We start from the raw sequence: 288358 nt of genomic DNA, 5'->3' as shown, positions 1-288358 counted from the left end.
GCTGAGGACACCACTTCGCTGTCTGCGAAATGGCTTGGCGCGGAATGGCTGCCTCAGCTACCCGTGCAGCACACTGCTGCGTGTCGGCCTTGTACGGCTGTGGAGTTGACGATGACGTCATGATGTGCTGGCAGTCGGCTCAGCGGTCTCTGTCCCTGGTGCCTCAGCATCGTTCACTGGGACCTGAAAGGTGGCCTGCAGCGTGCTTCCTCGCCAGCGTGGCTAAGATCACGGCGTTCACAAGCGCCCGTGATCCGGTGTCCAAATCTGTGGCTCTCGCCTCAGAATGCCTCTGGGGTGTGATGGGAGCCAACAAGACTGCCCGCAGTAGCGAGCCATGGTGTGTCCCGCTGCTGGTTGGCTGCGGACCCTGCGTTGGCCTCAGAGTTCGAACCAGTGACCTGCTGTGGACTGGAACGCTGACGCCTCATCTGCTGCTGCGTGTAGCCAGTTGTGTGGCATGCCCTGCTGCCCAGGAGAGCTGTCACACTTGTTAGTGAACCGGCGCTGTGCCTCTGTTTTGCTAACGTACCGCTCAGTCATCTACTCATAAGACCAGGGTTGGGCCAGTGGGCCCCCTTCTGCCTGTAACATGCGCCATGCACACCACTGCGTTTACTCTTTTCAGTGAGTCAAAGGCCCTTTGACATCCATTTTACTTAGCAACTGCTGGTAGTATAACTTACTGTCAACAGGCCTGCACCTGGCTGTAATTTGTGCACTCAGAAATATTGCACCAAAGCTAACCTTTTCCTATCGTAAACGGTGGTGCCCTTACAGTTCCAATGTTTTGAGGGGGGTACATCCAGGAAACCGTGTGGTTCAGTTAGCCTTTAAAGTATGTATTGGTGACACACAACCGATACGTTACACAGAATTCAAGCAACCGTAGACCATTTTCATTGATTTTTCCCACTCCATGTTTGCCAGGCCAGGGGCGGGCAAACGTTGCATGCGGTTCATGAGCACACAGCGCTGCACGTGTGCTGCTCGCGTGCAATCGTCGACCGGGACAGTGGCGACAGCCGGCGGGTTGCGGCAGTGTAGTACCAGGCTAAGCTGTGGACGTTGAAGCGAAGCGACGAGTACGTAGTTAACATTGTATTTCAAGAACCGGAAAATGCAGAGTGAAACAAGGAAACGGAGAAGTGGAGATTTGCTATCTTTTAAAAAGGAATGGGAAAATCATCTTTTCTTTGTGCAAAAACGTGAAAATTCGAAATGTATAATATGTGACAGTATTCTCGCTAAAATAAATGAAATGTGTGGCTAGGGCCTCCCGTCGGGTAGACCGTTCGCCTGGTGCAGGTCTTTCGATTTGACGCCACTTCGGCGACCTGCGCGTCGATGGGGATGAAATGATGATGATTAGGACAACACAACACCCAGTCCCTGAGCGGAGAAAATCTCCGACCCAGCCGGGAATCGAACCCGGGCCCTTTGGATTGACAGTCTGTCACGCTGACCACTCAGCTACCGGGGCGGACAGTATTCTCGCTGGTCAGTGGAAGTTTAATATTGAAGGCCATTATAATAAATTTCAATATGTTCCTGTACTTAGTGCAATAAAAGAGGAATTTCTCAAGCGATTTGGGGATATATCATACTTATCCCAATCTTTTGAATAGTTCTCGAGACAATTTGTTGTTTCTGTAGATGATACTCATCCCAGTTTGCAAATGGAATTAATAGATCTACACTGTAGATTCTACAGCGTAATTCTCGTGTGAGAGACAAGTTCCTTTTGGCAAGACGTGTAATAGATTTTTATCACGACTTTCCACAGCAAGAGTTTCCTTGTCTCCATCGTGAAGCCGCGAAGATAATATGTTTGGCTCGACATACGTTTGTGAGAGATTTTTTTCTGTTATGAAAATTAATAAGCCTCGGTTAAGAGCAAACATCAGTAATGAAAATTTTGGTAACTGTGCGTTTGTCTGTATGTAGAAATTTTGTTCCAGGCATTAAGCGTATTGTAAACTCCACCTGTGATAATTAAATAAGACGTATCGTAGGTAATAGGTACTCTTTCAAACCATGATTTCTTTCAAGCACTCCTACTAACCTTATTCCTTCATTCAATAAAGCAGGCCAGGAAACAAAACGCATTACAGAGGAAGAAGCGGTGAGACGGTATGGTGGGAAGGGGAAAGAAGCGGGTGGCCAGCTTGCCCCTGTGTGCACGCAGAACACCTGTTAACTGCACACGTGCAAGTGCACCGCACACGTGTGGGATTCCTGCCCGCCCCTGGCCTAGGCAGTCAGGCCAAGTGGCAAAATCACTACCAATATGAGTGTTGAAATCCCCAAGGAAGCAGAGATGGTCCCCAGAGTGCAATCCTTGTACCACATCACTGAGTTGTTCATAAAAAAATTCTTCGCATATGCAGCTGAGGTAAGTGTTGGTGCATATACAGACATCAGCATCAGTGGTCCACTATTGTCGTGAAACGCAGAATCGTAATGCTTTCTCAGATCCCAATCGGGTTTTTGGTACAACACAGCAAGTCATTGCAGACAACAAAACCATTTCCGTGCTGTCTGGGGCTAGCAACATCTTTGCCACTTAATCAATGGTTAACCGTCTGTCTAAGAGAATCATTTCACGTGAACGCTCAATGGTTTCTTCAATTGTGGTGGTAAACAGTCATCCGGTCCCTTCATGATGTGTAACACTTGTGCGACTATTTCAAAATTTCTCAATCAATTCGTAGACACTCCAGTGTGGCAAAACACTATTCATGTACTGTACCAAAAGTCTTCGATGAATTTGGGCCCCTGATTAACCTTGTGACCACAAAAAATGGATCAGAGAACGTTGATCTTCTTTGGTGCAAACAGACAGTGGAGCAGCCATGATTACCAGCACAGGAGTGATAATGAAACTAACCTAACAACTTGAAAATTGCAAATATATAACAACAAATAAACAAAGCATGCATCATCAACATAAAACAACATTATTACCAAAATAAACAAAAATATAACTAAATTGCGGATAATAATTGACTTACCCTCGTATTGTATAGAAGTACACTGTCTGTCACATACAGGTTGTGAACTATTACCTCAAGGAAGAGAGGTGTTCTCTAATGGTGGAGAAAAAATTAAACAGAGCTCCTTCATTTTTAAATTTCGATGTTTTCTATTTAATTAACCATACATGTCTGCAGGGGTTGGGGTGAGGGCAAAAGGAGGCATTTGCTACCTCCAACCCCCCCTCGCCCCTCCACCTTTCCCTCTTGGCCTTCCACTTGGAATACAGTTATTATTCATTACAGAATTCTCATACTTTTCTAGTAGTAAATGGATAACCATCAGTACTCTGGGCTATAAATGTTTACTGACACACACACACACACACACACACACACACACACACACACACACACACAGTTTAGTTCTTGTCACAGTATACATCTCGAAAGTGACCAGCTCATATATATTTATAAACAAACGCCAATTGCAGTTCTGACCTCCTCCCATCAAATAAATTTCTGCAAATGCCCATGGATTAATGCATTTATCACTGGCATATTACAATAAAAGGAATGAGGCCACAGGCTTATTTGTTTACTACAGTGAGTTTTACCTAAACTTCATCCTTAATCTTTTATGTTGTCATTGTGGTCTTCAGTCCTGAGACTGGTTCGATGCAGCTCTTCATGCTACTCTATCCTGTGCAAGCTGCTTCATCTCCCAGTACGTACTGCAGCCTACATCCTTCTGAGTCTGCTTAGTGTATTCATCTCGTGGTCTCCCTCTACAATTTTTACCCTCCACGCTGCCCTCCAATACTAAATTGGTGATCCCTTGATGTCCCAGAATATGTCCTACCACATGCTCCTCTTCTCCCCAATTCTATTCAATACCTTCCTCATTAGTTACGTGATCTACCCATCTAATCTTCAGCATTCTTCAGTAGCACCACATTTTGAAAGCTTCTATTCTCTTCTTGTCCAAACTATTTATCGTCCATGTTTCACTTCCATACATGGCTACACTCCATACAAATACTTTCAGAAAAGACTGCTTGACACTTAAATCTATACTCAATGTTAACAAATTTCTCTTCTTCAGAAACGCTTTCCTTGCCATTGCCAGTCCTCTCTACTTCGACCATCATTAGTTATTTTGTTCCCCAAATAGCAAAACTCCTTTACTGCTTTAAGTGTCTCATTTCCTAATCTAGTTCGCTCAGCATCACCCGACTTAATTCGACTACATTCCATTATCCTCGTTTTGCTTTTGTTGATGTTCATCTTATACCCTCCTTTCAAGACACTGTCCATTCCGTTCAACTGCTTTTCCAAGTCCTTTGCTGTCTCTGACAGAATTACAATGTCATCAGCGAACCTCAAAGTTTTTATTTCTTCTCCATGGATTTTAATACCTACTCCGAATTTTTCTTTTGGGTTCTTTACTGCTTACTCAATATACAGATTGAATAACATTGGGGAGAGGCTACAACCCGGTCTCACTCTCTTCCTAACCACTGCTACACTTTCATGCCCCTCACCTCTTATATCTGCCATCTGGTCTCTGTAAAAATTGTAAATAGCCTTCTGCTCCCTGTATTTTATGGCTGCTGCCTTCAGAATTTGAAAGAGAGTATTCCAGTCACCATTGTCAAAAGCTTTCTCTAAGTCTACAAATGCTAGAAACGTAGGTGTGCCTTTCCTTAATCTTTCTTCTAAGATAAGTCGTAGGGTCAGTATTGCCTCACGTGTTCCAATACTTCTACGAAATCCAAACTGATCTTCCCCAAGGTCAGCTTCTACCAGTTCTTAGATTCATCTGTAAAGAATTCGCATTAGTATTTTGCAGCCGTGGCTTATTAAACTGGTAGTGTGGTAATTTTCACATCTGTCAACACCTGCTTTTTTTGGGATTGGAATTATTATATTCTTCTTGAAGTCCGAGGGTATTTGCCCATCTCATACATCTTGCTAACCAGATGGTGGAGTTTTGCCAGGACTGGCTCTCCCAAGGCTGTCAGTAGTTCTAATGGAATGGTGTCTACTCCCGGGCCCTTGTTTTGACTCAGGTCTTTCAGTGCTCTGTCAAACTCTTCACGCAGTATCTTATCTCCCATTTCATCTTCATCTACATCCTCTTCCATTTCCATAATATTGTCCTCAAGTACATCACCCTTATATAGACCCTCTATATACTCCTTCCACCTTTCTGCTTTCCCTTCTTTGCTTTTTCCATCTGAGCTCTTGATATTCATGCAAGAGGTTCTCTTCCCTCCAAAGGTCTCTTTAATTTTCCTGTAGGCAGTATCTATCTTACCCCTAGTTATATATGCCTCTATATCCTTACATTTGTCCTCTAGCCATCCCTGCTTAGCCATTTTGCACTTCCTGTTTTTGCATTTTTGAGACGTTTGTATTCCTTTTTGCCTGCTTCATTTACTGCATTTTTATATTTTCTTCATTCATCAATTAAATTCAATATTTCTTCTGTTGCCCAAGGATTTCTATTAGCCCTCGTCTTTTTACCTACTTGATCCTCTGCTGCCTTCACTACTTCATCCCTCAAAGCTACCCATTCTTCTTCTACTGTGTTTCTTTCCCCCAGTCTTGTCAATTGTTCCCTTATGCTCTCTCTGAAACTCTGTACAACCTCTGGCTCTTTCAGTTTATCCAAGTCCCATCTCTTTAAATTCCCACCTTTTTGCAGTTTCTTCAGTTTTAATCTACAGTTCATAACCAATAGATTGTGGTCAGAGTCCACATCTGCCCCTGGAAATGTCTTACAATTTAAAACCTGGTTCCTAAATCTCTGTCTTACCATTATATAATCTATCTGAAACCTGTCAGTATCTCCAGGCTTCTTCCATGTATACAATCTTCTTTTATGATTCTTGAACCAAGTGTTAGCTATGATTAAATTATGCTCTGTACAAAATTCTACTAGGCGGCTTCCCCTTTCATTTCTTCCCCCCAATCCATATTCACCTACTACATTTCCTTCTCTTCCTTTTCCTACCATCGAGTTCGTCAACCGTGACTATTAAATTTTCATCTCCCTTCACTATCTGAATAATTTCTTTTATCTCATCATACATTTCTTCAATTTCTTGGTCATCTGCAGAGCTAGTTGGCATATAAAGTTTTACTACTGTAGTAGGCATGGGCTTCGTATCTATCTTGGCCACAATAATGCATTCACTATGCTGTTTGTTGTAGCTTACCCGCACTCCTATTTTTTTTTTTTATATGTATATTCATTAGTAAACCTACTCCTGCATTACCCCTATTTGATTTTGTATTTATAACCATGTATTCACCTGACCAAAAGTCTTGTTCCTCCTGCAACCGAACTTCGCTAATTCCCACTATATCTAACTTTAACCTATCCATTTCCCTTTTTAAATTTTCTAACCTACCTGCCCGATTAAGGGATCTGACATTCCACACTCCGATCCGTAGAACGCCAGTTTTCTTTCTCCTGATAACGACGTCCTCTTGAGTAGTCTCCGCCCGGAGATCCAAATGGGGGACTATTTTACCTCCAGAATATTTTACCCAAGGGGCATCATCATTTAACCATAAAGTAAAGCTGCATGCCATCAGGAAAAATTACGGCTGTAGTTTCCCCTTTCTTTCAGCTGTTCGCGGTACCAGCAGAGCAAGGCCGTTTTGTTTAGTGTTACAAGGCCAGATCTGTCAATCATCCAGACTGTTGCCCCTGCAACTACTGAAAAGGCTGCTGCCCCTCTTTAGGAACCACACGTTTGTCTGGCCTCTCAACCGATACCCCTTCGTTGTGGTTGCACCTACAGTACGGTTATCTGTATCGCTGAGGCACGCAAGCCTCCCCACCAATGGCAAGCTCTGTGGCTCACTTTTATCAGTGGACATTTAACAAAATGTTTCAAAATTAACAATTCTGTGAATCAAGGATTTCCATTTTTTTGTGATGTCATTACTATCAGTTGTTGAGGCACTCTTGGTAACATCAGGAAAAGATGTATAGAGATTTGAAAGCATGCTACTCGTAAGTAGATGGTGTGCATATGGAAATGTCCATAATATAGAACTTGGTATTCATAATGAATAGTCTTGACAACTTCATGAAAACTACCAGAGCAGTGCTCACCTCAGAGAAAACAGTAGTTTGGGAAGAGGTCTAAAAGTACTAGGAACACAGCAAATATGGTAGTCCAAATAACCAATACAGTAAAAATTACTAGAAATTTTACTGGCAAAGCCTTTGAAAATAGTAGCAATATTTGGTGCAATATGCTTAATAGACTCAACAAACAACCATATACCTGAATAAATATTACATTCTGCAGTAGAGGATGAATGTTGTGGAACTTCCTTCCGAATTAATATCGTGTGCTGCATAGTGACTCAAACCTGGAACTTTGAGATTTGCTGGCCATTTTCTTCTTCCTCCTGCCACTGAACTTCACTAATTCCCACTATATCTGACTTTAAGCTATCCATTTCCCTTTTTAAATTTTGGCCATTTTCTTGCAAAATCTGTTCCCACCACACCACCCCATCTTCGAGTGATCTAGTGCCACATGGTGAGAGAGAACTGTTTTGATCTTCGATAATCGAGTTGCTACATAGAAAGTTCCCTGAGTTTTAATACTGGAATCATTAAAAGCTTCCTTGCACTGGCAAACTGCCAAAGCCTCTCATACCTGTCGGGCAGAAAAATAAAAAAAACTGGGTTTGGCTATGGCTGCAGTGGGCTGTTGCAAGAATAACATAAACTTAGATGTGGTATATTTGGATGTTGGCCCCAAAATGTTAATTGGAAAACAACAGTTTTGACCCATGTACCCCAACAAGTTACCACCGGTTTGGGAGGTAAAGGCACATTTGGTAGTTTTTCTTTGTAAATCTTGATCTGAGTAGGAGCCTTTATAAACACTTTCTTTGTAGATTAAATAAGTTTATTTAAATTCACAAATGTGGACCGTACTTCTTCAGCAAGGTGATGTACTTCATGAGCCAATCACGTCGCATGAATCGAATTGGGATAAAATACTTGGAGGGCTTTTCCTGCTTTGATCATATAGGGGACAGCAACTGAAATAAACACAAACACCCTTTCATCTGCAGAAGGTTCTAATATCGTCATTCACAAATCTAGCGATCGTAGAATGATATACTCTTATAAGTTCTTTGCAGACTGCTAAATAGGAAGAAGGCTCTTCTTTTAAAGCACCAACAATTAAATTTGCACTGTAACGGCCAAAAATGTGTGTATTTTTGTCAACTGAAATCCAGATAATGCTGTCCTTGAGTTCATTGCCCATTTCTTCCAGAACATTTACATAAATTGTCTGTATGTAATTTTTACATAATGTTGATTCATCTGGTATCTTTTTATTTAAACAATATTTGTGCAGAAATCCTTTGAAGATAGGATTTGTAAGTTTGTGGAGAGGGATATGGCTTGCAATGAATGCTCCACTTAGATCCATGTTAAACAGACTTTTCTGGCTACCTTGCCTGCTACTGCAACTTGCTGTTGTCAGAAGTTGTTGTCGTGGTGCTTTCTTCTGCATTCCTATGATATGAAGACTTGTCTTGACATGCTGGTCTCTTTGAGACTTTTTTTGCACAAAACATTTTTTCACAAACTAGACAATATAAAACAACTCCATCATATGTAAAGGTCAGCTATCAATGAAATGACATTTCTTTTTTCAGGCAGCATGGCACACAACACACTACACTGCACGTCATAAAAACGTTCAACTGTGTACAAGTAAATAGAAAGCTGAACTGAAACAATGGACATGTGACTAAAAGCTTGCTTAGTTTTATTTAATTGTTGCCGATGCGTACAGTATGACGGTGGAGGGGATTAACTGGGGGACACAGGCACAGGAGCACTGACTCCTATTCCTCTTCTGTAATGATTTTGCTGAGGCACGCAGATAGCCATACCATAGTTGGATCCACAATGGGGGCTATCTGTTGTGAGGCCAGATAGACATATGGTTCCTGAAGAGGGGCAGCAGCCTTTTCAGTAGTTGCAGGGGCAACAGTCTGAATGATTGACTGATATGGCCTTGTAACATTAACCAAAACGGCCTTGCTGTTCTGGTAATGTGAACGCCTGAAAGCAAGGGGAAATTGTAGCTGTAATTTTTCCTGAGGGCATGCAGCTTTACAGTATGGTTAAATGAAAATGACGTCCTCTTGGGCAAAATATTCCGGAGGTAAAATAGCCCTCCATTTGGATCTTGTTATCAGGAGAAACAAAACTGGTATTCTGCAAATCAGAGCATAGAATGTCAGATCCCTTAATAGGGCAGGTAGATAAGAAAATTTAAAAAGGGAAATGGATAGCTTAAAGTCAGATATAGCGGGAATTAGTGAAGTTCAGTGGCAGGAGGAAGAAGACTTCTGGTCAGGTGAGTACAGGATTATAAATACAAAATCAAATAGGGGTAATGCAGGAGTAGGTTTAATAATGAATAGGAAAATAGGAATGCGGGTAAGCTACTACAAACAGCATAGTGAACGAATCATTGAAGCCAAGATAGACACGAAGCCAACGCCTACCACAATAGTACAAGTATATATGCCAACCAGCTCTGCAGATGACAGAGGGATTGAAGAAATGTATGATGAGATAAAATAAATTATTCAGCTACCGAAGGGAGACGAAAATTTAATAGTACTGGAATTCGATAGTAGAAGGAGGAAGAGAAGGAAAAGTAGTAGGTGAATATGGAATGGGGGTAAGAAATGAAAGAGGAAGCTCCTTGGTACAATTATGCACAGAGCATAACTCAGTCATAGCTAATACTTGGTTCAAGAATCATGGAAGAACTTCGTATACATGGAAGAGGCCTGGAGACACTGGAAGGTTTCAGATAGATTATATAATGGTAAAACAGAGATTTAGGAACCAGGTTTTAAATTGTAAGACATTTCCATGAGCAGATGTGGACTCTGACCACAATCTATTGGTTATGAACTGTAGATTAAAACTGAAGAAACTGCAGAAAGGTGGACCCTGGATAAACTGAAAGAACCAGAGGTTGTAGAGAGTTTCAGAGAGAGCATGAGGGAACGATTGACAAGAACGGGGGAAAGAGAAGAATGGGTAGCTCTGAGATATGAAGTAGTGAAGGCAGCAGAGGATCAAGTAGCTAAAAAGACAAGGGCTAGTGGAAATCCTTGGGTAATAGAAGAGATATTGAATTTAATTGATGAAAGGAGAAAATATAAAAATGCAGTAAATGAAACAGGCAAAAAGGAATACAGACGTCTCAAAAATGAGAGCGACAGGAAGTGCAAAATGGCTAAGCAGGGATGGCTAGAGGATAAATGTAAGGATGTAGAGGCTTATCTCACTAGGGGGTAAGATAGATACTGCCTACAGGAAAATTAAAGAGACCTTTGGAGAAAAGACAACCACTTGCATGAATATCAAGAGCACAGATGGAAACCCAGTTCTAAGCAAAGAAGGGAATGCAGAAAGGTGGAAGGAGTATATAGAGGGTCTATACAGGGGCGATGTTCTTGAGGACAATATTATGGAAATGGAAGAGGATGTAGATGAAGATGAAATGGGACATATGATACTGTTTGAACAGTTTGACAGAGCACTGAAAGACCTAAGTCGAAACAAGGCCCCGGGAGTAGACAACATTCCATTAGAACTACTGACAGCCTTGGGAGAGGCTTTAGAGGCGTATATCGCTGTGTAAGATAGATACTGCCTACAAGAAAATTAAAGAGACCTTCGAGAAAAGAGAATCACTTGTATGAATATTAAGGGTTCAGATGGAAAACCAGTACTAAGCAAAGAAGGGAAAGCGGAAAGGTGGAAGGAGTATATAGAGGGTCTATACAAGGGCGATGTACTTGAGGGCAATATTGTGGAGATGGAAGAGGATGTAGATGAAGATGAAATTGGAGATATGATACTGTGTGAAGAGTCTGACAGGGCACTGAAAGACCTAAGTTGAAAGAAGGCCCCGATAGTAGACAACATTCCATTAGAGATACTGATAGCCTTGGGAGAGTCAGCCATGACAAAACTCTAACATCTGGTGAGCAAGATGTATGAGACAGGCGAAATACCCTCAGACTTCAAGAAGAATATAATAATTCCAATCCCAAATAAAGCAGGTGTTGACAGATGTGAAAATCACTGAACTATCAGTTTAATAAGTCACAGCTGCAAAATACTAACACGAATTCTTTACAGATGTATGGAAAAACTGGTAGAAGCTGACCTTGGGGAAGACCAGTTTGGATTCCATAGGAATGTTGGAACACGCGAGGCAATACTGACCCTACAACTTATCGTAGAAGATAGATTAAGGAAAGGCAAACCTACATTTATGGCATTTGTACACTTAGAGAAAGCTTTTGACAATGCTGACTGGAATACTCTTTCAAATTCTGAAGATGGCAGGGGTAAAATACAGGGAGCGAAAGGCTATTTACAGTTTGTATAGAAACCAGATGGCAGATATAAGAGTCGAGGGGCATGAAAGGGAAGCAGTGGTTGGGAAGGGAGTGAGACAGGGTTGTAGCCTATCCCTGAAGTTATTCACTCTATATATTGAGCAAGCAGTAAAGAACCCAAAAGAAAAATTTTGGGTAGGAACTAAACTCCATGGAGAAAAAATTAAAAACTTTGAGGTTTGCCGATGAGATTGTAATTCTGTCAGAGACATCAAAGAACCTGGAAGGGCAGTTGAATGGACTGGACAGTGTCTTGAAAGGAGGATATAAGATGAACATCAACAAAAGCAAAATGAGGATAATTGAATGTAGTTGAATTAAATCAGGTGATGCTGAGGGAATTAGGTTAGTAAATGAGAGACTTAAAGTAGTAAATGAGTTTTGCTATTTGGGCAGCAAAATAACCGATGATCATCAAAGTTGAGAGGTCATAAAATTTCGACTGGCAATGGCAAGGAAAGTGTTCCTGAAGAAGTGAAGTTTCTTAACATCGAGTATAGATTTAAGTGTCAGGAAGTCTTTTTTGAAAGTAGCCATGTATGGAAGTGAAACATGGACGATAAATAGTTTAGACAAGAAGAGAATAGAAGTCTTCGAAATGTGGTGCTACAGCACAAGGCTGGAGAGTATATGGGTAGATCATGTAGCTAAGGAGGAGGTACTGAATAGAAGTGGGCGGAAGAGGAATTTGTGTCACAACTTGACTAGAAGAAGGGATTAGTTGGTAGGACATGTTCTGAGGCATCAAGGGATCACCGGTTTAGTACTGGAGGGCAGCGTGGAGGTAAAAATCATAGAGGGAGATCAAGAGATGAATACACTAAGCAGATTCAGAAGGATGTTGGTTGCAATAGGTACTTGGAGATGAAGAAGCTTGTGCAACATAAAGTAGCATGGAGAGCTGTATCAAACCAGTCTCTGGACTGAAGACCACAACAACAATAACAAAAACTGCGCACAGTTCTATGTCGCAGTCAATCTGTGAAATGTCAAAACTAGATCGAGCTAGAGACCACCCGTCTAAATTTTTAAAATATTGTAAACATATAGTGAAAATATGTATCATCACTAGTTTTTGGTTAAAATATGCAATAACCAGTGAAAAGGAGCCAAACAGGCAAATGCATATAGTCCGGTATCTGATGATGATGCATCGAAATGGATTTGAGGGCACTGTCAAAATAGCATTGGAATTAATACAAAAATGATTCAAATACACACTCACAAGTCACTGCTACAGTGGAACTTACAGCCTGGGTGGGTGGAGTTGGCTGGTGCTACAGGTTAACGAAGAGTCGTGGGCTTAGCATGTGAACCAAAATATCTAAGAAAATGCCCAAGAGAGCAAAGAGAAAATATTAGCTTTCCATCACTTTATTATTCAACATTGAAAGAAAACCAGGGTGGAACTGAGCCAAATAGTAAATATGGATGAAAATCCTCAGGTATTTGATGTGCTGAGTAACAGAACTGTTGCCATGAAAGGTGCTAAAACTGTAACTATAAAAACAAGTGGACATGTAAAAATGCACTACACTGTTGTTCTTTCATGTTGTGCTGAGAGTTCTAAACTTAATCCAATGGTCATTTTCAAGTGCAGAACAATGGGAAAATCTTCTCAAATATGGCCAGGTGTTGTTGTTCACATACATGACAAGGGTTGGCTGGACGAGGCTGATATGAAATTATGGCTTAACAGAGTGTGGGAGAGGAGGAGAGGTACTTTATTGAAGAAGAGTTCTCTTGTGCTAGATTAGTTTAGTAGTCATTTGAAAAATTCTGTGAAAGAGAAATTGATACAGGGAAATACAGAGCTTGCTGATATTCCGGGAGGACATGTTTCTTGATTGTAAGCCATTGATGTCTCAACAAATAAACCATTTAAAGTGTATATGAGAGAGGAATGTAACAATTGGATGATGGATGAAACCCAGTGTGAATTCACATCGAAGATAACTTTAAAATGACTTGCAATCAAACGAGTGTGTCATTGAATAAAGCAGATGTGGCCCCGAGTGAGGGAAGATATTATTGTTAAATCTTTCAGGAAGTGCAGCGTAAGTAATGCTCTTGATGGCAGTGAAGACCATCTTACATATCAAGAGGACAATGGTGATGGCGAATAGGAAGAAGAAGAAAGTTCAGATGTCGATTTTCAATGTCAGTTCGGTTTTATAAACTAAGATTTTTTTAGTCTAGCTTTGCAATCTAATAATAAAAATGGTAAAAATGCTATCTTTTTAAAAAACTGCTTAAAAATTGTGGTGCGTCATCATGTCCATAAAATTCTGTACTATTGCCTTATCCCGCTTCCTACATTGGTGACTCTGTCAACTGTGAATATGTGCAAATTCATCACCAAACTCGAATGTGCTCAATACTTTGTGATGATATTGACATTGTACACATCACCAGGCACTGTACCTATATCAACAGAAACCGCAGTCAGGAACTCAATGCAGGAACAGTGTGGACAATGTGTGAATCAAACTGTGATAACTGGGTGCACAAGTAATACTCTTTCATTACCACCAGCCAACAGTGGCACGCTGCCACATCAGAATGGCAACATATGATGAACTTGTTAACTGACTTAAATCCAATGAACACAGAATCCTTTGAGTGCTTTTTTGACTCTAATCATCTCTGTAATGTCAAGTTTGCGCAATTTATTACAACATTTGCACTTTGCCATGCAGCAACTACCTAGGAATAAACAGTTGGCAACCACGTTCCTCACACTATTTGCAGGTATAGAGCGACCACTGGTAAATTGACACTTTCGGATGGTGCTCAGCTTAACTACCACTTTTCGATGCCACTGAGCCCTGAGCCTGTGGTTCACAATCTTTGAGTGCATTTTTCGGACATCTCACGTTTTCGATGAACAATCGAAATATATGCATCTGATCAGCCAGCTGACGTGCCATTTGGAACTAATTCACAATATTATCAAGTTGGCTCTGGTGGAGGATGTATACAAAATGTCCAAGGTGGTGATGTTACATAGACAAACCCACATGCCAGAAAGCAGCTTCAGGAGGTCACGTGCGAGATCAAATTGGATGATAGTACATAGTCACATCTCTGGCGGTGCCTCCACACCTTAACCGATACAGCTCACATATTGGACGTCGTGCTGTGGGCCCTGTGGTTGATCAAGCCGTCAACAGACCTATAGCTCACCATTGCCACGAATGAGACGAGCTGATCAGACTGCGCTTGGCTATGGCTGACAGAATGTTCACTGTCACTCACAACAGGCAAAAAGTAACAGTGTTCCAAGATTAGATTCAGTGACATACACAGGATACCTCATCCCACATGCCGCACAAATGCAGCCTCCTGGACAAGTATGGCCACACTCATGGCAGACTGAAGCACTGCTCACCACCTGTGCAGCAATGTGCACAAGTGTCAGAAGCTACACATGGCAACAGTGTCATGCAAACTAAATCAGATCCAGATCCTACTGGTATCATACACAATTGGGTGGTGATGCAAGCAAATGTCGGGACCATTTTAGGTACTCAAACTCTGTGATTGGGTTGCCATACATGCTGCAGCCCAGCGCACCTTATCAAGTCGCTTCCAATCCAACACAAACAGACTCCCAACTCAGCTGTGGCTCATGGATGTCTCTTTGTCTAGAACAAAGCATCGAATCAGTATCTACTAATCAATACAGGCTCTGATGTTAACTCGCTTCCATGCTCCTCGACTCCAAGTATCGAGACTACAACTGGCCTTCGGCTGCCAACAACTCCAACATTAATGCATACAGCATTGTCACACGCACTGTGCACCTGTTGGACACACTCCAGGGTCCATGGATCTTCCTGGCCATCGATGTGATAGAACAAGTCATTACAATCGACTTTTTACAACAGCACCAGGTCTCCCCCAATGTCTGACAGCCCATGGCCATTCGCCACATCTTGGGCGAACAAATGCAAGCTAACTCTCTCTTGTCCATGCCTCCACAACTAGCACCCAACGCCCCAACCCATCGATTGCACCATCCATGACATTCTCCACAGCTGTGTCAAACTTTAGAGGGCATTCTCCACACACATCAATGCTATACTGCTTGCAACACGCAGACACAATCACCCCATACAGAAAATGATGAGCTTCGACGTTGCATCACTGCAGTGACCCTAGCAACAGCACATGAGCAGCTGCTCACAGCAGACAGCAAACAGCTGGACACGACCCCATCTCTCTCATGCGGGTGGCCCCCCTCCAGCACACATCACACCAACACACTTGTTGCCAGCTGCTGACAACCATCCCAAGGTTAGTAAACCGCAGTGCATAATGTCTGTTAAGAGCACTCCAGGCTCTTCCTCCTCACATATACATGCATGTGCCTCTGCTGTTCATGGTTGAACCATGCTTAGCATAATAACCTCAAACGGACCTCTAGTTCAGCACAAACCATGAGTGTTAGCCCCAGCACACCTACAACTTGCCAAAGGCACAGTTAACAAACTCCTTCACGCAGGAATTGTTCGCCTTTCCGATAGTCCCTGGACCTCCAGAATCAAACACATTCCTAAGAAAGATGCCTCTATCAGACTGTGCAGCGATTACAGGATCCTCAATTCTCAAAGAGCACATGGCAGGTACCCCATTCCTAATGTACAGGACTTTATGCACGTTCTCACAGGTGCTACAATTTTGAGCATGATCAGTTGCAAGCTTACCTACCTACAAGTGCCATTGCACCCTATCATCATCTAAAAGACTGCCATTACAACTCAGTTTGGACTCTCTGAGTGTTACAAATGCTTCACAGACTTGACTGCGGTTCACTGATAGTATCCTATTCCGCTTCCCCTTCTGCTATGTGTGTTGGTGACATATTCACCTTTTCGTGTTCTGCCGACGAGCCTCATGGCAGCTTGAACAAGTTCCAACCATGTTGTACGAGAGCAGAATGGTCTTCAACGAGACTAAATCTCTGTTTCAGCAGATGAAAGTCACCTTTCTTAGGAACACTCTTAACACTGGTGGCAACAGACAGACAGCTGAGTGTATGCTACTGATGCAGGATCTTGCTCACATGGAAACATATCACGACCTACCACGGTTCCTCAAGATTCTCAGCTTTTACTGTTGACACCTTGCACAGGCTGCTGAGTTGTAGGTCCTTCTAACAAATGCCTTGAAAGGCAAAGACAAGCATGGAAAAACCAAATTACCTTGTACCCGAGAAATGACAGAAGCATTTCACCACATTAAAAATTACCTGTTTCACATTGTTATGTTGGTACACCCACAACTGGATGGCACTTGGCACTTACAATGGACGTGACTGACAATGCAGTTCGAGCAGCTCTTCAACATATTGTTGGCAGTGAGCTACAACCACTCTGATTTTGCTTGAATAAACTGTTGGGCATCCAATCGAAATGGTCAGCAATTGATCACAAGCTGCTTGCAGTTTACCCTGCTGTGTGTTATATCAACAGAGACATCAAAAGTCGCTACGTAAGAAAGAAGATCGTAATCTCTTAGTTGATGCCATCTCCAATCTGTCCACACACGGGACTCTCAATGTTTCTGTCATTTGGATCTTATCAGCCAGTACCGGTACATGACTGATATCCTGAATATGCACAGAGCCAATAATATCATCAGCGTTTATTTCTCATCTCTTTCTGCAATCTCCCCACAATACAACTATGAATACATGTCACAAGGACAGAAAAATGATCTCGCTATCATTCAGCTACTCACTGACAGAACTGCAAGCCTTCAGACTGAAAAACGCACTTTCACTTTGACAACTGCCACATTACTCTGTGATGTCTTTCTGTGGAAACCATGGCCATTGGTCTCCCTCAACTTGCAACACAAAGTGTTTGACAAACTTTACAGTCTCAGCCATCATGACTCCAGGGCTATGACACGGCTGCTTACTACAGGGTGTTTTTGTGTTCTAATGTAAATGTGAATGTGAATGTCGCCACTGGGCACAATACCATTTACCCAACCAACAAAGCAAAACTGGGCATTATGCTCAACCTCTATTACAAAACTTCCAGACAGCATGTTTCAAACAAGTCCACATCGACATTGACAGACCATTGCCTCAGTCTGAAAAATTTCGTTAATTTTTCTCTACCATTCATAGAACAACTCACTGGCTGGAGGTGGCCTCCACTCCACTATAGTAGTAGGGTAAACTACGTTCTAGTGCACATCGTTAATGCAGATTGCACACATTCAGTGGCAAACTAAATTGATTTATGACCCCCTCCCCTTAACCTATCGTTCTGCTAGTTGATTTATGACCCCCTGGATATAACCTATCCTTATGGGAAAACCCATCTGCACCTCTTCACCTTCCCCTCCACCTCCCCCACCCCTTACAGAAATTCCCTGGCTGGTACAATCACATCTTTGATATCAAATCAATTGACTAATTAATTAAATCGATAAATTAATTAACCCTTCCCCTCTTGAAAATCCCCCCGCCTTCCTCTTCCACCACTTAATCCCTCACCCCTCCTCTATCTGGAAATTTGTTGGAGAAGGACTCAGTTTGTGCTGGAGAGGAAGAATCTCACAACAGGAAATTCAAATCAATGTCAGTTACATAGCAAAAGATATGAATTTATTTACAGTTATAAATTTTTAGGGGTTGGATCTCTCTTTTGTTTGGTGGGAAAAGCCCATCATTCTCTTCTGCTTTGGAAGAGGCAGGTTTTGTAAAATACATCAAAAACAAGTATTTAAATAGATCGCATTTTTCCAATTGTGCAAGAAATACTGTCACGAAATTGACGTCAACGTAACTCAGTGCATGTAATCACACTGCGAAAAGTCTTCTGACTGCGTCTTCACACCGACTGCAGGGCAGGCTTGCTGGCTACTTTCCGTATTCCTGCACATGCAGGTCAGGAGAGAGGTCTGTACACAGTGCTAGCTCATGTGACACATAGACCAGAAGTCACGCTAATCCCCAAACAAAGCGTCAGGCAACGGAAACCCTTTGTGCAGCACTGCTGAAAGGAAAGAAGTGGTAGGAAGCACTACATCAGATGTGATGTCCTGCTCTGATTACAGTGCTACAGATTGGCAGTGTGAATAACACATCACAAAAAAAAAATTAGTAATAAAGGCCTAAACATTCCACAAAGCGCCGGCCGGAGTGGCCGTGCGGTTCTAGGCGCTACAGTCTGGAACCGAGCGACCGCTACAGTCGCAGGTTCAAATCCTGCCTCGGGCATGGATGTGTGTGATGTTGTTAGATTAGTTAGGTTTAATTAGTTCTAAGTTATAGGTGACTGATGACATCAGAAGTTAAGTTGCATAGTGCTCAGAGCCATTTGAACCATTCCACAAAGATAAAAAAAAACCAGCCTAACTCTTATACTGCAAATAGACTATATAAAACATACATCCACTAACAGGTCCGAGTAAATGCACAGTGTTAGAAAAATAACTCCCTTACTGCACTTTATTGGGACTGTCGCAACAACATGCCTGCTTCCCATGGTATTTGGAAGCCTTGTGTCCTTGCCAGGGGACAATTAGCAAGAGATGTCACCACCCCCAAGCGACAATGGTGGGAACTACTGACAGACGATCACATCACAAAGAGTGACGTGGTCCATCCCAATATGTATAGACAGACGAAAGCAGGTCAAGAACACTTGCCATATGTTGGGGGTCTTGTATGCAGAGACATTTGAAAACACAAGCATACTCATCCACACATTGCCCGTGACCCACATGGTTATGAAGGCAGCCAAACACATATCGAGCAGTAGTTCACTATTCACACACCTAGGGAACACCTCGCGCATCGCCACCTGGACAGCCCAGCGACCCCAAAGAAGAAGTTGACGTTCCTTTCATATTTAATACCTGGGAAACCACATCCAATCTCTTTGAAGTGACTACTTCCTTTTGAACCAACATATGCAAACACACACAGACCAAGATGTCTTCCCCATCCCTCTTTCCTTCTGTCCCCCTTCCCTACCCTCCTAGCCACTCATGCAGACCTGATGATGATAGTCAGTACATCCCTTGGTTCTCATACCTCCACTGCTATGGAAACAAGTAGCCGATAAAACAAAGACGTTGAGAAGAACCATGTAGCATCTGTCATGTGCCACAAAAACCTCTCCTTTGTCCTGAACAAAGCAGCAGATACCTGGGGAACCCCCAGCCCTTCCAAAAATGCAAGTCTGTAGATGTCTTGGAAATATTCCCTCACACTGTCAGATTGAATGACTAATTAATTAAATCGATATCCTCTGTGTAAGACAGCTTTTCCTTGCTTCCTATTGGTGGGCACTAGAACTGGAATATGTGATTGGAAATTCCAGAATTCAATCTCACAACTGCCCGATTTCCAAACCCTGCTCTTCCCCCTTACAGATGTTTTCCTTGCATCCTGTTGGTAGATACTGGCAGGAAGTCCATTACGTTGGAGGTATCTAAAAATATCAAATTTCAGCTCAATTGCACTACATCCTTAAGCAATATGCAGGAGATGGGGCAGGGGTTCGACTGGTGTGTGCTCACAATACCATTATCAGAAACAATAATTTGATCAACTGGAAATTTGACATTGGTATTGGTTTTCAAATCACTGTATAATCCTTATGTTGGTTCTCTCAGCTACACCATAATGAAGAATGAGGAGGGAGGGTCCATCACGTGATAAGATAGTAACAACAACAAATACCACTCCCAATTTTTCAGTGCAAGACAGTGTCCGCTGGGCTGTATTGAGAAGCAGTAAACACCACACAATTATACCACATTCCATTCCATGGTAGTAACTGTCACAGTTTGACATTAGCGATTACTGAAATACTTGTACATCCCACACACTCATGTGCTCATTTCCACATGCAGCACCCTAGGCCAGGGATTGTATATGGCTAGTTGACTCCTTCCAATCACACACAAGCTTGAGATCCGAAAGGGTGTGCCATCTGCCGACTGCCAGGTAGCCACCACAACGTCGGCTGGGAGAGAACTGCACATGGGTCATCATGCCAGCAGCTGCACGCCCATCCCTGCCATCCACATGCTCGCTGTACTGAACACTCAGAGGTCAGAGAAACTGTCACCAAGCAGTCAACTCATCGATTTACATGGAGGAAATAACTGTCCAGTGCAAACACTCATCGTATTGAAACTTCTCACACAACACTCATATCCGCTTGTGTTGCTGCTTTGCCAGCATACTTGCTAGTTCACTGTTCAACTATCCAGAGGGCAATGCAAGGGCCGCCACCAGGACTTGTCCCCATGGCTGCAGGCAAGGGCCACTAGCTGGCCAGCCAGAACTTTTCTTTGTACCCTCCGCTTGCGACAGCTTTAAGTCAGAAATGCCCCTTTGTTCCATTCACCAGCTACTTCTACCTTGCACCCAGATGGTAGGCAGAGTCGACCTCAGGAACTAGACACATACACTACTGGACATTAAAATTGCTACACCAAGAAGAAATACAGATGATAAACGGGTATTCATTGGACAAATATATTATACTAGAACTGACATGTGATTACATTTTCACGCAATTTGGGTGCATAGATCCTGCGAAGTCAGTACCCAGAACAACCACCTCTGGCTGTAATAATGCCTTGATACGCCTGGGCGTTGAGTCAAACAGAGCTTGGATGGCATGTACAGGTACAGCTGCCCATGCAGCTTCAACACGATATCACAGTTCATCAAGAGCAGTACTGGTGTGTTATGACGAGCCAGTTGCTCGGCCACCATTGACCAGACGTTTTCAGTTGGTGAGAGATCTGGAGAATGTGCTGGCCAGGGCAGAAGTCGAACCTTTTCTGCATCCAGAAAGGCCCGAACAGGACCGGCAACATGTGGTCGTGCATTATCCTGGTGAAATGTAGGGTTTCACAGGGATTTAATGAAGGGTAGAGCCACAGGTCATAACACATCCGAAATGTAATGTCCACTGTTCAAAGTGCCGTCAATGCAAAGAAGAGGTGACCGAGACGTGTAACCAATGGCACCCCATACCACCGCGTTGGGTGATACGTCAGTATGGCGATGACGAATACACGCCTCAAATGTGCATTCACCACGATGTCACCAGTCATGGATGCGACCATTATGATGCTGTAAACAGAACCTGGATTCATCTGAAAAAATGACGTTTTGCCATTCGTGCACCCAGGTTCGTCATTGAGTACACCATCGCAGGTGCTCCTCTCTGTGATGCAGCGTCAAGGGTAACCACAGCCATATTCTACCAACAGTCATTGGATCTCGACCAACGCGAGCAGCAATGTCGCGATACGATAAACCACAATCGCGATAGGCTACAATCCGACCTTTATCAAAGTCGAAAACGTGATGGTACGCATTTCTCCTCCTTATATGAGGCATCACAACAACGTTTCGCCAGGCAATGCTGGTCAACTGCTGTTTGTGTATGAGAAATCATTTGGAACATTTCCTCATGTCAGCACGTTGTAGGTGTCGCCACAGCCGCCAGCCTTGTGTGAATGCTGTGAAAAGCTAATCATTTGCATATCACAGCATCTTCTTCCTGTTGGTTAAATTTCGGGTCTGTAGCACGTCATCTTCGTGGTGTAGCAATTTTGATGGCCAGTAGTGTGTATTTATTGGTGTAATTACAAGTAAACACACTGAAGAGCCAAAGAATGTGGTACACCTGCCTAATATCATGTAGAGCCCTCGCAGAAGTGCCACAACTTGATGTGGCATGGACTCAACTAATGTCTGAAGTGGTGCTGGAAGGAACTGACTGTATGAATCCTGCAGGGCTGTCCGTAAATCCGTAAGAGTACAAGGGGGGTGTAGATCTCTTCTGAACAGCATGTTGCATTGCATCCCAGATATGCTCAATAATATTCATGTCTGGGAATTTGGTGGCCATCAGAAGTGATTAAATTCAGAAGAGAGTTCCTGGAGCCACTTTTTAGCAATTCTGGATGGGTGTCGCCATTGTCCTGTTGGAATTTCCCAAGTCCATCAGAATGTACAGTGGACAAGAATGGATGCAGGTGATCAGATAGGATGCTTATGTACATGTCCCCTGTCAGAGTCATATCTAGACATATCAGGGGCCCCATATCCCTCCAACTGCACATCCCCCACGCCTTTGCAGAGCCTCCACCAGCTTGAACAGTTCCCTGCTGACATGCAGTGTCCATGGATTCTTGAGGTTGTCTCCATACCCGTACATGTCCATCTGCTTGATACAATTTGAAATGATACTCGTCCAACCGGGCAATATGTTTCCAGTCATCAACAGACCAATGTCAGTGATGTCGAGCCCAGGTGAGGCATAAAGCTTTGTGTCATGAAGTTATCAAGGTACATGAGCGGGCCTTTGGCTCTGAAAGTCCATATTGGTGATGTTTCATTGAATATTTTGCACGCTGACACTTGTTGATGGCCCAGCATTGAAATCTAAAGCAATTTGCGGAAGGGTTGCACTTCTATCATGTTCAATGGTTCTGTTCAGTTGTAATTGGTCCTATTCTTGCAGGACCTTTTTCCAGTCGCAACAGTGTCAGAGATTTGATGTTTTACTGGATTCATAATATTCACAGTACACTTGTGAAATGGTCATATGGAAAAATCCCCACCTCATTGCTACCTCACAGATGCTGTCCCATCGGTCGTGCCACGACTATAACACCACGTTCAAACTCACTCAAAACATCATAACCTGCCTTTGTAACAGCAGTAACCGATCTACAACTACGCCAGCCACTTGTCTTATATAAGTATTGCTGACGTCATCGCCGTATTCTGCCTGTTTACATATCTCTGTGTTTGAACATGCATGCCTATACCAGTTTCTTTGGCGCTTTAGTGTATGACGTTTGCACGCCCAATCTGGTGACTTTCAACAATTAGCGAAGTATTTTAAATACCTCCTCCTGATGACTGTGACTCTGGAAATATCAATGTCTATGTAAATCTGTATCCTTCTTCTGGACATAACCTTCCATGTAAAATCTTTCATTTCCCTTATGGTTACTGATGTGTTAAAAACGTAATTTTCCATGTCCACATCAATGACTGGACATAGTCATAGTGTCAGAATACTGGTCACAGCAACTTTACACCTCGATACATACTTCATAAGACTGTTGATCACAGCGAATCTATCACTTATTCCCCACTAAGTACGTCGCCAATAACTGAATGCTGATGGCATCAAACAATACTGAGCGAAAATTCTGGGAAGGATGGACATGCTGCATTTATTTTTCTTGCGAGTGTATCTTAGGACAATAGACGTAATCGCCTCATAAGCAACCAGCTGTTAAAAACTCGATCGCAACGACTATGTTACTGCCGCCCTGCATAAAAAGCGGTCTTGGTTCCACACGCACACACAAGTAACACTAACGATATCCATGTTGAAAATTATATATGCTTTATAACTCTAGGTGTGGTATTGCTTCAGAGAAGTCTTCCACAAAAATACCACGACAATGAACATAGATGGTGATCACAGGAATGTGTATAAACAGACCAAAAGTGTAGGAACACTTTTCCAGCGATGTAAGCTCGTAATAAAATCACCCTTCTCACCAAATTTAAAAAGTGATTCGGCTAAAGAACGTGGTATTGAGCCGATACTTGCAACTCCTCAAACTGCTGCTAGGTATTTCTCACACTAACAAACAGTATTTGTACACATTCTACCTTAGTGCTGAGTAGATAGTGTAACAGAGGTTCTGTGATACATCCATGGGATTATAGGCGAGGAAGGATGATGGTTGATTGAGAATGATCACATATAATAGATGGTGTGCGATGTGAGGCATCACTTAAAAAATGCAGTGCTAGATTGAAGTAATAAGAAATGTACAAAATCCTATGACCAATACACTGGCTTTTCTGATTTATAGTATTATGCTTCCTGGTAGACATGCTGTTTGCAATTTGGATTCATGTCTTCCCATTCATCAACACACTTGACATGGATCCTATGGACATGTCTTTAAATGATTACAACCAATGGTGAATCATATTCGTGGCACTCTCATATCTCAAAATGAGTCACCTATTTCGAACCTATCTGCTAAGACCCCATACAGCAAAACTCCAGTGTGGTTTTAGACAGTATCCCTGCATCTTGAAACTTTTCCTCAGACTTTGCCCCACCTTCCCTGGAGCCTTATTTTTGTTCTCATTCCAATTTAAGTCTGAACTGAATGGAAGTCGGAGAGCGCTATATCCACTGCCTTCTCCATCCTGTAGGGCAACAGGGTGAGCTGAGTTAATGCGACAAGACTGTGTTTTTGCCTCTCAGTGGAGCTGGGAACATGTTATTGCAGCTCCACCAACTCTGTCCAATGTGTAAGGCCAGCACCAAAAGTAGCTTTTTTCTGCCACAAGATGTAGTAGAAAAGACAATACTTACAGTTAGGGTGTTGTTTGTTATTGGGAAAATTAGGAACACTTCAGATCATACGGGAATTGGGAGAAGGATGAGGATTTTGCTACTGTGTTTCCATACAGGTACTCCAGTCCAAAGTAGATCTTAGTCTCTCAAGATGCATTCATGTCTGTCACCCAAACATCCCCCCTCTCCCTCTCCCTCTCCCACCTCTCCCTCCCCCTCTCCCACCTCTCCCTCTCCTTCTCCATCTCTCTCTCACTCTCCCTCTTCCACCTCTCCCTCTCCCACCTCTCCCTCTCTCCCTCTCCCCCCCCCCCCCCCCCCCCATTATTTTGTACTGTGCAACAGAGAAGAACTATGAACTATATGCAGTCAAAGTTTTAAGCTCCATACCATGCATTGTAATAGCACTTCGCTAACATTGCTTGCTAGAGAATTCAATGAAAATTTACTTAGTCTCTCTCTCCTGATACGTTGAAAACAAATACAGTCATCTTGTTGACATTGAGCATATGTTGTGAGTCCAATAAATAATTGTTTTATTGGAGCAGGTCGCTCCCACAGACCTCTGTGAAGTTTCATCATCTGTACTGGAGGAGGACCGTATTGCTCAGGGCATCACAACAGAGGTTTCTTATGTTATAGGTTTGTAAGCAGTTTCATACATTGTTTCTTCGCTGTAACACAGCCTAGCAGTGTATGAAAACAGCTGTGTATAGCGCCATAAGTTTTGTTTTCTTTTCTACCACGACTATGAGGTCAGCGTCAGGTGCTAAATTGAGATTAACAAGTTTTGATCCATTGGCTATCACAGAAAGCTGGACATCTGTCAGCGTAAGATAAGGTGCTCCTACAAAACACACAGGGTGATGGAAAAAAAGACAGAAGTGATATTTCCTATTGAGAAAATGCAGAAGACAGTTAAGAAGAAGAAGAAACATGTGCTTAATGTGTGATATGGCTCCAGATGGACGGAGTTTCTAACACTTGACGTAAATCACTTATCAATTCCTGACTACTGTTCTAGAGACTGGAGTTTGTACCCCGAAGGTATTGGAAAGAGAGAAATGATCTTATAACATAAAGTCACATTCTGAGAACTACACAGTTCTGCATTTTAGCGTGCAATAATACTAGAACTGTGCAGTTTCTGACCTATTAGCCATGTGGAATGCCGTGCTATTAATATTCCAATGTAAGAAATACATTTCCAACGCATGATATACATTCTCCCTGCAAGTTTCTCTCCGATAAACTATGGTGACAAACTGTGAGGTGATAAAACAAGTACCTTGTGTACGAAAGATGACATCGATTCTTTGCAACATGATTACTACATAGGTTTTCAGAGGTGTATGACGCCTGCTGTTTACGAAGTTCAAGCCAGATTACGTTTAAGAAATTATGATTTGTGTACAATAGTCCTATAAAACGATCCTCAGCAAGTGAAAATGCGTGTGAAGAAACAGCGACGTCTTATGACGGAATAAATACCACGACCAATAGCCAGTTTACGATCATCCCTGGTAACGTTCCTCTTGCACACACACTCCATGGTCCGATGTTAGGTTCTATTGTTCATGTATGGGATAATACGGCCGTTTCGCCGTGACACCACGTCTCTAGAATGCCTCCTCTTTCCACTATTAAGGTGTGTACATGAAGCATCAGTCCACTCTTCTCCGGAACATGCAATTTTGTTGATTTCAGCCAGTACTCATTTCATGGTATTTTTTCTCTAATTTTATATATTCTCAGTCAATTTCCGTAATTTTAGGGATTTTCCCGATTTTACATATTCAGTGTAATCCTCTCAATTTGATGTATTTCACATAAATTTTTCTGCGATTATACCAGGTTTTCCTCGAATTTTACCGATTTTATGTCTTTTCATATTTTTTGATAGTTTCCATATTTGTTTGTCATACTGTAGATATACCCGTGTGTTGTCTGGTTTTCGACATCAATATTTACATGTCTTATGCACCAGCCTACTAAAAAGCCCTAAGACTTCCCCTTTTCCCAATCCACATGCACACAGTTTGGAGAAGACGATTATGAAAAGAACAGTAACAGTCGCTTCGTACCTATATGAGGCTCAACGAGCGTTCTGATGATAACCGTACAGCCGTACTTTAAACTCGAAGTGAAGAAAAAAATTCCGTGTACTGCTACAACCCACCAGAAGCTTGTCTGCACACTCATGTAGTGCTGCACTTGGTGGGGCTCAAAGTCTGGAAACGTTCTACATGTTCATTTGGCTTCCACTCCATAGTGCAGGGATCCGCAACAGGGGTCGGCATGTGTACAGAATTGATATTTTTTGCTGCTCAGATTTTTTCCCCATAAATTCTGCTCTTATTGCTTACTGATGTCCTTCGTTATTTATGTTTATACCTTCCAACTCTGATACATGTCCCAACACTGTCAAGACATCTACAAACTGTAGCTTGTTTTTATTACGCTAGCAATAAGTTATTCGTTAGTTGAAGTGTGTCGTCCGCATGTACCTTCTTGCCCCCCCCCCCCCCACCCACTCTCTGTCTACTTATCTACATAGTGCGTCTCCTCGGCAGCGTCATTTATAGACGAACAGTTAGCAAGTTATGCGTCTGAAGCGCAACCATCCAAAGCTGACAGCTCTACACGCATATACATAGTCTGTACGGATATTACCACTCGCGAAGTCTCGATTTCGACCGCTTGTAGGTTTTTTCCGACAGTGCTGCAGCTCTGAAAATAGTGTAATACTCTTCGCAAAACGGTTCTGTAGCGGATATAAGCACATTTAAATTCATTTTGCTAAGGAGCGTAACATTTTCTATTTACTCTGATGTCCAAAATTAAAGCAACGAAAGGAAATTTTGCAAGACTGCGTTTATTTTGCCACAAAACGGTATAAACAGGAGATAGCAAAGTAGAAACATGTAAAAAATACGAAATGTAAACAACTGCAACACGCTGAACTGTAGAAGACAATGTTCTTCGGTTTTTGTGACGGAACAGATTTGCACACATAATGTGACAATTGGTTACTGTGCTCACTGTAGGGTGCGACCACCTCTGGCAGCAATAGAGGCCTAACAACAATGGAGCATGGTGTGAGTAACGTCGTCAATGTCATGTTGAGGCAGTAATGCCCATTCGCTCTGCGCAACTACTCGCCACTCTTGGAGAGTGGTTGGTGGATGTTGACGTGACGCAGTCCATTTCCCTATCCCAGACATTCTCAATGGGATTCAAATGGGGAGAGTGAGTAGGCCACACCATGTGTGCAATGTCTTCAGCTTCCAATAAAACATCAACTACTCGTGCTCTATGAAAGCAAACATTATCGTCTGTCAGTAGGAATTGTGAGCGCACAGCACCTTGCAACAACCGTGTATGAGGTCCCAAGACCTCTTCATGGTAGGTGACAGCAGTTAAACTTTTCTGAGTTAGAGTGGTCAACATAATCCCTGGTCACAGCATTAGCTATCCTCCTCGATATTGGTCTCTTTCCACAATGCTCAGGTCTCGAAATAGTGTCCCTCTTTCCCTTCATATGTGAATCCGTCGAGAATCACTCTCCACATCAAAGTGGGACTCATCTGTGAAAAGAACATTGGCCCACTGTTTGATTGTCCAGGTGGCAAGTTGATGACTCCACTCTAGACGTTCCCTTCTGTAAACACACGTCAGAGACACACATACAACAGGTCTCCAACAATAAAGGCCACTGTGTCAAAGCCTTCTCGGCACCATTTGGCTCTCTACAGTATGTCCAATGGATGCTGCGAGGTCTGATGCCAGTTGCTACGTGGTACTAAGGTGGTACCAGTGTGCATTTACAGTCACATAATGGTCCTCTCTTTCTGATGTCACACGTGGTTGTACCTGCCCTGGTCTCTGGGATATAATTTTGGTCTCTGTAAACTGTCATCACATCCAAGAAACAACAGAACGATTCACGTTAAGCCATCTGGCCACATGAGTTTGCGACTGTCCTCCTTTCATTCTTCCTATGGCCCTCCACTGCAGACAGTTTGGTAGGTGTCTTCTCAGTGCCATACTACACTGTCTGTGACTTGCACACAGCGATTGTGGATGTGGGACTGCTTGACAAACACTAATCCGTTTGATAGATCCCTAACATCATCATTGGCGCGGTTTTCTATTAACTGAAATGCCATCTTCCGTGCAGAACATGATTGTACAGACATCTGTTGACAGTTTGTATGATTATATCGTGAATTAAACAAAAGACAGGGAAACAGTGGTTTGTTGCTTTAATTATGAACACCAGTGAAATTTATATTACCAGTATTTGTAACAGGATGGTCTAGATTCTCTGATAATAACAACCATCAAAGGCATCCTGCTGCACTATCGCATATCTTTTTATACTCTAAAGATCCATGATGACAGCGCATGACCACCCCAATCACGCTATTTTGTGTCCTAGATATCTATTGGATGGAGGGAGGCAGTCCTTCATAAGTATAATGTTTATGTACAGGATAGAACAGCATATTAGTCAGATGGGACAGTACAGCACTGTACTCGAATGCATTGTGTCACTTCCAACTACATATTCTACAGTTGCAGTGCGTTTGCTCTATTTTCTGTATGTCTGTGTCTGTGCATGTGTATCGAATGACTCCAATAAACATAGGACAATCCTCCCACTGGTGGATCCACCTTCGGACTTGGAACACATCTCTGGACATAGTGCATGGTCCATCCACCTTCAGTCCTTATCCTGTGCATAACACATTCTGCATCTACCTGTAGACACTGTTCCGGACATAACATGTGAAGGACCCACCTTCAAACCCTATCCTGGACATATCATATTGTGGATCCGTCTCCGAACATCACTCCGGATATAATGCTTGGCACTTGAACGCTAACTCGGGCCTCCTCTGGGTCATGGGCGCCATCTGCAATGTACAATATGAGGTTGGAAGTTACTGAGTGCATTCGAGTACAACGCTATACTATACTGTCTGACTAATGGGCTGTTCTATCTCGTTCATTAGAGCTCTACCCATGAAGGACTGTCACTCTACATCCAATGGAAAACTAGCACACAGAATAACGTGACTGGAGTGGTCATCCACTGTCACTGTGGATCTTTAGAGTATAAAGAGATGTGTGATAGGCGCAGCAGGATGCTTCGGATGGTCGTTATTACTGGACAATCTAGGCAATCTTGTTACAAATATTGGTAATACAAATGATATCAAAGAAGTTATGCTCTTTAGCAGGATGGATTTAAATTTGCTTGTACTCGCTGCAGAACCATTTTGTGAAGAGTATTTCGCTATTTTCAGAGTTGTAGCACTGTCGAAAATAATATATAAATGGTTGAAATCGAGACATAGCGATTGGTAAAATGAGTGCAGAGCCTCTATGTGTATGTGTGAAGAGCTGTCAGCTGTGGCTGGTTGTGTTTTCGGATGGATAACTTGCTAACTGTTTGTCTATAAATGACACTGCTGGGGAGACGCACTCTGTAGGTAGAGAGAGAGAGGAAACTATTATGGCCCAAGATGCTACCTGCATTCGGCACACTGTCAGCTAACAAATAACTTCTTACTGGCGTAATCAAAATAAATACACGAAAGCTACAGTCTGTAGATGTCCTGACAGGGTTGTGGAAACATATCAGAGTTGGAATATATGAAAAGGAATGATCAATAAGAGCATATACTTGCGGAAAAAAAAACATCAGAGCAGCAACAGAAATCAACTATGTACCCATGTCAACTCCCTGTTGTGGATCCATACACGGTGGAGTGGAAGTCAAATTAACATGTAGAACTGTTTCCAGACTTTGAGTTTCCATCAAGTCCAGTACTACATGAATCTGCAGACAAGCTCTCTGATGGGTCGAAGCAGTACACGGAATTGTTTCCTGACTTCGAGTTTCCAATACAGCTATCATCTGCACCACTCGTTGAGACTCAAATAGGAATGAAGCGACAGTTACTATACTTATCGTGTTCGTTCTACCCGAAATGGATGCATGTGGATCATCAGGAAGAGAGGAAGTCTTAGGGTTTTTTTAGTAGGCGGGTTTGCCGGCCAGAGTGGCTGTGCCGTTCTAGGCGCTACAGTCTGGAACCGCGAGACTGCTACGGTCGCAGGTTCGAATCCTGCCTCGAGCATGGATGTGTGTGATGTCCTTAGGTTAGAGGTTGAGTCCCATAGTGCTCAGAGCCAGTAGGTGGGTTTATCAGACACGCAAATATTGTAGTAGAAAATCAAACAATGCATGGGTATGTCAGCAATATGACCATATTCATACGGAAAACTGTCAAAAAATATGAAAAATTACATAAAACCGGTAAAATACGACGAAAACATGGTATAATCACGAAAAATTGGTGTGAAATACATAAAGTTGAGAGGGTTACTATGAAATATGTAAAACCGCAAAAATCTAATAAAATTACGGAAATTGACTGAGAATACATAAAATCAGAGAAAGAATACCATGAAACGAGTACTTGCTGAAATCAATAAAATTGCATGTTCTGGAGAACAGTGGACTGATGCTACATGTGCACACCTTAATTGTGGAAAGAGGGGGCATTGTAGAGACGTGGTGTCAAGACAAAATGGGCATATTATTCCACACATGAGCAATACAACCTAACATTCTTTATTCTTTATTTGTCCGTGGATCATTTCTTACAATGGTATTGGACACTTCATGTTTACATAAATCTCGCACCCTGACTTGTGTGTCCAAGAAGAGGTTTACTGGGAATGGTGATAAACTTCGGTAAGACTGTTACATCTCCTTTGGCTACTAGTTGTGGTGTTTCTTTCCATGTAAGATGTCCGTGTTTCTTTGCATGCATTTTCAGTTAACGGCAATCTTTTTACCTACATCTACATCCATACTCCGCAAGCCACCTGACCGTGTGTGGCGGAGGGTACCATGAATACCTCTATCGGTTCTCCCTTCTATTCTAGTCTCGTACTGTTCCCGGAAAGAAGGATTGTTGGCATGCCTCTGTGTGGGCTCTAATCTCTCTGATTTTATCCTCATGGTCTCTTCGCGAGATATACATAGCAGGGAGCAATATACTGCTCGACTCCTCGGTGAAGGTATGTTCTCGAAACTTCAACAAAAGCCCGTACCGAGCTACTGAGCGTCTCTCAGGCATAGTTTTCAACTGGAGTTTATCTGTCATCTCCGTAACGCTTTCGCGATTACTAAATGATCCTGTAACGAAGCGCGCTGCTCTCCGTTGGATCTTCTCTATCTCTTCTATCAACCCTATCTGATACGGATCCCACACTGCTGAGCAGTGGGCGAACAAGTGTACTGTAACCTACTCCCTTTGTTTTCGGATTGCATTTCTTAGGATATATTGTGAACAAATCATAATTTTCGAACGGTAATCGGACTTGAACTTCTTAAACAGCAGGTGGCATACACCTCTGGACACCTAAGTAGTGTTTGTGTTACAAAGATTTGGTGTATTGTCTGGTGTTGTGGGTAGTTGCTTTATCATATTATGGTTTGTCATCATAATTTATCAGAGAGAAACTTGCAGGGACAATGTATGTCATGCATTGGAAATATATTTCTTAAATTGGAATACTGACAGCATTGCATTCCACACGGCTAATAGGTCGACAGCCATACAACTCCTGCATTAGAGCATGTTTAAATGAAGAACCATGTAGTCCTTGGAATGGGTGTTTATGTTCTAAGGTCATGCATTGGAAATATATTTCTTAAATTGGAATACCGACAGCATTGCATTCCACACGGCTAATAGTTCGGCAGCCATACAGCTCCTGCATTAGAGCATGTTTAAATGAAGAACCATGTAGTCCTTGGAATGCGTGTTTATGTTCTAAGGTCATTTCTCTCTTTCGAACACAGTGCTGGCACAAACTCCAGACACTATGACAATACTTGGGAATTGGTAAGCTAAGTGATGTACGTAAAGTGTCTGGAGCCCCATCATGCGATACTGGGTAGTGAATGCCGGTCTGTATCACTGGCGTCGGCTTGTTGTGCCAGTGTGGAACACATATTATGCACTTTCAGAAGCAGAACATATGACTGTATTGCTTACCTCTTCCAAGTTCCATATGTTGCAAAGTCCTCCTCATTTTATCAGTAGGATAAAACCACCCTGCGTGTGTTGTGGAAGCAACTTACCTTACACTGTGAGATGTCTAGCTTTATGTGATAGCCAATGGATCAAAACGTATTAATGTCAGTTTGGCACCTGACACAGACCTCAGAGTCATGACAGAAAAGAAAAAAAAAGAAGGTATGGCGCTGTACACAGCGATTGTCATACACTGCTTGACTGTATTATAGCGAGAAAACAATGTATGAAACTGCTTATGAAGGTATAACACAAGACCCCTCTATTGTAAATGATAATCTGTGGGATATGGTCTTCTTCCAGTATAGCCGATGAAACTTTACTCAGGTGTGTGGGAGGGACATGATCACTTGCCACCTGCTCCAATGTATCAATTGTTTACTGGGATCACAACATACGCTCAGTGCCAACAAGCAGACCGCATTTATTTTCGATATATCAGAAGAGACAGACAAAGTAAATTGTCATCAAGTTCTCTACCAGGCAATGTTAGCAAAGTCCTATTACAATGCATGGTATGGAGCTTAAAGGTTTGACTACATATAGAGAGAGAGATAGTGGGAGAAGAGAGGGATGTTTGGGTGACAGACTTCAAAGCATCTTGAGAGACGAGATCTCCTCTGGAATGCTGTACCCGTATCGGGAACACACCACAATGCAGTAGCAAAATCATCGTCCTTCTTCCAGTTCCCACATGATGTGAAGTCATCCTAATTTTCCAGATAAGAAACACTCCTATAACTGCTCGTACCTTATGTGGCAGAAGAAAGCTTCATTTGCTGCTGGCCTTACACATTGAACACGGTTGGTGGAGCTACGATGCCATGTTCTCATTTCCGCTGACTGGTTAAAACACAGTCCTGTCGCATTAACTCAGCCTACACTGTTTCTCCACAGGATGCAGAAGGCAGTTGATATAACACTCTCCTACTTCCGCTAAGACCTGACTTAAATTAGAATGATAAAATGGACAAAGCTGCAGGGAGGGTGCGGCGGCGACTGAGTAACAGTTACAGCATGCAGAGAGACAGTCTAAAACCACTATGGAGTTTTGCTGTGTGGGGTTCTTAGCGGATATGTTCGAAATCGGTGACTCGTTTTGAGATGTGAGAGTGCCACGAATACGATTCACCAGTGGCTGTAATCACTCAAAGACATCTCCATAGGATCCAAAGAAAGTGCGTGTTTGAATGAAGAGTCTTAATCCAAATCGCAGACAGCAGGTCTATGAGAAAGCATAAAACTATAAATCTGAAAAGCCAGTTGTATTGGTCATAGGATTCTGTACATTTCTTATGGCTTGAATCTAGCACTGCATTTTTAAGTCATGCCGCACATCGAACACCATCTACTATATGTGATCATTCTCAATCAACCATCATCCTTCCTTGTCTATAATCCCATGGATGTATGATGGAACCTCTGTTGCACTATCTACTTAGCACTGAGATAGAATGTGTTACAAATACTGTTTGCTAGTGTGAGAAATACTTTGCAGCAGTATGAGGAGTTCCAAGTATCGGCTCAAAAGCACGTTCCTTATCCGAATCACTTTTTAAATTCGGTGAGAAGGGTGACTTTGTTACGAGCTTACATCGCTGGAAAAGTGCACCTACACTTTTGGTCTGTTTATACACATCCCAGTGATCACCATCTATATTCATTGTTGTGGTATTTGTGTGGAAGACTACTCTGAAGCAATACCACACCTAGAGTTATAAAGCACGTATAATTTTCAACATGGATATTGTAAGTGTTAATTGTGTGTGCATGTGGAACCAAGACCGCTTTTTATGCAGGGCGGCAGTAACATAGTCATTGCGATCGAGTTTTTAATTGCTGATCGCTTATGAGACGATTACGTCTCTTGTCCTAAGATACACTAGTACCACTCGCAAGAAAAATAAATGCAGCATGTCCGTCCATCCCACAATTTTCGCTCAATATTGTTTGATGCCACCAGCATTCAGTTATTAGTGAAGTATTATACTTAGTAGGGAATAAGTGATAGATTGGCTGTGATCAACAGTCTTATGAAGTATGTGTCGAGGTGTAAAATTGCTGTGGCCAGTGTTCTGAGACTATGACTATGCCCAGTCATTGATGCGAATATGGAAAATTACGATTTCAACACATCAGTAACCATAAGGGAGATGAAAGTTTTACATGGAAAGTTATGTCCAGTCATAAGAAGGATACAGATTTACATTGGCACTGATATTTCCAGAGTCAGAGTCGTCAGGAGGAGGTATTTAAAATACTTCGCTCATTGTTGAAAGTCACCAGATTGGTGCTGCAATCGTAATATTTAACTGTAATTACATAGATGCATATGTGGTTAGTTTCATAGGGCGACTCTGTCTGCCATCGAGGTGCGTGGTGGAGGTATACAGTGACTAGAACGAATGGGGATTTTCGGTTTAAAGCTATCACCAGCAGATGGTACAAAGTAAAGTTCTGGCTGTCTGGCTAGACGTCCCTTATGCACAGCCACAGGGACAATACCTGGTGGCAGCCGTAGCGTTACCCTCTGAATAGCTGAATACTGAACTAGCCAGCATGCTGGCAGAGCAGCAACAGAAGCGGATGAATGTGCTGTGTGTGAAGATTCAGTATGATGGGTGTTTGCGCTGGACAGTTATTCCCTCCACATAAATTGGTGGACTGACTGATTGGTGACAGTCTCTCTGACCTCCGTGTGTTCAGTACGGCAGGTGTGTGGATGCTGGGGGTTGCGCATGCAGCTGCTAGCATAACGGTCCATGTGCAGATATCTCTGAGCTGGTATTGTTGTGGCTACCTGGCAGTCAGCAGATCGCAGAGGTTTCGCAATCTCAAGTATGTGTGTGATCGGAAGGAGTCAACTAAACTAGCAATAGACAACCTGTGGCCTGGGCTGCTGAATGTGGATTTGGGGACACGAGTGTGCGGGATGTATGAGTATTTCAGCAATCAGCAACGTCTAACTGTGACAGCCACTACCGCGGAATGGGGCGTGGTATAATTGTGTGCTGTTTACTGCTTCTCAATACAGTCCAACACATTGTGTCTTGCAGCTTAAAGGTGGGAGTGGTATTCGTTGTTGTTAGTATCCTGTCATGTGGTAGATGCTTCATCCTTCTCCCCCTCGTTCTTCATCCTGGTGTAGCTGAGAGAACCAACTTACGGATTATATAGTGATTTAAAAACCAATAACAACATCAAATTTCTGATTGGTCAATTTATTGTTTCTGATACTGGAACTGTGAGAACACTCCAGTCAAACACCTGCCCCGTCTTCTGCAAGTTGCTTAAGGATATAGTGCAATTGAGCTGAAAATTGATATTTTTAGCTGAATCTGACGTAATGGACTTCCTGCCAGCATCCATCAACAGGATGCAAGGAAAAAATCTGTTAGGGAGAAGATTAGGGTTTGGAAATTGGGCAGTTGTGAGATTGAATTCTGGGATTTTCAATCACATGTTCCAATTCTAGTGTACACCAATAGGAAGCAGGGAAAAGCTGACCTACATACAGGGTATCCATTTAATTACTTAGTCAGTCACTCTGATAGTGTGAGAGAATGTTTCCAAGACATCCACAGACTTGAATTTTTGAAAGGGCTAGGGGTTTCCCACGAATCTGCTGCTTCGTTCTGGACAAAGTAGGTGTTAGTGTGGCATTAAAAGCAATGATCCTTAAAACATTAATATCACGCAATTATTTTAAACATAAAACATAAAATCTTTCAAAATATTTTAAGGTAACTACTGATAATCTAAATTATGCTACTTATAATTCTAAATTATGCTATTTAGAGTAAGTAATGAAGTTCTAGGTTGCCCAAGTTCCTTTTCTTTAAATATTAAAACCAATAACTGTTGTATCCTGCCTTCTCATCAAAGGTGGCTTCTCGGACTGCTAGACAACAATTCAAACAAATTGTATTAAAGAGTTTTATTACAGAGAATAAATGACAATACTTAACTATGAGAATTTACAATGATGTGTCGCAAGCAAAGGGCGACATGCAACATAAGCAACCTCTTCGGTATATACAAGACCCAATACAAGTGAAGGAATACAGTTCCTAAGCTGCTGTTATACAAGTGCCTATTCTTGATGCTGTTATCATAGTGGCTGCAGCCAGGCGGTGCGGCGCTTATATCCTCTTCGTGTAGAGGGCGATGCCGTCGCTTTGTCCTCCTGGAGAGGGGTCGGTCAGTGTGGAATTGGCTCATGTAGTCTCACAATCTTATCTGCTCTAATATTCTCGCCTGACGTGACGGCGCTTGGCTTTATGCGGGAACAATAAGTTTAAAAATTTGAAATCAACCACGGTATTTTTTCTAAACTAAATAATCTTAAGTACTGAAACTCTTTCACATTAGTGCACCTGAACTGTCCATGGGGATGCTGACACGTGAATGACTTAACACCAGTTCAATCAAGCAGATTATGAGAAAATCAACATTACGATAGTTGCAGAAGAAACAACAACAGAATTTAATTACAATTCACTGAAGCATAACATGCTCTAATGCCACGCACAATCAACCTTTCATCAGTAACAGATATATCAGTACATGGCTCACTTTCCTACAGTCCCAGGGAAAGAAGAAACTCTGTAAATGATAATTTATCACTACCAGTCTTAACCAACTTTATGTTCACATTGTCCCTTAAGCATGAAGTAATTTGAAACAATAGTTAAAGCTTGATTGGTTTAATTGATATCTCTGTGATCACAGAAATCAATTAACTCCCTTGCATGCAAATATCAGTCAGTGGAACTTGAGTACATGTATCCACAATCATGAAGTGTCCATCACTAGAATGTCAGGCACACAGTTCAACATTATTTTATACACCCCGGAAGCTCTACTATAAAAAGACATTCAATTAGCCACACATATATGGAAACTTGCGGGCACAGCGAGGGTAAAATTTCCAACAATGATTGCCTATCGAAGTTGCAGGGTCCAAACGACACATATCGACTTGTGATTATAAATCGATCATGCGGCTCTCGTCGCGGATGTTATGAGTATGTTTAAGGTGGTCACTACAGCAACGACAAAAGAAGAGCGTTAAAAAAATACTTGTAATTACAAAGGAGACGACTTACCTTACTCGTTGTCGGTGTTGTCGTCATGTGAGAGTCCATGTGATGTGTACGCTACAGGGACAATTCCCTTTTTGCCATATCCTGGATAAACTCTGCCAATATCACTCCAGACTCGCCCACTTCCACAACTTTACTCGCTCCACCAATTGGTACACTGTCATTTGTCACTACCATGTAACAGACTTCTCTGAAAAACCTGAAATAGTCACTCATGGTGTTAACAGACAACTCAATTTCCGATGCTGTTGCTTGCAACGTTTAGTCTCGAATCCAGCAAGATAGAAGAATTGCGCTGGTCTAGATGGATGATTTGGAAGAGTCGAACCACGTATTCTTCCTGAAACTCGTTCGTTTTCCGCACTGTCGTCAATGAAATTGAACCGGTACTTCAGCATAGAACACCTCTTACGAAATCTTACACACTTCGCACCACCACAGTCCATACAGTCCCTACTTTTGTCTTTCGGTAGTACTCCACATTTGCGATAGAAAGTCAAACAATTTTCTACACTGGTTAAGCGTGGTGGAATTAGATTTTTCCATGTGAGAGAATCCGCCGAAGAAACGTTAGGAACACCAGACATCACACTCACTATCGACAGAAATCGTCTGGGTTTCCCAAGCAACTCACAAATAATTCACGGAGGAATGTAATTTAGAGCAACTAGAGGGAAGACGGAAAACAGATAAAAATGACGTTCACAAATAATTGATCATAACGCACGCCACGAGACTCGCATGATCGATTTACAATCGCAAGTTCGATATGTGTAGTTTGGACCCTGCGACTTCGATAGGCAATCATTCTTGGAAATTACCCACTAGTCAATGATAAGCCCAACTCGCTCTCTGGTGCAACATGCAACGTGATGTATCTTAGAAGAAATAGGAAAAATGCTCCCATGACTCGCTAACCGAAAACAGTTTAATTTGCAGGATGAACTTGCATGCGACAGGAGTCGGACACAGACGGACGAATTACTGTACCAGCCGAGGCGAATGACCCAGTTCAAATTCCAAACTGAATGCCGACGCTCACCAAAATCAGTAGGAGTGTGAGGCACTAGTTTCAGTGTGATGCGCTCCGTGCTATCTGCTCACTAAACAGCTACCATGGAGCCACTGATCCATCACTAGGACGGCGCCGTAGCACTTGCCGTGCTTGCAGTTCACATCTAGCATGCGTCAGGCTCTCGCTACATGGCTTACTCCGCCCTCTGTCGTCCAGTCCACCAATCAGCACAGGTGCGCTCTGTGCGCAGTTAAAACTGCTCTCCACGCCTAATATCACTGACCACAAAGGCGCGCTGACGCGAGAAGTCGATACAGTCGCATGTATGCATCGCAGAAGTACGAACCAAAAATCATATGACCATATCACATCTGCTACAGGTTTGCAAAGCACTTGGAGTGTGAGACTAAGGGATATACCAACTACCAGCACCAGATCTGCATGATGAAGAGGAGAAGAGGGGAGGGGAGTGGGATGGAGAGGAGGAGGGTTGGGGTGGAAATCTTGGTCTTTGTGTGTTTGCATACATAGGTTCAGGCACAAACAGGAAGTAACCACTGGAGTGAAAATGGAGGTGGTTTCCTAGGTATCAGATACCAAAAAGACGCTGATCCTTGCTTTGGAAGCATTGGACTGTCCAGGTGGTGACACTTGAGGTACTTCTTAGGTGGGTGAATAGTGAACTACTACTCAGCATGTGTTTGGCTGCCTTCATGACCACATGGTTTGTGGGCAATGCATGCGTCTGTGCATATAAGACCCCTGATATATGGTGAATGTTCTTAAAATTTAATTACTTGATTTTATTTCATCTGTCTATACTTGTAGGGATGGATCACTTCACTCTTTGTGGTGTGATGTGATCACCAGTCAGTAGTACCCACAGATGTCACTCAAGAGCACTGGGATTGGTTGCTAGTTGCCCGTAGGTTTGGGCACAAGGCTTCTGGACACTGTGGGAAGCAGACCTATTGTCCTGACAGTCCCAATGAAGTGCAGTAAGGGGGTATTTTTCTAGCACCGTGCATATCTTCAGAGCTGTTAGCGGATGCGTGTTTTATAGTGTCTATTGTTCTATATGTGTTAATCTGGGGATTTTTCACGATCTTTGTGGAATGTTTAGGTCTTTATTAGCTATGATTTTTTTTGTGATATGTCATTCCCACCACCAATCTGTAGTACTATAATCAGAGCAGGACATCATGTCTGATGTTTGTGGCAGTGAAAGTTAGTGCTTTCTACCACCTCTTACCTGTTGGCACATATGCACAGAGGGTTGCCATCATGTGACACTTTGTTCGGGGATTAGCGCGACTTCCGGTCTGCGCACCGCATGAACTCGCTGTGTGTGCATGCAAAGACACAACCGGAAAGTTTTTAACAGTGTAATTAAGTGCGGTGAGTTATGTTGACGTCGATTTCGTGAAAGTATTTCTTGAACGATAGAAAAAAGAGCAACCTATTTAATTCTTTCTTTTCGATGTATTTTAAAATACCTGCATTTTCCAAAACAGCAGAGAATTGGGAGCTTATGACCTATCAGGGTAGACATTTGAGGCAGCCCTTTTCAATGCTCTATGAAGCCTCTGTGGTAAGAATTATATTTGCAAAAGAACAAAAATTTTTATTTATTGCGAGCTTGAGATTGAGATATATAAGACTGTTGTCCATTGCCAGAATAATATGCTCACAATTTCTAATTTGCGACCATGTGAATAATAATTATCACAGGTGCATCAATTTGCTCATGCTAAGACATCAGGCTCGGTAGAGAATTACAACTGCAGGCTCTAAAATGTTGGCTGCCATTGATAGCAATTTGCATGAGATATAAATAACGGTTGCTAATTGTTCATCAGCAAGCTGTTGTTCTGGAAAGTGTCCCAAGTACTTCCAAAAACTCAACTCCTGGTCTGTGAGGTGTGAAAATGGTGATTGTTATTCTTTGAAATAAACACACTTACACAATTACATGTTGACATACTTATCATTAACACAAATTACAAATACTTACATACCTAGTTGCCAGGGTAGCAGAGAGAGAGAAGTGTCTCTCTAAAGAACAAGCGAGAGAGTGATTGCAACAAAAACAAATGTTGAACTACTTACAAAAATGCAGAGATAACAATTTGTCCATTTTCATCACAACCACTGGTATGTACGAGGTCTGCCTTCTCTGACCATGAAAAGTCATTGGATTACATGTTTTAAATACCAACTTAATACAACATACAAATCACTTAATATATCCTTTCGTTGAATGACCATAAACACTCACCACTGCTTACCACTCTCAAGGCAATAGCCTGCTAGAGATTTGACATAGAACAGTGAAAGTGGTGCTCTTGTCCCACTGAGATTCATGAACCAAGGAACTTGCATGGATACTACTAGGTATACGGACTGCATATAAAGAAGGCCTTTGAGCTTTGCTACTGAAGTGGTGTGTGGAGAACTGCTTACAGTCCTTGCAGGCTATACTCTGCCTGTTCCCAACATCGCCGAGTGTGATATTTCACAATTGGTATGACACATCAAAAGTCACATCCACCACAAACCAATACCACCTGCAGTTGGCACACTCTACACCAAAGGCATGCATTCATAGAGATCTTGAACACATGGTTTTGTGTGATGAGATGATACATCCGCATTGCAACCTCCTTATTTGGGACCCTGCAAATTGCTCAAATGTGAAACCCATCCCTTTGACATTTTGACCAACGAGAAACCTACCATCGTCTTCATTCATTTCCTCAAACTGGCACGGATACTGCAAGACAGACCTCCTCCATCATTACTGGATGATGAGAGTCCTCCATGAGATATGCAGCTGTCACATGAGCTACATTATGCTGCTGCATCCCTCCACGAATTGAGTCACCCACACCTCTGATATTATGACGGTACTGCTGCACTAGACGACCACTGCAACACATGTCCCCCCCGCCCCCCCCCCCCCCCCCCTCGCCGCCCACCACATGTACAGCATCTGCCATAACACTTCTTCCTCTGTTTCACACACATCCCAACTGCTATTCCAATGCTCTGTTTAATAAATAGTATCCTTGTGGTCCATGTGTGTCATCTCAATCAGTGACTTACTACTGCTGCCGTATCCCACTTCCTACACCTTCAACAGAGTTTTTTAACTAGTTCTTGTGAAATTGAAAAATCACTCTATGTGTATTATAAAGTTGTCTGCTAATTTATATTGTAGTATGAATAGTGATATTTGCGTTATATTACAGTTCCAGCATAAATGATTTTATCTCAAACAGATTCTGTACTGTCGACCAGTGGGGCGGCATAACATTGTAAACATCGACAAACTACTGATTTCAGTGATGAAAAATTACTGAGGATGTTGGAAGAATCAGATTTTAATGTCACTTATCCACTATTATCACAGTTTTCTGGCGAAGAAGATACATTTGTAGACACTGCTGATAGTAACAACAATTGTGTTGGTAGTGTTGTTGGAACAGAGGCCGTGACGAGATAAGCCCCCCTAAGGGCGCAGACACAGAAGGAATATGCAATGGAAGTTTGTCGAGCTGCAGCTGCAGGTGCACTTTTAATGCTTTTCGTGGCAAAGAAGCATAAATACAGTGTTGAGTTTGGAGTTAGCAATATTTAAATAATATGCTATTGCCAGTCACAGTGCACCGCATTTCAGATACATAGCCACTGATGCCTAGTGTTATATTTGCAGAACAGATGATTTTGTGTTTGTACAGCAGATGTCTTACACGAGTCTTGCATGTTCGCATGCACTCTCTCTCTCTGACACACACACACACACACACACACACACACACACACACACACACACACACACTGCAACAGGAATGGTGTACACCTCACATTTCTGCAAGCGAAATTCATATTTATATGTAACCTGCATTACATAGAAAGGCACTTCTGCACATAGAGGCGGAGCAATAGGGAAGTGTGGAGAAGTGAGATCTGTCCACATATGGTGGCAGGGAATGGGCAAACAAACTCTGTGTTGTTGAACTGTATTGCTGCAGACAACATGTAGGTTTATTTGCCTACGGTACATTCTGTTGTACGTTCATACCTACAAGGGGGTGTAATTAATTTTAAAACTGATTTCGATCAATCGTCTGGATGAAAGAAATCCACACTGCTGCCAGAAATGAACAGTAAGCAGACAGACAGCTTTCACTGGACTTGTACTGAGAAGATGGTCAATTAATCAATAGCTAAGCTCAGTAATTCTAGAGTAGATGATTACTATGGTCTCTCATATAATGTTCTTAAATATATCAGAAATCAAATTGTAATGTCACTGACTGAAATAATCAACAAAATTTTAAATGAATGCAATCATCCAGAATGTTTAAAAATATCTGTGGTTAAACCAGTACAAAACAAAGGAGATATAGCATCACCAGATTACTATCAACCAATATCACTTATACCCATAATATCAAAAATAATAGAATACTGTATATATAAACAGATGAGTTAATATTTTGAGCAGTTGAGTGAAAGCAGTATGGTAGCAAAAATATGTAATTGTTTTGGAAATAAAGATATTATCTGTGCAACACTGTTGCACAGATAATGTAGGAAAGCTTTTGATATTGTCTCCCACAATATTCTCATAAAAACACTCTACCACTATGGAGTGAGAGAGAATGCCATATGCCTAATGCAGTCATATTTGGACAATAAAAAACAGTTAGTTAAGGTAAATAAGCAGATGTCAGAATGTCTCCCAGTTGTAGAGGGTGTACCTCAAGGATCTGTTGCTGGACCTTTCCTTTTCATTATTTATATAAATTATTTACCTGCAGTTGTATCATGTGATGCAGTGCTATATGCTAATGACACAACAGTCACCATATGTGATACCCATCTTGAAAATGTGCAACACAGTGTAACATTACATGAGTATGTCCTAGATAGTCAGATCTACTTTGCATCACGCGAATGTAGGGGGGTCGAAACCAGTAGTGACCCATGACGTAATATCAACTTGAGATATTTTTATATACATATCATTCATTTCTAAATTTTATTAATTATTTACAGAGTAAAGAATTTAATTACGTACAACATTTAATAGGTAATGAGTTTTAATGAGATAAATATAAATACGTTTTTAACCTTGTTGCATAATGCATGATATGTTTTCCGTGTAGCTCGAGTGCGCTATCAAGTAGTCGTCGAGTGCGGACCTGCTGTAACTTTCATGAATGGGCAGAGAATTGTTAATTTACAACCCGCAGTTGATTTAAAAATTATTCTGGGGAACCACGGCCTGACTTGGGTGCAAACAAATGGCGCGCGAATTCTCAAATATCGGCGTGGAGTTTAAGATAAGCGGCTGGATATCGGGCGTTATCGTCGCATGCGTGATTCAATAACATTAACCGCAATTTACAGACATTAGCTTGATAATAAATATCAAAGACTAATATGAGCGGCATAGTAATCGTCTTGATGCTTAAAGCAAGCGAGAAGCGATTTACTGTCGGGATACGACAAATATTAATCATTGCATAGTAAGCTTGTAGATACGTTGCTTAGCAACTCATATATGGACACTGATAGAATTATTGAAACGATCTTTTAAGTAGTAATGACCACACACATCAGAAAGTAATTACTCTAACTGTGAGTGACTTCTGGATTGGATGAGTTTTTTTTATTTTAGCTAATTGGTATTAATAAACTTCTTTCGAGGTTGAAACTTCATCAATGGTGTCGCGCTCATTCAGTTTAGTAGAACGATAGTTAGTGGTAGATACGCTACTATTTATAATTTTAAAAGAAAACATTTCTTTTGAGAAATGTTCGTACTTTAGTCGTCAGTCTTCTCAAATCAGAGGCTCAATATCGTGAACCACCACATACATGTGCGCCCTTCTCACTATATTTCTGCATTGAAAACCCTGAGATATAGCCGCGGTATGAAGAAGGAAGAAAGAAGAGGAAAGATCAGCGAAAGAAGCGGAGCAAAGAGAGAAGTGGAGGTCACAACAGCATGGCAGTGTCAATGAGAGGTGCACTACTTGGTTTGAGGCAAATGTACTGTAGAAGAATGATAGTAAAACTGAAGCTATTGTATTCAATCTGAATGCTCCCAGTCATGATAACAAAACAGTAAAATTATTAGGATTTCATATAGATAAAAAGCTCGTCTGGGATACCCACACAGGGAAGATATGTGGCATATTGGCATGTGCCATATATCTGCTGTACATGGCGAGGAGCAGTGTAAGTAAAGAACTTCTGTTATACGCATGTTTTGCTGTTTACCATTCGCACCTGAGTTATGGAATACTATTATGGGGCAATTCTGTAGGCTCAAAATTAGTGTTTTAATGGTAAAAGAAAACCATAAGGTGCATAGCAGAACTTAGCCCATATGAATCATGTAGATATTATTTTAAGAAACTAAATATAATGACAGTACCTGGCCTGTGTATTTCCAACTGCCTTATCTTCGTTAAGGAGAATCTGAGCAAATTTAACTTAAGGAGAACAGTTCATGACCAGAACATAAGAAGTGGACATACAATTAAGTTGCCATATGCTAGGCTTCCAATGACACATAACAGCTAAAAATATCTTGGTCCTGTCTACTTCAAAAAATTATCTGAAAATGCCTACACAGTGCCAGTAAATAAATTTAAAACCAGTCTTTCGAGGTGAACCAAAAGTAAAGTAATTTATTCTGCTAAGGAGTTCCTTAATATGTGACAAATGACCCATTTTTCTTATGTGAACGAACTATAAATTAACTGCAAACTATATGTAAGCCACACTGTGCAACTATTTTATTACTGTTTCATGTACTTGTTGTTAATTATGTTTGATTATTTATTTGTCATTCACTGAGCTATGTAGTTCATTTATCTAGTAATTGATCTATTAGGAGACTTCTTGTTGTTATTGACATTTGCACAAATATGTATTGTATCCATGTTGGATTATTATGTTGTAGTTAATAACATTTGTCATGTCGAAGTTTATATTATTATTATGTTAACTCTGATGACACCAATTACACGTAAGTATGCTCAACGGTGGAATAAAACATTTGTATTACTTCACGTCTTGCCAACGTTGCGTCCACTGTCCCACAGTTACGGCCAACACGACGTTGGCAGAGAAGAACAGCTAATGCAAATTTGTGAAGACTTCAGGTACACTTTTTCACAAAATGACGACTGTCTAACGACAAGGACACCGAAACTGGTTGCAATAACAGTCATTTATTGCGATTTGGACTGTCTTACGAGTATAAACGAGATACATAACAGAATTAACTTTACTCACAAACTGAAATGATTACATTTGCATCACAACTGCTTCTAGTCCACAGAATTTTTTTCAAAAAAAATTGAATGTAGATAAGTGTAAATTACTGTACGTAAAAATATTAGTGGTAGCAAAAACTAATGCAAAAGACTAACGTGTAAATTGTCAGTATGGTGTCATATTTTTCGCTGACAGTGGGCGTCATGAGTGTAACTCTTTCGACATTACAATGAGAGGTCGCATTTACGATCGACTGAATAAGCAAACAATGAACGACTGCGAAAAACTCGAGAGAATGCCACCGGTATCTCGACAAGTAACCCTCCCTGTCATTTTAAGGAATTTTCCACCTCGTACCTTGAAACTGACAGGTGTTTACTTGTCGAAATACCGGAATTTTTAATAAATGTATCTCACAAGTTATTAGAGCACACAGCACGGTGGGAACTTCTCCTCAGGAAGTACGTTGAACACTATGGCCTGCGTACTTCAAGGGATACAAGTTCCTAATCAATAATGCCTCGGAATTTCGTATACAATTGATATGGTTTTTTAAACAATGAATCGTTAAAACCAAAGTCTTCATCGTAATAGCATTGTCATTACTGAGTATGTGTCCGAACCATCTGATTGTAAATTTACGACGAGAGATTCAAGGCTTATATCCATCACCACCTCTATCAAAGTCTTTTTCACTGAATCTTCTCAGTGTACCACACACAGTGTACCCATGCTGAAGGAGGGAATTTCTGTACTGCTTCATGCACAAGCGATTCAGTGCCTGTTTCTAGAATTTTTTATGCATTTAACCAGTGCCCAAATTAATTCCATCCAATTATACTGACAGTAATTTGTGTGTCCGCTCAAAACTGTGTGACGACATTAACGAGCATGAAAATCAATTTTGTGCGTTCTGTTGCGTAACTTGTATGAATTAACGAGCTGCAGTGTTCAACGAGAGTCTAGTTTACAGTGTGCGAAATATTTTTATTTTTAAGCCAAGGCAAAATACCGACTTTCCTGGTATTTCTCTGTAATAGCGAAATGAGAAGTAGAATGGTACATTACAATGACAGGCTTGTAAGCAAGAGTTGTTCAGTGAACCTCTACTTGAAACGGGTAGCGTTCATTTCTGAATGGTAATCACTGCTTTTTTCCTTATATGTAAATACAATTTTACTCTCAGGAACAATCCGATGATGGGCCAGCATGCAGAATAATTGACCCAGAACCTTTTCCTGTGGGAACTTTGAAACCGCCATTACCATCACCCATTTTCCAGCAGTTGTTTATGGAGTGATTCTGATTCACCCATGTTTCATCAAGGTAATACACTGTTGAACTACCTCCTTCTCTTGTACCGCCACTTTTATAAGGGATGTGGTTCGTGTGGCACTTACGTCACTTTTTAAAATTAAAAACTCTCTTCTTAACATCTTTGAAACGAATGTCTTTCAAAGTTCTTTGCGGTGATGAAGCGCTCCCACTGAAGCCAATTTTATCACGAAAAATTGTAACAAGCTTTTGTGATGTCGGATATTCCCCACTTACACACATTTCTAACACCCAAAACTTTAAAATACCTTTGTTAAAACCATTCATTTGTGTAACGGGTTTCTTGCCATTTCGATGCTGAAGGGGATGTGAAACCAACATTTCCTGTGGTTTCTATGTCTCTGACACTTTCGTTTGCAATTCTCTCTCCAGTTGTCTTGCAGACACTGCACACATATGCATTCTGTTCTTGTGTCTTCAAATGTAAACAACAGTAGTCCCTATTTTAAATTCTCGTTTTAAAGAGTTATAAACGCGGTAAATAATCCTCCTCCCTTGCTTGTGAGGCATCTCACATTTATTGCCGTCACCTAAAATATTTATTTGGAAATAGCACTAAAACAGATACACATTCATAGCTATACTGCTACAGGAAAATAACAATGACAACTGAATTATTCGATCGTCACAAAGTATGGCAACAGTACAGCATGCGAGACAAAGATTCTCGCCGTGGAGCTGGAACTCGCTGTTACCCACATGGAAAAAAAGAATGAATCTTTTGACTGCTAGCTGTCAATGGAAGTGGATGCATAGAATGGCTGAAAATTGCGCCACCTTCCTACATGATGCGGTCCTTAGAAACTTCAGCATATTTTCTGATGCAGAGACAGTTTCAGTGCATTTTGAAAATATTGTTCAATTTGTTTTTCATCAAATGAAACTATATGGTTCCAGAGACCTTTTCATATCTTGAACATGTGTGATGTATGTATGCAGACTGAAATGATGAAGTAAAAGTTGCACCAAGGCCAGGATATGAACCGAAACTGCAGCTCAAGAAGCAGATGTGCTAAACACAACGCCACCCTGGCACAGTGGCTTTGTACAACTGCACAGACTACCCTGGTACACCTCTCTTGTCAATCCACATTCCCATTCATGCCTCAGCCCACTTGGAGGTAGGTGTATGACGGTAGTTAGTCCGTGCAGTTGTGCAAAGCCAGGGCGGCATAGTGGTTGTGCATCTGTCTAGCGAGCAGTAGACCCAGGCACACTTGCAAGATAACAGCCCCAATAATCGATTCTGCCCAAAAATTTGGGCCATAACTATGACAGTATACAGCTATGACCTTTTGAAAGAGCAGCCTTTAAACATCATGTGCAACAATTGTTTGTCACTCACTCTGCTCCATAACAGCTGCTGAATGCCCAGGTACGAAGTACTGTACAGTGGCAAAGCAATAGCAATAGCCCTACTATTTTTTGGATGTTGACAGCATCAGAAGAGGAGGCAGAAGGGGGTCACTTCTGCCAAACATGTTTTGAGACTTAGACTGAGAACAAGTTGTTTTACACGAAAAGAATACCTAATATCTCAATCTCATCTATGTATATGTACAATTTTATAAGCAGAGTATCCCAAAATACTCCAACAATACTTAATATGTTGTGCAGGAAAGCAAATTGATCAATGATCAAGAAAGAACACATATCTGGAAACTCATGGCTTGGGCGCTGTGTAGTGTGAATTCCAAGAATGAACGTTTGTGATGGTTCATTCTGGTGTCTGAATACGGGAGGGATGCAACCATTTTCCCATGTGTGTACTGCAAATGGATGACCTGAGCCTAATGAAATTCCTGTGCATGCACTACATTCCTCCACACAGACCTTGTGTGCATGCTACTGCTGGACCTTATGTGGTCTGCCAATGCAGTCACATTGTTGACAATTGTGTGACATGTACCAGCACACAACTACAGAAATGACCAACATAGTGCTGCATATGACATAGTGGGAGAGCTGCTGCAGGACTGCATGTGAAATGTTTTCCAAATAGACATACCTCATCTCATTCCACATTCGCAGCCATTGAGAGATGCCTCATGAAGTTGTAGAGAGGTATTTTCTGCCTGATGTGTGTACATTGTACAGTACTAGCACTTGGTGTTTGGTATTTGTGAAACCCCAGTCAACTGTTTATCTTCTGGAAGTTCTGAAATGTGATGTGGGTCGTCCAAACTAAGCTCGATCACTACATTTGGAGGAGGACACAGTGACAATGTTTGAAGAGCACCCAGCCACCAACACTTAGCGACTGGCAAAAATGCTGTATGAGAGCAAAGGTTGTCCATGAACAGTGGCTCCATCCATACTTTCTACAGAAAGTCCAAGCATTATGGAAGCAGGACTATCCACAATAGGTACAGTTTGAATGCTGTCGTATTTGCAACAGTGCCTACTCCAGCCATAATTATGGAGCTTGGTGAGGTTCACAGATGAATTCATGTATACTAGAGATGGGTCCGAGCAGATGAGGTCTCTGCACTGTATCAGAAATCGTCTGGAAGCGCTCGTGGCGCTAAGAGAATATGATTATTCAGTGAATCGTTTATTGTGACAACTTTACAAAGGGTGGTGCACTGCTGGCCGTAGTTGCCTCCTGCCCTGGTCACGGACAGACTCTCGGTGTCAGACGCTGCACCAGTCCTTGTGCCTGCATCCTAATAAGATGTCATTCCTCTTGCATCGATACGGATGCTTAGCCCAGGTTGGTACAGCATGAACGGCTGCTACTGGCTGAGGGAGTGTACTCGATTCCACTCTGTGCCTCTTCTTCCCTGGACTACCCCATCCACCGTGTAGTGTAGGCAGTACTGCCGGCCTGGTCGTTGTCTTCCGTCCCACACTCAGAGGGTACAGCACCTGGTACTGCACTGATGCTGGTAGTTCATCAGCTCTCCCATCACTAGTGGTTGGAGTGACACAGCCTGGTCAGTGTAGTTCAGCTCTGCAGCACTCCACAGCTGGCTGGTACTGCGCCGGTTGATCTGAGACAAGACTTACTAAAACAGCATGGTCATAGAAGGGAATGTCGTTGACACGGACTCCTTTGTTCCTATTGACCTGAATCGTTCTCTCTTACATGGAGCTGAGGCTTCAGTATTTAAAGAGCTCACCGTAGTTCTGCGACGTGTGGTTTACTAATGGCGACTGGATGTGGCCTCGTTATTCTGCTACCCTTGTTTTAATTCTCTCTTAGCAGATAGTTAAATCGGCCTATGAGTGTTTTCCCTAGTTGTGGCTATTACTTCTTGCAACATTCTGCCACGCTAACGAGCATGCGTAATATTTTGCTTAGTCACTGTACTTTTCTGTTTTCCTGCTGCGTGCGCTCTCTCTCACTAAGCTACTGGAGAATTCCAGATTGTGCTGCTGGTCTGTCTTGCATCAGCGTGCTTCCTGGTCCGCCACTAATCGTGGCATAACCAGCCTATCTTAAGTCAAGGTGGTTGATCTCCGTTAAAATTTTATGACTTGGAACCCGCAGTACTCTGTGCCATAACAGTCATTAAACCTGTACAACATGCACTTTAGAGGGCATGAAGATTCATGTTTGCAGATGATTTATAATCACCAACACATGGTCGGTATTATCATATTGGCCTGGATAATTTTTGATCATATCTACTGCCAAACAGACTGATAGGACCAATCTGCCTCACATTGTTTAGAGATGCTTTGCCTATTCTACGTAATGTAGCACCACTAACGTTTGGATGGACATGTGGCTGCAACATAACAGAGCTCCAGCACACTTTGACATAGATTTGCAGAATCATCTTAACATCATATACCCCAATCGATGGATTGGTAGAGCTGGAAAGTTCACCTCTAACACCTCTCGACTATTTCCTGTGGAGTAGTATGAGGATTATGGTGTATGGAACACCTGTAATGTCAAGGGATGACCTTATTGCTCAAGTCCACAGTGTGACTGAAATACTGCAAACACAACTGCATGTATTGGCTCATGTGCAAGACACTCAAGACTGCCAACATTGACTCTGCTTTGATGTAGGAGTTCGAAGTCATTTGTAATGTAAATGGCCTGATGTGCTACTTATGTTGGATTAAAATCAAAATGGATGACATTAGCAACTGAACAATTTTGATAATATGTAGACTTCTATAGAGTGGGAGGTAAAGTTGGGTTAAATTTCACGCAGAAATAAATATAACGGGACGGATACAGTGGCGATGTATTACTTTAAATCTTGCTTCCCCTCTCTGATGTTGCACTATCTGCCTCAACTGTAAGTTCCATTTCGGCACTCCCACATTCAGGTTTGGGACTAACTGATATATTAGTATTACGTGAACACTTGGACTGGGTAGTTCCTCATTCGTTAAAGGCTCCATCACTGATGATACTTTGTCTATCCTCAGTTCCATAACAGAAGCAGAGCACATTCAGACATTTCACGAGTTACAGACCGTTTAAAAGTTGGACTATTGTAGAGCCATTCACTGCCCAGCATTAATATGACTGAATACGCACGTTAGCATAGGCAGGTCTGCCTTCTTCCAGCACTGAGCACAATATGTCCAAATCGCTCCCCCGAGCTCTTCACTTGAAAAGTTCCAGTCTCCACTTGACTCCCATAGGGCATCACTACTATTTGCTTTTCCATTGGATGAAGGCAGTCTTCTCCAAAAATACAACGTTTTTAAGGTCTGCAGATATGATCTGATTCAACCTCATCTCTTCTGAGACCAAACTAATTTATTTCAACGATATTTACATAAATAAATGTCATAAACATTCAGTTACACTCAGATAATTTACAATAATAATAAGTAATACCCGGTTCATAAGTAAATAGGCCAGCATTTTTACGCAAGTGTGCTCTTGATAAATGACAACAGACTGTCATTGGATATTAATTAATTAATTAATTAATTATGCCTTCTTAATGGAAGCGTCTTTTGGTTCTCTTTTCAATTGTGGTGTCAGATAACACATGCGACTGGCCACATTTAAAGTAGTAGATTTTTGATAGCACTTGAAATCAACATTTAAATAAAATTACTGGAAAAATAGTAAACTGTTCATCAAACAAGTACTCAAGTATGACAACATATGATGTATTGATACTGTGTTATTTTCTGTGTAAATGTGGAGAACACAAAGTTCTAACAAACATTTGTGGAATAAAAAGATACGAAAGATGTAATAAATCAAGGAAAACAATATATAGTGATACATAGCTTTTAGCGATGGTAGCTACAGTGCAATACTATCATCTGAATTATTGTATGTTGAAATCACATAAGCGTTTAAGGCAGGAAAATGTAAACATTTATTTAAAAAATGATTACAGCCATATTTATTAATGTACAAATCTAAAATTTTGCATATGTAAAGCAAAAGAGCTGTGTTTTAACAGAAAAATATAATATGCAGAATTAGTATTTTGCAAGAAATTTGAATTTTTAATTTTTTAATTGTCTTTTTTATCAAAAGTGGTAACCCAAATTCGAATCATGCAATTAATCTGAAAATTTTATTGTAGTGTTCTGAGAAGGCTATAAGGCTACTGAACTACAGTTCTTAATTTATGGTACAAACTGTATCATTAACAGGGTTATTAATTTTGCACATCCAAAATAAACTTTTTTCTACATACAAACATCTAAAAATCAGAATTTAATTGCAGGATCTCTTATTTTTTGGTTCCAGGGAGACAGCAACATGTTGCGAACATTTCCTGAAAATTTCATAGCATTAGCGCATATATTTTTTTAAGAAAAGGCTTCTAATAACGTAAAAAATGTAAAACAGAGAAAATGCAGTTCAAAGATTTTCTTTTCATTCTTCTACATGTAATAAGCTTACCTCAATTTTAAAATCCTCCATACTGACAGTCCTCATCCTCCTGGTTTCTCTTCTGTCCTCTTTGAATCTGCCTGGCCTGTATTTGCAGGTAAGACACTGATCTGTTAGCTTTCTTGACCCTGCTCTCGTCGATGGTGTAAAATGCTTTTGTTGTAAACACACAAGAACCTATACCAACTCTCTTCAGCACTTTAATTCTGCCATTATTTCCGTTACTGTAACATAAAACTGCTTCATAGACACCTATTTTGAGTACTTCAAGTCCACAAAATGTCCTTTTTGAGCATCTAATCCAAATTAAGTTATTGAGGCTTTCATTTGCATTTTGTGTCTTTCCTCAATAAATCAGGGTTTGCAAGAAACCTGAATGCAGGCTTTAATCCATTCATAACAGGTTCTGGTAACGAATGTTTATGTGAATACGTCTCATTTCTGTTGTTGAACTTACTTCAATTGTCCTTCGGACACAGATTGTGCATTTGTGTTTGGTCAGTGGATAGTTTGTGGAAAAAAACTGCCCACACAGCACGTCTCATTGCCTCTAAATTATGTGTGTTTTTCCTGATTGCCCTCCCATAAAATAACTGAAGAGAATCAATTTCTTTCTGAGTAAGTCTCCCTTTTCCTCCTAGTGATTTTCCATCCTCAGTTACTTCACCTTTCTTCTCTTTCAGCAAGCGACGAAGCCTACGACCAAGCCTTTTTTGGATGTGGCCAATACATTCCAACTTTTCTATTGTTGTATTGTGCGGATTTTTATCTGTTACAGCTTTGAACGAAGAGGAGTCCCCATCACCAAGGTATCCAGTATATCTAATGCCATACTGGTCCTCACAACTGCAGCAGCCTCCATGTCCTAACCTGAGCCACTATATATTTTAAATCATGCTACTACATGCTTTTCTTGCCACAGTTTCTCACTGTCTTCATTGTAGGACGTTTTCCTTGTTGCACACTGGTGACAGTACTTAGACATAATTTCTACATCTAAAATTTTACCTGAGACAATATCAATAACAGATGCAGCTCCATATGGAGATGTGTGATCCCTTTTTATCCAGGTCCCATCTACAGACACACACAGGTCAGTAACATTTGTAGGAGATTCACTGTCATTACTATCTACCCCAGGATCTATTTCTTTTTGGTTTATATCCACCAATTCCTCCACTGCTTTCTTCATAGAAACTTTGGCAGTATCTCTTACAGAATCAGACATTTCTTTATATATTTTTTCAAACCTTGCACAAGGTGGAGACACATTCAGAAAACCACACAATAAATTACCTCCTTCCCTGCCCTGTCCAAGACACCTCAGAGCATATGCTAACCTAAAGTTGCTTTCTTAGGTACCACTGTCCATTCTTTTGGAGGAGGAAAATGAAAATCAGTAGCCACACAAATTACTAATTAATTTAAAATCACAAGCTATTCCCACTCTTCTTTCTTCAACAGCAATCACGCATTCCATATTTTTACAGTTAAAACATGAACATCAAAAGTTTACAGCCTGGCAGAGAAGCTCTAAATCAACATGTCTGAATCCAATGGAATCCATATCAACATCATTCACACACCTGTACGAATCTCCTGTCCCAAGTTTTCATGCTGAAGCTGAGAGCTTATGTTCTTCATTTCGAGCTGCTTCCTCTTTTTTGTTGGTAAACCGATTTACATGAAACCTCCGTTTCCTAAATACAGTGTTTCCACCAACCATTATGCATAAATCTTGACTTCCACATAAAGGTTTATGAATTCAGCCTTCAACCTGTTAATATATGTTGTTGTTGTTGTGGTCTTCAGTCCTGAGACTGGTTTGATGCAGTTCTCCATGCTACTCTATCCTGTGCAAGCTTCTTCATCTCCCAGTACCTACTGCAGCCTACATCCTTCTGAATCTGTTTAGTGTATTCATCTCTTGGTCTCCCTCTACGATTTTTACCCTCCACGCTGCCCTCCAATACTAAATTGGTGACCCCTTGATGTCTCAAAACATGTCCTACCAACCGATCCCTTCTTCTAGTCAAGTTGTGCCACAAGATCCTCTTCTCCCCAATTCTATTCAATACCTCCTCATTAGTTATGTGATCTACCCATCTAATCTTCAGCATTCTTCTGTAGCACCACATTTCGAAAGCTTCTATTCTCTTCTTGTCTAAACTATTTATCGTCCACGTTTCACTTCCATACATGGCTACATTCCATGCAAATACTTTCAGAAACGACTTCCTGACATTTAAATCAGTACTTGATGTCAACATATTTTTCTTCTTCAGAAACGCTTTCCTTGCCATTACCGGTCTACATTTTATATACTTCGACCATCATCAGTTATTTTGCTCCCCAAATAGCAAAACTCCTTTACTACTTTAAGTGTCTCATTTCCTAATCTAATTCCCTCAGCATCGCCCAGCTTAATTCGACCACATTCCATTATCCTCGTTTTGCTTTTGTTGATGTTCATCTTATATCCTCCTTTCAAGACACTGTCCATTCCATTCAACTGCTCTTCCAGGTCCTTTGCTGTCGCTGACGGAATTACAATGTCATCGGCGAACCTCAAAGTTTTTATTTCTTCTCCATGGATTTTAATACCTACTCCGAACTTTTCTTTTGTTTCATTTATTGCTTGCTCAATATACAGATTGAATAACATCGGGGATAGGCTACAACCCTGTCTCACTCCCTTCCCAACCACTGCTTCCCTTTCATGTCCCTCGACTCTCATAACTGCCATCTCCTTTCTGTACAAATTGTAAAGAGCCTTTCTCTCCCTGTAGTTTACCCCTACCACCTTCAGAATTTGAAAGAGAGTATTCCAATCAACATTGTCAAAAGATTTCTCCAAGTCTACAAATTAAACGTAGGTTTGCCTTTCCTTAATCTTTCTTCTAACATAAGTCGTAGGGCCAGTATTGCCTCACGTGTTCCCACATCTCTACGGAATCCAAACTGATCTTCCCCAAGGTCGGCTTCTATCAGTTTTTCCATTCGGCTGTAAAGAATTCGCGTTAGTGTATTGCAGCTGTGACTTATTAAACTGATAGTTCGGCAATTTTCACATCTGTCAACACCTGCTTTCTTTGGGATTGGAATTATTATATTCTTCTTGAAGTCTGAGGGTATTTCGCCTGTCTCATACATCTTGCTCACCAGATGATAGAGTTTTGTCAGGACTGGCTCTCCCAAGGCTGTGAGTAGTTATAATGGAATGTTGTCTACTCCGGGGGCCTTGTTTCGACTCAGGTCTTTCAGTGCTCTGTCAAACTCTTCACACAGTATCATATCTCCCATTTCATCTTCATCTACTACCTCTTCCATTTCCATAATATTGTCCTCAAGAACATCGCCCCTGTATTGACCCTCTATATACTCCTTCCACCTTTCCGCTTTCCCTTCTTTGCTTAGAACTGGGATTCCATCTGAGCTCTTGATATTCATGCAAGTGGTTCTCTTTTCTCCAAAGGTCTCTTTAATTTTCCTGTAGGCAGTATCTATCTTACCCCTCGTGAGATAAGCCTCTGCATCCTTACATTTGTCCTCTAGCCATCCTTACTTAGCCATTTTGCACTTCCAGTCGATCTCATTTTTGAGACGTTTGTATTCCTTTTTGCCTGCTTCGCTTACTGCATTTTTATATTTTCTCGTTTCCTCAATTAAATTCATTATCTCTTCTGTTACCCAAGGATTTCTACTAGCCCTCGTCTTTTTACCTACTTGATCCTCTGCTGCCTTCACTATTTCATTCCTCAAAGCTACCCAATTCTTCTTCTACTGTATTTCTTTCCCCCATTCCTGTCAATTGTTCCCTTATGCTCTCCCTGAAACTCTGTACAACCTCTGGTTCTTTCAGTTTATCCAGGTTCCATCTCCTTAAATTCCCACGTTTTTGCAGTTTCTTCAGTTTTAATCTGCAGTTCATAACCAATAGAGTGTGGCCAGAGTCCACATCTGCCCCTGGAAATGTCTTACAATTTAAAACCTGGTTCCTAAACCTCTTTCTTACCATTATATAATCTATCTGAAATCTTTTAGTATCTCCAGGGTTCTTCCATGTATACAACCTTCTTTCATGATTCTTGAACCAAGTGTTAGCTATGATTAAGTTATGCTCTGTGCAAAATTCTACCAGGTGGCTTCCTCTTTCATTTCTTACCCCCAATCCATATTCACCTACTACGTTTCCTTCTCTTCCTACCGTCGAATTCCAGTCACCCATGACTACTAAATCTTCGTCTACCTTCACTACCTGAATAACTTTTTTTTATCTCATCATACATTTCATCAATTTCTTCATCATCTGCAGAGCTAGTTGGCATATAAACTTGTACTATTGCAGTAGGCGTGGGCCTCGTGACTATCTTGGCCACAATAATGCGTTCACCGTGTTGTTTGCAGTAGCTTACCTGAACTCCTATTTTTTTATTCATTATTAAACCTACTCCTGCATTACTCCTATTTGATTTTGTATTTATAACCCTGTATTCACCTGACCAAAAGTCTTGTTCCTCCTGCCACCGAACTTCACTAATTTCCACTATATCTAACTTTAATCTATCCATTTCCCTTTTTAAATTTTCTAACCTACCTGCCCGATTAAGGGATCTGACATTCCACGCTCCGATCTGTAGAACGCCAGTTTTCTGTCTCTTGATAATGGCATCCTCTCGAGTAGTCCCCGCCCGGAGATCCGAATGGGGGACTATTTTACCTCCGGAATATTTTACCCAAGAAGACGCCATCATCATTTAATTATACAGTAAAGCTGGATGCCCTCGGGAAAAATTACGGCTGTAGTTTCCCCTAGCTTTCAGCCATTCACAGTACCACAACAGCAAGGCCGCTTTGGTTAGTGTTACAGGGCCAGATCAGTCAATCATCAAGACTGTTGCCCCTGCAACTACTGAAAAGGCTGCTGCCCCTCTTCAGGAACCACACGTTTGTCTGGCCTCTCAACAGATACCCCTCCGTTGTGGTTGCATCTACGGTACGGCTATCTGTATCGTTGAGGCACGCAAGCCTCCCCACCAACGGCAAGGTCATGGGGGGGATTTCGCATGTGAGCCACTGTAAAGGGACAGACCAGGAGGACTCGGGCAGAGATTCGGCTTCCACATTGCGGCCTCCACACCATATTTCTGAGACGGTGTGTTTGCGCCTTCACAGCACTCCGAAAGTTGTAGCACATATGAAAAAAGTGATTTTGTCTCTCACTTGTGATTTCCTGAGCATTACTGGCCAACATCACTATACCTCAGCCTCTACACCCTTGAACCACCACAGAAGTAATATGCAGAGGTCGTTTTTTTTTTTTAATTTGTAACGAAATACAAATGATGGACAGAGTTTGGCTTCACACAACTCGGAATACGGTGTGCGTTTTCTTCAGCATCACAGTACCGACGCTAATTCAAAACATTCCTATCCGTATGCAGATGTCTATTGGTACCAGGAATTCTATACGATTTTGTAATCTATTCTTTTTTAACCATATAGCTAGCACCTTATTGTTGCCTCTGTGGTTATCATTACGTCACTAACAAGCATTCTAAGAATCTGAATTTTCAGAATTTTTGTTTCTAGAGGAAAGTCCTCGCCTATCCTATCCACTAGATCATATAATCCTCGTATTTCGCATTTTCTGGGTATAAAGCCGATCAGTCAGTTTCCGTGAAAGAACTGCATGCAAATTTCACTTTATCATTTTGAGACGAAAAACAGACAGAATAGGTTGTGAAGTCGATGACTGCTATGACACATTCTTATACAACAATGCCACTGATCAGTATGAATGAATTACTGTTTCTGCAACTTTATAGCTGTCGATAGAAATCTGAAGGCAAATTAGGACCACAAATAAAAAGAAAGAAGTGTGTAGTTGCAAAAATCTTGTAATGGGCGTATCAAAAGCAGGGAAAATGGAGCAGAAAAATTGCAAACCTTTTATTCGAAGCGTCTTCTTACCAGTTCCACAAAATAATTCATCACTTTCGCTGTACGTTTGGCCTGGATATAGCGACGCCCCTGTCTCTGAGGAGAACGACGGAAAGACTGTTGATGTAATCTGAATTCCAACCGGAACAACTCATGCGATTCAACCTCTCGATATATAGTCTTTTCAGCAATGAGAAACATTTCTCAGTGATTTGTCGGCAATACAATATCCGAGAGATCGTTTTGATTTCACGGTTACTACCGGAAGAGTACCCTTAAACTTCAGTCATCTGTGCATTATTCATTTGCATCACAAAGTTTTACGAATTTGTTCAGATATCCCTGTACACACCACAATATGCAGAACAACGGCATCTATCCCCAATCTGTCTAAATAAAACAAGTAATTACTGCGAAGTGCCTGGAGGCATTACTTTTTCTTTTACGAAACGTGCTAGGGGTAAGGAAAACGTTTGTTTTCGTTATTCAATAGACACTTCGCATTTCTGTGACAACTATTGGGAATTATTCAAAAATTATCATCAAAACTGTGCTACAGGAATTGTTATAAAATCATATATGTGTAAGAAACATTCCATTTCCACAAATTAAAGCCTCAGCTGATGGAAGTGGTCTGTAATGTGACATCAAACACGGCCTTGATTATTTTCCTTCTGCTAATCATCTCTCTAAGTATTGCATCTGAAATAGGTCAACTACGAAATGACCTGTAAGCTATTCAAGAAATTTATGATACGTGACGTTTTTGGTATGGTTTAGGAGTTTTAAATTCGCAAGTGTGCACCCAGGATTTTTGCGCTGCACTATGCTCTCTTGTCAAGGCTGCTTCGGCTCTTCGCCGAGTCCCGCATTGGGCAAGAAGGGCAGTACAAACGGTTCCTATAAGCGGTTCCCCAGGTGGCCAAAAGTGAGTACCGGTACCTTGAACATTTTCTTAAAAAGTACTTGCAGTGCGTCGTACCAGCTAAAATCTGTACATTGCATTTCTTTCGGTATATTCTTCCCTTTGGAACATTCACTTGTTAGACATCTGTCGTAGCACTGTACAAACATCCCAACAGCCTCATCAAAAAGGCAACCGCCTGCGCTTTCTGACAATTCCCTATGCTCGTCTGTAGCTCTTTGTCAAAATGTTGCCTTCAGAGTCAGCAGTCCATGTGAGCAGAGATGAAAACTCAGAGGAACCAATTCCGCGCTGTATGGTAGCTGATCAAACACTTCCCATTAAAAACGCCGCAGGAGCGAGCGTCTTCACTGCTCCTGCAGTCTGGGGCCGAGAATTTTCACGGAGAAGAAAATGCATGGCATTTACGTTATGTGGGCTGCATGAAATTAAGCGAAGTGTTTGATCAGGTACTCATACTTGGCGGGAGATAGTATTTTCTTCTAGGTTTCCTTACGTGCCCACTGTGGGCTCAGAACTGAACAGCACGACTTGATGCGATTGACGTGCGTGCTAGAGACACTGCCCAACATACCTGTGCAAAGAGTCATCGGATTTTCGCTGTGATCTCCATTTCACGATCGATCCGACCTTAATAACCGAATAGCCCTTGGACGAGGGTGAGTCAAATTAAAACCTTAAACATTTTTTAAATATTATTTATTGTGCAGAAGTGGTACAAATCTGTATCACTTTTCAACATAATCTCCCCCACGCTCAATGCAAGTCCTCCAGCGCTTACAAAGTGCATAAATTCCTATAGAAAAAAATTCTTTTGGTAGTCAGCGCAACCACTCATGCTCCGCGTGGCGTACCTCTTCATCAGAACGGAAATTCTTTCCTCCCATTGCGTCTTTGAGCGGTCCAAACATATGGAAATCACTTGGGGCAAGGTCTGGTGAGTATGGTGGATGAGGAAGACACTCAGAATGCAGGTCTGTGATTGTTGCAACTGTTGTACGGGCAGTGTAGGGCCTTGCATTGTCATGTTGCAAAAGGTCACCTGCTCACAGCAATCCACGTCGCTTTGATTTGATTGCAGGCCGCAGATGACTTTTTTAGGAGATCTGTGTATGATGCACTGGTGACAGTGGTCTCTCTAGGCATGTAATGCTCCAAAATGACGCCTTTTTCGTCCCAAAAGAGAGTCAGCATAACCTTCCCTGCTGATGGTTCTGTTCGAAACTTGTTTGGTTTTGGTGATGAGGAATGGCGTCATTCCTTGCTCGCTCTCTTCGTTTCCGGTTGGTGGAAGTGAACCCCGGTTTCGTCCCCAGTAACGACTCTTGCAAGGAAGCCATCACCTTCTCGTTCAAAGCGGCGAAGAAGTTCTTCATATGCATCATTCTCTCATTTCAGGAGTCAGCTGCCGTGGCACCCGTCTTGCAGACACTTTGTGAAACTGGAGCACATCATGCACAGTGTGGCGTCCTGACCCATGACTAATCTGTAAACATGCTGCAGTGTCATTCAGTGTTACTTGGAGGTTTTCCTTCACTATGGCTTCAACTGCTGCAATGTTCTGTGTTAGTCACAACTCGTGCCTGACCTGGACGAGGAGCCTCTTGCACTGAAGTCACACCATTAGCGAACTTCCTACTCCACTCGTAGACTTGCTGCTGTGACAAACATGCATCACCGTACTGAACCTTCATTCGTCGATGAATTTCAATAGGTTTTACACCTTCACTACGCAAAAACCGAATAACAGAATGTTGTTCTTCCCTGGTGCAAGTCGCAAGTGGGGCGGCCATCTTTATACTGATACTGCGACGGTATGTGTGCATCTGCACTATGCTGCCACCTACAGGCCATTATGCACGCTGTTTGTAGCACGCTTACTAACTTACAGGATAACGACGCGAAATTTCGATTTGTTATTACGAATTTAAGGTTTTCATTTGACTCACCCTCATATTATGGTTTGTCGGAATTCCATCAAAGCGCTTCTCGATTAGTTTCGCTAACTCTTTATTTTCCGATCACTGAACACAAATTTGAGTTTAGTTTTCCGAAAAGTCTTTGCTCATTCAGGAACTGTGATCAACAGAAACGACAACATCGTAGTTTTGATTGCAATAGCAGGCATAGGTGTCCAAACTGTTGAGCTCGACATTATACTGGAATACTACTTATGTGGCCAACAGTCAGCTTCTCATTGATACATTCCTTCTGACACATTTCTTGAAATTTTATTGTCGTTTTCCTGCTTGTTTTGTTTTTATAAAAAGTGTCTAATCTTAAATGTTTTACTTCTGTCATGGCACTTGCAGCTCCATCGAAAATAAAACTCTTCAAATTAAAATTGCAACTTTTTTCAGAATCGTCTTTCAAAACAACCAATGCACGCAAAGCAATTTCAAAACAACCAATGCACGGAAAGCAAAGAACAAGAGAGCAAGAATATCTGCTGTAACCCCTTGAAGCAGCGCTAGAAGGGGTCGATAGTGAGAAAAAGGTTGAGCAATCAAGCAAAAAAGTGTAGTGAGTGCTCGAAATGCACGGAGTGAGACAGAAATAGAGAGAGAGAGGGAGAGGGAGAGAGAGAGAGAGAGGGAGAGAAGAGAGAGAGAGTCAGCCGGAGTGATCCGACTGAGTGAGTGTACAAAAATGAAAAGCAAACAACGCAAATAACGAACATTGCATTCCGTCTTACCATTTCGATGTGAGCTTGTTCGGAAACGATGAGCTGCACAGAGTGACTCATTAGGATCGAAAGTGTGTAGAGAACTACGTGTTGCTCAAATTAGTACAATTAAAAATAAAATAATAAAACAAGAAAATGTAGATTAAATGTGCGAATAAATTTTGGCATCTTTAGAGATTTGCTGTGACGGAGCACTTCTGGATGTTGTCTAAGCGTACGACAGTTCACCGTTACCACTTCTACCTTCGTTACGAGAACTGTGCTTCACGCCGCAGCCGCTAATTCCGCCAGCGGTCAGCCGAAGTTCGTCCAACTGCTGACGTCACCTTCAGTTGATCCGACTGCTGACACCACATGTTACCTAGACTGCTTAGCCTACCCCTGCATTCAGAGTCGTCGATTTTACGTTCCACCTTTATAAAAGTAGTTAATTTCTTACATTTTGATCTAAGTCACCTTGCACTCATATCTCACGCTTTACTTTCAATATAGTGTCCTATACAGGGTGTTTCAGAAGTGATGGTCAATAATTCACGCATGGAAAGTAGAGGTCAAAAGTAGCGAAAAAGCTCCAATAAACATGGGTCCACAGATCAACTGTTGTCGAGATGCAACACATTTTCTGTTGTGGTTCCTCAGTGTCTAGGAACGCGTGGCATCTCTAAACGTTAAAGTAGCTGTTCGAAATATCGTCCATGCGTCTGAATGCAAATTTTGAACTCGTCTCTGAAACGAGTTGCGAACCCTCTCAGGTAGTTCAAATGGCTCTGAGCACTATGCGACTTAACCTCTGAGGTCATGAGTCGCCTAGAACTTAGAACTAATTAAATCTAACTAACCTAAGGACATCACACACATCAATGCCCGAGGCAGGATTCGAACCTGCGACTGTAGCGATCGCTCGGTTCCAGACTGTAGCGCCCAGAACCGCACGGCCACTCCGGCCGGCCTCTCAGGTAGTCCTGGGGAATTCTGCAAATGCTTGGAGGCTGCTTCAAGTTGACCTCGGTAACGTAAATCAGGCTTTTGACATGAACCCACACACAGAAATCCATGGGATACTCTGTTGACCATACGTCCAAGTTAGAAGCCGGCGCTCTCGTTAATGAAAACGTGCTGGAGAATCGTCATGCATGGACCTCATGTTCAGGGTCGCTTCAGTGGGACATCATCATGTACATCTGGAAGTAACAGAAACCGCGCGTATTGCTGTCTGGTTAGTCTATGTGGTAGGAATTGTGATCCAGTTGTACGGTCTATGAGCAGTCCTGCCCAGACGTTCAACGCATAATGCTGCTGATGTCGTGATACGTGTGTTGTATAGGATCGACATCGGCCCGAATGTGACATATATGGCAGTTAAAAATACCTTCAAGGGTAAATCGAGCCTCATCCGTGAACAGATTACTGCTAACAAACAGGGGATTCAGGGTGTACTGTTGTTGCACCCTCTGGCGCAAATTCTCTCAAGAAGGGAAGTCTGCATGGTTGAGGGCTTCCACTCGCTGGAGATGATATGGAGAGAGTACTTGCCGATGTAAAATCCGCCACTCACTGCTAAGACTGAGGAAATGCTCTTGGTTAGCAATCCTCCTTATTGAAGTACTCGGACGTTAGTGTACAATGCGTAACACCCTTCCCTCAACATCGTGTGTTATGGATCTGGGTCGACCTTCTCGGACATGGTGTGCGAAACTCCCTGTTTCTCCAAGGTGCTGAAGTACCGGCTAAATGTACGCCTGTTGAGCTACCTACGGAGAGGAAAAGCTTCTTCATACAATCGTGCAGCCTCGACGGCCCTGCCATTCGCTTTGCCACACATGAGGTGCATGTCAGCGTACTCTCAATTGGTGTAACTTCTATCCATAGTGCTGTCACGTTCGTAACTGATTGTGAGGCCGGTGCGGCACAGTGCACGGATGGGGAAATGGAAGTAGTTGGACATGCGTAAACAAACAGATATTCGATCCCAAACCTTGAGATACCAACGTAAATACCGCGGTATCCAGGGGCGGTTACGGTTGGTTGCCAACTCGAATTAATGCGGTACCTTGGCAACGGTTGATTTGCGGACCCAGGTTTTATGAAGCTTTTTAGCCACCACTGTGCTGTATTTTCCATGTGTGAATTATTGACCATGACTTCTGAAACACCCTGTACTATAAAGTATCACACATAAAGTTGTGAGCCAGCTGCGGCGCAATTTATGGCTTTTCATGTAATGCTTCTGCGATCCGTCTGTGTAGATGTAGCCTTCCAGCGCATTTTAAAATGTTTTTATGCTTTTAACTTTTATCTTAACGTTCTTTTATCACGATGAAACAAGCTGATCTATAGTTTTACATATATTAAACACAGTATTTATTTTCAAATATACAGATTATGCTACATGCTGGAAATGTACGAGGGTCACTCCAAAAGAAATGCACACTATTTTTTTTAAATCCATCTTTTCTTCTACATGTTTGGAAGTTTGACAGTGTGTAGATACATCCTTTAGGAACAATATTTTCATTTCACCAGATAATTTCCATCCCTCTCAACTGCCTTACCCCAGCTTGGAACCAGCGCCTGTATACCCGCACGGTAAAATTCTGGACCAACCTGTTGGAGCCACTGTTTGGCAGCGTGCACAAGGGAGTCATCATCTTCAAACCTTGTTTCACGAAGAGAGTCTTTCAGTTTCCCGAAGAGCTGATAGTCACATGGAGCCAGACAGGACTGTAAGGCGCGTGTTTCGGTGTTGTCCATCCGAGTTTTGTGATCGCTTCCATGCTTTTTTGACTGACATGTGGCCGTGCATTGTCGTGCAACAGCAAAACATCTTGCTTTTGGCGATGTGGTCGAACACGACTCAGTCGAACTTGAAGTTTCTTCAGTGTCGTCACATATGCATCAGAATTTATGGTGGTTCCACTTGGCATGATGTCCACAAGCAAGAGTTCTTCGGAATCGAAAAACACCGTAGCCATAACTTTTGCAGCAGAAGGTGTGGTTTTGAATTTTTTTTCTTGGGTGAATTTGCATGATGCCACTCCATTGATAGCCTCTTCGTCTCTGGTGAAAAATGATGGAGCCATGTTTCATCACCTGTCACAATTCTTCCAAGAAATTCATCTCCACCACTCTCGTACTGTTCCAAAAGTTCGCTGCATACCGTTTTTCTTGTTTCTTTGTGAGCCACTGTATTCTGCAAACACTTCCCACCCCTGTCCCAAAGTAGCGTGGCAATTCGTTCACTGTTATGCGTCTGTCAGCAGTCACCAATTCGTTAACTCTCTGCACATTGTCTGGAGTGTGTGCAGTACGAGGCCTGCCGCTGCGAGCACAATCATAAATATTGCCGTGCCCGCTTTCATCACGTAACCTGCTTTTCCATCGACTAACTGTACTGCGATCGACAGCAGCATCTCCATACACCTTTTTCAACCTTTGGTGGATGTTTCCCACTGTCTCGTTTTCACAGCACAGGAATTCTATGACAGCACGTTGCTTCTGACGAACGTCAAGTGTAGAAGCCCTCATGAAGACCTGCTGTGACGGTGCCACTCACGGGAACAGATTGAACTAAGTTTTAAAACAGGCGGGAAGGATGTATTTGCACACTGTGAAACTTTCACACGTGCAGAATGAAAGATGTATTTTTACAAAAATAGTGTGCATTTCTTTTGGAGTGACCTTCATATAAAAGGTATTCCAGCCTTCATGTTCTAGTATACACCATTTTTTTTAAATTTTCTATGTTTTTTATACGTACACCTGAAGTTTTCTGTAACTGATATTTCACTACCGCTACTACCGGCAGTCATTGTTAACATTAGACATCTAAATAAGGTCTCCATGCTCTTGTTCTTTTATGTACTGACTAGGCGCCTATGTGCCGCTGATACAATTTTTAGTTTATTTGTTGATTTCATTTACACATTGAACCTCCTATTTTCTTCTTTTATAAATTTGATTGTATCTTTTTGTTTGTATTTTCTCATTCTTAGATACGATGATGGCAGCAAAGCCGAATCGGATATCAATTTTCAATAAAGCAGCATGTGATCAAGACAATGAGTTTTACAATCTTACCCGATATGAAGGTCACAAGTCTCCTAGCAGGCCCAAACAGCCTCATTTTCCTAACGTTTCCAGTTGGTTATCTGTTCGTTCCACTTACGAGACTTCTCGTTTACCTTCGGCGCGGTTTCTGTGGTATGTCGCAGCAACTGCAAGGCCTTGTAAGTGAAACGAACTGATAATCAGCTGAAAATTTTGGTCTGCGAGTTTCTCGTCAGCGAACAAGATAAGTGGCTTTCATAGAGTTCCACAGTGCATTTGAAAGTTCATTTGCTCATATCGCTGGAAGTTAAAAGCAAAACCAGTTGCTCGTGTTTCAGCTTGGAGGCTACAGTCAGAGCTTCACAGCGTTGAGTATTCAGGGTGCTTAATACTTCTACGCAACTGCCTTTGTAACGCGTTTACGAATGTTAGTTCCGTGTAGTGTGATGTAAGTAATCCACTTTTCCCAATGGCTGCATTTATACAAAATACACCGAGCGTATCCTCGCACACTACCTGGACGATGAACCTCTCCTATGTCACAGGCTTAACATGGTTTCAACACTGTCACATTTTGGACACGATGTTAGATACTAGCTCAACCACCAGTTTCGGTGACGGTGCCTGCTCTAACAACAGAGGTGACACCTACAGACTTTTTATTCAAATTTTGCGCCGGCCGGAGTAGCCGTGCGGTTCTGGGCGCTACAGTCTGGAGCCGAGCGACCGCTACGGTCGCAGGTTGGAATCCTACCTCGGGCTTGTATGTGTGTGATGTCCTTAGGTTAGTTAGGTTTAATTAGTTCTAAGTTCTAGGCGACTGATGACCTCAGAAGTTAAGTCGCATAGTGCTCAGAGCCATTTTCAAATTTTGTGTGAAAAATTCAGATTACACTAATCACGTCGACACTCACATGAACCTAGTTACTTCGCTTGTCACAAATGCTGAAAATTGACACCAGTATCCGGTGTTGCAAGAACATGCACAACAGTTCTGTGCCTAAACCTACCGGTACACTGATGAGCCAAAACAGTACACCAGCGTGTTGGTCCACCTTCGGAATGGAATATATCAGCGATTACGAGTGGCGTGGATTAAACATGTCCTCAGTAAGTTCCTGAATGAGTGTCCCACTTAAGGCCTGGCCAGACAGAATGCGGCCTGCCGCTGCGACGGACGGCGCAGCGGGTGGCCGGGCCCGCCAGCGGCCAGGGACGCCACACAGGCAACGGCCGGCCGGCCGCAGCGACTCTGGATGCTTCAGCTGTCACACCGTTAAAGGGGCCGAACTCCATTATTAAGCTTGCATGCGTAGCGCGATTGTCTTGCGTTAGACGATTTGGAATCTTCACGCGGGACACGTTATCTTTGTGCGAGATTTTTTTTTTTTTTTTTAGTGCAGAAATGAGTAGCTCGCGCTAGCGATACGAAATGGCTCGAAGAAGAGATGTTGGGTGCACGATGATATTAATAGCAAGACAGAAAGCTTAGGAGAATACCATCGTCTGTGTATTGATCTAGAGTCTGACGAAGATAGGTTCTTCAAATATTTTCGTATGTCGCGAGAATGTTTCGAGGAACTGCATCGCATGATAAAAAGGTAGCACCGACAAGTGCACAACGAACTGGAGAAAGCCAATTGATACAAGGCACACACTAGCCATTTATTTGAGGTAAGTTTTACGATTTGTGGCCTCTTTGTGCTTCAAACAGAAGTCATATAAATTATTCCATTTCAGTTTTGCTGTATGATATGAAAGATTCGGCGGAAGAAAGTGCTATCCCACTACGTAGTTACGAGTGGAGTGATAAATTTATCTGCAGTGTTTATGAATACAGCAAATGATAGTAACATCTAGTTCCGTATGTCCCGCTAGAGAGAACTTTCTACTTAATAGATTGTTTTGTTTCATTGTATTCATAACATTGTCATTGAATTTAAACAAACGTATCTTTGGGCGTTAACTTGTCTGTTCGTTCTATCGGCATAATTTATTTTCATCTTTTCCAGATACTGGACTACAGGCGACAGTCACCAGACCATAGCTTTTTCTTTTCGGTTAGGACGTTCAACAGTTTCAGAAATTGTGAAACAAGTGTGCCAGGCAATATGGACTGTTCTACAACCCAAGTATTTACCTACTCCTACAACAGAGATGTGGAAGAAATCTGAAGAAGGATTTCTAGAACTTTGGGGGTTTCCGAACTGCCTTGGAAGCAAAGACGGGAAGCATATCAGGTTAAAATGCCCGAAGGATAGTGGATCCCAGTTCTGTTACAAACAATTCTTTTCGCTGGTTCCCCTGGCGATCGTTGATCCATACTATGAGTTTATAGTAGTTGATATTGGAAATTATGGACGTCACAGTGACAACAGTATTTCTGAGAATTCAGCTTTCTATCAAGAGTATATCGATGGCAAAAGTATTCTACCTCCAAATCAGGATCGCGTGTATCATAGAAAAAGTTGTATAGTCTCTCACTCCTCTATAAGTCTTCCTGTGTCCATGATGCATGCACTACGAGCTGCAAGACAAAAACCGCCTCACGCCGCCGCTTCCAGTGGGACCACAGAGCAGTTGAGTGCGCCGACAGAGGAAAGCAGCCGCTCCGGCTTGCGGCGAGTCTGTAATCTGTGACAACCCGGCGTCGGCCGGTGCGGCAGGCCGGCTGCCGGTGCGTCAGAGCCGCACTCTGTGAGACCGCCGCCATACAGTAACGAGCGATTCAACAGTGCGGCCTGCCGGCTGCGGTTCAAGGCCACAGGCCGGACGGCCAGGCCGCATTCTGTCTGGCCAGGCCTTTTAAATGTCTACGTACAGGTCACGCATGCGTCCTTGATTACGTCACGTCGGCGTTCATTCGTTCTCACACCCTAGCCATGTCAGCTATCGGCCATGCCCTTCAGAGGCTATTACCATTGCCAAAGCTGTCCGGGCTCTTTAAATGCCTCGCCGATGTCACAACACGCCTGATTCTTGGCTCTAGCCGAGTTCATCAGGCCCCTGCTGCTTATTGTATAGAAAGTAAGAAGTAAACACATCTTATCTCAAAATTCTTAAAACTATTGTTTCTCTCAATACTTGTACACTCTTACTGTGCTGATAGGTACAGCGAATAATACGACACATTGGTTCTCTAAGTACTCTTCATATGTTTGTATACTAGAGAGATATTCTCATTGGTAGTCCGTAATCAAACCTGTCAGAGCTGCCGGGCTTCCTCTTGACTACCGTGGTATTTCTTTACATCAACTACACTGTACACATCTCTTATTACTTTGGATTCAGGATGTGCGACTTCTACTACATTCGGTTGTGGTACCCTGCTCACCACATACCGCTCTTCAAAATTTTCATAAAATTTCTTTATATCAGCGCCGTTCTTAGACGATTTCCTGTGAGCCCTTACTAGTACAATATCTCCCACTACATATTTCTTTGGTATCACTTTCCTTTCATGCCTCGCCTTTTGCCACTCCTTTTGCTACTACCCTCTCCCAACCTGGTTCACACTTTTCTTCCAAACGCGTGTCGCTTCTTTTTGGAAGTATCAACAAGCCCATGTTCATAGTTACAGGTCCCTTACCCATCAGCAATTCATATGGTGATATCTTGGTTGTTGAATGTGGCTTGATTTTAAACTCATGAGATTCTCCCTTCATTAATCCTGGTTTATTAGAAAACACCTTTTTATATTTAACAGTAAATTTTCCAGCTCTCCTTTCCTATCTTGATCCATGACACCAATATTTTTTACTTTATCTCTTATCTCGTTTGCTATTCCTGCTCCAACCTTATTTTGACCGCTATTTCTTCGTAACTATATTACCAAATTTAATGTCGCTTTGAATATCACTTACTTCAGGGTCATGTTACTGTTCCTTAAATCCAAAATAGCTGTGTGGTCCGCCAAAAAATCAGTCCCTGTTATCAGTGCAGTGCAAAGATCTTGAAACACAATGCCACAAACCTCCAACATTTCTCCTTTTACTCTTACTTCCAATAATACTTGCTTCTTAATCATTTTGCTTTTGCCACCTACTGCACTGACAACCTTGATTTATGGCAACGGAAATATTCTTTTTTATATAAAATTTGGTCGCAAAATCCCTCTGCTACAAAATACAATTAACTACCCATATCAACAAACTGCAATTGCCTTAATACTGTTAATTTTGAAATCTACTGTAAGTTGGTATTCCTCTTTACTTCTTACTTCGTCTTCCTCAAAGAGAGCCTCCCTAATATCTCCAGAATCTTCTTTTATCAACCATTTCATTGCCACTGGTCATTCAGAGACCTAAGTTCATATTTGGACCCTACACGAAATACTTTCTAGCTGTCCGTTTCGTAGCCATCTCTTTCGCGATCTCTCTCTTTCTCTCTCTCTATACCCCATCACTGCTGTTTGTTTCATTAGGTTCCTCATATCGTCTGTTACTGTAGTTGTTCGTACCTTCTCGGTTTCAATCTCCTCACTTCCAACCTTCTCTTCCATACCTATTAAAACCATTGTTGTGCCTCTGGTTTTCTCTTGTCACATTATGATCACCAGTTTCCATTTTCTATTGACATTCTATTCACACACCTCCAAACATTATTGGTTGTCTCTTCTCCTGATAGAGCATATATTTGGTCAAATACTTGCAAAATGTGTTCAGTTTTCTTTTTACAAATTCTTGTTAACTTTTTCTGGACACTCACTGGCAGTCTGATCTTTGCTAATACCATAAGGTATTCTTCACTAAATTGGCTATCTAGATATAAATTCTTTTCACAGAAACTTTGGAAGAAATCTTTTTAACTCTCAATACGCACTGACCAAAAAATTTGGCCCTGGAAAAATACTGATTCTTACATTGTGTACTGTTAGACCATATATGTGTAACCATAACAACGTTTTAATAAACTCCTCGAATGACTGACAAGATTCTCTTGCTGTCACTCCGTATGACAGAGCGCCATCTTTCATTCTACTGGTGGCAGATCATGTCTTTCTCCTGTCATATGGTAATATACGGGGTGAGTCACTAACTACTGCCACCAAAAATACCTCCGAAAGTAGGATAGGAGCTGAAAAGTTCGTGGGACAAACGTTGCATGGAACAATGGGGCCTATAATATGACGTTGGTTTTTTGTTGCTTGGTGGGGTCGCTTCAGAGATATGGAGCTCAACTTTGTTTCTTTAAATAGGATGCTATAGTTTGGTACTTATTTTCTGATAGTGGCTATCGAAATGGATCCAATGATGTGTAGCAGGTCTTTGAAGGTCAACGAAGGTCACAAAAGTGGCATGAACGTCCATGTACAGAAGGTGTTCGAAATGATGACCATTGGTATAAATGCAATGCTGCAATCTTCTTATCATGGATTGAGTGGTATTCCTTATCACATCTGCACTTATCGAAGAACATGCTCTGACAATTCTCTCTCGCATATCTACAGGTGTAGATGGAATGTCTTTATAAACAATGTCTTTTACGAATCCTCAGAAGAAAAAAAACCAGAGGCATCAAGTCTGGCGAATGAGCCGGCCATGACACATCTCCTCTGCGTCCAAGCCAACGATTTGGGAATTGTCTCTGCAACTCATTTCTAGCCATCAACGAAAAATGTGCCAGATACCCATCGTGTTGAAACCACATTCTGTTCCTTGTTCCTAAAGGTATTTCTTCCAATAACAGACATAATGTTTCTTGCAGGAATGTGGTGCACTTCCGACCATTAAGATTTCCTTCGATGAAATAGGGGCCTATAATTTTGTACTCCAGAATCCCACACCATACATTCACCAACCACGGTTTTTGGTGTGCAGCTTGCCACAGCCAACATGGATTTTCAGTTGCCCAATAATGCATGTTATGCAAATTATCATTACCATGGTTCGTGAATGTAGCTTCGTCAGTAAATAAAATCAAATTAATAAATGTGTCATCCCTCTGAATCTGAAGTTGAGCCCATCAGCAGAATTCAATGCGATGCATACAATCTGTACCAGTTAATTCTTGGTGGAGACTGGTATGGTAAAGATGATATTTATGGCGATGCAGAATACAAACAACACTAATCTGGCTCATGCCAGATTCCCTTGCGATTTGATGCGAACTACACAAGGATCTCGAACCACAGTGGCAAGAGTACCAATTTTCCTTTGCCGGATATATTTCCGATGTATTAAAGATCCAGTTGTTCTCAATTTATCATACACATATTTAAATGTATGATGTATAGCATACAAGTCTCTAGCTCTCGGTGAGTGTCGTTGGCATTCTCCGTAAATGCGAAGCATATCGACTTGTTCTTCGAAGGAATACATCATTCACATTCGCTTGATTCGGCGATACTAGTCTTACCGTTCGTTCCCATTACTGTATCGTGAAACCGTCGAATGGTGTTTACATGTCAATGGCATGTTAGATGGATACGGAGTATTCGGCGAATATTTACTATTTGCATGATATACGAGAGAGAATTGTCAGAGCATGTGATTCGATAAGAGCCAAAGGGCCAAGGAATACTACTCAAACCATGATAAGAAGATTGCAGCACAGCATTGATGTCATCACTTCGAACACCTTCTGTTAATGGACGTTCGTGCCACCTTGTTGACCTTTGTTGACCTTCAAAGACCTTACTGTTACACATCATTGGATTCGTCTGGATAGCCGCTATCAGAAAATATGTACCAAACTACAGCGTCCCATTTAAAAAAAGAAAGTTGACCTTCACATCTCTGACACGATCCCACTTAGCAACAAAAAACCTGCGTCATATTATGGCCCCCGTTGTCCCATGCAACATTTGGCCCACAAACGTTTCAGTTACTACCATACTTTCGGAGTTATTCTTGGTGGCAATAGTTAGTGACTCACCCTGTATACCGAAACTGTTTCAGAAACTTCTTGGGACATAGTCTTTCTAATGTTGCGAAATTATTGGACGTATACACCTTTAAATAGTCCCCATTGCTACTGTTTCCACTGTTATTATTTATTGCAGTAAGCTTTCTTAATTTTGAACCCTCCCAGCAAAGATATCAGTGCCTCTTGCAGTGACATCACTGATCTCCTTCTGAATATCAGCTGCACTGTCAAATATCTCTTGGTTTTACAAAATTCTGTACTGATTATATTCTACTAGACAATGTTGACCCAGTTTCATTTATTTTTTGTTTAATTTGGAGATCAACATTTTTCAATCTCCTCACTAAAATTTTCGTCTAAAGCCTTAATGTTCTGTTGGAGTTCATTAGCACATTTATTATGATTTGATATTATGATTTTCCCAGTAGTTATTATTCTTGACAAATCATTAGCTACTGTTCGCTGGCCCTCTATTACATCCCCTATTCTATCATCCACTTGCTTAAACCTTTTTCCAGCCTCCCCAATATATGCCTCTAATTTAGTATTTTTTGTTAATTTCTTGAATGACTTTCGTTAGTTGTTCGTTAGTATGTCTAGCAGATTTTTTTCTATTTTCTTGTTAATTACATCTAGTTTTGACCTCAGAGCTGAAAAAATTTCCTGGACATCAAATTCCGAGCTTTTCCTCCTGTTAGTTTCATCTTCTGTAGTCATATGGTCACTAACAACTGCCTGAGTGTTTGAACCAGCCATGTTTTTTGTTAATTATAATGTCCCTAATGGCATTTTCTGCTCTTTGTTTCCTACTATATCACCATCCTTATACTTCGCAAGCGGAAACATATCACCATTTTCTTACAAATCCACGATTTTTTGTGTCAGATTTTTTTCTGCACTTTCACTTAGATTACTCATTCTAGTTGTTTGACTTACTCTACCACTTCTAAACAACATTACATTATTATTAATACAATCTTTATACACTTGAAATGAATTTTAACTCCCTTTAGTTAGTTTCAGACCCTTCGGTCACCGTAACGCTCCTGTCTCTCGCCTTGCATCGAACTCCGGACCTCTGCGCTTGCGTCACCGGCGCACCCTTTCCCTGCTGCTGTGCCGAGCTGAGCCGCTTCACGTGCAATGACGCTACCTTTGGTTACGCGGCTATCCTTGCCATTCCTGATGCTGTTAACTTCTTTCTTCTCAACCACTACGTCTTCTCGACGAATGTTCGTTAAGTTTCACTCGTGAAATATTCACAACCTTTGGACGCTACTTGCGTTTTCCACTAGGCGGACTTATTACGATTCGTGACACACTTCTGTACTCCGTGAAGTGCACAGTTTTAATTTTGTTGTTCACTTCCCGCTTCCTTTTCTGTTGTCCTTGCTGTCGAACTGCACTTCTTACTCCTAACACAAATTTGCAATAAATAGTTCCTTATGGTGCAAGTCATCCAAATGCGATAGGAGAAAGATTTCCTCAGTCAAAGAGTGTCAAAGAGCACCTGCCGCTTCATCTAAATGCGATCGGTTATTCCCACTCAAATGATACCCAATACATCTGCTGCCATTTATCCAAATGCGAACTGATTTTGCCACACAAGGGATGCCAAATGTAAGATCTTACTTTTACGCTTTACTAAACCTCCTGAATTACCTCACAAGGGGAGATCAGGAGTTTGGATCATTGATTTACTTCAAACTTTGCACACCTTTATTAGGCCATTAAAACAACATAATGTGCAAGCAATAAGTTGCGCTACTGTGGCAATTCTGAGGAAATCGCGAGTTTTACGCATCTAATATGTAACGGATGTATCTGTATCATAGCTTCAGCAACCAGGCATACTGGTGTTGAGCTTGTATCTGTTCTGAGGCGCCATGACCAGCGTCATTTAAACTCTTCTGTTAGGAGAGATAATTTAGAGGTCGAACGGCTGCTTGGATTAGGTATGGGGTCTCATATCGGTGTTGTTACAGTTGACTCTGTCAGCAGATGGGACTATAATAGGCATGGCCTCCACCTCAACAGGAAAGGGAAGGGAAAACTGTCTGAGCTAAAAGCAAATAACTTAAGGGGGGCGCTGTCACAAGTGGTAAAGTACCAGTGGTTACAAGTGACGGATCAGCAGTTTTTTTAGGGTAGGGAGGGTAGAAACAAAACATGTTCAGAGACAGGCTGAAAATGAAATTCAAATTGATAGAACAGGCAGCCAGAAAGCAAATTTGAATGTACACAATTCATGCAGACAGCCTCTGATTAAACCTAGAGACGCTCAAAAATTGACAGGAACATTAGGTTCATCCAGATGTAATTCAGCCAATGCCCAAAACAGTTATCCTTATTGCATCAGAATATCCGAGGACTAAGGAGTAAGCTTAATGAGTTGCTTATTTGTGTTGAAGAATAGAGTTGAGCAAACAAGGTGATATAATCTGCCTCTCTGAACATCATGTCACCACTGGTATAGATATGTTAAATGTTACAGGATTCAAGTTAGCATCTTACTTCTGCAGAAAACATGTGAAGAAAGCAGGAGTTGCCACATTTGTCAGAAACTGTTTTGATTTCAATAATATTGATATTAATAAAATTTGCTCAGAGCAGCACTTAGAAGCTTGTGCAACATAAGTAGTATGTCATAATACACTATGTGATCAAAAGTATCCGGACATCCCCAAAAACATACGTTTTTCATATTAAGTGCATTGTTCTGCCACCTGCTGCCAGATACTCCACATCAGCGACCTCAGTAGTCATTAGACATCGTGAGAAAGCATAATTGGGCGCTCTGCAGAACTCATGGACTTCGAATGTGTTCAAGTGATTGGGTGTCACTTGGGTCATACGTCTGTACGTGATATTTCCACACTCTTAAACATCCCTAGGTCCACTGTTTCCGATATGATAGTGAAGTGGAAACGTGAAGGGACATGTGCAACACAAAAGCGTACAGGCTGACCTCGTCTATTGACTGACAGAGACTGAACACAGTTGAAGAGGGTCGTAATGTGCAATAGGCAGACATCTATCCAGACCATCACACAGGAATTCCAAACTACATCAGGAAGCACTGCAAGTACCGTAACAGTTAGGTGGGAGTTGAGAAAAGTTGGATTTCATGGTTGAGTGGCTGCTCATAAGCCACACATCACGCCGGTAAATGCCAAACAACGCCTCGTTTGGTGTACAGAGCATAAACATTGGCCGATTGAACGGTGGAAAAACGTAGTGTAGAGTGATGAAACTCGGTAAACAATGTGGCCATCTGATGGCAGAGTGTGCGTATGATGAATACCAGTGAACGTCATCTGCCAGCGTGTGTAGTGCCAACAGTAAAATTCAGAGGCAGTGGTGTTATGGTGTGGTCGTGTTTTTCATGGAGGGGAGGCTTGCACCCCTTGTTGTTTTGCGTGGCACTATCACAGCACAGGCCTACATTGGTGTCTTAAGCACCTTCTTGCTTCCCACTGTTGAAGAGCACTTCGGGTACGGCGATTACATCTTTCAACACAATCGAGCACCTGTTCATAATGCACTGCCTGTGGTGGAGTGGTTACACGACAATAACATCCTTATAACGAACTGGTCTGCGCAGAGTCCTGACCTGAATCTTATAGAACATCTTTGGGATGTTTTAGAACGCCGACTTGGTGCTAGGCGCCACTGACCAACATCTATACCTCTCCTCATTGCAGCACTCCATGAACAATGGGCTGCCATTCACCAAGAAACCTTCCAGCGCCTGATTCAACGTATGCCTACGAGTGTGGAAGCTGGCATCAAGGCTAAGGGTAGGCCAACACCATACTGAGTTCCAGCATTATGGATGGATGGTGCCAAGAACTTCTAAGTCATTATCAGCCAGTGTCTGGATACTTTTGATCATATAGTGTAAGTCCTTTATAATAGTGGTATATACAGATCACCTTCAGGAAATTTTAACCTTTTCATAAAAGATCTAGAAGCTCTGTTGTCCCGTCTCATGATCAAAAACAAGGAAATAGTGATTGCTGGTGATTTTAATGTGGATTTATTGAAAAGCTCTGTCAGTGAACAATTATTGCAGTCAGTAACACTATCACTCATTTTAGTTCCTACTGTGAACTTCGCTTCTAGGATACGTAAATGCTCTGAGACTGCTATTGATAATATCTTTGTAGAAAAATCTAGGGAAAAAGTCATATCACAAAACCGATAGTAAACAGGCTATTTGATTATGTCAGGCAGCATCTTGTGTTAAATGTTGAAACTTGTTAGGATAAAAAATCTATTAAACCTGAGTACAGGAGGGTAATAAATAAGTAAAAAACTGAGAAATTCAGGAAATTGATCAAAGACATGAACTGGATAGATGTTTACAATACTTCTGCCTCAAATGGAAAATACAAAGCATTCATCAATAAAGTTATCTTCTCTTTTGAAAATTGTTTTCCCCTAAAGGTAACTCAAATCGCACAGAAGGTAAAAAGTAAACTGTGGATTACACAAGGAATAAAGATATCACGTGGGACAAAAAAAGAGACTGTATCTGCTATCTAGGAACAGTTCTGATGTTAGAATTGTAATGCATTACAAAGAATATTGAAAAATACTGAAGCAAGTAATCCAGAAATTGAAGCAGCTTTATTAAGAGAAAAAGATAATTACATCAGGTAAAAAAATAAAGACTTTTCGGATATTGTGAAGACAGCAACAGATGGGGCCAAAAAGGAAGAGGAACAGATAGCTCTAAAAATAAATGAGACTTTGATAACAAATGCATGTAGTGTTGCAAACCTCTTAAACAGGTACTTCATTTCTGTTACTGACGGCTTGGGGTTATCAGGTTCAGTGAACAGTGCAATGGAGTATCTGAGACCAGCCTTAAAAAATAACTTCAGTAAAATGGAAATGACACATCTTCCAAAGAAGTAGCATCCATCTTAAAATCCTTAAGATCTAAGTATTCTATAGGATATGATAACATATAACAGAATTTAATCAAAAAGTGCTCATGCAAGTTGAGTTCTATCTTAAGTTATTAGTGTAACCCGTCTCTTATCAGCAGAACATTTCCAGACTGGTTAAAATACGCTGAAGTTAAGTCTCTTTACAAGAAGGGGGATAAAGAGATACCATCCAGCTATTTCACTTTTTCGAGCTTTCTCAAAAACATTTGAAAAGGTTTTATTCAAGCAACTCCTCAAGCACCGGACTACAAATAATATATTGTCCAAATCACAGTTTGAATTTCATAAGGGTTCTGATATAGAGAAAGCTATTTACACTTACAGTGAGGATGTACTTAATTCATTAGATAATAAATTAGAGGTTACTGGCATTTTCTGTGACCTGTCAAAAGCCTTTTGTTAACCACAGCATTCTCTTAAGCAAATTAGAATATTATGGTGTCACTGGCAATACTGCAAAATGTTTTGAGTCTTACCTATCTAACAGGAAACAAAGGGTGTCATTGCAAAATACCTGTCCAGTAAGCAGTCAGTCTTCATCTGATTGGGAATTCATTACACATGGTGTTCCTCAATGTTCCACCTTGGGTCCATTGCTTTTTCTTGTGTGCATTAATAACCTCTCGTCTGTTACATTGTCAAATGCTAAGTAGGTTTTGTTTGCAGATGATACAAACATTGCAATAAGATGGAAGTCAAGTATAGATTTAGAAATAGCTGTTAATCAAATTTTCACTGACATTAATAAATCCTTTAAAGCTAATTCATTGTCATTAAACTTTGAGAAGACCCACTATATGCAGTTCAGAACCTGTAAGAGATTTCCTTCCAGCATGTGTATAACATATGAAGACATGCAGATTGAAGAGGTTGACAGTGTTAAATTTCTCTGATTACATCTCAATAATATCAAGTTGAGAAGGGCATACCACAGAATTGTTTAAGCACCTAAACAAGTCTGTATTTGCAGTGAGAATGATGTCAGATGTAGGAGATATAAATATAAAAAAATTACATACTTTGCTTACTTTCATTCTATTATGTTGTACAGGATCATATTCTGGGGTAACTCATCAAACCAAGCAAAAGTTTTTAGGGTGCAAAAAAGTGTGATAAGAATCATTTGTGGCATAAATTCAATAAGGAACTTGGTATTCTAATCACTGCCTCTCAGTATGTTTATTCCTTAATGAAATTTGTTGCAAGTGATATATCTTTATTTCCAACCAATAGCTCAATACATTGTATCAATACTAGGAATAAGAACAATCTACATAAAGACCTAAAATCACTTACTGTAGTCCAAGAAGGGGTCCAATATTCAGGAACACATATTTTCAATACATTGCCAGCAACCATTAAAAACTTGATTTCAGATAAAGCACAGTTTAAACAGAGTTTGAAAGACTTTTTGATAGGGAACTCCTTCTACTCTATAGATGAACATCTTAACAGAGACTGTTAAGCCAGCTTAAGTAAAAATGTCTGTTATATTTCAGTTTCGACAGCACTTGGTCACAACAGTCAAGATTAGGTATTTTTTGTATGATAAATTTATTAATAGTGCATAACAATGTTTGATTCTGACAGCGTGTTAATTCTGTAGATATTAGATGTTCCAGTTTACAGTATTGTATTCATCTAACTCGACAATATCCTGACAAATGATCGGGGTAGTAAGTATTATATTCAAATGTTTTGTGTTTTTATGTTATACCTTCTGGCATGTTCCACACCCACGAGAATTACCTCATTTTGTTGGGTCTATGGAATGAAAACTGAATCTAATCTAATTTAATCTCCTAAACAACCTCACCCTCTCCTCCCTCCAATTATGTACTTTGCAAGGGCCATATACATGAGGACATATCGTGAACCCTGTTACACTGCCTGCAACAAATGATCCAAATAATGTTTCTTAGTGTAAGAAATCACCATCAGAAAAGAGGAGATGCAAAAACTATGTTCCTGAGCCGAAGCACTTTATAAATTCCGTAAGATTTTAAATACGATATGTCATCTCCCCCTACGTGGATGGGAGTCACAAAGTATTCTCACATTCATGGATCCTGAGCAAAACTATACGTGGTCTCTCTATGCATCTCATAACTCTTCCTCTGTCTTTGACCTACCCTCCACACAACATTATCTCCGATTTAATTTGGAACTGACCAAAAGTAGGAGTGTACGATACCCACTACATTCAACATCTCGTGAAGGAACAGAACGAGCTGGGTTCCATGTAATCAATAAAGGGAGAAAAAGGGAGAAAAAATACCATGGAACAGTAGGCCTCTTCCCAGGTCACAAAAGAACTTCAAAAAATGGAGAAAGGCTTATAGAGGTATGTAGGCATTTCAACTTGAAAATAATGACAACGCATTTCAAAAAGCTGAGCCGAAAAACTAAAACATGGAGATCACCAAATCCACTTCTCGGAGAATTCCAAATTGACCATGTGGCTATCTCACTTCATTGTCAAGAAGAAATTCAAAACACTAAAGTGCTGAAAAGCCTTGATGTTGATTCAGACCACTATTTGACTACGATTAAATTCAGACCACTCCCATTTCGAAAAGAGAAGAAAACCTTTTACAAAATTCCAAAATATAACACAGAAACGTTAAAAAAATGAAGAAATTAAACAACGGTTTCAAAGAGCATTGCACAAAGATAGCGATGGCATATCCACAATAAATAAGGAAGCGGGATGGGAGGAGATCAAAAACGAAATAGTTGAAATAGCAAAAGAAAATTGTCTCGTGAAAAGAGTAAGAAGACATCCATGGTGGGACAATGAATGTGATGAGAACCTGGAGAAGAGACAGAAATTGTGGCAGAAATGGAACTCCACAAAAGATCCTCAAGATCCTGACAATTTTAAAATCCAGAGAAGAGAAACAGCTAAGCTTTTCCGTAATAAAAAAAGAAGACAATTTCAGGATAACCTAGAACAGATTGAGGAAGACTTTAAAAGAAATAATTCTAGAGATTTCTACAAAACTTTTAGAAAACAGCTAACCAAATACCAATCCCCAAATTTATGTTTTAAAGATGAAGAGAACAAGCTAGGTTTGACAAACAAGACTAATTGTGAAATATTAGCAAAATATTTCGAGAATCTACTAAATTGTGAACCACCCAAAGATAAAATGAGTTTTGAAAACCACCGAAATACTAATACCGAGTCAAAACCTCCAGACGCTGAAGAAATAAAACACATAATACACAGTCTAAAAAACAATAAAGCCCCAGGTGAAGACTCCATAGTACCAGAAATCCTAAAAATAATGGATACCAACCTCCCACAAGTTTTGGAACATATGTTTAAGAAGATCTGGGACGAAGAAAGAATTCCTGAAGACTGCCAGTGTGCCCTGATACACCCACTACACAAAAAGGGGGATAAGATGAATGTTAATAATTATAGAGGGATCTCGCTACTACCAGTAGGATACAAAATTTTGTCAAGGAAATTACTTCAAATCGTGGAGCCAGTTCTGGATAAAAAAATAGGTGAATATCAAGCAGGTTTTAGACAAGGTAGATCCTGTGTTGAACAAATATTTAACCTGAAAACACTAATTCGTTACAGAATCTCAAGAGGCCAGAGATTTGCAATAGTATTTGTAGATTTCAAAAAAGCATACGACTCGGTAGATAGAGAAACATTACTGAAAGTATTGGAAGAATTTGGGGTCGATACGAAAACAATTCAAATTATCAAACAGACGCTAACAAACAGTAAGGCCAAAGTTAAATTTATGGGTGAAATTTCAAGGAAGTTCGAAATTAAAACAGGTGTTAGACAAGGTGATGGTTTATCCCCAATCCTCTTCAACTGCGTACTGGAAAAGATATTGAGAATATGGAAAGAAGAACTCAAAGGCACCAAGAATGACATCAGAATTGGAACAAAAAAAGAAAAAATAGAAGTGGACTGTTTAGCTTTTGTAGACGATCTGGCAATAATTACAGAAAACGAAGAAATAGCTCAGAACTACCTGGAGAAACTACAAGAAGTTTCGGCCAGAGCTGGACTGCAGATTTCATTTGAAAAAACCGTGTATATGTCTAATAGAAATAACAAGAAAAATCTTATTACTAAATACGGCAATATTAAGAGAGTAGAAAAATTTAAGTATTTAGGTGAAATAATTCAATTGAATGGTTTAGACAAGAGTGCAAACCAGGCGAGAGCAAGGAAAATGGAATTTGCTTTTCAAAAAACCAAAGACATATATAACAAAAAAAACATTTCGATTCAAGCTAAATTAAGACATTATAAAACTGTCATTAGACCAGAATGCCTGTATGCATCGGAGTGCCTAACTCTTAACAAAAAGGGGGAAATAGAAAACATGGAAAAGAAAGAAAGGAAAATTTTGAGAAAAATATTAGGACCGAGAAAGATTGGAGAAGAGTACAAGCTAAAGAGTAATAAGGAAATATACAAAACTATTGAGAAAGTGAGTGAGGCAATGCGTAAACGCAGACTAACGTTTTATGGTCACCTGTCGAGGATGGATGGAAACAGACTAACAAAAAAGTGTTTGAACATAGTAACAGGAACGAAAAAACCAACAATAAATGGATACAGATGGTGAAAAAGGATTTGGCCTATTTTAATGTCACCCGTGAGTCAATCAGGGACAGGGAAAAGTTTAGACAAATAGTGAACGAAATTAAGTGTTTTCCAGAAGAAACGAAACTAAAGAATAATAACAGGAAATGGTCGGAAGAGCGGAGGAGGAACCACTCGAAAATGATGAGGAAATATTGGGAAGAGAGAAAAAAAGATCAAAAAGCCGGGCAAGTGAATTGTTGAACGTGGTCCAAAGATGGCCGAAATCGAAAGAAGAAGAAGAAACATCGATATTTTGTTTTGGCAAAGAGTATAACACGTTTTCCAAACTGGTACTGACCGACGCCAGTGATATAGAACCGTATTTCACTTCAATACAGTAACTACCATTCTGTGAAGACTGTTCTGTACCAATCTTACTCACATCACTCATCCAGTTACACATGAGCTCTGTAAATGCTTGCATGCTAATGAGTTTATCAAGCCTCATTCGTATGTAGTAGATACTAGCCTGATATATTTGAGAGTGTTGTGGTGATATAACAGACGATTAAGAAGAGGAAAAAAAGAATTATCCATGCAAAATGGAGCTCCAGATGGAGGGACTTCCAAAAATTTTACGTAAATCACTTGTGGTATCAATTCTATAGAATTGTTATAGTGTTTGGTTTCCACACCAAGAAGGTACTGGGAAGAGAGAACTGATCGTAGTACATAGACACACTCTCCTAAGGCTACACATTTCTGAACTTAAGCATGCTATAACGTTAACGCAGTGTGAATCCCAATATATTACTCGTGTTGACTGAAATGCTGTTAATACTCCCAAGCAGGAAAGATATTTCCATCGCCAGACATATATTCATCCTGCAAGTTTTCTGTCCCACTCATTACGGTGAGAATTTTAAGATACTAAAACTACTACCTTCCACAACAAACGAAACAAAAAGATCCTTTATGATCCATGCTCTATACAGCTTTCTAGAGGTATATAGTGCCCAATGTTCACATCCAATTATGGTTCAGAAATTATACTATGCTCGCACCAGTCCTACAAAACGATCATCAGTAACGGAAAATGCATGAAACAACGACATCTTATGAAGAAATAGACAAATGCATAGCAGTGGTGTTTGACGCGTGACATTACACGCCTTGCTGTTCTAACTCTGTGAACAGTTCACAGTCTCTTCCACAGAGAACAACTGTAAAGCAAATGTATACACATGGATTGCAGCATCTCACACCTGTCACTAACTTAGATTCACCAGAGATATGAAACTACAGACTATATTTATATCTGAGATTCAGTAAGGGAAGAGAGTACTTCGCATACATCTCCATTCGTCTAGAGGACTGCGTCAAAATACGTTTTCCAAAGGTTTTGTGGACAAACACATGCGTTGGAAGTCCTCTGCTGACAGTAGTACGGAGAGGTTTGCTATTAAGAATCACATGTAGATATTGCTCTAAGTCACACAGAATATGCAGTTGCAAACAAGTCGATTTCAGGTTATACCAGACAACTGATACACCCCAAAAGAACAACAGGAAAGAAATGATTAAATGCGTGATAAATTACCTTGTCCAACATTTCCCTATCTCTAGAATGCAGTACCAGTCTACCTTTAAATCATACCATGTTACATCTCAACCAATCATTCTATCTACTTTCTATCATCCTTCAAAGCAGATCCACGTCAGTTTAGAGGCAGATGGTTCTCTCTTCCAGGGAAGCATCAAAGACAACAGTCAAGTTGTTTGCATCCCTATTACCTCAATAGACAACCAGCAGAACGTTCTTAAAACCATACAGCAACTCTTCTGTAAGGAGTTAGTTAGCTGACACTGCATGGTCGTGATTGATAGAGAATACAGAGAAACACATTGTAAATACTGTTTGTTAGCGTTTATTACACATAAACAGCTTTGCATAGGATCAAATATGCTATCCATTCTGTAGTTGTATATTGCAGCCCCCAAGCTGGTGGTACAATTCTCTTAGGTTAAGAAAACTTTATAAAAATCTATAAGGTGTTCGCTGGTACCTTTGGGGTTTTGTGTGGGCTTGTGATGCGACATATACGAATTTGTTACTCTACATTTGGTTGTCATCCAACCATCTTGTCGCTGTTCGCAAAAAATGACTATTTCCATGGTTCCCAGTGCTTCCATGTCAACTTTTTCTCATATTCCTCTTGCTGTCACATACTCGTTCCCATGAACATGAATTTTCCTGTACCGAGAAGACATGAAAGTACTCCCTCATTCTCTCTCGAATTCCCCGCATTTTGGAGTACTTTCCCTCAATTTATACATATTTTCTATCAATTTTGGTAATTTTACAGATTTGATATCATTTCTGCTCATGTGATCATGACATCACGTGTCACCACACGTTCTAAAATTTGTTGTAAATATAGTACAGTTGTCTACACCTATTGCAACTGCAATGTTTTTCTGTATGTGTGTTTGCCTGTATTGATTTCATGTGTGGGCCCGCAGACCATACTCTGAACCTATTACCAGTGAATCCACCTTCAGACAGACACTGCCCCAGACATATAGCAAGTGGATTCACCTTCGAACCATATACCAACTGTAATGGATGGTGGATCCACTTCTGAACCATGTCCTGGCTGTAATGCTTGGAGGGTACACCTCTAAACCCTATCCCCGGCCGTAGTGAATCCAGCTTCGAACCCCGTCCCGACCATAACGTGTAGTGGATCCACCCTAGACCCCTATCTCTGGGACCACTTAAAAGCTCTATCCTGATCCTATCCCACACCTACCCTATGCCATGGTGGCCGCCCACTTGTAACCGATAGGTGGGAGAGGGGAGAGGGAGGGAGTAGGTGTCAGGGTTTTCCATAGGGGTGGTGGGGGAAGGGAGCCACACACAAGCCAGGAAAAACAAAACTCATCATCTTTGGGATGGGTGTAATTAATTGATCAATTAATTAATTTCCAAAATTAATTTGATATAAATTTGATATAAAATGTGCACCAGAAACCACTTTGCCCTGCTACTCTCAGTTTAGCCACACACAGGGCCCTCTTACACCATGCAGGGTATGGAACTCTTAAAAAACTTGAATGAAAAACAGCAGAATGATGAACATTGGTTTAGTGACCTCATTTTAATGTTATAAAAATCAAATACAAGTGATTAGTTCCCAGAAATGGACTTCCATACAGATTAATGGTTTCTTTAGAGATTTGCAGAATGAAAAATCTCCACTAACAAACTAATCATTTGTAAGGTAGGAACTGCAACAATCCTGAATTCAGATGGACAGGTAGCAATGTGTCTCACGCTGAGGTTGTAGTCTCCAGTACCAGCGTACTGGCCTTCACAGCAATATTGGTAAGTCTCTGCAACGAAGTTGCATGATTTTCCTTTCTTCATCTTATTGCCTTGCAGTTTACGATCACAAATTCCGATTCTAACTTGTCGTCGTTTGCTAACATGTATTGAATGAAGGTGCCTACAAGATAGTTACTATGCATGCCACAAATTTAGTTTACGATAATGCTACATCACTCTTCTTGAAGTACAAGCATAATCAAATATCTATAGATAATTTCCCTCTATGAAAAATAATATACACTAAGGTGACAAAAGTCTTGGCCGTGCACATATACAGATGGATGGCAGAACATAAGGCATTAAAGAGCAGTGCATTGGTAGGTGATTCATGTGAAACAATTCCAATGTGATTATGGCAACACAATGAGAATTAATAGACTATGAATGCGGAATAGTAGTTGGAGATAGAGACATGGGACATTCGATTTCGGAAATTGTTAGGGAATTCAATATTCCAAGATCCACAGTGTCAAGAGTGTGCCAAGAATATCGAATTTCAGGCATTGTTTCTCACCACAGACAAAGCAGTGGGCGATGGCCTTCACTTAACAACCTAGAGTAGTAGCGTCTGCTTAGAGTTGGCAGTTGTCAGTTCTAACAGACAAGCAACACTGCCTGAAATAACCACAAAAATCTATGTAGGACATACGATGAATGTATCCATTAAGCCAATGCGGCGAAATTAGGCGTTAATGGGCTATGCCAACAGACAATCAACACGTGTGTCTTTGTTAACAGTATGCCATCGTCTGCATCATCTCCTGGGCTTGTGAGCACATGGGTTGGGCGCTAGATGACTGGAAAACAATTGTCTGGCCAGATTAGTGTTGATTTCATTTGGTAAGAGCCGTTGGTAGGGTTCAAGTGTGGCGCAGACTCCACGAAGCCATAGACCCAACTTGTCAATAAGGCATTGTACAAGCTGGTAGTGGCTCCATAATGGTATGGGCTGTGTTTACTTATAGTGGACAGGGTTCTCTGATCCAGCTGAACTGATCATTGACTGGAAATGGTTATGTTCAGCTATTTGGAGACCATTTGCAGCAATTCATGGACTTCATGCTCCCAGAGGTGTCAACAGGCCACAATTGTTTGCAACTGGTTTGAAGAGTTATCCGGACAATTCGAGCAAGTGATATGATCATCGAGATTGCCCAACATGAATCCCATCGAACATTCATGGGACATGATTGAGAGGTCGTTTGTGAACAAAATCCTGCACTGGCAACACTTTCTCAGTTATGTACGGCTATATAGATAGCATGGTTCAATATTTCTGCAGAGGACTTCCAACGGCTTCTTGAGTCCATGCTATGTCGAGTTGCTGCAGTATACCGGGCAGAAGAGGTGCGACACGACATTAGCAGATATCCCATGACTTTTGTGACCTCAGTGTACTGTATTACAAACAAAAATCACATTACAGGTAGAGTAGGCTATATCAGATCTGTTTGATTATTATTTTTGGGATGTAATGCATCATCTCATTTTACATAGATTCCTTTCGAAAAAAATCTTTCGTTTAACGAATGGCTTGAGTTACGAGTAAAATTCAGAAACTAGTTGTGTACGTTAAGCCAGGTGCGATGGATAATCTTATAGAAAACAAGTGCGTCCTCATAGTACTCAAAAATAATCAAGAGAATTCCTATATAATCACTGAGAAGTAGGTATAGATGTATGTTTTGATGGACAAGCTAACTTACTTAAGGAAGTACCTCAAATAATTTAAATGTTGCACAAGGGATGAAATTCTAAAAACCAGCGAGTCCTCCAGTGAGAGTCATGGGATCTTTCTTTCTTACTTTTTTAGTGACTTTTTGAAAGCGTGAGAAATGCTTGTAAATTTTGCAATACATTTTTATCATTTGTTCTTCAGTTCGAAACATTATCTTAAAAAACCAATTGCTCTGGTGAAAAGAACTGAGTTTCGGATTTTCGGTGCTCCCATCAGGCTTGAGGATCTGGTCTTGTGCCTCTAGGATCTCGATCCCACTGGCCACACTTACAACATGACACACGGAAAGAATTAGCAGGTATGCCATGACTTTTGTCACCTCAGTGTACTGCATTACAAACAAAAATTACATTACAGGTAGTTTAGCCTGTTTCAGATCTGTCAGTGCAGGATTTTGTGCACAAACTGACATCTCGATTATGTCCCATGAATGTTCGATTATTATACCGAAAATACACACAGATTCCACAGTATGTAAAGGTGACAACATGTAATAAATTAATAGCCAAAAATATTTGATACAAATCCATCGAATCTAAAAATAAGTCTACAGTAGATTCTATTGGACAAATGCTGCTATTTGGCAGAAGGATTCGTGGAGGATGAAACAATAATTTGGTGGTGGTGGTGTGCGTAGAACACTCAACAGCGAGGTCATCAGCGCCCGTACTCGGCTAACAGAATACAAAAATGATAATTTGAGCAACGGTTAATTTAATACTATATTAATACAAAATTGTATTATATTATCAGGGTGCTGTTATTAACAACAATTTTTATGAGATTTTGGTGAAGTTTTACCACTATTTTGACGTCTCATGCGCTGAATCAAATTGTTTAGGTTGTGTACATTATGAGGCTAATAAACCACAATTCTGTTATTTGCCAGAGGGTTTTGCAATAAATTAGGGTTACAAGTGAGACTAAGTCGCTCATAAAATCAGCATAGACCCAGATTGCACTCTGTTGGAACCTGTAACTTTGTTGTGCTTTAGGATTTCCATCGATTTTCAGCACCTAAAGATTAGGATGCTATACAGCATATCTTGAGCACTAATACAACGGTTGAATCGTTGCTCCATTTCTTGCTTCCCTTTTGTGAAAAAATATGAAACGAAACTTCAACATTATCGATTTCAATTTAGTATTGTGTATTTCGCTCCTTGTGTTATCCATAAGTCTTTAAGCCCAAGCCTTCCAGGGAACTGATTCAGATTTACCTGTGTCTTGGGGCAGATTCTGGCATAAAGTTCTGGTATGACAGCTGTTCGAGACAGTTTGGTGTGAACTTGTGCACAACAGATATTATTTCTTAAAATGTTCTTGATATTGTTTGTATATCGAGGAGGAGTTCTGCCAAAATTAATTATTCTGCTGAATACTTAACAGTTGTTAAGAAGAAGTTCCTGGACGCTAGTTCTTAATTTCACCACCGCTGTTGTCAGCTCATGTGGTTCTATAGAGCATCTCCCCCTCCACCCTCACCAATCCACATAGAACATAACTTTACTGACTTGTTCCATGACCAAGTAGTGTAGACTGACATGGTCCCATGGAACCTGATAAACAACTGAAGTTACTGGGAGATATGACACAGTGGTGGGACAGTGGACTAACAGTGGTGGTGAGTAATGAGACACTTGTGGAATACTTTCAGAGTCTGATATGGAAGGAAGGAAGGAAGAAAGATTAGGGTTTAACACACCATTGACAAAAAGATGGAGAAGAAGTTCACAGTAGCAAAGTTGGGGGCGAAAGTTGGTTGTGTTGCTTAAAAGAAACCACACTACCATTTGCCTTCAGCGATTTGTGGAAACTTTGAAGAACCTATATTTTGATGGGTGAAGAGAGATTTTAACCACTGCCCTCTGAAATGCCAGGTGAACATTCTACCACTGTGCCTCTTTTCTTGGTTTTGCAGCGTGTGTATGAGATGTCCATGTTCATACGTGTGTGGTTACTTTTTTGTACCCATATATATGATTTTCCTGTTCGCTTGGAGCTTAGTAGCATGATGTGCTTCTTTTCATGAAAAGGAATATAAACAAATGTTGAATGGCTCAGAAATGCACCATACTGGCATTGATGCAAGCCAGATACCATCAAGAAGAAATAGTGACTGGAATATTGATATCTTCAAAGCATGAGATGTGAAGGGGATGTGGTGATGACAGTGGAGAATATATACGAGGTGAGATGACAACATCTGGGGTGATGAGTTGGAGAGTAGTAGTAATAGTTGTAGTAGTTTAAAAAGGCACACACACACACACACACACACACACACACACACACACACACACACATGTAGACAGAGAAAGAGTAATAAAGAGAGAGAGAGAAATTGGTGGAGAAAGTGATATGATACAAAGTGATCTGGAAATAATGGATGAGGAGTAAAATAATGACATATGTGCAAACAAGGATAATACCAAAGTAAGCAACATTTGTTAGAAATCCTCACCAAATGCCTTCTCTGAGGCTCAAACGTACAACCCATAAGAAAAGTGGATACCTATATGACAAGGTGCACAAGCAGTCACACGCTTCAAAATATAAAACAAAAACAAAAATAGCAGACTTAGTGAGAATTGGAGAAAAATGCAATCACTGAGATTCAAACCCATGCATGTCTTGAGATAAAACGCATGTACGAGTGTTAGTCGCTCATAAATGACGGAAGGGAGAGCAGGAGGACGTGTGAGGAGTATTTTCCCATCTTCCTAATCCAGTAAAACATTTGCTGATTCCTTCATCTTGGGTTTTTTGCTCAGTACTACCGGGCGTTGAGGCAGAAGCATACTAGTGGTCGTTTAGATCTCTAAACACCTCCTTGCATGTTTTTCTAGACCTGGATCAACTACTTGCTTTAATCTGAACCACTATTTTTTCACGTGCTCAGTGAACTATTATAGCTATTGTTTGAGAATTTGATGCGAGCTACTCATTATTAATTTATTATTATTTACTCTTCCTACTTTGTTTTTGTAACTCTTTCCATCTTGGTAAACATAGTTGCTGCAACTACTTATCGTCACTTATTCCTGTCTCTTTGTGGGCACCGCCAGTTATTAGCCTGTCTACATTTATGGTTCGCCATATCTCATATGTACCAGTGCTCTTCAACAAAATTCGTGTGCAAAATATTTTGTAATACTTCTTCACAGTATGAGATTCATGTTTAGTTGAATGGATACACGTTTAATGGAAGTTACGAAAATATTGACAAATTTGTACTGACGAACTCCAGTGAGCGAAGAGTTATCGCAGAAATACATACGAAATTTCATAAATAGGTTTTTAGTGATTATTCTAGAAATATACAGTAGCTGAAGTTACTGGAGGGACCAGGAAGACTAAGTCAGCTTGTACTTAATTCCAGTCTTTTCACGCGCTTTCGCCTGTACAGTGGATGAAGATAAACAGAAAGCGCGATAGGCACAAAAGTCGCTTGGAGTAGGCGTGGAATGTCACTACAATTATTCGACCGTGTCCTTCGTCTGTAGACTTTCGGTAAGAATTCATAGCGTTCGCAGATAAAATAAGGTCGCCTGTTTTAAGAAAGCTCATGACGCACGAGCCGATAAACTACATATCGTAGCGAAGATAAAATAGCTCTTAGTGGTCGACGGTTAGTACATATGAAACAAACACCTAGAATACGAGCTCAGTCGGACAGCGCCATGATACGTTTAATAGCGACGACGTTATGTCTGCTTTTCGCTGTTATTTGTTGCGGTAAATATTACACAGTAGATATTTCAATTGTTTGATGTTGTATTTACACATAAGTGATTAAGGGAAAGAAGACGTGTACTTCGCGTTATACAAAGTGCCAGGAAATGCAGAATGTTTAAGACCGCAGTTGTAATTAATGTAGGAAAAGTATTTATGTACTTTAGCCCACAAAAGACAAAGAAGGGTAGCAGCTCGGTTGAAACGACATACCTTGAACAGAATGACTTCATCCATGTCAACCAGTATGGAATCCGAAAACACCGATCATGTGAAACCCAACTCGCACCTTCCTCGCGTATCGTATGGAAGGTGATGGATCAATGCAATCAGGCAGATGCAGTATTTCTTGACTTCTGACGAGAATTTGACTTAGTATCACACCTATACCTGTTACCGAAAGTGCATCTGTGCAGGGAGCGAACGAAATTGGTGACTGTATTGAGGATTTCTTGGTAGGGAGGATTCAGCTCGTTGTCTTGGATGGAGTGTCATCGACGGACGTAGAAGTAGCTTTAAGACTTTTGTCCACTACAAAGTTATTCCCGCAAGTAACTTTTGGATCAAGAACTTGCGCAAGTTTTCCTCTGTTAGTCGCTTGGGCAATGTTATTTCAGAAACTTGCCGCAAGCAGGTGTGAAGTGTTTGCACTAGAGTCACGTTGTGAGATAGGCAAGTGCTCAAAAACCAGAGCAGCCGGGAATGTTATTGCATTATTATAATTATTATTATCGCAAAAAATCGTGACAATAACCAAAATTTTAAGAAAGAAGACGTGTTTAGGTGCAGATATGGGCGCAGAGGTGTACCAGTACATTTTTAAGCTCTCAAGAAACGTTATTGAATGAACGGAAAGCAGAGGACACCGATCACATTAAAAACTTTCTGAAAATGTTGTAAGCAAGTTTTGAACAACTTTAGTCCATTGCATAATCGACTATTTGGAAACAGAATACAATAATGTAGCAAGCTACTTCATCAAGAGATGGCATTTTAATTACTCTTAGATTTTTAGCAGGAGGTAAGAGAATAAAGCACTAAAGTATCAAACAAACGAACTATTTATTTTCATTAACGACATACATACTTTTTTTAATTTCTATATTCTCAGAGTCTGCAGCTCGTGGTCTCGCGGAAGCGTTCTCGCTTCTCGAGCACAGGATCCTGGGTTCGATTCCCACTGGGGTCACGGATCTTCACCTGCCCCAAGATAACTGGGTGTTGTGTCGGCATCATCATAATCATTCATTCCCATTGCGGTCGGAGGAAGGTAACGGCAAACCACCTCCATTAGGACCTTGCCTAGTACGGTGGTGCGGGTCTCCCACGTCGTTCCCCTGCGCTCTGCTAAGAAGAATGGGACTTCATTTCTATTTCCATATTCTCAGAAGATCCTTTTCACTCGTTCACATATATCTTCTGTGAACCCATGTATATGATTTCTCGCATCGTTCTCGACTGCTGTGAGGCTCTATTTGAATGTTTGTAAAGAGAATAACAATTAGATGTTAGTAGTATGGTATTTCATAAGCTCACTCAAACAATCCACTTAAACAGAACATTTACGAAACGATTATCTTGTGAAAACTTCATTTCGATGAGATCAGATAAAATAATTACTTCATCTGACGACCTATGCATTGTTGAAATGTAATTTTTGTCGTCAGAAATCCAAACAGTAGCGCTGGCATTCTCTGCATAAACTTACAAAATTGTTTGTTGCATTGCGTGTTGTAATTTTTTTTGCTTGATCCTTGTGGCAATGCTCTAAACTCAGATTGCACATAGTCTCCAAACAACTGATATACGTCAGCAGACTTGTGCACAGTTTCTAGTGCATTCTTAACAATAACATTAGAATTTACCTGATTACCTTCATTCGTTTGGAAAGAAGTTCTTGTGACTCTTGTTTCATTAACGTAGTTCTTTCCTAGAAAACAGTATCTGTGTCACATTCATTTTCCTTCTTTTCTACATCTGATACTTGAAATAAATGTCATAATGTAGTATGTATCTTTCTATTAACGTGGATAAATTTCAGATCAGTAGCTATTTTCAATAATGTTAGGTAGCTTCAACAGTTAAAGAATGGTTACAAATTGCTAATGGTTTTGAAAATGGATGGAATTTTCCAAACTATATCGGTGCTATGGATGTAAATCATGTAGTCACATGCACTCCTACGAAAGAAGGCAGTGTGTGATTTAATCATAATGACACCCACGATATTGTGTTGTTAATACTGATTAGGCCAGACTATACAGTTCTGCACTTCAATGTTGGCAGAAATGGTAGGATGTCTGATGGGGAATTCTTAATAGTTATAAACTGTTAGAATGCCTTGAGCAAAATAATTTGAGTTTACAATTCCTTGAATATTACCAGGTAGAACTGTACAGCCACCATCGTCATTGTTGCTTAAGATGCATTTGCTTTGCTGCGTTATGATTCTCTATCCTTTTAGAGGGAAACCAATGAAAAACTGGGTGTTCAGTTATGCTTCTCTAGAGCAAGAAATGTTTCTGGAAACTATTTTGGACTTATTTCCACACGGTTTCAAGCACTACAAAATCCAGTCCTTCTAACCCCAGAAAAATCGAGCAAAACCTCCAAAGCAATTTGTGTCCCGCATTACTTTTTATGCGTCACTTGGCACGTCTGACGTTCGAGATTCACAAACGCCAGGAGAATAAGGCAAAGACAGATGGGTGAGAACAATTATATGGGAACGCGAAACATACGTAACTGACCACAGTCAACCAAGGAAGTGAGAAATGAATTTAGATCACTTTTTTTTGCCAGAAGGAAAAGTAATTTGGCAATACAGACGTCTTTAAATGTTCGCTGAGTTTTTAATGTTAAACTGGAAATGCATTGCATTTGTAATAAAAGTAGTAAATGCTATTTGTAAAGCGTAAAATTTGTTTCACATACCAAATTATCCTCTGTTTCCTTGGACGTGTGGTCGTGTGAAGATTATGATTTTTTTTCGTATTCAAGACTCAGTTGTGTCACAGTCTCCCCTAATATTTTCTGTATATTACTCTTCCTTAATTCTATTTTTAAAGTGCACATCCTTTGTGTCCCACATATACGGAAACACTCCGCACACTGCTCTGCAAAATTTAACAACGACATATGTAAAGTAATATAGCATATTTAACAACTCTGTGGAAACGAATGAAAGAGCGGTAGCTTGTTGCCAGACGTCTATCAGTTGTGCACAGAAAGCTGGACATGGTATGAGGTCAGCGAGAGTATAGCGCTAAATGGGGCTGGCATTGCAACAAGAGGCAGTTGACGGAACTGGAAAGACATTGTGCGACAATTAGTGAGCAGTTAACGTGGTGATGTTGTTTGTGACAATATAGTCCAGAAGTCACATTTGGGTGACTTCACACGGGGAAGAGTCATCAGGAAACTGGAAGAAGGACGATGTGTGACGGGTGTAGCCCAGAAATTTGGTATTACTCACATCATTGCTTCAAGTGTGTGGAGAGCACTCTGAACCACAGTCACTGCTATCCAAACGAGAGGAGGTGATCGAACACAGTCAACTATAGCAGCAGGTGACTGCTTCATTGTGCAACAGGCAAGAAGAGGCCCACCTCGAACAGTGGGTACAATTGCAACCACATTTAACAGAACTGCAAGGCAAGCTCCACAGTGGCAAAGAGACTTCATGGTGGTGGCCTCTTTGCTCAATGTTGTCTTCTGTTGATACTCGCACATTGACTGTTGATGATGGTGCCAAGAGCATAGGGGCTAGACCAATGAGGCATGTGGTGACTTGCTCTTCTAGGATGAGAGAATATTCTGTCTGAGTACTAATTTCTGGTGTACCTTGATATGGTAAGAGATGGGAGCATGTAACGAACTTAGGATAATTCTCAAATGTGATCCTTTTGGTAGTCTAAATGTTACAGTGTGGGGAAGCATTGACCCACAAATCTCAGCAGTCAGTGTTACTGTGACACTGTACTCCTTTCTGATGTGTGTGTTTTCAAGGATGGATTTGGCCCTGACTTAATTTTTATGGATGACAATGCGCGCTGCACCAAACTGTGCATGTGAAGGAGCTCTTGGAATGGCGAATGGACTGGCCAGCCCGTTCCCTCTACTTAAGTCCAGTCGCACATGTGTGGGGTGCATTGGGGAGATTTATTGCAGCACGTCCACATGCACCAAAGACCACCCAGCAATTGTCAAACATAGTGGTTGGAGGAATGGACGACCTACCATTAGAACTTTTCATCAAACTTGTGACCAGCTTGGCAATACGTCACAGGGCACGCATTACTGTCTGCAGTGAATACACATCCTATTAATAACTGTGTCTTTCCTTTTGTAATGTCCAGGGGACCATCAAAAATCGTGGTGACTTCAGTGTAATTTTTGACATTAAATAAAGTGTAATATCTGTTCACCTTATTGTGTGTTTACTTCAGTTACCTCTGTACTATCCTGTATGAGTTCTTTCAGTGTTTGGTCCAAGTTTTATTGAGGTATTTTACTTTTGGTGGAACATAATGCGAAGGTTACTTTCGTCCTGAAGTTCTGTGCACCAGTGTATTAACAATTGTACTGTCTCAAAATCTCACATCTATTAAGACACTGATACTGGGTTTTTCGTATCTGAATATGCATACATAACTTCTGCATGTTCGAGAGAAATTTCCAGCAACTGACAAGTTTGGAATGAAGCTGCAGCAAGAAGACCAAACAGTTTCCACTGTCCTGTAGGTGCAAATTCTTCAGGCTGATGAAACTCGCAGAACTCGACTGTCTGGGGTTGCTTAAACGTCAAAAAACTTCCAGAAGTAGCTCCTGGAAGTGACGTGCGGAAATTTACTTGATAGTAGACACACATCTTTAGATTTGCCTCAGGGAGGTGTATTGGGACCCTTGTTGTTCATGTTGTACACAAAAGGTATGGCCAAACTTTCAGGAAACATGCCTCACGGGGTGACTTGGGACAGTGGGGTGACTCGGGACATTTTGACAGTGTTTTGTTTTTTATTACGTTGGCAGCAGTGGGTGGCAAGAACTGTGTTTTGCTCATTGTTATCATTTATGTGATGGTGTGCTTATGTCCTCAGGTTGAAGGGAACAACTTGATATCAATGTAAGTACTACTTTCAAATATTTGATAATTGTCAAAATATTAACAAAAAATGATAGTGACATAGGAAGGCCTGCTGGTTGATATGGATTAATAGTGGAAATGTGGTTAATGTTTAAATGAGATCCCCACTTCTATCTCTCATAATAACCACAGAAAGATAAAAATTGAGGCCCATATTTTGGACTGAAATGTTCGATTTTGAAAATGACAGCAAACTTGGGGTGACTTGGGACATGTCGTTGATTGGCAGAAACCTTTAATTAGACTTAACTAAAGAGAGTTGTATGCACAAAAGCACATTAAAATGAAGTTATTGGTGTTTCTTATACACATTGAAGTCATTGTTAGTATTTGCTTATTGTCTTATGGTTAGGTTAAGGGGTTAGGTTAGGTTATGTTAGGTTACATCACATTTGATATTACTGTGTGTACTTGTTTATCAATGTGTTTGGTTTTGCAGTATAGTTTGAAGAACATATTACTTTAAATATCTACAAGAAAACTGTTAATGTTGTTTCAGATGCCTAGAGAGTATATTAGGAAGGTTGGTGGTAGGCCTTACAAACGATATGTTACAGAGAATCTTGCAAAAGCTGTGACAGATGTTCAAGCTAAAACTTTGTCTGTAAGACAAGGAGCAGATAAGTATGGTGTCCCCAAGAGCTCTATTCAGAGATGGGTATCATCAGCAAAAGACTCTCCACCCAAGAAAGCCAGTGGCCAAACTTCTCTCAGTTCTCATGAGGAAGACCTCATAGTAAGCAATTTGGTAACTGCGAGTGAGTGGGGTTTTCCCTTGACTTCAATGGATATTAGAGCAATTGTCAAACAATATCTAGAAAGGCTCAGAAAAAGAGTGAAAAAGTTTAATAATAACCTTCCAGGACGGGACTGGATTGTTTCTTTCCTAAAAAGACACAAGCAAATTCTGTCTGAGCGATGGTGTATGAATATCAAAAGAGTGCATGCTAGAATTGACCAAAAAATGATGCAAGAATATTTTTCTGAACTTCAAAAAAGTTTAGATGGCATTCCTCCTGAAGCAATAATCAATTATGACGAAACCAACATTACTGACGATCCTGGAGTTAAAAGTGTCATTGGCCGAAGAGGATCAAAATGTGTGTACCGTATAATGGACAGTTCAAATAGTAGTATCGGTATTAGTGTCATATTCTGTGGCACAGCTAGTGGTGAGCTGCTTCCACCTTATGTAGTTTATGGTGCATCGCATGTGTATGATACTTGGAGGCAGGGCGGCCCAAAAGGTGCACTTTATGGATGTTCAAAAACTTCCTGGTTTAATGAAATTATATTGTCAGATTGGTTCGAAGGAATCATACTTCCATCTGTGAAAAAGCTGCCCAAAGAAGTGCCGAAGGCTGCAATAGGAGATAACTTGTCCAGTCATATCTCTATAAATGTTTTACAGAAGTGCAGGGAGCCTAACATTAAATTTATATTACTGCCACCCCATTCAACACATCTGTGCCAACCTCTTGACATGGCTTACTTCTGTCCACTGAAGGCTGAGTGCTGCAAAGTTTTAGAAGAATGGAAGCTGAAGAATCGGGGTCCTATTACGAAGGACAAATTTCCTGCCCCACTGAAGAAGACGCTCAACGTTATGAATTACAATGACCAAATGAGACACGACTTAAAAGGCGGATTCAAGAAAGTTGGAATTTTTCCATTTGATCCACAACAGATCTTGAAACTCATTCGCAAAACTCCTGAAAATAAAGGTGACTCTCAAACACTGGACAATGTATTTCATACATTTTCGCTTCAATTGTTCAGAAAGGAGACACAGCCACTTCGTGTGAGACGAAAGAGACTTTCTGTTCTATATGGTAAAAGCATTTCAAATGTAGATTTGGATGATCTTGATGACTCACACTCTCATGACAATAGTGCCACTAATGCTCCATTACTACCTTCAACTTCTAAGCCTTTTGATGAAGACAATTTAAGACCAGAGAGTGAAAAATATCTGAGCTATGATAATGACACAGATGATCATCTTTCAACTGACGAATACAATGAGCACACAGATGCCACAATTAGAGAAACTAATACACCAGTACCTATCACTTCAGAGGATGAGTTAAATGAAGGTGACTTCATTTCTGTACTGTTTAACTATGTTAGTCGAAAATCTCAGGTTGTTCTGAAAATGTTATAGGAAAAATATTGGCCATAAAACATTCCAAAGTGAAAACTTCATTTACGAGAAAGTTTCAGAAGGAATCAGACATTTATGTTTTTCCAAATGTAGAAGACATTCAAGAAGTTTCTATTTCACAAGTTCTGTGCTAACTTGTTCCTCTCTTTGTTCGTTGTGGTCGTTACAAGTTCCCGTATGAAACTGCAGAGTACCTAATGAGAAAGAATCTAATTACTGTAATTAAAAACAACATGAAACAATTCATTTTTGTACTTTTGTACATGTGAAACACTATTTTAAGACAATAAATATCATAAAAATTTCTTTTGATTGTTTTTTAACTTTTCAAGAATTGTTTTTAATTTTAATATATCATAATTTTGATTATTTCATCTTAAAAGACACTAAAATTGGTGTCACATATTTAAAATAAAAAAAGTGGGCATGTGCCAGGAAATGTTTTATTTCTGTGTTAGAGCTCAGCTTCTACAACTCTTCAACACATTAATCATGGGAAACACGTAGGAAGAGAACATAATTATATGCACTGTATGAAATACTTTCCATAATGAAATTTTCAAAATGTCCTCTGTTAGCAAGGATAAATGCACCAACCTGCTGTCATATTGAATTCCTGGTGTGCTGATGTATCCCTGGAGAATGGCATACTGTTTGTCAGCCTTCCGTAATACAGCTATGTAAATTCAGTACATCTTGTATCAGGATTGCATGCACAAAATCGTTGAAATGTCTCTACAAGTCAAGTGGGTTTAGGTCTGGAGAGCGTGGAGGCCAATGAATTGGTCCACCTCTGTCAGTCCATCTCCACTGTTCATGAAGTACTTTTTAGTCACATTCATAATGGTACATGTTCTTGTTGAATGGGCAGAGTATTCTCTAAGAACTTAAGATAAGATTCTCTGTTGAGCTGAGGTGGGAGAATATGAGGCCCTAACAAACAATAGCCTACGATGCTGGCCCAGATTTTGGTCATAAATGCTTGTTGCTGATGTGACTGCACAATGTCAGTGGGATTCTCGACAGCCTATAATAAGGAATAGGAGTAGGCCCAAAACTGGAACTTGTGGGACTGTCTTCACGATTTCGCACGAAAAATGTTTTCTCCTTCCAAGGCTGTTTGAATTGTCCAGGACAACTTTTTGGCATTCTGATTGTTAAGTATCATTCCAAGATTTTTGTTTCCTACGATTAGTGAGATTACAAAGAGAAACAGAAAATGAGCTCTAAACCACAAATATAGCATTTTTGGATCAAAATTCATATACTTTATCCTCCAGCCATTGAACTCAACTTATTCATTAAAAATTGACTAAATACCATGAAACAAAAGTCGGAAAATTTATAAATTTTAAGCGAATATAAAGAAATACTAAGAATTTACATATTTCACACACACAAAATTAATACTTTAAACAAAAACTGTTCACAACAATTTTTTGGTTTTTTTAAACCCAATAAAACGCTTTATTATCCATTTTTAAAATCTAATAAATTTTTTAAAAATTTTGATAAAATATTTTTTTCACTTTTTAACATTGAATAATATTTACACTGTTAAAGAATCCCATAAAATTCATATATTTTTGTATTAAAAGTAAGTAATTCCTTTATTTTAAATTTTTAAAAATCTAATAAAATTTTTATTTTCTGTTTTTGAAAATATAATAAAAATTTATTTTTCATTTTTTAACCCAATGAAATGTGTAATTTATCAATTTTTAAAAATCTAGTAATTTTTCCCTTACATATCATAAGAAAATAAAAAAACTTATAAATTAGCTCTCCCAAACCCAGCTTCAATGTGTTTTTCCATTTAAAAAAATGTAATAAATTATAACCAATGAAAATATGATGAACATATGGAATGAATTTAGATTTAACATAAATATTTAGGTCAAAGATAAAATAAGCCAAGAGAGAAACAGGAAAAGGTCATACTTACCACTGTTATTTTAAAATAACTTTAAGTGCAAAACATTTAAAAAGTATAGTACATAATATTGCTATTGATAATATTAAAGGAATTTATGCTGTAGGTACATTTGACTATTGATTCTATAATTATAATAACTATTTGTTTCAAATACAGGAACTAACAGAACAATGAAACACTATTCTTTTAACTTTCAAAAATTTGTGAATCTTCACACTAATACAAGTATTGATCACGATTTTTTTTCTCATGAAATATCGAAAGAATCTCATAATTTAACAAAAATATTCGAAGATTACATTTTTTATATATTATTTTTAATGACTTCTCATTAAATAATCAAAAAACATTAATATTTTTTTTGAATTTTCACTTTACATTGTATTTTGACCATAATAAGCTAAATTCCTTTTTCCATAAAATTATGAAAGCTTAAGTATCATCGGGAATTTTATCATTAAAAGTAGAACAGAATTTCATTGTTGTTTTTTGATTCGCCCCATATTTTTTCTTTGAATCATTTACAACATAAATAGGCCAATTTGTGTTACAATTATAAGGGTTTTTACCAATATCTCCTTTTAAATGTGTTATTTATTTAAAATCACACAATGAATCATAAGTTTTTAAAAACTTATTTGTCACATTTAAGGTCCACATATCTTGATGAAAAATTATGTTTCACCCATCTTAAAATTATATTTTTATAATTTAACAATCTCAATAAAAACAAAAAAGGCATATCAAATTCTGCAGAATAATGACTCAAGATTATTTTTATAACTCAGTCTGACAATTAATCAGACCATCTAAGAATAGCACCTCTAGTTAGAATTGAAAGTAAAAATATAGTTAAATCTCCTTCCCATGCAATTTCTTTATAATCTTTAAAAAATTACAAATTATTTCTTGTGGGTGTAGTACTTCATCTTCTTTTCTTTTTATTTTGCCATAATTAACAATATGTTCTCCCACACAACTTTTATCAGAAAGGCAAAACAGTTAAATTTAAAAAATCGATAAACAAATAAAAGGATGTTCTGTTCCTGATAAGAGAATACATCTTCAATATACATTATTAAATGAAGTTCTTTACATATTTTATATCTTATTTCTAAATATTTATTACCTGTATAAGAAATATCATGTTTCTACAAGCTTCATCTGATGGATTTATTCCTTTCTTCCCTCCAGCTGGTCATTTTCATAAATTTATTTGTGGACCACAATAATTATAAACAGGAATATACATTTCAAATGATAACTTGTTAACTAACATATTAACTAATAATTTTTCATAATTTTTTATTTGGAAAATGTTGGAGCTAAATTATTCAAAAATGTAATTATATATGTTATTCCTTTTCAATTACTGATGAAAAGTCACTATTTTTATTTTTTAATAATTCCATTATTCCATTTTTTACATTACAATATTTTATTTTCTAGCTGTTTCACTCCATAAATAGCTGTTAATCAATCAAAGAAATCTCTAATCTCATTCATGCAAATATATTCAATTGCTTTCTGGATTTTTTTAAAATTTTAGCATGAATTTCAGTCACCCATAATATTTGGGAGAAATAAACACTGATGACTTCTTTTAACAGATATTTATTATTAATACATTAACCTAATTAATTTTATTTGGATTATTATTAGAATATAGTGCACCTCCTACATGAAATACAACCACATAGTTTGATAAATCGACAGCATGAATTATTTTATTCATATTATCCATAGTATTTTGTATTTTAGTGTAGAGACTGGTTAATCTGTCTGGTGTGTCATGTTTTATCACCCACTGTTAATCATGATCATTAAATTTTTCTAGTAATCCATGAAGAAATTAAATATATTAACAGGTCTTAATCCAAAAACTGCATCTTCACTGTTGATGATATTTTCTTGTTGACATATTCTAGCAATCATCCACCAACATTAATTTCTTTTGTATTTGATGGTTGTTTTTCATTTAACATTTTTCTTTCTTTGGTATCTTCTTCATATTTATTCACTAAATTTGATACTTCTATTATGTTGTCTGATTATAGTATCTGATTGGTGGTATATCATTAAATTCAGCTAAATAACGTGTTTGATGATAATAAGGATATATTTGTCTAATGAATTCTTTAATTTCTTCAGCTGCTTTTAAGACTTAATTTCCTTTATCTTCGATTGTAGCATTAATGGGTATATTTCCTTTTTTTATATTTTTCAAATTCGTTTCTAGGGTGTTTTTACCATCTTTTGAGTGTTCCTTTGTTTTCTATTTCGTTTAGCTTTTTTAACAACCTCCAGGTCATATTTTGGTAATGTCTATTAAGGATAAAAATAATTTAATTTTTTTGTTGTTTTATATTTAACATTAATGTTTATGTTTAATGATGGATATTTTTGTTACCACTTGTTTTTATTTTTTGGAATTCTTTAATTTTATTTCTCTAATTTCCTTATTACTTTTTTCATGTATCCATTGGAATAAATCCAAATTTATCATTATTCCCACATTTCATTCACAACGCTTTAAAGTCATCGTATTTCAAATCACCAACAAGAAATTCATAACATATATGATTTAAATTAGTGACATATTGTCTAAAAATATTTTAAAAAAATTAATAATCTTTTACTATTTTGATTTAGTAAGTTTCAATGTTTTTGTGCTAAATAAAAACAATCTTATCCTTTATATCTTGATCTAATAGTGTGTTCCTTAACTAAATCTTGATTTTCAAGAATAAAAACATCAAATAAGACAACTGAATTTTTTTATAAACTTCAATTGATACATTTTTAAATTATTTTGTACGATAGTAACAAGTTTTTACTGTCATTACTTTCAATTTCTTTCACATATTTGCAGATGAGTATTTCGTTTGATCTAATCTTCTAGAAAAATATATAAATGATTTATTTTACCTCAGTTTCCCATAGTGCAGTTAAATATAATATTCAAATGTTAATGTTGTTTTTCAAACTCCACTTCGTGATATTATTAGATATTGAATAGAATTTGGTGAATGTTTTCTATGTTAGTTTTTATGTTTTTTTCTAGAGTTCTTATTTTTAGTTCATAATCTCCTTTTCAACTCATGTATTCTAATAATACCTCATTAATGATATATGATTGGCTTAGTCTTGTAAGGGGTGATTTATAAATTCCCAAAGAAGGATTAAATCTTCCAACAGACGAAAACTATGAAAAAAGCCACATTGATTGGTTTTTGTACACTTTTTAAACTCCAAATTTTACATAAAAAATAATAACTTAAATTGTGGTGGAGAAACAATAACAAATCCAGTTGGTGAATATCGTCTACTAAATTTAGAAAATAATGCACACTAAGAAAGTTAATATAGATATCTGATGAAAATTTACTTAGAATTTTTATTTAAAGTGATGTTAAAGTACATATGGATAAAGAGATAACATAGGATAAATATTATGCTTTAATAATCAAATTACTGAAACTAAATATAACACTGAATTACTTAATATTAATATTAATTTAGGTAATGGAATGTAATGTTTCTAGAATATAACGAATATTCCCATCAAGGTAAAGGTATTATTGCTTCTTTTAAGGAAGAGCCCCAATCGCTTTTTTAAAAGATGGTTCCCTTTATTTGTTATTACTGATGATAAATTTCAAGCTTTAGGAATAACTATTAGAGATGTAAATACTTATTTCATTGACTTGAATGTTGCTCCAGTAACATTCATATTAGAAATTAAATAATAATTGTGTTAAAGACAATAAAGTTATATATTTTTAAATCAAATAGGTTTATAAATTTTTAAATTTTAATTTTTATAAGTATATCGAAACCTTTTTATCGATATGTGTGCATAATTTTATAATTGATTTTACTTTGCTGTGAGTAGTGCAACTAAAACAATAGTAATAAAAAGAATATTAAATAATAATCAGTTAAATAGCATTGATAATTATTTAACTTATGCAGAGAAGAATAAACATGACCTAAACATGGGTGTAAATTTACTTGTAAAATTAAGTATTAGAATTCCAAACAAATTTCTTGAACAAGTTATTAAAAGAAACATATTCTGGATTAACAAAACAGGAATTTTTACCATTCCTTCTGGCTGATGTACCGTAACGAACCAGTTTTTTTAGAATAGCTGGTTGAGTAGCTGGTGTAGCAAAAGCAATAGTAAATAAAAATGAAAACGATTATCAATTAGAAGGACAAAACAGACATAGAATGAGATTCTCACTCTGCAGAGGAGTATACACTGATATGAAACTTCCTGGCAGATTGAAACTGTGTGCCGGACCGAGACTCGATTTAAACCTGTGAGGACGGGTTGTGAGTTGTGCTTCAGTTGCTCATTTGGTAGACCACTTGCCCACGAAAGGCAAAGGTTCTGAGTTCGAGTCTCGGTCTGGCACACAGTTTTAATCTGCCAGGAAGTTTCAAAACAGACATAATTTAGCAATGGAAAAAAGGAACTGTTGTAAAGAACTTTAAAAATAATAAATTTTCATCAAATGTTGCTAAAGGAATAAAAATTAAACATTTTTGAGGTTTTGGTGTGATTGTTGAATTACCTAATAAATTATAAAATATTGATTGTGACATAGTTAATTTAGAAATTTCCCATGATATTGGTACTCATAGACTTATTATTATAATCTAACAATATATTTAAAAGTTATTTTTTACTCATTTTTTGCATATATACAATGAGAAAAAATTTGAAAAAGAAAGATTTATATTATTATGATCAAAGAACACGAAATTTTGAAGAATTTATTTGTGGTCACTTATGTTTATTATTTTGAAAACTATTATTGGGTAATTATAAATTTCAAGATATTTTATATTTAGTTAAAGTACATTTTTGTAAATAAAATGAAAATTAAAAATGGAGAAATTAAAAATCTTAGAATGAAAAATTGATAAGAAGTATTTCGAGGAGTATTACAATAAAACGCAAGACAATAATTAATACATATGAAGTAGAAAAAATTAATAACGAAATAGATCCAAAAAAAAGAATAGTAATTAAACAAAACATAATGAACTAAGGAAAATTTACCCACATAATAAAGTGTTATGTTACATTTAAAATCAGAAGCATAGTACAATTGACTGGTCCAATTGGTGTTTACGATGTTGCTACCAAGCAATATTTAGAAAAAGAATTATAAGGTCATATGACGAAAACTGGATACACAAACATTTTAACACAATTCGGTGATTATATTACTACACAAGAATTAAGTAAATACTATAGAAAAAGAATTAGAAAACGCCTTAAAAGGTTATTTTACATAAACGAAGTCACTATAGATTCCAAGTAAGTAATCTCAGACATAAAATATACAAAAAACAATTAAATGAATTTGCATTTGTATCTAGAAATGAAAAAAATCAATAAATTTGGCGAGTATAATTTTAATCTTGAAGAAGTTGTCCTTGTTAAAAATATAAATAAAACTTTTCTTTGAATGATGTAGCTTTCAATTACTTTATTTGGTTAGTGTTTCTGATAATCCTTTCGAAGTAGCTATTGCTAACCGATACATGAAAATTTTACATAAATCGAGCTTTCTGTCGATAAGACTAAACAATAAACTTAAAACTGTTCCAATATATGTAAAATTAGTTTTCTTTGACGAATTTTTGTTTGCATGATGATAGATGCTGATAAATTAGAACAATAATTAATTACGTGGTTATTCTATATAAATATATTCATTTCCTCAGAAACTCAATGGTGCTGACAATTTTAATTTGTATAAAAAAATTAGTGGACTAGAAATCACATTTTATTTAATATTAATAGGTGTGATTACTGAAATACTAGCTATGGTGAAAAAATTTGTTTGCAACTCAGTACTAAATTTAAAATAATTTTGCAATCAAATGTAATAAATAAATCAATGAATATGATTTTAATTATCTTGAAGAGGGAAACATTAAGTTCATGATATGAATTCATTAATTATTATTTTTCATTATCTTATACAATTTTAGTCTTTGTTGTTTTAAATAAATTTTTATTTTGCATTTCTTTAACAAAATTTTAATTTTTAAAAGGTATATCAAGTTTGGTATTCCTGGCAGTATATATATATATATATATATATGGCATAAGGTTTGTTTAGAGCTTTGTAACAAATTTAAAAGAATTTTCCCAAAACGATATGATAAATTGATTGATATATATGATTTTCAGTATTTTAAAGTGTGAAATACTAAACACAAAGGAATAAAAAGAATAAAGATTATGATCTATATACAACTAATATATCATATTTAGTTACAGCTCAAGATTTTCAGTAAAGTAATTTCTTTGTATATGTACTTCATGATTTATGTAAATTAAAAAATTTAAAAGAATATTGCAAATGAAGTACACATTAATTTATTTACTCTTGTAAATACATGCTTATTAAGAAGCAGTTGAAAATTGGCATAATCTGACTACAAATTAGATGAAACAATGAAATTCACTTTTTCATAAAAGGATGTCTAGAAAACCAAAAAAACAGTGAACCAGTTAAAAGTTATTTACATGAAAAAGCATTAAAAAAATTTTCAAGTAATAAATTTCGAAAATATTATAAATTCTGTTGATCCTTATCAAATTGCTGAAAGCGGCAATGCCAAGAATTATCAAAGAAGTGAAGAAAAATTAAAATTATTTAATATGTGGAAAATAAATTATATTTTTGGGTGAATATACAATGCAGACAAGTAACAAGTTTTGTAAACGAAACATCATGCCTAAAATTTTAGAATTACTAAAGAAAGTAATACATCTAATAAATTTATGAATACAATGCAGACAAATAACAAGTTTTGTAAACCAAACATCAAGTCTAAAATCTTGGAATTACTAATGAAAATAATACATCTAATAAATTTATGAAAGGGAAAGAGATATGCTTACAAAAATGACTATATTTCTACCTTTTCATTCTGATTGGACATTAAATAAAATTATTGAAATACAGATAACAGTTAAAAGATATGTTTCTTTAAGAGATTCACTTTATATTAAGTTACCTGGAAAAATAAAGGAAAACTGATCTTGGATTAATGAAAAAACAATGATCAAAAGTGTTTTCTATGGTCTGTAGCAATAGAAATACAAAAATCCAGGTATAACAAGTAATTATAAAGAATTTGTTATAGAACTTGAAGGAAAAAATCCTGTTCATATTGAAGACCTTACTTAACGCATCTATTTATGTTTATTCTTTCGAGAAAAATTTCAAGTATATCCTTTAAAAATAACAAATTCTAGGAAAGTAAACGATATTAATTTATTACATTTAAAAGAAGATGATAATTCACTATGCTGTCTGACAAAACAGTTATCTGAACTTGCTGCAAGTCCAATTAATAAAAACAAGCATCAAAAATCTATTTGTTTTTTGTGTTTAGTACATTTCAATAATAAAGGAAAGTTACATACCACAAAGGTAATTGTTTAATTAATAAATCAGTAATAGTACTACTTCAAGAAAAAGATCAATACACAAAATATAAAAATTATAAAGTTAACCAAAAAGGTGCATCTGGTATGTATTTATACTTTGAAAATTTATTTTTAAAAATGAATATTCGTCAACTAGACCCAAATAATTCTTTTGCTATAAAATATCAATAACACAAACAATGTGGTTTCTATTACATTATATATATATATATATATATATATATATATATATATATATATATATATACACACACACTCTGCAAATATTTATGGCAATATGGTCCTTTATAAACAACAAAACTTTTATATTGTCCCTTTACACACACAGACACACACACACACACACACACACACACACACACGCACGCACACACACACACACACACACACACACACACACACACACACACACACACACAAACACACACACACATATATATATATACATATATATACAGGATGTTTCAAAAATGACCGGTATATTTGAAATGGTAATAAAAACTAAACGAGCAGCGATAGAAATACACCGTTTGTTGCAATATGCTTGGGACAACAGTACATTTTCAGGCAGACAAACTTTCGAAATTACAGTAGTTACAATTGTCAACAACAGATGGCGCTGCGGTCTGGGAAACTCTATAGTACGATATTTTCCACATATCCACCATGCGTAGCAACAATATGGCGTAGTCTCTGAATGAAATTACCTGAAACCTTTGACAACGTGTCTGGCGGAATGGCTTCACATGCAGATGAGATGTACTGCTTCAGCTGTTCAATTGTTTCTGGATTCTGGCGGTACACCTGGTCTTTCAAGTGTCCCCACAGAAAGAAGTCACAGGGGTTCATGTCTGGCGAGTAGGGAGGCCAATCCACGCCGCCTCCTGTATGTTTCGGATAGCCCAAAGCAATCACACGATCATCGAAATATTCATTCAGGAAATTAAAGACGTCGGCCGTGTGATGTGGCCGGGCACCATCTTGCATAAACCATGAGGTGTTCGCAGTGTCGTCTAAGGCAGTTTGTACCGCCACAAATTCACGAAGAATGTCCAGATAGCGTGATGCAGTAATCGTTTCGGATCTGAAAAATGGGCCAATGAGTCCTTTGGAAGAAATGGCGGCCCAGACCAGTACTTTTTGAGGATGCAGGGACGATGGGACTGCAACATGGGGCTTTTCGGTTCCCCATATGCGCCAGTTCTGTTTATTGACAAAGCCGTCCAGGTAAAAATAAGCTTCGTCAGTAAACCAAATGCTGCCCACATGCATATCGCCGTCATCAATCCTGTGCACTATATCATTAGCGAATGTCTCTCGTGCAGCAATGGTGGCGGCGCTGAGGGGTTGCCGCGTTTGAATTTTGTATGGATAGAGGTGTAAACTCTGGTGCATGAGACGATACGTGGACGTTGGCGTCATTTGGACCGCAGCTGCAACACGGCGAACGGAAACCCGAGGCCGCTGTTGGATCACCTGCTGCACTAGCTGCGCGTTGCCCTCTGTGGTTGCCGTACGCGGTCGCCCTACCTTTCCAGCACGTTCATCCGTCATGTTCCCAGTCCGTTGAAATTTTTCAAACAGATCCTTTATTGTATCGCTTTTCGGTCCTTTGGTTACATTAAACCTCCGTTGAAAACTTCGTCGTGTTGCAACAACACTGTGTTCTAGGCGGTGGAATTCCAACACCAGAAAAATCCTCTTTTCTAAGGAATAAACCATGTTGTCCACAGCACACTTGCACGTTGTGAACAGCACACGCTTACAGCAGAAAGACGACGTACAGAATGGCACACCCACAGACTGCGTTGTCTTCTATATCTTTCACATCACTTGCAGCGCCATCTGTTGTTGAAAATTGTAACTACTGTAATTTCGAAAGTTTGTCTGTCTGAAAATGTACTGTTGTCCCAAGCATATTGCAGCAAACGGTGTATTTCTATCGCTGCTCGTTTAGTTTTTATTAACGTTTCAAATATACCGGTCATTTTTGAAACACCCTGTATATATATATATATATATATATATACACACTCACACACACACACACACACACACACACATATATATATATATATATATATATATATATATATATATATATATATATATATATATATATATATATATATATATAAAGGGACATTATAAAAGTTTTTGTTGTTTATAAAGGACTGTATTGCCATAAACATTTGCAGAGTGTATTAAAAAGAGTTGAAGAAACTGGGGAAATTTGTTCTGAAAGTTCCTGAAGAACAATCAAATAATAAAAAACCTGAAATTTGTTCTTTGTGTGGAAAAATCTATACAATAAAATAAGAAAAATTTATCATCACCATGATTTGATTGAAAAAGGTATAAAACCATAATGTAATAATTATAATTAAAACATTTTCTTTAAAAACCTATATATATTGATATGGCTATACTCGATTTATCTAATTTATCTAAGGAATTAATGTTGATTGTGATTATAATGCTATGAAACCAAAATATGGGGGAAATATTGACCTTCATAATCAAGATACTGATAGTTATATGTACAATAGAAAAATGGAGGATTTGTATGAAGATCTGAAGAAAATAATATGTGATTTGCTACTAGTGGTTTTCAAGATAATAATATTTATAATTTTCCTGAAGTAAATAAGATAATTATTAAGAAAAATGAAAGATGAAGTTAATGGCAAAGTAATGGAAGAATTTTGTGGTTTAAGAGCGGAAATGTATACTTGCTAAACTGGTAATAAGGAGTGGAAAATAAAAAAGCAGTAAATTAACGTTTTATTGAGATTAAAAGAAATTTATAAGATTAAAAAGATTGTTTCTTTAGCAATAAATAACAAAATGGTTCTATGAATTTCATATGAAGATAGAAACACAAAATTTATTCAGTTTAACTCAATAGAAAGGTATTGAGTCCATACGATAATCAGAGGTGTGTTTTAGAAAATAAAGTAGATACATTACTGTATGGCCATGATTTAATTAACAATTTATTAAATTTGTTTATTTAATAAAACTTATTGAACTATTTTAAAATTATAAATATGTTTCCAATATATACAAATGAATAACATTAATAATCATGCAGGCAGTCATATCTGGTGTCCAAAACATAATTACATTCTCCAGACTTGGCTCCCTCAGAGTATTATTTGTTCCCAAATTTTAAGAAATGGTTGGCAGGACAAAGATTTTATTCAAATGAGGAGGTGATTGATGCCACTAATAGCTATTTTGCAGACTTGGACAATTCCTATTATTCGGAAGGGATCAACAAATTAGAATAGTGCTGGACGAAGTGTATGAGTCTAAAAGGAGACTATGTCGAAAAATAAAATAGGTTTACCCCAAATACGTAAGTAGTTTCTATTTTTGCATGGGCTTTTCAGATGCCCCCATATATTGCAACTGTGAATAAATGTAATGTATTTCGTGACAGCTGTAGTCGCCTCATTGTCTGTTCCTATTGATACACATGCATTTCCAAACGAACATTGCATCATACATTCGAACAACACAGGTACTACAGTATCATATTAATACGTCGACACCAGACAAGCAACATTCAATTGAAATGTCTCCCCTGAACCACAATATAGAATGAACATACAAGTGGAGATTCTAGTCAGATGGTTGGCGACATATGGAAGTTTGAGTCTAACTATGAGTTTTGCATGGATAGCCTAATGGTAAGGCAACTGCTCACAAAAAGCGCGAAATCCAGGTTCAAATTCCAGTCCGGTACAAATTTTCATTGTCATTTTTCCATTATATAGCTGTTGGTTGTCCATATTTGCAACTGCAAATACTTTTCATGTGTCCTGTGAAAGTGTAGTTAAAAATGTTTCCAACCAGCTTTAAGTGATAAATCTAGGAATGCTACATCATCTTATGTATCATTCTCGTATGAATCATCATGCCAAAATTAGGCTAATTACAGCTCACACAGAAGGATCTGAGCAATCATTCTCCAGAAGTGAATGGAACTGGAAGAAGCGGTAATAACTGGTACCACGCTAATAACTGGTGCTGTGCTATGCCAACAATGGTTTTCAGTACATGGATGTGGATGTATATGCAGATGTAGCTTGACAGCACTGACGCTGGCCATAGGAAGGTCTTCCAGCATATTCCACAATGCAGTGAGACACAAAGGATAGAAGAACAAATGATGGGTAGTTTGTGGCTCCGCTCAGTTACAGAGTGATTTGGGCCAAAAGGAGTTTTCTTTTACCATGCTTACTTTTGTTCTTCCCACTTTGCGCATTAACCGTCAGTCGTGGGTACTATTAGATTCTTTATATATTGGAGATATCCGCTAGATGGTAGGGCTCCTCTAGCAAATGCCCTGTTTGGCGTTCAAAAGTAATGCTACTCATTTTTCTCGGAAAATTTTGGTTCGAAAAATGTGGTACGTCGTGGAGTATTCCCACTTCAGCCCCTATAGTTTCATGATGTTTCAATAGGTGGCAGCACCATATGTAACCTTCAATGCAGTACCTGTAACAGAGATGCATTCCAAGCACAGAGACATCATTGCATTTCTTTTGACAGAAATCCAGAGCATTGTCGGTGTTCATTGGCACTTGCACGATGTCTATGGAGGCCTTGCAGTGTAGCAGCACACACCTCTGACTCCTGCAATTTTGGAATGTGCAGATACTCTCATTCTAAGTGATTTACGTATCACAATCAAACACCTTGCTGCTCACTGGGATGTTTCTGTTGGTAGTGCTGACACACTCATCCACCACTTGGAGTTGTCAGAGGTGTATGTATGCTGGGTTCCTTGCTGCCTAACAGAAGTGCATGAAAAGCAATGAAGGACTTTTTGTGTGGAATTGCTTACATGTTATGAGGCTGATTTTGACAATTTTTGTCAAATATTGTCAGAGGTGATGAAACTTCGAACTGAAAACAAAACAACAATCCATGGACTGGTACCACACCACCTCTCCTCTGAAGAAGAAGTTCAAAGCTACATACTCAACTGGCAAAGCCATGGTGACCATCTTCTGGAATTCTAGAGGGGTTATTCATTTTGATGTCCTGCTCCAGTGTGCAAGGATCCTCTTTGCTACCTTTAGGAAAGTGAAGGAACGACTTCAGTGTGTTCATCACCATAAAAAATGCAAATGAAGTTACGCTCCTCCACGACAACATAAGTACTCATACAAATCTGTGCAACCGAGAGGATCTCACGAAACGTCACTGGAATATTCTTCCTCATCTACCCTATAGCCCGCATCTCACTCCGTGGGAAGGGGTGTGTGGATGAAGGAGAGTTATTGACGGAGCAAGATGTTGTCTCTGACATTGACTAGTAGAGTGATACCATGGGGGCAGACAGGCTCTCCGCATAAGGTGGCGTAAGGCCATCAAATTTAATGGAGATTATGTTGAAAAATAGGATGTTGTAGCCAAAAGGATGAGCAATAATATGATGTACTGTAATCCCAAGTAAAACCAATCTTAATTCATAAAAAAAATCTTTCATTACTTATTAAATGCCCCTCATCTATAATTTATAACTGTAACTGTCTTTTGTCATTTGACCAATAGAGCTGTTGTAGATATTGTACACAGAGCATAAAAAAACTGACTCTTTGCAGGTGGCATTCCCGAGAGTTACAATAGACTGAAGGTGGAATTTGTTTAGGTTCTTCTTGAAACTTGGTGAAGACTTATTTCTTGGTGTAGTCAGGGCTTGGTCTGTGGGGCAACCAATGCATAAGTTAACTTGAAGGATGTTCCATAAACTTCATATTGGCACCTAGTCAAGGCAAGTGCAACAAATGAACCCAATGATCAAACCAGGATGCCATGATCCCTGTTTCATGGGCAAGAACACTATCAGGTTGACCTAGAAAAAATTCAGAAAAAAGCACTCTATCATCTAAACTGATTACTTGGTCACCTTTTTCCACTGTCGTGTTGGCTATAATAGCCAGGAGAAACAAGCGCAGAGCCTGAACAGCCCAGAGGTCCATCTGATTGGCACATAATACACTTGTGAGCCAAACCGTGATGACCACTGTCTACCGCGAAACTGAATGACGACTGGTCGCATTAGGGGAACATATCAGGCTAAGGAAAATATATAAGTCAAGCAGAGACATGTGGGGAATAATTGTAGTGATGAATGGGTAAACCTATTAATATAAAGGATTTTAAAAAGTAGCCTGACACCTGGGAAAGAGCATTTCAGAAATAGTGAAGCTGGTCAGAGGTTCTTGCACTATTAGTGTAAGCATCTACAGGAAGTGATTGAAGGACTGCATTGATGTGTTGGATGGTCTCACCTCGCCACAGAACACAGAGTCCGGAGGCACTCTGTAAATCAATATAGGCGGCTATCTGTGGCATATCTGGCAACAGAGTACAATGCTGGTGCAAGCCAGAGTGTTCTGGAGCACACCATTCATTGCATAGTGTTGAACTTGGGGCTTTGCAGCAGATGATCCTACGTGTTCCCTTGTAAACCTACAACTTCAACAGTTACGATGGGCATTGCATCATCTAGACTGGAGTTGGACATGATGGTCTAGCAGTAAAATGCTTGACTGGAAACCAAGAGGTCACAGAGTTAAGTCCTAGTCATATCTCGGATTTTTCAATATGCATTTTAACTTGGCCTTTACCTCTCAATGATGTGGGGAACCTTTTAGAAACACAAATGGTTCAGATTCCATGTTAAACTGTAGGCCCTTTTTCCCCAGTTGGGTAACTGTCGTAGGTTAGGGATATGAAAGTTGCCGACATGGCATCTAATTGAAAGACTTATACCAGGCCAGTGAGCCACACGAAATTGTTATTATTATTATTATTATTATTATTATTATTATTATCTAGACTGGAACGTGTATCAAAGCTAATACATCACCTGGTCGAAGAATCACGTTTTTTGTTACACTAGGTTGCCATCATCCAGGGAAAATACTGTTATTTACATAGACTGCATGCCAGACACAGGCTGGTGGGGGCAGTATTTTGAAATGGAAGACATTCACCTGGGCTTCTACAGTAATTGAAAGCACCATGACAGCTGTGAATTATGTGACCATTACAATCAGTTGATGCCTGATGTCTCTCCTGATAACATGGCATCTTCTAGGAGGATAGCTGTATGTGTCAGTAGGGTCACTAGGCTTGGATCATGATATAGTGGTTTGAGAAGCAAGATAGTGAACTCACATTGATGTCTCGGTCACCAAGTTCGCCTGATATGAACCTTGTGGAACACTTCTGGGATGCTATCAGGAGCCAGCACTATGCTACAAAACACTTGCAGAAATGCTTGTCCTGGCATAGGCATTTGCTTTCACATGCCTGTTGCAAAATACTATGAATTTGTAGAATCCATACCACGCAGAATCGCTGCTGTATTGGATACAAAGCTGGACCAACATAGTATGTATAAAGCAGGTGGTCATAACATTTTGGCTCATCAGTGTAGGTATACAAACAGCGCACATAAGTGCACCAAACAGTGTATTAATTAACTTCTCAGAAGACCACTCCACTGATACCAAGTGCTGATGTGAACATCCACTGCTGATATATGTCTTGTCTTGGCAGTAAATTGGTGGAGTACAATAAGATGGATCTGCCTGGAGAAATGGCGGATAGGAGCTATTGTGTTTAAATGAGTCCATGACTACACCGTGAATAAAGTTACTTAATTTTTTGGTGTATGAAGGCAGGCTGCCCAACATGGGTACTGGGAGTGGTGCACCACTTGTAGTCATCTAACACAGAGTAAGAAGAGTGCCTGTGGAAAGACCCTAACCCACATGGACTGGAGATGAGTCGACGACAGTTGTTTGCAAACTCAGCAGGAACTTGCCCTGTCAATGAATGCAAGCAGTTTGTGAGTGAGCACTGTGAAGGGAACTGGGTGCAGTGGAGATTTGGAGACAGGTACTTTGCAAAAAGGCTGTGGCTCACAGTGCCACATACTGTGCAGGGCTGCACATCTTCAGTGGACCAAACATGAAACTGGACAGTAGCTGACAGGAGGCGTCTAGTGTGGTCCAATGAGTCGCAATTTTGTGTCTTGCCAATTGATGTAAAATGTCGAGTACCCTTACAGCCCAATCAAGAGCTTAGCCTGCAGCGTGGGAAAACTCCAGTTCAGACTGGAGGTGGTTCTATGGTGTTTTGGAGTAGAGACTACTCATTCAGCTTAGTGTAAACATAACAAGGTTGTTTATTTGAACATTGTGGGTAACCAAGTGTAATCCTTTCTTCTTCTACTTCATAAGGAATATTCTGTGGACACAGCCTCTTGTCAAGGTGAAAACAGCTGTGTTCATAGGTCTGCACGTAAATATTTCTGGTTTGATGAACATTCAGGCATCCTTTCACATCTCCAATGGTCCACTAAGTACATGGTCATAATCCCATATTAACGGTCTGAAACTATTTGGAACAGCAAATGAAATATAGCAAACAAATTACTCCGAGTTAGGTAGCTCAGCAGGATCTCACCATCAGTAAGTGGTTTAATATGGATATACTATACCTGAAAAAGTTGTAGATTCTCTTCCTCAGCAAACAGAGACCATAATTAAGGTTAGAGGAGCTGTTACATGCAATAAGCTGGGTGTCTCATGAGAATGGCTATTTTTTGCTCTGCTGTGCAATATTTTTTTTTTTGTGTCAACAGAATTGTGACAGGTCTGTCTCAGAGTAGCAGTTGCACCCTGAGTCCTCAATTATTAGCTAGAAGTATTCCAGTCTCTGTCTTGCCCTACAGCTTTTATCCTCTACAGCTACACCTAGTACTGTGGAAGCTATCCCCCTGATGTCCGACACATGTCCTATCAAACCTCTCCATTCCACTTGTTCCTTTCTTCACCAATTCTGTGGAGAATCTCTTTATCATATACAGTTTACTTAATTACCAACATCTCATGTGCTTCCATTCCATCCTTTTCTCAGTTTCCTCGCAGTCCATCATTCACTGCCATACAAAGCTGTGCTCCAAAAGTACATTCTCAGAAATTTCTTCCTCAGATTAAGGCTGATGTTTGATTCTTGCAAGCTTCTCTTTGCCAGAAAATGTCTTTGCATGTGATATCTGCTTTTTATGTCCTCCTTGCTTAATCTGCCATGTGTTATTTTGCTTTCAAGGCAGGAGAATTCCTTAGCATTGTCTACTTCATGGTCTCCAATTTTTATGCTAAGTTCATCGCTAAACTCATCTATAGTTCTCTCACTACCTTCGTATTTCTTTGGTTTACTCTCAAACCATATTCTGTACTCATTAGAGTGTTTATTCCATGCAACACGACCTCTATTTCTTCTTCACTTTCAATGACTATATCAATGTCATCAGGTAATATTATCATTGATGTCCTTCTACCATGAATTTTAATTTCCTTTTTAATCTGAGCACTTTGTTCTTGATCTTCTATACTTGTTGAACACTTTCTGCAGGTTTATAAATCCTGTGAACATTCTTTGATTTTTCCTTAGTCTTACTTCCATCAACAAGCACAACATAAGTACTGCCATGATTGTGCCCTTAGCTTTCCAAATGTCATAATGAGAATCATCTGATACATCTTCAATTTTGTTTTCCATCTTATGTATATTATTTTGTCAGCAGCTTTTATGCCTGAGCCATTTATACTGATTGTGCAACTGTTGTCATACTTACATGCCCCTGCTGACTTTGGGATTGTGTGCATGTTATTTTTCTCAAAAAGTCTGATGGCATACTTCCAGACTCATAAATGAATAGTCGTGTGTTTGCCACTCCTCACCTCCCCTCCCCCCCTCCCAACCTCTTTCTGGAATCCAAACTGTGATATGCTAAGTGTGGATGGATATGTGTGTGTGTGCGAGTGTATACCCGTCCTTTTTTCCCCCTAAGGTAAGTCTTTCCGCTCCCGGGATTGGAATGGCTCCTTACCCTCTCCCTTAAAACCCACATTCTTTCGTCTTTCCCTCTCCTTCCCTCTTTCCTGATGAGGCAACAGTTTGTTGCGAAAGCTTGAATTTTGTGTGTATGTTTGTGTTCGTTTGTGTGTCTGTCGACCTGCCAGCACTTTCATTTGGTAAGTCACATCATCTTTGTTTTTAGATATATTTTTCCTATGTGGAATGTTTCCCTCTATTATAACCATATCACTAAGGACATGACTTATTAAGCTGGAATAACTTCAGGGTTCTTTTTGAAATTCCATTATCCCCACAAGAGCTTTTGTTTTTAGAATTTTTAGAACTGTACTAATTTCAGTGAAGGATGTTGGTGCTACTCTAGTTGCTTAAATTTTTACACTGTTAAGTTGTCACCCTTGCTTTTAGTTTCACCGAAGGTTGTTTTGACTTGTGTATAAGCAGAGTCAGTCCTTCCAATGATCATTTCTTTTTAGATTTCTTCACATTTTTCCTGCAAACATTTCGCCTTGACTTCCCTGCAACTGCTATCTATTTCATTCCTGAATGACTTATTTTTCTGTGTTCCTGAATTTCCCAGAACATTTTTTTTGCACTTCCTTCTTTTCTCAATCAGCTGAAGTATTTCTTCTGTTAGCCAAGATTTCTTTGCAGTTACTTTCCTTGTGCTTATGTTTCTCTGTCCAACATCTGTGACAGCTCTTTTTAAAGACATCCACTCCTCATCTGATCATTCCTCAGTACTTTGCTATCACACTTACTTGCATATTGATTTCTCTTGACGAATATCTTGAACTTAATCCTGCCCTTCATCATTACTAAATTATGATCCAAAGCTATACCTGCGGTTGAGTACACCTTACAATCCAATATGCGACTTAGGGAATCTCTTTTTGACCATGATGTAATCCATCTAGAATGCCTTTTCCAAGTACACCACCTCCTATTGTGATTTTTCAACAGTGTATTTGCTATTACCAGCTTAAATTTATTGCTGAACTCAATTTCTCAAGTTTGTGCTGTCAGCTGAGGAGCTAATGGTGTGAGAAGTAGTGGCTACAAGGTATGGGAAGCTGACTGTTGCCTGCAGAGTGGTGGGTTCCCCTGCCCCTCTGTACCACATTGGAATGACACCACTGGCAGAGGATGACATGCTGGCTGGTCAGTGTGGACTGTAAATTTTCCATTAACTACTTATTACACATTACATCATAGCTGGAAAAATACACGATTAAAATTATAGGCATTGTGGGGGAACACTGATACGAATTTAGTACACACAGCTGCTACCTCTGACAGCAATAATGGCTCTAATCTGGCTGGCCATCAAGTTGAATGATGACCATCAAAATCTATGATGGATACAGGAACATCATTGCATTCTGCTTCAACTAACTCTCTGCCAGAGGTAATCAGCTGTAGTGCCCTGGGGGTGGTGCTATGTCAGGCTATTGGCAAAGCCATGATTGGGTCTTTTCTACAGGTGATAGACTGGACAATGTTCTGGCCATGGCAACAGCCACACATTGAGGTAGAACAGTACAGCACAGGCAACAAGCAGCCTTATGTTACCTTGTTGGAAGGTAACATCATGAGGACCTGGAAGATAGGGCACATTAGAAATGTAACAACTACTATCGACCTTATCTGTTATGTGAATCAGAGGTGATCATGTTTTGTATCCAATGGCACCTCATATAATCAACATAGGTGCATACATCTGTTGTCAAGCTCTATACAGAACCAGAGCTTGTGTGAAAAGTTGACATTGTGCCAGTGCTCTGTCTAGTGTTGCTGCTGGGCATGCCACTGTCACTGTGGTTCTCTCCTGCTGTGCCATGTTGACATCCTTGCATTGTAAATATGGATCCAGATAACAGAGTCGAATTGTGAAAAGTGAATAAATAAATAAATAAATGTCGGTCTGGGGACATCTTGCTGCAAACAGTCACATTTTCTGACTCAAGATATTGAGACATGGCTGTATGATCCTACACCAGAAGTAAATAAGTGGGTGCAGCTGGCTGACCGGCCAGTACTCGTAGGAGGTGGAAGCGATAACTCTGTGCTCACTTCTGATGTCACACTTCTGGCCTGCTGGGACTGCCATGGTTGACCTTGGCTGTTGTATGGGGGAACCATGCAGACTACTTGTGGCCTTGAAGCTTTCCCTGATGCAAATATTCTTTCATGGAAGACATCGAGTATAACAGAGACTTCAGGAATACTAGCTAAGGTCCCATATGGTACTTTGGTTCCAGATAACCCGTTTGTATTGTCTACAAGAAGAAAGAAGAAGCTGAACACTGATAAGTACCTGTTTATTTGGGCCAAAGTTGGCAAAAAGATTTGTAAAATATTGTAGGTGATTGTATGTTGGAGGCAGTACATGGTTGATATATACTCAGTAATGTTCATGTGTGGGGACTATGGTGACCAGTGGAAGTGTTTAAACTCAGAAGAGTGTTCCTGGAGCCACTCTGCAGTAATTTTGGATGTGTGGTGTGTCGCAATGTCCTGCTGGAATTTCCCAAGTCCAATGGAATGCACAATGGACGTGAATGGATGAAGGTGATCAGACAGGATGCTTACAAACGTGTCACCTGTCAGTGTTGTATCTAGATGTATCAGGGGTCCCATATTGCTCCAACTGCACATGCCCCACACCATTACAGAACCTCCACCAGCTTGAACAGTCCCCTGCTGACATGCAGGGTCCATGGATTCATGAGGTTGCCTCCATACCCGTTCCAGTCCATCTGCTCAATACAATTTGAAACGATACTCGTCCGACCAGGTAATATGTTTCAAGTCATCAACAGTCCAATGTTGGCATTGATGGGCCCAGGTGAGGTGTAAAGCTTTGTGTCATGTGGTCATCAAGAGTACACGAGTGGGCCTTCAACTCCAAAAGCCCACATTGATGATGTTTCATGGAATGGTTTGCACGCTGAGACTTGTTGATGACCCAGCATTGAAATCTGCAGCAATCTGTGGAAGGGTTGCACTTCTGTCATGTTGAGCGATTCTCTTCAGTTGTTGTTGGTCCCGTTCTTGCAAGATCTTTTTCCAGCCACAGCAATGTTGCAGATTTTATGTTTTACCATATTCCTTATATTCATGGTACACTCGTGAAATGGTCATATGGGAAAATCCCCACTTCACTGCTACCTCAGAAATGCTGTGTCACATCACTTGTGTGCCAACTATAACACCACATTCAAACTCACTTAAATCTTGATAACCTGCCATTGTAAGAGTGGTAACTGATGTAAGAACTGCACCAGACACTTGATGTCTGATTAAGGCATTGCCGACCACGGTACTATATTCCATCTGTTTACATATCTCTGTATTTGAATACATATGCCTATACCAGTTTCTTTGGCATTTCAGTGTTATTGCTACAATTTTAATTGTTTCATGAAAGTTCATTCAATATTACAAGAATGTAATAGATATTACATTAAACTTTCACTTTTTCATATTTGAAAGAAACATGCACTATAACAGGCCTAAATGATCAATTATGAAGAACTTTGTTAACATTTATTACCTTTCTCAAAAAAATCATTTACTGTGTGAAAATTTTACTCCAAAAGATTTTTTTTTAAATTTACAGCTGGTAGGTTGTTCTATATCTGTATCCCAAACTTTTTTGTAACAAATTGTTCTGGACTGAAACAGATACCTCTGTTGCAGTGTGAGTTCTGCCAGAGTATGATCCAATGCTGTAGTATGAAGTGAAAGTAAGAATAACAGATTGTGTAAGGACTAATTTGGTGACTGATTTGCTGAGTACCATTAGTGTATAATACGTAGTTGACAGTTTATTTGAGATATAATTGACACATGTGTTCCATTTAAGATTTTCTTCAAGCCATATACCAAGAAACTTAATGGAGCTCACACTGGTGAGCTCTTCGCTATTTTGGAGCAAGTTGGAATTTTCTAGTTTTTGAGATGAGAGGCTGAAGCTTATGTAGGTGGTTCGTGGCACATTTATGATGATATATAAATTTAGGCAAAATTTCACTAATAATCTGCTACTATATTCTTTTTAAACTTTATTCCACTCACAACTGTAGTACAGAAAACAATTGCATGGAAATGCATAAGAGTAAGCTCACATTTACCAATGGAAGAACAAACCAATTAGATGTATTCTAGTTTTGTCTCATAAAGAGAATTTCAGAAGTCAGTTCTGATCTTTTAACATGCCAGTCCCTTGCCTTTACATCTATAGTTCTCAAATTCATGCTAAAGGAAATTTAAACAAATGAATGCTAAGAAATGATGGCCCATTAGTTTACTTTATTTCTGTCCATAGATCACATTTTACGATGATATTAGACATATGTTTTCAGTTTTATACTGTGCAAAAGAAATTTCTTTGATATTTCTCATTGACACACAAAACCAATTTTTAGCTATAATGTTTACAGATAATCAACAGTAATGCACAGAGATGACATATACTAACAGCCTTCATTAATTTATGCAACAGTCTTGCATATGTAAGCAATGTCTCTGAAGCTATATGTTGTTACCATACTGCTGTGAATACTAATACATTTAGAGGAACTTCAAACCAATTTTCAGATCATGTATGTTGGCCACATTGCAGAAAATATTTAGACTTTTGTACATAATGAAAACTCATTTCACCCACACAGTATTGGCACCAGTACACTTAGTCTGTATGTTCCCATCTGTATTGTCTGCACTACACTTTGTTTCCAATTTCCTTCCTTCAGGAAATTTGTTAGCACATGGAAAAGGAAGTGTTTTACTCCATTTCCAATTTTTCATTTCCATTTGTCCTATGGATTTGCCTGCAAGTACTTATTCGCATTATCCAAGGAGCTTATTTCAATCCACTTCTTGTAAGTCCACATCCCCAATGCTCAAAATGAAATCTGTCTGTTCTGTTTGATTCGAATTTTGCACACATAATTTTCTCCCTGATGATCAATAGATTATTTTCTCTAAAATATTGTTCTGCCATTTGCATTCCTCACTGGCTTTCTTTTCCAAATCCTTCACTGAGTCACTAAATACTAATTATTTCTATAATCACCATACACAATCACTTATTCATTTACTGCAGTGGCATAGCATGTATATACAAGATAAAGAGCAGAAATCCTAGTACTGAACCCTGAGCTACCCCATGTTTTACCATCAGAAAATCAGAGGAGGTATTTTTCTCTATATTTCCAGATTTATGTTTATTTCAACATACTTTGTCTGTTTTCAGCAAATATCAAAAGCTTTTGGAAGATCTAAGTATGCACTAGATACTTTCCTTTGATGATCCAGAGTTTCAGTGATGTGTGTTATGAAATTTGCCACTGCAGTCTTAATGGATCTACCCTTCTAAATCTATGTTGTACTTCATTTAAGATGTTTTGTTTCTCTATGAAGTTTGTAATTCTATCTTTAATCACTGCCTCAGTTGAGATCATAATGGGTCTATAAAATTGTGATAACTTCAAGTTGAACAAATATATTTCAAGGAAGACACAATACATAAAAGTCACAGATCAAGTAAACAGAGTAAGACATGTGTACACTTTAACAGTCAAATCATAACTGAGTCCAAGTCTAGCGGCCACTGGCTGGCTGGCCGCTTAGGTGATACTGCTGCTGCATGGCTGGCAGACAGTGCCGCATGTAGAGGACACGCGTAACTGCGCGGCGACACTTTGAAAGATCGGTGAGTCACAACAAAAATGCTTAGTTTCTAAAATAATTCTTGAACCATACAAAACCCCTCCTCCACACCCACCCCAGCCATAAAAGTGCCAAATTTCAATTTTTGAAAACTTGTTGTAAAATTTACAATGACAAATCATTTTTACACATTCACTGGTACCAGCACAGTGACAAGTTGTAGTTACATTGCAATTTAATGCACATGTACTATTTCAAAACTGTTGTGCCACCTTGTTCCACTGAGTTCAAAAAATTTCCGTGGGACGTGCTGGAACACCATTCCAGCCAAAATTCAGCTCTGGGTCTACAATTTCCTGGATCTCCTTGACCCCCTTCTTTAAAAACTGGCACTACCTTGCTGCTTTTAAAAATCTTTTAACACTCCTTCCTCTACTGCTGAATGTATTAGAAATGCCAGAGGCTTCGCAAGATATTTAACACATTGTTTGACCGTTTATACTGTTATTTCATCAAGACCCTCTGTATTTAATTTTTTTGTGCAAAAATTTTTTTTTGCCTTCCAATTCACCTGTAGGGTGGGACTTTCCATGCTCTTTTGTAGTGATATGTTTTGTTTTAGAAGTTTCTCCACTACAGCTATATAGTGCTGATTGTAAATCTTACATACTTGTCATGGATGCATCACATATAATTCCAGACTAGAATGAAATTTTCACTCAGCAGCTGTGTATGTAATGATATGAAACTTCCCAGCAGATTAAAACTGTTGCTGGACCAAGACTTCAACTCGGGACCTTTGACTTTTGTGGTAAGTGCTCTGCCAACTGAGCAACCCAAGCATGACTCATGAAACAGCCTCACACCTTTTCTTCTGCCAGTACCTCACCTCCTATCTTCCAAACTTCACACAGTGGTAGAGCTTCTGTAAAGTTTGGAAGGTAGGAGGTGAGTTACTGGCAGAAATGAGGCTATGGGGGTGGGTCCTGAATCATGCTTGGGTAACTCAGTCAGTAGAGTACTTGTTGGCGAAAGGCAATGGTCCTGAGTTTCAGACTCACTCTGGCATGCAGTTTTAATCTGCCAGGAAGTTTCAATTCCAGACAATTTCAGAGTGTTAGAAGAAGTTTGTATTTCAAGTTTTTGGTGACTGGCCATTGCTTCTCTTATCATCCTTCATGTATACTTTCTTCTTGCACCTGTAAGCCTCATGACTGCCTGTCCTTTTTCTTTCTGATAATTTTCATAGAGCTCAATCAGTCTATCTTGTGCTTTTCTAACTTCTATGGTGTACCATTTTTTGTTTGGTTTACCCCTAATAGTTCTGCATATCTTAGGACAAGATACATGCATGTAGCATCTTAATACATCACACAAAAATTTCCAGCTCTTTTCTACTCTGACCTCTCATTATCCCATTTTTCTGCTTTTAGCAAAATTTCTAGCCTACTCAAATTTTCAAGTTCCCCCTCTGACCCCACCCCACTATTATAACCTTTAATCGCCAATAATTGTGTGAATATTCAAACACACTCACTTAGAAACAATAACTCGTTACATGATAACAACTCAGTATCTCTTATTCGACTGCCGTGCCGTGACATGCGGTCGGCGCCGTTCGTAGCTAGGTGGCGCTCCTGCGCTCAGCCGAGTTGCGCGTATTGTCGTGGCGGCACTGTTAAATGTCATGGCACTGTCACAACACCTGCCCCTCCAGAAATTTATTTGTGCTGCTGCTGCTTCTAAGCAATAATATGGGCAATTTGAGATCTTATGTGGAGCATAGTCCTCTACTTTGCTGTCTTCATATACAGCTACTTCCCCACTTTTATGTTCAGTTCTCCTTCTTCTTGTTGTTTTGAATGGGCTTACTTTGGACCACACTTGTTCAAATGTTGGGCTTTGATCTTTCCCCAGTACTGTCTCATCCTCTGTCGGTATAACTCCTTCCTTTGTCTGTCCAGGGGATACCTTTTCTTCGGGGCTTTTCCTGAAATGCTCAGACTTCCTTCAAGGTGTGTCTCACAGATTGTCTGTTCTGGAGATCATTTATTCCCAATTCTCTAATTTCCTTCTCAGTTTCTGTCAGACAAGTGGTGCAAATCTTCTTGTTTTGCCATGAGGTGAACAGATGGTTGGTCAGTCTGTTTGGAGGCAATCTTGCAACATGGCTACAGAAAGCTACCTTTCTTTTTCTTGCACAGACAGAGAGTCTCTTGATATGTTCATTCCACCTTCTGAATTCCCCAGCTTCTTCTACCAGGCCTTGGATCTTCCTGAGGATTCTACTCTCTCTGACTTCCAATTTCTCCATCAGACCTCTCTGGTTCATAGAAAGACATTCCATGGCATACAGGGCTTCTAGTCACATGACTGATGTGTAGTTCTTATGTTTCAGGTTGTGTGACAGGCATTTCTTGTTGTAGGTGTTCATAGTCAGTTGATAGGCTAGTTCCAACTTGTTGACTCTCATGAATAATGACGTTTTTTTCTGGTAAGTTGGGTTCAATCCATTTGCTGAGATACTTAAATTTCTCAGTCCTTTTGATCTTTCCCTGATCTAGTAACATCTCTTTGTTAGCTTCTTTGATGTTGGTGAAGAACTCTGTTTTTACCAGCGACACTTGAAGACCCACTTTGGCTGCCCGTTTTCTGAGGCAGTTTACCTGCATTGTTGCCATTCCAAGAGAACCAGCAATCAGTGCCATGTCATCTGCAAAAGCCAGGCAATCTACAATCGGTCCTTTGTTCTTACGGCCCAAGTAGACACCACTCTGGACACCCAAATTGGTCAGTTCTTTGCGCCATTCTCTCACAACATTTTCAAGGACACAGTTGAAGAGGGGAGAGTCCATCCCCTTGTCTCACTCCAGTTTTTATCTCGAAGTTTTTTGAGATCTTACCTCTAAATGTGACCTTCGAATGGGTGTATGTCAAGGTTTCTAGAATGAGTCTGCGGGCTTTGTTCCATAGTGCTAATTCCTGGGGTATTTTGTTAAGCATTTCTCTATCAATAGAGTCATAGGCCTTCTTGAAATCAACAAAGGTATGCAGTACCATTTTAAGGTTGAGAATCTGTTTAGCACAGGATCTGGTTTTCCTGAAGCCTCCCTGATTTTCTCCCAGTTGACTGTCCAGTTGATCTTCTGCCCTTGTACATAATGCCTTGGAGAGAATCTTGTATGTTCAGTTCTGCAATAATATGCCATATTTTGTACCCTATTAGACTGAAAACTTTTAATTCACTCTCCTCTGAATCATGCTATCTCATTAAGAAAATACTGGGTACTTCAGCAGCTAATAAAACTTCAAATTCTTCTGATTTGTTAGATGCTTAGTTTGATGCAGTATTTTTAAAATGAATTTTTTGAATCTATTGCTCTGTTTGTTATATTGGTCTCTTTCCTACCTCTGGGTACCAAAAGTTTTAGCCCTTTTGTGTGGGCTTCCTGCTCCCTGTGCTTCTTCCCATTTGTTCTTATGCTGCCCCAGCAGCTTTTAAAAGACCTACTGCTGATGGATGCACTGCTAGTGCTGTTGATGCTGGATATACTAGTGTTTCTGTGGTTGATAGTTCCTCTTTTGCAAATGATGTTCCATCTTCTTCTACAGATGTTGTTATCTTTAATGGTAAAATCAAAACTATAGCAGATGAGGTAATTTTAAATGAATCTTGTGTTTCCACTTGTTGGTCAGTAGGTGAAACATTTTTCTCTGTCACATTATCAGCATAAGAAGGTGTTTTAGGCTCTCCTTGTAATTCCATATTCAGGAAATTATGATGATTGTTTCTCTTATTTAAATTGCTGATCTGTTCTCTTATTTCCTGACATAGAAATCTTTTACCTGAGGTGTTTAAGTGCATACCATGCTTGGTGAAATGTGGTCCTCCACAGCCAAGCAATTCAAGAAAACTTGTAGTTGAAAATGCATTACATACTGTCGGAAGTTTTCTATTAGTGCTTTCAATGTCTTTGTTGACACATGAAGTAGGAATTAAATCATAGTGTGTAGGTAGACTGGAGAGAATGACATTTACATGTGGTAGACTGTTGAGGGCTTTCACTGTTTCTCTGCTAGCCTGTTTTGCATTGTTATGATACAGATCATTAGATCATCCAGTTAAGATAATATCATTTTCTGTTAGTAACTTCATAGTTTTTTGTAGTCTTTTATTACCTCATGCCAGCGGCCTTACCACAGTGGTAATACTGGTTTCCTGCCAAATCACTGAAGTTAAGCACTATCGGACTTTGCTATCACTTGTCTGGATCCGCCGAGTACTGTTGGCAAGCAGACTGCACTCAGCCCTTGTGAGACCAGTTGAGGAGCTACTTGATTAAGAAGTAGTGGGATCAGTCATAAAAATGGACAATGACTGGGAGAGTGATGTGCTGATGACATGCCCCTTTGTATCCGCATCCAGTGACACCTAAGAGCTGTGGATGATGTGGCAGCTGGTCCATACGATTGGGCCATCAAGGACTGTTCAGACTGTGTTCCTTTTAATTACCTCACACATAGGTGCACCTGGTTTTATGAAGGATGTCACATTGAAGTTCATTTCACTTAGTTTCTGTCAAATATCAGCATTAATGTCAGTCAGAGATAAGCAGAAAGTTTCCTTTTTATCTCTCATGGCACTGCACTTGTTACATGTAGGTCTATTTCTGCTATCCAACTTTGTGTTGTTATTTTGCACTTCTGGAATTTTGAAGTGAAGATTCACTGCATCAATTGAAACATTTGATTTTTCCAGTGCTTCACTTTCCATATCTCTATTCTGTTTGTCCATAAGTTCTTTGAAATTATTTTTATAGACACAAAAGCTGTAGGCTTTTAATGAGTTTGGTTCACCCAAGAGGTAATTTTGGGCACAATGTAACAGCTCTTAGTCTCATTGCCTTCACTAGAAATTTCCATGGTGAGTGATTCTATGGTGGATTTCAAGTTCTGGGCAAACCTTTTTGCTGCTGGAAGATCATGAAGAAGAGATTCTGTAGAACTTTCTTTTATTCCAGCACGAAACTCTGCAACTGCAGTTGCTTGACAGTCACATGTTTTTGGGCCAGAGTCACAAGCTCTAGTTCTCTCGCTTGGACTCAACAGTCACAAAAGGGAACCCACACATACATTGCATCTACTACATCTACATCTACACCTGTACTCTGCAAATCACTGTGAGGTGCATGGCAGAGGTTATGTGCCATTGTACCAGTTATTAGGTTTTTTTCTGTTCCATTCAAGAACGAAGCATTGGAAGAATGATTGTTTGAATGCCTCTGTGTGCAGTAATTATTTTAATCTTATCCTCATTGCCCTATGTGAGTTATATGTAGGGTGTTCTTGTATATTCCTAGAGTAGGCAGTTAAAGCCGGCTCTTGAAACAGTTTTAATAGATTTTCTTGGGATAGTTTACGTCTATAAGAGTCTTCCAGTACAGTTCCTTCAATATGTCTATGACACTCTCCCATGGATTAAACAAACCTGTAAACATTCGTACTGCCCTCCTCTGAATACGTGCAATATCCCCTGTTAGTCCTATTTGATACGGGTTCCACACACTTGAGCAGTATTATAGAGCTGGTTGCATGAGTAATTTGCAAGAAGTCTCTTTTGTGAACTGATTGCACTTCCCCAGTATTTTACCAATAAACCAATGTCTACCACCTGCTTTATGCACAACTGAGTCTATATGATCATTCCATTTCATATCCCTACAAAGTGTTACACTTAGGTATTTGTATGAGTCGGCTGATTTCAACAGTAGTCACAGGATGTTATATTATATTTTCTCATTTTGTGAGGTGAAAAATTTTACATTTCTGAACATTTGGAGCAAGTTGCCAATTTCTGCACCATTTTGAAATATTATTCAGATCTGACTGAATATTTATGGGGCGAATTTCAATTAGTACTACATTATAGATAACTACATCTGCAAAACACCTGAATTTACTATTAATATTGTCTGCAAGGTCATTAAAATGCAATATGAACAGCAAGAGTCCCAACTCACTTCCCTGGGGCACAACCACTCTCCATCCAAGATGAAATGCTGTGTCCTCCCTACAAAAAAGTCGTCAATCCAGTCACAAATTTCACTTGATACCTGATAAGATTGTACTTTTGACAATTGGTGTAGGTGTGGTACTGAGTCAAATTCTTTCCAGAAATCAAGAAATACTGCGTCTACCTGATTGCCCTGATCTACAGCTTTCAATATGTCAAGTGAGAAAAGTGCGGTTGGGTTTCACATGATCGATGTTTTCAAGATCTATGTTTACTGGTACTGAGGAGGTCATACTGTTCAAGACACCCCATCATGTTTGAGCTCAGAATTTGTTCTAAGACTCTACAACAAACTGATGTCAAGGATATTGGATGGCAGTTTTGTGGATCACTTCTTGTAGATGGGTGTGATCTGTGGCTTTTTTCAAGAGCTGGGCATGGTTTTATGTTTGAAGGATCTACAACAGATTATATTTGGAAGAAGGCTAACTCAGCTACAAATTCAGAACAGAGTCTGACAGGGATTCCATTGGGGCCTGGAGCTTTGTTCAGTTTAAACGATTTATGTTGTTTCTCAACACCACTGACATTAATATCTATTTCATTCATTGTTTCAGTGGTATAATGATTAAACTGGGGCAATTATCCTGGGTTTTCCTTTGTAAATGAACACTTGAAAATGGAATTAAGTATTTCAGCTTTTGCTTTGCTACCCTAAATTTCAGTTCCTGTCTTGTTTGCTAACGACTGGACACTAACCTTGGTGCCACTAACAGCCTTTCCATATACCTGACTTTTTTTTTCATTCTGTGAAAATCACTTGACAACATTCTGCTAAGGTAGTCACTGAAGGCATCACACATTTCTCTCTTGACAACCAAATGTGTTTCATTCAGCACCTCCCTGTGTATAGCCCTACACTTTGTTTTACACCCATAATGCAGTAATCTCTGTTTCTTTAGAAGTTTCTTTACAGTGACTGTATACCATGGAGGTTCCCTTCCATTATGAACTGTTGTACTGATCCAGCATATGGTCAACTATTCTTTTACACCTGAGCCAGAGTTGTTCTACATGTTCCTGCCCCATGCTGAAAGTTTCAAGTTCAAATGGTTCAAATGGCTCTGAGCACTATGGGACTTAACATCTGAGGTCATCAGTCCCTTAGAACTTAGAACTATTTAAATCTGACTAACCTAAGGACATCACACACATCCATGCTTGTGGCAGGATTTGAACCTGCGACCGTAGCGGTCGTGCGGTTCCAGACTGGGGCGCCTAAAACCACTCGGCCACTCCAGCCGGCAAAAGTTTCAAGTTCCTCATTGACATACGACACTACTGATTTTTTATCTAGTTTACTGAACATATATATCATTTTTTGATTGTGTGAATCTTTTTATTGTGCCTATCACGACTAGCATCTCCACTATATGGTGAGTAGCAACTTTCCTTCTCTGGTATTGTTTCTGCTTGTTTTAGTTGTCCTTTGCACTTTGGTAATCATTGTTGCCACAACTGCGTCATGGTCACTGATGCCAGTTTCAGTGTGGATATCCTCAAAGGTGTCAGGTCTATTTGTTGCCATTAAATCCAATATATTTCCATCATAAATGGGGTTCCTATCTTTTCTAGGTAGTTTTCAGAGAAGGCATTTAGTAAAGTTTCACAGGATGTCTTATCAAGCCCACCTCTAACAAAACTGCAATTTGTCAATCAATTGTTCGATGATTGTAGTATGATTGGTGAACGTACATACAAGTGAACTGAGGTTACCTCTGTAGTTTATGGTTACATCAGGATGTGATTCGGTGGGCAACAGAAGGTCCAATTATCATTTTATGCCCACCCCTGATACTGAGTCTTGCCCAACAGTCTCACGTGCAGCTTTAGTTCCTACAGCTACCATTATCTGGATTGAATGGAGAGTTACATAATCTAAAGAACCTTGTGTGCACCCCACATACAATGAGCTACATGAATACCAGTCCCTGATGTGTAGTGTACACCTGAAATATTTAGGGGGACCCTACAGTTCTCAACCCAATGGTCCAAGTCAAGAAATCACAGGCAAGCTTTTCACAGAACCTTCAAAGTCTCTGGTTCTGAGATGAGCAAACCAAAGACCAAGATCAATTCTGGGGTCGATACTGCAAATTGTGAGCTTCATTGGCAGCACTCCATGTGCAAACTGGTCTTCTCAGGGTTTTCTGCCAGTCACTGGAAAGATCTAAGAATGTTCTCAGAGCCCACACAACAAGCATGATTTGTTCAAATGTTTGCCACAATCTGCAGTTGGCTGCACCCTGTTCCCTCAATGGCTGCCAGAATAGCCTCTTCAACATACTGGATAAGGCCCCCCAGGCATACACACTGAGTGCACCTGGTGTCCTTTCCTGTCCTTCCCAGCCATTTTCCTAAGGGGTGCCATTGTTCACTGTACATTTTGACTGCCAACAATTAATAGACCCCTACCCTTTTGTGTTTCTCTCCTCCTGACACTGGGCAAAACAGGTTTCTCCAAAAACAGGTGAAGTGAGTGCATTACTGTGCACAGTCTAATATCCTGAATGACATTTTTGTCTCAATGTATGCATAGAAGATTAAATCATTATCAATTTCTACTGAACAATTTACTGACATGATATCATCTTTAAATCTTGCATGCACAAAATATATATTCAAGACTTTCTCACACACGCAATCAATAGCCATAAACATACACATTTGAAATTATTCAGCTTATTACCAAGGACAGGGCACTAATTCAATTGTGTAAGTATAAAATTTTTTAGAATAAACCATTCTAAACAACAAACTTAAGTGTCTAGAAAAAGAAAAATGCAAAAAAGCAGTGGGAAATATTATTCAATGCAAAATGTCAATAAACTTAAATTCTTTAATACAATGGATGACAAATAAAGGGAAGCATCCAGAAGACAAGGTCAGATGTCAATGTAACTTTATGCATATAATCACTGTCACTGGGTATGTAAATGATGAGTTACAATCCTCTGTGTTTAGTGCTGTTAAAGATTTGGTAAGGTATATAATAGGCACGAATAGTGTCAGATGTTGAGTGATCACTGTAAATACTGCAGAGATGCCCCATACTCATGTAAGATAGCAAAGTGAGCACCTAGCAGTATTTGAAAGGTGCCTCATTGTGGGTCTCCATTTGGCCAGCTGATCAAACCATGCAATATCCAGATTTTTGTGGCATTTATATGTGCCAGTGGCTGATTGTTGGACTGTATGGGAACATGGGGCAGACATGCTGATTGTAAGTTTCTAGTCAAAGACATCTGGCCACCAGATGGGATGACCTCATCATATACACATCTGCTGTCTGAGAACAAGTACTGGACTCCATACTACATTCCCTGTTATTCCACACCATTGGTAGGAGACTAACAGCAGCCAGACTAGGCAATTAGTGTTCTAAGCATTGGCTGGCATTAACACAACAACATAAGCAGATTTATTTGGAGTGATGCCATGAAAGGGAAGCATGAACTGCTGATGAATGGTGTCACAGTTCTGCACTACCCCAAATGACCACTGCCAGTGAGTATGGTGGGGAGAGGTCCTGTTCTTCCAGTGTTTAGGAGAGGAACAGCAAAGTTACTCCAGGCATCATGGTGAGGGAAGCCACTGGGTATGACTTAATGTCGTGGCAGCTAGCGATTGAGGGTTGAGGGAAATATGATGACACAGTGGTATCTTATGGACATCTGTTGTTGTCCTGTGCTACCCCTCACGCGACAGTATCTTGGTGCCATTTTTCAATATGATAATGCTCATCAACACATGCCACATGTCTCTATGAACTGCCAGCCTGATATTGAGGTACTCCTACGTCAAGCAAGATTCCCAGATTTGTTCCAATAGAATATGTGTGGAACCACCTCAAATATTAACTCTGTCTTAGCCCCAGATTACAGTGTATCAAGGACCAGTTACAACAGTTTTGGGCTAGCTTGCTTCACCAAAGGATACAGTTTCCCAATGGAATAGGTACATCCATCCAGGTCACAGGTGAAGCAACATCATACTGTTAAGTGAGCTCATACTGCCACATTCTTTTTAACTTGACTTGATTTTGTAACCACCAAAATAATACCACATGCCCTCTGACTCCATTAAGTTTCACTTCATTTCCTTCTTCTCCTCTGGGTGCTTCACAATTTCTGTCAGATAGTGTATGTAATCAATATATTTAACTTATTTTATGCTATATGCTATGAGATGCAGTTATACACTTACAGGAATTTAGGATACAACACTCATAAACTCTGTTCAAGACTATGTTAAAGAAATAAAAGAAAATTTTCAGAAAACAGTTTAGATCTACCATAAATGTATCCATTCATCTGACAGCCCTTTTTTTCTGTTAAATGAAAGGTACTTGAATCCAAAATAAAACAAAAAAAAGTAAATGATGAAATGTTAGATCTAGACTGACTAAAAAAATATTACTGGAATAGTAATATCTAATGAGAAACTGACAGTTAAATAGTACTCAATGCCAGTGACAATATCTGGATGGGAACTGAAGTTAATGATTAAGAACTAAAAACTTAGAATATTTATGCAAAAATACAAAGAAATTATTTATATTTTTCATTTTAGGTTCAGCACTGCCAGAACCAGAATCAAGAATTGTGAATGGAACAGAAGTTATGGATGGACAGTATCCATTTATGGTAAATATTAATTTATTTCTCTTTCAAGGATTTACTGCACTATCTTTAGAAATGATTAATCACTTATGTTGAATAGTTATTAGATAAAATGAAAGTCATAGTTTTCTAATGGAGACATAAAAAGCTGATTAGTGCAGGCAGTGAGGGCTTTCTTACATTAACATCTACATCTACATTATTATTTTGCAATTCACAAGTAAGTGCCTGGCAGAAGGTTCATCGAACCACCTTCAAGCTATTTCTCTACCGTTCCACTATCAAGCAGCGTGCAGGATAAACAAACATTTAAATCTTTTTGTGTGAGCTCTGAGATCTCTTATTTTATTATGATGATCATTCTTCCCTATGTAGGTGGGTGCCAAAGAATATTTCACTCAGAGGAGAAATGTGGTGATTGAAATTTCATGAGAAGATCATGCTGCAATGAAAATCACATTTGTTTTAATAACCGCCACCCCAATTTGTGTATCATATCCATGGTACTCTCTCCACTATTTCACTATATAACAGATTCAATATGCTTTTGTCCTTTTTGGAGATTGTGGTGTGTTTCATGTCTGAATGTCATCTCTTGAGATATCCTCATGAGAAAAGCAACACCACTGATGAAATGCAGCAGTTCGCCTCCAGTAGTCACTTTTATTCTGTGTACTTTTGTCGGCAGAGAGCTCCACACATGAAGATTTGCCAGTGCTTGAACTGGTGAGTGGAATGCTAGATAATAGTATTGTCACAAGAGATTTACCTCTTATAAAAAGTAATATTAAGTTGTTGCCATTGCCATGTCCAGGGTCCTCAGGACAGTGGAAATATAATTTCTTCTTGCATTATTTAGAAGTATCCATATGAAAATTCATACATGAAAGCAATAACCTATGACACAAGATTGCTAGTCTTATCTTTGGCAAATGAAGCAATTAGTACCATCAATAGATACATATAAAAGCATATTAAACTCTTCTAGCTTCTCCTTGGGAAAGAGAGGAAGATAAGTTGGGGAAGGTTAAAAAGGAGAGACAGGTCACACAGGACACAAGATGAGAGGGATTCACCTGTTGTGAGTATGACGCCTTGTTCTCAGCAGTGTTGGCATTCATAACAACTCCAGTCATTACCCACAACATTGTATGTGAGCCACAAGTGCTACTAAGAATCACTTTCCATCTAAGACACATCTACGAACAATGAAATCAATTTCTAAGATACACACTGCTTGACAAAACAAATTGAAGGTGCCCAGAAGACAAATTAGCTGTTAATGTAAATTTATACTGATATACATTATTGGTGGGTATGTAAATGATCAGCATAGTTATTCTCTCTGACAGGAGAAATAGCCACCAGAGTGCATTGTATTCCTTACATTTAGCCTTGGTGTCAGGCCTGGTGGAGTATATAAGGGGCATGAACAGAATTAGATGTTGAATGATCACTGTGAAGGAAATGGAGATGCTACAATTAGTGTCATACAGCATTATCAGCACCTGACAGAGTTGAAATAGGGCTAACTGTTGGTCTCCATTTGGACAGCTGGTCAAATCATGCAATATCCAAGCATGAGAGGCATTTGGATGAGACAATGGCCGGATGTTGGACTGCTTGGGAATGCAAGGGCAAACATATGTGTTTTCACAGTCGCTCAGGAAGAAAATATCGGCGCTTCATCAGTCTAAGGTATTTGTTGTGAACATTCCAAAGAGACATGACTTAATTCCACAGTCCTGTGTAAATGAGGCTATCTCACAAACGAACTCTAAGTTAGCAAAGTTGTGTAAGCATTTTAAAAATACTTGTGTTGTAGATGTAAGCAGTTTTGGACGAGAATTATTTACAAGACACGGTATGCACCTGAACAGATCAGGAAAAAAAGCATTAGGTACCCTCTTAAAAACAAAAATATTGGAAGAAGTCGACAAATGTACCCCAAAGGTGGAACCAATCGCACTTGAATGGCTCCAACCATCAAGTCAGACTCGGTTTCAAACTCAAATGTTTCAGGAAATTGTTAGTAATGAACGTACTGTGTCTGTAGCTACCGATAATTTTTTAGGCAAAAGTTTAGATCTGTCTCTAATTCCAAAGAAATGACGATTTTTCACCAAAATGTGGGAGGACTTGGTAATAAAGTAAATGACATTACTGTTCTGTTAGAGGAACCACAAGGAATAAAAGATACTGATGTATTATGTTTTAGTGAACATCATGTGAAGGATATTGAAAGGTTACAGCTAAGTGATTACTGTCAGGCAACGCATTACTCTAGAACCATCATGGAAAAAGGTGGAGTGGTAATTTATGTAAAAAACAACATATCTTACAATGCATTAGATTTAAAGAGCCATTGTATAGAGCAACAAATTGAAGTATGTGGTGTTGAGATTACTGTAAATGACTTCACAGCTGTAGTGTTAGCACTGTATAGATCTCCCTCAGGGAATTTGAATGTATTTCTTAAGCACTTAGATTCTTTATTATCCATACTGTACTCAAAGTCCAAGAACTTGATAATTACTGGTGACTTTAATGTTGATTTCCTAAATGAGAGCAATAGTAAAGCTGATTTAGTACATTTAATGGAGTCTAATAATCTGATGGCAATAGTAGATTTCCCAACTAGGATTACTGTTAACAGTAAAAGTCTGATAGATAATATATTTATAGATAAGTCTAAATGCAATGAGATCACTGTACCTCCAATCCTTGGCCTTTCTGATCATGGTGGTCAATTGCTTAGGCTCAATTACATCAGTGTATGCAACAGTTCCGAGCATTCTTGGAAATCTTTTAGGATAATAAATGAACAGGGCCTTAAAAAAATTCAATGATAGCCTAAAAGAGATAGACTGGAGCCGAGTTTATAGGGAAACAGATGTAAACAAAAAGTACAATTCATTTTTAAATGAATTCATGTCTGTATTTGAGTCCATCTTTCCCAAAGAAGTAGTTAGAAATAGTCATATAGGCAATGCCAAGAAGTCTTGGATCACTACAGGGATAATAACATCGTGTAGAACAAAGAGGATGTTATACAGTTCTCTCAGGACTTGTAATAATCCAAAGAAACAACAACACTACAAACTTTACTGTAGCATTCTCAAGAAGGTTATAAATAAATCTAAAAGTATGTGCATAAAATCAGAAATTGAAAGCTCAGAAAATAAAATTAAAACTATATGGAATGTAATAAAGAGGGAAACTGGCAGGACGACAGGGAACATGTCTCAGGTAGAGATTAATACAGGGGACAGTATCATAAAGAAACCTGAGTTGGTTGCAGAAATATTTAATAACCATTTTTTGAGAGCAGCAGAGAAGACAGGCTGTAATGGTTCTATGGAAGAATCATTGTCCCTCCTACAGAAAGCTATTAGCAACAGAATCCCACAGTTATCCTTACCTCCAGTTACTGTAAGTGAAGTCATAAGAGTAATTAGATCATTAAAAAATAAAAATTCTGCTGGTGTGGACAATATTTCTAGTAAAATACTGAAACACTGTTATAAATTTGTTAGTCCCGTCTTATGCAACATATACAATGCATCCCTACAAGATGGGATTGTCCCTGACAGACTTAAGTTGGCTGTAGTGATTCCTCTCTTTAAAAAAGGGGATAAAAGCATTGTTACAAACTATCGCCCAATATCCCTATTAACTACCTCCTCGAAAATTCTAGAAAAACTCATGCACAGGAGGATTGTAGACCATCTCAACTTCCACAGTATCTTAAGCAAAAATCAGTTTGGGTTTCGTGCTGGTCTTTGTACTGAACAGGCAATATTCTCTTTCAGCAACCAAGTTTTGGAAGCCATTAACAAAAAAATGTCTCCAGTGGGTATTTTTTGTGATCTTACGAAAGCCTTTGACTGTGTAAACCACCAAATTCTTTGGAAAAAGGCAGAATACTATGGTTTAGGTGGTACTGTTGGCTTGTGGCTACAATCATATCTACATGATTGGAAGCAGACTGTAATGCTAAATGGCTCTTCTGGAGAACCTGCCTCGTCTGAATGGGGCACGATAACGTGTGGTGTGCCTCAAGGCTCCGTTTTGGGCCCACTGCTTTTCCTCATCTTTATTAATGATCTTCCTCTTTGTTCTGAGACAAACAGCAAATTTACCCTGTTTGCCGATGATACCACAATTCTAATTGACCATTTGATTGATCATGATCTTGAAAAAACTACAAATACTGTTTTTAATGACATCTTAAATTGGTTCTCCTCAAATGGTCTCTCGCTCAATGCAGATAAAACTCATTATATGAGGTTCCATACATCACAAAGTAATCCCGATGAAATTAACATAAAATGTAGAGATCAACCAATACAGAAAGTTGAAGACACAAAATTCCTGGGTGCTTACATAGACAGTAAATGTAATTGGCCAGTTCACATTCTTCATCTATGTAAAAAACTTAGCTCGGCAACATTTGCATTATGGGTAATTTCTTCAGTGGCTGAAGTTGACACTATTAAGGTTGCCTACTTTGGCTACTTCCACTCATTGATGTCATATGCTATCATATTTTGGGGGAACCAACCACTTGCAAAAAAAATTTTCACCATCTAAAAAAAAGCAATCAGAATAATGTGTGGGGTCCATCAAAGACACTCTTGCAGGCACTTGTTTCAGAAGATAGGTATCCTAACAACTGCTTCACAGTGTATTTTTTCCTTGCTGACCTTTGTGTGCAAAAATTATTCCATCTACCAAGACAACAGTAAATTCCATGGTTATAACACCAGAAACAAAAACAATCTACATTTAGAAATGAAACGTCTCACTCTGGTACAAAAATGAGTTTACTACTCCAGCATTAAGCTGTTCAATGCTCTACCACTACATATCAAATGTGTTCATACAGAACTGCCAAAATTTAAACTAGTTCTCAAAGATTACCTGACAGAGAAATCTTATTATACTGTGGATGAATACCTGAAAGAAAATGTATACCATCACTAAACTTATTGTGTCTAGAAGTAGTTCAATTGATTTTATTGTGCATTTGGGCATTAGCGCACTTTTTGTAACAACAGATTGGCTGTACATGTATTTACTCTTGTAGGCCTAATATCTGATTTAACTTTGTGCTCTTATCTTTAATCTTTATTTGAAACTCCTTTTTCTGTCAAATGGTAGTTATGTTATCTAGCTGACATTGTATCTGTTACTGTATTTATAGTATGTCTTACTTAAACTATGTACAATTTGCCATTGAATTGCCCTTGTATTTATTGTAAGTTTAAATTGAAACCTGTACAATTTGACACGTTCCATATCCTTGTGATTGACTCACTAACTGGATCTACGGAACAAGAAATAAATAAATAAATCAAGATTCTGGTTGACCATGTCTGATCATCACAAAGGAGGATCATTGTATTGTGCATATCATAACCCCTTCACACCTGCACCTACCATCTGAAGATAACTAATGGATGACATTATGTCATTCTTCACTGTTGGACAGAGACTAGAAACAGCCATACCAGGGTATTACCATCCCATGAATAGGCTGCAGTTAACATCACAACACAAACGGCTGCATTTTGAGTGCTCCTGTGACTGGGAAGCATGGACTGCTAATGAATGACTGTGTTCAGCAATGAATGCCATTCTGTACTACCTTGGTTGGCCGTCATCAGGAAGTATGGCAGCAACCTGTGGAGAGGTCCCATTGTTCCAGTGTTTTGGGGAGGCACAGAAATGTGCTTGTGCCATGGTATTGGCAGCCTTCTGAAATGACTTCAGGTCATGGCTTGTACTGATGAGGGAACTCTGAAGGCACAACAGAATGTCATGAACATATTATGTTCTCAATCATTACCTCTCACACAATAGTATGGCGGTGCCATTTATCAACAGGGCATTGCCTCATCCACAAATGAGATGCGTCTCTATCATCTGTAGGGGTCTGGGTTGAGATCCCTTTTGTTGTCAGGATGACAAAGTGTAAGATACAGTGGAGCAGGCTGATCAGCACACTGTATGCTAATGATATAACATCAGCAGAATAAACATTTATGTGTATTCTTCTCTGTGGTGGTGCCCTGGCCAGTCGCACTGCAATGTGTGGCCTCAGAGTATGCTGACACTATATCAGCAATTTTTGGAGGACATCACCCTAGCAGCATCTGTACACATAAACATGACGGCAGACAGGCAGCAGGTCTTTTTGCGGCCGACGTAGCCCATACAGCAAGCTTTGCTGCCCAGGACGGTGGATGCCAAACAATTACATCTGTTCACCCAGTGGCCTGTTAAGCACCACTGCAGATGACTTTACAGCATAACTGAGAAGAGACTTTACTGGCATAATTCACTATGGAAATATGACAAATGGAGTGACAGTGACTGTAATAACTTTGTCTGCAACATCACGAGTCATTGCCATCATCTCAACATGCCACCTCACCTCTCCAACAATGAACAGATACACTGCATTGGTGTGCGCTCTCCCCAGTTAAAGGCTAACAGAATTTAGCACTTCAGATTGTAAATTGTTTGCTTCATTATAAAACTATTTTCCTTCTTTTCCTTTCCTTAACTTCTGCTACATAAATAAAATTGCTGGAAGTGAACTATTAACCTTCAGTGTAGTTTTACTAACCCACCATTAGTCTGAGGTATTTTTCTTTTATTTAAACTATCTTTCTTTTAAATTAGTGGAGCTGCAATTACATGCACTTTGTATGGCTTCTGAGGGGATGTGTTACAAATTCATGTTATTTTCAAAGTAAGTTTGTATACTTTAATGTCTGATATGGACACATGTGTAAACTGCTCTGTCCACCATTAGTTTCTGGACGTGGACCAATAGAATTAAAGCTTTCATATATGTATTTGCAGTTCAGTTGGCAACACATTTATGATTGGTGCACCTTGCAACATTATCTCACTTGCAGTTGTTGCAGAAACAGAGTTCTATTGAGTTCAGTTGTACACCGTGAAAGATTGATTTTGACATGATGTTTATCAAGGAAATTGAGTATGAGAATTGCATTACAGAATAACCATCACCATCATTGGCAATGCTTCCATGTATTCTCAAAAACTCTTAGATTCAATTCTGTAGTCAAGCTGTGTGGTCACTAATGAGTTCACATCATTGTTATCTACTCCATGTAACATGTATCATGGAGACCTAAGTCTTCATTGCCCTGTTCTAAGCATAACAAGCAACATTCCATCTCTCCAGAAGTAAGTGCCCTGTTTTCTTCTACTGGGAATGTCTTCCAATGGGTGATGAATTCCCATTTGTGTTGAATGGATGCATTTTATGGTGATGTTCCCTTTATTTCTTATTACTGCACTCTTGTGCCTCATGATCAACTCAACCACACTCATAACAGTCTGGTTGGTGACATTGCTTCTGCAGATGACCCTAACCTGATGATCATTGCACCATTTTGTAGCAATGTCAGTTTCTTCCAACCATTTGGTGATCGTATTACCATATTTTATGGACTGTAAGATGCACTTTTTTTTTCAGAAAATTGGCTCAAAAATTTGGGTGTGCCTTATATGTGAAATAAAAATAAAAATGTGTAGCATTGGATTTAAAAGTCCTACCAGTCTTAAAAATGGCCATATATTCACTGTCATGGGAAACCTGTCTGTATCTGGCAACATTGGACTCAACTACTGTGGCAGCAGCAGTGCACCAATGCAATGAACGTGAGTTATGGGGATTCAGAAGCTTGCTAACACTGCCTCCCCCTCTCCCCCCTACCCCCCACCCCATCCTGCTATCACAAACCCATAACACTTGTCTAGCCTAGCCTATGATGCATCACTGCAGTACTGTAGTCTACGGTGTAGTGAACTTGAATTGAAAGTGATTTGTGTTATCAGTAACAGTAAAATATTTTTGTTAGTAGCTAGTTTTGTAATGGAAAACAATAAAAGATATTCATATGATGTGGGCTATAAATCAAAAGTAATAACATATGCAGAAAAACATGGAAAAACAGCAACTGGGCGGCATTTCAATCCTCCACCAACAGAAAAAACCATTCATGATTGGTGGGCTAGTAAAAAAGAATTGCAAAAAATGAGGAAGACTAAATGTGCAGATAGAGGACAGAATGCAAAATGATCAATACCAGAAGATGACTTGCTGAAATGGATTCAAGGACACCAAAATGGCATTGGAATTAATACAAAAATGATTCAAAAACATGCTTGTAAGCTAGTGCTACAGTAGACTTTAAGGGTGGAGTTGGTTGGTGCTACAGGTTTATGAAGCTTTGTGGACTTGGCATGCAAAACCAAAACTAAAACATCTCAGAAAATGCCACAAGAGTGTGAAGAGAAAATATTATCTTTCAAGCACTTTATTATTCAACACTGAAAGAAAACCAATGTGGAACTAAGCCAAAAGAAAACCAATGTAGAACTAAGCCATATAGCAAATATGGATGAAACTCCTCAGACATTTGATGTGCTGAGAAACAGAACTGTTGCCATGAAAGGTGCTGAAACTGCAACTAAAAGTTTACACGAAAAAATGTACTAAACTGTTGTCCTTTCATATTGTGCTGATGGTACTAAAGGTAATCCAATGATTATTTTCAAGTGCAAAACAATGCCAAAACATTCTGAGATACTGACTGGTATGGCTGTTCATGTACATGACAAGGGTTGGATGGACAAGGCTGGTATGGAATTATGGATTGATAGAGTGTGGGAGAGAATGAAAGGTGCTTTATTGAAGAAAAGTACTCTTCTTGTGCTAGGACAGTTTAGTAGTCATTTGAAAACTTCTGTGAAAGAGAAACTGAGACAGAGAAATACAGAGCTTACTGTTATTGTGCAAGCACTTACTTCCCAACTGCAACCTCTTGATATCTCAATAAATAAACGATTTAAAGCGTATACAAGAGAATGGAGCATATCGATGATGGATAAACCCAACATGAATTGATGCCATAGGGAGCTTTAAAATGACCTAGAATCAAACAAAACAATTTAAATGCATAGATAAAAAAATCTGCTCACGAAGTGGCGGCAGAATACACACATTAAAGACAGTGGTAATTGGCAAGCTTTTGGAGCCAGTGGCTTCTTCTTCAGGCAGAAGGGTTGAAGGGGAAAAAGGAAGAGGGGTGAAGGAAAAGGACAGTAGAGGTCTAGGAAAAGGGTTAGATTTCAGGAAAGTCACTGTGAACTGCAGGTCAGGGGAGACTTACCAGACGGGATGAGAAGGAAAGACTTTCCTTCTCATCCCATATGGTAAGTCTCCTCTGACCTGCAGTTCTGGGTGACTTTCCCAAAATCTACACCTTTCCCTAGATCCCTCCTTCACTCCTCTTCCTTCTTCCCCTTCAACCCTTCTGCCTGAAGAAGGAGCCATTGGCTCCAAAAGCTTGCCAATTACCACTGTCTTTAATGTGTGTGTTCAGACCCACTTGATGAGTAGATTTTTTTCTATACAATTAACTGATTGTTTTCATTGTTATCTACAATCAAACAAGTGTGTCATGGATAACACTGTCATGGTCCAGAGTAAGAGATAACATTACTGTTATATCTTTCAAGAACTGAAGCTTAAGTAACACTCTCAGTGGCAGTGAAGACCATCTTAAATATCAAGAGGAAATGATGACAATGAAGTGGAAGAAGTCCAGAGGTCCAAGTGGCAATTTTCGAAGATTTTAAAGGCCAGTTCAGTTTTATAAACTAAGACTTCTTTTTTTATTCTAACTTTGCACTCTAATAATGAAAATGGTAAAAATATTGTTTCTTAAAAAACTGCTTAAAATAAAGGCGTGTCTTATATTGAGTAACATCTTATAGCACATAAAATAAGGTAGTTTCAGCCAGCTCAAATGGATTCCCCATCCTGACTCTACATGACATGTCAGCAGGGGTACCATGTAAGAAAACATCTAGAGCCCTGGTTTTAGCTTTACACAAGGTAACTCCTTCAGTTTCTGTCCTTTGTGACAGCTCAGATGTTTGTACATTTATTTCTTGGATTTTGCACAAAAAAAGGTTCCACTGACTCATTAGACTTACTTTCTCACTATAAAATCTTTCTCACTATAAAATCTTGCACTATTTTGGATCTAGTAGCACTGGAGGAAACCATCAACCAGCTCCTGTAATGTTTGTGCCTTGTTAAGTACCTCATGAGATTACATGTGTTTTAGCTTTGCCCCTTAACAGCAAGGTAGCCATAAGCAAACATGTTTCATTCATCCAATTGCCCAATCCAGCACTAGCTAATAGAGCTTTAATGAACACAGTGATATCCCCTATTGTTTTCCTGAAAAAAAAAAAAAAAAAAGCATTACCACATTTCCTGTCGACAGATCAAGAGGAGGGGAGGGATGATCTTAGTTTCTTCTCTCTCTGATAATAGCTGCTATACCACAGTACGTAAGATTTCAGCTTGCTTATGCAGATCTTCATTTTGCTGCTTATAGCTCCTCATACATTCTTACTTGCTCTGTAAAAGCAGTTTCACCTGTAGTGACAGCATGTGTTTTCATGATTTTTTGTATTCTATTACTGCCATTACATAAGAAAGATATGGGAAAACTACACTTACATTACACACAGCAATACAACAAATTAATTTCTATGCTGGATCATAGCCCAACTGTGGCTCTGATCAGCCTTCCACCAAGTGACCAAACCTTCTACAAATGTAACACGTAGTTGGTAATGACTCAATGCATGGCAACTTGTGACCCCACAAATTAAAAAAATTGCATTCCCTGGCATTAAATGTATTTCCTTGATGTTTACTCTAAACAATAAACGTCTTCAGTTTCCTATGACTTAACAAATGACACTTTGAGACTATGACTCCACATGGCCACAAACAATTACATAATCAGAAAGGCCAAAGGAAAAATGCTTACTCACCACACTGCATTGCATCAGGATGGAGGTCCAGATAGTGATGATGATGCTGCAGACATAGTTGCACTATGGCAGTGGCAGCCAATGTATACACTTCTGACTCCTATTTGTAGGGGCCTGGGTTGGGACCCTTGCTTTGTCACTAGACATAGTGTGGAATGCAGTGGAGTAGGCTGGTTGGCATACTGGGTGCTAATGACACAAGATTAACAGAACAAGACCTTTTTACATTACTCTTACAGTCGTATATTCTTCCTTATGGCAGCACCTTGGCCTGTGTCAGTGCAGTGCACAGTCTTAGAGCATGCTGCTGCAAACTTTGGAGGATGTCACTCTGGCAGCATCCATGTAAACATGGTATTGGGCAGGTGGCAGGTCTTGCCGTTGGCTGATGTAGTCCATACTGCAGAGCACTCTCATGGACAGTGCCAAAGGGGTGTGCTTGGGTAATCTCTCAGCAAATCTGCATAGTGTGGGGATAAACAACAGCACAGCCCTTCTACCAAGGAAGGCCGAGGATGTCAATGACTGCTTACAGGTACTAGTCGAGGGTGTGGCGGTTAGTGCATCTCCAAAACACTGTGACAGGCTGATGGTGCTCTGAATACCATCAGCCATCAGTGTGGTTCAGCAGGCTAGAGATAGGAGTCTCCAAGTCTTCTTATCAGTGCTCATCAGTGGTGAGAGGTTGGCAGCTAACAGACAGAGAGCAGTTGCAAAGTCAGAAGTCATTTTGGAAAACTGTAGCAATCCATCATAGGTTCGGCCTTGTAGCTGGTGTACTGCAACATAATTTATGTGAAGTTTCAGAAGCCCAGGTATTTAATACTGTAAATATGAAGAAATGATGTTATGCCTGGCCAGTGATGACCAAATGTCGCCTACTTTTCTGAGCCCATCCTTCATCACCCCTCTATTTTGCAAGCATGCCTTTCAGGGCTTCAGCTTGTTGCCTTTCCACCATATCAGCAGACTGACAGGTGTTCTTGTGAAACTTTTACTCTCTCTTATGAAATCAAGCTGTGCTGTCTCAGTGATGTTATGTCTTCTCCTCGCTGAGGTCATGTTGCTGGGTTTGCGATTCAGGTGCCTCGCTCACATGAGGTGAGGCTATATCTCTTCTGAGTTTGCTCTGTTATTCACAATGTCAGTTTTCTGCCTGTTTGTCATCTGATTGTGATGTGGGGTATTGATCTGCCTTGCCTTGGCTTTGTCCTGCTGTGTAACAGATCTCCTGGTGCGACATTGAAAAACTCCTGTCGCCATCAAGATCTGAAACAGATCTGATCCCAATAGAATATGTGTGGAATCAGCTTGGATATCAACTCCATCCCAGCGCCAGTATCCAGAACATCAAAGACAAGTTACAACAGTTTAAACCAGCTTGCCTCATGAGAGGATACAGCTTTCTTATGACACTCATCATAACTGACACACCAGGCCACAGGGGTTGCACTGTCTTATTGATGGTAGGCTAATACAGTCAAGTTCTTTGTAAATTTGACTCAGTTTTCTGATCACATTGCCTACCATTCAATCCATGAAATTTCATTTTGTTTCCTCCTCCCTTTTTTGGTGTTTCACTCAGTCCTTCCACTCTATTCAAAACGAAAGGGCCACAAGCAGTTCTGGGGACAATGCTGCAAATTGTGAGCTTCATTGAAACTCCATGCAAAAGGCTGGTCTTCTCAACCTTCTCTGCCAGTCATTGGAATGACCCAAGAATAGTCTTGGAGCCCAGATGATAGGCATCATTTGTTCCAATGTCCACCACAATCTGCAGTTGGTTGCATCCTGTTCCCTCAATGGCTGCCAGAATAGCCTCTTCAACAAGTTGAATGAGGCCTCAAGGTATACACACGAGTGCACCTGGTTTCCTTTCCTGTCCCTTGCTGCCATTTCCCTAATCATTTGACATACATTTGAACTGCCAACAATTAATAGATTCCTAACCTTTTACATTTACCTCCTCTTGACACCAGACAGAACAGGTTTGTCCAAAATAAATGAAGTGAATTCCACTGGCTCAGTTTCAGTTTCAGTGAAAGACAGCACCTCAAACATGTTGGTTATGGGGTTAGTATAGCTCCCTGCACCCTCCTTTGTCTCCAGATACCCTGTAAAGAAAGTTGAGATCTACTAACGACATATCACTACCAGTCAAAAGGAAGAATAAGGACAGTGCCCACACTTCCTGCAGAAGAGACAGGATGCACATGAGAGGATAGTACTCAAGATATCATTGGCATCACTGGTACATGACTATCATGAACTCTTCCAACACACCGATTTGCAGCAGGTGCCAATCATTGGGCAGTATTCAGGGCAATTTCCAGATAGTTATAAATGTCAACTAACTAATCGTGTGTTTGACAACAGCATTCATAGTGGGGCTGCACTGTGGCTGCTGCAGTGTTTTACAAGGTAGTGAACAAATAACATTTACTTAGCCTTCTGACTATCTTTTACTCTGTTGAGCTAAAACAATTACTAATTCCCTATTAAAACTAAAGCAGATGCAAAATGAGATTTCTATTAAGGCAACAAAAAATCGTTTAAAAAATATTAGCTTCCTAAAACTTTCTGAGGTTGATCATGGTCACTAACAAATTCTAAAACAGAATTAATTTGTGATAAATATAGATAATATATGCTCCTATGAAGGAGAAGGCTAAATGTAACAGAATATGTTTGTTACAATACCTGCTACTGTAACTAAATCACAAATGCCAATTCAGTACTATGAATTAGTTTATCCACAGGACACTGGTAGTTTCCAAAATTCTCGTAAATGTATGTTTATTTGCTTTGATATACACCAAAATTTGGGAAGCTCTATTCTTTGGCAGTAACTATAAGTTGCAAATGCTGATTTGCTATGAAATAAGTCATTAAAAATTCTGATAACTTACAAAAAAATTTCAAAAATATAGTTTTGCAAACATCCAAAAACTCTCAAAAATAACCTATTTCTGACCTAATTATGCAATTAAATTAGAGAAAGATTGTTTTGCATGAGAACAGGCTTACTACTCTCGAAAATTTTAAATGAACAAGTAGTTTTAAATCCACAGTTGCTGATAACAGTACTTTTTTATAGTGATACTTGCAAATGTTCAAAACTTCTCAATATATCGCAATACAAATGAGTATCAATACAATCAATGAAAGATTTTGTGAACCAATGGGAACAGTCAAGTATAAATGGGTAAAGTATATGTGTGATGCATATGAAGATTTGGGTCGGATGGGATATGTGCTTGGACAGCGAAGGCAGTTAAGGTGACCACTTGTGTAAATTGAGAAATCTGGGTTTGACTATTGGTCTGTCACAAATTTTCATCTGACACCACTGAGTTTGCTCAGTGCCTCCGAATAGCTAAATATAGGATATTTCTTTCATCAGTAAAATATGTAAATATAGAATTTCAAATCAGCACGAATCTGGCACATGCCGTCTCACACGAAGGAAAATTCCTAAGTGCAATTATGATCTGAAATTATTTATCTCATATTACTTCAAATACTCATTGTTTTTCCACCCCAATGTATTTAACACTGAATACACAACAGTAGAAGGTAGTCACTATTTAATGTTAGAGGATAAATTTTTTTCCTGGAATAAAATTTTGCTGTTTACATCAAGCATACATCTTATTTTACTCAGTTGAACTGCCAGCAATTTTAGTTTTAAGTCTTTTACATATCGGGAAACTTAATTTTCTCACAAACAATGCTGAATGCTGAATCACACTCTTACACTGTTGTTAGCAGCCATATTTTTTTTTCTTAGAGACAGTCACCTTCTCATACATAATTCGACACTTTCCCTTTCATTTACATGCTGTTCTCCAATATGCCAATAACATTTCAGTGTACCTAGACCCAGTTTCTGACAAAAAGCATCTTCAGAATTACCAGCATTCACTGTGACATGCTAATGCTGAACACTTTCTCTACTGACCGCTTTTCATACATATTGACCACTGATATTTTTCCATCTAGATTGCATTTATTTTTAAAAATGTGGCCTATTTCGGTCCTATATGAATATCTGTTTACAAGAGTATCCTGTACAATTTATGAGTACATCACAGAACAACATTTATTTTATATTGTCAAGTGTTGTGGCATGTAGATTTACTGATAAACTGGAGAGGTTACTATTGTAAATGATGTAGCCAGATCTGAAGATGGTTCATGTGGAACTGAAACTAGTCTCCATTTTAAAAAATATGACAATTAGATGCACAATAAAATGTGATATATAATAGTTGTTGATTGCTGATTTTCTCCAGAAAGACAATATGTTAATTTTTGTGAATATTGTCCACTGTTCATACCCTGATGAGATAAAATGCTATGACCACAGATGTTGTGAACATGTGCTACAGTAACAAAGGTATATAAGCAGAGCATTGACAAATGGAGAAACATTCTACTAATGCACTGGGCCACATATGGAGAAATCCACTGCCATAAGTGACTTTGACAAAGGACAGATTGTATGGAGCAACATCTGGAAGAGAGCATCTCAGAAATGGTAAAACTGGTCAGCTGACAATGTGTAGTTGAAGGATGTGAGACAATAAGTAGGTGACAAGGTGTTGGACATCCATACTTCATCATTAAACATGGAGTAGAGGGCTTTCCTGCTCTATAAAGCAGGGTGGATGGAATCTAATGACTGAGTACAGTGCTGATGTGGGCATTTTGGAGTACATTGTTCATGGAGCTTTTCAGCAGATGACTCCTGTGTGTTCTCATGCTGACCCAACAACAACATCACTTGCAATTGAAGTGGGCACAAGACCATCAATATTGAATTGTGAGCCAATGTGTTGCTTGGTTGGATGAATCAAGTTTCTTGTTACAACAAGTCAATGGATGTCTACGGATTTGCTGTCATCCAGATGAACAGTTGGTTGAAACATGCAACACACTATGGACAAAGGTCAGTGGAGCAGTATTATGCCACAGATTACATTCAATTGGGCTCCAAAGGGAACTGTGGTAGTAATCGAAGACTGAGCACTAGGTAAACATTATGGTGAATCACTTGCAAGCCTTCACAGCTGATGCCTTCTGTGACAATGATGGCATCTTCCAGCAGGGTATCTGTTCATTTCACAAGGCCAAGATCAAAGACAGTCTTGCTGTGGCTGCTCGTGTGTGATTTTATATATGTGTGTCAATGTTGGCAATTTTGCTACAGAAAAAGCAAGAGTTTGAAAGCTAAAGTGTGCAGTGTCTTCTGATGCATGTTTCTATGTGCCAAATATCAGTCTGCTGTTGGTGAGTGGTTGCCTTTCATTTATTTTGTGTGTTATTCCAATCAACACTCTTCAGTGTTAACTATATGTATTTATGATTCATTTCCTTAACTAACAAATATTGAAGAAGCATGAACTATTCTGATTTAGCTGACAGTGTATCATTGTAGTGTCCTAACACAGAAACTTGAGCATCACTCCTAAAACAAGAAAGAAAAACCATTTTCATACCTTATCACACAATAAAAAAGTAAGAATGTGAATGTGGAAAAAAATCACCATTTTGCAGTAGGCAACAAAAACAATAGATTTTGATTCAAATTGTCCAGCCAAGGAGTATTATCATTTTTATGCACTAAGAAGAAAATACACTTGTGCTAGATGTGGATATTAATTGTTTGGTAATATTTAGTAATTGACACTTGTTGCAGATTTCTCTAAGAGTTAATGGAAGCCATAACTGTGGAGGTACAGTTCTGAATGAGGAATGGGTTCTTACTGCTGCACACTGTGTGTACCGGTAAGTAGTAAGTGAGCAGTAGTAGTTATAGGGATTGCACACATGAAACAAATCGTAATAAAAAAAATATGGTATTCACTCAAAATGCTTATACACTGTGATACCAGATTGTAACTGCACCCACCCGCCCCCCTCCTCCCACTCCCCACATTATTCCAATGTTGCATTATGAAACTTCGGTAAGCAGACTTCTGTGGGGGGTCAAAAAATGAAAGAAAATACAATTATTAAGAACATCTACTGAAAAACGTGCCTGGCTTGCAGAAGTCTGCCACCTGGGCAGGCACTGATCCAGTATTTGCTGTCAAGGGAGAGCTCTTAATTTGTTACTGTATCAACCTTCACACAACCAAATATAACATGTCACAGGTGCCTATGATTTTAATAGTAATAACAATAAAAGGCATAAAATGTTTAATAATAATAATAATAATGATGATGATGATGATGATAAATTGTTGTAGAAACTACACACACAAATAAGTATGTGCCTACAGTGTATATCACTTTAATGAGGAAACATTCAGAAGTTCAACACACAGTTTGAGTATAATGCCAGGCTGAATCCACTACAATAGAGACCTGAGAGCAGAACCAAGTTAAAATGTGAAAACTCAATAACAAAATGAAGCCATGTCCACTCTGCTCTGGGATTATACCAGGTAGACTGCATGTCAGTCCCTCCACATGGCACTGTCTGTTGGCTGCCCACACCAAATCTGATACAGTGCTTTCTTCAATGTTTGATCATGTTCCCACCTTCAGGCTGGACCTTTGCCACTGGGTGCTGATGTGGGCAAGTTGAATTGGAGCAATTCATGCCGGTACCTCGCATCCCATTACAGTAGTGGCAGCCAATGTAGTTATATGATATGAGTGGTAACATAGGGTTATCACAATCCTCTCCCATTGGAGGGCAATTGTGACATTGTGTAACCCTAGCATATCTCCTCCTCAGCTTGGGATGCCGCATGCTACCCAGCAAAGTGACACCTGTTTTCTCCTGAGCACAGTCTATGGGAACTCTCGGTGTGGGCAGGGTTCCCTGTTGGCTGCATCCAGAGAGCAGGCCACTGGCAGCAGTGAGTCCATCATGGGTGGCTGCACAATGGTGCAAGGCCAGACATGGAGGGCACTGAGACAGAGAAGATGGAATCTCAGACGTCAGGAGAGTGGAAGGCTTGGGAGGTGTGTGTGGGTGCAGCGGAGGTAAGTCCTCAACCAGCACGCATAGTTGCTTGCAATGGCAGGCTGTCAGTCCAACCTCCTTCTGCAGTGTGAAGACTCACTGACTCCACTGGGCACAGACGACCACTCGAATCCAACAATCGTGGTGACCAAAGGTGCAAGCCTAGATGGGGGTCTACAGTGCGTAATGTGGTGACAGAGGCACCTAGGCAGGTGTGGGGTGGACAGCAAGAAATTCAGCACCATGCACAGCTTGCACCTGTGCAGTAGCTCATATAGGCTCTTCCCAATGGTTGGCATGGATTTGTAAGACCTAAGAAACAGTGTGGTGCCTCTTCGGTAGGGGCATCTCTGATGTACTTCTTCATTTGCATTTTGAAAGTCAATAGGAGGCAACTCCCTCCCTGTTGAACTGATGGTAAAATGGGGGTGCTCTGACATGGTGGATACTAATTTGTGCACAAAAATCTGGAAAAGTCTGAACTGAACTGTGGGCCATCATCCATGACAAGGGTGTGGGAGAGGCCTTCTGTGGAGAACACTTGGGACAAGCAGCAGTTAGATGTTCAATCTAGCAATTAAGTCCTAGTCAGGAAATGCGTTGGCAAACCATATAGGAACACTTGTAACTTCCTGATTGCATGAATAATTGCAAGTGTCCCCTTCTTGATTTGAAAAGAACTCTTCTGCACAACATTGAGCATCTTTGCATTCAGTGAAACTGGCTGTTCTGAACTGCTGAAATTGTGATGGGCCATTATGGGGCCCCCAGGCCATATCTGGATGCATCCGTAGCCACAGCAAGCTGTCTGCCCAGCTGAATGGTGGCCAGGCACAGAACCAAAAAGGACTGGCCTCCACATTTGTGAATGCTCAGTCACATGTTGGTACCCAAAGAAATGACACATCAATTTTCAGTAACTGATTTAGAGGATATGCCACAGTAGCTCCCTGTGGGATAAATTTGTGGTAATAAGTAACTTTACTACAAATGCCTGTACCTCTGTTACCTTGGAATGACAATTATGATGTATGGAAACTGGGAGCAGGCATCTATGACTATCAACCAACATGTATCCAAAAAGGGACCTTTGAAATCTAGGTAGATGTGCTCCCATGGTTGTGAAGGTTCCAGCAAGCAATAGTGCTGGGGTGCAACATGGTGTACTGCACACTTGGGACAAGCAGCAGTTAGATGTTCAATCTAGCAATTGAGTCCTAGTCAGGAAACGCGTTGGCAAACCAGCATCTTTCTTCCCTCTCCCACTGACCATGGCGCAAGAGACAAAGGATGTCCCACCTGACAGACACCGGGATGACCACTCATGCCACTGCCTCTTCTGTTGTTGTAAAATCACACCATCAGTGAAAGTAAGTATATGGAGCAGCACAAGATAATTACAGATGGACTCAACATCTGAGCCATAGGGCATTCCAGCTACCCCTCTGAATATGCTGCCGCACCTAGTGGAGAACAGGGTCTGAGCTGACAGCACATGTGTCTTAGGACCTTCTAATAGAGAAATCATCCACAGTTCACTGAACTTCTTCATTGAGGTAGAAACAAGCGATTTTTTCCTTGTTGGAACTGGGGTCAACAACCATAGGGAGATGCGAGAGAGCATCTGCATTGGAATCCTGAGCCATCAAGAGGAAGTGGATCTCATAGTAATAACAACTGAGAAATAGTGCTCACTGCTGAAGTCTATGTACCATCTTGTCCAGCAAATTCACCATGGGGCTAAAGAGGGACACAAAAGGCTTCTGATCTGTGACCAGGTGAAACTTGGTACCATATAGGAACACTTGTAACTTCCTGATTGCATGAATAATTGCAAGTGTCCCCTTCTTGATTTGAAAAGAACTCTTCTGCACAACATTGAGCATCTTTGCATTCAGTGAAACTGGCTGTTCTGAACTGCTGAAATTGTGATGGGCCATTATGGGGCCCCCAGGCCATATCTGGATGCATCCGTAGCCACAGCAAGCTGTCTGCCCAGCTGAATGGTGGCCAGGCACAGAACCAAAAAGGACTGGCCTCCATATTTGTGAATGCTCAGTCACATGTTGGTACCCAAAGAAATGACACATCAATTTTCAGTAACTGATTTAGAGGATATGCCACAGTAGCTCCCTGTGGGATAAATTTGTGGTAATAAGTAACTTTACTACAAATGCCTGTACCTCTGTTACCTTGGAATGTCGAGGGAGGGCCTCAAAAGACACAACATGACTGTTTACTGGATGGTTCTCCTAATGGGGAATTGTGTGTCCCAGGTATTCAATAGAGGGCTAGAAGACTTGTAATTTATCCAGACTGCACTTGAGACCTGCATCCTGCATGGTCTGAAACAGAAGCCTAAGGTTCCATAGATGTTCCTCAGTGGTAAAACCTGTGACAACAATGTTGTCAAGGTAGTTCATACAACAAAGAACACATTGTGCAAGTAGCTCAAAAAAGCACTGAAAAAGGGCCAGAGCACTCATGACCCCCAAAACCAGTCAGTTGTACCTTGGGGCATGTTGACTCCAACTAGTTGTAAATACACCTCTGACAGATCCAGCTTTGAGAAATACTGTCCTCTCTCCCCCCAACAGTGTTGTCATCACTTCTTCTGGATGTGCAATGGGGTATGTAGTGACCATAGATGGTGTCTACCAGTCAGTTTCTTGATAATCACTATTGGTGTAGCCACTGGGTGGATGATGTTAACTCAGTGACATCCTTTACTTTGCCACGTAGTGCAAGTGGCATCTGTCTGGCTCTGAAGAAATGAGATTGCACTGAGGGCTTAAGAGTAATGTGCACTGTAAAATCTGCACTATTGCCTGACCCAGATGAAAAATGTCAGAAAATTCCTTTCAAAGTGCATTCAATTCCTGATATGGAACAAGATCAGAAACTACATTAAATGAATCTGCAACCATCAACCCAAATGACATAAAAGCATCCAAGTCAAATAAATTTGCCACAAAGAATTATCCAGCACAAGGAAAGTAAGTGGGCAGACCACCACCTTGTATGCCATTTCTGCTGTAAACTGTCCAAGAATAGGGATTTATTGTCTGCTACAACTGACAAGATGGTGCAAGGTAGGAGACAACAGAGGGGAGCTGAGGCACAGATACATGTTAGAATTAATAATCTATGCCATTGTACCTATATCCACTTCTAACTGTAGGGGTGTTTCCCATTAATAGTCACACTGGTGAACAGCTTGTTAGAAACAGTTGCAAGATTGTTGCACACAGGGCTGACAATGTTAGTGTCCATAGAACGAGAGGTTGAGGCCATAACCTGAGCTGACTGGGCATGGCATAGCACTTCGATGTGTCTGTCATTTCTTCATACAGTGGTTTTAAGAAGACTAATGCTTAGGGCAGGCCAGCTATCACATTGAAAAAACAAGCAGGGTAGGAAGATAGGCGCTTCAAATACGCCAGTCCACTGTGGATGTGTTTGTACGGAGCACAACAGCCTGGTGTGCTACACTGCTGTGATGTGTGCTTCCGAAGCTGTGCTGGACTGCCAGTGACAACCTAAGCTGACAGTGACCATATTTGCTCAGGAATGAAGGTGATAGCCCACCACACAAGAAACTTCAAACAATTGTGCAACAGAGAGGACTTCTTCTAGAGTGGGGTCTTCAAATTATAATACCAGTTGGTGGACTTCTGTATTGGGAGCCAATCAAATAATAGCATCTGTAACCATTGCATTAATGTAAGATGCCTTAGAATGAGAAGTAATGACACAGCACTTTTGATTAAGATCTTGAAACTCTGCAGTCCAAACCTGATATAATTGCTTCCTGCACTGCTAAAACTCCACTCTTGTAGAAATAATATGAGTATGCTGGTGATAAAATGACACCAAGTGATATGTTTCAGCAAATGAAAGCAACAGAGGATCCTGAAGAGAGCTAACTTTCCTAAAAACTGGTACATTTGGGGGTGATATCCATGACAGAAAGAGAGCTTTGATGGAATCAATGTCCTTTACATTGAAGGCTGTGAAATATTGTTGTAGATATTTCTCATATGACTCCCAGTCCTCAGCAGCCTCAACATAAGAGGGGAAAGAAGGTGGATGAGCCAGCCATCACTGAGCTCTTGCAAAGGGGCTGATCAACACACTGTCCAACACGGCTGTGTACTCCTACTGTTTAAATTCTACATGCCTCTGCCCTTCCAGCTGCTGCTACAGTAAGCTATGAAGCATAACCTCCAAAGACTTGCCTGTCAACGTTGTTAAATCAACTAAAAACTTATGTGAACAGAAAATGAGGTGCCAGTTGAGAAGGCACATACATTCTGTTTCCTAATATTTGAAGAATTCTCTATCAAAATATTTTTGAGACTGAAAAATTGTTGAAACTTTTTAATGCCATCAGATATAAATGATATACATATGTCAGTGCCATACAACAGCAGACTACACAGTCTGCATAATACATAAAACGAATATCCCATACTACTCTATAAAATTCTAAGATTCTAAATTAAACATTACACTTTAAATTTTCAGTCAGCATTTATTTGCTGCATGTGATTTGAGTATCATTCAGAGACACATCAAATGTTTCTCTAATCTATTTTATTTTACTTTTTACAGACAAATGCTTTAATATAACTGTCTGGTGTTGGTATACAAATACAATTATAATTTTTAGTTTGGGCAATAAAACAGGAGCCACATCCAGTACACTCTCTATGCTGTAGTCATCAATGCTAAGAACAGTATGTTGCAGATTTATCTCACTTTGAATAAATATTGAAACCTCTCTGTAGTTTTGTGTTTGTTTGCAGAAAAGCATACACCCAAAACGTTGAGAAATAAGGTAGTTAATTTAAAATTCTAATAACAACTTAAAATACAGGGTGATTATAATTAAAGTTAAACTTTCAAACTGCTGTAGAAATAACACCACTGGTCAGAATGACGTCAAATTGCAACAGAATATTATCAGAGAAGGGGGAAATATATGGCAGAGGAAAAATAAATAGTTACAAAATAGAGCAATAGATGGTGCTGCAAGCATCATAATTTCATAGTGGTTGGATACAAATGACAAATGAATCATACAACAATGCCTAGGGTGTATGTCTGAGAGTCAAACAGTACTACTCAGTGTGCATGGGTGTACAGGTGTGATACTGTTAGTTATGTAGCCCATGCACCACAGCAAGGTCATATCACATTGGATGAGAAAAATCGGTTTTTAACTGCCCTGAGGCCAAAAACTGCATAAAAAGCATCACTCACATCAGTTTTTAATTGTCCTGAAGCCAAAAACTGCATAAAAAGCATCAATCACATCGGTTTAATTGTCCTGAGGCAAAAAACTGCATAAAAAGCACAAGTCAAAATCAAATTGGATTATTAATTTCCATGTGACTGGCACAAAACATTCAACATGCTGTCCACCATTTTCCGCAACAAGTTGAAATCGAGAAACAGAATGTTCCACAACTGATCAAGTGTTTCCGGGGTCAGGTTAGAATGTGTTGTGCAGTGCATACAGCTAAGTTTGCAATTGGAACGCTGAACCCAACATCTTTCAGACAGCCCCACAGCCAAAACTCACAATGATTAAGATCATGTCATCACGATGGCCAGGCTGTAGGGAAATGGCAGCTGATAATTCTAGCATTATCAAAATGGCACTTCAGCAGCTGCTTAACTGGATTTGCAATGTGCAGAGGTGCGCCATCTTGCACAAAAATGATCATATCCACGCATCCATGCTATTGGAGAGCTGGAATGATGTGTTTGCACAAAAGCCACAGATAGCGGTTACCAGTGACGGAACGGGTAACTGGACCAGAAGCAACTGTCTCTTCGAAAAAGTATGGCCCTATGATAAATGATGCCGTAAACCCACACCACACAGTGACCTTTTCAGGATGAGGTGGTAATGATTGATTTGCATGTGGATTTTCTGTTGCCCATATTTGACAATTCTGTGTATTGACATACCTGTCACATGGAAGTGGTCTTCGTCTGTCCACAAAATCTTCCAGGGCCAATCATTGTCCACTTCCATGCGAGCAAGAAATTCTAAAGCAAAGGTTTCTTTCTCTTGCTGACAGGTCAACAGGGAGCAACTCATGCACATGGGTAATTTTGAATGGATAGCAAAGAAGGATGTTTCATAGGATTTTACTCACCATGCCCAAGGGTATGTCCAACGATCGGGCAATTATCCATGCACTACACGTTTGCACACCACCGCTCATCTCCTCCTGCAGTACTGTGGCCACTGTTTCCACAGACATCAAATCCATTCGTTTCCTCCCTCTACCAGGTTGCACACCAAAAGAACCCATCTTTTTGAATTTACAAACCATTTTCTCCAGACCCATTGTAGTCATCGGACCAATGCGTGTTTTCAAATGCTTCAGTGTCTGGAACTTCTGCAGAGTGATGTGTGCACAGTCATCATTCTTGTAATACAGCTTTACAAGCAGAGCACTATCCTGCATTGAGACAGTCATGGTGAACATCTGAGACCTGGTGGTCAAGGGAAGGCAGGATTCAGTTACGATTGTGGACGGGGCAGTAATCAGTTACTGCTGGTTCCCTTTTGCAATTACACACATTTATTTTAAAATGGTAAATCCAGACACAGCAATAAAAAAAAGATATCACATATTACTAATGAAGGAATAAACAACTGTGTAATTAATAGTGCTTTCAGTGCATTACAATTTACCAAATGAGCATTAAATGCAGGCACAGCAAATAATGTTTTAGAAACAAGCCAATGTGATCCCAATTAGAATTTTAAGGCAAGTAACCACAGTCATGGCTGAGGGCCTTTAACACCAAGAACAGCAATTATAAAAAAATTTAAGAACATACTGTAAAACAGCAATGCAATAGCAAGGTTAATTTACAAGGACAGGCAACTGATCACCACACAGGTGAGACAAAATGATGGTAAACTTAGTAGCACAACCATTTAAACCTGCTGCAACACCAAGAATGGAAATTATATAAAAAAATTCAGAAACAAACAATAAAACAGCAAATACAATAATAAAACACAAAGGCCAGTCACAGACAGTGCATCAGGAATCGACCTCTGAGTGGGTCTGGTAAAAAAAGACTTTCATGAGCAATGAGATAGGCAGCCAAGAGTGGCATTCACTTCACAAGATGGTAACTCAGACTAGTGGCAGTCTAACGAATAACTAATGATAATCTTGCTGACACTACCTGATGTTCAATAAACCAAATGCAAGGATGTAAAAATATGCCAGTTGCTTTAGTGAGGGACTAGCCACATGGATTGGCTTGCAGCCTAAATGCGGTTTGGACTCCACCCGTACAATACTGTGCCTAGAGTGCCCAGAACGAGAAAGGAATCACTACCACCAGAGTAGAAGAATCACAAACCAACCCACAGTCAAGAAAGCTGTCAAAACCACATGCCTCACTGGACAGCAGCGGCAAGGCGAGGAAATGTACACTGCCGTTACATACACTAACTCCCAGGGAAGGTAACTGGGGCATTAGTGGCTATGAGGCAGGAAAAATACCACTGGTTGACGTTAACAAATAGTAACAAACTGAACACAGTAAATAGTAATTAGGAGTCCAGGAAAGCTAATCAGATCTGCCTTCCCCAAGCACTCCACTCACTGCTCTTCGCCTTGGCAACACTATGGGCAGCAACACAAACTCAAGTCACTGGAGAATTACAAGATCTCACAATGGTGCAGGTTTCCCTACTTGAATCCAAATCACTCAACTTAAAACTTGCAGGATCCAGTTTCCGATGACCCTCGTGACCACAGGCCTTCGATCTGGCAGTCCACGTGTGCTACCAGTGGTCTCGGCGTGTTCTCGCACTTGCACGGACCTGGCTCCTCCTGAGTCCCCAACCAAACTGCGCACTGACATGATCCGGAAGAACCACAGCGTTGCTCCAAAGATAGCGCCACAGTTACTACATATTGATAACCGCCACTGCTGCCACTAGCAGACAGGCAACACTTGCGAAACCAAGTGGCGCCAGTCAACATGAGAAGAATAGAAACAACTACAACCATGTCAACTAAACGATATGGTCTGGCCTCCAACAGAGGACAGAAACCTACAAACAGCACCAATGTGAGCCACAGCATGGCTCAACGTCACAGATGTGAAAGGATGAAAAGCTGTGTACCTGGCATGTTTGTACCAACTTCAATGGGTCATGCGCATGATAGGTGTTTTCATTTATGTATTCTGACACATACAGCACAATCTATTGATCAGTTTTCACACTATTTTTTTATCTTCTGCCATACATTTTCCCCATTCTCCAATAACATTCTGTTGCAGTTTGCTGTCATTCTGACCAGTAGTGTTATTTCTACAGCATTTTGAAAGTTTAACTTTAATTATCATCACCATGTGTATTTGCAGTATGTATCAGTTGTATAATGGAATGAAAACAATGAGAATTATGCCAGACTGGGGCTCGAACCCAGATTTCCCACTTATCACAAGTGATCCCTTGCCGTTAGGCTATCCAAGCATGACCCATAGACAGACCCAAACATCCATATGTTTGAATAATATGTGTACATTCATTGTGTGTATTCCCATACAGGGAAGACATGGATCCTATCCAAAGGAACATTGCATCATACTTCTGAACAACATAGGCACTGCAATATCATATCTAATAACAAAAAAAGTCACAGTTTTGACATCATAATTTACACAATGTGAAATCAAAGTGTGCACCCAACATCACTGGTATTTCACTAAGCATTACTGATGTGGATGGAAGTCTGCAACCTATGGCTGTGTTAGTGTATAAACCAGTGGAATGCTGTTTCTTTCAGCTATTATGCTTGAGAAGTCAGTCTTTCTGTCGTTTTGTTTTACTTAGTGGAGGGTCTTTCCCTTACTGCCTCCCCTTACTCAACTTCCTGTAGGCCGATGACCTGTGTTGGATTTTTTGTTCATAGCAGGTGCTGTCGGTGTGTGAATGGACACTTTTAGTTGGCTGGAATTTTTTCTGCAGGCATTCAGGCTGCAAGCCAATCCATATGGATAGTCCATCACTCAATCAACCCATGTTGAACATAGCTTATACTGTCACTTAGAAGAAGGTGTTATTAGATCAATGACGAACACTAACTTCAGTTAACAAAGGTTTATTCAGCACTTGCACATACAAGAGCGTGGAACGAACTGCCTCCAGCCAGAAAACTTAAATTGTATTTACAGTTACAGAACATTCCAGTACAATGATTCTTGACATTTGTGGATACTTCCAGAATGTACTTGAACCGCATATAGAAATTAAAATTTTACAGTTCAGGGGAGTTTTGAACCCACAACACTTCATGCAAGAGTCTAGTATCATAACTACCACAATACAGTGAAAATAAACAATTTTTTTTAGCCTTCAGTTGCAAGGAAATTTTTTTTACTCGTTTACCTAGGTTTCGATTCCATTAATGGAACCTTCTTCAGAACCTATGAATTAAACCACATACGGACATATATTACTCACTGAAATGCATCATCAGTCTAATGATTGAATAATAAAGAATCATGATACTTACAAAAATTAAATTATTTTAAGAGCCAAACACTGGCCATGTCACAGATTAAAAATTAAGACAATAAAGACGCCTAATCATAAGATTATGTCTGTCAAGATTAAAACAATTAAGGCGAACGTAGACGGAGCTACGCCGGCCAGAAATAAGGACCACATGTGAGCGGCGCGGAAAACTAGGCGTCGCGAGCAGTTTCGCGGCGAGGCTCGGCCACGGCCAAGCGCATGCGCGAGCGCAAGCGTAGGCGCAGGCACGAGAGACAAATTGTCTCAAAATTATTTAGAGCACATATACATACCAACAAAATGTGACTGAAAGCCATCCTACAAATGGACAAACCTATCTATTGGTATGGCAACATTAAACAATTTACCTGAGAACAAACTACAAAGCAAAGGTATAAAAATTTTTTTTACATTTAAATATTATAGTAAGAAGGCGAAGCCCCACTACAGTAACTAAAAAATTAATGTTGAAACCATGCGTGCTAAGCATAAAATGTCTTTAACATAAAAATGGCTTAGCAACTATGTGTCATTAACAAGCATATTATGAAATACAAAGACACACATGTACAATCGCACTATAATAAAGGGACAAGGCAGATAGGGAAACAGCATCGGCCATTCGAGGCAGACTGTGGGTCAACTCCACTGGAGTAAAGGTTGAAATCCTTTGAAATAACTTCTATTTTTTAGTTGCAACTGATCATTAAGTAAGTTGTCTCTATCAATAATAAGATGTTTAAAAATTTGCAATTCTTCGAGGGTGTCTAGCCTACATCCCTTGGCTTCATTATGCAAAAGCACTGCGTCTTTTAGAGGCTAGGGAGCATGCGCCTTTTGGACCAGATGTTCAGCAAATGTAGATCCTCGTGTTCCATCACCGCTTTTTGTCGGCAGATGCTCTTTAAACATAACCGACAGGTCCCTTCCTGTTTGGCCAATGTAATAGGAAGGACATTCAGCACATGTGATCTTATACACACCTGACAGCAATGATTTATCTGTACTTTTATCCAGAGAATGAACTAAATTCTTTTTGAGGTTGTTGGTGGTAGAGTATGAAACTTTACACCCTAGGTATTTTAATAAATCACCTACCTTATAGGATATGTTACCAATAAAGGGAACTGATAAGTATTTCGTTGCCTGGTGTTGATTGTGGGTACCTGAACTGGAAAGGGTGGTAGTCTTATTTCGTGTTTTTTTGTTGAACAACTGTCTCACTATACTGAGATTATATCCATTATTCTGAGCGATGTTTTCGAGGACTTTTAATTCGTTCTGTAAGTTGACTGGTGAAAGCGGAATGGAAAGAGCTCGATGGATACTCGAGTGAAAAAAGGCCATTTCAAGGGCCTGAGGTTGGGTGGAATCAGCTGGGATGATGATGTCGGAATAGGTTGCTTTCCGAAAAATTTTGAAATCTATTTTGTTGCCAATAATGGATAGAGTCAGGTCGAGATAGTCTAAGGTCCTATCAGCTGTCTGATTTTCTTGCGTGAAACTGATTTTTTCATGGAAGTTATTGAAAGTGGTAAATAACAGTTCTAGCTCTTCATGGGAACCTTCAAACACAAACAGCAAGTCATCTACATATCTCGCATAGAATATTTTCACTCGAGTATCCATCGAGCCCTTTCCATTCCGCTTTCACTAGTCAACTTACAGAACGAATTAAAAGTCCTCGAAAACATCGCTCAGAATAATGGATATAATCCCAGTATAGTGAGACAGTTGTTCAACAAAAAAACATGAAAGAAGACTACCACCCTTTCCAGTTCAGGTACCCACAATAAACACCAGGCAACGAAATACATATCAGTTCCCTTTATAGGTAACATATCCTATAAGGTAGGTCATTTATTAAAAAACCTAGGGTGTAAAGTTTCATACTCTACCACCAACAACCTCAAAAAGAATTTAGTTCATTCTCTGGATAAAGGTACAGATAAATCATCGCTGTCAGGTGTGTATAAGATCACATGTGCTGAATGTCCTTCCTATTACATTGGCCAGACAGGAAGGGCCTGTCAGTTAGGTTTAAAGAGCATCTGCCGACAAAAAGCGGTGATGGAACACGAGGATCTACATTTGCTGAACATCTGGTCCAAAAGGCGCATGCTCCCAAGCCTCTAAAAGACGCAGTGCTTTTGCATAATGAAGCCAAGGGATGTAGGCTAGACACCCTCGAAGAATTGCAAATTTTTAAACATCTTATTATTGATAGAGACAACTTACTTAATGATCAGTTGCAACTAAAAAATAGAAGTTATTTCGAAGAATTTCAACCTTTACTCCAGTGGAGTTGACCCACAGTCCGCCTCGAATGGCCGATGCTGTTTCCCTATCTGCTTTGTCCCTTTATTATAGTGCGATTGAACATGTGTGTCTTTGTATTTCGTAATATGCTTGTTAATGACACATAGTTGCTAAGCCGTTTTTATGTTAAAGACATTTTATGCTTAGCACGCATGGTTTTGACACTAATTTTTTAGTTACTGTAGCGGGGCTTCACCCTCTTACTATAATATTTAAATGTAAAAAAAAATTTTTGTACCTTGGCTTTGTAGTTTGTTCTCAGGTAAATTGTTTAATGTTGCCATACCAATAGATAGGTTTGTCCATTTGTAGGATGGCTTTCAGTCACATTTTGTTTGTACGTATATGTGCTCTAAATAATTTTGAGACAATTTGTCTCTCGCGCCTGCACTTGCACTTGCGCTCGCGCATGCACTTGGCTGCGGCCGAGCCTCGCCGCGCAATTGCTCGCGACGCCTAGGTTTCTGCGCCGCTCACATGTGGTCCTTATTTCTGGCCGGCGTAGCTCCGTCTACGTTTACCTTAATGGTTTTAATCTTGACAGACATAATCTTATGATTATGCGTATTTATTGTTTTAATTTTTAATCTGTGACATGGCCAGTGTTTGGCTCTTAAAATAATTTAATTTTTGTAAGTACCACGATTCTTTATTATTCAATCATTAGACTGATGATGCATTTCAGAGAGTAATATATGTCCGTATGTGGTTTAATTCATAGGTTCTGAAGAAGGTTCCATTAATGGAATCCAAACCTAGGTAAACGAGTAAAAAATTGCCTTGCAACTGAAGGCTGAAAAAAATTGTTTATTTTCTATACATATACGGTTGCTGACGCACTGCATGATGTTAAAGATTTGTGAACAATACAGTAACTATGCTACTCAGCTTCTTCTGTGATATTGCTCCCTCCTTAAGAGAACAGTATCTCAGTGTTACATCCTCCTAGTCCGGAAACGAGTCATCAGTCCTGCATACTCTGACTCCCGATGGCTGATGTTCACCCTGGTGGCGATCTTCTTAGAACTTACTTTGCTGCTATGCTCTTCATCACCTTTCCATTTGTTGCCTGTCACTGGAGCTTCGATTTTACCCTGGGTTGCAGGATCCTTATAAGGCTTCATTCGAAGGACGTGGACCGTATCTCCGATATTTCGTTGTCTTGTGTCAGGGTCGAAATCTTCAACTGCATAAATAACATCAGACAACTGTCTTACAAACTTATAAGGTCCAAAGTAGTGTCTGAGGAGCTTCAGAGAGACCAACCTTCCGAACAGGAGTGAAGATGCATACGAGGTCACAGGGCTGTTAGAAAATAGGGTGGTGGCTCGCATCATACCTTTGTCGATTGTTTCCTTGAGCCTGCAGAGTGTGGACTTGAGCTAACTGCCGAGCTTCCTCAGATCTGGTTAACACCTGGCCAATGTAGTCATTGTCCATGTCATCAGGATGTAAGGGAAACACAGTGTCCATCATCGTAGTCGCCTCATGCCCATGCACCAGGAAAAATGGCGTAAATCCTGTGGTGTCTTGTTTGCCAGTGTTGTAGGCAAACATCACCTCATCCCAGTTGCTCTGCTCATCACTGATGAAAATTGATAGCATGTCAGCCAATGTCTTATTAAGGCATTCAGTAAGCCCGTTAGTTTGCAGATGGTAGGCAGTCATCATGTGATGAGTAATGTTGCACCGACAGTTTATCTCTGTCACAAAATTCAATTGAAATACTTTCCCTCGATTCATAATTAATGATCTTGGGGCTCTGTGTTTTAATACAATGTCTTCCATGATGAATTTGGCTACCTAGAATGCTTTGGATGTTTTCACAGCTTTTGTAATGGCGTAGAATGTCCAATAAGCAGTGCAAACAATAATCCATATATTGCCACTACCAGACGTTGGAAATTGTCTGAGGAGGTCAATCCCAACATGCTGGAAAGGCATTTTGGCTGGTGGAATTGGTATGAAATGACCAGGTGGTTTCTAAGGAACTGCCTTTCTCCTCTGGCACTCTTGACAGTGCGACACATAGTGACGGAAACTCCTAAATAAACCTGGTCAGAAAAATCTCTTGCAGATCCTATCATATGTGTTAATAAATCCTAAATGTCTAGCATCAGGTGTGTTATGGAATTTCTGTAGAACATCTAAGCGCATGTGTTTAGGAATCACTGATAGACAAACGGATCAAAGTTTTTCTTGCAAAGTAATCCATTAACTACATTAAACTGTTCTTTCACATCCTCTGACCAATTTAAGGCAAGCATAATTTGAGATACCTTGGCATCCTTCTTCTGCTCAGCAGAGAGATCCTGGAGTGCAGCAAGACAGTCACTATCTTCATCAAAATCTTGATGGTTCTGCACAGGGTTTCTTGAGAGACAGTCAGTATCTTGGTGTTTTCTTCCACTTTTGTACACTATGGTAATGTCATACTCTTGAAGGCATAGTGCCCATTTGACAAGTCATCCTGTTGGATACTTAAGACCTGTCAAGCAACAAAGTGATTAATGGTCTGTAAGAACTGTGAATGTCCTTACATAGAGATAATGCCAAAATTTGCACATGGCCCATATCACAGCAAGACATTCTCTTTCTGTAGTTGAGTAGTTTCTCTTAGCTTTTGTAAGTGTCCTAGAATCATAGGCTATAACCTTCTCTTTTCCATACAACATCTGCACCATAACAGCATACCCACTGGCATCTGTGTGTAGTTCTGTAGGTGCTCTCTCATCATACACACCAAGTACAGGGTTAGTCATCAGAGCTTTTTGCATCACATCAAAAGAAACTTGTTGAGCACCACCCCAGATAAATTTAGCATTAGCTTTTAACAACTCTTAGAGTGGCCTGGCTTTGATACAAAAGTCTTTGATAAAGTGATGGTAATAAGAACATAATCCAAGAAAGCTTCTCACATCTATAATACTTTTAGGAATAGGAAATTCCATTATAAATCTCACCTTTTCTGTGTCTGGCCGCACATCTTTGTTTGATTTTGATTTCTTTTGCTCCAAAGAGGCACTTTCTGGGATTAAGTTTCAGTCCACCTTGTTGGAGACACTTAAGAACGGCCCTCAGTCTTTTTATGTGTTCATCAAATGTCTCTGAGAACACTATAATGTCATCTAAATAACAAAGCCACATTGTCCACTTCAGGTGACTTAGAAGATTATCCATCATCCATTCAAAAGGTGCTGGTGCATTACACAAACCAAACGGCATTACTTTAAACTCATACTGGCCCTCATGGGTGATGAATGCAGTTTTCTCACCATTACCCTCATCTACTTCAATTTGCCAGTAACATGTCCATGATTGAGAAAAAACCTAGCCCCTTCAGACACCTAGTGTATCGCCAATTCGTGGAAGAATGTAAATGTCCTTTGTAGTTATCTTATTAAGCTTCCTGTAATCAACACAAAAGCGCCAACTGCTATCCTTCTTCCTGATGAGAACCGCTGGTGATGACCATGAGCTCTATGAAGTCTGAATGATGTCATTCTCCATCCTTTTCTCTACCTCATCATGAATTATTCAACATTCCACTGCTGACACATGGTATGCTCTCTGGCTTATTGGTTGATAGTCTCCAGTGTTAATCTGGTGCTTCACCATCGATTTGTCTAATTTGCTCTTCACCTGTGGATTGAAGCATTCAGAGAACTCTTGAAGAGTGGCAAGTAGCTTCTTCTTTTGTTCCATAGTGAGATGTGGTGATAGTTGAGCTAGAATATCTTGTCTCATAGTGGTAGCGCTCATTACACCCACAGACTCCAAATGGGAGGTTTCTATGATGCTCAGCTGTTCTACAATTAATGGCTCAGTGTTTGCTATGCACATGCATCTTGGAAGGATCTGCGGTTCTCGGTGACAGTTGTGTATCCACAATTCACCAAATCTGTTCTTAAATGAGACAACAGAGGCTGGGATGACCACATTAGTCTTCAATGGTATGCTTCTCTTATATTCCACTACACGATCCATGGGTTGATGGATGGCATGAAACATGACAGTTACCTTTCTAGTGCTGACTGCAGGAATGATCACTTTATCCAGCACAGGTAGTCTCCACACACTTGTATGCGCATCTTCCTGTCCTCAGTATCTCATTTTGTCTAGCATAATCTATGAGTGACCACAATCTATAATTGCCTGAGAAACTTTCAAAAAGTCCCATCCAAGAATGAAATCATGACTACACTATTGTAAGATGATAAATTCTAAGGGCTGTATATGTCCACTTATACCCACACAAATGACACATCTTCCTGTAGGTTTTACACATTTCCCATTAGCTACCTTCAGATGTTTTGTTGTTGACGAATATGCTTTTCTGTGACTGGCGATGGTACTTCTCCGAAATAACTGAATATGATTCTCCAGAGTCCAGAAGAGCTTGAGCTGGTTGGCCAACCATGAGGATATTGACATAGTTTCCTATCATTCTTGTAGTGATCGACGGCAGAGGAATTTTCTCTTCGGTCCAGAGGCTAGCTTCTGGCGATGGTGACCTACGTCATCCTGCACTCAAATCTTCGTCGTCCCAGAGTTGGCATTGACTAAGATTGGTTTGCTGTCTTATGATGTGGGTGTCATCAAATATCCACCGCCTTTATCAACAATAGTGCACCACATGTCCCGGACGTCCACAGTGGAAACATATTGGTTGGTTATCCTAGGTCCTCCAGACATCAGTGTTCCTTGGTGCCCAAACAGGTTCCTCATGCAGCAATGTAGGAATGTAACTTCACCTGGATCTCGACTTTTTCACCATTTTAAGGGAAATCAAGGATGAGAGATTGGTTCAATGTCTGTTCCATTTCCTCCCTTATGGCCTCTTGACGTGTGTCTCGGTTTTTTGCTCGCCGTGCAATCCAACTGCATTCTGAATGCCCTCTCTCACTATCTGATGAAGAACACTTGTGAAATCAGTTTCTTCCTCCATCACAGACATTGATACGATGTTTGGAAGCCGTTCAAACTTGTTGCATGTAATTCTTTTTTGATACATTGTCTCGATATACTGGCACCATTTTGTGAATTCATCTGCTGTCAAAACCTCGTTCAGGAGTAGGGCTTGGTACATGTCCTCAGCAACACCCTTAATGAGATGTGCAACATTATCATCCTCCTACATTCTAGGATCCACAATTTTATACAGCTCCAAGACATCTTGAATGTAGGATGCTGTAGTTTCTCCTGGATGCTGTGCCCTGCACTTTAATCTATCTTCTGCCTTGCACTTCTGTCGTCGTGTGTCGGCGAAATATTTACCCAGTTCCACTTGGAATACTTCCCAGCCTGTGAACTTCTCCTCATTGTTCTCATACCATTGCTTAGCAGTGCCCTCCAAATAGAAAAATACGTTAGCCAAACACACGGTGTCATCCCATTTGTTAAATTCGGCTATACGTTCTTATACCTTCAGCCACTTGTTTGGATCTTGGCCATCATCACCAGAGAACCCAGAAGGATGTCTCATGTGGAGGCACACAGTTGCTGTCATCGTAATGTCCTCTTCTTCTTCTGTCTCTGATAGATTGTGATCTGTTGAATATGGCTCGAACTCAGGTTTCCTGCCACATAAACGGCAGCTCTGTAGTGGCCTGATGGGAGCCACTTTATCGTCAATAATGTGTGCTATCACAAGTCCCAATACCCAACGTCTCTACCAGGATAATGTCACACAGAAGTAGGTGTAATTAGATGAATGATGAACACTAACTTCCCTTAACAAAGGTTTATTTAGCACTTGCACACACAAGAGCGTGAAGCGAACTGCCTCCAGCCAGAACACATACAGTATATATACAGTTACAGAACATTCCAGTACAATGTTTCTTGACATTTGTGGATACTTCTAGAATGTACTTGAACTGCATATAGAAATTAAAATTTTTACAGTTCAGGTGAGTTTTGAACTCATGACCCTCCATGCAACAGTCTAGTATCATAACCACTATATCACAGTGACTGCTACTCGACGTCTTTTGCAACAATACTATATACAGTTCCTTAACATTTTTTGGAATATTAGTCTTTGTGCCATTTATTCTCTGAAAACTCATTGTGAAATTTGGAACTGATAGACCAGTAAAAATATAAACACTTCTACAATTTTCTCAATTGCAGTATGGGGATTGGATGTTGTAGCCCTCATGATTCCTCCCTGAATCCAAAACTGTCTACACATCCTCATCACTGTGAAACGTGTAGGCAGTATGTAGAACACCTGAAGCATTAAAATGATCATCTTAACTTCCCTCTCTTTTTTTATAAACCAGTCCTGGTACTTTTTGGACAAATAGGGTACATCAAAATGTTAATGACTCCAAAAAATTGGTAGCATCAACAACAAAGAAGTCTGACCCTTAAACTAGACAGGCCTTATTATTAATTTTGAGAGTTAAGTAAGTTTGTGAGCTCAAAATCATTGTTACTTACCTATTCTCACAGTTACTTGAACAAAGAATTGCAGCTGTATTTTTGGCCTTTACAACAGTGATGCTATGTTATCAGAAGGTGCGAATGACAGCCATGTTGTCTGTCTTCCATAAAATGTGCACTTGTAGTTTGAAGTGCCTGGTATTCAATTCTTTGATAGTATCAGAAACTATAATTCTGAACAGTATTAGTACTTGTAGGTTTCCACACTTCAAATGAGTACCTGTAAGCATATATTGTCTATTATAGGTGCTGTAGGAAAAAATGAAACTACCAAGTAGGTTATCACTTTCTCCTAATTGCTGGGGATTCCTCCACAAACAAAAGGCAGATAAATGGAATAGAATAATGATAACAGAAAATCATTGCTGCCAAGACACTGCATCAAACTTGAAATGACATTTTAAATCAACCCCTGTAACATTCTTAATAGTAAACGTACTCAACACAAGACATTACATCCTAAACACAGATATCTATAATGTACCTTTTTGCCTGCTGAGTTACCTAAATTGGTGCAAGTCATGTTAAAGGGAGCAAAAGTACCTTTGTTGTGAACTGTGTTAGAGATTATTAAATGACAATAAATTAATCAATTTTTATAGAGACTGAAAAGATTACATTAAGAATTTATTGTAAATGGTATGTTCATGTTGAAAGCTATGAAGAGTTTAAAAGTAAGATCTAAGTATTTAATTTCAGATATAGAATGAAGTACATTTTTAATGCACTGTATTCAGACTAAAGAAGGTTGTATACATGGAGGAACCCTGGAGATACTAAAAGGTATCAGATAGATTATATAATGGTAAGACAGAGATTTAGGAACCAGGTTTAAATTGTAAGACATTTCCAGGGGCAGATGTGGACTCTGACCACAATCTATTGGTTATGACCTGTAGATTAAAACTGAAGAAACTGCAAAAAGGTGGGAATTTAAGGAGATGGGACCTGGATAAACTGAAACAACCAGACGTTGTGCAGAGTTTCAGGGAGAGCATAAGGCAACAATTGACAGGAATGGGGGAAAGAAAGATAGTAGAAGAAGAATGGGTAGCTTTGAGGGATGAAGTAGTGAAGGCAGCAGAGGATCAAGTAGGTAAAAAGATGAGGGCTGGTAGAAATCCTTGGGTAACAGAAGAAATATTGAATTTAATTGATGAAAGGAGAAAATATAAAAACGCAGTAAATGAAGCAGGCAAAAAGGCATACAAACGTCTCAAAAATGAGATCGACAGGAAGTGCAAAATGGCTAAGCAGGGATGGCTAGAGGACAAATGTAAGGATGTAGAGGCTTATCTCACTAGGGGTAAGATAGATACTGCCTACAGGAAAATTAAAGAGACCTTTGGAGATAAGAGAACGACTTGTATGAATATCAAGAGTTCAGATGGAAACCCAGTTCTAAGCAAAGAAGGAAAAGCAGAAAGGTGGAAGGAGTATATAGAGGGTCTATACAAGGGCGATGTGCTTGAGGACAATATTATGGAAATGGAAGAGGATGTAGATGAAGATGAAATGGGAGATACGATACTGCATGAAGAGTTTGACAGAGCACTGAAAGACCTGAGTCGAAACAAGGCCCCCGGAGTAGACAACATTCCATTGGAACTACTGACGGCCTTGGGAGAGCCAGTGCTGATAAAACTCTACCATCTGGTGAGCAAGATGTATGAAACAGGCGAAATACCCTCAGACTTCAAGAAGAATATAATAATTCCAATCCCAAAGAAAGCAGGTGTTGACAAATGTGAAAATTACCGAACTATCAGTTTAATAAGTCACAGCTGCAAAATACTAACACGAATTCTTTACAGATGAATGGAAAAACTAGTAGAAGCCAACCTCGGGGAAGATCAGTTTGGATTCCGTAGAAACACTGGAACACGTGAGGCAATACTTACCTTACGACTTATCTTAGAAGAAAGATTAAGGAAAGGCAAACCTATGTTCCTAGCATTTGTAGACTTAGAGAAAGCTTTTGACAATGTTGACTGGAATACTCTCTTTCAAATTCTAAAGGTGGCAGGGGTAAAATACAGGGAGCGAAAGGCTATTTACAATTTGTACAGAAACCAGATGGCAGTTATAATAGTCGAGGGACATGAAAGGGAAGCAATGGCTGGGAAGGGAGTAAGACAGGGTTGTAGCCTCTCCCCGATGTTGTTCAATCTGTATATTGAGCAAGCAGTAAAGGAAACAAAAGAAAAATTCGGAGTAGGTATTAAAATCCATGGAGAAGAAATAAAAACTTTGAGGTTCGCCGATGACATTGTAATTCTGTCAGAGACAGCAAAGGACTTGGAAGAGCAGTTGAATGGAATGGACAGTGTCTTGAAAGGAGGATATAAGATGAACGTCAACAAAAGCAAAACGAGGATAATGGAATGTAGTCGAATTAAGTCGGGTGATGCTGAAGGAAATAGATTAGGAAATGAGACACTTAAAGTAGTAAAGGAGTTTTGCTATTTGGGGAGCAAAATAACTGATGATGGTCAAAGTAGAGAGGATATAAAATGTAGACTGGCAATGGCAGGGATAGCTTTTCTGAAGAAGAGAAATTTGTTAACATAGAGTATAGATTTAAGTGTCAGGAAGTCATTTCTGAAAGTATTTGTATGTAGTGTAGCCATGTATGGAAGCGAAACATGGACAATAAATAGTTTGGACAAGAAGAGAATAGAAGCATTCGAAATGTGGTGCTACAGAAGAATGCTTAAGATTAGATGGGTAGATCACATAACTAATGAGGAAGTATTGAACAGGATTGGGGAGAAGAGAAGTTTGTGGCACAACTTGACCAGAAGACGGGATTGGTTGGTAGGACATGTTCTGAGGCATCAAGGGATCACCAATTTAGTATTGGAGGGCAGCGTGGAGGGTAAAAATCGTAGAGGGAGACCAAGAGATGAATACACTAAGCAGATTCAGAGGGATGTAGATTGCAGTAGGTACTGGGAGATGAAGAAGCTTGCACAGGATAGAGTAGCATGAAGAGCTGCATCAAACCAGTCTCAGGACTGAAGACCACAACAACAACAACACATTCAGACTAACATCTTTCAGTCAACAATGAGAATATTTATGTTTTTCCTGACTTAACTGGAATCTCATCATCAACTAATAACAATGTTGATTTTGAAAATTAGAAAAATCTGTGTTGTTAGCATAAATTTACTTCACAATATCAGGTGATCTCCAAAGAGTTGTCATAAACTTTTTCTCTGTAAATTCTGACTTTGTTTAAGCAATTTGCGCACAGAACCAGCACAGGTTTGCCCCAGTTTATTCACTAGAGGTATATACATGATGCTTCTTGCATAAACTGCGAGCAATCTTATGTCCACATTTCAAAGCAAAGTTCAGTCCATGCTGTAAAAAATTTCCACCTGTGACATGCAGTGTCCGCAATATAAACACCTTAGCCAAGCCAGCAGCACGCACACAGTGCACACCATAGATCATGTCATAACTGATTCAGACCAGCTCTGTAACAGCTTACATGTTGGATACTGGCTGACCCATCAGAGGGTTCTCCTGATGATAAGTGCTGTCTGGGTAATGGTGCCACAGTGGTCAACAATAACACTGCATTGCCTATTCTATTTACGTAGTGGCATCAGGCAGTGAAACTACATATGAAAATATTTTCAATTTTATTTTTTGATGTGTGATGTAATAATGTTTGTCGAGGATGATTGCAAAACATGTAGAAACATTGCTATTTTCTGCATTGACTGAGTATATCAGTGTCATGTTATACTGTTTTCACAATTTTGTCATGTAGGACACTTGCATTGGTGCAAATTTTGATTATCCTAAATGGTTTGCTGTCATCCTCAACACCGATCTTTGGAGTGAATACTGTGCCAGATTAATTATTATACACTCTATTCATTGGATACATAAACAAAATGACAGATTTCCATTGACACCAAGTGTCACATAAAACACTCTTAACAGTCTTTGTTTATGTCTACCCAACCTATAAATCCCAAAAAGAAACTGAAAATATAACCATAAATGTAAGAGAAAGTGTCTCAGACAACTCTTTGGAGACTAAACCAACATAGAAAATCATATTACTTTCATTTCAGAATGTTTTATCAATCTATTTGCAGAAAAAACTTAGCATGGCTGAGTGTGTTTGCTGGTTCCATTCAACTGTATGATGACTCAGTGCCACTTATACCAATCTCCGAAGCCATTCTTCATGAAGGTTACAACCAAAAACTCTTAGTTAATGACATTGCAGTCTTGAAGGTAAAATGAATAACTTTCTACATCTCAATTCTGTTGCACACTGAACATATCATTAGTAAATTAAATCACGATACAGGGTTATGAGTTACAGTGTAGCTTACACATTGTTCCAGTAATACAGAGTGAAAATAAACACAGGTTGGTAGCAGTTTTGTCTGAAACATTTGGTTACAGAACAATATTAAAATGTGTGGTAGAAAGAAATTATATCTAACAGAACAGATAAGGCAAGAATCTATGGAAATCGTTTGTTTGAAGGATTAAAAGAGTAATGTAATATGTAATATGTAATATGTGACAAGGCACCCAGGGTTATTTATTTGGCTGTAAGAGATTATACAGCAAACAGTTGTAGAGGCATACGAAGACTAGAGTATGTTAAACCAACTACTGACAAGGGAATCTCCCCATCGCACCCCCCCTCAGATTTAGTTATAAGTTGGCACAGTGGATAGGCCTTGACAAACTGAACACAGATCAATCAAGGAAACAGGAAGAAGTTGTGTGGAACAATGAAAAAAATAAGCAAAATATACAAATTGAGTAGTCCATGAGTAAGATATGCAACACAAGGATACTGTGAGCTCAAGAGCGCCGTGGTCATGTGGTTAGCGCGAGCAGCAGCGGAGCGAGAAGTCGTTGGTTCAAGTCATCCCTCGAGTTAAAATTTTAATTTTGAGACAATTATTTTGCAAAGCTGCACAGGTACACAGAGCAGTATTGTTTACGTGATCATGTGTCAATTATCAAAGTTCAGGCACTCACACGTAATCAACTTCGCTCTCCAAAATTCCAGGACATGTTCAGATTTGCTTGGACATATGCAGGATTTGATGGTCTACAAACGGAAATATTTGAAAACGTTAAAAACATACGTTTTGACAGAGCACAGGGAAAACTGTGCGATTGTGAAACTGTTGCATTCATTTGTTGCAGTTTATGTGAAACACTCTTATGTTTTCATCACTTTTTTGGGAGTGATTATCACATTCACAAGAAAACCTAAATCGGGCAAGGTACGAGGGCAGTTCAATAAGTAATGCAACACATTTTTTTTCTGAAACAGGGGTTGTTTTATTCAGCACTGAAATACACCAGGTTATTCCCCAATCTTTTAGCTACACAACACTATTTTTCAACGTAATCTCCATTCAATGCTACGGCCTTACGCCACCTTGAAATGAGGGCCTGTATGCCTGCACGGTACCATTCCACTGGTCGATGTCGGAGCCAACATCGTACTGCATCAATAACTTCTTCATCATCCGTGTAGTGCGTCCCACGGATTGCGTCCTTCATTGGGCCAAACATATGGAAATCCGACGGTGCGAGATCGGGGCTGTAGGGTGCATGAGGAAGAACAGTCCACTGAAGTTTTGTGAGCTCCTCTCGGGTGCGAAGACTTGTGTGAGGTCTTGCGTTGTCATGAAGAAGGAGAAGTTCGTTCAGATTTTTGTGCCTACGAACATGCTGAAGTCGTTTCTTCAATTTCTGAAGAGTAGCACAATACACTTCTGAGTTGATCGTTTGACCATGGGGAAGGACATCGAACAGAATAACCCCTTCAGCGTCCCAGAAGACTGTAACCATGACTTTACCGGCTGAGGGTATGGCTTTAAACTTTTTCTTGGTAGGGGAGTGGGTGTGGCGCCACTCCATTGATTGCCGTTTTGTTTCAGGTTCGAAGTGATGAACCCATGTTTCATCGCCTGTAACAATCTTTGACAAGAAATTGTCACCCTCAGCCACATGACGAGCAAGCAATTCTGCACAGATGGTTCTCCTTTGCTCTTTATGGTGTTCGGTTAGACAACGAGGGACCCAGCGGGAACAAACCTTTGAATATCCCAACTGGTGAACAATTGTGACAGCACTACCAACAGAGATGTCAAGTTGAGCACTGAGTTGTTTGATGGTGATCCGTCGATCATCTCGAACGAGTGTGTTCGCACGCTCCGCCATTGCAGGAGTCACAGCTGTGCACGGCCGGCCCGCACGCGGGAGATCAGACAGTCTTGCTTGACCTTGCGGCGATGATGACACACGCTTTGCCCAACGACTCACCGTGCTTTTGTCCACTGCCAGATCACCGTAGACATTCTGCAAGCGCCTATGAATATCTGAGATGCCCTGGTTTTCCGCCAAAAGAAACTCGATCACTGCCCGTTGTTTGCAACGCACATCCGTTACAGATGCCATTTTAACAGCTCCGTACAGCGCTGCCACCTGTCGGAAGTCAATGAAACTATACAAGACGAAGCGGGGATGTTTGAAAATATTCCACAAGAAATTTCCGGTTTTTTCAACCAAAATTGGCCGAGAAAAAAAATGTGTTGCATTACTTATTGAACTGCCCTCGTAGAAGAATCTTTTTACCCAAGTGTACAAGTTAGGTGGGTCGACAACATATTCCTGTCATGTGACGCACATGCCGTTACCAGTGTCGTATAGAACACATCACACGTGTTTTCCCATGGGGGAATCGGTTGACCTGTGACCTTGCGATCAAATGTTTTCGTTTCCCATTGGAGAGACACGTCCTTTGCGGTGCGGTCGCAAAACACAGACACTAAACTTATTACAGTGAACAGAGACATCAACGAACAAACGTACAGATCATAACTTTGCAAAAATAAAGAAAGTAAAATTCTCACCCGACGATAGACTTGAACCAAGGACCTCTACTTCAGCAGCTGCTCACGCTAACCACGGGACCACTCCTTGCCTTACTTTACCTTTGATGTTGCTTATCTTTTCCATGGACTACTCAGTTTGTATATTTTGCTTATTTTTTTCATAGTTCCACACAACTTCTTCCTGTTTTCTCGATTGATCTGCATTCAGTTTTTCAAAGGCTATCCACTGTGCCAACTTATAACTAAATCTGAGGGGGGTGCGATGGGGAGGTTCCCTTGTGAGGATGCTGTTAGTTAGATGTGCATATGACATGACTAGCACAATGTGAGATTGCTGTGGAACTCAAGTAAGTTCACACATCATGTTCTGTAAATTGTGATGACCCGTACTATCAATATACTACACAGTGTGTAGAAAGCAAAAGGTATGAGTGTCACAAGTGTATATCCGTTCTACTCAAATTTCAAATGTAAATTCATCTAAGGCAAAACATTGTTCACATGCATGTATTTTACTCCTGTTCTGTTTCTAGAAATATTTTTAGTGAAACTTAAGGCCACAGATTTTGATGTCACAGAAACATAGACATGGAATAAGATAAAAATACACAATTATATTGTCTTTGCCTAGCACTGGTTATGCTATGAGGCTTAATTGTGGTAATATGTACAAAAATCAAAGTAAAAATTGAATCAACTCTTATACATCATAAAGCATGGAAACTATGTAATACAAACAGAAAACATAGCATCTCACTAATAAAAAAACAGAATGAAAAAAGTGAATTCCTTTTTGTAGGTGATACACTGCTCAAAATGTGATGTCAAATCCTACAATTCACCCACCAAATAAGGATCCACCAGTTGAACAAAGAATTCAACATATATGGCTCACCGGATGGTTCAGCAGCCACATATTGGAAGAATATGAAAGGTCTCTTCATCCACATATTTATGAATTCTTATAAGCAAACACTGAAGGGGAAATCATTAGTGAAATGAAAACCTTGATTGGATCTGCTAGTTGCCTCTAAAAACAGCAAGACTTGTAGTGAGTGGTATTGTCCCCAGAAGTGTCCTCAGTGATCCACATATGATGAGCAAATAATCAAAATGAATAATGTCAGTTAATTCAAATTTTTCAGGAAAGGTGAAAAACTGATATCTACTAAATGATTCAATGAAACATAATGCTGTTTTCACAATTAATTCCACATTGTGTTATTGAATTCAATCCCACTTTGCAACTGATCAAAATTTGATTAGGATGGCTATAAAATCAATATATGTTTTGATTGGTCACCTAGGACATTGTATATTTTGATGGCTTTTCAGTATTAAATCTTCATTAATTCACACAAACTTTAATACCCGAAAATAATTATTAACTTGCATAATTTTCAGTTGCTTTACATTGATTATAAAACTTACAACAATATAACATTAATATTTACTTGAAGGAATACAACAAAGCTTTAAATTACATTAAAAAGTGTTCAACACAATAATTTGTTACAGGCAGAATAAACTAAATTTTGTCCATTCCTGGTTCTTCATGTAAACAGTCACATTCAATTCCTTCTGGAATGAAGCTGCTGCATGGAACCTCTAAAGTCCATTAAAAAAAATTAAGTTGATCTTCTTCTTTCCACTGTGTGCTGATCTTAAAGTGAGCAGTTACCTCACATCATCCTTTTTCTCTTCCTTTGTCATGTTCGACAATGCTAGTATAGGTCTTTCAGTAGCAGAGAACATCTTATGTCCACATTTTACCAATGTTGTGAAAGATTTAGAAGGGTTACCAAAGTAATAATGAATTTCTGTTTTAAATTTTACATCCTGATCACTGACACTCTTCAGTTTTGACTTTTTCAAAATTATTCTTTTTACTTCATTGATACCATCTATCTTTTTTCATTCCTTTGAGAGTTCTTTCTAGTTCTTAAGCTTTCAGTCTTTTCCAATTACCCATGTCACCGCAACTGTATACACTTCTCTGGATTCAAAATTTCTGGAATTTGGTGCACTATTCTCTCAACTCATCCAAAGACCCTGTCTGCAGCTAAAAAAGAACCCCCTTGAAGTGGAAAATATAGATACGCATCCCTTATATGTAATGGAGAACTTTTCAGTAACCAGAATGCAATATCATGAATCAGATGTTGATTTTTATTCTGGCCACCACAGCCATCAGCAAAAAATCTAAGAGATGTGGTAGTCTGGTCAAAGGATGTTTTAGAAAGAAAATCTGTGATGACTGATGCAATTTCTTGTGGCCCTCTTCCAACCTGAGCTTCATTCCCCACATAGAAAACAGGGTGTGTGGTTTCTACATTTGTTACACAGAAGCTATAAAATGCAATTTGTTGGGCATAATATGCCTCTCCAAATTCAGTTTTGGCAGAGGCTGAAAGTCAAATGCAAAGATTTCCCTTCCATGTGGTGACTGCTTCATTAATTTATGAACAGCTTAGCTTTCAGCCTATGAACATGAAGTTCAGTCACTAACTTCTTCTTTTGATTTTTATCTACAGCACTTTGAATTTCATGCTGCTTTATAAGGCAATATATGCATTTGTCACTCGTTGGGGAGACAAAACCCAAATTGAATTTGCAACTGAAAATTCTGATGAAGAATGATTTTTTTAACTTTGAGATCAGTTGCTGCTGAGTTGCTGTATAATTTTAAAAGCTTGTTTACATTTTATTCACATGAGAGATACAGTCTTTGGCTTTTGTTCCTACTGTAATGACTTTCAGAGGCTTTCAGTTTTGATAAGAATTTTACCACATGCTTTCTTTTAGTTTCATACTTTGCAATCTTATGAGCACCCCCTCTTTTATCTGTTAGTCCTCTTCATGTGATAGTTACTTACTTAACTTTGTGAAACAATGGTGTTCTTTGTTTAGATTAGCGCATCGGAACATTAACTGCAAGTGTTTCAGAGTCTGTTGGATCATTTCTTGTTTAGCATCAGTATAAAGATAAATTTAATTAAGAAGGATAAGTAAAATGAACAATACTGTGAATCTGTATTAAATCCTCAACTTACATGATATTTCACTGTGACAGCTGTGACAGGACACAGATGAATAGTGTGACTGCAGGGACTTACCCCTTGCCCCTTACCCCTTACCCGTGAGACTCACATTCTCGACTGTCCACAATCTACATACGTAATGTTCCTAATAGATATTTGCTCATTCACTCATTACTCGGGCACACTAAGGTGATGATTCCGTGCAGTCATGCTATTCATCTGTGTCCTCGGTGGCTCAGATGGATAGAGCGTCTGCCATGTAAGCAGGAGATCCCAGGTTTGAGTCCCAGTCAGGGCACACATTTTCAGCTGTCCCCATTGAGGTTTATCAACAACACCTGTCGGCAGCTGAGGGTTTCAGTTAATTATCATTTAATAGTTCAGGAAGTTTGGTGCAAGTGCTACTCTGAGTTGAAGAGGTTGGCATAGGACAGAAATCCATGATAGGCAGCATCAGACCAGTCAGAAGACTGATGACACAAAGAACAGAGCACATTATTTTTGAAAAACAAAAAGAAAAGGAGTTTCATGGCTGTTCAACAAAGCATTATAGGAGTACCAGTTTCCACATGACTCATTTCTCATGTCCATCAAGGCAACAAGATGACTTCACTGATATTCACATCCTGAATAATTGTGAAGAAAACCTGAGCCTTTAAATGTGCAAGGTTAACATACTGTTGCTGCAGCTTTATAAATGTGCTGTTGCAATACTACCACAAGACATTTGTGGCAATGCCAAATTACTCTTACCACATCCATTTTTTCAGTCAGCCAATGATACACATTCCTACAATAACTTATTATGATATGAAGTATACAGAATTTAAGTGATGACAAATATTGTTGGATCACAAAATGTATTATTTACTTATAGAATTCTACCTTATTCAAACATAATTAATGTCTTAACACTGAAATTTGAGTTACAATGGTAGCACGGCATTCAATGTTATTAATTTAATTTTTTATATTCTTCTAAATTCTTTTATTCATATAAATGTTAATATTCATTTCCTTTACTTGGTAGTTGTCTGAACCACTTTCGCTTGGCCAAAGGATACAACCAACAACACTTCCAATGGAATTCCAGATGACATCTGTGGGCACATCTGCTACACTCATTGGATGGGGGAAATCTCGTGTAAGTAAATTATGTATACATCTAAACACAGTAAACCACTAGGAAGTGTACAGCAGAGGATACTTCCCATTGTACAACATATTGTAGTTGCTTCTCAAAAAAAGAATGACAGCCTATGTGCATATTGTAATTATCTAATCTTGTCTTTGTAGTACCTCCAGGAGTGATACATAGAGGGCAGTAATATGTTCATAGATTCCTCACTTAATACTGGTCCTTCAAAATTCCTAGGTAGGCTTTCAAGGGGTAACATGCAACTATCTTCAAGACATCTGCCAATTCAGATGTTTTTAATATTTCTGTGGTGCTCTCCCATGATTCAGACAAAGCTGTGATTATATGTGCTGCCCTTCTTTGTACATGTTCAGTATCCCGTGTTAGTCCTGTTTGGTATGGGTTGCACACACTTGGACAGTATTCTAAGATGGGACACACTGGTTTATTGTAAGTTGTACCCTTTGTAGACCATCTGTGTTTTCCCAGTATCTGACCAGTGAATCAAAGTTTGCCACCTGGTTTACCTTCAACTGAGCCTGTGTGATCATTTCATTTAATGAGCTTTAAAATTTAAAATTCAGTAAGACAATCTTGTTCACTTTAGATATTTACTATGGTTGGCAGCAGGTTTCATTCCACAATTTAGACCATCTGCAGGCTGTAGGCACCATGATGACTACTAGTTGTGGTGGACAGAGTAAGATCTGTAAAAACAATAATATTAACTGAGAAGTTGGGAGTAAGTCTCTGTCAAAATCTGACGTAAATGTCTTCTGTCCCAGTGTGGCAATTGTGGAAGTGATGAAGACATATGGCATTCAAATGGGCCCTTAGGATATACAATGATTTTCAATCCTGTGATGATCAGAAAATGCCCACTTGTGCTGTCTTGTACAAAAAGCTGTCCATAGCTGGTAACTATTGATACTGTGGTGTTTTTACAGCAAGTAAAGTGCTTATTCTTCCTTTGATGAGCATATGCAGCTACTGTTGTCCATTTTTGGAGTTTGGGTAATGACATGGGTTTGTGCATTGCCTGGCAGTGTCACTAAAGTGTCTGTGATACCAACAATAGTTGGAGATATCTCATTTAGAACTGCTGGGAGCACAAAGTGTTCTATCATCTGTATGTTTCTCCAGCTTGACATTCATCCTCGCAAGTTCAGTGACCATTTCGCTGACAGCTGATGTGGTGGAGCAAAGTCCAGTTCTGGACTGCCTGGCATGGAAAGTGTAGGAATGTGCAATTAAAATCCTCCCACCATAACCTCTCTAATCAACACACACAAATTGCCATCCTTACAAGCAACAGCAGTGACCTCTATTTTTCACACCAGATAATCAGTTGGAAGGTCCACAAAAGTGACATAATCATTCTAATATTTTCAGGCAGTCTATGTAGCTGAAAGACCTGCAGTGATTGTTCTGATGATACTTCATTGCCAGCCAATGAGCACAATGATCAAAGTATTTGAGGAGGGGAACCACTGATACACATTTCACTTTCAATAATTGTATGTAGGTGCAACTCAGGTGGAAGCACAAAATATTACAGCAAGGTATTTTTAAGAGCTAAATTAGACTGCTGTTTACTACACTCTTGGACATATAACCAGGCCAATGGGCAGGCTGCCACCGACCCTTAGTCCGTGCAGACTGTGAGTTGGTACAAATACCCTGGTGACACTGTTAAATATTCTAAGTCCAGCCATCTGCATAATCTGGCAACACTGTAGGTCCCAGCACTTCTTGGAGGAAGTCTTGTCTCCAATTTGAATTTGTAATGGCTGTGGCCATTGTTTAGCGGTAAAGCACATGGTGTGTGAATGTGAGGCCTGGTGACTGAGATCACTTGCTGCTTAAAATTTTATAGTGCTTTTTGTCTGAATGTTTATGTCATGACTGAATGTTTATGTCATGAGTGAAATCATAATGCATTTACAATGTATTTCAAACTCTGACCCATGGTAATAACAGTTGTGACAGTTTTGTGACAGATTGCTTTGCAAACTGTCTACCTCCAAACACTATGTGTATCAGTGCTGTCTGGGATTCATTCATTAGCTATTGCCAGTGGTTGCTGCAGTGGCACTGCACTGCTTTGCCCCTTGTGAAAGGCACCTGCTATTGCTCATCACTTTGGAGAGTGTAACATGCTTTACAGTTGTTGAGTGATGCTCCACAGAAAAGTCTATGACTCATTCCACACTCAATACCAACATAGGCAGATGATCTGTTTTAATATGACAACATTTCTGTTACGCTAATTTGCAAGACATGAGTATGGCACAAAATAATTTTTATAGTTTGTGATTTAATTAAAATACCTCTCAAGATTGTTTAATGATATTAGTTCTTTATATGTCACTTTTTTTCCTTAGAGGCATTTCTTCATGCAATTATTTTGTCAGGAATTCATCTATTCCTGTCAAGCCATAGTGAGTAGTGGTGGTGCGCAGCATTTTATCATCGTTGTTTGATTCCTTACATTAAATGTATGTGATAAACTCTGCATATACCGTACAACACATGATCTATAGCAATGCAGACACACTGAAGATTTTGAGGACCACAGGTGGACTCATGGAGAACTTAACACTAATCGAAAGTGACGTTTAAGATATTCAGTTAGATTTAAACCAACAAATCTGCCAATATTCGAAGCCATGAAGAATGAGAAAAAGTTGCTAATGCCAGTGTCAGCATATGTCTCACAGCTACTACAAAAACTTAGCACAGAGGAACTATATTAATCTCGAAGTTCACTTTAAAACTATTCCCCTTGATATGTGGGTTTTATGTGATGAACAAAACTCTAACTAGCATCATTGACAGTTGATTAGCATCAGTGGCATCAGTATACTGATGGAGCTTGATATTCCGGAAAGATACATCTATGGCCATTAAAACAGTTTAAAGAGTCTAGAGTGTGAAAGGATTAATGTGTAAAGCTTTTCTTTCAATTTTGTTAAAGGATTTCTTCTAGAAATTTTTGACTCAGTGAAATAAAATGGAAAAAGAAGAACTTTGAGTGCCCTTGTACCCTTCACAATTCGAACTTACAACCCACACCACAATGAGCATCACTCTAATACCACATAATCGGTCGCTGCACCAAATAAAGCATCATAAAATATAAGAACAGTTGTGGTTCACATAAAGCATAGAATGTCTCTCCTTACGAATTCAGCTATTGCTGTTTTGGTAGATTTACCATTTCTGAATCCATGTTGTTCATCATTGAAAATATTGCATGTTTGTGAAAAATCTTATATTCTGTCTTTTATTATGGTTTCTATTGCTTTAGAGAGTACAGATGCAATAGTTATAGGTCTGTAATTTCCTGGGTCTTTTTGCAGCCTCCTTTACATATAGGAATTACTCTACTCTTTTTCAGGCACACTGGAAATATTCCTTTTTCTATGGATAAGTTTATTAGGTGCGCTAATGGCTTTACTACCTGCTGTAAACAGCATTTAATTAGTTTAGTGGATATACCATCTAGACCCTCAGTGCTTTTTGTTTTTAGACTATGTATTATTTTTACAATTTGTGGTTCATTGGTTGGAGTCAGGAATAAGCATTTTGTCTCATATGGAATGTTTATTGTGTTTATTTTGGAAGTATTATTTTAAGTTATTAATTTTCCACAACTTCAATATAATGTCTGTTTAAAGTATTGCTGACTTTTGTGCATCCCTGAGTTCCCTCTCATTTACCTCAAGTTTTATGTTATCAGCGTTTTACACACCCATGCCTTTCCTCTCTTCATTTATGAGAGACCATATCGTTTTAGTGATATTTGTTGAGGTTGCCATCTTGTTTTCATAATATGTCAATTTAGTTTCTTTTATTAATTTGGTGTATGTTTTTTTCTTTTCCCTATATGCAACCTTGTTTTCTTGGGTTGGCCTTAACCGCATTAGCACAAAATAGGGATACAAAAGTTCTTGTGAGCAAAGGAATAATGATAATGACAGTAATGATAGTAAACTAATAATGAATGGATTTTATTGTGTTCTGGATTCCAGCAGACTTGAAAGTTTTCACAGGCATATGAATTTTCCTTGAAACATACAAATCATTCCTGCCCCTTATGACATAAAACTCATGTTATCTGAAGCTGGCAAATATACATTTTTAGGATTCTTCTGCATTGTGCAGATTCCAATGCCAGCATGCATTTTAAACATTATCACAGGCAACAGTTGTGTATGTCTCAACCAAATAGTCTATTTCCAGGAATGCATTGTTACCACACAGAGAGTTTTATCCTAGGGCTTGCTGTCATCAGGCCCTCCATCAGAAATCGTTCTTTATTTTTGAATCGCTGTACAGAGCAACTAGCAGCTGAAAAAATTTATGCTCTACAGCAGTGAAAATCTTTCAGCATGCTTACATTTCATTTTGATCGTCACTGTAGTATCATGCCCACTCATGTAATGTAGGGTGCCTAGGAAGCTGTTTTCTTGAATTGATAGATTAGAGATTAGATTAGATTAGATTTACTTTCATTCCAATCAATCTGTAACTGAGGAGGTCCTCCAGGATGGAGAACATGTCAGAAAAACAATAATACATGACAAATATTTACAAGTGAAACAAATAGGCTAATGTACCTTCCACAGGTCCCAAGTGGAATGAAGTCTTTTATTTATTTATTTATTTATTTTTTATTGAACGCAATATGAAAGAATCAAATTTCTAGTATTGATTCCCTGATTTGAGCTGTTGGTTTGAAAAAGTGATATATTTTTAATGACAAATTTCATTATATTGGGAATCAGTAGTTATAACCCCTAGTTCTCTGAACAGGCTTCTGCAGGATGTTCTTGAGTTCACACCACATATAACTCTTATTGCATGTTTTTGTGCCAGGAAAACTTTAGCTTGGCATGATGAGTTGCCCCAGAAAATAATCCCATATGACATTATGGAATGGAAGTAAGCATAGTTTCCAGCTTTTTCATTTTTATATCCCCTATGTCTGACACAATTTGCATTGCAAATAGAGATTTGTTAAGATGCTTCAGCAGTTCTGCAGTGTGCTCCTCCCAGTTGAATTTATTATCAAGCTGTAATCCCAAGAATTTAACACTGTCCACTTCTTCTACCTGCTTGTCATTGTACAATAGGCATATACTCGTGGGACACCCCCTTACTAGTTCTGAACTGCATGTAGTGTGTTTTTTCAAAGTTTAGTGACAGAGAATTGGCTAGGAACCAGCAAATAATGTCCACAAATATTTTATTAGCCAATCTTTCTAAGACTATACTTGATTTGCTATTTATTGCAATGTTTGTATCATTGGAAAACAAAACAAACTTAGCATCTGATAATGTTACTGATGAAAGGTCATGGATATACACAAGAGAAAGTAAGGGCCCATAGATGGAACCTTGTGGGACCCCACATGTATTTAGTTCCCAGTTGGATGATGCCTGATAGCTTAATACATGTCTCTTTCCTAATAACACTCTTTGTTTACTGCCAAGATATAAGATTTGAACCATTTTGCAGCATTTCCTGTTACACCATAATATTCTAATTTACTTAAGAGGATATTGTGATTTACACAGTCAAATGCCTTTGACAGATCACAAAATATACCAGTTGCCTGCCATTTTTGTCTTATGAATTAAGTATATTTCCACTAAGTGCAGATAGCTTTCTCAATATCAGAACCCTTTAGAAATCCAAACTGCGACTTTGACAGTACATTATTTGTGATAAGATGGCTATAAAACTGATTGTACATTACCTTTTCTAAAATTTTGGGAATGCTGGAAAAAGTGAAATTGAACGGAAATTAGAGACTATTTCTTTATCTCCATTCGTAAACAGTGGCTTAACTTCAGCATATTTCAACCATTCATGAAATATTCCACTGATAAACAACTGGTTACACAGACAGCTTAATATGTTATGTAACTCAGAATCACATTAACTTTGTTGATATTTCATCATACCCACTAGATGTTTTTGATTTTAAAGATTTTATGATGGACATTACTTCTGTTGGGGTAGTGAGGATCAAATTCATATTATAGAGGTTACTTGAAATGTCTGGTCTGAGGTATTCCATTTGCAGAACCTGACAACCCCATATTTTCAGTAACAGTTATAAAATGTTTGTTAAAAAGTTCTGAAACAATATACACATCTGTCACCAGTGTATCGTTTACTCTTAATGCAATTTGTCCCTCTTCATGTCTGGTTCTACTGGTCTCCTCCTTCACTATATCCCACATTGTATTTGTTTTGTTATATGATATGACTATCTTTTCCTTGTAATATATTTGCTTTGATGTCAGTATTACAGTCTTTAATATTTAGCAGTATTTCTTGAAATGTGCTATGGCATCACCATCATAACTGTTTCGGACTAACAGATACACTTTTCTTTTTGTTTTATGAGATACCTCTATTCCTTGAGTAATCCATGGTTTCTTTGTAGACTTTGCTCTAACCTTGGTTAGTTTTGGGGAAAACAGTGTTCAAATAAGGTAAGCACTTTATTAGTGAAAGTGTTATATTTTTCATTCATGCCATGAGCACTGTTAACATCACTCCAGTGCATATCTCTGAGGAGTGTCCTAAAATAATCAATTTTTGGCTTATTGATTACCCTCTTGAGCTCAGATTTAACAGATTTTATATCCTATTTGGTATTAACATTTAACAGAAGGAACTGCATGTCATGGTCTGAGAGGCCATTGACTATTTGTTTTGTAATATAGTTTTGTTCATTGGACTTTTCTATAAGGATATTACCAATAGCTGTTTGTGAGCAATTGGCATGCCTAGTGGGGAACTTTACAGTGGGAATTAAATTGAATGATAGTGTTACTAACTCAAATCGATTCTTATTGGGAGAGTCTTTAAGGAAATCTTCATTGAGGTCACCAGCAACCACTACTTCTTTGTTTTTGGTTGTTAAATGGGGCATTACAGCTTCAAGGTGGTTTATGAACAGATTAAAGTTACCTGTAGGTGCTCTACATACACTTAATATTATGAAGGATTTTTTTTTGAAATTCTGCTTATGTTGCACATGCTTCCATATGCTGTTCTAGGCAAAATTTATGAATGTCTGTGTTCTTAAATTTATGACAGTTCCTGATGAATGTGGCAACTCCTCCTTTCTCCATTTCTGCTCTACAAAAGTGATATGCTAACCTAAATCCTGTAACACTTAAAAGTTCTATACCAGTGGTCACACGATGTTCAGAGAGGCAGATTATATGAGCTGGGTTTGAGGTCTCTAATTCATCTATGCAGATAATTAATTCATTAATTTTATTTCTCAGTTGTCAAATATTTTGATGCAATAAAGATACCTGACATTTCACATTGACTGAGCTATTTTCCCAGCCAGTTTACCCTTCCTCTTCCTGTTGAGATGAAGACCATGCCTAGTATAATCCCACCTATTGAGAGAATCAGCAGGAACCACATCAATGTGTGACCCTGCAGGCGACAAGCAGCCATTCCAATTCCAAATTCATTCTCTTGACTGAAGAGTTCAAATGAGGTCAGTCATGGTGGCCAAAAACAGATACAAATTCAACACTACTATGTTTTGATGCTGATGCAATCTTTGCCATGTCACACTTTATACTGTAACCAGGATCTCTGTCAGTACCATTACCTGGCCCACCCACTATAACCACAGTGTCTTTGGTGTGATCAGTCATACACTGAGGTGACAAAAGTCATGGGATAGTGATATGCACATATAAAACAACAATTCAAGCAAATAGTATTAATGGAGTTTATTACAATATGTTAAATTGACAACACTTAACTCTGTGTATTCACAAAGATGTGTCGCAAGCAAATGGTTACATGCAAATAATCAACGTCCTTTGGTATATACAGGTTCAATGCAAGAAAAACAATTCAGTTCATAAGTCACTGCTGTAGCGTTTGTAAGACAGCTCGTCATCCACTACGCCCACTGCCAGGCTGAGTGGCACGTATATTCTCTTTTTGTGGATGTCATCCCTGTCTTGGTGTCATCCTAGTCAGCATACTATTGGCTGATATCATCTCACAGCCCTCTCTCCTCTTCCATTCTTCATAATTGTGCCGGCACTTGTCGTTATGCCACAACAGTAACTTTCTAAAATGTTAGCTTCTTTCGAAATAGTTTCAAATTTGCTACAGCTGCCGTATCTTATTAATTCCATTTCTCCCTTACCTATCACTGTTGTGTTATTAAAAAAAAAGGAGCCTGTGGCTACTGAAGATAGTGTCACAGGTTACTCCAAAGTGTAAAATAACACACACATGACATGAAAATCCGTCTGATGATTCAGACTTAATCCTTTTCACTAGTACTTTAACTGAGCTGCCAACTGTCACATCAAAAGTCAGATGTGAATCTTAAGGAACCCTCATCTCATCTGGGTCCTAGCGCATCATAGGAGACGCCAGGGTCATCTGCTTTGCAGCTACAATGCTACATTGCCAACAAGACATGTGAGTGTCTCTGAAAAGATATGCAGTAATTGTCAATGACATAAATCTGTATTTTGTACAGCATCTTGGTACCAAACAAGACAGGAAATATTATGGAAGCATTGAACAAGCTTGTTACGGACCATTATCTGTGGTAGACCTAGCAGTGAAAAAATGTAGGAGAGTGTACACCTGCACATTTCCCTAAGTCTTCTGGTTGTTTATTTTTATTTTTATTTTTATTTTCTGCTTCAGGAGTCATACATTACAATTTTTCTTGAGGTTCCACAATTCGATTTATTATTCTGTGGTATTGCTATATTAAATATATAGACAACGAAACATACTTTGACAATTTACATGTACGATGAATCATTACGTGCAATGGTTTATGTATAAGAAAATTATAAGATGCACCAATATGGGTAGCAACTTCCGATTGGGTAACCATGAATGTCCTATATACAGTTACATCATGAGGTGGAAAACTTTTCAGACCACCATCACTGGAACGTAATGCAGAATCCACACACAAAAGTCCAACAGTAAACCATGATTGTCCTGAATAAACGTCAACATAGTGGAGGCAACATCGAATCACCCACCACAAAAAACTATCTGTCAAAGAGAGTAACATTCCGTGTTACCATATAATATCTCCACATTTTGGTGGTGCTCCTGACCTAGTTATATATTACACATTACCAGACATAATACAGACCATTTGAAGTCAACCGTCCAAAGCATCTTACTGTTTCTTGACATTTTGGACATGCTTGTTTTGCACTCAATTTTAAATCTGTTAAAATAAGCTTTTACAGCAAACCAAGCAGGATAAGTTTACAATTCATTTGTATTTTCTGACAGTGTAGTCTGCTGCAGTACCCAAGGATTTCTACTAGCCCTCGTCTTTTTACCTACTTGATCCTCTGCTGCCTTCACTACTTCATCCCTCAAAGCTACCCATTTGTCTTCTACTGTATTTCTCTCCCCCATTCCCTTATGCTCTCCCTAAAACTCTGTACAACCTCTGGTTTAGTCAGCTTATCCAGGTCTCATCTCCTTAAATTCCCACCTTTTTGCAGTTTCTTCAATTTTAATCTGCAGTTCATAACCAACAGATTGTGGTCAGAGTCCACATCTGCCCCTGGAAATGTCTTACAATTTATAACCTGGGACCTAAATCTCTCCCCCCCATGAACCATAGACCTTGCCATTGGTAGGGAGGCTTGCTTGCCTCAGCGATACAGATGGCCCTACCGTAGGTGCAACCACAATGGAGGGGTATCTGTTAGAGGCCAGACAAACGTGTGGTTCCTGAAGAGGGGCAGCAGCCTTTTCAGTAGTTTCAGGGGCAACAGTCTGGATGATTGACTGATCTGGCCCTGTAACACTAACCAAAACAGCCTTGCTGTGCTGCTACTGTGAAAGGCTGAAAGCAAGGGGAAACTATAGCCATAATTTTTCCCAAGGGCATGCAGCTTTACTGTATGGTTAAATGATGATGGCGTCCTCTTGGGTAAAATATTCCGGAGGTAAAGTAGTCCCCCATTTGGATCTCTGGGCGGGGACTACTCAGGAGGACGTCGTTATCAGGAGAAAGAAAACTGGCGATCTACGGATCGGAGAGTGGAACGTCAGATTCCTTAATCGGGCAGGTAGGTTAGAAAATTTGAAAAGGGAAATGGATAGGTTAAAGTTAGATACAGTGGGAATTAGTGAAATTCGGTGGCAGGAGGAACAAGATTTTTGTTCAGGTGAATACAGGGTTATAAATACAAAATCAAATAGGAGTAATGCAGGAGTAGGTTTAATAATGAATAAAAAAATAGAAGTGCGGGTAAGCTAATACAGACAGCATAGTGAACACATTATTGTGGCCAAGACAGACACGAAGCCCATGCCTACTACAGTAGTACAAGTTTATATGCCAACTAACACTGCAGATGATGAAGAAATTGATGAAATGTATGATGAGATAAAAGAAATTATTCAGGTAGTGAAGGGAGACGAAACTTTAATAGTCTTGGGTGACTGGCATTCAAGAGTAGGAAAAGGTAAAGAAGGAAACATAGTAGGTGAATATGGATTGGGGGTAAGGAATGAAAGAGGAAGCCGTCTGATAGAATTTTGCACAGAGCATAACTTAATCATAGCTAACACTTGGTTCAAGAATCATAAAAGAAGGTTGTATACATGGAAGAATCCTGGAGATACTAGAAGGTATCAGATATATTATATAATGGTAAGACAGAGATTTAGGAACCAGATTTTAAATTGTAAGACATTTCCAGGGGCAGGTGTGCACGCTGACCACAATCTATTGGTTATGAACTGTAGATTAAAACTGAAGAAACTGCAAAAAGGTGGGAATTTAAGGAGATGGGACCTGGATAAACTGAAAGAACCAGAGGTTGTACAGAGTTTCAGGGAGAGCATAAGGCAACAATTGACAGGAATGGGGGAAAGAAAGACAGTAGAAGAAGAATGGGTAGCTCTGAGGGATGAAGTAGTGAAGGCAGCAGAGGATCAAGTAGGTAAAAAGATGAGGGCTAGTAGAAATCCTTGGGTAACAGAAGAAATATTGAATTTAATGGATGAAAGGAGACAATATAAAAACGCAGTAAATGAAGCAGGCAAAAAGGAATACAAACGTCTCAAAAATGAGATCGACAGGAAGTGCAGAATGGCTAAGCAGGGATGGCTAGAGGTCAAATGTAAGGATGTAGAGGCTTATCTCACTATGGGTAAGATAGATACTGCCTACAGGAACATTAAAGAGACCTTTGGAGAAAAGAGAGCCACTTATATGAATATCAAGAGCGTTGATGGAAACCCAGTTCTAAGCAAAGAAGGGAAAGCAGAAAGGTGGAAGGAGTATATAGAGGGTCTTTACAAGGGCCATGTATTTGAGGACAATATTATGGAAATGGAAGAGGATGTAGATGAAGATGAAACGGGACATACGATACTGCATGAAGAGTTTGACAGAGCACTGAAAGACCTGAGTCGAAACAATGCCCCGGGAGTAGACAACATTCCTTTGGAACTACTGACGGCCTTGGGAGAGCCAGTCCTGACAAAACTCTGTCATCTGTTGAGCAAGAGGTATGAGACAGGCGAAATACCCTTGGACTTAAGAATAATATAATAATTTTAATCCCAAAGAAAGCAGGTGTTGACAGATTTGAAAATTACCGAACTATCAGTTTAATAAGTCACAGCTGCAAAATACTAACGGGTTTTCTTTACAGACAAATGGAAAAACTGATAGAAGCCGACCTCGGGGAAGATCAGTTTGGATTCCGTAGAAATGTTGGAACACGTGGGGCGATTGACCCTACGACTTATCTTAGAAGCTAGATTGTGAAAAGGCAAACCTACATTTCTAGCATTTGTAGACTTAGAGAAAGCTTTTGACAATGTTGACTGGAATACTCTCTTTCAAATTCTGAAGGCGGCAGGGGTAAAATATAGGGAGCAAAAGGCTATTTACAATTTGTACAGAAAGCAGTTGGCAGTTATAAGAGTCAATGGGTATGAAAGGGAAGCAGTGGTTGTGAAGGGAGTGAGACAAGGTTGTAGCCTGTCCCCGATGTTATTCAATCTGTATATTGAGCAAGCAGTAAAGGTATTAAAATTCATGGAGAAGAAATAAAAACTTTAAGGTTTGCCGATGACATTGTAATTCTGTCAGAGACAGCAAAGGACTTGCAAGAGCAGCTGAAAGGCGTGGACAATGTCTTGAAAGGAGGATATAAGATGAACATCAACAAAAGCAAAGCGAGGATAATGGAATGTAGTCAAATTACATCGGGTGATGCTGTGGGAATGCAAGCCTCCCCACCAAAGGCAAGGTCCATGGTTCATGGGGGGAGGCAGTGAATTAGAGTAACACAGATTAAATTTGTTTGTGCCATGTTAGTTCCCTGACACCAGTCTCATCTCATAATCTAATTCAAGGATAGTTTCTGGTTCAGATCTCAGACTGCTGATGTATATCGCGTGGGTTTTTTTCTTTTTTATTTGCAAATATAAAAAATTGAATTCATTAACAGAATGAGAAGGAAACCTTTACATTGCACTAACTGAATAATCAGTCTATTAATATTTTTAATTGACATCTTCTTCTGTATTGCAACAAAATTCGTTCAGTATTAGTTAGATATTGTTACTATTATAATTGTCAGTCCTTGTTGCAAGAAATTTTGTATCACAGTTTTGTATCACAATTTTGTGGCAAAGTACTTTACCAGTAAATCTGGAAGAACAGAATGTTGGATGTTTTGCCAACCAGACTACACACATTTAGCTTCATGTCTTGTGTTCAGGGCAATGGGAAGTTCAGGCAGAGCTCTAAAGCAATTTATGCTAATTTCACACCATGATAATGGGTAAATTCATTTGCAGTGTATTACTCAGAAATAGAATATCTAGTATGGATGGACTCTGTTAAGACAGCTACAAATTGGTGACCGCTACCATGGTTTGCCCTTGACTCAGCTGTCCATTATAGAGAAACAACAAATGGAATATTGTGTTTAATAATTGTTGTTCTGCTATTTGAATGAGTTATGGCAGTGCATAAATGAGAGTTTTTTTATCATTTTCATTTACACACCTATGTAAAGTATTATTTAAATTCCAGATAAGCAAGTGTGTGTTTCACTTGCGACATTCAATTTCAAACCCAGGTAGTATATCTGCCAGCCATCTCGATCCAGTACTGTGAGAGAAGGTATAGTGTTCTATTTTCCAAATACCAATCATCAGCATACAAAAAATCATACTGGAATTATTTTAAGGAACCATCTGTGACAGGATCTGGATTCTTTCCATCATCTATGGACTAAACAAGAGGGGAGGAGGGGGAGGAGGGCACATTAAGAAAGCAGTGAGCAGATTATGTTGTATACATTAGCCAGCTGAAAAAGTATGAAGGCACAGAATTGAACTTTGTGCACATTTAGAGATTAGTTTTCATGTCAATGATCATGTTTACCAGTTTGTCCTCTTCTAAATTTCAGATGAATTGATTACTGTGTGGCATCAAATAATTAGTTAACTGTGTTTCTTCTTGCTTCCATCCTGCCAGCATACACAAGAGTGCACACAGACAGTCAAATTTGAGGTGTAGAGAGCTGGATTTCTTACTGTTTTGTGCCCTGTGAGACAAGACTGATTTCCAACATCTTTTCATTCCATTGCAATAAGCTTTTGTTGCAAATTCTCAATGAAAATGTTTTATTCCTTCATATTTTGGGGAAACTGTATTCATGATGGAAAATTATATACCTTAATACTTCACATGCCGTATCCTGCATGAGTGAAACTAATATCACTAGCTTTGATTTCACTATGTTGATACTATATAACACCACACTTACCATGTTGTAAAGGTTAGAAAATGAGTAATCCTGGTTAAATGTAATTTATTGACTTAAATACGTATAGTTTAAATACTGATTTAGAAAGTATCAGGAGATAACACAGCATAAATCCAACATAGACATGACTCTCGTCTGAGAGCCCATATACGAGAACACATCAAGCATTTAGGTACATAGCTGCTTCTGCCACAGCTAAGAATTGGCAATATAGCCTCAAATATTTTCTAACCTTGTGAGAGTGGATATACTTCCACATATATGTCACTGAGTAGAACCGATAATTCACTTGATGTTCACCTTCCACCTCGATGACATGCTGTATAATCTTTATATAAAATGAGGTACTGAGAAGAGCAATTTCATTTTTGGTCTCCAGGTATTCTGTACTTTACATAAGTGACAACTGTTCTTATGTTTATTGGTGTCAGTGAGCAATCTTCTAATATGAGAGGGCTGCTGCTAGTAACGTTTCGTTAGGTCATTGGTTCTGTACATGTGTTACAAAGCAACAGCAGTGTGCATTGCAAGTTCTAATTGTAATGGATACCAAAATGGTGATAATCTTTTTTTTCTATTTTACTTCATGGAGCTGAATATTGCTAGAAGAAATTCTTTAACAAAATCTGAAAAAAACCTATATACATTAGGTCTTTTCATCTTCTTGACTCAGTAAGCTGTTTTAATGACCATGGATGTTTGACAAATATCAAGCTGCATCATTATACAAACGTCTCTGAAGAGATTCGAATCGACCATCAATGATACGAATTTGAGATTTGCTTGTCACATTGGACACATGTCATGGGACTAGCTATGAAGTGAACATATTTATTAATATACTTCCTCTGTGCTAAATTTCTGTAACAGCAGTTAGACACCCTCTGTAGACATTGGTGTTAGCAACTTCCTTCCCCTCAGGGTAACTTTGAATATGGACAGTTTTGTTGGTATAAATCTAATTGAATATCTCAAAAATCATTTTCTATTGGTGTTAAGCACTCCATGAATTCAAATGTGGTCCTCAAAATGTGCAGTGTGCCTCCTTGTTCAAAATGTGCAATGTGCCTCCTTGCTGTAGATCATGCACTGCAAAATATTCACACAGTTTATCACATACATCTACCATACAGATTCGAATGACAACACTAAAACATATCATACCATTGTTCCTGATGGGAACACATGAATTCCTGACAAAATAATTGCATGAAGAACCGCTGCTACAAGGAAAAGAAGTGAGATATAAAGCATTAATAACAACATTAAACAATGTGATAAGGTATTTTAATTGGATCACAAACTATGGAAATAGTTGTGGGTCACATTAGTATAATAGAAAACTCATTATTTTAAGAATGGTAGAATGCCTCTGTTGCTGTTGCTGTTGCTGTTGAGCATAAAATGCAAATCACAGATATCTTTGTTGAAGCATCACTCAACAACATTAAAGCATTTTATACCACCCAAAGCAATCAGCAGTAGCAGGGCCTTCAACAAGCAGCAAGTGAGCACAGCATCGCTGCGGCAGCCGATGCCTGGAGCTAGTAAATGTGCTCCAGATACTGTGGTATGTGTGGTGTTCAGAGGCAGACATTCCACCAATCAATTGGTTACTGTTACTGGCTAAAACTGTTATTACCGGTTATTACTGTTGTTACCGGTGTGTCAGAAAATGAAATAAATTGTAGCTCTGCTATCTGTTATTACCGGTGTGTCAGAAAATGAAATAAATTGTAGCTCTGCTATCATTTAACACTCAGATGAAAGGCACTATAAAACTGTAGCTGAAAATGGGCATTGGTCACAAGACCTCACATCCAGATGTCACGTGTTTTACTGCAAGACCATGGCCACAGATGGAAGAAACTGGCTCAAATTAAACGCAAAACTTCCTCCAGGAAGTGCCACACCATACAGTGTTGCTAGATCATGCAGATGGCTGGACTTAGAATATTCATCAGTGTGGCCAGGTTATTTGTTCCTACTCACGATCGGCGCGGATTCTGGCTCTGTGGTGGCCAGTTGCCAGACATGTTTTATATCAAAGTGCATACATCATCAGTTTGTTCTATTACACTTAGGTCTAGTTGTGATACAACCATTGACCCTGATCCATGTTGGCACCGATCGCATGTAGCCAAAAGATGGCATCTACTTGTGTGAGCCATACTTGTGGTGTTGTGGGCCAGAAATATGGAATCTCCATGCTATTGTTTCTGTTCCAATAGCTTGCATTGATGTTTTTGTTTTTCACTGTAGGTGTCAGTGGCATGAAGTTAGTGGACCAAGGCAAAACTGGCTGTTCTTACTTTATCGTTGCACTGTTACTCAGGCTCACTGTTCTCTGCACACAACGTCTATTCATGAAGTATTCAGTATGGAGTTACCACTATGGGAATATACAAGCCCCAATTCCATTATGCATACACAGCAGATATTTAACTAACACTTTATTTGTATTAATTATGCTCAATAAGTGAAATCATTGCAAACACACGTTAGTAACATACACCATTACCAAACCCAAGACAAAAGAGAAAATTTTATATCATTTTGATATCAGAGATAAGTCACTGCTTGATGCTTGCACCTAAACTTGAGTCAACTCAGTTTCTTTTGAGGTCAGCAGAGTGTTAATCCAAAGACTCTTCTCTGACAGTATCAGTTGCACAGTCAAAATAACATGCAGCAAGAGAAAGTAGTTCTGTGATTGCATTATTAATTGTATCAACTTCCAAAATCAAAAATGATTTGATATTATTGATAGCATTAATAAAATCATTTCTTAGATTTCAGAGAATGGGTTTTACGAGAAATATAGGTGGCATATTTAGGGGTACTTTCAAAATGTTTTTGCAATGTTTTTTCACCTGACTGCATTCTAACATGCAACAGATCATTAGCAGCAACATTTAAATTTATATTTTTCCTCTTAATGACAATTCATGTGCTGCACAAAACAATATGCAAGAAAATAATGGGTTTCAACCTAGTGTGATTAGTTTATACTAATTTTGCAAGACTCTCATTGATGAATTGTTCTGTCTAACCAACCATGGACATAATGACAGCCAGTCCAAACAAGGGTTTAGACATGTCATTCCTGAAATTATAATTTTTGTCAGGTTGCCATGGATTCAATAGGATCTTATAGTTTAGGGAATTATCAATCTCCTTTTTCCTTCTAAGGAATCTCCAATATCGATATCACTGATCTGGAGACTAATGTCATTCCATCAAAGCATTGAAGCCAGCAGAGGTACTAGATAGATCTATATTTTCTCTATCAGTAAAATTACTGGAATTTTTAAGAGAGATATTTGAATTTCAAACATTTGTTCCTTGTGATAATTCATCACAGAGAGTATATCATTTGATTCTCTCCCTTTCATTCATTTATCAAACAATGAAAAATTCAGGATGGAATGAAATAATATTATGAAAAGGATAGCTGCCACTCACCATATAGCAGAAATGCTGAGTCACACATAGGTACAACAAAAAAGTAGTCTGGCTTCTGCTGCCAGAGACTGCGGTCATGTCTGAGTGAGTTGCATTTGCATGAGTATGTGTGTGTGTGTGTGTGTGTGTGTGTGTGTGTGTTGTCTTTCAAACTTACAAATACCAGAGCAGATGCTGTGTCACAGATAGGCACAGCGCAAAGACTGTTGTAAAGTGAGCTTTTGGCCAACAAGGCCTTTGTCAAAAATAGGCAATGTACACACGCGCGCGCGCCCACACACACACATACACACACACACACACACACACACAGACACACACACACACACACACACACACACACACACACACACACACACACACTCTTGTGTGTTCTCTTGCTGGCCGAAAGCTAACTTTCCAACAGGCTTTTTGTTGTCCCTCTCTGCTATATGTAGTAGCAAATATTCTTTTCATAATATTGTTACATTCCATCCTGGATTTTCCATTGTTTGATTTTATAAATACTAGTTTTTTTTTTTTTCACTCGATTCATTATGATTTTATACCTCACAATGCACAAAATTCTAAGTAAACCACATTCAGGCATCACTGTTCACTTACAACTCTTTGTTGACTATGGAAAAATTGAGAAAAAACTTAATTTGCTACTATCAACACTCTTGTGCCATACCAGTTAGAAGGGTTTCATGGAAGCACATTATAGATACAATCATGCCCAAATGTGGTCCTTGTTTGCAGTAATTTTTACAGAATTACTTAAATGAAGGCTGTTGTACAAAAATTACTCAATGAATGCCTACTGGCAAGGAGTCACATAGTTAAAATGAAAGAACTCCTCTTCAGCAAATGGAAAGAAATAAACACAATACACTACTTTAAATTAATGCCTGACAGTCATTAATCAATATTTAAATTATGATGGAGTAAACTTTTGTAACGTGTGTTTTGTCTTACAACTGTTTTGTCATATCAATAGTCATTTGAGGTTCGTAAGATGTGCACATCTAGGGATGTAGGAACAGAGGGAGAGAGTGCGGGGGTGGGGGTGACATTTTCGTTCCCTAGGAAGGCAACATTTCTGAGATGGAACTCTCACCATGCATGTGCTTTTTAATGAGACTGCATACAATATAGCAGTTTTGTTGCTCATGAGGAGAACACAGCAAATGCCACAACTTGATTTCCCAGAAAATTTTCTCAGTGGAAGAGGGGTAAGAATAAGTGAATGCATGTCTCTGCTTATCTATAGATATTCGATCATTTCTGGGAAAAATGATGGTCAAAGTTTTCAAGGTACATTATGTGTCTTTTAGCAAGTAAACAATTTCACTGAACAGTGACGCAATGGCTAGTATCATGGGTTCACACTTTTGTGCCCCAGGTTTGAAACTCGATTATTATTTTTATTTTATTTTTTTTTCATTTATCTACCCATGTTCATAGAAGAGTACTACATGAATATTTCCAGTGTATACTGAAATAATGTTGTCCTTGTTTGTCTACTAATTGTATGTCTAGTGAATGAATTAAAAAATACATAAATAAAAAATAAAATAAAAAGAAAGGAAATATGAAAAGTATATGTTGATTCACAATCAACTGCAAGCACCAGTTTTTGGAACAGTGATCTGTTATGTGTGGTTTGCTGTGAAATTATTGCCAATGCTTGAAATCTGCAGCAATATTAATGACATTTCTTTCCAGAGTGAGATTCATACAAAGAAACGTTGCTTTGGCAAACCTGTCATCATGCGATGCTCATGGAATTTGGAATTTCTATGCTTCAAATGTTTCCGTGATTGGTATCATCCAAGGGAATGCACTAAATCTTCCTGAAGAATAAACATAAGAATAAAGTATAAGGATCAAGAATTGAGATAAGAATGAAGTATGAGAGTATGAGAATTTAAAAAGATTATAACCTCAGAAAATAGCACACACACATAGATTATATAATAAGAAAATACCATACACACTTAGATTATATAATAAATTTGTGACACTTATTGTTAAACCCAGTTGTAATTGCACAATTAGTTTAATGCCCTTGTATTCCCCTACTTGATAAGAAATATTCATTTATAGTAAACGAAAAATAAATAAATAAAAACAATAATTGGGCTTTAAACACAGGATACAAAAGTATGAGGCTGGGATGCTAGCCACTATGCCACAAGTGGGGCTGAGTTTATTGCGCACTAAAAGGTATCTAAACTATGTTGAAAACTTTGACTGTCATTTCCTCAGAAATGATCAAGTATCTACGGATAAGCTGGGATACGTATGTGCTTATTTTGGCTCTTATTCCACTGAACAAAGTTTCTGGGAAATAAGGTTATAGCACTTGCCGTGTTATCCTCATCAAATAATTAACCATTTCATTTTCTTTTATTACAGTGTGTCTGTAATGCCAGAGTTTGTTGACATGTAATCTTTGTCTCTTTATGAGCTATGCATTGTTCACAAGCACTAAAATCCATACATTGCTGTAGCAAAGTAAATTTAATTGTACATTTTTTTGTACCATACTGCATTTCATTTTTTACTGGTTTGCATTTAATGTTCATTTATGACAAAACAGTTCATTCTTTTAATGTTGAAAAGAATGTTTGAATTACAAAATTATTATATTTTCTTGGACATATCTTCAAGATATGTAGCATCACAGACAGGTGTCAATTTGACACTGCTATAATTTGTTTTCTAAATAAATGTAAATAATCCAGCAATAAAGAGGCATCAATCAGCAATCATGTCGAGTTGTTGCTGCTCATTGTTGCATCTTGGCAAATGCACATTCCAATCTGCCACAGTTCATATCGTATCATTCATGTAATACTCTTTGCCCATGAAATATGTTATCGAACGTGTCTCATCAGTGTGGACTTACATATGAAGAAACATTATGTCTCTTATGGAATTCTGATGCCGATTTGGAAACTGACTTCACTGATGAAGATGATGACTTTGTACCAGAGATAAATGAAGATGAAGAAGACAACATTGTGAATGAGGAATGTTATTAGAAAAGGTTTCAAATGCTGATCTACACAAATTCTCATCTCATCCATGACAGCAGGCCAAGTTGAATGCCTCTACATACATGTGGTCACTAGGGATGGAGATCATTGGGACATTATCAGTTTTGCAGTATTGTGGAAGGAGGTCACCTGTGAATGTGCTACAGAAAGGAGGTCCAACTAATTATGCTTGCCAGTGAGTAGATGATTCTGTCGTCAGAGCTCCTTGTCTTTTTTTGATGAAACAGTGCTATACCTCAAGAACATGTACACAGAATCAAATGCTTGAAAATACTAAAAAACTATTATTGGATTGTGTCATTTGAGGAACTGGAAAAACTGATAGCCGTCACATATGCTCAGGTTGCCATTTGTCCAAACGATATGTCTACAGAACTTTCATCAGATTCATTATGCCAAGGAACAGATTTCAGGAGCTTCTCAAATTTCTCTGTTTTATCTGAAATCTGGTGACAGTTCATGGAAAGCCATATTCATTCTAACTACCCTAAAGAAAATATAACTGTAATCAAAACAAGATGCAGGTTCATTCAGTTTATGCCAAACAAACCCAACAACTATTGTATCTGATTCTGGACTGCTGCTAATGTGTGACAAAGTATGTATTTAATGCTTTATCATATGTTGGAAAAAGAGGACACACACACACACACACACACACACACACACACACACACACACACACACATGCACACATACAAACACACACACACACACACACACACACACACACACACACACACACACACACAGAGAGAGAGAGAGAGAGAGAGAGAGAGAGAGAGAAGGAACCACTCAGAGAGCATATTGTTCTGCATGTCTTGGAGCTATTTCTAAATCAAGAACTAAACATGACAACAGTAAACTTCTTCATCTCTCTTCAGCTTGCTAATAATCTCAAAGATATAAAAAGTTCATTAAAAACAAAATGCTGAAATACATTCCTCCATTTTCCTGTACCAGTCTGGCAACACAGACTGCACCATGACTATATATCAAGGAAAAAAGGATTAAAATGCAATTCCTCTGAATGCACTGGATGCTGAAGTAGCAGTCAGCATAGAAGGAAAGAAGAAACATAAAACCATAACATTCTACAATGCAGCGAAGTATGGATGGATCTGGTGGATCAAAGGATTGATAAATAAACGTCAAAGGTTGCATTTAAGAAATGGCTGATACACGTCTTCTACTATATCTTAGATATTGTAGCAATAAATACTTGGGTCACCTACAAAAAAGTAAGGAACAGATTTCCAGAAAGGAAGAAGTTCACACTTCATCTGGCAAAAGAATCCAGAGACCAAAAGAACAGGAAGGAGAACAAACAAAAGAACAGGATATGAGACCAAAATCATCTAGAAAATGAAGGAAAACCCAAATCAGCCTCTGCAAAGGCAACAAGATAAGCAAAAACTGTGAAACTGCCACATAGCTAAGTGCCTGTAAAACAAAAAACCTCCTGTGTGAAGTGCATCTAGCAGATTCCAGTAACTGGGCTAAATGTACATCAAAGCCTTGTCTAGAATACATATGAGCATAATAAGGACCTTAAGTAACAAATGTGTCTAGAAGGTTCTAAAAATCTTTGTTGTTGAAATAAGTAAGTAATTTATGTATGTGTCATGTTAAATAATTATCATTATAACTTTCAAAAGGGAAGGAATTAAAATACACTAAAATAAAGTACTTGTTTGAGTCAAATATAAAAATATTTTATATGGGGTCTGCCATTTTCGGAATGTCAGAAACTTTGTCTTTCTAGTGCTAAATGTTGGAGGATCTGTCTCTCCACAGGTACCAGTATGTATGGTTTCCAGAAGTCTTGTTGCTCTTTCTCTCACACAGAAAAATTGTCTTCTTGTTTGCTTAGCTCTCACACAAGCTTCATATAATTTTTTTGCTGAGTGTAAACTATTAGAAACTCCATTATACATTATCTTGATCTTCATACATTATCTTGGTCTTTGAAGCACAACTTGTGTGTGGATGACTTAGCTCTTTGTGCCATTCTTGTTTTTCTTCTTCTGTCATTAGTGATTTCATTTTTCATTTAATATTTACTTAATAAGATCCATTTCTTGTTTTTGATCCTTTCATAATGAATATTTTATCTTTATGTGTGTGAACAGAATGTTTTTTAACTACAACTGAGCAATCCTCTTCAGTAAAATCTTTCACATAAATCAGATTTTTACTCAGTTGAGGAATATACATAATGTCCTTGAGAATACAGTTTTCACCTACAAGGTTTCCTGTTGCTATTATATTCTTTGATCCACCTTGTTGGCAACTTTCATAACATTATTATAGTCTTTAATATTTGTCAGCTTATCCACTTCATTACACATATGTCCTGTCCATGCACTATCAACAACCATGTTCACTTCTTCTTTCTTGGTAGCTATTTCTGAAATTTCTTCTTTGTTATGTTCACATGCAATAAATGCAGTGTCTCCTTTTTTCTTTTCTTCAGTGATCACTCCTCTCTTATCATCTTCAGTAATTTCTTCTTTTTTGTCTTCTTGAGTGATGCCTTCTCTCTCTCTCTCTCTCTCTCTCTCTCTCTCTCTCTCTCTCGCTCTCTCTCTCTGTCTCTCTCTCTCTCTCTACCACCCCCCCCCCCCCTCACTTTTTTAAATAACTAACTAGATATTCTTTGATGTTATAGGGATGTCATTAATAGTATAGGTAATCCAAAGGAACATATGGTGTTTGTACACTGTAACCTTAAAGCCGTGAGTATGTCAGGGAACTGCTGTTTTATAGCCAAATTTTGTAGTCTTTCGAACCAACAGACGATCCTGACCAGCCTGTGTGTGTTCCTCTCTGCTGCGCAGTCTGGTTGGCGGTGTGACGAATTGTCCTGGAGCAGTGTCTACAGTCACTTGCATGTACAAGTGTGCCAGTTTCAACTGCTCAATGGAAACCATTTTATCTCATTCTCTGTGCTGAATTTTAAAGGTGTGTGGTCCATGCTGTAGGTCCTTATATGGGCCACTGTATGGCAGTATGAGCAGTGGGTGGAGTGAGTTGTTCTGCACCAGACGAAATGTATACTACAAACGTCCTTGTGCCGTGCAGATGGGTATATTTGGACCATCATTTCGCACAGGTGTCAACCGAAGTCAGTGATGGAGGTTGGCAGGGGCAGGTGGGAAGGCTGGTTAGTGATTAGTTCTGCAGGTAGGCATAGCTCTTCACTTTACATGAGCTGTGCCAATGAATGTTGCAGATCCTCTTTGATTGGGCCAAACAGGATGAGCAGCAGTGCATCCAACCACATACTGTTGGAACACTTCAATGCCACCTTTAAGGTATGGTGGAATCTCTCTATCATACCATTGCTGACTCGGTGGTAGCTGGTGGTGGATATGTTGGATCAGCCACATAGTTGCAGGGTTTCCTGAAGTAAGGACACCATGGACTGCCAGCCATTGTTGGTAATTATGGTGTGTAGCATGCAGAACCTCATGATCCAACCCCCTAAGATTGTCTTAGTCACTGTAGCTGCTGTGATGTCTTTCATGGGAATGGCCTCAGGTCTTAGCCACCATAGCTGCTGTGACGTCTTTCACTGGAATGGCCTCAGGTCGCTAGGTGAAGCAATCCATTAAGGTTGCCAGGTAAGAGAAGCCATTGTAGAAAGGAGGGGGATGCATTAGTTCTACATGGCCTTGCCACAATCTGGCCAAAGGTGTGATAACAGCACCTTCTGGGTCAAGTTCACAGTGGCCCGTCTTACTTTGCTGACACCTATCACTTACTTTACCCACTTGTAGCAATTTCTGTCATTCCCAGGCAACACTACCTTACTCTATACCAGTTTAGCCATAGCCCATACTGCCACTTGAGTGAAGTTATGGAAGGCCGAAGAAATGATTCTCCAGGAGTCATATAGGATCTAGGTGCACATGCTACCACGTGCCACATTGGACCACACAGTTATATTTGCCTGTGCTGTTTCTACTCTCTGTAAGCATAGACTTGTTTTCTATGTCTCCCACTCTTTGTTCAGCACCTGTATATGTGTGACAGGATCCCACTGTACCACCCCAATATTGGTCTAATTTCTGGATAAGCAGTTAGCAATGATGTTCTTATAGCCACTCACATGGTGGATATCAATTGTAAACTGGGAGATGAACTCTGTCTGTCTAATCTGTCATTGCAAACCATTAGGCAACTCTTTTTTAAACAATGTGGTGACGGGGGCATTATCTGTGAAAATCGAGAACTCTCTGCCTTCCACACAATTGCGGAAGTGCTTGACCATTGCATAGATGGCACATTATTAGTGGTCTGTGGTGATCTAGTTAGTTTGCTTCTCTGTTAATAGCAAGGAAAAGAATGCCAGGGACTGCCATGCACCACTGATGTGCTGTTGGAGACTAGTTCCTACCATCATCTGGTTTGCATCCACAATGATAGCTGACAGCACATTTTTGTGCAAATGGTGAAGTACGTAGTATGGCCTGTGTGGCATAATCTTTTGCTGACTCCAATGCAGCTATAGATTACTTGCTTTAAGGCACCTCTGCAGTCTCTGCCATGTTTGTTCCTCTAAGTAAACCTGTCAGCAGTATCAGTAATGCTGCCACATGGGGTGGGTAACATCTGTAGTAGTTGAACATACCTAAAAATCGTCTAAGCCCTTGGATGTTGTTGGTCATGTCGATTTTCTGAATTGTTCTGATGCAATCCGCTAGGGCAAGACACCTGCTGTCGCCACTTCAGATCCTACGAATTTGATAATACCTTGCCCAAAGGCACACTTGGCTGTGTTAAACATAACACCTGCCTGTTGGAGTCATTCGAAAAACAGTCATAGGTGAAACTATCTGGCAGATTAAAACTGTGTGCCGGACCGAGACTCGAACTCGGGACCTTTGCCTTTCGAGGGCAAGTGCTCTACCAACTCAGCTAACCAAGCACGACTCACGCCCCATCCTCACAGCTTCACTCCTGCCAGTACCTCGTCTCCTACCTTCCAAACTTTGCCTTTGCCTTTGCCAGGAAGTTTCATATCAGTGCACACTCCGCTGCAGAGTGTAAATCTCATTCTGGAAACATCCCCCAGGCTGTGGCTAAGCCATGTCTCCGCAATATCCTTGCTTTCAGGAGTGCTAGTTCTGCAAGGTTCGCAGGAGAGCTTCTGCAAAGTTTGGAAGGTAGGAGACGAGGTACTGGCAGAAGTGAAGCTGTGAGGATGGGGCGTGAGTCGCGCTTGGGTAGCTCATTTGGTAGAGCACTAGCCCGTGAAAGGCAAATGCCCCGAGTTTGAGTCTCGGTCCGGCACACAGTTTTAATCTGCCAGGAAGATTCATATCAGCACACACTCCGCTGCAGAGTGAAAATCTCATTCTGGAGCAGTCATAGGTGCTTATCGTGTTGCTCTGGTGAATGGGAGAACACAAGGATATTGTCCATGTGCAGTATACACATCCTAGACCTCAGAGGACTTGATGTATGAAATGTTGCCACATCTGGGAAGCACTTTTCGATTCATATGGCATGTAAAAGTTCTCCTATAACCCAAAATGGGTCCTTTTTTCAGTCTTTGGCACACCACCGGGGGCCATGGTGATTTTTGCGTATGCCCATGCATAGTCAATTACACTGAACACTGACACTCCAGCCAACTCATTCTTCATGTTCACTATGTGGGGTATGGGATACCTGTCAGGTATGGGTATCTAATATTGTATCCAATAATTCCCACATAGTCTCCCTAAACCATTTTGTCAGGACTCCACATGAAGGGGTGAGGCCCATTGGCTGTCTAAGGGGCACGAGATATTTGTTTTGTCTATGGTCATCTTCTTGGGCATGAGGCAGCAAGGTTTTGCCACCACTGGTTGTCCCACAGTAGTGTGGATAAGGTGCTGGTTCTTTGATCTTCTTCTATGTGCATCTCCAGATGGTGCAGTAATGCTGTGGAACTTACCTAGGATTTCTCAAAACTCATTCCCCTCTGAGGTTTTTGTGAGGGGGGCCTGAGCTGTCAGGCATCTTCAGATATCCATGAGTAATTGAAAATGGTGTAGAATGTCTGCTTGAATTATAGAATTCCACATGACCAGCTCCAGATGCTTATTTTGATGCACACTTTCTTCTTGACATATGCTGGGATGGATGAGTTATTGGCTGCTGTGATGTGGAAGGTAGGTTCCAGACAATTCAGTTGAAACAATGTCTTGAGTAGATTGCTGATGTTGGATCCAGTGTCCACTAAAAACTCTGTCATGATATTCTGTCCACAACGAAGAGTCTTCTTGATATTTCCTATGAGAGGGTGCAACCAACATGAAAATGATCTGCAGGTGTGGCTCCACTTCATGGGTAGAAATTGCAATAAAATCTCAGTTCTTCAAAGTTGAAGGTTTCACAGCCTGGCAAGGCAGTAACACAGCTGTGACATGTGTGTACTGTCTCCATGCCTGGTGCCAGCTGAAAAATGATGGTCTTCTTATTTGCATGTGTGTCATCCTGCTATCCCAGTCCATTATGAGTCTGAAATCCCACACCAGAGGACCAAAATGGTGATGTGGAGATCGACATGGACATTTTCTTGTGTCATCTGCCCAGGCACATGCTGCAGACAAAAAGTGAATGGTCATCTCCCTAAATCCCAATGCAGTAGTTGCAGCATGGGAAGGATTGCTTGAATGTTGGGTCCAATGACCAGCTGCACCATTTAGTGGCTGACAGCAGCATTTGGCTACTGGCATGGGGCTGAGCAAGTGCGAGCTTTGTTGCCAAACCTGTGGTGGTACCAGCACCAACCAGTCACATTGTTCCATTGCTGTATGCTAGCTAGTTCATTGTTGTCTAACTTGGTGTTGTTCTCCTGAGCACTGTGCTCTGCGTAGTGCTGCCACCTATGCTGCAAGTGCTTTATCTTTTAGGGCTTATTGTCCAGGTGTAGAGGCTGGTGCTTCCCCCAGCACATTTGTGTCAGGGCTGTTATTTTCGGTAGCCACCAAAATGCTTGGGCCAGGGCCGTATGCAGACCGAACACTATTGTACTACGCTTTTGTGCTAGCCATGTGTTCAGCTTTGTCTTCCAGCACTTGTAGTGAAGCATTTTTATGCACTGCAAGGATAAGTGTCATATTCTCTGGATGTCTGCTGAACCATATTATTTGGAAAGACTATTCAGAAAGTAGGTCATGACCCACTAGTGAGTGCAGATCAGGTGACATCTGGATGGGGGACATGTTTCCTAGTCCATTGTCCGTGACTGATCTGTGGAGCCTGCATTCTGGAGACAGTGTGAAGTACTTGATTAGACAGATTTCAAGTGCAGCATACCAGTGTGCACTTAAGGTGTCCTCTGCAATTATTATCTGAGCTTCAATGACTCAATGGAATTGTAGCTTGTTGTCCTGTGCTGTGTTGGCAGAAAACTCTTTCCACATGCAGGAACCAGAGTTCTGAACTCGATGTCCAGGATGTTGTCAGTTTAATTTTTTACATGTTCCAATCTTGTGAAACCATTGCTGAAGCTGCTGCTCTTGAAGAGTATCTATCGTGTTGCTGCTGGTCAGTTGTGAAGTGTCACCACTATCCTCCATGTTAATGCCACCCCATGTTCATCAGGACGGGATCTGCGTGAGGTCACCACAATAGGGATGTCATTAGTAGTATCAGCAATCCAATGGAAGACACGAGTTTTACACAGTATAACCTTCAACGACAACACTTTATCTCGGAACATAATAATACATCAACACCTCAAGAACTGAGTCAAACTAGAGTAATCCAAAGTTCTTCAGTCAGAGTTATTTCACACTTCCTTTTAGCTAGTTCTTTGTTAGTTAGTCCATGACACAATGATATCTTCTAATGCCACTTACTGCTGCCAAGTTGTACTAGACAAGGATTCTGAAACAAAAATATAATGTTATTGATAATGCACAAAGCATCATATTCCTTTGTGAAATATTGAAATTTTTTGCACTGATTTTTTTAGATTCATTTTTGAAATTAAGGCAAAGTATCAAACTGTACATTCAAGTTGTTTCAGTAAATATTGAAAATTTTCTGACTACAAGCATGTGTTGTCCAACAACAGACATTCCTTCACTTTTGGGAACCTACATGCACAACAATAGCTCTGAGATGACTTCACAACAATTTTCATACATCTTCCAAACATGAGATTTCTTACAGAAAAACATAGAGATTTTAAATTAATAATCCTTTTCATAATTTCAGTTCCAATCTCCCACAAAATTTTTCAGTGCTCAAGTTCATTTTATTACACACTTTATGTATATTTCATATCAGTTTTATATCATTTTATTAATGTTTATGGGTAATTTTAGTGATCATTTTCCAGGTATTGTAGATCATAAAAACCTGGGCTCTGAGATTACAGATCTTTCTTATATTTGCAAACTAAATGAATTTTCACTAGGCACAGCGGCCCACGCAGCCTTCCCCCCACCTCCTGTCTCCCTCTACAAGTTTTATCCTCCCCACTTCTCACCATTACCAAACCCATGGTTCTTTCATGCAGCAGGATATGACTTATCAAACAATGGAAAATCCAGGATGGAATGCAACAATATTAGGAGAAAGTTGCTACTCACCATATAGCGGAGATGCTGAGTCATGGATAGGCACAACAAAAAGATTTTCACACTTAAAGCTTTCGGCCAATGGCCTTTGTCAGCAATAGACACACATACGCATGCACACACACACACGCAAAAGCAACCCACACACATGACTGCAGTCTCAGTTGCATTTGTGTTAGTGTGTGTGTTTGTGTGTGTGTGCACATATGCGTATCTATTGTTGACAAAGGCGATTGGCCAAAAGCTTTAAGTGTGAAAATCTTTTTGTTATGCCTATCTGCAACTCAGCATCTCCACTATATGGTGAGTAACATCTTTCCTTCTCAGGATACGACTTATCCTTCTTTTAATCAAGCCATGCCATTGATTCATTTTCTCCCCAATTTGACTCAGTATATTCTCATTAGCATTTTGTATCTGACCATCTAATCTTCAGTGTCCTTTTGTAGCACTGCATTTCAAAAGTTTCTATTCTCTTCTTGTGTAAAGTGTTTATCATCCATGTTTCATGTCCTTACAGTGCTACAACCCAGACCTACATATTCATAAATGATTCCTTAAAACTTTTCATATTCTATTCTTTACCATTTTTATAAATTCTTTTCTTGCTTCAAGCAGTCTGTACATTTATTTTCTGGACACTATCTATTCAGGTCAACTGCTCTTCCAGGTCTTTTGATTTCTCTGACTGAATTAAAACATTGTTGGCAAATCACAATGTTTTTTATTTCTCCTTCCTGAACTTTAATTCCCTTTACAATTTTTTATTAGTTTGCTTTACTGCCTGCTCAATGTACAGATTAACTAACATCAGACACAGAGGGCACAATCATATCTCATTACCTTCTCAACTACTGTTTCTCTTTCACATCCTTTGACTTGTTGATTCTTCTTGAAATATGATGGTATTTCACCAGTCTCCATGTCTTTCATACCAAGTGGAATAACTCAGCTGTGAATTGCTTTCCAATCTATTGCAGTACTTTTCAGGAAGTCTCATGTAACTCAGGAGCCCTGTTTAAAATGAGGTATTTCAGTACTCTGTGACATTCTTCTTGCAGTATCAAATTTCCCATCTCACCTACTCCTCGTCACTTTCTATAATATTGTCTTCAAGTTACTTTACCTTATCTAGCACTTATATACAACTAATCCCACAGGAAAGATCATTGACGTGAAATAAAATACAACAAACTATTTTGTTTTTAGTTGACGTGACTGTTTATTCGAAATAGGCTCCTTGTGATTCAATACACAATTGGAAGCACTCAAGAAATTGTTGAAAACAGTTCTGATTGAAAGTGACTGCAGTACTGTGGTTGTAGCCTTCTAGATATCATAAACTGTGCAAGAACACTTTCCTTTCGATGCCATGTTCAGTTTTGGAAATAACCGGAATTTGCACAGAGACAAATCAACTGAATGAGGAGGCCGTTCATGCAGCATGATACATTTTTGAGACAATAAATTGCATATACGGGTCCATACAAAGAACTGTATGCTTGAAAAGCATACATGTGCAAGCATAGTTCAGTATGTGTACGGTAAATCTTCTCAAGCATCAGCACTGCATAAGCAACTCGATGCTTGATCAAATTCAATTGTACATGTTCCTGCAAGCATTCAGATGTGTGTGCACTTGAATGTGTGTACAAAATAGGGTGACCTGCACAAGTATTCAGCAGGGATTTGGTTTGATTTCATTTTTATTTCGTCCTGTAAAATTACATTCTGTGTGAAGATTGTACTGTTATGTAGGACAAGTCAAAGAAATCAGAACTACATGGAGAAAAATTGAAGGAAAACAGCAATATTGTGGGACAGTTTCCATGGCATGTCTACCATAATCAATCCTTTGTTGCTCACATGGATTAGACTTGTCAGCCACATGAATTTCTCACTGTGTTTTATCTTACTGAACTGGTTTGAGTTCGCACCATCTTCAGTACATTTTCATTTACTCTTCATCTGTTAGCTTAAGCTTACATCATTTATGGATAGGTGGCTGGTTTACAAGTGGTGAGGGGGGGGGGGGTGATGGGGCAGGAGGGGAAGGGGGGAAGGGACCAAACTGTGAGGTCATAAGTCCCTTGTTACCAGTAGAACAATTACCCAAGGGAAAGAAGAAAACAAAGAAGACGTATGACACAATAACAGGAGAAAGGAAGAACCAGAATGACAGAAGGACAACACACACTACAATGAACAAAACAGGACAAGAAAACCACAGACAGAAGCAAGACACAGGGAGAAGAGATTAAAAACAAGAAAGCAGATGACCATGCTGGCTGACCATGACAATAAAAAAAGGAGAAGCCAGCCACTCTGTAACACATTAAAACCTCCACCCTAAAAGCCCTATAGGGACAAAGGACATGCGCTAAAACTCAGATCGAATGATAAAACCCACCCTCACAAATAAAACATAAAACTAAAGCTGCTGTTGAGGCACTGTCCCCAACACTGAAGGTAGGGTGCTGGTAAAGTTGACCTTCTCGGGTAATGAGTTACCCTCAAAGGCCAAGATGAAGGCACTGGTGGTAACCTGATTATCTCTTGAACCCCCAATGAACGTACCGGACAAAATGAACTCCTTGTCACTCTAAGTTGGTGCACAGCTTGTTGTCAGACTGCAAAAGAAGGTCCCTGTGGAATATAATACCCTGGACCATATTTAAGCTCTTATGAGGCATGATGGTAACGGAAACATACCCCAGCTTGTCACAAGTGAGTAATGCTCATGACTGGGCAGAGGATGTCATTTTTATCAAGACTGACTCTGACCACATCTTGGTCTAGCCCTCAACCTCCCCAAACTCGTCTTCTAAATGCTCTACAAAAAACTGAGGCTTCATTGAGACAAAAGAGTCCCCATCAGCTCTCATACATATGAGGTACTGGGGTGAATAAGGTTCACTGCCATCCTTAGCCTGGCATTCCTCCCATGGTGTGGCCAGGGAGGGCAACGATTTAGGATCATACTTCTTTGCATTGTACTGAGACTTGGAATGCTTAGAGACTGCTCGCGTTTGATCACCAGCAAGTGATGATGTGGTGCACTTTGTCGCGCGTCATCTGCTATGATGCTACCCTCTCCAACCATGGGCCCTCCCCACGGGTGCCACCCAGCTGCAGCAAAGGCAGGATGGCCATTGCCGGGAGTCCCGATGCTCGAGAATGACGGGCATCTACTCCTTGGCATATGTGGGGAGTTAATGGCACAGGCATCAGCAGAATGATCCCTTTGTAGTCAGGGGTCTACAACCAACACCGTACATGGCGGCCCACCACAACAGACTGGCTACTGTGTTGGATATGAGGTGCAAAGAATTCCATGATCATCGTCAGCACAGCAAACGACACTGCATAGTGGGTGAAGGAAAATGCACCCAGGAAGGTGTCCTCGCTCAAGAGATGGAGGATGGGCGGGACTGCAATGCCACCATGAGAAAGTGGGCTAAAGATCTCAATGCACAATGGATACGATGCACCATGTAAGGTGTGCTTCCCCAATTGGCACGCTCTTTGGGAAAATTTTGAAAAATGGAGGTGAAACCCTACAGGGGACCATCACATAAAGGCCGAAAGGTGTGAGACTCCTTTTACCATATTTACTCGAATCTAAGCCGCACTTTTTTTCCGGTTTTTGTAATCCAAAAAACGGCCTGCGGCTTAGAATCGAATGCAAAGCAAGCAGAAGTTCTGAAAAATGTTGGTGGGTGCTGCCACAACTAACTTCTGCCGTCGAATATATGTAGTGCAACACAGGCATGCTTTGTAGGCACAAATATAAGTACTGGCACCAAATCCTCTGCGCCAGTAAATAAATAAAAAAAAAAAAAAAAAAAAAAAAAAGGTGGAAGACGAGCTTTTTTCTCTGCCCCGAGTTTCAACCACTGCATTTTCATACATTATCCAACGAAGTAAATACAAATTCCTTATTGTTCATCCTTGAATGTAGCAGCATTTCAGTGTACTAAAAAAGTCCGACTGGCAAGACTGTTTGGGATGTTTGTCAATATGGCCAACTCTACTTGTCAATATGGCCAACTCTACGTTCTGAATTTTTTCCTTCCTGTGAGAAGAGAGAGTTGCTAATAGGAATGTTTATGAATTGTGAATCACATGTAGTATTCTCTTCACCATAAGAATAATACGAATATAAACATTTTGCCACATATTGTTTTGTTTTTGCTGCTATCTCATTTAAATCCTGTCTGCCTAATAAACTATGAAACTAGAGTGAGACAACAGCAAACGCGGAAGAATATACATATCATGTCATGTTTATATTCGTATTATTCTTATGCCTAATAGTGATACAGTCAGAAATGATGCACAGCAATTGACTAGATTTTTAAATCTAAGACGACTGTAATTTCTGTGCAGCATGTAATGTACTAAAGAGGTGCCTGCAAAGATTTTCAAACTCTCGTTCAGAACATCTTCTATCATACGCAGTCTATTATTTGGTTCTTGTTGATCATTATCAAAGAAAGCAGCAGTGTAGGTAACAAAAAATAGCAGTCTCTTGCCATTGTTTTGCTAATGAGATGATTCCTCTCTCTTTTTTTTTTTTTAATTGTAAGCAGCGGTAGCGCGCACAAAAGCAAGCCATGCCGCGAGCGGCGACAGGCCGTAAACACACACTATCAGAATGCGACAAACAATGCATGACACAGTACATCAATGCATTTTCAGCTTAGAGTGATGTAAACACCTATAACAAAGAAAACGGCACTTATCAGATCAAAGAAAAATAAGCAATCAATTCAAACCAGACAAAGCATGTGAAAAAGGAAGGGTACCCCTATAAATACAGACGGAGTGCCTGACCCATAGCAATGGCTACCTGGTAAAGCTTAACTGCTAAGCTTACGACTCAAACCAAACTGCTGTAGCTGTTTTGTCATTCATTCGAGCTAAATTGTGTCTCATATTAGAATGGACCAACTTTGTTTCAATTTGGAGATGTGGCCTAAAACTTTTCTCTCCCCTTGAATTTCGAGTCTCAAATTTCAGGTGCGGCTTAGATTCGTGAAATTTTTTTTTCCTTGATTTCGAGTCTTATTTTTCAGGTACAGCTTAGATTCAAGTGTGGCTTGGATTCGAGTTAATACGGTAGTCACCTCTTACGACAGGTAGGACTACCTCGGGCCTATTGTAACCCCCGGGCCCACAGGGGGGCATCATTTTTGAAATGTTCTTATCCATTGTTTTAGCCTGAAGGCACTGGTCATCTGTGTGTGCTCTATTGCTGCAATCCCAAACAAAGTAATTCTATTTGAATTCATGGTGTCTGTTCCTTTGAAAGAACAGACACCACCTAGATCCCACAGCTGTGATTTTACATAAAGTAATGCTATGTTATTTTATCACTTTCCTTTATTCATACAACTTTCATGAGCATAATTTTAGGCATATTGAAAGTGATTACATTTAATTTGCTTGTTACCTAGTATACTTATCTAATAAATGAAAGAACACCTGTGCATGCATACTTGTCTAGCATGCAGTTATGTGTGTAGCCACCGTACAACCTTGCTTTTTTATGTCAATACAGTGTCAGGCAACAAACACTTGATTCTGGTATTCACGTTGAACCTCAAAAATCCTCATCTGTAAATTATTTAAAACACCCAGGTACTAAACTGCATTTACCATTTGACCTTCAGGAGAAAATTATTTATGGACAATACATTTTGAATCAAAGAAAACAATGAGCTGCGTATTGACAAGGCTTTTTTGCATGCACAACTTTTCCAGTATCGGAGATTCCGAGCTGTGGCACTTTGTAAGTGGCTCATATTGAAAACATCATGTTTCATCACATATTACAAAGCAAGAAATGGAGTCTGGCTACCTAGTGGCCAATCTTTTCATTTTTTATCGTCAATGAGCGAGTGAGGCACACAAAGTGACAACAGACCATATTTTTGCCCAAATTTTGAGCTAGAACTTGATGCACAGTTATTTTAGGAATTCTATTGAGCTCCTCAATTAACCAGGTAGATGCACAATGGTCATTTCAAACAATTTCAGCCATTTTTGGGCATTTTCTTTGACTCAAATTGTCAGTGATGCTCCCAGACTTATTCAGTGCTTTCTCTTTCTACCATCACAGTACCTTGCATACTAATTTAAAAAACTTGTTTTTTACTAGTTTTTTCACTACTGTAAACAGTCTGTATTATTTAAAGAGTCTGTGATATTTTTCCCCTCTTAGAACGAAACTTACTGTTCAGAAATGTTGTTCCATTGCTCCTTTCTTGACCATCATACAAAACACACCGTAAAGTTTTGATTATTATCGGCAATCTGTGGTACCAGTGTTGTTAAATTTGAAACAGATGGTAGTCATAATACCATGCTAGTCAATTCATGCATCTGTTCACAGATGGCATCAGTAGCTGCTGTAGTGGACTTCCATCTGAAGTCAAGTGAACATGAAATGAGTCACACTTCCTTTGGATTCACTTTATATCCCCCATACTTTTCAACTGTCCCTTCTTTACTTATTCGTCCTTCCCACATGTGCTCTTAATACATGTACAGGTTGTAGGAATCATCAGCTTTGAATAATGTTAAAAGTATATGTACTTTCTTTGGTCTGTCAACCTAACTTTGCTGATATTATGTTTTTTTAGCATCTGTAAGTTCCTTAGTCACTTTCCTCTTTCAAGGTGTGTTTTTGTAATCATAAGAGCAAAATCAGTTTATTTGCCAGAGTGTGTTTTATTGATTTATTACTGCTTGTTTTATGAAAGAATCCTATAAATTGGTGATCCCTGGAACAAAGGAACACAGAAACCCCAGTCAATGTACAAACAGTGACTTCATACCATGACTTAAAATAGAAAAACAGCTTTTATGACTACAAGACCTCCAAATATAATGGAAGGGACAGATTACTACTAACCAAAAAGAGAAGGTGTTCAGTAGGAGACAGGCACAAAAAAGGCTGTTTTACATTTGAGCTTTCAACCACATGGCCTTCTACTAAAGCAGAAAACAGACACACATTCACACAAGCACAACTTACACACACATGGCCACTGTCTCTGGCCATTGAGACCAGACAGAATGTAGCAGCTGTGCATGATAGGAAATCAGTCTTACAGATGGTGTGAGTAAGGAGAAAGCTGGGATGGAAAGGGGGACGGATAGCAAGGTGGGGGGGGGGGGGGGGGGGGGAGCATGGGTAGGAAAATTAGAGAATTAGTGAGGGAAAAATGACTAGTGGACATGTTGTTGAAATAGAAGGCTGTGTAGTGCTGGAGTGGGAGCAGTGAAGGGATAGGTAACTGAAGAACAGGGTCTAGCAAAGGTTTACAGGAACGCAGGGTATATTGCATGGAGAGTTCCCATCTGTGCATTTCAGTAAAACTGGTGTTGATAGGATGGATCCAGATGGTACATGCTGCGAAGCAACCATTGAATTGAAGCACGTTGTGTTGGGCAGCAGGTTCAGCAACTGAGTGGTCCAGCTGCTTCTTGATCACACATTGTCAGTGGCCATTCGTGCAGCCAGACAACTTGTTGGTTGTCATGCCCTTATAGAAAGCAGCACAGTGTTTGCACCTTAGTTTGTAGATCATGTGACTGATTTCACAGATGTCCCTGTCTTTGGGAGGATAAGAGGTGTCTGTGATCAGAAAGGAGTAGGTACTGGTGGAAGTTTGTATGGGACAGTTATTGCATCTAGGTCTACTTTAGGGATTGCCATGAGACATGGGGTTGGGAGCAGGGCTGGAGTAGGCATGGGCAGGGATATGGCACAGATTCTGTGGGCACAGAATACCACTGTGGGAAGGTAGGAAGTGGGTAGGAAGACCCTCATTTCAAGACATGAGAGAAGGTAGTTGTAAACCTGGCAGAGAATGTGATTCAATTGTTCCAGTCCTGTGTGGTACTGGCTCATGTGCTGACTGCTTCTTTGTGGCCAGATGGTGGGTATGTGGGAAGTGGTAGGCGACTGGAGAGATAAGGCACAGGAGATCTATTTCTGTACAAGGTTAATGGTAATGGGTAATTTTGGTCTGTGAAGGCCTCAGTGAGAGCCTTGGTATATTTGGAAAGGAACTGTTCATCACTAAAAATGTGATGACCATAGATAGCTAGGATGTGTGGAAAGAGGTACCGTCAATTGTGATGAGCAGGGCTCCATGTGGTAAAGGAGCAGGGACTGTGGAGAGTTGGTGGAGAAGATGTTTGGTGCCTTTTATATAGGAAAGTACATCATGAATAATAGGCCAAAAGTTTCGTGAGAGCGGAGATTCTCTCAGTAGAAGCACAGTAGCTAGCCACAATGGGATGTCTTGGGTGGTTGGATTTATGAACTTCAGGAAGCATAAGGTAGGTGTGTAGGGAGTGGCCAGGGTGAGGGAGGGAGAGAGAGAGAGAGAGAGAGAGAGAGAGAGAGAGAGAGAGAGAGAGAGAGAGGCTCAGAAGATATTTTCTGGGATGGGCCTAAGGATTTGAGGAGAGACTGGAGATTCTGTTGGGTTTCTGGAATGGGGTCACTGTGACAGGGTTTGTTGGTGGACAACCAGCAAGTCACTTCACCAGGTAGTCCCTGCCATTCAAAGCCACAGTGGGTGAGCCTTTGTCAGCAGGTAGGATTAGAAGGTCAGGTGTAAGGCTGGTATCCACGTTGAGGTATTTGAGAATGATGATGAACCAACAATTGAGGTTAAGAAATGCTGGAATATTAACAGGGGTTGATTTGGTCACAGTGAAAGTGGGCCACAGTTGGAAGGAGGAGTGAATGAGTCAGGCGGGGTTCAACGCTGCCTTTGTGTTGAGTCTAATTTATAGGGTTAGTGGTGAAAAAGCGTTTCCCCTGTTGGAACTGAAGAAGGAGAAAAGATCTGTAACAAGTTCAGCATTATTGAATTTGGGAGAGGGGAATAGGTAAGGCCTTTAGAACTAACTGACTGATACTTTTGTGGGACAGTGGCCTTTGGAGGAAAGGTTTATGACTGTGTTTTGTGTCCGTTTATGTTCTGGATTCTGCATGGTGGTGAAAGTGAGTTTCTGATGGAGTGGTAAATGTAGCAGGTCTATGAGGTAGGGTTTTTCATCTATGAGGGGATGTGAGGGTGGTTTGGAGGCTGTTGTAGAGGTGGTGGATAATGACAGTCCAAGGCAAGAGTAGTAGGTGAATAGGTTGGAGAGCTTTCTGAGGACATTTTGCATGCACTTCTAGTTCCTGGAGGGCAAGAGTTTCAATGTGAGAAATGTGATGCAGGAATCTGAAATTCCAGAGCAGGAGAATTTTATGGCTGGAGTAAAGGTATTGCAAGGAGGTTTGGGCCTAATTTATGTAGATTTGAAGGACTAGGTTGATGAGGGTTATGGACTGGCATAATTTGAAGAGACAGAGGTCATTGTAGAAGGAGAGGTTGCAGGCAGAGCAGTGAAAGCAGATTAGTGATCTCCAAACTCAGATTTCAACACACAATGACTTTAAGTTACTTCCACAGATGGCAAGGCAGATCACAAATACGACAAACAATTCACTCACCAAAACCAGTGCAGCTTCCACACTGCAAATGAAAGTACAAATCCCAAAATTCTTATTGGAGAAAAAGGAACTGTGGTTTGCAATGTTAGACTTGGTGTTTAAGCAAAATGATGTTACTTGAGCTCAAACAAAATTTGCTGTGGCAATTAATAGCTTAGATGCCTCAGCAGTCACAATGGTGTTGGAAATTATATGAAAAACCAACCTCACAAGAGCAATACTCCACTTGACAGACACATTAGTCCTTAGTCAACTGAATGAGTAAATCAGTGGACCAATGCATGCAGCAAGTACTCCACCATGAACATATACTGAAAGGACACCATGGGAATGCTGGAGCTATCTAAGACACATTACCAATGAAGAAGCAATCTTGGGTGCAATGCTACATCATGTTTGGCTAACATATCTACAATTTCCAGTAAAACCAGGCATTATGAAGTGTGATAAATGTGCTGTTAATTTGTTACTATCAGTAGTTGACAAAGTTCAGGTTATGGTGAAACAGGCAAACACTCCAGTAGTGATGCAAGCAACTAGTGGCATCAGATGAGGTGAGATGGCTGCTATATGACAAGAGCAGCAAATGAACGCTGACGAACAACTTTGAAGTCTGCATTGTCAAATCGACACACTTCTGCAGCAGTTATTGGCACTGGTAGTAAACAAGCAGACCCACACCAGGAAAAGTAAAGAACATAATCATTCATTGCACTAGCAGAACCAAATACATGATCAGAAGGCACAAGGGAAACAACATTACCTGGTGTGCTGTCACAAAAGGCGTTTTGGCAGTGAGGTTACAAGGTGATCATGTGGGGTCAACGGAAGTGTCTGATTCCAACCATCTGCTTTGACCCATGACGTAATGGAGTTGTGGTGTGTGACATCATTACAATGCGGAGTTCATGAGTTGGTTGTGTTTGTAGATGTCGTCTTGTTGGTTTTTTTGTGTATTTATTGTTTATTGAATGTGTTTTAATTTACGTAGGGATGTTTGGCTTTTGGATTTTTGAGGTGTTGTGGTTTTGTTTTTGTTTTTTGTAGTTGTAGGTGGTAGTTTTTTCATATCAATAGTGATGGGTAACCTATATAGGTCAAGGGAAATGACCGATTCCAATTTTTGTAGTTTTATATGCAGGTATTGGTGTTTTGGTATCATCCGTTGTGGTCAAGGGAAATGTCTGATTCCAATGTTTGTAGTTTTTGCTGTAGGCGTTGGTATTTTGGTATCATCAGCCGCGGTTGACTTATATAGGTCAAGGGAAGTGTCTGATTTTTTTTTTTTTTTGTCATTTTTGTGTTTTGGGATCATAGTGTGTCTTTTTTTTACTGTTATATTTAGCTCGTCCCCTCCCTAAAACCCAGAATTTCCCACGCCTGCCCTGTTAGTTTGATTGTGTTTTTGGAGGGAGATGTTATTGTCTTATTTGTATGTATATTCGTGTTTGTTGCCCTGTGTACGTAGTGACATCATAGGCGCCATATTGGAGACACTTAGAATAGCCATTTCTGCCATATTGATGACGTCATGGGTCAGAGCAGACTGGTGGAATTGGACACTTCGGTAATCCCGTACATGTGCATGCACGCTCTCAAATGGCCTTAGCTATCTGCACACGGTGTAAACACGGACAAGGAAAAAGAATGCTGGATTTTTCCCAGCTAAAAATACAGTTTCTTCCTGGGTGAAATTACACTTACTTCGTGTTAAGTGACAGTATACTTCCGTCAGAACTGTAAGACTTATCAACCTTTTGAATGCTTAAGCTTTTATACATCATCTTAGAACTTTCTGCCACTTCAGAAGAAAGAACACTTTTTTGAAAGATCTTTGATGTGTAGCAACATGTATGCGGTATATTTTCGTATTATGAAAGTATAAATTCGAATTCCCACAAAAATAGCTTGTTCGTTCCCGAAACATTGAAATCAAAATTGCGATGTAATTTTGTAAGCCAATGACAGCTCATGTAACGTAACCTCGCCCGTCGATGACAGCATCTATTCAGAGCATAGGACACATGATGTAGTCATCCAATAGCAACATCACTGTTAAGTAGCATGAACACACAAATAGGAGGAGTTAACGGTTTAAATTAATATAGATGGTGTACATACAAGAAAAGTAAGCTTTCTCATATAATATTGGCCTCTAAGATTAATAAGCTAAAATACAAGCTAAGCTTTCACCTATAATATTTTTTTTCTTCACTTAAAGATACATCACACAAATGCCCCAGTAAAATTTTAATATGACATAAATTTCTGGTTTTCTGCACTTGAAATTCTTCCAAGAGGCTGGTCTTCAAAGCGTTACATTTTAAATGAGATTCAAATGCTCTGTGATTTAAGAAATTCATCGAACATTCTCACACGTAACCTAATTCATCTTGCGTAAAAGAAAATATACCTTGAAAGTAACACTTTTCAAACTACCATTCGGTATATTTTCCTGCTACCTGTTAGAAATAGGTTCATTTCAGCAGTTGCCAGAGCACCAGAAAACAGGCGTAACTGCACTTGCAAGCTATGATGACAGTGTTTGTACATATAAAGCATTAAGAGCTCTTACATTAAGTCATAAAAGAAACAGGACATAAGAGGATATGCCAAGAGCATCGGAATTTCGTAAATCATACTGAAATGTATAAAGTGCACATCTGTATGCCCAGATTCACAATGAAGTAGCCCCCACCCCCAACCCCACCCATCCTCAACCTCCCGCTCCCCCCCCCCCCCCCCCAAAAAAAAAAAAAAAAAAAAAAAAAAACCATGATATAATATATGAAACACTTTGTTTCAAATGCATTGACTGTACAGCGGAAAAAATTAATAAATGCCAAATTTCCTTCGCAAATCGACAAAAATAACTTCATTGATTTGCAAGGAGATTAATGCTTGACTGCCAAAAATGTGGAAATAAGAAAACTGAAATTAATAACATATTTTAGCCAAACGTAATTACGTGAATGTATTTTAATTCACTTGATAGCCCCCGGCCACAGAAATCCGTTTTATGTTCATTTGACATGAGAGCTATAAATGAAGAGGAAACAGCAAAATCACTAAACGTACACACAGGTCACATGGAGACTAATTTGGCAGCTTGGGCATGACAGAAAAATTTTTCCTGGTAGCATGTGGCTAACACCCAGAAGCGGGAGAAGATACTGCTCACAGACAACTCAGCTGCACAGGGGGTTGCTGACAACTGCTCAAATGAACCTAATGTAAACAGCTGTGACATCACTCTCATTGGAAGCAGTTTGTTGTTACGAAGTATTTTGTAATCTTCGTCCTAATGCCTTTGACACATTTTGCTGTTGGCAGACACTTGTGTGTGCACTGTTTTTTGTTACTGTAAATGACACATTTCCTTTGTATTATTTTGGTTTTTTTCTTCATTTATGTTTTATTGATGCAGTATTATTCTGCAGTAGCGGGAAACAGTAACTTTCTTTGTTAGAGTGTCAGTTCTTACCAATCAAAATTACAAAAAATTTACTGAAAACTGAAACAATAAAAAATTCCTGGAATTACTAAATATTTCCCGCATTTTCCCAGAATTCCCAGTTGTCGTGGGGCATATACACCCTGTCTGCAGCTGGCTTTGCTATTCCTCAAAAGGACTGAATCATAAATAGAGCAACCATACTAGTTGTGGAAGCACAGTTGCTGACATAACCAAAATTACCAAGGCATAGCATTCAAAATTGGGTCAGTTACCAACAAAAAACTGGCCACATGGCCACACAGAACACAGGGAATCAAGCTTGCTTATATTATTACACTGTGCAATAGAGAGGCAAGTGAACCAACAGACATATGAGATTTGGAACTTCAATAGTGGCAACTATTTATTCACAACTGATACAAAAGAGTACCATTAGCAGAGCCTGTTCTGTTGATGGTGCAAATGGAGTGGTCTACTGCCTGTCAAATCTCTGGAACTGTTCGGAAGTGAATGCCATGAAGTGGTTCCATCATCTTTGGAATCAAATCAAAGTCACAAGAACTTAAGTCCGGGGAGTGTGGTGGATGGTACAGTTCTTCCCAGTCCCATCAACTGAACAGAGCAGCCACAGTTTGAGCTGTATGCGCCTGCACATTCACACACAGTGCAAGCTGTGGCTGCTCTGTTTGGTCGACAGGACTGGGAAGTACTGTACCATCCACCATACTCCCCTACCATTCTCCACTGCATTCACATACAATGCAAGCTGTGGCTGATCTGTGCGATTGATGGGACTGGGAAGTACTGTACCATCCACCATACTCCCTGGACTTAAGTCCTTGTGACTTTGATTTGATTCCAAAGATGAAGGAACCACTTCGTGGCATTCACTTCCGACCAGTTCCAGAGATTCGACAGGCAGTAGACCGCTCCACTTGCACCATCAACAGAATAGGCTCTGATAACAGTAGAAGCCACCTTACAAAAGCAGTTCTCTTCTCTCACTTGGGTCCATAATGCAATATTAGCAATAGTGGTACATGCTCTCTAGCAGACTATCAGTGCAGCCTTCTATCAATATGTTGAGAAGTGTTGGAAATTTTTATATTTTTTGTTCTGGTAACAAACCAACTGGAGTGAATAGGACAGAGAGCTACTGACCATCTATGAAGCTGTGAGGCACTTCCACCCTTATGTAGAAACCACCCCATTTGTAGTCTACATGGACCATAAACCATTTATGTTTGATTTTAAGAAACTTAAGGAGTGTTGTTTTCCCCAAGAGTTCCATTAACTAGAATTCATTTGTCAATTCACAACAGATATAAAAGACAAAGGAGGGTCAGAAAATGTTATCACTCAGCACTATTTACAAAGCAATTAAACTGCACTCCAGCTCAAACAAAGACAATTATTTGGTAGCAAAGACCTTACTTGGAGTGATGTGTCTCAACTCTCACCCTAACTGTTTGTGCCTGAAATGCTACGTAAAGCATACTTGACAGTGTTCATAACTCCACCAGTTCTAGTGCTAAGGCCACCATTAAGTTAATGACGGAGATATCTGCATGGGCCAGCATTAACAAAGATTGTCAGCAGGAGTCAAGAATGCCTACAGCGTGTCAAGAGTACAAAGTTGGCAGACACACACACAAGCCAGAGGGAGAATTTCCAGAAGCAGCAGGCCATTTCTCCCATGTACACATGGCTCCATTATTGCCCTGTTTCCACCATCAGAGGGGTATTGATAGCCAGTGGCATGCAAAATTTGAGGACGGAAGTAACTTTCACATGATGTTTCACTGCCAAGTAACATAAGTTGATAAAACTCAGATCATACATAGAAAGAAGTGCTGCAGTATAGTACAGAAGGTAGCTGAAAGAAATACACAATGAGATTAACAGAGGCAACGCTTTTTTTCAAAGATAATAATTACATTGAAGTCACCCTGATTCATATTGATCCTCTGGACATTGTAAAAGGCAGAATATGGCTCTTAATAAGACATGTGATTGCCATGGATGGCAAGGCACTCTCTGCAATGTACTCCCATGCTGGACACAAGGTTGGTAAGCAGTTCTTGTGGTGGGGTGTTCCATTTCTCCACCAGTGTGGTTGACAACTTCTGGATGGTCATTGGCACATTTGGACATGCAGCAAAATGTTTCCCCAACACATCCCACCCATGTGCAATGGGATTTAAGTTGGGGGAACAGGCAGGCAGTCCATTTGCTGAATGTCTTCTTATACAAGAGCTCCTCCCCCTGTGCTGTTCAATCAGGTCATGGATTGTCATCCATAAAACTGAAGTCATAGCTGAATATATTGTCAAAAGATGCACATGGATAAAGAGTAAAGTGTCACAATAACATTGACTGTTAAGTGTACAGTGTTCAAAGATTTTGATGTCAGTATGCCCATGCTACATTATGCCTCACCACATCATTGCACCTGGACCACCAAAACGCTGAACAATGTTCCTGGGTGCACTGCATGTTCCCACCTCTTGACACATCCCCTACACACTCTATCAAGCAAAGGTCACTTCTCTCCCCTCCACCCATACCCTACTATCTTTCCCCCTTCTCCGCCCCACTGTGGACTGCATTTTCCTTTAATGCAATTGCACTCTAGCAAGAGATAACAGTCATGTGTGCATGAGGTCTGCTGGCTTGTGTGAAGCTGTATGTCTTTCCTTTCTGAAGAAGGCTTCAACCAAAAGCTCAGTATGTAACAGTCTTTTCACTGTGTCTGTCTAAACTCAGTGTGTCATATTTAAGGTAAGTAGCAATCTGTCCTTTTCGTAATATTGTAAATAAAGGGATGGGTGATTGTAAGTAAGAGTTGATTAATTGACCAATTTGATTATTTAAATAAACTGTTTAATCATATCAATTAATTGTATTCTAATGAAAAACAGATTATTTTATTAACTGTTATAATAAGTCTTTATTCTTAGGTCTATAAAGCATTCCTGTAAAATTATTTTTTATGATGAAAGGGTTTGTTACATCTCACACATATATTTTTCTTTTTGAAATTAACAATAGTTGCTCAGTTTTATGTGGCACATAGTTATTGTTTTTTATTTTTAGCAGAATTGAACCGTGATTTAATATTTGTTAGTAAATCTAATTAATATGCTTGTTTTGACATAGATACTGCAGTGAATATATTTACAAGCACCAAAATTTTTCAGGAAATGAACTTAGGAACATTAATTTAGGCAACATATTTCCACTGAGTCTTGAATGGCTTGCTGTTGCTGATTGCCCTGCCTTAGAAAACACTATAAAAGTCTTTCAGAAGGAATAAAGTAAGCCACTATTCCTAGATATTTATGAGCTACACTGTGAAAATATGCTGCACTGCCCCATTTTGTTTCCAGAATTGTGGAGGATATGATTTATAATTGGTTACATGGGGACATTCTCCCCATGCCGATAACATTTTAAAAATACAAAAGAATGTTTTGTGCTTAATTTGTAAGACAGGTCATTTAGAACACTGTCATCCACTCTTCACTACGCTCAAAATACTTACTGTTGTGTGTGTGTGTATATACAGGGTGAGTCACCTAACATTACCGCAGGATATATTTCGTAAACCACATCAAATACTGACAAACCGATTCCACAGACCGAACATGAGGAGAGGGGCTAGTGTAATTGTTTAATACAAACCATACAAAAATGCTCGGAAGTATGTTTTTTAACACAAACCTACATTTTTTTAAATGGAACCACGTTAGTTTTGTTAGCACATCTGAACATATAAACAAATACGTAATCAGTGCCGTTTGTTGCATTGTAAAATGTTAATTACATCCGGCGATATTGTAACCTTAAGTTCACGCTTGAAACCTCTGATGTTCAGTTGCGTGTTGTAACAAACACAGACCACAGTCGGCGAGCAGCATCTGCAGGGACATGTTTACGATGACGACCGTGTTTACGAGTGTGGCTGTAGTGCACTGTTGTGGTTTGGTCTAGCTTTCACAGTGTTTGCATGTAGCACTTGCTGCTATTGTTATTCTGCATTCGTCTCCACATGCAGACCAACTGTAGTACACCGTGTTACCAGACGTCTGTGATAGTGTAGTGTTGTAGGAACTGTGACCATGGTGTATTCGAACTCTGAAAAGGCAGAGATGATACTCATCTATGGCGAGTGTCGATGAAATGCAACTGAAGCCAGCAGGGTGTATGCAGAACGGTACCCGGACAGAGAGCATCCAACGTGCCGCACATTTTAGAACATCTAACGCCAACTGTATGCAACAGGTATGGTCGTAGCACGCAAACGGGTCCGTAACTGGCCAGTCACAGGAGAAGCAGGTGCAGTTGGTGTGTTAGCTGCTGTTGCCATGAGCCCACACATGAGTACACGGGACATTGCGAGAGCCGGTGGACTGAGTCAAAGTAGTGTCATGCGCATACTGCATCGTCACCGCTTTCACCCGTTTCATGTGTCGCTACATCAGCAATTACATGGTGATGACTTTAATCATCAAGTGCAATTCTGTCAATGGGCATTAACAGAGAATGTGTTGCAGTTCTACCTGTTTACCGATGAAGCGGGTTTCACAAACCACGGGGCAGTGAATCTACGGAACATGCATTACTGGTCCGTGGACAATCCTCGCTGGCTCAGATAGGTAGAGCGACAGCGACCATGGACTGTACATGTATGGTGCGGAATCATTGGCGACCACCTCATTGGTCCTCACTTCATTGCAGGGGCCCAAACAGCTGCAACATACATCGCGTTTCTACAGAATGATCTGCCAACGTTGCTCGAAAATATCCCACTGGAAACGCGTCGACGTATGTGGTATCAGCATGATGGTGCACCTGCACATTCCACAATTAACACTAGGCTGACCCTTGACAGGATGTTTGATGGGCGTTTCATAGGACGTGGAGGATGCATAAATTGGCCAGCCGGTTCTCCTGATCTTACACCTCTGGACTTCTTTCTGTGGGGTACGTTAAAGGAGAATGTGTACCGTGATTGGCCTACAACCCCAGAGGATATGAAACAACGTATTGTGGCAGCCTGCGGCGACATTACACCAGATGTACTGCGGCGTGTACGACATTCATTACGCCAGAGATTGCAATTGTGTGCAGCAAATGATGGCCACCACATTGAACATCTATTGGCCTGACATGTCGGGACACACTCTATTCCACTCCGTAATTGAAAACGGAATGGAAACCACGTGTGTACGTGTACCTCACCCCTCATGGTAATGTACTTGTGCGTCAGTGAAAAAGACCAATAAAAAGGTCTTAGCATGTGGACGTAATGTGCTGTTCCAGTCTCTTCTGTACCTAAGGTCCATCACCGTTCCCTTTGGATCCCTACGTAATTCGGTGCTCTCTGATACACACAATCGAACAGCGGAGGAGTGGTACTCAAGCGTCAACTTTAGGTTACAATATCTCCGGATGTAATTAACATTTAACAATGCAACAAATGGCACTGATTACATATTTGTTTATATGTTCAGATGAGCTAACAAAACTAACAGTGTTCCATTTAAAAAAAACGTAGGTTTGTGTTAAAAAACATACTTCCGTGCATTTTTGTATGGTTTGTATTAACCAATTACACTAGCCCCTCTCCTCACGTTCAGTCTGTGGAATCGATTCGTCAGTATTTGATGTGGTTTGCGAAATATATCCAGCAGTAATGTTAGGTGACTCACCCTGTGTGTGTGTGTGTGTGTGTGTGTGTGTGTGTGTGTGTGTGTGTGTGTGTGTCTATATATAGAGGGAAACATTCCACGTGGGAAAAATATATCTAAAAACAAAGATGATGTACTTACCAAACGAAAGCAGTGGCATGTTGATAGAAACACAAACAAATACAAACATACACACAAAATTCAAGCTTTCACAACCCACAGTTGCTTCATCAGGAAAGAGGGAAGGAGAGGGAAAGACGAAAGGATGTGGGTTTTAAGGGAGTCATTCCAATCCCGGGAGCGGAAAGACTTACTTTGGGGGGAAAAAGGGACAGGTATACACTCGCACACACACATATAACCATCTGCACATAACAGACACAAGCAGACATATGTAAAGGCAAAGAGTTTGGGTAGAGACATCAGTCGAGGCGGAAGTACAGAGGCAAAGATGTTATTGAATGACAGGTGAGGCATGAGCGGCGGCAACTTGAAATTAGCGGCCTTTACATATGTCCGCCCGCGCCCGCATATGCGCGGACGGACATGTGCGTGTGTGCGAGTGCATACCCGTCCCTTCCTCCCCCCAAAGTCAAGTCCCCCCGCTCCCGGGACTGGAACGACCTCCCACCCTCTCCTCCCCCAAAAAACCAACATCCCCCCCCCCCCCTCGACGAAGCAATCATGGGCCGCGAAAGTCTGAATTCCGCATGGGTGCCTGTGTCTGCCCGTGCCTCCACCGACATACCAACGCTTTCGTCCGGCAAGTTACATCATCCCTGCTTCCAGGTACATTCCACCCATGTGGAATGCTTCCCTCCATTATATACACACACACATATATATAATAGAGGGAAACATTCCACGTGGGAAAAACACATCCAAAAACAAAGATGATGCACTCACCAAATGAAAGCGCCAGCATGCCGATAGACACACAAACACATACACAAAATTCAAGCCCTCACAACCAACAGCCGCCTCACCAGAAAAGAGGGAAGGAGAAGGAAAGACGAAAGGATGCAGGCCCCAAGGGAGAGGGCAAGGAGCCACTCCAAACCCGGGAGCGCAAAGACTCACCCCAGGGGGAAAAAAGGACAGGTATACACTCGCACACACACACATCCATCCGCACATACACAGACACAAGCAGACATCTGTAAAGGCAAAGAGTTTGGGCAGAGATGTCAGTCGAGGTGGAAGTACAGAGGCAAAGATGTTGTTGAATGACAGGTGAGGTATGAGTGGCGGCAACTTGAAATTAGTGGAGGTTGAGCCCTGGTGGGTAACAGGAAGAGAGGATATACTCAAGGGCAAGTTCCCATCTCCGGAATTCTGACAGGTTGGTGTTAGTGGGAAGTATCCAGATAACCCGGGTGGTGTAACACTGTGCCAAGATGTGCTGGCTGTGCACCAAGGCATGTTTAGCCACAGGGTGATCCTCATTACCAACAAACACTGTCTGCCTGTGTCCATTCATGTGAATGGACAGTTTGTTGCTGGTCATTCCCACATAGAAAGCTTCACAACGTAGGCAGGTCAGTTGGTAAATCTCGTGGGTGCTTTCACACGTGGCTCTGCCTTTCATCGTTTACACCTTCCAGGTTACAGGATTGGAGTAGGTGGTGGTGGGAAGGTGCATGGGACAGGTTTTACACCAGGGGGTGGTTACAAGGGTAGGAGCCAGAGGGTAGGGAAGGTGGTTTAGGGATTTCATAGCGATGAACCAAAAGGTTACGGAGGTTAGGTGAATGGCGGAAAGACACTCTTGGTGGAGTGGGGAGGATTTCATGAAGGATGGATCTCATTTCAGGGCAGGATTTGTGGAAGTTGTATCCCTGCTGGAGAGCCACATTCAGAGTCTGATCCAGTCCCGGAAAGTATCCTGTCACAAGTGGGGCACTTTTGGGGTTCTTCTGTGGGAAGTTCTGGGTTTGAGAGGATGAAGAAGTGGCTCTGGTTATTTGCTTCTGTACCAGGTTGGGAGGGTAGTTGTGGGATGCGAAAGCTGTTTTCAGGTTGTTGGTGTAATGGTTCAGGGATTCCAGACTGGAGCAGATTCGTTTGCCACGCAGACCTAGGCTGTAGGGAAGGGACTGTTTGATGTGGAATGGGTGGCAGCTGTCATAATGGAGGTACTGTTGCTTGTTGGTGGGTTTGATGTGGACGGATGTGTGAAGCTGGCCATTGGACAGGTGGAGGTCAACGTCAAGGAAAGTGGCATGGGATTTGGAGTAGGACCAGGTGAATCTGATGGAACCAAAGGAGTTGAGGTTGGAGAGGAAATTTTGGAGTTCTTCTTCACTTTGAGTCCAGACCATGAAGATGTCATCAATAAATCTGTACCAAACTTTGGATTGGCAGGCCTGGGTAACCAAGAAGGCTTCCTCTAAGCGACCCATGAATAGGTTGGTGTACGAGGGGGCCATCCTGGTACCCATGGCTGTTCCCTTTAATTGTTGGTATGTCTGGCCTTCGAAAGTGAAGAAGTTGTGAGTCAGGATGAAGCTGGCCAAGGTAATGAGGAAAGAGGTTTTAGGTAGGGTGGCAGGTGATCAGCATGAAAGGAAGTGCTCCATCGCAGTGAGGCCCTGGACGTGCGGAATATTTGTGTATAAGGAAGTGGCATCAATGGTTACAAGGATGGTTTCCGGGGGTAACAGATTGGGTAAGGATTCCAGGCATTCGAGAAAGTGGTTGGTGTCTTTGATGAAGGATGGGAGACTGCATGTAATGTGTTGAAGGTGTTGATCTACGTAGGCAGAGATATGTTCTGTGGGGGCTTGGTAACCAGCTACAATGGGGCGGCCGGGGTGATTGGGTTTGTGAATTTTAGGAAGTAGGTAGAAGGTAGGGGTGTCGGTGGGGTCAGGAGGTTGATGGAGTCAGGGGAAAGGTTTTGTAGGGGGCCTAAGGTTCTGAGGATTCCTTGAAGCTCCGCCTGGACATCAGGAATGGGATTACCTTGGCAAACTTTGTATGTAGTGTTGTCTGAAAGCTGACACAGTCCCTCAGCCACATACTCCCGACGATCAAGTACCACGGTCGTGGAACCCTTGTCCACCGGAAGAATGACGATGGATCGGTCAGCCTTCAGATCACGGATAGCCTGGGCTTCAGCAGTGGTGATGTTGGGAGTAGGATTAAGGTTTTTTAAGAAGGACTGAGTGACAAGGCTCGAAGTGAGAAATTCCTGGATGGTTTGGAGAGGGTGATTTTGAGGAAGATTAGGTGGGTCCCCCTGTGACGGAGGATGGAACTGTTCCAGGCAGGGTTCAATTTGGATAGTGTCTTGGGGAGTTGGATCATTAGGAGTAGGATTAGGATCATTTTTCTTCATGGCAAAGTGATATTTCCAGCAGAGAGTACGAGTGTAGGACGGTAAATCTTTGACGAGGGCTGTTTGGTTGAATCTGGGAGTGGGGCTGAAGGTGAGGCCTTTGGATAGGACAGAGGTTTCAGGTTGGGAGAGAGGTTTGGAGGAAAGGTTAACTACTGAATTAGGGTGTTGTGATTCCAGATTGTGTTGATTAGAATTTTGAGGTTTTGGGAGGAGTGGAGCTGGAAGTGGGAGATTGAGTAGATGGGAGAGACTGGGTCTGTGTGCAATGAGAGGAGGTTGAGGATTGCTGGACAGGTTGTGAAGGGTGAGTGAGTTGCCTTTCCAGAGGTGGGAAACCAGGAGATTGGATAGTTTTTTTGAGGTGGGGGGTGGCATGCTGTTCTGATTTGCGGCTGGCCTGTAGGAGGGTGCTCTGAACAGCCAGTGTGGATGTGGGAGAGGAAAGATTGAGGACTTTTATTAAGGATAGAGTTTGACGGGTGTGTTCATTGGCTTAGTTGATGTGTAGGTGAAGGATTAGGTGGGTGAGGGCAATGAATTGTTCAGTTTGGAACTGGTGTAGGGACTGATGGAAAGAAGGGTTACAGCCAGAGATGGGAACATTAAGTGTGCGGCCTTTGGGCGTAATGCCAAATGTCAGGCAAGCCTGAGTAAATAAAATATGGGAGCGTAATCTGGCTAGGGCGAAGGCATGTTTGCGGAGGGAATGTAAATAAAACTTAGTGGGGCCATTGTGGGGATGTTGTGAGGGTGACATGGTATTAGAAGGTGGAAAGTGTAACATGAGGCTGAAATTAAAATGAAAATAAAAATATATGGGGAGAGATAAAGGTGAACTAGAAAGCAACTGGAGATCTGGTGTGAATAAAGTTGAAAAAGTGTTGGTTAAAGCTGAGCTGTGTTGATCCTGTGGTGAAGTTGGGTTGGTAAACAACAGTGTGCACAAAGGTTAGGTGGTTGTGTTGCCACCAAAACACGTCAAAGGGTGGAGAAATTTGCGAAAATTTCGAAAAAACTGCCTGTAAACATATTAAAAGGAGAGGTTTTGTGGTGGCAGATTATGAAAATCAGACTAACAATTGTCTGGCGAAGAAATAATGACATTAAAACCAGTGGGAAGCGGCTAAAAATGATCAGTGATGTGGGAAAAACGGAAATGGAAATAAAGTGAAAGTTATTAGAAATAGCCTAAATGGTTGTTTATGAACTGGAAACGGATTTTATAGCAGCGGTAGTGTTGAAAGCGGAAAAAAATTTTTGGTTATGGTTTGGAAGTGGGTTACGTATTATTGAGTATATATAGGCGGGATAAAATTGTATGGCAGATTACGGTAAAAAGGAGAAGGTGAATACAAAGTGAAACTACTTGCAAAAACACAAAGAGAAAATAAGATGACAGAAAAGATTTCGAAATCCAACAGTGACAATAACAAACGTAATTGTTGGGTTCAAATTAATGATATGAATATAATAGAGGGAAACATTGCACGTGGGAAAAATATATCTAAAAACAAAGATGATGTACTTACCTACTGCTGGCATGTTGATAGACACACAAACAAACACAAACATGCACACAAAATTCAAGCTTTCGCAACCCACGGTCACCTCATCAGGAAAGAGGGAAGGAGAGGGAAAGACGAAAGGATGTGAGCTCTAAGGGAGAGGGCAAGGAGTCACTCCAATCCTGGGAGCGGAAAGACTTACCTTAGGGGGAAAAAGGGACAGGTATACACTCGCACACACACACACACACACACACACACACACACACACACACACACACACACATATCCATCTGCACATATACAGACAGAAATATTTCTGTCCATTAACTTTCTTGACAACAAACAAACAAATTTTATTGCTTTGCTTCCTGTTACATAATTTTCACCACTGAATTTTTCTGTTACTGCAAAAATGTAATGTCTTCTTTTATACCTGAAATTTCATAACCACTGATCATGTCTGGACCCACAAGCTACTCCAGCAAAAGTGATGTAAAAAAATTAAATGCTGAAGCATTAAAAATAATGAGTTTCATCTTGTGGGTCACTCCTGAATGAGTTTATGAATTTCACCCACCAATTTTCCTGCAGACGTTTGAAGTCGCCATAGCTTATCTGAAGCACTGAGACTCTGTTTTACATATTTAACAATGTGGCACTCTACTTGAGCCACTACTGTTAGATTACTGTTTTTGGCAACAGTGATAAAGGGAACACAGCCAGCATAAAATGTTCTGACTTGTGTCAGTTTTACATGAGGCATAGTAGAGGACAGTCACACTTAATTCTGTAAACAAGCAATAGACAGCAAGTCAGTGCTCAAAAGGCTTTGAAACAAATAAGAAAAAATTGATCATAAGAATTCTTGATTACCTTAAATTTAGTGGTTTGAAAGAGTACTGATATATCCACAATTTATTACAAGAATAATTACAGTTAATCATTTAAGAGCAATTAATCACCCATATCTGGTCTGAATAATAAGAAAGCTCTCAATTCTCTGAAATGGAAATGCCCAGCCCTGTTACCCACTTAAGAGTACATCCTGTCCTGCAAATTTCTAAAAGACTCTCAACAAAGTTTTCTAAGTCTGGCTGCAGACTTGTGGCTTTGCATTCTTCCACCTCAAAGGGTTTCCTTCTAGAAATCCTCAATGAAATTATGCAAACATTGCAAACCCCATATCCAGTAGTATCCTAATGACCATTTGTATGCGTTGAAACATTTGTCCACAGGACTTAGAATCTCGTTCACCACATGACAATTACAAGTCCACTCAAATCAAAACAAAGCTGTTCATTCTCTAACCTTTCAAATATTAGTAATGTGGGGTGATATTGGGCAAGAGATATCGTCATGAAACATATTTGTGGGATAGTGCCTGTTTGTGAACACTTTAGCAGAGGATACCATGGCGGCAGATATACAGCCCTAGGAAGAAAATATCCTAGTTTGTTGTGAATGATGAATGAAACATTCAAAAAATTCTTATTTTTCTTCCTCTTCTTTCCTATTTTCATTTCTTCAAATTTTCTGGTGTCTGTTCTTACATATGAACTAAGAATATGATAGACTCCAATCACTTTTGTGGAACATATAAGAAAAACCAACAAGTGAATAGCTTTGGTGTGTCACACCAGACTCTAGTAATATCGTGGGCAAAATGGAACACTGTAAATAGCTGTGAAGTTCATAAAACATTAAAGCTGTCACAACCCAAGGTTCAGTTTTAATGCTACAGTGGTTTACCAGGCAAACTCCAACTTGAGGGAGTATGTTGTTGCCTCCCTCTGATCTCTGAAATGACTTACCCAGAGATTTACAGACAATCAAAACTTAACGTCCATTCAGAACTACAGTGCAACTTGACATCTTTTACATTAACACTGCCTAAGGTGAAAGAAATGAAAAGTGACAAAAATTTCGACTCTCCGAGGATTGAACCTAATACTTCTGGATCTGTCACATGGCACTTTGTTGTGCCCTCATAAGAATGTGAGATCAGGACAAAATATTAAATGAATCTCTTACAGAAATGGCAACATAGAACATGCAACATATTAGAAACTGAATTTTTATTTACTACATGAACATTATGACATGCTGTACCAACAACTGTGCTTTAATTAAATATCAAGAAAAAAATTGCACCTTTGTGAAGGTAACTGCACAGAAGAGAGAAATGTTTGTCCTGATTACTTATTCATTTCACATCTTCTTCTAACTTTTTCTTTCTGTGTTTACATAAAAATCCTACAGTTTACTGTCACTTGTAATATATTTAATAGTCTAGAGCCTACTCACCCGACCATGATTATCATTACACAGCTTTATATACAGGGTGTTTCACTAAATGTGTTTGCCTCTGTAAGTTATGAAGTAATAGGTGACAGAAATATTGGGCTAGGTCACCCTAAGAAACGTTAACACTGTTTGCAGAGCTATGAACATAGTTTATTGTGTTATTATCCAAAGAGTTACAGGAAAAAGATACAATTCTTTAAATGAAACAATAGTTGTTTCTATCATGCACTGGAATCAGTAGCACCAGTTGTGTGTACATCAATTTAAATTACATCCTATCACTTTTAGTTTGGGAGCTACAATCCTTCAAAGTTTCAGGGGCACATACCACACACACTGCGCATAACGCAATGCGCCTTCTAAATGTGGTGCGGCCTAGTTGTAACGTCGCTGGTGTCACGGTTTGAGAAGCTTCCTAAATGTGCTGTTAGACTGCCGACTGTCACAGCACAAATCCGTCTACCTGACAGGTCGAGCCACACAAACAAACAGGGCTCAATATACCACAGTTACTGACATCGGATGAAGATGGCATACACAAACAATGAGTATGTTGACATGTTGCTGATGCTTGGCGAGTGCCAACATGATGCCACTGAAACAGCCATGGTGTATGCTCTGAGATATCCTAAGTGAAGAGCTCTGGCAGCCATTATGTTCTTACGTGCCAAACAACGACTTTGGGGAACAGGCAGCTTGATAATGTGTCACAGTAACAGATGAAGAAGTGCAACAAATGAGGAGATGGAGGTGTTTGTTTTAGCTGCAGTACACCACAATCCTCACGTCAGCTTATGAGCAGTTGCTGCAGTCACCGGTGTCAGCCTCACATCAGTGTGGTGTATACTACATGGCCACAGGATTCACCTGTACCGCCTGTGACTGACCCAGGAGCTGCATGGGAATGATTTCCATGTGAGAGTTACATTCTCTGAATGGGCCATGTGTAATTTCACGCTGGAGTCTTTACAAGGTGTTATGTTCTTTGATGAGTCCACATTCACAAATTATGGTGCAGTGAAATGCCATAATGTGCACTAATGGCCCGCAGACAATCCTCAGTCGGTATGACCTGTTGACCATCAACGTAGGTGGTCTATTAATGTATGGTGTGGAATCCTTGGGGATGAAATCATCGGTTGACACTACTTCCCAGGTACACTGACAGATTAGTTATATCGCGTGTTTATAGTCGACAGTTTGGGTGGTCTCCTTTAACATGTATGTCTACACACAAGAGTCCATATGTGGATGCAGCACGAAGGTCATCCACTCCACTCTGTGCGTGCTGTTGTGGGAGAACTAAACAACAGGTTTGCAGGAAGTTGGTTGGGGTGCCACGGTCCTCATTCATGGCCCACAAAGTCATGTAATTTAACACCATTATATGTTTTTTTTTGTGGGGATATCTAGAGGATAGTGTTTATGTCACTGAGCCCACATCCTGAGATGATCTAAAACGGCGCATCAAGGACGCATGTTGCTCCGTGACACCGGCAATGTTACATCTTGTCTGCAGATCCTTTAGAAGGCGCACTGCATTGTGCATTCAACAACATGGACACACATTCGAACATCTCATTTAAATCAACTTCCCACTGCCAGAACATCCATCACCCACCACACAGCCATGTATTATGTACAGTGTGTGGTATCTGCCCCTGAAACTTTGAAGGATTGCAGCTCCCAAACTAAAAGTGATAGGAATGTAATTTAAATTGATGTATACAACGCTGATTTCAGTGCATGATAGAAACAACGATTGTTCAATTTAAAAATTGTATCTTTTTGCTGTAACTCTTTGGATAATAACACAATAAACTATGTTCAAAGCTCCGCAGGCAGTGTAACATTTCTTATGGTGTCCTACCACAATAAATATTTCCATCACCTGTTACTTCGTAACTTACAGTGGCAAACACATTTAGTGAAACATCCTGTATATTTAGAAAATGTACTGTTCACCATGATAAATCTGAAGACTGCACCATCAAGACCTACAATAGATTCATACTACAAATAATATCTGATTATGTTTCTCTCTCTCTGTTTTGTGACAACTTGTTCTGTGTTGGTCAGACAGTTAATGGTTCTCACTTCATCTTCGTCTACCCTAGTTCTCACTACAGGTGCATCCCTTTCGTCTGGCTGTGTGAGTGACTCCATCTACATTTACATCTACATCTATACTCTGAAAACCACTGTGAAATGCATGGCCAAGAGTACTCCCCACTGTCCCAGTTATTAGTGTTTCTTCCTGTTACATTCATGTATTGAGTGCATGACGAATAAATGTTTTAATGCTTCCACGTGTGCTGTAATTAATCTAATCTTGTCCTCATGAATCCTATGTGAGCAACAAACAAGGAATTGTAGTATATTCTTAGAGTCATCAGTTAGAGCCAGTTCTTGAAATTTTGTAAGTGGGCTTTCTTGGGGTAGTTTACGTCTATCTTAAAGTGTCTGCAAGTTCAATTTCTTCAGCATCTCTTTGATACTCTAACATGGGTGAAACAAATCTGTGACTATTTGTGCTGCCCTCCTCTATACACATCCAATATCCCCTGATAGTTCTATCTGCAATGGCCATACACACTTGAGCAATATTTCAGAACAGGTCCCATGAGTGATTCATGAGGAACATCCTTTGTAGATTTGTTGCACTTTCCCATATTCTATGAAGAAACCAAAGTCTACCACCTGCTTTACTCATGACTGAATCTATATGATCATTCCATTTCATGTCTCATGAAGTGTTACACCAAGGTGTTTGTATGAGTTGGCCCATTTGAACCGTGAGTTGTCGATATTATAGTCGTAGGATACTATGTTTTTTTCATTTTGAGAACTGCACAATTTTGCATTTCTGAGCATTTAAAGCAAGTTGCCAATCTTTGCACCACTTTGAAATCTTATCAAGATCTGTCTGAATATTTATGAAGCTTCTTTCATTATAGATAACTATATTATCTGCAAAAAGTTTCAAATTGCTCTTAATATTGTCCACAAGGTCATTAATATACAGCATGAATGGCAAGTGTCCCAGCACACTTCCCTGGGACACTCCCAAAGTTTTTTCTACATCTCACAACGACTCTCAATCCAAGATAACATGCAGCTCCCTTCCTTCCAAGAAATACATTCACGAATTTCACTTGATACACCATAAGACTGAACTTTTGACATTATGCGTAGGTGTGTTACTGACTCATTGGCCTTGATTTAAAGCTTTTAGCATGTCATGCAAGAAAAATGAGAGTTGTGTTTCACGTGATTGATGTTTTTGGAATCAATGCTGGTTGGTATGTGGAAGATTACTCTGTTCAAGATACCTCATTATGTTTGAACTCAGAATATATTCTAAACTTCTACAAAAAACCATTGTCATGGATACTGGATGGTAGTTTTGTGGACCATTTCTACCACCCTTCTAGTAAATGGGTGTGCCCGGTTCTTTCATCCAATTACTGGGCCTAGTTTTTTGTTCGAGGGATCTATGATAGATTATAGCTAGAAGATGGCATAGGTAGCTACAAATTCAATGTGGAATGTTGTAGGGATTCCATCGGGCCATGGAGCTTTGTTCTATCAAAATGATTTCAGCTGATTCTCAACACCATTGATATTAATCGAACTTATTTCACTCAACTTTTCAGTCGTATGAGGATTAAATTGATGCAATTCTACTGGGTTTTTCTTTGTAAAGGAACATTTGAAAATGAGTGAACAAAGCTATTAGTGTCAGTGGGGTTGAGAAACAGCTGAAATCATTAAAACTGATCTATGCTCCAACCTCGATGGATTCCTGTCAGACTCAGTACTGAATTTGCAGCTGAATTATCCGCTCCTCTAACTGTAATCTTCCGTAGATGCCTTGAACAAAAGATTATGTCCAGCAGTTGGAAGAAAGCACAGATCACACCCATTTACAAGAAGGTTAGTAGAAGTGATTCACAAAACTATCATACAACTATTTTGGCATTGATTTGTTGTAGAATCTTAGAACATATTCTGGGCTCAAACATAATGAGGTATCTTGAACAGAATGATCTCCACCATACCAACCAGCATGGATTCCAACAACATTGATCATGTGAAACCCTAATTGCACTTTTATCACATGACATAGTGACGGCTTTGGATCAAGGCAATCAGGTAGATGTGGTATTTATCGATTTCTGAAAAGCATTTGACTCAGTACTACACCTACACTTATTGTCAAAAGTACAATCCTATGGGATATCAAGTGAAATTGTGAGTCGACTGAGGACTTTCTGGTAGGGAGGAAACAGCATAATATCTTGGGTGGAGAGTCATCACTAGATGTACAAGTAACTTCAAGTGTGCTCCAGAGTAGTGTATTTACCATTGCTGTTCATATTGTATATTAATGACCTTGCAGACAATATCAATAGTGACCTCAGACTTTTTGCAGATGATACAGTTATCTATAACAGAGTACTGTCTGAAAGAAGTTGCACAAATATTCAGTCAGATCTTAATAAGATTTCAAAGTGGTGCAAAGATTGGCAGCTTGCTTTGCTTTAAATGTTCATAAATGTTGACCTGTGCATTCACAGACCTAAAAAAACATAGTATCCTATGAATATAATGGAAGGAAACATTCCACGTGGGAAAAATTATATATAAAAACAAAGATGAGGTGACTTACCGAACAAAAGCGCTGGCAGGTCGATAGACACAAAACAAACACAAACATACACACAAAATTCAAGCTTTCGCAACAAACTGTTGCCTCATCAGGAAAGAGGGAAGGAGAGGGGAAGACGAAAGGAAGTGGGTTTTAAAGGAGAGGGTAAGGAGTCATTCCAATCCCGGGAGCGGAAAGACTTACCTTAGGGGGAAAAAAGGACAGGTATACACTCGCACACACGCACATATCCATCCACACATACAGACACAAGCAGACATATTTAAATATGTCTGCTTGTGTCTGTATGTGTGGATGGATATGTGCGTGTGTGCGAGTGTATACCTGTCCTTTTTTCCCCCTAAGGTAAGTCTTTCCGCTCCCGGGATTGGAATGACTCCTTACCCTCTCCTTTAAAACCCACTTCCTTTCGTCTTCCCCTCTCCTTCCCTCTTTCCTGATGAGGCAACAGTTTGTTGCGAAAGCTTGAATTTTGTGTGTATGTTTGTGTTTGTTTTGTGTCTATCGACCTGCCAGCGCTTTTGTTCGGTAAGTCACCTCATCTTTGTTTTTATATATAATAGTATCCTATGACTACAATATCAAAAACTTGCAGTTCAAATTGGCCAACTCATACAAATAACACACTTTGTAGGGATTTCAAACAGAATGATCCCATAGGTTCAGTCATGAGTAAAGCAGGTGGCAGACTTTGGTTTGTTGCTAGAGTACTGTGGAAGTGCAATGAGTTTACACAGAAGATTGCTTACAAATCACTCATGTGACTGGTTCTAGAATATTACTCAAGTGTGTGGGACCCATACTAAATAGGACTAACAACGGATACTGAATTTGTACAAAAAAGGAAAGCAAAAATGGTCATATACTCAGTCCTTCAAGGAAGGATGTTTTCTTGATAGACTGAAGTATGGTGAAATTTGACCAATTTATAAAAAAGGCAGACACGATGAAGTGCATTATTGACCAATCCCTTTGTTATCAATATTTTACAAAATATTTGAAAGAGTAGCGTGCAACAGGATAGCTAACTATAATAATCTGCATAATATTATCCAGAAGAATCAGCATAGTTTCCAAAGAGGACATTGCACTGTCCAAGCCATCAATGAACTTGTTACAAAATTAGTAGTAGTTTAGATGACAAAAAGGAATGTATCAAGCATCTTTTGAGACCTAACTAAAGCCTTTGAACAGCAGACAAGAAACTACTACTTCTTAAGCTACAAGCATATGGTTTTAGTGAAAATTTACTGAGTTGGTCATTGTCTAACGTTTTAAACAGGAAACAAAGAGTAGTAATACAAGGGTCAATCCAAAAGAAATGCACACTATTTTTTTTTTTAAAATCCATCTTTTATTCTACATGTTTGAAAGATTTACAGTGTGAATATACATCCATTAGGAACAACATTTTCATTTCTCCACATAATTTCCATCCCTCTCAACTGCCTTACACTATCTTGGAACCAGCGCCTGTATACCCGCACGGTAAAATTCTGGACCAACCTGTTGGAGCCACTACTTGGCAGCACGCACAAGGGAGTCATTGTCTTCAAACCTTGTTCCACGAAGAGAGTCTTTCAGTTTCCCATAGACATGATAGTCACATGGAGCCAAGTCAGGACTGTAAGGTGGGTGTTTCAGTGTTGTCCATCCGAGTTTTGTGATCGCTTCCATGGTTTCTTGACTGACATGTGGCCGTGCATTGTTGTGCAACAGCAAAACATCCTGATTGTGCTGATGTGGTTGAACACGACTCAGTCAAACTTGAAGTTTCTTCAGTGTCATCACATTTGCATCAGAATTTATGTGGTTCCACTTGGCATGATGTCCACAACGAAGAGTCCTTCAGAATTGAAAAACACCATAGCCATAAATTTTCCAGCAGAAGGTGTCATAGCCTCTTTGTCTCTGGTGAAAAATGATGGAGCCATGTTTCATCACCTGTCACAATTCTTCCAAGAAATTCATCTCCACCATTCTCGTACTACTCCAAAAGTTTGCTGCATACCGTTTTTCTTGTTTCCTTGTGAGCCACTGTCAACATCCTGGGAACCCACGTGGCACAAACTTTCAATATTCTGCAAACACTTCCTTCCCCTATCCCAACGTAGCATGGCAATTCATTCAGTGTGATGCGTCTGTCAGCTGCCACCAATTCGTTAACTCTTTGCACATTGTCTGGAGTGTGTGCAGTATGAGGCCTGCTGCTGCGAGGACAATCCTCAATATTGCCATGCCCACTTTCATCACATAACCTGCTTGCCCACCAACTAACTGTGCTGCAATTGACAGCAGCATCTCCATACACCTTTTTGAACCTCTTGTGGATGTTTTCCACTGTCTCATTTTCACAGTACAGGAATTCTATGACAGCACGTTGCCTCTGACAAATCAAGTGTAGTAGCCATCTTGAAGACATGCTGTGATGGCGCCACTGATGGGAACAGGTTGAACTAAGTTTGAAAACAAGCGGGAAGGATGTATCTACACACTGTAAAACTTTCACACATGCAGAATGAAAGCTGTATTTTTACTTTTGGAGTGACCCTTGTAGAAGAAAATGGTAAGAGATGCTTCTGAAGTCAGAAAAATACAGTACAATGAACTATCCTTGGGCCAATGAGTTAAATGACATGCTGACTAACATAAATTCAGACATGATTCTTTACACAGGTGCCCTGGCAGTGATAATCTATTGCAAGAAAACTGAAAATTTAAATTTAACATAAGGCATAGTTATTTGTGACAATCAAGTTGCCACCACAAACTGTACCAAATTTCTAGGTGTAATGCCGAAAATTTAATTAGCCACCTTCAGCAGACTCTTGCTGAAATTGAGACCTGGGTGAGAAATAATGGTCTGAAACTAAATCTAACAATGACTCAAATCATTTACTTTACCACAAAACATGCTGTGCAAGATGTAATTGAAGTATTACATGAGGACAATCAATCAAAAATTCTTCTACACTGTAGTAATATTTACTTGCTAGGTCCTTTTTTAAATGGAGTCCAAATTCTTCTGTTTCATTTTGCTGTATATGGCATACTATGTGACAATGAAGTTTCTATTCTATTCTGTAAAATCTGTAGAGCTGTTAGCATTGTTAGCTGCTTCTGACAGAATGCATGCTTTGCTGGTGCTGCACATTTTCACGATTTTGAATGAGATAAACAAATGTTGCAGTGTACATCTTTGGCAAATTAGCGCAGAACTTGTTACAGAAACAGCTAAGTTACAAAATTGGTGCAACTCACATGTTTGTTTATATGTAAAAGCTGACTTGAACATTTTCTTTTGTGTGAGACCATGGGTGCAAGCTATGTATGCAGATCTGGAACTCTGGATTCACAAGTTTTTTTGTTCATGTTGCTTTTGCATAATCTTTCAATGATTGTATCAGTACACATTTAATTGTAATATTTTGTATAATTTTGAACATTTACGAGCACCATGATAAACTCATGCTTTTATTGTCAGTTGTAGGCTTAATCTTGTTTGTGATCTTTTAAAATTTTGTAAGAACAATAGGTCTATCCTCATTAAAAACAATATCTCTCTCATTTTGGCATATAATTATGCGAGAAAGACATTTCTGTTGAGAATTTTCATACACTTACAAAAATATATTTTTAAAATTTCTGTAACATTTGTAAGTTACAAGAGTTGTGGATAATGTATTTCATAGCAATCAGCATTTGTGACTCACAGTTACTGCCGAAGAATCCATCACTCCAAATTTTGGTGTATATCAATTCAAACACAAGTAATAGTACATTTTTGAAAATTTTCATAAGTTGCCATTGTCCTATGCATAAATTAACTCGTTGCATAGTACCTGCTTCAAGGGGAAGCCGATGTGAAATGGCAGAAGTCAATTAATCATCAGTATTTCTAATGTAAAGTGGGTAATAGTACCCCTTAGAAAAATGGCAGAAAGGGACAGGAATGAACACCACATGCACTCAATTGTGCATGCCTGGGAATCTCTTTCAGCATGATGAACTTGCTATTCCGGCAGCCATTGAGGAAAGAGAGTGCAACCACCTGCAGATTGTGGGGCACATTGGAACAAAACAATTGATGCTTGTTGTCTGGGCTCTGAGGTCATATAATTTGAATGACTGGCAGAGAAAGTTGAGAAGACCAGGCTGTATGTGCAGATTCAACAAAGCTCACCATTTTTAGCATTTCTCCAGAACTGATCATAGCCCCCTGGTTCTGATTAAAATGGAAGGACTGAAACAAAGACTTCAAGGATTCTGCGACAAGCAAGGCTGAAACTTCCTGGACTTGCACCACAGGTTTGAGAACTGTAGGGTCCCGCTAAATGGGTCAGGCATGCACTACATGTCATAGGCTGCCACCCAGGTAGTTGACTGCATGTGGGGTGTACACAAACATTTTTTAGATTAGGTGACACTATTCAGTCCAGATAATGACACCTGTAGGAGACCCAGAAGCATAAGCGCTGAAAGAATGTCCCATACAAGTGAGAGTATTAAAACCCTCACAGCTAAGTTTCAAAGCATTCACAACAAAGTGCAGTGTTCGAACCATTCCTGGAAAGCAGTTAAGCTCACATAATAGTAGGTACAGAAAGCTCGTTGAAATCTGAAATTGATGACAATAAGATTTTTGGGGAAAATTTAAGTGTTATTGAAAGGATAGGCTAATGGTAAATTGAGGTGATGTATTTGTCAAGATAGAAACTGAAGCTGCATGTGAGACTGTTTGGGCAAGCCTCAGTATCAGGGGTGGGCGTAAAATGGTAACAAGATCCTTCTACCACCCCTCAGACGTATCTCCTGATGTAACCAAAAACTTTAGAGAAAAACCTCAGTTCACTTGCACTAAAGTTCTCCAATCATACTGTAATCATCAATGGCGAATTAAATCATCCAACTATCATATGAGGAAACTACAGTTTTTTTAGTGGTGGGTGTGATAAGAGATTCTGTGAAATATTACTAAATGCCATCACTGAAAACTACCTGAAACATATAGTTAGGAAGTTAGGAATGCTACAAGTTATTGAAACATATTTAATCTAATGGAAAGAAACAGACCTGGCCTCTTTCAGTCTGTCCATAATCAATTCAGTGACCATGATGCAGTTGTGGCAACAATGATTACCAAAGTACAAAGAACAACTAAAGTAAGTACAGAGATATATAAAACTAAATAAAATTGCAGTAGTTCATATCTGAATGAATAACTTGGAACTTTCAGCACAGGACAATAGTATGTAGATGAACTAGGGCTCACATTTAAAAGAATAGTTGACCATGCATTAGCCAGATATATACCTGTAGAACAATTCACAATGGAAGAAGGCCTCAGTGGTATACAGTCACTGTAAAGAGACTTCTAAAGAAATAGAGATTACTGCATAATAGATCTAAAACAAAGCATAGGGCTATAGATCGAGAGATGCTGAATGAGACACATTTGGCTATCAAGGGAGCAATGCATGAAGCCTTCAAGTACTATTGTAGCAGAATATTATCAAATAACCTGTCACAAAACCCAAAGAAATTCTTGTCATATGTAAAGGCTGTTAGAGGCACCATAGTTAGTGCCCAATCACTCCTGATTGAGGCAGGAAATGAAACTGAGTGTAGGAAAGTAAAAGCTGAACTGCTTGACTCCATTTTCAAATGAATGTTGGAACATATTCTAAGTTCAAACATAATGCTATATCTTGCACAGAATGACCTGCTCCATGTCAAACAGCATAGATTCTGAAAACATCAATCACGCAAAACCTAACTCATTTCTCACGTGACACGTCAAAAGTTTCAAACCAAAGCAGTCTGGTAGATATAATATTTCTTGATTTTTGAAAAGCAGCTGACATCTACCCTTATTGTTAAACATATGATCATATGGGGTACCAAGCTAAATTTGTAACTAGATTGGCAATTATTTGGTTCAGTGACACAGCATGTTGTCTTGGATAGTGTCATCATCAGATGTAGAAGTAACTTTGGGTGTTCTGCAGGAAGTATGTCGGAGCCTTTGCATTCATGTCGTTTATTAATTACCTTGCAGACAACATTAATAGTAACCTCAGACACTTTGAAAATGACACAGTTGCCTATAGTGAAGTACTCTCTGAAACAAGCTGCATAAATATTCAGTCAGACCTTGATAAGGTTTTAGAGAGCTGCAAAGACTGGAAACTTGCTTTAAACATTCAGAAAGATAAAACTGTGCACTTCAGAAAATGAAAAACAAAAAAAAAAAAAATGTAGTTTCCTATGACTATAATATCACTGAGTCATGGCTGGAATTGGCCACCTACTACAAATACCTGGGTATGGCACTATGCAGGAATATGAAATGGAATCATCAAACAATGGAAATTCCAGGTTGAAATATCATCAGTATAAGGAAAGGTAAATTGTAATTCACCATATAGATGATACATTGAGTTTGCAGACAGGCACAATGAAAAGACAGTTACATTATTTTGCTTTCAGCCAAAGCCTTCTTCATAAAGGAAACATATACACAAGCAAGCACATCTCAAGCACATCTGATTGCCATCTCCGGCAGCTTGGACTGGAATGCTGGAATGATCACATAGGCTCAGTTGTGGATTAAGCAGGTGGTAGATCAGTTTCTTGGTAGAATAGTGGGCAAATGTAATCAGTCTACAATACAGATTGCTTACAAATCACTCATGTGACCCATTCTGGAATACTGCTCAAGGATGTGCAGCCTATACCAAATAGGACTAACAGTGGTATTGAATGTATGCAGAGAAGGGCGACATGAATGGTCACAGATTTGTTACACCCAGGTGCAGGTCAAAATTAAAGGTTCTGAGGCAGAGGCATCCAGAAATATTTGTAAAAATAAATTTCTCAATAACATATTACAGAATTTAAATTATCAGAACACAATTTTGCATATTTCCCACACGGATTTAAATAATGCCAGTCAGTGTGTTTGGTACTGTTGACATGTGATATCATGTGATGTTTTCCAAACAGCTAGTAACTAGTCTTAAGGCTGCACCTAAAAATGCTGCTTAGCTCAGCATAGCAGAGGTTTGGGGGCATGGCTTCCTCAGAATACTGCTCTTATGGGTGTCCTAAAGGCTCTAATGTTTCAGCCTAAGGGTGTATTACCAACCTGCACACAATTTTTGTGTTCCACTGCTTATATCAAAAGCAAATGAACAAAGCTACTCAAACTTTGCTATAGAATCCTTGTCTCCCTATATCCCTATTATGCTTTGATGCATCATTAATCAACATTTAGTATTATTGTTATGATAGTTTTTAGAGAGTTTTTTGTTTCTGTCATTGGCTATTCTAGTTCACAAATGTCTCACCAGACTGCAGTAGAGTACAATAACATAAGTATTACTGCCTAGCAAGAGTGTCTTTTGTGTCTTTTAGTATGATTTGTTACAAATGGTCGGGAAATGTGACATTAGGGAATAAATAAGGTACATATACATTTTATCTTCGAGTTAGCTTTTGATGTTATTTAGTAGTTGATTATGAAATGGAAAGAAGATACAGTGTGTAAACGTTTGGCCTGAGTGTGGTATTGCCCTTCCTGAAATTTTAGTTGTTGTGACAAACTGATCTGTAGCAGAGCCCGAAGTCTAGGTTAGTTCTGATAGATAAATGACACAGCCCTCCCAGCGTGGAAACCATGAGCTGTGCCTAGGTAGACCCATGGGAGAGTGTGACAGAGATGCTGAAGAAGCTGAAGTGGCAGACTCTTGACGACAGATATAAACTGTCCTGAGGATATCTACTTACAAATTTTCAAGAACAAGCTTTAATTGATGGTTCTAGGAATACAGGATGATTCAAAAACAATACCACAACTTTAAAAATGTGTATTTAATGAAAGAAACATAATATAACCTTCTGTTATACATCATTACAAAGAGTATTTAAAAAGGTTTTTTTTTTCACTCAAAAACAAGTTCAGAGATGTTCAATATGGCCCCCTCCAGACACTCGAGCAATATCAACCCGATACTCCAACTCGTTCCACATTCTCTGTAGCATATCAGGCGTAACAGTTTGGATAGCTGCTGTTATTTCTCGTTTCAAATCATCAATGATGGCTGGGAGAGGTGGCCGAAACACCATATCCTTAATATACCCCCATAAGAAAAAATCGCAGGGGGTAAGATCAGGGCTTCTTGGAGGCCAGTGATGAAGTGCTCTGTCACGGGCTGCCTGGCGGCCGATCCATCGCCTCGGGTAGTTGACGTTCAGGTAGTTAAGGACAGATAAGTGACAATGTGGTGGCGCTCCATCCTGCTGAAATATGAATTGTTGTGCTTCTTGTTCGAGCTGAGGGAACAGCCAATTCTCTAACATCTCCAGAGAGTGTGGAACGAGTTGGAGTATCGGATTGATATTGCTCGAGTGTCTGGAGGGGGCCATATTGAACATCTCTGAACTTGTTTTTGAGTGAAAAAAAACCTTTTTAAATACTCTTTGTAATGATGTATAACAGAAGGTTATATTATGTTTCTTTCATTAAATACACATTTTTAAAGTTGTGGTATTCTTTTTGAATCACCCTGTACAGTACAACCCTCATTTATTGCTCACATAGGGATCATGAGGACAAGATTAGATTAATTTTTTTCCACATTCAGTATGTAAATGGGATGGGAAGAAACCCTAATAACTGGTACAGTGGGTCATACCCTCGGCCAAGCACTTCACAGTGTTTTGCAGAGAACTGATGTAGATGTAGAGCTATTAGTTTCAAACTGAGGGGAAACTTTATTTACATTTCACTTCACATTCAAATGTACCACGTTGCTAACTGTAAAATAAAAGTAAGTGTTGATGCATCCTGTATTTTGAGAAAGAAATGTTTTTCATGAGTAACTTGTTTCTAAATACCTTCCTTTTTTTGCAGACTGGAGGCAAAGATGCAAAAGTGTTAGAAGCAGTGAACATCACTGTGTGGTCCAACAGTAAATGTAGTGAAGCCTATTCAGATGATAAAAAGCCAATTCTATCTTCAAATATCTGTGCTGGAGACCGCTGGAAAGGACAATGCAGTGTGAGTAGAAACCTATCTCTTAGCACAGTCATCATGTCCAATTCCCAAACCATGAGACTATGTGTTTCCCACACACTATTGTCCAAAATTTAAACATAATCTAGCAGTGAGATCATATTTCCTGAACAGATTATGAGAACAAGTATATGAGAAGGTGAAATTTAAACATGAAGTTTTTACAGCAAATAATGTCAATAACATGTAATAAGAAAAGTTTTTAAACCCAAAAATAATTTTTTTTCCAATGACAACAAAACCATTTTCGGTGAATTCCATCTGATATACTTGCTTGCCCCCCCCCCCCCCCCCCCTCATGAACCATGGACCTTGCCATTGGTGGGGAAGCTTGCGTGCCGCAGTGATACAGATGGCCGTACCATAGGTGCAACCACAACGGAGGGGTATCTGTTGAGAGGCCAGATAAACGTGTGGTTCCTGAAGAGGGGCAGCAGCCTTTCCAGTAGTTGCAGGGGCAACAGTCTTGATGATTGACTGATCTGGCCTTATAACACTAACCAAAACGGCCTTGTTGTGCTGGTACTGCGAACAGCTGAAAGCAAGGGGAAACTACAGCCGCATTTCTTCCCGAGGGCATGCAGATTTACTGTATGGTTAAATGATAATGGCGTCCTCTTGGGTAAAATATTCCGAAGGTAAAATAGTCCCCCATTTGGATCTCCAGGTGGGGACTATTGAAGAGGACGTCATTATGAGGAGAAAGAAAACTGGCGTTCTATGGATCGGAGCATGGAATGTCAGATCACTTTATCAGGAAGGTAGGTTAGAAAATTTAAAAAGGGAAATGGATAGGTTAAAGTTAGATATAGTGGGAATTAGTGAAGTTCGATGGCGGGAGGAACAAGACTTTTGGTCAGGTGAATACAGGGTTACAAATACAAAATCAAATAGGGGTAATGCAGGAGTAGGTTTAATAATGAATAAAAAAATAGGAGTGTGGGTAAGCTACTACAAACAGCATAGCAAACGCATTATTGTGGCCAAGATAGACATGAAGCCCACATCTACTACAGTAGTACAAGTTTATATGCCAACTAGCTCTGCAGATGATGAAGAAATTGATGAAACGTATGATGAGATAAAAGAAATTATTCAGGTAGTGGAGGGAGACGAAAATTTAATAGTCATGGGTGACTGGAATTCGAAAGTAGGACAAGGAAGAGAAGGAAACATAGTGGGTGAATATGGATTGGGGGTGAGAAATGAAAGAGGAAGCCGTCTGGTAGAATTTTGCACAGAGCATAACTTAAGCATAGCTAACACTTGGTTCAAGAATCATAAAAGAAGGTTGTATACATGGAAGAATCCTAGAGTTACTAGAAGGTATCAGATAGATTATATAATGGTAAGACAGAGATTTAGGAACCAGGTTTTAAATTGTAAGACATTTCCAGGGGCAAATGTGGACCCTGACCACAATCTATTGGTTATGAACTGTACATTAAAACTGAAGAAACTGCAAAAAGGTGGGAATTTAAGGAAATGGGACCTGGGTAACCTGACTAAACCAGAGGTTGTACAGAGTTTCAGGTAGAGCATTAGGGAACAATTGATAGGAGTGGGGGAAAGAAATACAGTAGAAGAAGAATGGGTAGCTCTGAGGGATGAAGTGGCTAAGGCAGCAAAGAATCAAGTAGGTAAAAAGACGAGAGCTAGTAGAAACCCTTGGGTAACAGAAGAAATATTGAATTTAATTGATGAAAGGAGAAAATATAAAAATGCAGTAAATGAAGCAGGCAAAAAGGAAGACAAACATCTCAAAAATGAGATCGACAGGAAGTGCAAAATGGCTAAGCAGGGGTGACTAGAGGACAAATGTGAGGATGTAGAGGCTTATCTCACTAGGGGTAAGATAGATACTGCCTACAGGAAAATTAAAGAGACCTTTGGAGAAAAGAGAGCCACTTGTATGAATATCAAGAGCTCAGATGGAAACCCAGTTCTAAGCAAAGAAGGTGAAAGCAGAAAGGTGTAAAAAGTATATAGAGGGTCTATACAAGGGTGATGTACTTGAGGACAATATTATGGAAATGAAGAGGATGTAGATGAAGATTAAATGGGAGATACAATACTGCGTGAAGAGTTTCACAGACCACTGAAAGACCTGAGTCGAAACAAGGCCCCAGGAGTAGACAACATTCCATTGGAACTACTGACGGCCTTGGGAGAGCCAGTCCTGACAAAACTCTACCATCTGGTGAGCAAGATGTATGAGACAGGCGAAATATCCTCAGACTTCAAGAAGAATATAATAATTCCAATACCAAAGAAAGCAGGTGTTGACAGATGTGAAAATTACCGAACTATCAGTTTAATAAGTCACAGCTGCAAAATACTAACGTGAATTCTTTACAGACGAATGGAAAAACTGGTAGAAGCTGACCTCGGGGAAGATCCGTTTGGATTCCGTAGAAATGTTGGAACATATGAGGCAATACTGACCCTACGACTTATCTTAGAAAATAGATTAAGGAAAGGCATGGAAGGGAAGCAGCAGTTGGGAAGGGAGTGAGACAGGGTTGTAGCCTCTCCCCAATTTTATTCAATCTGTATATTGAATAAGCAGTAAAGGAAACAAAAGAAAAATTTGGAGTAGGTATTAAAATCCGTGGAGAAGAAATAAAAGCTTTGAGGTTCACTGATGACATTGTAATTCTGTCAGAGCAGCAAAGAACTTGGAAGATCAGTTGAACAGATTGGACAGTGTCTTGAAAGGAGGATATAAGATGAACATCAACAAAAGTAAAATGAGGATAATGGTATGTAGTCAAATTAAATCAGTTGATGCTGAGTGAATTAGATTAGGAAATGAGACACTTAAAGTAATAAAAGAGTTTTGCTATCTGGGGAGCAAAATAACTGATGATGGTCGAAGTAGAGAGGATATAAAATGTAGACTGGCAATGGCAAGGAAAGCATTTCTGAAGAAGAGAAATTTGTTAACATCAAGTATAGATTTAAATGTCAGGAAGTCAATTCTGAAAGTATTTGTATGGAGTGTAGCCATGTATGGAAGTGAAACATGGATGATAAATAGTTTGGACAAGAAGAGAATAGAAGCTTTTGAAATGTGGTGCTACAGAAGAATGCTGAAGATTAGATGGTTAGATTGCATAACTAATGAGGAGGCATTGAATAGAATTGGGGAGAAGAGGAGTTTGTGGCACAACTTGACAAGAAGAAGGGACCGGTTGGTAGGACATGTTCTGAGGCATCAAGGGATCACAAATTTAGCATTGGAGGGCAGCGTGGAGGGTAAAAATCATAGAGGGAGACCAAAAGATGAATACACTAAGCAGATTCAGAAGGATGTAGGTTGCAGTAAGTACTGGGAGATGAAGAAGCTTGCACAGGATAGAGTAGCATGGAGAGCTCTATCAAACCAGTCTCAGGACTGAAGCCCACAACAACAATACTTGCTTGACAGCAATGTGGCACAGCCATCATGAGTCAGTTTAGGAATTCTCTTTGCTATCAATCTCTTTGCTGAGAAAGAGGTCTGGAATTCTTGATGGCAACCGAAAGGCTGCATTTCACCACTCCAATACAAGCCAGATCTAGTATGTGGTGTTCAGATCCAGAAATAGTGCTAGCCAATCCAAGTGGTGAATACCCTATACCTTTGAGAAGTTTATTTACCCAAGCAGATCCATGTGGATGGCAATAATCAACCATGAAGATGAAATCTAGAGCCAGAAGACCTCTTAACAGTCATTTAAGTTATTATAATACAACAGCTCTATACCTATGGACTGTAACTGTATTCTTCTGATCATCAACAAAGATGTGAACTCCTTACATGCATCCAATATGTTATGAGAGTAGTTCTGCATATTAGAGTGTGAATCATATGCGAGGAAGACATTTCTTCATGGTTCAACCATAATGCTCCTGACTCAAAAATAAATAAACTCTTTGCAGCCTGCAGTGAATGGACACACTCTGCTCGATGTCTGGCACACAGAGATTAGCTCCTCTGTCATGGTACCATTTTTTGGGGAACTTCAACTCCTGTGGCACATCAAATAACTGTATGGCAGACACTGCAGAATTTCTGCATGCAGTTAAGACCAGACACCTCATGTTGTAGAGTAATTACTTATTGCTGACTTTGAACTAGTCTAGAATCAATGTTTTCTATGCCTATGAGTTGTTTTAAAAGCTTTTAAATACTGTCTTATTGCCTATTGAGTTTTGTCTCAGAATTTTTGACAGACATTTATCCATGTAATGATTTTATCACTGTTCACAAGCATGAGTGTCTGGCATTGTTGAAGATTCACCCTTCACTGTTCATAGTGGACACACCAGCCACATAAGAGGGCAAAACATCAGAAAAATCATTAAAATGTCTAAAATGTCTATCCCAAGACAAAAGCTAGCAGGCAATGCATCAACAAGTGGCCACAGAAGCCTCAGAAATATCAAGTTATCTGATACTGGCTATCAGCTTTGACCTGTGATGTCATCAAAATGGCAGGCACAACCATATCAATGGCCATCCAGTCTATGCAATATGGAGACTACAATGTCACAGATTCAGTACAAATAACAAAACAAAAACAAATCCACATTTTAACATAATAACTTGAATAATAACATGAAAATATATGAGAAACACAAGAATTAAAGGCTTTTTGGTGCAGAGAAACAAAACAAACAACATTCCTAACATAACACCTGCAATTGAAAAAAAATTAAAAAAGTACACATAAAAACCACACAGTTCAACATTGGTATTGTACTGCCTCAAGAATTTCAGTGTAAATTCTAGAAACACTCAGCCTTCAACCGTCTTGAACACACAATATTTTAGGTTTGAGTGTGGGAGAGTGAGAATGTTTCTACCGATCCACCAGTTTCTATGTGCAGGCCGGAAGTTTGTTATTTGAAGACTGTAAGAGGGGCAAGTCACTGATGACAACAAGTGTTTTCCACCAGCGCCACAGAAGACATAAGGAGAACTCAACCAATAATTATGTCATATTCTTTGATGTGTTAGTGTCTGTGATGATGGTAAAAAAGACTGTTGAACAGTTGAAAGTAGTTTCCTATGGACACATTCATGTATATGACTCGCCTGAGAATAGAGACTTTTAAATTATTTCATGTCTTGGTTATGACCAAAGCGGGACACATGTAAGCTATTTTGAAGAAGTGTAAATGATTCTAACGTTCAAAGAATGAGTTAGCTTTCCAAAGTTATTGTTTATGAACATTGAAAATTTATTGTGATTGAACTGAAATATATTCTACGAGTGCATAAATTATTTCAAGAATAGAAAAGTAGTTAGTAAATTCCTTTAACCACCACCATCTCTTTGGAGAAGCAGCTTTTGGGAGATTGATGTAGTGGATTAGCCACAGAAGGGGATCAGCTACACACTATGGGCAAGTTAACTGAATTGAGAGACATGTGAGTTTTGCACCCCAGCACCACACTGTGTCTCGATGTCATCCAGAGAACATTAGAGTATCTTCAGTGAAGAAATTTAGATAATAAACTCAGCTATACAATGCTAATGAACAAGTAAATCAGTAGAAAAATGGTATCAGAAGATGATGATGATGAGGTCCCATACTCCGAGGAGCATAGGGGACGATGCGAGAGACACGCACCGCCGACTAGGCAAGGTCCTAGCGGACGTGGTTGCCATTGCCTTCCTCCAACCATAATGGGGAGGAATGAAGACAACACAAAAACATCCAGTCATTTTGAGGTAGGGAAAATCCCTGACCCCGCTGGCATTTGAACCCGGGATCCCGTGCGCGGGAAGTGAGAATGCTACTGCAAGACTGCAAGCTGTGGTGCCTAGGCAAAAAACCAAAGCTCACTGCAAAAACTACTACTGAAGACTTCACTCAAGTGATATAGCCAGAATGAAGCACTTGACACAAAGAATCCAAAATGCACCACTGCAAAAAATGGTATCAAAAACTTCACTTGGTCTACATAGCTACGGCAAAGTCAACAATAGCAAGAAACCATAACTTTCTGCAAAAACCCAGTACTGAAAACATCACTTTACTTAATAACTAGAACCAACTCCATGATAGCCACTAACCATGCCAAGCATAAGTAAACATTATTAACTACAAAAACAAAGAAAGCAACCCACAAATTCATAAGTAATTTCATTAAAAAATTATAAATGTATCATATAAGACATACTTCGTACCATGAATAACAATTTTTTAAAAAGCCCAGGTAAAATTGAAGAATATATCTGGGAACAATTAAAAAGAGATTTACGTAATCATACGAAGACTACTGAAATGTAGGTACGAACTATATGTATTATATTTGATAAATTGTCATACAGTGTGCTGAAAATTATATTTTATCACATATATGGGAGTGCTTTTAGCAACAGGTTGTGTTGACTGACTGGGTAAGGCAGTGGGACCAATGACAAGTGAATTAAAACACCCAGCACCGTAAAGAAAAATAGTTGTGCAGAATGCCACAGTACAAAATGGAATGTTCTGTAAAATTTAAGTAAATACTTAGGTTCCTGCCAAAACACCACCTTGGAAATCAGAACATTATGAATTACACCAAGTTTTTAAAATGATCATTTTAAAGGTGATTGCTGCAAGTATGATCAAGCTATCGCATTCAAATCTAAGCTAGACCTCGAACTATGTGACAGATCTATCTGTCACTACAGCCAGTTTTCTTCATTCACATTTGTTGGCTTTGCCAACTCACAAACAACTTGTAACATTCCAAACTAACTTAGACTTCAGGCTATGATACATACAACTCTGTCACCCCATTCACTTTTGTTCTATACCAGTTCGCACATTTACCAAAACAGGGGTTACTTCTGTCAGTTTGTGGCACTAGTTCACACATAATCCACAAAAGCCATTTACAACCCCTGGTTCACATTGGTAACTTTCCTTTGGTGCAGATTAATACTTAAGTTTAGCCAAAAAGCCACTATTTATTACTTTTAAAGAAATCTATCCTAATCTCCAAAGCCACATCCTGCCGCGAAATGCCACTCAGTCACCAACTAACTCCGTCCCCAATACAAAATTCAAATAAAAATGAAATTAACACAAATGAAATCATACATTACTCTGAAAAAAAAAAAAAACAAGTAGAAACTTTAGTCAACTTGATATACTTGTCACACACATGGTACTATACAAATTAAGCCAGTGAGCCTTTATGTTGCAAAACCTTAATGTTGTTGGTCGTATCATAGCACACAGCAACATTAAAATAATGACCGTTGAATTTTGTTGTCATTTCTATGACAGATTCTAAGAATTACAAAGTGCAAAACAAAGCACTACCACTATCTACCTTTGATTGCAACAGTCACAAGTAACTCGGCAAAATAGGTTAAAAACATCAAAATTCAGTACAAGAGAGCACCACATCATACTATCAAATACTCTGCAAATGTGGCAAACAACTGTGACGTGACATACCACAACACTGTTACACCATTGGTCAAAGCTTATGTCTGCTACTGAATGTTTTTGTTGATACAAAGCCTCAACAATTTTACACCTCAAAAGGGTACTTTGGGGCATATTCAACAGTACTTAGGTTGCAGTCAGTGACTTACACTGGTGTCAACAATTAAAGCAACAAACTAAAATTTTGCAAGGTTGCATTTTTTTGCCACAAAACAGTATAATCAGGTGACTGTAAAGTAGAAACAATGTAAAGAATACAGAACATAAACAAATGCAATATGCATAATGGTAGACAAAAACGTTCTTAGTTTTTTTACAACTTAATGTATTTACACACACACAGTCTGACAACTGGTTAATGTGCTCAGTATGGGCTGTGACCACCGGCAGCAGCACAGGCTTGACAAACAGTGGGGCATGCCGTGAATGATCCCATCAATCTCATGTTGAGGCAATAATGCCTATTCTTTCTGCAGCACTGCTCACAAGTCTTGGAGAATGGTTTTTGGATGCTGATGCGATGCAACATGTGTCCCTAGTGCATCGCAATGTGCTCTATGGGATTCAAATTAGGAGAATGAGCAGGCCACGCCATGTGTGCAATACCTTCTCTTTCAAACAAAACATCAACCAGGCTTGCTCTCTGGGTTCGAGCACTATCATCTAGCAATATGAAGTCTGGGCCCACAGCACCTCACAACAGCAGCATATGAGGTCCCAAGATCTCATCATGATACCTAACAGCAGTTAAATGTTGCCTATGTAACCATACAATTTCATGAAGAGGTGTTCCAGTGGTCAACATAATCCCTGCCCTTGCCATTAGCGATCATCCTCGATATCAGTCTCTTTCTTCTATGGTTGGGTCCTGAAATCATGTTCCATGTTACCTCCAGATATAATCCACTGAGAATCACTGTCCAGCGCAAATCCAGACTCAATTGTGAAAAGAACATTGGCCCATTGTTCAACTGACCAGGTGGCATGTTGACGGCTCCACTCTAGACATTCTCTTTTGTGAAGATGCTTCAGAGGTACACATACAGCAGGTCTCCGACAATAAAGGCCACTCTATCAAAGCCTTCTGTACACTATTTGCATCACTGCAACAAGTCCAGTGGACGCTGCAAGGTTAGATGCCAGCTGCAGTGCGGTACTAAGGCAGTACCATTATGCCCTTACAGCCAAATAACAGTTCTCCCTTTCTGATATTACAAGTGGTTGGCCCCACCCTGCTCCTCGTGATACAGTTTTGTTTTCTATAAACTGTCACCACATCTGAAAAACAACAGAATGATTCACATTAAGCCATGGGGCCACAGCAGTTTGCTTCCATTCTTCCCATGGCCCTCCACTGCAGAGAGCCTGGTAGGCATCTTCACTGTGTCATACTGCACTGTCTGTGACTGTGTAGCCAGCAACTGTGAATGTGGCACTATGTGGCAAGCACTACCCTGTTTGATAGGTGCCCTGACATTATAGTTGCCATCGTTGTCCATTGACCAGAATCCCACCTTCCATGCAGGACACTATCGTACTGGCACCTGTTGACAGTTTGTGTGATTGTATTGTGAATTAGACACAGGATGGGGAAATAGTGGCTTGCTGCTTTAATTATGGACACCAGTGTATCTGCTTCAAAAACCCTACAAGCCACAGGGCAAATGGGATCTGTGTGGTATGCACTATTGTATGTTTCACCTAATTACTGGACTTTGGTAATGATAAAGTCAAAACATTTCCAGGACATAATGATTTCTAATGCAATGCTTTTCATTATCTTTTGAGCACATGTTGTATGATTTATGGTGTCCTGTTTTTCTACACTTACAGCACAATTCTGTTACATGATGAATTTACACTGAATGCTTACTGTTTCTCTTTCACATTTTCCCGTTCTCCTGATTAGGCTTAAGTTTCAGCCATTAGTGCATAAACTGTCTTTTCCAGGTTTTGTTGATAATTTTTAGGCTAATAATTATTTTTCAATGGACCAATAAAGAGACTAATATATCTATAGCGTTTCATAAAGTTGTATGCCCTTCTAATTACTCTCAATGGCAATCATCTTACAGAAAACAGCCACTCATACACGAGTTTGGATTTGATGAGCATGGGATTCTCAAGCTGAGGACTGACAAGAATTGTCATTTTTCAGTCGTGTCAAGGTCTTTGAATGCATCAGTGATCACCATTTGAGGCAAATCTGGAAAATTGTGCTTCACAGAGACCATGTATGATATTTTAGCTAAGTAGATTGTGACTTTGGAAGCATGAGAGAAATCGCTGTAAACCTATGAAAAATTCTAAACCTCAAAATGAACTATGTGTTGATGAGGTGAATGGCTACAGATGCAAAAAAAAAAAAAAAAAAAAAAAATCATTAGTGAGACCCCTGCTGTCAATAAGATATATTAGGCCTGCTCAAGCATGTGGAACTGTGCTTGAGTGACCTATCTGTCCCCATAAATTCTTCCTGGATCAAAATGGGACCTACTATTCAAAATCCAAAACTTATCTGTGACATCACCTATTAATAATAAAAACCATTCATTTATGAGAGAGCTCAGATGCAAGTGAGTCTGAACGAACTATTAAGTTTCTCTCTCTCACTCTCTCTCTCTTTCCAAGTATTAATCCCGACTTGTGGGGTCTGCTGTTCTGTTTTGCTACATCTCCTCCATTTCTCCCTGTCATTGACATCTTCTAGTCTTAAGCCTGCAACTGAATTGTCTTGTTTGCTCATGATGTGGCCATACCAGTGAAGATGGGCTTCCCTCACTTCGTTGGTGATCAGCACGACACCAAACCTTTGCATACAAAAATACGTCTGTATTTTTTACGTGGTCACATCATGTCAGCCCCATGGACCATCAAAGCCTCTTTGTCTCCATGGTGTGTAACATTTTCTCCTGTCATCATAGGGTGACACTCAGTCCCATACATTGCTGTTGGGCATACCGTGGTCTTATATACTTTTGCTTTAGATACTAAGGCATCTTTTTATCACAGAGGACTCCAGTGACCTGTCTCCACTTGAGCCAAGCTGCATTCACCCTCATCCGGGTAACAAGAGCTGTGTCGCAGTCTGAGGTGATGACAGACCCTAGGTACTTAAAATGCATGGTCTTCTTCACTGATACTTATGGTGCCTCTGGTTTGGGAACCATATTATAGGTACTCCGTCTTCTGGACTTTGAGTTGCAGTCCATTTTCAGCTATTCTGTCCTCCCACGTTTGAACCTGGTGCTGGAGTTCAGGGTGGGCTTGGTCGGCAAGTACCCATCATCTGCATAAAGAAGGGTTCAGGGATGTGAAGTCTGTATGTCAGCTGTTGCCATATCCATGCAAAGGATGAATAGCAATGATGGAAGGGCAGAACCCTGATGAACATCCACAGTGATATCGAAGGGCGGAGAAATTCCAGCAGGACTCTGAACAACACTAGTGGAATTACGGTACAAAAGTTGCACCCAGCTTACATATTCTTCAGGGGTGCCATGACAGTGAAGAGCTTGCCAAATAAGATCATATGGGATATGATTGGAAGACTTTTCTAGGTCTAGGAATGCCATGTGTACATTCTTCTGACTCTCCCTCTGTGTTTATCCATCAAAAGGGGCATGGCATGGATAGCATCAATGGTGCTGCATCCTTTAACAAATCCACACTGATTTTGTGTTACAGAGACAATAGTTCTGAGTCTGCTATCAAGTATCCATTGAAAGATCTTTAAAGTATGACAGAGGCGTCGAATAGGGTGATAAGTCGAGCAATCGTTCACGTCTCCTTTTCTCTTTCAGATTGGAACTGTTATGCTAGTTGTCCAGGCTTGTGGAAATTGTTTTTTGCTGATGACTTGGTTGAAGAGTGAGGCAAGGAATTCTGAAGCAGGCTTTCTGAGCATTTTCCAGATTTCCACTGGTAGTTAACCTGGGGCAGTTGCTTTTCCATTTTTCATCTTGTTGATGGCAAGCATTACTTCTTCAGGTGTTACTGAGGGGACGGGTCCTAAAGTAGGATCAGGACTAGTAATTGATGGATGCGTAAACTCTGTTGCTGGTGTTATGAAGGTAGTCCGTCCAACCCTGGAGAATAGATTGTTTATCACTCAGCAGTTTGGCGTCAGCTCCCTTGATGTGCATGACGTGTCCAATGTCCTGAGTTGAACTGTGACGTTTCTTAGCAAGATGGTAGATATTGTTTCCTCCCAATGGTGTGTCAAGCTGGTCATACAGTGTCTAGTAATACTGGTCTTTTGCTGCAGCTACTGCTCTGTTTCTGCTGATTTCAGGTTGCGATATTTCTGGAGATCAGTGTCAAGTCGTGAGTTCCACCAAGTCTTGTAGGCCATCTTTTTCTCCTTGCTTGCTTGCATGTCTTCATCTGTCCACCACCAGATTTGTTTATCAATGTATTTTCTTCCAGAGCCACAAGCTGCAGAAGTCTGTGTAGAGAAAAGGCAGCAATTTCACTCTGACATAGCACTATCAATGTATTTTAGAATGATAGATATGTATGTATGTTCAAACATAACAGTGGAACACCTGGAGAAAATTTAATAAAAGTTACTACATATGTGATTTGAAGAGGTATATATGGTAATTCGATATTTTCTTACATTTCCTCCTCCTCCAACTGAAAATGCCTCAGAAGGCCCAGCAGTACTGACAGACTGCCATATCGTCCTCACCCAATCTACATGTACATCTATACTCTGCAAACAACTGTGAGGTGCATGGCAGAGGGTTGCATCCGGTTGTACCAGTTTTTAGGGTTTCTTCCTGTTCAGTTCACGTATGGAGCACAGGAATTATGATTAACCCTTTTAGTGCCAAATACGATCTGATCGTGATCCAGATTTTCAGCGAAAAATGCCAGTAACGATCTGATCGTGATGCCTTTCTCATTTGCTAGGAAATACTAACAACTTTGGCTTCAAGTGCGGAAAAAATGAATGAGAAAGGCATCACGATCAGATCGTTACTGGCATTTTTCGCCGAAAATCTGGATCACAATCAGATCGTATTTGGCACTAAAAGGGTTAATTAAATGTTTCTGTGTGTGCAGTAATTATTCTAATCTTATCCTCACAATACCTATGTGAGTGATACATAAAGGGTTGTAATATATTCTTAGAGACATCATTTAAAGCCAGTTCTTGAAACTTTGTTAATAAACTTTCTCAGGATGTCTATCTTCAAGATACATCCATTTCAGTCCCTTCAGTATCTCTGGGACTCTATTCCATGGATCAAAGAAACCTGTGACCATTCATGCTGCCCTTCTCTCAATATGTTCAATGTCCCCTGTTAGTCCTATTTGGTATGGGTCCCACGCACTTGAACTATATTCTAGAACTGTTCACGTAAGTAATTTGTAAGCAAACTCCTTTGTAGAATGATTCCACTTACCCAATGGTTGGTTTAAAAGAGGGGGCAGGAGGGGGGGGGGGGGGGAGGGGAAGGGACCAAACAGCTAGGTCATCGGTCCCTTGTTCTGAATAACACAATGCCACAAGGGTGACAATAAAACAAGCAAGACTGACAACCACATAATGGAGAGCAAGGAAAAACCACAAGAATGACAGAATGGCAACAAACTCTTAAATGGAAAAAAGGGGAGAAGAAAACCAAAGAAATGCAAGAAACAGGTAAAAGAGATTAGAAGGACAAAACAGATTATCATGGCTGGCTGACCATGAGAATAAAAAGGAAAAGCCAGCCACTCTGCAACACATTAAAACCCCCACCTTAAAAGCACTGTGCTGGACACAGAGGGACAAAGGAAATGCGCTAAAATTTAGATCAAATGATAAAACCCACCCTCATGAATAAAACATAGAACTAAATCAGCCAACGAGGCATTGTCAGATAAATTAGCAGCAACGAGTCTGATACCCAAAGATTTCGTCACACGGCAGCCAAAGTGGGGCAGTGCACCAGAATATGGCCCACTGTCAACTAGGCACCACATCGACACTGAGGCGGGTATTCACAGTGCAGGAGGTAGCCTTGGGTCACCCAAGTGTGGCCAATGCAGAGCCGGCAGGGAACCACAGAGTCCCTGCGAGAGGTCCACATGGAAGACTGCCACACATTCATAGCCTCCTTAATGGCACGCAGTCTGTTGTGAGTACTGAGACTATGCCATTCTGTCTCCCAAAGCCGAAAAACCTGGTGACATAAAAATGAATGCAGGTCGGTTATTGGAATGCCAGTCTCCATAAGCAGTTTCTGTGTACCCTGTTTGGCCAGCCTGTCAGCAAGTTCATTGGCTGGGATTCCAATGTGTCCTGGGGTCCACACAAACACCACTAAACGACCAGACTGTTCCAAAGCATAGGTGGCCTCCTGGATGGTTACTACTAAATAATGACAAGGGTAGCACTGGTCGATAGCTTGTAGGCTGCTCTTTTTTTTTTAGTCATCAGTCTACTGACTGGTTTTATGCAGCCCACCACGAATTCCTTTCCTGTGCTAACCTCTTCATCTCAGAGTAGCACTTGCAACTTACGTCCTCAATTATTTGCTTCACGTATTCCAATCTCTGTCTTCCTCTAGAGTTTTTGCCCTCTACAGCTCCCTCTAGTACCATGGAAGTCATTCCCTCATGTCTTAGCAGATGTCCTATCATCCTGTCCCTTCTCCTTATCAGTGTTTTCCACATATTTCTTTCCTCTCCGATTCTGCGTAGAACCTCCTCATTCCTTACCTTATCAGTCCACCTAATTTTCAACATTCGTCTATAGCACCACATCTCAAATGCTTCGATTCTCTTCTGTTCCGGTTTTCCCACAGTCCATGTTTCACTACCATACAATGCTGTACTCCAGATGTACATCCTCAGAAATTTCTTCCTCAAATTAAGGCCGGTATTTGATATTAGTAGACTTCTCTTGGCCAGAAATGCCTTTTTTGCCATAGCGAGTCTGCTTTTGATGTCCTCCTTGCTCCGTCCGTCATTGGTTATTTTACTGCCTAGGTAGCAGAATTCCTTAACTTCATTGACTTCGTGACCATCAATCCTGATGTTAAGTTTCTCGCTGTTCTCATTTCTACTACTCCTCATTACCTTCGTCTTTCTCCGATTTACTCTCAAACCATACTGTGTACTCGTTAGACTGTTCATTCTGTTCAGCAGATCATTTAATTCTTCTTCACTTTCACTCAGGATAGCATTGTCATCAGCGAATCGTATCATTGATATCCTTTCACCTTGTATTTTTATTCCACTCCTGAAACTTTCTTTTATTTCCATCATTGCTTCCTCGATGTACAGATTGAAGAGTAGGGGTGAAAGGCTACAGCCTTGTCTTACACCCTTCTTAATACGAGCACTTCGTTCTTGATCATCCACTCTTATTATTCCCTCTTGGTTGTTGTACATATTGTATATGACCCGTCTCTCCCTATAGCTTACCCCTACTTTTTTCAGAATCTCGAACAGCTTGCACCATTTTATATTGTCGAACGCATTTTCCAGGTCGACAAATCCTATGAAAGTGTCTTGATTTTTCTTTAGCCTTGCTTCCATTATTAGCCGTAACGTCAGAATTGCCTCTCTCGTCCCTTTACTTTTCCTAAAGCCAAACTGATCATCACCTAGCGCATTCTCAATTTTCTTTTCCATTCTTCTGTATATTATTCTTGTAAGCAGCTTCGATGCATGAGCTGTTAAGCTGATTGTGCGATAATTCTCGCACTTGTCGGCTCTTGCCGTCTTCGGAATTGTGTGGTTGATGCTTTTCTGAAAGTCAGATGGTATGTCGCCAGACTCATATATTCTACACACCTACGTGCTCAAGGTGTCAATAAACAGAAGAAACGACTTCCCAGGGCATGAACTGACGTGCTTAAGAGCATGAGATATAGCCACCTGCTCTGCAGTGAAAACACTGCAGCAATGGGTCAAGGAATGCTGTTTAGTATGTCCTCCATGGACATACGTGAAGCCAATATGACCATCAGTAGTCTTGCCATCAGTGTAAATCACTTCATGGCCTCGGTACATGTCAAGAATCGAGATGAAGTGTCAGTGGAGAGCCACAGGGTAAACTGAGTCCTTTGGGCCATGAGAAAGGTCCAAGTGAAACCATGGCCTACGTGTACACCATGGAGGTGTACATGATTGGACTTCAAGTATAGATGGTAAAGGCAAGGACTTCAGTTCAGATAGAAGGGATAGGACGCAAACTGCAATTGTAAACCCTGACCTGGACCGCCAATGTGGCAGACGAACCACCATGGGTGGGAAAAGGAGATGGTAATTCAGATGTGCAGGAGAACTATGAACATGTGCAATGCAACTGGTGAGCAGTTGTGCACACCTGACCTGCAATGGAGGAACTCCAGCCTCTGCAAGGGCGCTGGTCACTGGACTCGTCCTAAAAGCTCCCGACCCTAGTCGAATGCCACAGTGGTTCACTGGGTTGGGTAAACGCAATGGCTGAGGGCGCCGCTGAACCATCAATCAAACTCCCATAGTCAAGGTGGGATTGAACAAGGGCTCTGTATAGCTGAAGCAGTGTAGTGCGATCCGCACCCCAGCCGGTGTTGCTCAGGCAGCGGAGCGCATTGAGGTGCTGCCAGCACTTCCGCTTTAGCAGATGAAGGTGAGGAAGCCACGTCTGGGCGTCAAAAACCAGTCCAAAAAATCAGTATGTCTCCACTACAGTGAGAGGGTCATCAGTAAGGCAAAATGCCAGTTCCGGATGAATGGTACAACACCAACTGAAGTGCATGACACACAACTTTGTGGCTGAAAACTGAAAGCCATGTGCTAGAGCCCATGACTGCGCCTTTTTGATGGCTCTCTGTAGGCGCTGCTCAGCAATACCAGTACTGGTGGAGCAGTACAAAATGCAGAAGTTGTCCACATACAAAGAGGGTGAGAAGGACAGCCCTACAGCTGCTGCTAGACCATTAATGGCCACTAAAAATAGAGATACACTCAATACAGAGCCCTGTGGGACTCTATTCTCCTGGTTATGGGGAGAACTATGAGAGGCATAAACCTGGACACAGAAAGTACGAAGCGACAGGTAATTCTGGATAAAAATTGGGAGTGGGCCTCGGATACCCCACTCGTATAATGTGCCAAGGATATGATGTCGCCAGGTGGTGTCATATGCTTTTTGTAAATCAAAAATATGGCAACAAGGTGTTGGCATCTGGAAAAGGCTGTTCTGATGGCAGACGCAAGGGACACAAGATTATCAGTGGTAGAGAGACCTTGACAGAAGCTGCCCCAGCAGAAGCTACCCTGACATGGAACCATAGGCCACCTGACTCCAGGACCCAACCCAACCGCCAACACACAATACATTCCAGAAGCTTACAGAGAACGTTGGTGAGGGTGATGGTCCAATAGCTATCCACATCAAGCGTATTTTTACTGGGTTTTAGCACCAGAGTGATGGTGCTCTCCAACCAGTGTGATGGAAAGATGCCATCACACCAGATCCGGTTGAAGATGACGAGGCAATATCGCTTGTAGTCAGACGAGAGATGTTTAATCATCTGACTGTGGGATGGCTGGGAAGAGATTGTAGTGAATCTGTAAGAGATTTTACTTTATGATCATCTCCGCTCATTCTCACAACAGATGGGTAACTTTCATCCTGGGGTCTGATTGCCAACTCCTTTCTTTTTAACCTTCCCCATCCCACACACCGCTCCTCCCCAAAGAAGGAAATACAAGGGTAATATATGTACCTTCATGTGTGGCTATCAACAGTATTAAATATTTCATCTTCTGAAGGTAGGTACAACCAACAACTATGTGTCATAATGTTTTTAATAATTTTCTCAAGTGATCTTTCTTTTTAATGCGTCATCACAGTTGTACATATGAATAAATTCTAGACATTTGGAAGATGAAAGTGAGACAGACTTTTAAGTTCAGAAAATCATAATGCAAATGACATATCCACCACAGAGTATGAAAATGTATCTCTGGCAAAGGGTACATATATATATATATATAAAAAAATAAAAAACAAAGATGATGTGACTTACCAAACGAAAGCGCTGGCACGTCGATAGACACACAAACAAACACACACACAAAATTCAAGCTTTCGCAACAAACTGTTGCCTCATCAGGAAAGAGGAAAGGAGGGGGAAAGACGAAAGGATGTGGGTTTTAAGGGAGAGGGTAAGGAGTCATTCCAATCCCAGGAGCAGAAAGACTTACCTTAGGGGGAAAAAAGGATGGTTATACACTCGCATACACACACATATCCATCCACACATATACAGACACAAGCAGACATATTTAAAGACAAAGAGTTTGGGCAGAGATGTCAGTCGAGGCGGAAGCGCAGAGGCAAAGATGTTGTTGAATGACAGGTGAAGTATGAGTGGCGGCAACTCAAAATTAGCGGAGATTGAGGCCTGGCGGGTAACGAGGAAGAGAGGATATACTGAAGAGCAAGTTCCCATCTCCGGAGTTCGGATAGGTTGGTGCTGGTGGGAAGTATCCAGATAACCCGGACGGTGTAACACTGTGCCAAGATGTGCTGGCCATGCACCAAGGCATGTTTAGCCACAGGGTGATCCTCATTACCAACAAACACTGTCTGCCTGTGTCCATTCATGCGAATGGACAGTTTGTTGGTGGTCATTCCCACATAGAATGCATCACAGTGTAGGCAGGTCAGTTGGTAAATCACGTGGGTGCTTTCACACGTGGCTCTGCCTTTGATCGTGTACACCTTCCAGATTACAGGACTGGAGTAGGTAATGCCAAATGTTAGACAAGCCTGAGAAAATAGAATATGGGAGCGCAATCTGGCTAGGGCAAAGGCATGTTTGCGGAGGGAATGTAAATAAAACTTAATGGGGTCGTTGTGGGGGTGTTGTGAGGGTGACATGGTATTAGAAGGTGGAAAGTGTAACATGAGGCTGAAATGAAAATGAAAATAAAAATATATGGGGAGAGATAAAGGTGAACTGGAGAGTAACTAGAGATCTGGTGTGAAAAAGGCGAAAAGGTGTTGGTTACAGCTGGGCTATGTTGGACTTGGGTTCTTTCCATCAGTCCCTATACCAGTTCCAAACTGAACAATCCATTGCCCTCACCCACCTAATCCTTCACCTACACATCAACTTAGCCAATGAACACACCCGTCAATTCTTATCCTTAATAAAAGTCCTCAATCTTTCCTCTCCCACATCCACACCGGCTGTTCAGAGCATCCTCCTACAGGCCAACCACAAATTAGAACAGCATGCCACCCTCCACCTCAAAAAACTATCCAATCTCCTGGTTTCCCACCTCCGGAAAGGCAACTCACTCACCCTTCACAACCTTTCCAGCAAACCTCAACCTCCTCTCATTGCACACAAACCCAGTCTCTCCCATCTACTCAATCTCCCACTTCCAGCTCCACTCCTTCCAAAACCTCAAAATTTCAATCAACACAATCTGGAACCGCAATACCCTAATTCAGTAGTTAACCTTTCCTCCAAACCTCTCTCCCAATCCGAAACCTCTGTCCTATCCAAAGTCCTCACCTTCAGCCCCACTCCCAGATTCAACCAAACAGCCCTCGTCAAAGATTTACTGTCCTACTCTCGTACTCTCTGCTGGAAATATCTCTTTGCCATGAAGAAAAATGATCCTAATCCTACTGCTAATGATCCAACTCCCCAGGACACTATCCAAATTGAACCCTGCCTCGAACAGTTCCGTCCTCCGTCGCGGAGGGACCCACCTCCTCTTCCTCAAAATCACCCTCTCCAAACCTTCCAGGAATTTCTGACTTCCAGCCTTGCATCTCAATCCTTCTTAAGAAACCTTAATCCTACTCCCAACATCACCATTGCTGAAGCCCAGGCTATCCGTGATCTGAAGGCTGACCGATCCATCGTCATTCTTCCGGTGGACGAGGGTTCCATGACCGTGGTACTTGATCGTCGGGAGTATGTGGCTGAGGGACTGCGTCAGCTGTCAGACAACACCACATACAAAGTTTGCCAAGGTAATCCCATTCCCGATGTCCAGGCTTCAAGGAATCCTCAGAACCTTAGGCCCCTTGCCAAACCTTTCACCTGACTCCATCAACCTCCTGACCCCACCGACACCCCGCACCCCTACCTTCTTCCTAAAATTCACAAACCCAATCATCCCGACTGCCCCATTGTAGCTGGTTACCAAGCCCCCACAGAACGTATCTCTGCCTACGTAGATCAACACCTTCAACCCATTACATGCAGTCTCCCATCCTTCATCAAAGACACCAACCACTTTCTCGAACGCCTGGAATCCTTACCTAATCTGTTACCCCCGGAAACCATCCTTTTAACCATTGATGCCACATCCTTATACACAAATATTCCGCACATCCAGGGCCTCGCTGCGATGGAGCATTTCCTTTCACGCCGGTCACCTGCCACCCCACCTAAAACCTCTTTCCTCATTACCTTAGCCAGCTTCATCCTGACCCACAACTTCTTCACTTTTGAAGGCCAGACATACCAACAGTTAAAGGGAACAGCCATGGGTACCAGGATGGCCCCCTCGTACACCAACCTATTCATGGGTCGCTTAGAGGAAGCCTTCTTGGCTAGCCAGGCCTGCCAACCCAAAGTTTGGTACAGATTTATTGATGACATCTTCATGATCAGGACTCACAGTGAAGAAGAACTCCAGAATTTCCTCTCCAACCTCAACTCCTTTGGTTCCATCAGATTCACCTGGTCCTACTCCAAATCCCACGCCACTTTCCTTGATGTTGACCTCCATCTGTCCTATGGCCAGCTTCACACGTCTGTCCACATCAAACCCACCAACAAACAACAGTACCTCCATTACGACAGCTGCCACCCATTCCACATCAAACAGTCCCTTCCCTACAGCCTAGGTCTTCGTGGCAAACGAATCTGCTCCAGTACGGAATCCCTGAAGCATTACACCAACAACCTGACAACAGCTTTCGCATCCTGCAACTACCCTCCCGACCTGGTACAGAAGCAAATAACCAGAGCCACTTCCTCTTCCTCTCAAACCCAGAACCTCCCACAGAAGAACCACAAAAGTGCCCCACTTGTGACAGGATACTTTCCGGGACTGGATCAGATTCTGAATGTGGCTCTCCAGCAGGGATATGACTTCCTCAAATCCTGCCCTGAAATGAGATCCATCCTTCATGAAATCCTCCCCACTCCACCAAGAGTGTCTTTCCGCCATCCACCTAACCCTCGTAACCTGTTAGTTCATCCCTATGAAATTCCCAAACCACCTCCCCTACCCTCTGGCTCCTATCCTTGTAACCGCCCCCAATGCAAAACCTGTCCCATGTACCCTCCCACCACCACCTACTCCAGTCCTGTAACCCAGAAGGTGTACACGATCAAAGGTAGAGTCACGTGTGAAAGCACCCACGTGATTTACCAACTGACCTGCCTACACTGTGATGCATTCTATGTGAGAATGACCAGCAACAAACTGTCCATTCTCATGAATGGACACAGGCAGACAGTGTTTGTTGGTAATGAGGATCACCCTGTGGCTAAACATACCTTGGTGCACAGCCAGCACATCTTGGCACAGTGTTACACCGTCCGGGTTATCTGGATACTTCCCACCAGCACCAACCTATCCGAACTCCGGAAATGGGAACTTGCTCTGCAGTATGTCCTCTCTTCTCGTTACCCGCCAGGCCTCAATCTCCACTAATTTCAAGTTGTCGCCACTCATACCTCACCTGTCATTCAACAACATCTTTGCCTCTGCAATTCCGCCTCGACTGACATCTCTGCCCAAATTCTTTGTCTTTAAATATGTCTGCTTGTGTCTGTATATGTGTGGATGGATATGTGTGTGTGTGCGAGTGTATACCCGTCCCTTTTTCCCCCTAAGGTAAGTCTTTCCGCTCCCGGGATTGGAATGACTCCTTACCCTCTCCCTTAAAACCCACATCCTTTCGTCTTTCCCTCTCCTTCCCTCTTTCCTGATGAGGCAACAGTTTGTTGCGAAAGCTTGAATTTTGTGTCTATGTTTGTGTTTGTTTGTGTGTCTATTGACGTGCCAGTGCTTTCGTTTGGTAAGTCAAATCTTCTTTGTTTTTATATATATAATGAGAAGAGAGGATATACTGAAGGGCAAGTTCCCATCTCCGGAGTTCAGATAGGTTGGTGCTGGTGGGAAGTATCCAGATAACTCGGACGGTGTAACACTGTGCCAAGATGTGCTGGCTGTGCACCAAGGCATGTTTAGCCACAGGGTGATCCTCATTACCAACAAACACTGTCTGCCTGTGTCCATTCATGCGAATGGACAGTTTGTTGGTGGTCATTCCCACATATAATGCATCACAGTGTAGGCAGGTCAGTTGGTAAATCACGTGGGTGCTTTCACACGTGGCTCTGCCTTTGATCGTGTACACCTTCCGGGTTACAGGACTGGAGTAGGTGGTGGTGGGAGGGTACATGGGACAGGTTTTGCATTGGGGGCGGTTACAAGGATAGGAGCCAGAGGGTAGGGAAGGTGATTTGGGGATTTCATAGGGATGAACTATCAGGTTACGAAGGTTAGGTGGATGGCGGAAAGACACTCTTGGCAGAGTGGGGAGGATTTCATGAAGGATGGATCTCATTTCAGGGCAGGATTTGAGGAAGTCGTATCCCTGCTGGAGAGCCACATTCAGACTCTGGTCCAGTCCCGGAAAGTATCCTGTCACAAGTGGGGCACTTTTGTGGTTCTTCTGTGGGGGATTCTGGGTTTGAGGGGATGAGGAAGTGGCTCTGGTTATTTGCTTCTGTACCAGGTCGGGAGGGTAGTTGCAGGATGCGAAAGCTGTTGTCAGGTTGTTGGTGTAATGATTCAGGGATTCCAGACTGGAGCAGATTCGTTTGCCACTAAGACCTAGGCTGTAGGGAAGGGACCGTTTGATGTGGAATGGGTGGCAGCTGTCATAATGGAGGTACTGTTGCTTGTTGGTGGGTTTGATGTGGACGGACATGTGAAGTTGGACATTGGACAGGTGGAGGTCAACGTCAAGGAAAGTGCCAAGGGATTTGGAGTAGGACCAGGTGAATCGGATGGAACCAAAGGAGTTGAGGTTGGAGAGGAAATTCTGGAGTTCTTCTTCACTGTGAGTCCAGATCATGAAGATGTCATCAATAAATCTGTACCACACTTTGGGTTGGCAGACTTGGGTAACCAAGAAGGCTTCCTCTAAGCGACCCATGAATAGGTTGGCGTACGAGGGGGCCATCCTGGTACCCATGGCTGTTCCCTTTAATTGTTGGTATGTCTGGCCTTCAAAAGTGAAGAAGTTGTGGGTCAGGATGAAGCTGGCTAAGGTAATGAGGAAAGATGTTTTAGGTAGGGTGGCAGGTGATCGGCGTGAAAGGAAATGCTCCATCGCAGCGAGGCCCTGGACGTGCGGAATATTTGTGTATAAGGACGTGGCATCAATGGTTAAAAGGATGGTTTCCGGGGGTAATAGATTGGGTAAGGATTCCAGGCGTTCAAGGAAGTGGTTGGTGTCTTTGATGAAGGATGGGAGACTGCATGTAATGGGTTGAAGGTGTTGATCTACGTAGGCAGAGATACGTTCTGTGGGGGCTTGGTAACCAGCTACAATGAGGCAGCCGGGATGATTGGGTTTGTGGATTTTAGGAAGAAGGTATAAGGTAGGGGTGCGGGGTGTCGGTGGGGTCAGGAGGTTGATGGAGTCAGGTGAAAGGTTTTGCAAGGGGCCTAAGGTTCTGAGGATTCCTTGAAGCTCCGCCTGGATATCGGGAATGGGGTTACCTTGGCAAACTTTGTATGTGGTGTTGTCTGAAAGCTGAAGCAGTCCCTCAGCCGCACACTTCCGACGATCAAGTACCACAGTCGTGGAAACCTTGTCCGCCGGAAGAATGACGATGGATCGGTCAGCCTTCAGATCACGGATAGCCTGGGCTTCAGCAGTGGTGATGTTGGGAGTAGGATTAAGGTTTTTTAAGAAGGATTGAGATGCAAGGCTGGAAGTCAGAAATTCCTGGAAGGTTTGGAGAGGGTGATTTTGAGGAAGAGGAGGTGGGTCCCGCTGTGACAGAGGACGGAACTGTTCCAGGCAGGGTTCAATTTGGATGGCGTCTTGGGGAGTTGGATCATTAGGAGTAGGATTAGGATCATTTTTCTTCATGGCAAAGTGATATTTCCAGCAGAGAGTACGAGTGTAGGACAGTAAATCTTTGACGAGGGCTGTTTGGTTGAACCTGGGAGTGGGGCTGAAGGTGAGGCCTTTGGATAGGACAGAGGTTTCGGATTGGGAGAGAGGTTTGGAGGAAAGGTTAACTACTGAATTAGGGTGTTGTGGTTCCAGATTGTGTTGATCAGAATTTTGAGGTTTTGGAGGGAGTGGAGCTGGAAGTGGGAGATTGAGTAGATGGGAGAGACTGGGTTTGTGTGCAATGAGAGGAGGTTGAGGTTTGCTGGAAAGGTTGTGAAGGGTGAGTGAGATGCCTTTCCGGAGGTGGGAAACCAGGAGATTGGATAGTTTTTTGAGGTGGAGTGTGGCATGCTGTTCTAATTTACGGTTGGCCTGTAGGAGGATGCTCTGAACAGCCGGTGTGGATGTGGGAGAGGAAAGATTAAGGACTTTTATTAAGGATAGGAGTTGACGGGTGTGTTCATTGGCTGAGTTGATGTGTAGGTAAAGGATTAGGTGGGTGAGGGCAATGGATTGTTCAGTTTGGAACTGGTATAGGGACTGATGGAAGGAAGGGTTGCAGCCAGAGATGGGAACTTTAAGTGTGAGGCCTTTGGGGGTGATGCCAAATGTCAGACAAGCCTGAGAAAATAGAATATGGGAGGGTAATCTGGCTAGGGTGAAGGCATGTTTGCGGAGGGAATGTAAATAAAACTTAATGGGGTCGTTGTGGGGGTGTTGTGAGGGTGACATGGTATTAAGTGTAACATGAGGTCAAATGAAAATGAAAATAAAAATATATGGGGAGAGATAAAGGTGAACCGGAAAGTAACTGGAGATCTGGAATGAAAAAAGGCAAAAAGGTGTTGGTTACAGCTGGGCTATGTTGGACTTGGGTTGGTAGACAACGATGTGCATAAAGGTTAGGTGGTTGTGTTGCCGCCAAAACACGTTAAAGGACGGAGAAATTCGGGAAAATTTCGAAAAAACTGCGTGTAGTATATTGAAAGGAGTGCTATTGTGGTGGCAGATTATTAAAATGAGGCTAACAATTGTCTGACGAAGAAATAATGACGTTAAAACCTGTGGGAAGCGGCTAAAAATATAAGTGATGTGGGAAAAACGGAAATGGAAATAAAGCGAAAGTTATTAGAACTGGCCGAAATGGTTGTTTAAAAGGTGAAAGGAACTGTTTGTGAACTAGAAACGGTGGATATTATAGCGGCGGTAGTGCTGAAAGCGGCAAAAAAAAATTTTTTGGTTATGGTTTGGAAGTGGGTTACGTATTATTGAGTGTATATAGGCGGGATAAAATAGTATAGCAGATTACGGTAAAAAGGAGAAGGTGAATACAAAGTGAAACTACTGGCAAAAATAGAAAGAGGAAAATAAGACGACAGAAAAGATTTCGAAATGCAATAGTGACAATAACAAACGTAATTGTTGGATTCAAATTAATGATATCAATATAATAGAGGGAAACATTCCACGTGGGAAAAATTATATATAAAAACAAAGATGAGGTGACTTACCGAACGAAAGCGCTGGTAGGTCGATAGACACACAAACAAACACAAACATACACACAAAATTCAAGCTTTCGCAACAAACTGTTGCCTCATCAGGAAAGAGGGAAGGAGAGGGAAAGACGAAAGGAAGTGGGTTTTAAGGGAGAGGGTAAGGAGTCATTCCAATCCCGGGAGCGGAAAGACTTATATATATATATATATATATATATATATATATATATATATATATATATATATAGACCAAGATAAGTTTAACCAGATAAATGCTCAGCCTGTTGAGAATGGTCTTTCTGATCATGGTGCACAGCTAGTTACAATATATGACATAGCTCCATTCAGCAATACTAAACAGTCCTCCAAAGTAGTACGTTCAGTCAACGATTTAACAATTGCAAATTTCAGGGAAAGCCTACAGCAGTTAGACTGGGATGAGGTGTACCGTGAACCTGATGCCAATTTAAAATATAATTTATTTCATGACATTTTTGTAAATGCATTTGAAAACTGCTCCCCCAAGAAAATAGTTAAATATACTCGTAAGAAACCTTGTAACAAACCATGGCTTACTAAGGGTATAAAAATATCTTGTAACCGGAAAAGGGAAATGTATCTGACAGCAAGAAAGAGTAGTGATCCAGAAACTATCAAAAATTATAAAAACTACTGTGTTATATTAAGAAAAGTTATTAAAAAATCCAGGAGTATGTGTATCATGTCTGAAATCAGCAACTCTGATAATAAAATTAAAACAATTTGGAATATTATTAAAAGAGAAACAGGTCAACCAAGAGCAGAGGAAGACAGTATTACCATCAAATTGAATGAAAACTTTACGAACAAAAAGTCAGAAGTTGAAAATATTTTTAATAATCATTTTCTAAATGTTGTGGATATAGTAGGATCCAGGTGTTCATTAGAAGATGCTAGGCTGTTAATGGAAGAGGCCATACCTATGCAATTTGATACAATTGAAATCTCACCCACTTCTCCCTCTGAAATTAGGAAAATAATAAACTTGCTTAAAAGCAAAAACTCACATGGAATTGATGGCATTTCCAGCAAAATACTAAAAGCTTGTTCTCAACAGATAAGTAAGATTCTCAGACACCTGTGTAATAGCTCTCTGGAACAGGGTATTTTCCCTGATAGACTGAAATATGCTATTGTTATACCTTTGCATAAAAAGGGGGATAGATCTGATGTCAACAATTACCGTCCAATCTCCCTTCTAACAGCTTTATCCAAAATTTTTGAGAAAGTAATGTATTCAAGAGTAGCTTCACATATCTGTAAAAATGAAGTACTAACAAAATGTCAGTTTGGTTTCCAGAAAGGTTTTTCAACAGAAAATGCCATATATGCTCTCACCAGTCAAATTTTGAATGATCTGAATAACCGAACACCACCCATTGGGATTTTTTGTGATCTCTCAAAGGCTTTTGATTGTGTAAATCATGAAATTCTGCTAGACAAGCTCAAGTATTGTGGCATGAGTGGGACAGTGCACAAATGTTTTAATTCGTACGTAACTGGAAGAGTGCAGAAAGTTGAAATAAGTAGTTCTCGTAACATGCAAAGATCAGCACATTCCTCAAACTGGGGAACTATCAAGAATGGGGTTCCACAAGGGTCAGTCTTGGGTCCTTTGTTGTTCTTATTATATATTAATGACTTGCCATTCTATATTCATGAAGAGGCAAAGTTAGTTCTCTTTGCTGATGATACAAGTATAGTAATCACACCTGACAAACAAGAATTAACTGATGAAATTGTCAATACTGTCTTTCAGAAAATTACTAAGTGGTTCCTTGTAAACGGACTCTCACTGAATTTTGATAAGACACAGTACATACAGTTCCGTACAGGGAATGGTATGACGCCATTAATAAATATAGACCATAATCAGAAGCATATAGCTAAGGTAGAATATTCCAAATTTTTAGGTGTGTCCATTGATGAGAGATTAAATTGGAAGAAACACGTTGATGATCTGCTGAAACGTTTGAGTTCAGCTACTTATGCAATAAGGGTCATTGCAAATTTTGGTGATAAACATCTTAGTAAATTAGCTTACTACGCCTATTTTCACTCATTGCTTTCATATGGCATCATATTTTGGGGGTATTCATCACTGAGGAATAAAGTATTTATTGCACAAAAGCGTGTAATCAGAATAATAGCTGGAGTCCACCCAAGATCATCCTGCAGACATTTATTTAAGGATCTAGGGATATTCACAGTAGCTTCTCAGTATATATACTCTCTTATGAAATTTGTTATTAACAACCAAACCCAATTCAAAAGTAATAGCAGTGTGCATAACTACAATACTAGGAGAAAGGATGATCTTCACTATTCAAGATTAAATCTAACTTTGGCACAGAAAGGGGTGAATTATACTGGCACTAAAGTCTTTGGTCACTTACCAAATAGTATCAAAAGTCTGACGGATAACCAACAAGTATTTAAGAAGAAATTAAAAGAATTTCTGAATGACAACTCCTTCTACTCCATAAAGGAATTTTTAGATATAAATTAAGAAAAAAAAAAGAAAAAACAAAACAAATATATTAAAAAAAAAAATAAAGAAAAACAAAAAAACACAAAAAAAATAAAGTTGTTATATTAACTTAAGTATGTTGTTAAATTAACCTAATTATGTCATGTATTGGAAAATTCGACTCGTTCCACATCATTACGAAATATCGTATTCATGATCCATGGAACTAGTATTAATCTAATCTAAAATATATATATATAAAAACAAAGATGAGGTGACTTACCGAACAAAAGCGTTGGCAGGTCGATAGACACACAAACAAACACAAACATACACACAAAATTCAAGCTTTCGCAACAAACTGTTGCCTCATCAGGAAAGAGGGAAGGAGAGGGGAAGACGAAAGGAAGTGGGTTTTAAAGGAGAGGGTAAGGAGTCATTCCAATCCCGGGAGCGGAAAGACTTACCTTAGGGGGAAAAAAGGACAGGTATACACTCGCACACACGCACATATCCATCCACACATACAGACACAAGCAGACATATTTAAAGACAAAGAGTTTCAGATCACGGATAGCCTGGGCTTCAGCAGTGGTGATGTTGGGTGTAGGATTAAGGTTTTTTAAGAAGGATTGAGATGCAAGGCTGGAAGTCAGAAATTCCTGGAAGGTTTGGAGAGGGTGATTTTGAGGAAGAGGAGGTGGGTCCCGCTGTGACGGAGGACGGAACTGTTCCAGGCAGGGTTCAATTTGGATGGTGTCTTGAGGAGTCGGATCATTAGGAGTAGGATTAGGATCATTTCTCTTCGTGGCAAAGTGATACTTCCAGCAGAGAGTACGAGTGTAGGACAGTAAATCTTTGACGAGGGCTGTTTGGTTGAATCTGGGAGTGGGGCTGAAGGTGAGGCCTTTGGATAGGACAGAGGTTTCGGATTGGGAGAGAGGTTTGGAGGAAAGGTTAACTACTGAATTAGGGTGTTGTGGTTCCAGATTGTGTTGATCGGAATTTTGAGGTTTTGGAGGGAGTGGAGCTGGAAGTGGGAGATTGAGTAGATGGGAGAGACTGGGTTTGTGTGAAATGAGAGGAGGTTGAGGTTTGCTGGAAAGGTTGTGAAGGGTGAGTGAGTTGCCTTTCCGGAGGTGGGAAACCAGGAGATTGGATAGTTTTTTGAGGTGGAGGGTGGCATGCTGTTCTAATTTACGGTTGGCCTGTAGGAGGATGCTCTGAACAGCCGGTGTGGATGTGGGAGAGGAAAGATTAAGGACTTTTATTAAGGATAGGAGTTGACGGGTGTGTTCATTGGCTGAGTTGATGTGTAGGTGAAGGATTAGGTGGGTGAGGGCAATGGATTGTTCAGTTTGGAACTGGTATAGGGACTGATGGAAGGAAGGGTTGCAGCCAGAGATGGGAACTTTAAGTGTGAGGCCTTTGGGGGTGATGCCAAATGTCAGACAAGCCTGAGAAAATAGAATATGGGAGTGTAATCTGGCTAGGGCGAAGGCATGTTTGCGGAGGGAATGTAAATAAAACTTAATGGGGTCATTGTGGGGGTGTTGTGAGGGTGACATGGTATTAGAAGGTGGAAAGTGTAACATGAGGTGAAATGAAAATGAAAATAAAAATATATGGGGAGAGATAAAGGTGAACCGGAAAGAAACTGGAGATCTGGAATGAAAAAAGGCGAAAAGGTGTTGGTTACAGCTGGGCTATGTTGGACTTGGGTTGGTAGACAACGATGTGCATAAAGGTTAGGTGGTTGTGTTGCCGCCAAAACACGTTAAAGGACGGAGAAATTCGGGAAAATTTCGAAAAAACTGCGTGTAGTATATTAAAAGGAGTGGTATTGTGGTGGCAGATTATGAAAATGAGGCTAACAATTGTCTGACGAAGAAATAATCGCGTTAAAACCTGTGGGAAGCGGCTAAAAATGATCAGTGATGTGGGAAAAACGGAAATGGAAATAAAGCGAAAGTTATTAGAACTGGCCGAAATGGTTGTTTAAGAGGTGAAAGGAGCTGTTTGTGAACTAGAAACGGTGGATATTATAGCGGCGGTAGTGCTGAAAGCGGCAAAAAAATTTTTTTGGTTATGGTTTGGAAGTGGGTTACGTATTATTGAGTATATATATAGGCAGGATAAAATAGTATAGCAGATTACGGTAAAAAGGAGAAGGTGAATACAAAGTGAAACTACTGGCAAAAACAGAAAGAGGAAAATAAGACGACAGAAAAGATTTCGAAATGCAACAGTGACAATAACAAACGTAATTGTTGGATTCAAATTAATGATATCAATATAATGGAAGGAAACATTCCACGTGGGAAAAATTATATATAAAAACAAAGATGAGGTGACTTACCGAACAAAAGCGCTGGCAGGTCGATAGACACACAAACAAACACAAACATACACACAAAATTCAAGCTTTCGCAACAAACTGTTGCCTCATCAGGAAAGAGGGAAGGAGAGGGGAAGACGAAAGGAAGTGGGTTTTAAAGGAGAGGGTAAGGAGTCATTCCAATCCCGGGAGCGGAAAGACTTACCTTAGGGGGAAAAAAGGACAGGTATACACTCGCACACACGCACATATACATCCACACATACAGACACAAGCAGACATATTTAAAGACAAAGAGTTTCTGAAACTCTTTGTCTTTAAATATGTCTGCTTGTGTCTGTATTAAGGGATCTGACATTCCACACTCCGATCCGTAGAACGCCAGTTTTCTTTCTCCTGATAACGACGTCCTCTTGAGTAGTCTCCGCCCGGAGATCCAAATGGGGGACTATTTTACCTCCAGAATATTTTACCCAAGAGGCATCATCATTTAACCATAAAGTAAAACCTTGCCAAATCCATTCCTAACAATGCCAACCCTTGTCAGTGCAGGACACGGCACCAGTGAAAGAAAGAAAGAAAGAAAGTTAGTTCTCATAATGGGGCTCCAGATGCCCTGAAGTTGTATTTTTCTATTAACGCTGCAGAAATTCGCCAGACGTGACCATCCCCTAATAAACAGATCTCGCGTTTTCCAACTTTCGCACTCCGGGGATCAATTAGCAAGGGTCTGTTTACTTTATGCGATTCATTTCCGCCCCAATAGTTGAGTGGTCAGCGTGACGGATTGCCACCCTACGGGCTCGGGTTCGATTCCCGGCTTGGTCAGAGATTTTCTCCACTCAGGGACTGGGTGTTGTGTTGTCTTCATCATCATTTCATCCCCACCCAGTGAGCAGGTCGCCCAATGTGGCGTCATATGTAATAAGACCTGCACCAAGGCGGCTGGACCTGCCCCACAAGGGGCCTCCTGCCCAATGACGCCAAATGCTCATTATCACTATTATTTCCAAACTTTTTGGCTCCAACCGGCGTGTTCAAAGAATCTTCAGTGATGGGCCAAATAAAGTTTTTATGCACTTGTGATAGATTGTTTTCAAGCACTAAAGTTTAACTGTTTCTATGCAGAGAAGTTTCAGTGTTATTTTGAGATAGCAGTTTCTGGGAACCATTTATTCTGATTCCCACTTGTTTCCTGATGACCAATATTCTATGTTCATCAGCGTCTCACATATTCTGGATTGAAGTTTCTTCATGTCCGTTTTTAAAGTACTGATTATAAATTGTAAACTGGAAATACGTTCATCAAGCCTTGAAATTTTGTCCTTACAATTTACACGTTTTCTTTTTATCACCGAAATTAACTTTTTTCCACGGAGAAGCACGATTTACTTTTACACTCGCCATCATCTTGATTGTCCATGACCAACATTTGAATCAGGAATGATTACCTTTTACAAAGCAGACAGCTAAAACTAATGTTTAAGGACATCATACCCGCAGGATGCATTCTTATAACAACTGTTAGCACAATATAAAGGGTAAGCAAGTATTTTCAGATTTCATATACCTATAAAGAAACATTATGTGACTGTACGTACCCTATAAAGCAATGCAGAAAACATTGTCACAAATGAAGACAGCTAGACATTAATTGTACTTAAGTCATTTTGATAGCTGTTCCATCAAAATAGTTGTGTGTGTGTGTGTGTGCATGTGAGAACTACTACACCATCTTTATATCTTTATTGATATTCTACTTTCTTCCCATGCACATTTCAATGTAATTTAAACATAAATCAACAATATGTCTTACAATGGATATGAAATTATTCAAAGAATTTTGTCATCATTGAAATGTTGCCCCCCCCCCCCCCCCCCCCCCCCCCGCACACACACACACACACACACACACAGCCTATCCCATTGTACTATATTTTAATTTTAATTTTGTATTGCTGGCTTGCCCAGTGTTGTTACAAAATGATTCACAGTCAAATAAACTAGTTATTTACAACATAAATGAAAATATTGTTTATTCTTTGAATTTCATCAAGAATATATACAGAAAAAGATTTAGAGTTTTTAACAGCTTAAGTGATATGCAGCTGGAAATAAATGAATTTGCACATCACCTACACATAATAATATGATCCTTTCATTCATGACACTGATTAATTAATGAGCCACAGTTATGAAAAGGAAAAGAGTCAGCTGTCTGTATATTAATATACATAACATGTTTCAGGGAGATTCTGGTGGTCCACTCATAGCAAACAGTTACCAGGTTGGAATTGTTTCATGGTCAAGAAAACCTTGCACTATTAAAGGTTATCCTGGTGTTTTTACACGAGTAGCCGACTATGTTGATTGGATTAAAGAAAAAACAGCATCAGATGAGATGCTAACATTTTCATATTAAGTGGTTTCTTTTTTTTTTTTTTCAAAAATTTATGTGTTGATTATGAAGTAGAATACAATAAACCTGTGATTTAAAAATGAGAACTGTGTTGTGTATTATAACTAAGACTAACTACAGATGTTTACATTGTATAAACATATTTAAAGTTTGTTAAACCATATAAATGAGTGTATGCCTTTAAATGACATCATATTGTCTGTCTGCTCTACAAACAAGTCTGTGGTTAGATGAAAGGTACTTGCTGTTCCACTAGAACTGTCATGTATCCCTGCCTGCTCAAAGAAGATGAAGAACATGGAGAATAATAACTTACATGTCTCTAAATGGGGCAATAGTGATGTAATTGTTTACTCACCTTCAAGTGATTGACTGAAAAATGTACATTCATTCATTTTTAGAATGTTTATTAAGATTTTGGAACCATACCTTTGGTAGAGAATATTTAATGAGGCCAGTGACCATCATAGCTGAGCTGCAGCTCCCATGTATTTCACCAATGGTTGACATAATGCTTGTCGTATCAAGGATTAACCTACCAAATATGTGTTTATGCATGTCAGTACTGCCAAATAAAGTCATGTACGACTGCTTTCACTTTTGAGATCAAGTTTCTAAGCAGGAGCTATTAATTAAAGGTACTATTAGTCTGGTTTTAATTATGTACTAAGAAATATAAATTATGATAATCTAAAGATATTTCTACAGATGTGCCGTGCACAACTGAGCATTATTTGGAGATCACAGAATAGTGGAGATGCACAAAAATGGATACAAGTCAGTATTGTCTTACTGCAGATGTAATATGGTGAAAGAGGGAATCGCTTATATAAACAAAAACTGGAACATTGTTCTAGTTCATAAACCTAAATGATCACTGCCTTGAACAGGTCTTTGAGTGCTGTACTCTGGTAATAGCCTAGGAAACAAACAAGACAGTGTTCTTGACAGTGTACAGGACCCTAACAAAAATGTTTTAAATTTCATTGAGAAATTAGAGAGGGCATTAATAAGACTCAGTAAGAAAGAACTAGGAACTGACTGTATGTAGACATTTCAATATTGATTTCATGTCAGGTAGTTCTGATCAATGGTACTTAACAGTTACTGTTGTCAACTTTTGGTCTGGTCCCTGCAACAACATTCTCAACAAGAACAGAATGTAGTACAACAGCAGTTGATAATGTATTCCTAAAACCAATCTAACTATGTTTCATGGAATAGATGTGAGCGCCACAATAAATGTTTCTTCTGACCATAATGGTCAGATGTCATCAACAAAGCATCCCCATAAGTCAGGTTTAACCAAGAAGGGAATTATTTTCATCCTATAATTCACTGGATGAAAACAGTTGGAAAAAGCTTAGCAAGTGTACACAGTAGATGATAAATTTATTTATTTTTAAAAAATATTCTCATTACACTATCAATGCAATTTTCTTTTACACTGTGTCAGGAACAATTACTACACTGGATCAGGAACAATTTCTAGCATATAAACTAAAATAGTATGTCATTAGGGCATTTCTCCTGCCTGGATCAAATCTTGTATTAACAGAAGAGAACGGAGGCTTACTTTAACAGAGGATACAACAGAAATAATGTTAAATTTGGTGTGGGGATACATGAAGTCTTGATTCAGGGCTTGGCCCACTTCTTCACTTGTCAGTGGTATTAATGATATTTGGGCACTCAAATGAATCAATGGAAACAAGTAAAAATTTGTGCCAACTGGCACTAGAAACTGGATTTCTCACTTAATGTGAGTGGTCACCTTAATCGCCTTGGCCATTCGAGCGTTCTTCCCAACAAACCCAAATTCCTAGCCTGTTACGCACTATTGACATAGCATCACTACCCGTGAACCCCTTACTTACAATTTCTGATTCTTGTAAGAGATTGAGCATGGTGTGCATTTGAAAGATAGAATCATGTAGCTTTAGTTAGGATGTTACAGGATTTTTGAAAAACTAAACTTTTCTGATGACACAAGTATAATGAAAAAGAGGAGACCCATTCATACTAGATACAGTCAGAAGAACAATGGAACAGCCTTACAGTTTGTTTGCAAAAAAGACCTTTACTCTTTATTTTACGAAGAATGTGTTACAAAATCCAAACAATTAAATGGTGACTTACAAGTACCAGACATTAACCAAAAATTCTAACTGCTTTGCACTTAGACGTCTCTTAAATACCTCTCTCCTTGTGTTAACCTCATAATGGAACTCATCAATGCTCACTTCTGCTATGATGTGCACTTCTCAATACACTCAAGAAAATGTATTACTTTATACACGGACATCTGTCAGAGATCATAAAAAATGTGGTTCCTTTTGCTATGGTTAAATAAGTCATAGGGTATTACTTTTTCATATACATATATAAAATATGAGTAATAAAGAGTTGTTTCAAAATAAGAGCCAACCACTAAAAGTTGTGCTAAACATATTTTGCTTTAACTTTGAGGTAAGCTTCTGAAATGATCAAAATTATTTATTTTATTATTTATATAATTTTCTGATTATAATTTGAAAAGTACTTGTAATTCAAATTTTATGAAATATTAATTACATATAAATTTTACCTTTTAAGTTTAAAGATCATCATCATCATCATCATCATCATATGGTCTTCAGTCCTGAGACTGGTTTGATGCAGCTCTCCATGTTACTCTATCCTGTGCAAGCTTCTTCATCTCCCAGTACTTACTGCAACCTACATCCTTCTGAATCTGCTTAGTGTATTCATCTTTTGGTCTCCCTCTATGATTTTTACCCTCCACGCTGCCCTCCAATGCTAAATTTGTGATCCCTTGATGCCTCAGAACATGTCCTACCAACCGGTCCCTTCTTCTTGTCAAGTTGTGCCACAAACTCCTCTTCTCCCCAATTCTATTCAATGCCTCCTCATTAGTTATGTGATCTATCCATCTAATCTTCAGCATTCTTCTGTAGCACCACATTTCGAAAGGTTCTATTCTCTTCTTGTCCAAACTATTTATCGTCCATGTTTCACTTCCATACAGGGCTACACTCCATACAAATACTTTCAGAAATGACTTCCTGACACTTAAATCTATACTCGATGTCAACAAATTTCTCTTCTTCAGAAACGCTTTCCTTGCCATTGCCAGTCTACATTTTATATCCTCTCTACTTCGACCATCATCAGTTATTTTGCTCCCCAAATAGCAAAACTCCTTTACTACTTTAAGTGTCTCATTTCCTAATCTAATTACCTCAGCATCACCCGACTTAATTCGACTACATTCCATTATCCTCGTTTTGCTTTTGTTGATGTTCATCTTATACCCTCCTTTCAAGACACTATCCATTCCATTCAACTGCTCTTCCAAGTCCTTTGGTGTCTCTGACAGAATTACAATGTCATCAGCGAACCTCAAAGTTTTTATTTCTTCTCCATGGATTTTAATACCTACTCCGAATTTTTCTTTTGTTTTCTTCACTGCTTGCTCAATATACAGATTGAATAACATTGGGGAGAGACTAAAACCTATATAAATAAATATAAACCTACACAAATATAAATATAAACCTATATAAATAAATATCTTTGCATTGCTGGTCCTTTTAGTGGGTTGGAAGAGAGTTAGTAGAGCTTGTTGTCGAGTTGTGAAAGATGGAGTTCGTTTTTGAATTGCACATGTTCCACTGTTGATATGACTGTTTGCTGGAATTACGTCTTTTTGTAAATGTACAATAAAAGTGATAAATAATGAATATGAACTCCTGCATCTGGTTTTATTGGTATTAATACCCACAATGAAATGAATCCAAAGAATCTTCTGCACCAAGTAAGAACAATTCATACAAGATGACTGTGCCAGTGCTATGAAGAAAATATAATGGACATCATGAAACAAGAAAACTACAAATCATTATTTACAACTTTATGATTGGAATTTGGATCTGAGTTGTAATCCATCACATTTTGGTTTCAGCTCTTTCAGCAGTTGAACAATGAACCAAACTAATACACCATTAAAGTGAGGTTTGCAACAAACTAACAATTTTACACTGTCTATAGAAATGAGTTAAGTCAGAATATGTGGGTCAGCAAGGATGTTAATATTGTATATACCAATGTAATAAAATGTTGCAGGAACAAAAACATAAATATTATTGGACTGAAAGAAATACAAGTACATGAACATAGGACATGTAGTATATTGATAGCAACAACATTTTATTGTTGCTATCAACAGATTATGTGAAGCTAATCACAAATTTTAAATAATGCAGAGCTCTTATTCATTTTTATTGTTCCAAGTGATGAAAAAAGTTTTAGAAAATTTGCGATCACTGAGTCAAAATGATAAACAGAAGTTGGTGGGGATGAAGATTTCAAGGACATAGGAGACTTAGACCAAACAATTAAACAAGAGGAGGAAGTCAGCAGAATTGAAAAATTATCACAACTGAGCACAAACAATTTCTCCATTTTCCTTGGTGGACCATATGACATAGCAACAAACAATACACAACTTCTCTCCGTGTAAATGAAGAAGTACGAAAAGCAAACAAAGATGTTAAAAGTATCTGCACCAAATTTAAAAATGCAGCGTTCATGGATATAAGTGATCTTGGAAGAATATTCCACATAACTCATGGCACCTACCTCAAAAGAGTGGGAAAAAAATTAATTATTTGCAAGATTTCAGGAACAGTAGATAAACAACATCTTGGAAGCCACACATCTCAATGACA

The 288358-nt window shown here is 39.8% G+C and overlaps 1 protein-coding gene across 1 annotated transcript; it reads left to right on the top strand.

Annotated features, from left to right (window-relative positions):
• Positions 1 to 92321: 92321 nt before the first annotated feature.
• Positions 92322 to 283645, top strand: LOC126481254 (chymotrypsin-1-like). Its single transcript, XM_050104873.1, has 7 exons — positions 92322 to 92423; positions 135386 to 135459; positions 152036 to 152124; positions 175772 to 175913; positions 182621 to 182734; positions 251094 to 251240; positions 283458 to 283645. Exons 1-7 carry the CDS (start codon positions 92327 to 92329, stop codon positions 283629 to 283631), a joined length of 837 nt encoding a protein of 278 aa, XP_049960830.1. The 5' UTR covers positions 92322 to 92326; the 3' UTR covers positions 283632 to 283645.
• Positions 283646 to 288358: the final 4713 nt, after the last annotated feature.

Source organism: Schistocerca serialis, chromosome 5 (assembly GCF_023864345.2).
Source record: "Schistocerca serialis cubense isolate TAMUIC-IGC-003099 chromosome 5, iqSchSeri2.2, whole genome shotgun sequence".
NCBI classification, from domain to species: domain Eukaryota; kingdom Metazoa; phylum Arthropoda; class Insecta; order Orthoptera; family Acrididae; genus Schistocerca; species Schistocerca serialis.
Note: the sequence above shows the minus strand (reverse complement) of the source record. Positions and strands in the feature narration are given on the sequence as shown.

Bases quoted from the DNA above. Each gene is read 5' to 3' on its own strand.
- LOC126481254 (XM_050104873.1), top strand. From the start codon at position 92,327: ATGAAACAAACACCTAGAATACGAGCTCAGTCGGACAGCGCCATGATA. The intron at 175,914-182,620 runs GTAAAATGAATA...TTTACTTGGTAG, and splicing joins ATGACATTGCAGTCTTGAAG to TTGTCTGAACCACTTTCGCT. The intron at 251,241-283,457 runs GTGAGTAGAAAC...AACATGTTTCAG, and splicing joins GCTGGAAAGGACAATGCAGT to GGAGATTCTGGTGGTCCACT.